Source organism: Arachis ipaensis, chromosome B6 (genome assembly GCF_059453495.1).
Source record: "Arachis ipaensis isolate K30076 ecotype BB chromosome B6, ASM5945349v1, whole genome shotgun sequence".
Lineage (NCBI taxonomy): Eukaryota > Viridiplantae > Streptophyta > Magnoliopsida > Fabales > Fabaceae > Arachis > Arachis ipaensis.
This window is the reverse complement of record NC_142441.1, coordinates 51316096-51590867: the sequence shown is the minus strand read 5'-3', so window position 1 is coordinate 51590867 and position 274772 is coordinate 51316096. Positions and strand designations below refer to the sequence as shown.

The 274772-nt window shown below is 38.1% G+C and overlaps 2 protein-coding genes, 10 non-coding genes and 1 pseudogene across 13 annotated transcripts; 8 read left to right on the top strand and 5 right to left on the bottom strand.

Annotated features, from left to right (window-relative positions):
* Positions 1-8185: 8185 nt before the first annotated feature.
* LOC148555553 (small nucleolar RNA R71) lies at positions 8186-8289 on the top strand. The gene has a single exon (XR_015887629.1). It is a non-coding gene; the product is annotated as a small nucleolar RNA R71 (small nucleolar RNA).
* A 39892-nt stretch (positions 8290-48181) lies between these two features.
* LOC148555552 (small nucleolar RNA R71) lies at positions 48182-48288 on the bottom strand. The gene has a single exon (XR_015887659.1). It is a non-coding gene; the product is annotated as a small nucleolar RNA R71 (small nucleolar RNA).
* A 10373-nt stretch (positions 48289-58661) lies between these two features.
* LOC148555551 (small nucleolar RNA R71) lies at positions 58662-58765 on the bottom strand. The gene has a single exon (XR_015886398.1). It is a non-coding gene; the product is annotated as a small nucleolar RNA R71 (small nucleolar RNA).
* A 3850-nt stretch (positions 58766-62615) lies between these two features.
* LOC148555543 (uncharacterized) lies at positions 62616-256014 on the top strand (annotated as a pseudogene).
* On the top strand, positions 116270-116377 carry LOC148555550 (small nucleolar RNA R71). The gene has a single exon (XR_015888179.1). It is a non-coding gene; the product is annotated as a small nucleolar RNA R71 (small nucleolar RNA).
* Positions 125467-125574, top strand: LOC148555549 (small nucleolar RNA R71). Its single transcript, XR_015888178.1, has one exon. It is a non-coding gene; the product is annotated as a small nucleolar RNA R71 (small nucleolar RNA).
* On the top strand, positions 136133-139145 carry LOC107648752 (uncharacterized). 2 transcript variants are annotated; one of them, XM_016352582.3, is made up of 4 exons: positions 136133-136560; positions 136667-136777; positions 138121-138189; positions 138840-139145. In XM_016352582.3, exons 1-4 carry the CDS (start codon positions 136405-136407, stop codon positions 138888-138890), a joined length of 387 nt encoding a protein of 128 aa, XP_016208068.1. In that variant the 5' UTR covers positions 136133-136404; the 3' UTR covers positions 138891-139145. The 2 variants fall into 2 exon arrangements, with proteins under 2 accessions (XP_016208068.1, XP_016208067.1); XM_016352581.3 differs by having other exon boundaries at positions 136207-136560; positions 138825-139145.
* On the bottom strand, positions 139296-141715 carry LOC107648751 (putative pectate lyase 12). Its single transcript, XM_016352580.3, has 4 exons — positions 141031-141715; positions 140457-140905; positions 139669-140317; positions 139296-139578 (listed from the first exon to the last, which is right to left on the bottom strand). Exons 1-4 carry the CDS (start codon positions 141162-141164, stop codon positions 139389-139391), a joined length of 1422 nt encoding a protein of 473 aa, XP_016208066.1. The 5' UTR covers positions 141165-141715; the 3' UTR covers positions 139296-139388.
* On the top strand, positions 169825-169932 carry LOC148555548 (small nucleolar RNA R71). Its single transcript, XR_015887946.1, has one exon. It is a non-coding gene; the product is annotated as a small nucleolar RNA R71 (small nucleolar RNA).
* LOC148555547 (small nucleolar RNA R71) lies at positions 179205-179312 on the top strand. Its single transcript, XR_015888047.1, has one exon. It is a non-coding gene; the product is annotated as a small nucleolar RNA R71 (small nucleolar RNA).
* Positions 217803-217909, bottom strand: LOC148555546 (small nucleolar RNA R71). Its single transcript, XR_015887974.1, has one exon. It is a non-coding gene; the product is annotated as a small nucleolar RNA R71 (small nucleolar RNA).
* Positions 226914-227021, top strand: LOC148555545 (small nucleolar RNA R71). The gene has a single exon (XR_015886922.1). It is a non-coding gene; the product is annotated as a small nucleolar RNA R71 (small nucleolar RNA).
* Positions 239215-239322, bottom strand: LOC148555544 (small nucleolar RNA R71). The gene has a single exon (XR_015888226.1). It is a non-coding gene; the product is annotated as a small nucleolar RNA R71 (small nucleolar RNA).
* Positions 256015-274772: the final 18758 nt, after the last annotated feature.

Below are 274772 nucleotides of genomic sequence, written 5' to 3'. Positions count from 1 at the left end.
TTTACTTGTCTTTTATTGTATGATTTGAATTAGTGAAATTTGATTTATATTTGTCTTGAAGAACTTATTTGCTTTTAACCAAGTAGACAGAATCATCATAGCATATAGTTGCATTCATAGGTTTCATCTCATGAGTCTTACTTTCCCCATTCATTCTTTATAGCTTCTCTTGAGCTTAGCATGATGACATGCTAATGTTTAAGTGTGGGAAGATTGATAAACCACTATTCTATGGTTTATCTTGTGCTAATTTGAGTAGTTTTTATCAACTCTTCACTCACTTATTCATATAAATTGCATGATTTTACATTTTCCTTCCTAATTTTGTTCTATAATTGAAAACTTGCTTCCCAAGCCTTTAAATTACCAAAAATTAATTCCCCTTTATACCATTTGATGCCGTGATATGTGTGTTAAGTGATTTCAGAGATTACAGGGTAGGAATGGCTCAGAGGATGGAAAGGAAGCATGCAAAAGTGGAAGGAATACAAGAAGTTGAAGGAACTGCTAAGCTGTCCAGCCTGACCTCTTCGCACTCAAACAGTCATAGCTTGAGCTACAGAGGTCCAAATGAGGCGGTTCCAGTTGCGTTGGAAAGCTAACATCCGGGGATTCAAAATGATATATAATTCGCCATAGTTTCCATACATCAAAATGATGCGCACGCGTGAATCACGCGCACACGTCGTTCTGCAGAAAAATCAGCGACCTGTACGGATCATAATTCGCCCCCAGCGATTTCTGGGCTGTTTCTGGCCCAGTTTTTGGCCCAGAAAACACATATTAAAGGCTATAAAGTGGGAGAATCCATTCATTCATTAACACAACTTACATATACATAATTTTAGGTTTTAGATGTAGTTTCTAGAGAGAGAGAGGCTCTCTCCTCTCTCTTAGGATTTAGGATTAGGATTTCTCTTAAAGGTTAGGTTTACTTCTTCTTCAATCCAGGTTCAATGTTCCTTTATTTTATGTTCTCTTCTACTTTTATTTATTCTATTATTTTAGTTTGTTAATATTGGTTTATGAACTCCATGTTAGGATTGATTTTCTTATTTAATACACATTGAGGTATTTCAGATTTATGATTGCTTTCTTCTATTTATGATATAAATAATTTGGATTTTCCCCTTTCGGCTTTGGTTGAGTAATTGGGGACACTTGAGTTATCAAACTTAGCTGTTGATTGAAAATTGGAGTTTGCTGATTGATTTGGATCCCTCTAAAGCTAGTCTTTCCATAGGAGTTGACTAGGACTTGAGGAATCAAGTTGATTGGTCCACTTGACTTTCTTTTATTTAGTAAGGGTTAACTAAGTGGGAGCAATAAATAATTCTCATCACACCTGAAAAGGATAAATGGGAGGGGATTTCCAGTTCTCATACCTTGCCAAGAGTTTTTATAGTTAGTTTGTTTCCATTACCATTTACTATTGTTGATTTTTATCTTATACAAAAAACCCCAAAATATACCTTTCCATAACCAATAATAAACACACCTCCCTGCAATTCCTTGAGAAATGACCCGAGGTTTAAATACTTCGGTTATCAATTTTATTAGGGGTTTGTTACTTGTGACAACCAAAACTTTTGTACGAAGGGATTTTCTGTTGGTTTAGAAACTATACTTACAACGTGATTACTTTATATTTGCATAAAATTCTTTATCGATAGAAATCAGTTCGTCAGCATCCCCGTTGTAGAAGATCACTGGTGCACGAAATTGTGTTCTCTGCAGCAGTGCCAAAAACTTGGTACGCACTTTCATAATCTCAATTCTTTTTCACAACTCCGCACAACTAACCAGCAAGTGCACTGGGTCATCTAAGTAATAAACCTTACGTGAGTAAGGGTCGATCCCACGGAGATTGTCGGCTTGAAGCAAGCTATGGTCATCTTGTAAATCTCAGTCAGGCGGATTCAAATGGTTATGGCGATTTGATAGTTAAAATATGAATAAAATATAAAATGGGATAGAAATACTTATGTAATTCATTGGTAGGAATTTCAGATAAGCATATGGAGATGCTTTGTTCCTTCTGAATCTCTGCTTTCCTACTGCCTTCATCCAATCATTCATACTCCTTTCCATGGCAAGCTGTATGTTGGGTATCACCATCGTCAATGGCTACCTCCCGTTCTCTCAGTGAAAATGGTCCAAATGCGCTCTCACCACACGGCTAATCATCTGTCGGTTCTCGCTTATGTTGGAATAGGATTCATTGATCCTTTTGCGTCTGTCACTACGCCCAACACTCGCGAGTTTGAAGCTCGTCATAGTCATCCCTTCCCAGATCTTACTCAGAATACCACAGACAAGGTTTAGACTTTCCGGATCTCAGGAATGGCCTCCAATAATTCTAGCTTATACCACGAAGACTCTGATCTTTTGGAATAGAGGCTAAGAGATATACGCTCAATCTAAGGTAGAACGGAAGTGGTTGTCAAGCACGCGTTCATAGGTGAGAATGATGATGAGTGTCACGGGTCATCACATTCAACAGGTTGAAGTGCGAGTGAATATCTTGGAATAAGAATAAGCTTGAATTGAATAGAAAAACAATAGTACTTTGCATTAATTCATGAGGAACAGCAGAGCTCCACACCTTAATCTATGGGGTGTAGAAACTCCACCGTTGAAAATTACATAAGTGAAAGTGGTCCAGGCATGGTTGAATGGCCAGCCCCCTAAACGTGATCTCTGAACATAAAAATATCCAAAAGATTGTGAAATAAATCACTAAAAGTAGTTTTTATACTAAACTAGTAGCTAAGGTTACATAAGATAAGTAATTGATGCAGAAATCCACTTCCTGGCCCACTTGGTGTGTGCTTGGGCTGAGCATTGAGCTTTCATGTGTAGAGAATCTTTTTAGAGTTAAACACCAGGTTGTAGCCTGTTTCTGGTGTTTAACTCTGATTTGCAACCTGTTTCTGGCGTTTAACTTTAGAATAGGGCAGGAAGTTGGCGTTTGAACGCCAGTTTGCGTCATCAAAACTCGGAAAAAGTATGGACTATTATATATTGCTGGAAAGACCTGAATGTCTACTTTCCAACGCAATTTAGAGTGCGCCAATTGGGTTTATGTAGCTCCAGAAAATCCATTTCGAGTGCAGGGAGGTCAGAATCCAACAGCATCTGCAGTCCTTCTTCAGCCTCTGAATCAGATTTTTGCTCAAGTCCCTCAATTTCAGCCAGAAATTACCTGAAATCATAGAAAAACACACAAACTCATAGTAAAGTCCAGAAATGTGATTTTTATTTAAAAACTAATAAAAATATACTAAAAACTAACTAAATCATACTAAAAGCTACTTAAAAACAACGCCAAAAAGCGTATAAATTATCCGCTCATCACAACACCAAACTTAAATTGTTGCTTCTCCCCAAGCAACTAAAAATCAAATAGGATAAAAAGAAGAGAATATACTATAAATTCCAAAATATCAATGAAACTTAGCTCCAACTAGATGAGCAGGACTAGTAGCTTTTTGCCTCTGAATAGTTTTGGCATCTCACTTTATCCTTTGAAGTTCAGAATGGTTGGCATCTATAGGAACTCAGAATTCAGATAGTGTTATTAATTTTCCTAGTTCAGTATGTTGATTCTTGAACACAGCTACTTTATGAGTCTTAGCCGTGGCCCTAAGCACTTTGTTTTTCAGTATTACCATCGGATACATAAATGCCACAGACACATAACCGGGTGAACCTTTTCAGATTGTGACTCTGCTTTGCTAGAGTCTCCAATTATAGGTGTCTAGGGTTCTTAAGCACACTCTTTTTGCTTTGGATCATGACTTTAACCGCTCAGTCTCAAGCTTTTCACTTGACACCTTCACGCCACAAGCACATGGTTAGGGACAGCTTGGTTTAGCCACTTAGGCCAGGATTTTATTCCTTTGGGCCCTCCTATCCACTGATGCTCAAAGCCTTGGATCCCTTTTTACCCTTGCCTTTTTGGTTTAAAGGGTTATTGGCTTTTTGCTCTTGCCTTTTGGTTTAAAGAGCTATTGGCTTTTTCTGCTTGCTTTTCCTTTTTCTTTCTTTATATTTTTTTTTCGCCATTTTTTTCTCTTTTTTTTGCAAGCTTTGTTCTTTACTACATTTTCTTACTTCAAGAATCAATTTTATGATTTTTCAGATCATCAATAACATTTCTCCTTTCTCATCATTCTTTCAAGAGCCAACAATTTTAAGATTCATAACAGCAAATTCAAAAGACATATGCACTGTTCAAGCATTCATTCAGAAAACAAAAAGTTTTGTCACAACATCAAAATAATTAAACTAATTTCAAGGATGAATTTGAAATCATGTACTTCTTGTTCTTTTGTGTTTAAAAGATTTTTTCATTTAAGAGAGGTGATGGATTCATAGGACATTCATAGCTTTAAGACATAATTACTAGACACTAATGATCATGTAGTAAAGACATAAACATAAATAAAACATAAGGCATAGTAAACGAAAAACAGAAAAATAAAGAACAAGGAAATTAAAGAACGGGTCCATCTTAGTGATGGCGGCTAGTTCTTCCTCTTGAAGATCTTATGGAGTGCTTTAGCTCCTCAATGTCTCTTCCTTGCCTTTGTTGCTCCTCCCTCATGACTCTTTGATCTTCTCTAATCTCATGGAGAATGATGGAGTGCTCTTGGTGCTCCACCCTTAGTTGTCCCATGTTGGAACTTAATTCTCCTAGGGAGGTGTTGATTTGCTCCTAATAGTTTTGTGGAGGAAAGTGCATCCCTTGAGGCATCTCAGGGATTTCATGATGAGGAATTTTCTCATGCTCTTGTTGAGGTCCATGAGTGGGATCTCTTGGTTGCTCCATCCTCTTTTTAGTGATGGGCTTGTCCTCTTCAATGAGGATGTCTCCCTCTATGATAATTCCAGCCGAATTACAGAGGTGACAAATGAGGTGAGGAAAGGCTAACCTTGCCAAAGTGAAGGACTTGTCAGCCACCTTGTGGAGTTCTTGAGGTATAATCTCATAAACTTTCACTTCCTCCCCAATCATGATACTATGGATCATGATGGCCCGATCCACAGTTACTTCGGATCGGTTGCTAGTAGGAATGATAGAGCGTTGGATGAACTCCAACCATCCTCTAACTACAGGCTTAAGGTCCGGTCTTCTCAATTGAACCGGCTTGCCTCTTGAATCAACTTTCCATTGAGCTCCTTCCATACATATGTCCATGAGGACTTGGTCCAACCTTTGATCAAAGTTGACCCTTCTAGTGTAGGGACGTGCATTTTCTTGCATCATTGGCAAGTTGAACGCCAACCTTACATTTTTCCAGACTGAAATCTAAGTATTTCCCCCGAAACATTGTAAGCCAATTCTTTGGGTTTGGGTTCATACTTTGATCATGGTTCCTAGTGATCCATGTGTTTACATAAAACTCTTGAACCATTAAGATTCTGACTTGTTGAATAGGATTGGAGAGAACTTCCCATCCTCTTCTTCTAATCTCTTGTCGGATCTCCGGATATTCGCCCTTTTTTAGCTTAAAAGGGACCTCAGGGATCACCTTTTTCTTGGCCACAACTTCATAGAAGTGGTCTTGATGGACCTTTGAGATAAATCTCTCCATCTTCCATGACTCAGAGGTGGAAGCAATTGCCTTCCCTTTCCTCTTTCTTGAGGTTTCTCTGGCCTTAGGTGCCATTAATGGTTATAGAAAAACAAAATGCAATGCTTTTATCACACCAAATTTAAAATGTTTGCTTGTCCTCGAGCAAAAGAAGAAGGAAAATAGTAAAAGAAGAAGAAAATGGAGGAGATGGAGGGAAAGTGTGTATTCGGCCAAAGGGGGAAAGAAGTGTTTGTAATGTGTGAAAATGAGATAGTGTTGAGGGGTTTATAAAGGGGTGGGGGAAGGATTAGGTTTTGTGTATTAGGGTTGGGTTTGGGAGGGAAAAGATTTTAAATTTGGAGGTAGGTGAGGTTTTTGGGGAAGAGTGGATGGATATAAGTGGGGAAGAGTTTTTGGGGAAGAGATATGGAGGTGATTGGTGAAGGGTATTTGGGGAAGAGTGTTATGAAAGGGTGTGAAGAGGAGAGAAGAAGAGGTGGGATAGGTGGGGATCTTGTGGGGTCCACAGATCCTGAGGGGTCAAGGACTTAGCATCCCTGCTCCATTTAGGCGTGCAAAATGCCCTTAGAGTGCACTTCTGGCATTAAATGCCAGGTTGCTGCTTGTTTCTGGTGTTTAACACCAGCTTTTCTCCCATTCTTGGCGTTAAACGCCAGTCTGGTGCCTGTTTCTGGCGTTAAATGCCAGTTTGGTGCTTGTTACTGGCGTTTAAATGCCAGTAATATTATCCTCCAGGGTGTGCTATTTTTAATGCTATTTTTCATTCTGTTTTTGATTTTTCAGTTGTTTTTGTGACTTCACATGATCATCAACCTAAAGAAAACATAAAATAGCAATGGAAAATAAATAGATATAATTAAATAACATTGGGTTGCCTCCCAACAAGCGCTTCTTTAATGTCAATAGCTTGACAGTGAGCTCTCATGGAGCCTCACAGATAATCAGAGCAGTATTGTGGCCTCTCAATACCAAACTTAGAGTTTGGTTGTGGCTTCCCAACACCAAACTTAGAGTTTAAATGTGGGGGTTTTGTTTGACTCTGTATTGAGAGAAGCTTTTCATACTTCCTCTTCATGGTTACAGAAGGAGACCATTGAGTCTTAAATACAAGGTAGTCCTCATTCAACTGAAGGACCAACTCTCCTCTGTCAACATCAATCACAGCTTTTGCTGTGGCTAGGAAGGGTCTGCCAAGGATAATAGATTCATCCTCATCCTTCCCAGTGTCTAGCATTATGAAATTAGCAGGGATGTAAAGGCCTTCAACCTTCACTAGCACGTCCCCTACTAGTCCATAAGCCTGTTTCATTGATTTGTCTGCCATCTCTAGTGAGATTCTTGTAGCTTGTACCTCAAAGATTCCCAGTTTCTCCATTACAGAGAGTGGCATGAGGTTTATCCCTGACCCCAGGTCACACAGAGCCTTTTCAAAGGTCATGGTGCCTATGGTACAAGGTATGAAGAATTTTTCGGGATCTGGTTTCTTCTGAGGTAATGTCTGCCTCATTAATGCATTCAGTTCATTGGTGAACAAGGGGGGTTCATCCTCTCAAGTCTCAGTACCAAATAACTTGGCATTCAGCTTCATGATTGCTCCAAGATATTTAGCAACTTGCTCTTTAGTGATGTCTTCATCCTCTTCAGAGGAAGAATATTCATCAGAGCTCATGAATGGTAGAAGGAAGTTCAATGGAAACTCTATGGTCTCTGTATGAGCCTCAGATTCCTTTGGTTCCTCAAAGGGAAACTCCTTTCTGTTCATAGGACGTCCCATGAGGCTTTTCTCACTGGGACTCACGTCCTCCTCACTCTCTCCAGGTTTGGCCATGTTGGTCATGGTTATGGCCTTGCACTCTCTCTTGGGATTTTCTTTTGTATTGCTTAGGAGAGTACTGGGAGGAGTTTCAGTAATCTTCTTACTCAGCTGACCCACCTGTGCCTCTAAATTTCTAATGGAGGACCTTGTTTTATTCATGAAACTTAGTGTAGTATTGGATAGATCAGAGACTATGGTTACCAGGCCAGAATGGCTCTGTTCAGAATTCTCTATCTGTTGCTGAGAAGATGATGGAAAAGGCTTGCTATTGCTAAACTTATTTCTTCCACCATTATTGTTGAAGCCTTGTTGAGGCTTCTGTTGGTCCTTCCATGAGAGATTTGGATGATTTCTCCATAAAGGATTATAGGGTTTTCCCATGTAATTTACCTCTGCCATTGCAGGGTTCTCAGGATTATAAGCTTCTTCTTCAGAAGATACTTCTTTAGTACTGTTGGATGCAGCTTGCAATCCATTCAGACTCTGAGAAATTATATTGACTTGCTGAGTCAATATTTTGTTCTGAGCTAATATGGCATTCAGAGTATCAATTTCAAGAACTCCCTTCTTCTAAGGCATCCCATTGTTCACAGGATTCCTCTCAGAGGTGTACACGAACTGGTTATTTGCAACCATTTTAACGAGTTCCTGAGCTTCTGCAGGGGTTTTCAGATGAAGAAATCCTCCTGCAGAATGGTCCAATGACATTTTTGACAACTCAAACAGACCATCATAGAATATACATATGATGCTCCATTCTGGAAGAATGTCAGTAGGACACCTTTTAATCAATTGCTTATATCTCTCCCAAGCTTCATAGAGGGACTCACCTTCCTTCTGTCTAAAGGTTTGGATTTCCACTTTAAGCTTGCTCATCTTTTGAGGTGGAAAGAATTTGGCCAGGAAAGCACTGACCAGCTTTTCCCAAGAGTTCAGGCTTTCCTTAGCTTGTGAGTCCAACCATGTTCTAGCTCTGTCTCTTACAGCAAAAGGGAAAAGCATAAGCCTGTAGACCTCGGGATTAACTCCATTAGTCTTGACAGTGTCACAGATTTTCAAGAATTCAGCTAAGAACTGATGAGGATCTTCCAATGGAAGTCCATAAAACTTGCAATTTTGTTGCATTAGAGAAACTAATTGAGGCTTAAACTCAAAGTTGTTTGCTCCAATAGTAGGAATTGAGATGCTTCTTCCATAGAAGTCATAAGAGGGTGCAATGAAATCACCAAGCATCTTCCTTGCATTGTTGGCATTGTTATTCGGTTCGGCCATGTTTCCTTCTTTTTCAAAAATTTCTGTCAGGTCCTCTCCAGAGGGTTGTGCTTTAGCTTCTCTTAATTTCCTCTTAAGAGTCCTTTCAGGTTCAGGATCAACTTCAATAAGAATGTCTTTATCCCTGTTCCTGCTCATATGAAAAAGAAGAGAACAGAAAAGAAGAGGAATCCTCTATGTCACAGTATAGAGATTCCTTTATGTGAGTAGAAGAAGAGAAGAGAAAAATTCAAACACAGAGAAGAAGAGGGGGTTCGAATTTTGAGTAGAAGAGAAGTGTTAGTAGATAAATAAATAAATAGAAAAAGATGAGAGGGGGAAAAATTCGAAAATAAAATAAAATAAAATAAAAATATTTTTGTTTTTATTTTAAATATTAGTTATAATTCGAAATTTAAAAGAGAAATAAAATTAAATTAAATTAAAATTTAAAACAATTAGTTAATTTGAAGGAATTTTGAAAAAGTGGGGGGGGGAAGTTTTCGAAAATAAGAGAGAAAAGTAGTTAGGTGGTTTTGAAAAAGATGAGAATTAGTAAAACAAAAAAAAGTCAAGTAGTTAATTGAAAAAGATTTGAAAATCAATTTTGAAAAGATAAGAAGTTAGAAAATATTTTGAAATTAAGTTTTGAAAAAGATATGATTGAAATTTATTTTGAAAAAGATTTGAAAAAGAAATTTAAAAAGATTTGATTTTGAAAATTGAAGTTGATTACTTGACAAACAAGAAACTAAAAGATATGATTCTAAAATTTAAAGATTGAACCTTTCTTAATAGGCAAGTAACAAACTTTAAAATTTTTGAATCAATCACATTAATTATTAGTAAAGATTTTGAAATTATGAAATGAAATTAAGAAAAAGATTTTGAAAATCATTTTTAAAATTTTTGAAAATCATAAAAGAAAAATGAAAAAGATTTGATTTTTGAAAAAGTTTTGAAAAGATAGGATTTTTAAATTGAAAATTTGACTTGACTCATAAGAAACAACTAGATTTTTAAAACTTTTGACTAAATCAAACCAAATTTTCGAAAATTATGAGTGAAATAAGGGAAAGATATTTTTTTATTTTTTAATTTTTAATGAAGAAAGAGAAAAACAACAAAAAGACTCTAAACATGAAAATCATGAATCAAAACACACAATGCATGCAAGAACATTTTGAATGTCAAGATGAACACCAAGAACATTTTGAATGTCAAGATGAACACCAAGAACTTTATTTTTGAAAATTTTTAAGAAAAGAGAAACATGCAAGATACCAAACTTAGAAATTTTCAATGTTTAGACACTAACAAATTGAAAATGCATATGAAAAACAAGAAAAGAAACAAAACATGAAAATGCAAAGATCAAACAAAGCAAATCATCAAGAAAAACTTGAAGATTATGAAGAACATCATGCATGAGTTTTCAAAAATTTTAAGAAAAATTAAAAAGATGCAATTGACACTAAACTTAAAAATTGACACTAGACTCAAGCAAGAAACATCAAATTTTTGGTTTTTTTATGATTTTATTAAATTTTTTTGGTATTTTTCGAAAATTAATTGAAAAAAGAAAATAAAGATTTCAAAATTTCTAATGAGAATTCCAGGAATCATGCAATGTTTGTCTAAAACTCCGGTCCAGAAATTAGACATGGCTTACTAGGTAGCCAAGCTTTCAGTGAAAGCTTTGGTCCAAAACACTAGACATTGCCAATGGCCAGCCAAGCTTTAGCATGCAAATTAGACATACAACAGCTGATTAGATGGGAGTCCAAGGGCTCTTGCCATGATTAGTGGAAACCTCAGTCCAGAAATTAGACATGGCTTGACAGTTAGCCAGGCTTCAACAGATCATGATGAAACTCTAGAATTCATTCTTAAAAATTCTGAAGTCATAGAATAATTTTTTTTAAAAATTTTTCGAAAATAAAAAGAATAAAAACAAAAACTTAAAATTAAAATAAAATTACCTAATCTGACCAACAAGATGAACCGTCATTTGTCCAAACTCGAACAATCTCCGGCAACGGTGCCAAAAACTTGGTGAACAAAATTGTGATCTCTGCAGCGGTGCCAAAAACTTGGTACGCACTTTCATAATCTCAATTCTTTTTCACAACTCCGCACAACTAACCAGCAAGTGCATTGGGTCGTCCAAGTAATAAACCTTACGTGAGTAAGGGTCGATCCCACGGAGATTGTCGGCTTGAAGCAAGCTATAGTCATCTTGTAAATCTCAGTCAGGCGGATTCAAATGGTTATGGAGATTTGATAATTAAAATATAAATAAAATATAAAATAGGATAGAAATACTTATGAATTCATTGGTAGGAATTTCAGATAAGCGTATGGATATGCTTTGTTCCTTCTGAATCTCTGCTTTCCTACTGCCTTCATCCAATCATTCATACTCCTTTCCATGGCAAGCTGTATGTTGGATATCACCGTCGTCAATGGCTACCTCCCGTCCTCTCAGTGAAAATGGTCCAAATGTGCTGTCACCGCACGGCTAATCATCTGTCGGTTCTCGCTTATGTTGGAATAGGATCCATTGATCCTTTTGCGTCTGTCACTACGCCCAACACTCGCGAGTTTGAAGCTCGTCACAGTCATCCCTTTCCAGATCCTACTCGGAATACCACAGACAAGCTTTAGACTTTCCGGATCTCAGGAATGGCCGCCAATAATTCTAGCTTATACCATGAAGACTCTGATCTTTTGGAATGGAGGCTAAGAGATATACGCTCAATCTAAGGTAGAACGGAAGTGGTTGTCAGGCACGCGTTCATAGGTGAGAATGATGATGAGTGTCACGAGTCATCACATTCAACAGGTTGAAGTGCGAGTGAATATCTTGGAACAAGAATAAGTTTGAATTGAATAGAAAAACAATAGTACTTTGCATCAATTCTTGAGGAACAGCAGAGCTCCACACCTTAATCTATGGGGTGTAGAAACTCCACCATTGAAAATTACATAAGTGAAAGTGGTCCAGGCATGGCCAAATGGCCAGCCCCCTAAACGTGATCTCTGAACATAAAAATATCCAAAAGATTGTGAAATAAATCACTAAAAGTAGTTTTTATACTAAACTAGTAGCTAGGGTTACATAAGATAAGTAATTGATGCAGAAATCCACTTCCGGGCCCACTTGGTGTGTGCTTGGGCTGAGCATTGAGCTTTCATGTGTAGAGACTCCTTTTGGAGTTAAACACCAGGTTGTAGCCTGTTTCTGGCGTTTAACTCTGATTTGCAACCTGTTTCTGGCGTTTAACTTCAAAATAGGGCAGGAAGTTGGCGTTTGAACACCAGTTTGCATCATCAAAACTCGGGCAAAGTATGAACTATTATATATTGCTGGAAAGCCCTGGATGTCTACTTTCCAACGCAATTTAGAACGCGCCAATTGGGTATCTGTAGCTCCAGAAAATCCATTTTGAGTGCAGGGAGGTCAGAATCCAACAGCATCTACAGTCCTTCTTCAGCCTCTAAATCAGATTTTTGCTCAAGTCCCTCTGATGGTGTATTTTTGGAAAAACAAATTCCAAACACAAAATTCTAACCGGAAAGTGTACCGGGTCACATCAAGTAGTAATAACTCACTTAGAGTGAGGTCGATCCCACAGGATTGATGGATCAAGTAACATTAGTGGGTGATTAGTTTAGTCAAGCTAACATTAAGTGATTGGGTGAAATTGATCAACAGAATATAAAATTGCAATGAATTTAAATTGCAGAAAGTAAATGAAACAGAAGCTTGAAGAACAAGAAAGTAAAATGGATGAAACTTAAATTGCAAGAAAAGTAAAATTGACAGAATCTTAAATGACAAGAAAGGTAAATTGCATGAAAAGTAAAGGGGGTTGGGTGCTGGAAATTAAAGAAGCAGTAATTTAGAACTCAGATCAATTGCAGAAAATTAAATAGCAGGAAGAATAACGGAGTTGGAATGCTGGAAATTAAAATAGAACTAAAAGATGTAAAGTGCATTAAACTAAAGGGCTCTCAGATTTTGAAATTCAGAAATAGATCAATTCAATATCAAAACAGAAATGTAGAGGTGTTGAAGAATCAAAATAGCAAGAACTTAGATCATTCATGAAAATCCAGAAGAGGAATCAACAATTTCAATGGAACAGTAAAAATAGAAGAGTAGCCAAGAGCTCAGCTCAATTGCAAAATAAAGTTGAAGATCTCAGGGAATCAAAGAGACTAGAAAACAAGTCTAGATCTCAATTCCTTCCTTGATCCAACAACAAACAGATTGAAGAAGAAAGAAAAATGGAAGCAACAAATAAAAACTCAGATTCAACCCTTAATTCACTGAAGTATGCAGCAAGAAAAAAATAGAAATCTCAGAGGGGGAATGAAACAGAATTCCTTCAATTCTCTACCCAAGATTCAAAACAAAGCAAGGAAAACTAAAAGAGAGAGCTCTCTAATCCTAATGCTCCCTAGTGGAGCCAGCCTCCCATTTTGAAATGAGAATGATGCCTTTATATAGGCTTTTTATAAAATGAAATTAAAATTTAAAACAAATTACAATTTAAATGAAATTCCTAATCTAGCTTGTTTGTGTGCCTTTGAGTTATGTCCATGAGTCTTGCTTGCTTTGGTGTGTCAATGGGCTTTTTAAAATGGTGAAGAATTGAATTAAATTGGAATTTTGGTGAATTTTGGCCCATGGGGATCGCTCCCAGGGCAAAGCTCGGCTCATGGCAAGAGCTCTTGGCAAGAGCTTTGGTGCTCTTGGCCTTGCCAATGTGTTGCGCGCTTCCTCATTGTGACAAGGAAACAAAGCTCTTTGCAAGAGCTTTAAGCTCTTGGCAAGAGCTTTGAGCTCTTCATATGAGCGCTACTTTGCTTTGGAGTGAGGCTCCAGCTTCGAACTTGGTGGAAGCATTGGCTGATTTTTTTGCTTATTTTTAGCCCTTAAAGATGCCTTTCACTCGTGTCTCAATTTCATGCCAAATATGGATTGCCATATATCGTTGGAAAGCTCTGAATGTCAGCTTTTCAACGCAACTGGAAGCACATCAATCGGACATCTGTAGCTCAAGTTATAGCCCTTTGAAGGAGGCATGGTCATGATGTGAACGCCCAGATTTTAACTTAGCGAAATTTCTTGCCTCCCTCTCCCTTGGTCTTGGGTTCAAGCCTTGGTAAGTGCATTGTTGAGCTCTTTTTCCCTTTATTTTTCTTTGAAGAAGCCCAAAAAAGCTCTTGGAGAAAGCTCTTGGCAAGAGCTTTGCTTTGAGTTTGCCTTGCTTCCTTCTTCCTTGTAGCACTTGATTAAGCTCTTAGCAAGAGCTCTAGGCTCTTGGCAAGTGCTTGGCCTTTGATTTTTTTTTGAATTAAAGCTCTCCACAAGAGCTCGAGGCTCTTGGCAAGAGCTTTGTGCTCTTGTTCCTTGAATTGAGCCACGCTTTTCTTCTCTTGGCACACGCTTTCTTCCTTTGAGCACGCTCTCTTTATTTCCTTAGATCATGCTCCTTTTTAGCTTATTTTGTGCTTCTTTGCTTCTTTTTTCTCTTTATTTCCTACAAGATTTATAAAATTAAAAGATCAAGGAAATATACCGTTTAAGCACAAAAGAATGCAATATTTAAGCACAAATCATCAATTTCTTGTATGAAAAAGTATAGAAAAACATGACATGGTGACATGTCATCACTACACCAAACTTAAACCTTGCTTGTCCCCAAGCAAGAAAAGAATCATGCAATAAAGATTGACAATCCAAGGTAGGAAGAATAGCAATTTAATGTTCATGGTAAGCTAGTTTTCAATGCATGCTACAATCACAAAGAAATGTAAATGATTGATGCTTCTATCTAGCTCAATTTATGAAATATTTTCCTTATAATTTTTCCTTGAAACAAGCTTTTGATTTTCTTATTAGCTTCTCCTTTTGGGTGCTTTGCCCCATGAGTTGATAACAAAGCTACGATTCTAAATGCATTGTTTTCAAGTATTACCACTTGATACATAAGCACCACAAGCATTTGAATTAGAGGACTTCATTAAGCTCATTTTTCTTTTCTTTTCTTGACTCTCTAATCATTGATGCTCAGAACCTTGAGCTTTGAGGGAGTACTTTTGCACTTGAGCCTAGCCTTGACTTCTAAGTGTTTTGTTTTCAAGCATTTGACTTGATACATAAACACCACAAGTACTTAACAAATAAATTGCCATTGGTACTCAGAGCCTTCAGCTTTCTCATCCTTTCCCTTTTTCTTTTCTTGCCCTTTTTTGCTTTTTTTCAAGGTTTTCATGATTTCAAAAGATTTCACAAAATGTCCTAGATGAAAACTTCAATTAAATAAAATCTAATACAATTGAGCAACAATCAAACATACTAGCTTTCCAATACTTGTATGCACATGCTAAATTCTTCTTTAATTCCTTGTTTGTTTATGATCATGATGATTTACTGCTTTTGAACTCACAAAATTCAAGTTGGTAGTTATAATGTCACAGAACCATGTTACAATCAAAATTTAGGCTATGCTTATTCAAACACACATGTAAACAGAGAAGATAAAAATTATCATGCAATTTAAGTGCTAGAAACAAATGAGAGGAAAAGGAACTTTACAACCTTGTAATTCATCTTCTCTACTGTTATCCTTTTCCTTCCATTCTTCCCTTCCCTTGCCAAACTCAGCATGCTTGTTCATCCTCAAGCAATAATTAGAACAATGGCTATAGGGCTAAGATGGATCATGAATGTCTTACACAATGAAATATTAGCAGTACATGTGTTTTGAGCAAGCAAAATTAAGGATAACAATCAAGGCACAGAGAAACAGAAACATTGTGATTGCAAGCATAAGAAGGTGTGCACAATACTTTGCATAAAGAATAAGTGGCACACCAAACTTAGTGTGACACTTTCACTTGAAATTGATGCAAGTATCTAGTAGATATTGGAACCAAATTTTGTTGCATAGCAACACCAAACTTAGAATGCAACCATAAGTCAATTTATTTGAACTAAAACTAAACACAGGGAACTGTTATATGTTAAATACAATCACTAAGCCAAAAGTCTGCCATGAATAAGGATCTCTTGGTGATGCATTAATAAAAACAGTTAATAAAAGAGAGCATTAAAGACAAGGAAATGACTAAAATAACAAGAAACTAAAATTGTCTAACTACAAGAAAAATAACACTGCCAAGGCATTATGATTATGCAGACAAGTGGTGTTACTGGATGATTTGCAAAAAAAAATAAGTGGCACACCAAACTTAGAATCTTAGTCTGACACTTCCATGTAGAATTGATGCAATCATCCAAAGGGATTGAAAACAAATTGTTGCAGGGTAACACCAAACTTAGAATGTGATCATATGCCAATTTATTGAAATTTAACTAAACAGAAAAAGAAAATGAACCAGACAAAGAAATAAAATTTTACCCAAGGTTGGGTTGCCTCCCAACAAGCGCTCTTTTAGTGTCATTAGCTTGACATGCTATTCTTCACTTTCTTCCACTTCTTCCAGTTCGTTAAGAGGAATGACCTCAAGGGGAGAGAAGTTTCAGCTATTGTCCCCTTTCTTGGTTTCCTCTCAGCAAGCCTCCTTTTGTACATGGCTTGATTGACCTTGCTTGCTGGACCAGGGACATGTTTGGTGCTCTTGTTAGTTGCCTTCACTCCTTTGAATTCAAGACTTGGTGTTTGTGTGATTATTGGAGCATTTTCTTTATCAAGAGCCTCTTGCATTGGTGGTTCTATGAGCTTTTCTTCTTTGCACTTCTCTGCTTCACTTGATTTTGGACGTCCTTGATTGTCCTCCTTAATTTCTTGTTCTTCCACTTCCTCTCCCACAAATTGGTCTTCATCCTCTCTATTTGATGGTTCTAAGTTCCTCCTTATGTTCTCCAAATCCTCATCCGTCTTTTGAAAAAGGATTTCTAGTTCTCTCCAGGATTGTTGCTGTTCCTCCATAATTCTGTTGAACATGGACTCAAGCTTTGAGAGTCTTTGGCTCGTGGAAGTTTGTGTTGAGGCATATTTAGGTGATGAAGAATTTTCAAATGTAGAAGTGGGAGGTGAGGTTTGACATTCTCTCATCTGAGTTGACTGCTCAGAATTTGCAATTTCTTGGTAATACTCTCAGCCACCATTGGAATAATGACTTGAATCATTTTGTGCTGGAGGGAAATATCCCATATGATTTTCTTTCTCATCTTGTGGTTCTGAAGCATAGCTCCATGAATTGGAGTGCCCAGAATTTGAAGTTTCTTGGTGATATTCCCAGCCACCATTAGAGATTAGTGATGGTGGGTAATATCCCATAAAATTTTGTTTGACCATAAGATGAGTTGAACTCCATTTGTATTTTGTAAAATACAACATCAATGAAAATTGAAATTCATGTCACAGAGAAAGAATTTTTTAGTGAGGCAAAAACACAAATACCTTGGTTTCAACTTAGAATAGAGAACAAAAACAAAAAAATGCTTGATCTAGATTTCTCACCCACTTAATCATTGTTGATCTAATCAATCCCCGGTAACGGCGCCAAAAACTTGATGGTGTATTTTTGGAAAAATGAATTCCAAACACACAACTCTAACCGGCAAGTGTACCGGGTCGCATCAAGTAGTAATAACTCACTTAGAGTGAGGTTGATCCCACAGGGATTGATGGATCAAGCAACTTTAGTGGGTGATTAGTTTAGTCAAGCTAACATTAAGTGATTGGGTGAAATTGATCAACAGAATATAAAATTGCAATGAATTTAAATTTCAGAAAGTAAATGAAACAGAAGATTAAAGAACAAGAAAGTAAAATGGATGAAACTTAAATTGCAAGAAAAGTAAAATTGACAGAATCTTAAATGACAAGAAAGGTAAATTGCATGAAAAGTAAAGGGGGTTGGGTGCTGGAAATTAAAGAAGCAGTAATTTAGAACTCAGATCAATTGCAGAAAATTAAATAGCAGGAAGAATAACGGAGTTGGAATGCTGGAAATTAAAATATAACTAAAAGATGTAAAGTGCATTAAACTAAAGAGCTCTCAAATTTTGAAATTCAGAATCAGATCAATTCAATATCAAAACAGAAATGTAGAGGTGTTGAAGAATCAAAATAGCAAGAACTTAGATCATTCATGAAAATCCAGAAGAGGAATCAACAATTTCAACGGAACAGTAAAAACAGAAGAGCAGGCAAGAGCTCAGCCCAATTGCAAAATAAAGTTGAAGATCTTAGGGAATCAAAGAGACTAGAAAATAAGTCTAGATCTCAATTCCTTCTTTGATCCAACAGCAAACAGATTGAAGAAGAAAGAAAAATGAAAGCAACAAAAAAAACTCAGATTCAACCCTTAATTCACTGAAGTATGCAGCAAGAAAAAATAGAGAAATCTCAGAGGGGGAATGAAACAGAATTCCTTCAATTCTCCACTCAAGATTCAAAACAAAGCAAGGAAAACTAAAAGAGAGAGCTCTCTAATCCTAATGCTCCCTAGTGGAGCCAGGCTCCCCTTTTGAAATGAGAATGATGCTTTTATATAGGCTTTTTATAAAATGAAATTGAAATTTAAAACAAATTACAATTTAAATAAAATTCCTAATCTAGCTTATTTGTGGGCCTTTGATTATGTCCATGAGTCTTGCTTGCTTTGGTGTGTCAATGGGCTTTTTAAAATGGTGAAGAATTGAATTAAATTGGAGTTTTGGTGAATTTTGGCCCATGGGGATGTAAATCATGTTGCTTGTATGCGAAGTTTGTATTCGTAGGTTTTGATGAATGACAAACCAACAAACGACATGAAAGACAAACCAACAAACAACTTGAATGAACAAGCATGTTGAAAGATCAACCAACACTCAACGTTGAGGAATGAAGAGTTGAAAGCAACACAACAACAACAAGAAACTCAAGTCCACAATATTTGAAGACAAGTATAGTGTCTTAGGACTTAGGTAACTTCTTGTTAAGAACCAATTGCTAAATCTCTCAACACACACTCACAAAATGTTTTGATGCACATCTTGCAATTCGATGCTAGCCAAATGGTTTAAAAACTTGTTTTCAAAGGTACAAAAGCATAGGAATTGACTCCAACAAGTTTGAGATCAATCCTAAGTATTTTGAAGTGATTTTAAGCCATTCTTTAAGGTTTGCATCGATGCACACTCATCTTGCATCGATGCAAAGCATGCGACGACTTGTTGCATCGATGCAAAGATGTTTGCATCGATGCAACCTAGCTGAAAATTCAAATTTCAGCTTCAAAGACACATTTGCATCGATGCAAAGTGTTATGCATCGATGCAAATGATTCAAAAACATAAAAAACGGCTAGTTTTGACAAAAAGGCTCCATCCCTTTAACTCCCCAACGTTTCTAAGGTTTGGGGAGTCTATAAATAGATGGATTGAAGCCTTATTTCATACAAGTGAGTATTTGCAAACTATCTTGTTCATATTCTTTCATTCTACACATTTTTTAAGGTGTTATAATACACAATTTGAGAGAGCAATATCAATTGGTTCAATAGTGCTAAACTTGTAATCATACACTCTTCTAGAGAGTACTCATTTCATCTCAACAATTCTTTGAGAATTGTTTTCTTGTAACACTTTGTAAATTGGAGTGTGATCTCCAAGGTTGAGTCAAGAGTTATAAACACTATAGTCGGTGAGGATACCAAAGAAGTATACTAAGTACTCAAGGCAAATCTTAGAGAAGGTATCGGGTTAGTCTACGAGTGGTGATCATATACCGTGAGGTGTTAGAAACTAAGGACTCGGATTGTAAAAGGTTTTGCGCGAGCACCTTGAAGCTTGGCAATAGTGGAACTTCTCAATAGCGATTGAGAAAGAAAGTGGACGTAGGACAAGGATTGTGCCGAACCACTCTAAATAGCGTTTGCATCTCTCCATACTCATCTCTTCAATATTATTGTCTTTTACCTTTGAGCAAATAAATTGTGATCGAAAAGTAGCTTCGTAAGTACTTAAGGAATAGCTTAAGTCCGATTGGTGAAAAGCTTGATCAATTTATTTGAGTTGGTGTCTATTGGAAAGTAAAAGCTCCTTATAAATGCTTAGCAATTGAGTTAAGCTCTTGGAAAAATACTAGTACAATAACACTTTTGTATATTGTCTTTAACTTTCGCAAAAAGATTCATTGTTGTTGCAATACTCAATTCACCCCCCCTCTTGAGTAATTGTGCATAGGTTCTACAGGGGATTGCTCCCAGGGCAAAGCTCGGCTCATGGAAAGAGCTCTTGGCAAGAGCTTTGGTGCTCTTGGCCTTGCCAATGTGTTGCGCGCTTCCTCATTGTGACAAGGAAACAAATCTCCTTGCAAGAGCTTTGAGCTCTTGGCAAGAGCTTTGAGCTCTTGGCAAGAGCTTTGAGCTCTTCATATGAGCGCTACTTTGCTTTGGAGTGAGGCTCCAGCTTCGAACCTTGGTGGAAGCATTGGCTGATTTTTTTGCTTGTTTTTAGCCCTTAAATATGCCTTTCACTCGTGCCTCAATTTCATGTCAAATATGGATTACTATATATCTTTGGAAAGCTCTGAATGTCAGCTTTCCAACGCAACTGGAAGCACATCAATCGGACATCTGTAGCTCAAGTTATAGCCCTTTGAAGGAGGCATGGTCATGCTGTGAACGCCTAGATTTTAACTTAGCGTAATTCCTTGCCTTCCTCCCCCTTGGTCTTGGGTTCAAGCCTTGGTGAGTGCATTGTTGAGCTCTTTTTCCCTTGATTTTTCCTTGAAGAAGACCGAAAAAGCTCTTGGAGAAAGCTCTTGGCAAGAGCTTTGCTTTGAGTTTGCCTTGCTTCCTTCTTCCTTGTAGCACTTGATTAAGCTCTTGGCAAGAGCTCTAGGCTCTTGGCAAGAGCTTTGTGCTCTTGTTCCTTGAATTGAGCCATGCTTTTCTTCCCTTGGCACACGCTTTCTTCCTTTGAGCACGCTTTCTTTATTTCCTTAGATCATGCTCCTTTTTAGCTTATTTTGTGCTTCTTTGCTTCTTTTTTCTCTTTATTTCCTACAAGATTTATAAAATTAAAAGATCAAGGAAATATACCATTTAAGCACAAATGAATGCAATATTTAAGCACAAATCATCAATTTCTTGTATGAAAAAGCATAGAAAAACATGACATGGTGACATGTCATCACCCTCAATTTCTTTTAGGATTTTTAGTTTCATTTTCTTAATTTTGCATATATATACCCAATAAGCTTAGTCAAAATCATGATATTTTCCAAGAAAAATATTCTTAATAGTGCACCCCAATTTATTTGAGTGAAAAATTTTCATAGAACTTGCTTGAATTATATATATATTGTGGAACATGTCTTTGAGCTAAGAACACATAACCTTGTGAGTTTTGAGCCTAATTGTGTGGTTACATCTTATAACCACTTATTTTCCTTCTTGTGTGTATTATTCTCTCTCTATGATTGTGATCTTTGATTTGTTTGATTCTTTATGTCCATTATTTTGTGTATTCATGCATTTATATGATTGAGGCCATCATTGCATTTAGCTCACTTACCCAAATAGCCTTACCTTTTATCTTCCATTGTTAGCCAATTTGAGCCTACGATTAACACACTTGTTCTTAATATTAGCACATTACAAGCCTTTAAGCGAAAAATGATAAATGTCCTTTATTTGGATTTTTGATTGGCTTAGGCTAGTGTGTGTGTGTCATTCAAGTGTGGGAAACTTGGGACATCGGTTGAATAAAAGGGGTATTTTGCATTTTCATATTTGGGAATTGGGTGTATACTCATGTATTGATTAAATGTATAGACCTTTTGCATTGATGTTCTTGTATATAGTTTGAAAGGAAAGAAAAATAAGAAAAACAAAAGAAAAAAAATAAAAAGAAAAAAAGAATAATATGGAAAAGAAAAAAAGAAAGAAATAAAAAGAAGAAAAAAAAAGGAAGAAATAAAAAGGGGACAAAATGCCCCAAAGTGAAGCAATAACAATCAACGCATATGAGTTGTGAACTGAAAAGAAAATGCATGAGTATGTGAAAAAGTGAAAAATGGGTAGTTAGGCTATCTTCAAATTGTATATGTTGTCATAGGTTAGGTGGGAAGTCTAAGCTTATCAAAGATTCAAGTTTCAAGTCCACTTAACCAAATATGCATCCTACCTTGACCCTAGCCCCATTACAACCTATGAAAAGACCTCATGATACTTGTATGCATGTGATAAACCCCAATTTTGTGGTTTATATTGTGTAGAATTTGGAGGGTTTTGTCAATATTTTTCACACTTATTCACAAGAATTGCATGGTTTTGTGTTCTCTTCCTAATATTGCTTCATGATGGAAAACATGCTTCTTTAATAACTCAGTTCTATTGTAGATTTGATTTGCTAGTCCTTGGCCTTTGTGCATATATGTTTCTTGGAAATTGATCTATTTTGACCAAGCAATTGCATTCATGTAGATAGTTGCATATAGATAGATTGCATTTAGTTAGATTTCATTGAATAAATGTTGATACCCTTTGTTTCCTTCTTGATTTAGCATGAGGATTAGCTATGGTTTAAGTATGGGGAGGTTGATAAATCCCATTTTTAGGGTTTATCTTGTGCTTAATTTAGGTGGATTTCATCCACTTTACCCATATTTATTCAATGAAATAGCATGGTTTCATGATTGTCTCCTAATTTGTGCATAAATGTGAAAATATACTTTTTAGGCCCTTAATTGCTAATTTTGATTCACCTTTGATTTCACTAGATGCCTTAATATGTTTGTTAGTGATTTCAGATTGAAAATTCTAGGAATGGATCAAAGGAATGGAGAGAAAAGTATGCAAAGTGGAGAAATCATGGAAAATCAAGGATTTGGGATGAGATCAACGACACGCACGCGCACTGGACGCGCACGCATGGATTTTGACGTCGCATGTCGACGCGTACGCGTACATGGCGCGTACGCGTGGATAGGAAATCGTCAAGTGACGCGTATGCGTACATGGCGCGTACGGATCGATGCTCGCACGTGACTCACTTAAAGGTAAAATGCTAGGGGCGAATTCTGGGCTTCCCAGGCCTAATTCTAACTCATTTCTGAGGCAATTTAAGGTAGAATTCAAGGGGGAGTCAAGACATTAGAACTTTTGATCACATTAGTTTAGTTTGAGTTTAGTTTCGGAGGGAAAGTTAGTTTTAGAGAGAGAAGCTCTCACTTCTCTCTAGAATTAGGATTAGGTTAGATCTAGGTTAATTTCATGCTTTGATTCACTTTTCCTTTTGTAATTCTTCTTCTTCTACTTCCCCTCTCTCTAGTTTAGCATTTAATTCTTGTAATTTTCTACTTTTATGTTGATGCACTTTTATTCTTCTATTTCTCTTTTAATGCAATTTATGATTCATGTTCCTTTATTGTTGAATTGCTTAATTCAATTTACTTTCCTTTTATGCCTTCCAAGTGTTTGATAAAATGCTTAGTTGGATTATAGAGTAGATTTTTCTCCTCTTGGCCTAGGTAGAGTAATTAGTGACTCTTGAGTTATCTAACTCCTTTGTTGATGATAATTAGAAGTTGCTAATTGACTTGAATGCTACTAAAGCTAGTCTTTTATTATGATTAGGCTAGGACTTTTGGAGTCAAGTTAATCCATCCACTTGACTTTCCTCCATGGTTAGAGGTTAACTAAGTGGGAGCAAGGGACAATTTTCATCACAATTGATAAGGATAGCTAGGATAGGACTTCAAGTTCTCATACCTTGCCAAGAGCTTTGTTAGTTGTTAGTTTATTTCCTTTTCCATTTATATTTCTTGTCTCTTACCCCAAAAACCCCAAAATATACCTCATAACCAATAACAAGAACACTTTATCGCAAGTCCTAGTGAGAACGACCCGAGGTTTGAATACTTCGGTTGATTTTATAGGGGTTTGTTACTTGTGACAACCAATTGTTTGTATGAAAGGATTATTTGTTGGTTTAGAAACTATACTTGCAATGAGAATTCATTGAGGAATTCTAAACTGTCAAAAATCCATTCATCAAAAAGTCGCCGTACCCCCTTGCTTATCTTTGAATGCACCGAGGATGATGCAAACTTTTAAGTGTGCGGAGGTCGTCCGACCAATCGGCGTTTTTGGGTAACAAGTTTCTGATCCCAACACTTTTGCATTTCATTTTTAGGTCTTTTAGGATTTTTAGTTTCATTTTCTTAATTTTGAATATATATACCCAATAAGCTTAGTCAAAATCATGTTATTTTCCAAGAAAAACATTCTTAATTGGGCACCCCAATTGATTTGAGTGAAAAAATTTCATAGAACTTGCTTGAATTATATATATATATATATATATATATATATATATATATATATATATATATATATATATGTATATATATATATATATTGTGGAACATGTCTTTGAGCTAAGAACACACAACCTTGTGAGTTTTGAGCCTAATTGTGTGGTTACATCTTATAACTACTTATTTTCCTTCTTGTGTGCATTATTCTCTCTCTATGATTGTGATCTTTGATTTGTTTGATTCTTTATGTCCATTATTTTGTGTATTCATGCATTTATATGATTGAGGCCATCATTGCATTTAGCTCACTTACCCAAATAGCCTAACCTTTTATGTTCCATTGTTAGCCAATTTGAGCCTACGATTAACCCACTTGCTCTTAATATTAGCACATTACAAGCCTTTAAGCGAAAAACAATAAATGTCCTTTATTTAGATTTTTGATTGGCTTAGGCTAGTGTGTGTGTGTGTCATTCAAGTGTGGGAAACTTGGGACATCGGTTGAATAAAAGGGGTATTTTACATTTCTATATTTGGGAATTGGGTGCATACTCATGTATTGATTAAATGTATAGACCTTTTGCATTGATGTTCTTGTATATAGTTTGAAAGAAAAAGAAAAGAAAAAGAAAAGAAAAAGAAAAGAAAAAGAAAAAAGAATAATATTGAAAAGAACAAAAAAGAAAGAAATAAAAAGAAGAAAAAAAAAGAAAAAAAAGGAAGAAATAAAAAGGGGACAAAATGCCCTAAAGTGAAGCAATAACAATCAATGCATATGAGTTGTGAAATGAAAAGAAAATGCATGAGTATGTGAAAAAGTGAAAAATAGGTAGTTAGGCTAGCTTCAAATTGTATATGTTGTCATAGGTTAGGTGGGAAGTCTAAGCTTATCAAAGATTCAAGTTTCAAGTCCACTTAACCAAATATGCATCCTACCTTGACCCTAGCCCCATTACAACCTATGAAAAGACCTCATGATACTTGTATGCATGTGATAAACCCCAATTTTGTGGTTTATATTGTGTAGAATTTGGAGGGTTTTGTCAATATTTCTCACACTTATTCACAAGAATTGCATGGTTTTGTGTTCTCTTCCTAATGTTGCTTTATGATGGAAAACATGCTTCTTTTGCCTTAGAATTGCTATATTTTGATCCTCTTTTATTACCATTCGATGCCATGACGTGTTTGTTGAGTGATTTCAGAATTTATAGGGTAAGAATGGCCTAGAAGAGAGAAAGAAAGCATGCACAAGAGGAAGGAACATGAAGATTTGGATTTTGGAAAACTCAGCATGGGTGCGCACGCGCACCTCACGCGCACGCATGGATGTGGACAGCTGGAAGCGGCGCGCGTAGATCGGCACAGCCACGCGGATTGGAGAAAACCCCACCGACGCGCACGCGTACATGGCGCACACGCGTGGATCGCAAAATCAATCGGCGCGCACGCGTGCATGGCGCGTTCGCGCGATAAGCTGCACGTGACCTCATTAAAGAAAATCGTGCCTGGCGATTTCTAAGGCTCAAGAGGCCCAAATTCAAGGTGGTTCTGCATGGAAAAGACCCAAGGATGCTAGGGGAAAGCGGGGGATCATTCATTCACACTTAGACACAATTTTTAGCTAGTTTTTGTTTTTTGTTTTTCTAGAGAGAGAAACCCTTGTTCCTCTCTAGATCTAGTTTGATTTGATCTTCCCTTGTGAATTCTGAATTGGATCTTGTTGATTACTAGTTTTGATTACTTAATTTGAATTCCTTAGTATAATTTTGTTTAGATCTTGTGTTAGATTTATGTTTTCTTGTTAATTGCCATTTTATACCCATTTCATGAATCTTGTGGATCTTGAATTGTTGATGCTACATTGATGATTTCCATGGTTAATTGTGTTGTTTGAGTGATTGTATAGTGATAATTCTTAGTGGGTACTTGTTAATTTCAATTTAGTTGCATTTTGAATGTCTTTTAGTAATGCTTACCATGTGTTTGATGAAATGTTTCCTTTGATTATGGAGTAGTTTTCTTTACTCTTAGCCTAAGCTAAGAGAATTGAGTGACCTTGAATCATTGGATCTCATTGAATTGGTGATTTGAGAATCCTTGGTGATCAATTTGATACCCATTGACACTAACCCACTACTAATCTAATTAGTAGATAGGTTGGGACTTATGGGTTGATGTGATCAAACCTATTTGACGTACTTCAAGCCTAGAAGTTGACACTACGTACTTAAGGCTTTTGAGAAGTAGACTTAATGGGTTGGTACCTCATAATTATCAATATTTGATATGTAGACAAGGATGGCGATCTCAATTCCCATGCCTAGCCAAGAGTTGCTTTTATTATTCATATTTGAAAACCAAAACTTCAATTGCTTAATTCTAGTCATAGTTACTTGTTAGTTTTAGATTAGAATTATATTACTCGTTCCCTTATTAGTTTGGATTTGCCCATACCTTGCTTTAGTTGCTTGGATTAGTTTCTTGCATCTTAAGATTTCTTGCTTGTTAAGCTTCTTAGTTTAATTTTTTGCTCATGACTTGCAACCCTGAAATTCTAACTAATGTTGATGCACATGTTTGCCCATTCCTTGTGAGACGACCTGAGGTTTGAATACTTCGGTCACTTTTATTGGGGTTGAACTTGTGACAACCAATTCCTTCAAATTTTGATTTGCGGATTATTTGTCGGTTGAGGGCTATACTTGCAACGCGAAAATCTTGTGAAATTCCTTACCGACGGTATTCCTCCCATCAGCATGCATGAAATATTTGTTGATTGTTAGATGAAAAACAAATCTTGGAAAGTATGAATAGGGGAGAATTGAGTGATTCGACCCTAGACACTTGAGCGACTAGAGTGCAAACACTACCGGTGAAGGTTCGATTGCCCAATTACATGTTTTCACCTACAATCATCATTTTTCTTGCAAGTTTACAAATATTTAATAACTCAGTTCAATTATGGATTTGATTTGCTAGTCCTTGGCCCTTGTGCATATATGTTTCTTAGAAATTGATCTATTTTGACCAAGCAATTGCATTCATGTAGATAGTTGCATATAGATAGATTGCATTTAGTTAGATTTCATTGAATAAATGTTGATACCCTTTGTTTCCTTCTTGATTTAGCATGAGGACTAGCTATGGTTTAAGTGTGGAGAGGTTGATAAACCCCATTTTTAGGGTTTATCTTGTGCTTAATTTAGGTGGATTTTATCCACTTTACCCACATTTATTCAATGAAATAGCATGGTTTCATGATTGTCTCCTAATTTGTGCTTAAATGTGAAAATATGCTTTTTAGGCCCTTAATTGCTAATTCTGATTTACCTTTGATTTCACTAGATGCCTTGATATGTTTGTTAGTGATTTCAGATTGAAAATGCTAGGAATGGATCAAAGGAATGGAGAGAAAAGTATGCAAAGTGGAGAAATCATGGAAAATCAAGGATTTGGGGTGAGATCAACGAAACGCATGCGCACTGGACGCGCACGCGTGGATTGTGATGTCGCATGTCGACGCGTACGCATACATGGCGCGTACGCGTGGATAGGAAATCGTCAAGCGACGCGTACGCGTCGAAACTCGCACGTGACTCACTTAAAGGCAAAACACTAAGGGCGAATTTCGGGCTTCCCAGGCCCAATTCCAACTCATTTATGAGGCTATTTAAGGCAGAATTCAAGGGGGAGTCAAGACATTAGAACTTTTGATCACATTAGTTTAGTTTGAGTTTAGTTTTGGAGGAAAAGTTAGTTTTAGAGAGAGAAGCTCTCACTTCTCTCTAGAATTAGGATTAGGTTAGATCTAGATTAGAATTTCTTAGATCTAGGTTAATTTCATGCTTTGATTCACTTTTCCTTTTGTAATTCTTCTTCTTCTACTTCTCCTCTCTCTAGTTTAGCATTTAATTCTTGTAATTCTCTACTTTTATGTTGATGCACTTTTGTTCTTCTATTTCTTTTTTAATGCAATTTATGATTCATGTTCCTTTATTGTTGAATTGCCTAATTCAATTTACTTTCCTTTTATGCCTTCCAAGTGTTTGATAAAATGCTTGGTTGGATTATAGAGTAGATTTTTCTTCTATTGGCCTAGGTAGAGTAATTAGTGAATCTTGAGTTATCTAACTCCTTTGTTGATTGATAATTAGAAGTTGCTAATTGACTTGAATGCTACTAAAGCTAGTCTTTCATTATGATTGGGCTAGGACTTGTGGACTCAAATTAATCCATCCACTTGACTTTCCTCCATGGTTAGAGGTTAACTAAGTGGGAGCAGGGGACAATTCTCATCACAATTGATAAGGATAGCTAGGGTAGGACATCTAGTTCTCATACCTTGCCAAGAGCTTTATTAGTTGTTAGTTTATTTCCTTTGCCATTTATATTTCTTGTCTCTTACCCTAAAAACCCCAAAATTTACCTCATAACAAATAATAAGAACACTTTATCGCAATTCCTAGGGAGAACGACCCGAGGTTTGAATACTTTGGTTGATTTTATAGGGGTTTGTGACTTGTAACAACCAATTGTTTGTATGAAAGGATTATTTGTTGGTTTAGAAACTATACTTGCAACAAGAATTCATTGAGGAATTCTAAACCGTCAAAAATCCATTCATCAGGAATCCAAAAGTATGATGACATTCGTGAAAGGCTGGAATCAAGGGAAATAGAAAGAGCAAGGTGCAATGAAGCCAAATTGAAGAAGAAAATGGAGGATGCTGTCTTTTGGAAGAGGCTAAAGGAGAAAGGAGGTTTAAGTAGCCAATAGGAGGGAGGTCAAGAAGAAGAGAAGAAGAAGAAGGGAAAGCATGCCAAGGAGTAAACGGTGGTGTAGCTCCCTTTTCATCAAGTTTATTAAGGAAGTGCATATATATAACAGAACGCGCCTCCACATCTAGTTCATGAGTCTATTTTCAGTTAAAGTCATTTGCATTATGTTTGTTTTTATGTTGTTTTAGCTTGCTAGTTTAAGTGTTTATATCATTTCATCTTGCTTGAATTGTATGCTTTGTTTCCTATGCTTCAATAGAAAAGAATGTTATGAAACAGAGAAAGATTAAAAGTCACATTTGGTAGAAGATAGAATAAAAATCGTAAGGTTATATGGTGGTGCATGCTTGAGTACTTAGTAAGTTCACAAATAAAGTGGAAGGGTAAAGTGTTCCCTTAAGTATAAGTTTAATGTGCATTGTATGAAACCTTTGTGAACAAAAGATCCTTGCAAAAACAAAGAAAAAAAAAAAGAGAGAAGTTGGCGTTAGTGGCCAAGTTAGCCCACTACTGCCAGCACTAACGTTGGCAATAAAGAAAGAAGAAAACAATGAATAAGCTAGGCACCAATAGCTTGACCACAAAGATATATGTCTGTGATGCTTTTGTAATAGGATATGCTTGGATGATTAGGTTCTAAGGAGTGCTTCATCACTTAATAACTTGGGTTAACTAACCCGAGATTATCAACCAAAAATCCATTATCAAGAGCAACCTTACTACAAAGCATTTAGTAACTCAAAGAGGTGCTGGGCATAAATGTCTCAAGGATTTGAGTGCAAGTCAAGTGCTTGTGGTATGTATGTATTTAGGAGAGACTTAAGTTAGTAAGTCCTGAGGGGTGCTTCAACACCCAACACCTTGAACCAACTGGGTCGGAAGTGTTGACTGAAAGCTTATCATAAAGAGCTGCCTCAACATAGAACACTAAGCTTTAATAAAAAGAATAAGTCTCTGGCAAGAAAAAGAAAAGCAAAAAGTACAAACCAAGGATCAAAGAATAAAAGGGTTTCATAGAAGCACTAGAGTTAGTATTTAATGGGATGTTATAACCTAGAAACCAATAAGTTTATGAACTATAAAGATGTCATGCATGAAACCCCATGAACCAAGATTGAATATCTTTCGATAAGGGCTTATATCTCTTTGTGTTTTTATTCATTATTCTTATGCTTTACTGCTTGCTTGGGGACAAGCAAGATTTAAGTTTGGTATTGTGATGCCTAGGCATCTTTGGCTAGATTCACAAGCCATTTTCTATAGTTTTTACTTGGTTTCATGCATTTTCTTAGCCAATAAGCAAGCATTTGGATGAGTAATATATGCATGTCTTGAATCAATCAAACATTGTGAATTATAAATATTTTTATGAGATTGATGCAAGAATCACTTGATGCAATAAATGATGTATTATCTTGTGATTATGGTAAAGTTTTGATGCACTTGTTGTGTTGATGATAGGTAAGGAGAAGCAAAGTAGAAGCAAAGAGAAGCGGAGAAGAAGCAGAGGCTATGGCATTAGTGGCCAAGTTAGCCCACTAATGCCATAGTTAACATTGGCTCAAGGAAGAAGTGCTGGCGTTAGTGGCCAAGTTAGCCCACTAACGCCAGTGCTAACGTTGCCAAGGAGAAGAAGCTGGTGTCTTTTATAAGTTATTCTCTTTCTTCATTAAATTCAAAAATAAAAAATATCTTTTCTATCTTTATTTTAATTATATTTTCGAAAACTACTTTAAAAATTCAGATTTTAATTTTTAAATTTTTTATCTTATTTTATCTTAGTTTTCAAATTTCAAAATTAAATCTTTTCAAAAAATCATATCTTTTTCAAAATCTTATCTTACCTTTTTTTTCTTTAAAATTAAAAAATTTAAAATTTAAAATTCAAAAATTTTATCTTATCTTATTTCAAATTCAAATTTTAAAATTCAATTTTCAAAATTTAAATTTCAAATTTCAAATTTCAAAATCAAACCTCTTCAAAAATGAAATCTGTTTCAAATCCTTATCTTATCTTTTTTCAAATTCAAAATTCAAAATTTAAAATTTAAAATTTAAAATTTTAAAATTTAAAATTCAAAATTTCAAAATTTCAAAATTCAAATTTCAATTTCAGAATTCAAAATTTAAATGTCAAATTTCAAATTTTAAATTCAAACCTTTTTAATTTAAAACTTATCTTCTCTTAACTTCCTTATCTTATCTTTCTTACCTAACTTATCTTATCTTTTTATTTTTTAAAATTGAATCTTTTTCAAATATTTTTAATTCTTATCTTATTTTGTTGACTTTTTCAAATATTTTTAAATTCAAATCTTTTCTAATCTTCTATCTTATCTTGTTTTCAAATATTTCTTACTTAGTTATTTTCTCTTTCTTCTTTTTCAAAACTTCCTAACCAATTCTTCTCTCTCCTAATTTTTGAAAATCCCTCCTCTCTTTCTCTATCTTCTTTTTTGAAAATTCATTAATTAATTTTGAATTCTTTTTAATTCATTAATCTTTATTTTCAAATTACATTAATAAATAAAACAAAAACAAAAATATTTTAATTCTTGTTTCTCTTCTTGCTTCTTAATTCTCAAATTCTCTTTCCCTCTCTTTTCGAATTCTTCTTCTCTCTTCTATCTTTATTCTTCTTTTTTTTTCTTCTTCACATCTCATAGGGAGTTATCTATTCTTTGGCATAGAGCTCCCATTCTTCTTCATTTTTGTTTCTTTTTTGTTTATGTATGCAGGAACACTGAAGTCACTATGGATCTAAAGGGGATTATACGAATTAGGAGACCTTTGGGTTCTTATTTATTTAATATTCCTATTGACCCAGATGACTTTAAGGTCAACCTAGACTAGATCTTGCTATTAAGGCAAAAATGCCAGTTTCATGGACTTTCACAGGAAGATCCAAACAAATTCCTCTCTGACTTCCTGCAGTTCTGTGACACTGTAGAGGCCAATGGAGTGAACCCTGAAGTGTCCAAACTAAAACTCTTCCCATTTGCTCTGAATGCTCAAGCAAATGAATGGTGGCATATAGAACTTAAAGAAGTTGTGAGCACCTGGGATAAGGTTGTTAACAATTTTCTAAACAGGTTCTCTCCCTTCGCTAGTGACAAGTGTTTAGAACTTCAGGCAGAAGGAGAGTGAGTCTCTCCATGATGCTTGGGAGAGGTACAAGCTGATGTTCAAAAATTTCTCTCTCTATATGTTCTAAGGATGGGGCAAGATAATGATCTTCTATGAAGCAATCTCTGAGAGAGCCAGGAAGATAGTAGATCACTTTGCAAACAGTCCTCTGTTCTTTATAGAGACACATGAAGAGGCAGATGAGCTCATTGAGATAGCTGCCAATAACCAGCACTTATACTCCTGTAAGGAGACTCCAGTTAGGACAAAAGTTCTAAATATGGAGACTGTAGCTGCACCCCCTACTAAGGTTTATAATGCTCCTAGTGATATGAGTCGTAACTACCCTTAAGGAGACATTCTCACCCATGACCGGTGGACACCTGAGCAGGTTAATATTCCTCTTACTAAGTTGTTTGAGGAGGTGCATCCCCAAAGGGCCCTCACAGAAAGCCTGATGCTCTCTGGGAAGGAGACCTTAAAAGAAAGTGAGACAGTAGTCTTCACCAAAGAGGCCGAACCTCAGGAGTTTGGTACTGAGGGACTGAAGGCAATCACGGACCAGAAGGATCTTGAGACTGCCATTGGGCACGCCCTTACAAAAGAGAAGGAACCTCAAGTTCATTCTTCTCTGGGCATGTAAGAGGAGCATGTGATGATCACAGAGCTCACCCTTGCAGAGGTGAAAGAACCTCAAGAGCCACATTTCCTAGGCATGCAGAAAGAACCAGTAGATGAGCAGGTGTCTCATTTCCCAACAGCCCTTAAGGAGCTACAAGTCAATATCTCTATTGCAAAGGTATTGGGAAAAAGGATCCCCTATACGGCCTATCTAAAAGACATTCTTTTTGTAAAGAAGGACTTAAGGGGAGATGAAATAGAGATACTTACTGAGAAGTACAGTATCCTAATTCAGGATGAGCTGCCAAGGAAGATGCCAGATCCAGGGAGCTTTCAGATCCTATGGACTACTGGAAAGATCATTTTTAACAAAGCCCTGTATGATCTTAGCTTAAGTTTAAATCTGATACCTACCATTGAGGTAGAGGCCGAATCTTGAGAGACTGGGAAGGCATTGAACACTAGTGAGAAAGATCTCATTTGGCGTTAAATTCCCAACTAGACAGCAAGGATGGCGCTGAACGCCAGTGAGGAATCCCTCACTAGGCGTTCAACGCCCCAACAGGTAGGGAAGTTGGCATTGAACACCAGCAAGGACATCTCTGCTGGGCGTTCAACACCCAAAGTGGTAAGGGAACTGGCGTTTAATGCCAGTAAGGGTGTACAGCATGGGCGTTCAATGCCCAAAGAGCCATCAGAGCTGGCGTTGAATGCTAGTAAAGGCACACCCCCTGAGTGCTCAATACCTACTCAATAAATCCCTATCGAAGAACTAAAGGAAGCCAAGCCTCATATAGAGACCATAGAGATTCCTTTGCATGCACTTCTGCAATGCATGAGTTCTGATGAACACTCATCCTCTGATGAGGATGAAGACACTAGGGAAGTGCACTGGGTCGTCCGAGTAAAAATAAAAAGCTTAAAAATAAAATAAAATTACCTAATCTAAGCAACAAGATGAACTGTCAGTTGTCCAAACTCGAACAATCCCGGGCAACGGCGCCAAAAACTTGGGGCACGAAATTGTGATTCACACTTTTCACAACTCCGATGCAACTAACCAGCAAGTGCACTGAGTCGTCCAAGTAATACCTTACGTGAGTAAGGATCGATCCCATAGAGATTGTCAGCTTAAAGCAAGCTATGGTCATCCTTGTAAATCTCAGTCAGGCGGATTTAAATGGTTATGAGGTTTGGATAATTAAAATATAAATAAAACAGAAAATAAGATAAAGTTACTTATGTAATTTGTTGGTGGGAATTTTATATAAGCGTACGGAGATGCTTTGTTGCTTCTGAACCTCTGCTTTCCTATTGCCTTCTTCCAACCATGCATTACTACCTTCCATGGCAAGCTGTTGGATCCTCTCAGTGAAAATGGTCCTCTACGGTTTTTGCACGGCTAATCAACTGTCGGATTTCTCGTCTCGGATGAAAAATACCAGGTACAGCTACCGCATGGCTAATCATCTGTCAGTTCCTGCTAGCGTCGGAATAGGATCCATTGATCTTTTTGCACACTGTCACTTGCGCCCAACATTTGCAGGTTTGAAGCTCTTTACAATCATCCCTTCCCAGATCCTACTCGGAATACCACAGACAAAGTTTAGACATTCTGGATCCCAGGAATGCTGCCAATGATTCTAGCATATACCACAAAGATACTAATCTCACAGACTCGGTCCATGTATTAGATATCCAAGAGAATATACTCCGACTGTCGTCCAATGACTACGTTGAACATCATGTAGACCGCTTGTGGTTGTCAGGCACGCAGATCTTGGCTAAGCGAGTAACAAAGATAGTGGGTGATTGTCACGGGTCACCCCTTCATTCTGACTTAACTGAATTAAGAACAAGAGTATATCTTGGAGAAGAAGTAGGCGTGAATTGAAAGAAAAATAGTAGTACTTGCATTAATTCATGAAGAACAACAGAGCTCCACACCTTAATCTATGGGGTGTAGAAACTCCACCGTAGAAAATACATAAGTGAAAAGAGGTCTAGGCATGGCCATGAGGCCAGCCTCCAAACGTGTACAATAGTCTCAGGTCTTAGGACTAAACGTCCAAAGATTGATCCCTTAAAATATAGTTTTTATAATAAACTAGTAACTAGGGTTTACAGAAAATGAGTAACTAAGTGCAGATAGTGCAGAAATCCACTTCCGGGGCCCGCTGGTGTGTGCTTGGGCTGAGCATTGAAGCTTTTTCATGCTTAGGCTGTTCCTGGAGTTAAACACCAGCTTTGGTGCCAGTTTGGGCATTTAACTCCAATTCTGGTGCCAGTTTGGGCGTATTACGCCAGAATGTTTTAGGCTGACTTTGAACACCAGTTTGGGCCATCAAATCTCGAGAAAAGTATGGACTATTATATATTGCTGGAAAGCCTAGAATGTATAATTTCCAACGCAATTAAGAGCGCGCCAATTGGGCTTCTGTAGCTCTAGAAAATCCACCTCGAGTGCAGGGAGGTCAGAATCCAACAGCATCTGTAGTTCTTTTTTAGCCTCTGAATCAGATTTTTGCTTAGGTCCCTCAATTTCAGCCAAAAAATACCTGAAATCGCAGAGAAACACACAAACTCATAGTAAAGTCCAGAAATGTGATTTTTTAATAAAAACTAACAAAAATATAATAAAAACTAGCTAAAATATACTAAAAACTATGTAAAAACAATGCCAAAAAGTGTATAAATTATCCGCTCATCACAACACTAAACTTAAATTGTTAGTTGTCCCCAAGCAACTAAAAATAAAATAGGATAAAAATAAGAGAAAATACAATAAATTCCAAATATCAATGAAGCTCAGTTCCAATTAGATGAGCGGAGCTAGTAACCTTTTTTGCTTCTGAACAGTTTTGGCATCTCACTTTATCCTTTGAAATTCAGAATGATTAACATCTATAGGAACTCATAATTTAGATAGTGTTATTGATTCTCCTAGTTCAGTATGTTGATTCTTGAACACAGTTACTTTATGAGTCTTGGTCGTGACCCTAAGCATTTTGTTTTCCAGTATTACCACCGAATACATAAATGCCACAGACACATAACTGGGTGAATCTTTTCAGATTGTGACTCAGCTTTGCTAGAGTCCCTAGTTAGAGGTGTCCAGAGCTCTTAAGCACACTCTTTTTGCTTTGGACCACGACTTTAACCGCTCAGTCTCAAGCTTTTTACTTGACACCTTCACGCCACAAGCACATGGTTAGGGACAGCTTGGTTTAGCCGCTTAGGCCAGGATTTTATTCCTTTGGGACCTCCTATCCATTAATGCTCAAAGCCTTGGATCTCTTTTACCCTTGCCTTTTGGTTTAAAGGGCTATTGGCTTTTTTTGCTTGCTTTTTTTTCTTTTTCTTTTTTTTTTTCGCAAGCTTTGTTTTTCACGGCTTTTTCTTGCTCCAAGAATCAATTTTATGATTTTTCAAATTATTAATAACATTTCTCTTTTTTCATTATTCTTTCAAGAGCCAACAATTTTAACATTCATAAACAACAATATCAAAAATATGCACTATTTAAGCATTCATTCAGAAAACAAAAAGTATTGACACCACATCAAAATAATTAGATTATTTTCAAGATAAAATTCGAAATTCATGTATTTCTTTTTCTTTTGTAATTAAAAACATTTTTCATTTAAGAAAGGTGAAGGATTCATAGGACATTCATAGCTTTAAGGCATAGACACTAGACACTAATAATCATGTAATAAAGTCACAAACATAGAAAAAACATAAAGCATAGGAATCGAAAATTAGAAAAATAAGAACAAGGAGATTATAGAACGGGTCCACCTTAGTGATGGTGGCTAGTTCTTCCTCTTGAAGATCTTATGGAGTGCTTGAGCTCCTCTATGTCTCTTCCTTGCCTTTGTTGCTCCTCTCTCATGGCCTTTTGGTCCTCTCTAATTTCATGGAGGATGATGGAGTGCTCTTGGTGCTCCACTCTTAGTTGCTCCATGTTAGAACTCAAATCTCCTAAAGAGGTGTTGAGTTGCTCCCAATAGTTATGTGGAAGAAAGTGCATCCCTTGAGGCATCTCAGGGATTTCATGATGAGGAATTTCCTCATGCTCTTGTTGAGGTCCATGAGTGGGCTCTCTTGTTTGCTCCATCCTTTTCTTAGTGATTGGCTTTTGAGATGAATCTCTCCATCTCCCATGACTCGGAGTTGGAAGCAACTTCCTTCCCTTTCCTCTTCCAAGAGGTTTCTCCGGCCTTAGGTGCCATTAATGGTTATGGAAAAACAAAAAAAAAGCAATGCTTTTTCCACACCAAACTTAAAATGGTTGCTCGTCCTCGATCAAAAGAGAAAAGAAAAAAGGAGAAGAAGAAGAAATGGAGGAGATGGAGTGATGGTTTAGGTTTGGCCAAGGGGGGTTAAGTGTGTAGGATGTGTGGAAATGAAGGTGGTAAGGAGTGGTATTTATAGGGTAAGAGAGAGAGAGAATTCGGTTATGAAGGGGTCGGTTTGCGAGGGAAATGGTTTGAATTTGAATGGTGAGGTAGGTGGGGAAGAGAGTATGGAGAAGAGGGTAGGATTTGATAGGTGAAGGATATTTGGGGAAGAGGTATTGATTGGATTTGTCAAGGTTATTTGGGGAAGAGTGTTATGGAAAGGTGTGAAGAGGAGAGAAGGAGAGGTGGGGTAGGTGGGGATCCTGTGGGGTCCACAGATCCTGAGGTGTTAATGAATTCTACTCCATGCACCATTCTGGCGTTTAAACGCCCATTGTGTGCCAATTCTGGCGTTTAACACCAGCTCTGCTACCTTTCCTAGCGTTAAACGCCAGTCTGCTGCCCCTTTTTGGCATTTAATGCCAGCCAGACACCCTTTTTTGGCGTTAAACGCCAGTCTGTCTGCCATTTCTGGCGTTTAACGCTAGCCAGACGCTAGACACCCTTTTCTGGCGTTAAACGCCCAGAATGTTGCTAGACTGGGCGTTAAATGCCCATTCTACTATCCTTACTGGCGTTTAAATGCCAGTAAGCCTGTCCTCCAGGGTGTGCTATTTTTAATGCTGTTTTTGATTCTGTAGTTGTTTTTATGACTTCACATGATCATCAACCTAAAGAAAACATAAAATAACAATGGAAAATATAATTAAATAACATTGGGTTGCCTCCCAATAAGCACTTCTTTAATGTCAATAGCTTGACAGTGAGCTCTTAGAGAGCTTCACAGAAACTCAGAGCTTACTGGTGGCCTCCCAACACCAAACTTAGAAGTTGAGTGTGGGGGCTCTGTTTGGCTCTTTATTGAGATAAGCTTTTCATGCTTCCTCTCCATGGTTATAGATGGAGATCCTTGAGCCTTAAACACAAGGTAGTCCTCATTCAATTGAAGGACTAACTGATAAACCATTATTTATGGTTTATATTGTGTTTAATTGTGTGGTTCTATTGAATCTTTACCCATTTATTTATTAATTTAGCATGTGTTTACAATTCCTTCCCAAAATTACTCCATGGTTGAAAACTTGCTTTCTAGAGACTTTTAATTATGTATTTTAATTCTCCTTTATTCCATTCGATGCCGTGATCTGTGTGTTAAGTGTTTCAGGCTTTATAGGGAATGAATGACTTGGAGATTGGAAAGGAGGCTTGCAAAAATGGAAGGAACACAAGAAATTGAGGAGATGACCAGCGAGAAACGACGCGGACGCATAGCTCACGCGACCACGCGAATTAGATGAAATCGCAGTGACGCGCTCGCGTGCCTAACGCGAACGCATGGATTGGAAACTGCATAAGTGACGCGAATGCGTGGACGACGCACACGCATGGCAAGGCAAAACGCTGGATGACACGAACGCGTGGATGACGCGAACGCATGACGTGCGCGATCTGCATAATCTGCATTATTTGCTGGGGGCGATTTTGGGCCCTGTTTTTACCCAGTTTTTGGCCCAGAAAAGCATATTAGAGCCAGGGAACATGCAGAGACCAAGAACAACATTCATTCCGCATAATTTTAGTTTTAGATCTGATTTTACTCCTCCTCTAGGTTTTCTCTCTCTACACATTCATAGTTCTTAGGATTTTGATTTTATTGCTTTTTGGACTGGGATATTGAGAAGAGTTGTTACCTCTGTCAAGACTTCTTCATTCTAGTTTGTTTCCTTACTTGTCACTTACTCTTCCATATCCTTAATTTCTTCAGAGTTACTATTGGATTATTTTTAGAATTTATTAATACAAGAACTATTTTTATTTTAACTGATCCTTTTGATTATTATTTATCATGTCTTTCTTTACTTCCATTTCTCATTTTGCAAAGTTTATATTCATAATGAGCGAGTAGTTCCATAACTTGATTGGAAGTTCATTGAAAGGAGGACCTTGAGTTGGAATGCTCAAGAGTAAAATTATAGTTGGGTTTAGCGCTGGGTCGCCCTCTAGTCACTGACACTAGTCCTTCCCAAGGGAGAGGATTAGAACTTGTGAATAGAAACTGACTTCCAACTTGCTTAACTTTCCTTTATCTAGTAAAGGATAACTGAGAAGGCAACCTTCAATTATCACTTTTATCTTGGGAGAACTCCATCAAGGATAGGGCTTCCAACTAATCTACTCCCAGTCAAGGTTTTTATTTAATTTACATAAATTCTCTAATTTAATTTCCTGTTTATCAACTCAAACCATTTTAGAAAACATCTGATTAATAAAATAGTACACCTTTCTGTAACTCGTTGGCAGACGACCTGGGATTCATACTCCTGGTATTTTAATTCTAATTTTGTGACAACCCTTCTAAATTGATAAGCGAATTTTTGGTTGGTTAATAACTATACTTGCAATGCATCTCTTATAGTAATTTCTTATCTCGCCAATTTCCGCCACGTCAATTTTTTGTGCCGTTGCCGGGGAGTTGCAATAGCGTGCTAAGTTATTGATTAGAATTTATTTATTTGCATTTTATTTTATTTTGCTACTATGAGCTGCATGTTTCTTTCATTAAATGACGCGTTCACTTCCTGATCCAAGCTTGCCAGTATTTGATCCTGAGATTGAAAGAACTATTTCACGTATAAAGCAAGCTCGGCGTCGGTTAGTCCTCCCCGAGGGCGAATCTGAAACGTCACGTAAGGAAGAAACAAGCTCCCTTTCCACTGATTCGGTTGATTTACGTGCAGGTGACATGGCAGCACCTAGGAGAGTTACTATCCAGGAGGCTGAAGCCCCTGGTTTTATAATGTAACCGTTTCAAGTGCATCACCCAGCAATGGCTACAGATTTTGAAATAAAGACTGCACTGCTCAACTTGATGCTTAAGTTTCATGGCTTACCTGCTCAAGAGCCTATCAAGCACCTTAGGGATTTCCAAGCAGCCTGTTCTACTGTCAGGCGTGATGGTGCAGATGAAACTTCTATTCTGTTGAAAGCCTTCCCATTCTCTCTTGAGGGAAAGGCGAGAGAGTGGTACTACACTCAACCCGTAGCAACTATTTCTGACTGGGATACACTTAGAAGAGAATTTTTGGAAAAATTCTTTCTAGCTGAAGTTACTGATAAACTGAGGAAAGACATTTCCATGATTGTTCAAGATGAGTCTGAGACTCTCTATGAATAGTGGGAGCGCTTCAACAACCTTCTGGAAGCATGCCCGCACCATATGATTGACAAGATAGTGTTACTCGGCTACGTCACACAGGGCATGAGGCCCCAAGATAAGACCACATTGGAAAGTGCTAGCAATGGGTCTATGAAAAAGTACAAGACCATTGATGAGGCATGGCAATTGATCAGCGACTTAGCTGAATTTACTCAGAATCATAAGCAGAAACAAAGCCGGTCAAAAGCTGTTGCAGAGGTATCTTCTAGCAAGGAAACTACTGCTCTGAATCAGAGTATATGTGAAATGACCAACTTACTGAAGCAGATGCAGTTGAGTCAACAACAAGCACAGCAAAGCCAACAGTTAGTCCCACAGAGAGTGTGCGGGATCTGCACTGATTATAGCCATTATATTGATGAATGTCCGCAGCTCCAACAGGAAGACAACACTGTGGCAGCCACTCATAACTTTTATGACCGCCCCAATCAAGGATACAATCAAGGTGGCAGTTACAACCATGGATGGCAGGACAATTCCAACCAAGGTTGGAGAGATAATTCTATCCAGAGTTGGAGGAACAACAATAACAGAAGAGGCAGAGACAATCAAGGATATCAGAGGTGGAATAATAACAACAACAGACAGCAGAACCAGAACCAGCCTTACAGAGCACCTCACCTGAGGCAGTCCTAAGGACCACAGCACAACCAACAACAAGTTCTGCAGATCACTCAATCTAATTCCTCTCCGAGTGACGAGGCTCTTCCATCCATTGCACAAGGACAAAAGAACGTGGAAAGTTCAGTTAATGGCCTAGCATCCGCTATACAAGCTCTCATCTCTCAGTTGGCATCACCCAATACTTCAAATACTTCAAACATGCCTCAGAAGAAGAGCTAATCCAAAGGGTGGCATAAATGCCATCACCCTAAGGTCCAGAACCACACTGCAAGAGAGGAATCAGGAAGAGCTAATCCCATCAGAACATGCCTCAGCTGAAGAGGTGGTGGAAGTAGAGGATGCTGAAGAAGAAGAGGACGCACAAGACATGGGTGAAGAAGAAGAAGCTCAACCACAAAAAGAAGTACCAAAAGATGCAGACGTTGCAGAAAATGCCCTCCCTATTCCATTTCAATAAATTGCAAGGAAGCCCAGGAAGCAGATGGAACTTGATCCCAAAATAGTAGAAATATTCAAAAAGGTTGAGGTAACTGTTCCCCTTTTTGATGTTATTCATCAGGTACCTAAATACGCAAAGTTTCTAAAAGATTTATGTATACATAAAGACAAAATTAATGAATTAGAAACTATCCCTTTAGGTAGTTCTATATCTGCTTTAATAGGAGGTATACCTGAAAAGTGTAGTGATCCAGGTCCATGCATGGTTAACTGTATTATTGGAGGTGTGATATTTTCTGACTCCATGTGTGATTTAGGAGCATGTGTTAGTATAATGCCTTTGTCTATATATGATACTTTGAGGCTCCCTCCTTTAAAAAGTTCGGCAGCTCGTTTTGTGTTAGCAGATAAAAGCATTATTACAGTGGTTGGAATTGCTGAAGATGTATTAGTGAGCATTAAGGGGCTCACATTCCCCATTGACTTTTATATCCTGGAAATGCCCCCTAATGACTCAGGAAGGCCATCATCAATCCTGCATGGAAGACCATTTCTAAAGACTTCAAAGTTCAAGCTGGACGCATTTTCTGGAACTTTTTCTTTTGAAATAGATGGCAGAATGGTGAAATTCAGTTTAAATGAAGCGATGAAGCACCCTCCGGACGATTATTCTATCTCCTAGTATGACATCATAGATGAAACCGTGGCTGAAGTTCACCAGGAGGAATTAGAAGAGAAGTACACAAGACAAGGTCCAAGTGTGGGGACACTTTCAGAGGACAATGAGGGCACTTTGCCATTATCACCAGCCCCAGATAATCCAGAGCCTGACCATGAACAGAAATTGGAATTAAAGCCCCTCCCCCCACACCTCAAGTATGCTTACCTTGAGGACAAGCAGAAGTTTCCAGTTATCATTACAAGGGAACTCACTTCTCAACAAGAAGAACAGCTACTCAGTGTGCTGAGAAAACACAAGAAAGCAATTGGATGGAGCCTGGCGGATATAGTAGGTATCAGCCCTCAAGTTTGTGAGCACATAATATTCCTAGAAGAGGGAGAAAAGCCCGTCCGTCAACCTCAGAGAAGACTGAATCCCACCATCTTAGAAGTTGTCAAGAAAGAAGTAACCAGGCTACTTGAAGCAGATATCATTTACCCCATCTCAGATAGCGAATGGGTCAGTCCAGTATAAGTGGTGCCCAAGAAGTCTGGAATCACAACAGTAAGAAATGAGCATGGAGAGCTTCTGAGAACTAGAGTACAGAATTCATGGAGAGTTTGCATTGACTATAGGCGTCTCAACCAAGCCACTCGCAAGGATCATTACCCCTTGCCATTCATTGATCAGATGCTTGATTGCTTGTCAGGTAAATCCCATTATTGCTTTCTAGATGGTTTTACAGGATATTTTCAAATCCATATAGCTCCTGAAGATCAGGAAAAGACTACTTTTACATGTCCTTTTGGCACTTATGCTTATAAGAGAATGCCCTTTGGCTTGTGCAATGCACCAGCTACTTTCCAAAGGTGCGTGATGAGTCTTTTCTCTGACCTTATTGAGGACTGTATAGAGGTTTTTATGGATGATTTTAGTGTTTATGGTGATTCATTTAGCCTTTGCTTGGATAGTTTATCTAGAGTATTAGATAGATGTGTTAGTACAAACCTTGTATTGAATTTTGAAAAATGTCACTATATGGTAAAACAAGGGATTGTACTAGGACATGTTGTGTCTAATACTGGCATTTCTGTAGATCCAGCAAAGGTGCATGTTATTTCTTGTTTACCTTACCCCTCTTCTGTGAGGGAAGTCCGTTCGTTCCTTGGCCATGCAGGTTTTTACCGGAGATTCATTAAGGACTTTAGTAAGGTAGCACTACCTTTATCCAGACTACTGCAGAAAGATATTGAGTTCAATTTCAGTGGGGATTACAAACAAGTGTTTGATAAGCTAAAGACCGCCCTGACTCAAGATCCAATTTTGAGAGGACCAGACTGGAGCCAGCCATTTGAAATCATGTGCGATGCTTGATAAACCCATATTTTATATATATTGTGCTCAATTTAAGTGATTTATTCAACCCTTCACCCACTTATTCATGTCAATTGCATGGTTTTACCTTCCCTTCCTTATTATGTGATATATGAGAAAAACATGTTTCCTATGCTTTAAAATTAATTATTTTAATTACCCCTTATTACCATTCGATGCCGTGATCTGTGTGTTGAGTAGTTTCACATCTTCTAAGGCAGGAATGACTTAAAGGATGAAAAAGGAAACATACAAAAATGGAAGGAAAGCACAAAATGGAGTTTTTGAAGAAACTGGCAGCGACGCGAACGCGTGATTGACGCTGACGCGCGCCTTAAGCAGAACACAGATGACGCGGACGCATGACCGAAGCGAACGCGTGATAAGGAAAACTCCAGATGACACGACCGCGTGACCCACGCGGACGCGTGATAGATGCCACGCACCAGAAATTATAGAAAACGCTCCTAGCGATTTCTGAAGCCCTTTTTGGCCCAGATCCAAGTACAGAAAGCACAGATTAGAGGTTATAAAGTGGGGGAATGCATCCATTCAAAAGGAGGCCCTAAATTATTTTACTTTTCATAGTTTAGATGTAGTTTTTAGAAAGAGAGGTTCTCTCCTCTCTCTTAGGTTTTAGGACTAGGATTTCTTATTATTTCAATTTAGTATTTCAATTCTTTATCAGGTTCAATATTCCTTTTACTTTCTATTTCTCTTTTGCTTTCAGATAATTTAATGCTTTCCTTTAATTACTTTTATTGCTAAATTGGCTTATGAACCATTCATGTTTAGATTTGAATATTCTATTTAATATAATTTGAGGTATTTCAGTTTATAATTCTTATTTAGCTTTTCATATCCTTGGCTTTAATTGATTAACTGGAAACCCTTGAGTTATTGAACTTATCGCGATTGATGGTTATGTTTGCTAATTGACTTGAATTCCACTAACTATAGTCTTCCCTTAGGAGTTGGCTAGGACTTGGGAAATCTAACTAATTACTTCACTTGACTTTCCCTTGCTTTCATAAGGGTTAACTAAGTGGGATTAACTCTAAATCTCATAGGAGTAACTAGGATAGGACTTCCGAATTTTCATACCGTGCCAAGAGTTTATTTTATAGTTATTTATTTATTTTATTTGTTATTTAAATTACTTGTTCCTTACCTTCGAAACCCCCAATTTACAAAACTCATAACCAATAATAAGAACATACTTCCCTGCAGTTCCTTGAGAAGACGACCCGAGGTTTAAATACTTCGGTTATCAATTTTAAAGGGGTTTGTTACTTGTGACAACCAAAACGTTTGTAAGAAAGGACTTTTGTTGGTTTAGAATCTATACTTACAACGGAAATTTATTCTGAATTCTAGACCACGCAAAAGTTCTCTCTTCAAAATGGTGCCGTTGCCGGGGAACTGCAAACGTGTGCCTTATTATTGGTTATTGTAAATATTTTTCTTTTACTTCTTTATTTATCTTCGCTCCTCTCTTTTATTTTTATTTAGCTACTATGAACTCTCACCCCTCTCGCTATGAGTTTGGTTCTGAAATTGTTGAAGGGAATAGAAGCTATAACAGGAATATGCATCAAGGTCTAAGAAATCAAAGATGGATGGAGCCAAGAGGATCTGATCAACCCTTTCGGCAACAACACCTTCCAAGATATCATGGACAAAGACCATTCTACAATGCATACCAGGCTGATAGATATGGTGGACCTTCTGATAGTCACCAACAAGCCCCACCCTGTGCTTATAGACCACCCTCTCAACATAACATCGAACCACCACACTCACAAGCTCCTTTCTACCATTCACCACCGTATGATCCTTATTTACCCCAATTCCAATCCAATCACTCCCAAACACCACCACTTCCCTGTGTACCATGTCCATCACAGGCTCGCCTCAAGGAAACAGTAGATCAACTTCTGATGCCAGGGCATTTTGGCCAGTTTCACTGACCTTTTCTTTACTGTTTTAGGGTAGTTTCATGCATTTTCTTAGTTAATAAGCAAGTTTTGGGTAGATAATCACTTACATCTTGATTCAAGCAAACATTGTGAGTTTTACATGATTTTATGAGAATTATGCATGAATTGAATGATAGCAAGGAAGATGCCACGATTAATAGCCACGTTAGTCTAACTAACGTGACCATTAATGTGGAATGGAGGCTAGCTTGCAAAGTTAATAAGAAAAGTGAATACTAATAATGCCTTCGTGAGCCATCATAGCCCACGTTAGTGTCCACGTTAACTACATTAACGTGGAAGCTAACGTGGAGGAAAAAGAAAGCCCCAACGTTAGTGGTAAAAGTGAATACCACTAACGTTCCAAAAGGTACAATTGGCCACGTTAAGAGTCACGTTAACTACATTAACGTGAACTCTAACGTGGCAGGAGCAAGGAGGAGCGAACGTTAGTGACACTCACCTTTGTCACTAACGTTGGACTAAGCCACTATTAGCCATGTTAGTTGCCACGTTAATTACATTAACGTGGAAGCTAACGTGGAGGAAAGAAATGATGAGCCAACGTTAGTGACACTCACCTTTGTCACTAACGTTGGAGATGGCAATCACCACCACGTTAGTGGTCACGTTAATACAATTAACGTGAGGCACTAACATGGGAAGTGGCGTTTGGAGCGTTAGTGACAAAGGTAAGTGTCACTAACACTCTCGAAGCTGAGGCATGACCACGTTAAGGGTCACGTTAGCTACACTAACGTGGACTCTAACGTAGGGAGGAAGGGTAACAAGCAAACGTTATTAGAAAAGGTGAATGCCAATAACGTTTGCGAAGGACCAAGAGGCAACGTTAGTGGTCACGTTAGTGCCACTAACGTTGAAGTTAACGTGGACCATTTTGGGATAGGAACGTTAGTGAAAAAGGTGATCGTCACTAACGTTCTCGAACCCACATTTTTACTTAACGTTAACACCACTAACGTCCTAATAAACGTCCATGCCTCACTCACACTTTTCTGCAAGCAAAGCTAAGCCCACTAAATATGATAACTGCTTCAACTCAAAGATCCAAAGGCCCATATCCAAGACTTGAAGAGCCCACTAGAAGATAAGAAGAGTAGTATATATAGGAGTAGTTTTGAACTAGAAAGGGAGCTTTTGGCATTGGGAGAACTACTCTCTGTATAATTTTACTTTCTCTGCAACTTCTAGTTTTACTTTTAGAATGTATTTCCCATCTTTGTTTTCCATTCCCAGAGCTATGAACAACTAAACCCCTTTCATTGGGTTAGGGAGCTCTGTTGTAATTTGATGGACCAATAATAGTTTTCATTATTCTTCTTCTTTCTTTTCTCTTGATTTTACTAGAAAGCTTTCAATCTTCATCCAATTGGGTAGTTGTCTTGGAAAAGAAGCTATTCATACTTGGATCTCTTCGGAACCTTGGAAGAGGAATGAAGAGATCATGCTAGAAATGCTTTCTCATGTTAGACCAAATTGGGGTTTGGACGGATATAGTGACATATAATTCTCCCAATACTTTGATTTGGAAATACATGTGGTATAATCAGTGACCATACTTCATCTCTTCTCATGAGCAATTAGACCAAGGAATTGGCTATTGATCAAGATTTGAGAGATTGAATTACCAAGGAATTGGAATTCAATCACTTAAGATTGCCAAGGAGATCAATGAATGCATTGATTGAGGAAGAGATGAAAATGAACTTGATCCGGAGAATACAACATCTCCTGAGCCCAATGAACTCCCCATTTCTTATCTTACCCATTCTCTTTACTTTCTGCCATTTACTTTTATGCTCATCTTCCCCATTCCCCATTTAAGATTCTGCAATTTACTTTCCGTTATTTACATTCAGTTCTTTATTTCCAGCAATTACATTTTCTGCCATTTACTTTCCCGCCATTTAATTTCCTGCAATTCTCAAATCAAATTCTTCTTAGCTCAACTAGAACATTCCTCCAATTAAAGTTGCTTGACCAATCAATCCCTGTGGGATTCGACCTCACTCTATTGTGAGTTTTTACTTGATGACAATTCGGTATACTTGCCGAGGGAAATCTGTTGAGAGACAAGTTTCTGTGCATCAAGTTTATGGCGCCGTTGCCGGGGATTGATTTTGTATCAACAATGATTAAATTGGTGGATAACTAGATTGAGCACTTTTTCTTTCTTTTGTTTATTTAATTTCTGTTTGAGCAATTTACTTTCAGTTTTAGTTATTTTCTTCCCTTTACCCCTTACCCGTTTGAGATATTCTCTTAATTGTCACAATTCAGTTCACTAACCCACTAACTGTTTGATATATTGCATCATTCACACTAACAGCATTTTTTTTACAAGAATACTCTCTATCCCCCTTTTGCTTTGGCCTTGTTGGTTGTATGACAGGTAGAAGAAGCGGGGCTTCAACTTCCTTTGATTCTGAACCTGAGAGGACCTTTCTTAGATTAAGGAGGGAAGCAAGAGGAAAGAGAGTTGTTGGTGCTGAGGAAGAGGAAGAGTACTTTGAACCAGACATGGATGAGAATATAGAGAATCATCATGAAGAAGAAGCTCACAACCATGGCAGAGAAGGTCCAGTGCATCATGCTGGGCAAGAGAGAAGAGTTCTGGGATCTTACATAAATCCAAACCCAGGAAACTGTGGAAGTTGCATCCAAAAGCCAACCATACATGCCAATAACTTTGAACTAAAGCCACAGCTCATCACCCTCATTCAGAACAACTGTTCATTCGGAGGAAGAGTCCAAAAAGATCCCAATCAACATCTAACCACCTTCCTGAGGATATATGATACTGTGAAGTCTAATGGTGTTCATCCTGACACCTATAGACTGCTTCTGTTTCCCTTCTCACTCAAGGACAAAGCATCTAAATGGCTAGAATCCTTCCCGAAGGAGAGTTTAACAACCTGGGAAGATGTGGTGAACAAATTCTTGGCAAGATTCTATCCTCCTCAAAGGATCAACAGGTTGAGAGCTAAGGTACAAACCTTCAGGCAACACGATGGTGAAACTCTATATGAAGCATGGGAGAGGTTTAAGGACTTGACAAGAAGGTGCCCGCCAGATATGTTCAATGAATGGGTGCAGTTACACATCTTCTATGAGGGTCTTTCTTACGAATCAAAGAAAGCAGTAGACCACTCATCTGGGGATCTTTGAACAAGAAGAAGACCATTGAATAAGCCATAGATATCATTGAGACTGTAGCAGAGAATGACTACTTCTATGCCTCTGAAAGAGGCAACACTAGAGGAGTGATGGAGCTAAATAACGTCGATGCATTGCTGGCTCAAAACAAGATGATCACCAAGCAGTCGGCTGACCTTACCAAGAAGATGGAGAGGAACCAAATAGCAGCAATCACCACCTCAGCAGCAGCTCAAGAAGGAGTGAATGAAGAAGCAGAGGGTGATTAGGAACAAGCCAACTACATTGGAAATTCACCTAGGCAGACCCATGATCTATACTCTAAAACTTATAATCCTGGTTGGTGGAACCACCCAAACTTTGGGTGGGGAAATCAACAAGATCAAGGCCAAGATCAGAGACGCCATAACCCCAACAACAATGAAGCTCACCAACATTCCACACAGAGATCATATCAACACCCACCTAATAACACCTCTCAACATCCATACCAAAACCAAAATAGCCCTTCTCATCCCTCCAATCTCAATTCACCATCATCCGAAGATAGACTCTCAAGGATCGAGAATCTACTTGAAGGCATATGTAAGGAAATTCAAGATAGTAAGGTGTTCTGAGAGGAAGTGCGATCCAACATGCAGAATCAAGATGCTGCCATCAAGAAACTTGAGACACAAATTAGCTACTTATTTCAGCAAGCTCCCGGCCACAACCTTTGCAGCAACATTGAGCCAAACCCAAGGGAGAAGTGTCAAGCTATCACCATCAGAAGTGGAAAGGAATTGAAGGAGACCTCCAAGCAACTATAAGAGAAGGACTCAATTGGAAGGAAGGAGGAACAAGATGAAGTTCAAGTTCCCACCTCCAATTCACATCAAAAAGGAGAAGAGCTGAAGCCATATGTTCCAAAAGTCCCATACCCTCAACAATTGAGGAAGAAGGGGGATGACAGCCAATTCTCAAGATTTCTAGAAATCTTCAAGAAACTACAGATTAACATACCCTTTGCTGAAGCAATAGAGTAAATGCCACTCTATGCCAAGTTCTTGAAGGAATTGATGACCAAAAAGAGAAGCTGGAAGAACAATGAAACTGTGATACTAACCGAAGAATGTAGTGCCATCATTCAGCACAAACTACCCCAGAAATTAAAGGATCCTGGGAGCTTCCAGAACCCTTGTATTATAGGGGAAATCACAATGGAGAAGGCTCTATGTGACTTAGGAGCCAGCATAAATCTGATGTCCGTAGCTATGATGAGAAAAATGAGGATTGAGGAGTCCAAGCCAACAAAAATGGCCCTGCAACTGGCAGACCGATCATTCAAGTTTCCTCACGGCATAGTAGAAGACTTGTTAGTGAAGGTAGGAGACTTTATCTTCCCCGCAGACTTTGTGGTATTGGATATGAAGGAAGGAGCCAAGGCTTCTATCATCCTGGGAAGACCATTTCTAGCCACTGCTGGAGCTATCATTGATGTCCAAAAAGGTGAACTTACCCTGAGACTACACAATGAGAAGATGATATTCAATGTGTTTAAGGCCATGAGTTACCCACAAGAACCATTAGGAGAGTGTATGAGGTTGGATTCACTGGAAGATGCAGTACAAGAGACTCTTGAAGAAGAAGAACTTGAGGGGTTAACAGAAGAGGAATCAGCATCAAGCGAAGAAGTTGCAACAGCAGAGGTTCATGTTCAGGGTACACTAGAAGAGAAGAATGAAAGAAAAGAAGCACCCAAACTTGAACTCAAAGCACTGCCACCCAACCTCAAATATGCATATTTAGGAGAGAATGAAAGTTACACAGTGATCATAAACTCAGCCCTCAGCCAAGAACAAGAGGAGGAACTACTCCAAGTATTACAAAAGCATAAGGATGCCATTGGATGGACCCTCGCTGACCTGAAGGGAATCAGTTCGGCCATATGCATGTATAAGATACTGTTGGAAGATGATGCCAAACCATCCATTCAACCCCAAAAGAGGCTGAATCCAGTCATGAAGGAAGTGGTACAGAAAGAAGTCATGAAGTTATGGCAAGGAGGGGTGATCTATCCGATCTCAGACAGCCCATGGGTCAGTCCCGTGCAAGTTGTCCCAAAAAAGGAGGAATCACTGTAGTCCCCAATGAGAAGAACGAACTAATCCCTACAAGGACCGTCACAGGATGGCGGATGTGCATAGACTATAGAAAACTCAATGAAGCTATAAGAAAAGATCATTTCCCCCTTCCTTTCATGGATCAGATGCTGGAAAGACTTGCAGGACACGCATATTACTGTTTTCTCAATGGTTATTCAGGAAATAACCAAATAATGGTTGATCCGAGAGACCAAGAGAAAACCTCATTCACTTGCCCATATGGAGTGTTTGCCTACAGACACATGCCATTTGGGCTATGTAATGCAGCTGCAACTTTCCAACGCTGCATGCTCTCCATTTTCTAAGATATGATAGAGAAATTCATTGAAGTCTTTATGGATGACTTTTCAGTATTCGGAGATTCCTTTCCTAATTGCCTAAATCACCTGGCCCTGGTATTAAAAAGATGTCAAGAGACTAATTTGGTCTTGAACTGGGAGAAATGTCACTTTATGGTGACAGGAAGAATAGTTCTTGGCCATAAGGTTTCTAACCAAGGCATTGAGGTAGACAGAGCTAAGGTGGAACTCATTGAAAAATTACCCGCACCAAGTGATGTCAAGGCAATTAGGAGCTTTTTAGGGCATGCTGGCTTTTACAGAAGGTTTATTAAAGATTTTTCAAAGATAGCCAAGCCCTTGAGCAATCTCCTTGTATCTGATACACCATTTATCTTTGATGAAAAGTGCATGCTAGCATTCGAAAACTTGAAAAAGAGGCTATCTTCTACCCCTATCATTTCTCCACCTGATTGGAACTTACCATTTGAACTGATGTGCGATGCATCTGATTTCGCAGTTGGGGCAGTGTTAGGACAGAGGAAAGATAACTTGGTCCATGTGATATACTATGCCAGCAAAGTCCTTAATGACACTCAAAGAAACTATACCACTACTGAAAAAGAGTTGCTGGCAATAGTTTTTGCATTAGACAAGTTTAGATCATACCTCATTGGCGCCAAAGTGATTGTTTTCACAGATCACACAGCACTTAAATATTTGTTTGCCAAGCAAGAATCAAAACCAAGACTAATAAGATGGATCTTGTTGTTGCAGGAATTCAATATTGAAATTAGAGACAAGAAAGGAGTGGAGAACAAGGTAGCAGATCACCTATCCAGAATCCCTCATGATAAAGGAGGAACACATGATACAAGTGTAAATGAGTTCTTCCCAGATGAGCAGTTGATGACGGTTCACAGAGCACCCTGGTTTGCAGATATTGCCAACTTCAAGGCAACTGGGGCTTTACCTCTAGAAATCAACAAACATCGAAAAAGAAAGCTCATCAATGACGCAAAGTATTTTATTTGGGATGAACCATATCTCTTCAAGAAGTGTTCAGATGGAATCCTGAAAAGATGTGTTTTGGAAGAAGAGGGACAAGAGGTCTTGTGGAACAGCCACGGCTCGTGCTATGGAGACCATTTTGGAGGGGACAGAACTGCAGCCAAGGTGTTACAAAGCGGATTCTTTTGGCCCACCCTTTTCAAGGATGCCAAAGAACTAGTAAAGAACTTCAACGAATGCCAAAGAGCTGGAAATTTACCCAAAAGAAATGAGATGCCATAGAGTTTAATCTTAGAACTAGAACTGTTTGATGTGTGGGGAATCGATTTCATGGGACCATTCCCAACCTCACATTCAAACAAGTATATCTTGGTAGCAGTGGATTACGTTTCCAAGTTGGTGGAGGCCATTGCAACCCCAACAAATGATAGCAAGGTGGTCATGAACTTCCTCAGAAATAATGTCTTCAGTCGGTTTGGAGTCCCACAAGCGCTCATCAGTGATGGAGGGAGCCATTTTTGTAACAGATCACTAGAAACTCTTCTCCTAAGATACGGGGTAAAACACAAGGTTGCCACGCCTTACCACCCCCAGACAAGCGGGCAAACCGAGATATCTAACAGAGAGTTGAAAAGGATTCTGGAGAAGACTGTAGGAGCATCAAGAAATGACTGGTCAAAAAAGCTAGATGATGCTCTTTGGGCATACAGAATGGCATTCAAAACACCGATCGGGATGTCCCCATATCAACTGGTGTATGGAAAAGCCTGTCATTTACCACTAGAACTGGAACACAAAGCCCTCTGGGCTCTCAAGCTACTAAATTTTGACAGCATTGCTGTTGGTGAAAAAAGGGTCTTGCAGCTGCAAGAAATGGAGGAGTTTAGATCTCAAGCCTATGAAAATGCCAAGATCTATAAAGAAAAGGAAAAGAGAAGACACGACCTCAATCTGACACCCAGGAGCTTCGAAAAAGGACAGCAAGTACTCCTCTACAACTCCAAATTAAGACTTTTCCCAGGGAAACTCAAATCAAGATGGTCAGGACCCTTTCTCGTCACAAAGGTCTCGCCATATGGACACATAGAAATCATGGAGGAAAGTTCAAAGAGGACTTTCACTGTGAACGGACAAAGGCTCAAGCACTACATGGGCAATGATGAGCGGATATTTTATACGCTTTTTGGGGTTAATTTCATATAATTTTTAGTATGTTTTAGTTAGTTTTTAGTTTATTTTCATTAGATTCTAGGCAAAATTCATATTTCTGGACTTTACTATGAGTTTGTGTGTTTTTCTGTAATTTTAGGTATTTTCTGGTTGAAATTGAGGGAGCTGAGCAAAAATCTGATTCAGGCTGAAAAAGGACTGCTGATGCTGTTGGATCCTGACCTCTCTGCACTCGGAATGAAATTTCTAGAGCTACAGGAGTCCGATTGACGCGTTTCCAATTGCGTTGGAAAGTAGACATCCAGGGCTTTCCAGCAATATATAATAGTCCATACTTTTCTCAAGGATAGACGACGTAAACTGGCGTTCAATGCCAGTTCCATGTTGCAGTCTGGCGTCCAGCGCCAGAAACACGTTACAAGTTGGAGTTCAACGCCAGAAACAGGTTACAGCCTGGCGTTGAACGCCCAAAACAGCCCAGGCACGTGAGAAGCTTTAGTCTCAGCCCCAGCACACACCAAGTGGGCCCCAGAAGTGGATTTCTGCACTATCTATCATAGTTTACTCATTTTCTGTAAACCTAGGTTACTAGTTTAGTATTTAAACAACTTTTAGAGATTTATTTTGCATCTCGTGACATTTTAGATCTGAACTTTGTACTCTTTGACGGCTTGAGTCTCTAAACTCCATTGTTAGGGGTGAGGAGCTCTGCTGTGTCTCGATGAATTAATGCAAGTATTTCTGTTTTCCATTCAAACATGCGCGTTCCTATCTAAGATATCCATTCACGCTTAATTATGGAGAAGGTGATGATTCGTGACACTCATCACCTTGCTCAATCCATGAACATGTGTCTGCCAATCACCTCCGTTCTACATCAGATTGAATGAGTATCTCTTAGATTCCTTAATCAAAATCTCTGTGGTATAAGCTAGATTGATGGCGGCATTCATGAGAATCCGGAAAGTCTAAACCTTGTCTGTGGTATTCCGAGTAGGATTCTGGGATTGGATGGCTGTGACGAACTTCAAACTCGTGAGTGCTGGGCGTAGTGACAGACGCAAAAGGATAGTAAATCCTATTCCGGTACGATTGAGAACCTGCAGATGATTAGCCGTGCGGTGACAGCGCACCTGGACCCTTTTCACTGAAAGGAAGGATGGTAGCCATTGACAACGGTGATCCACCAACACACAGCTTGCCATAGGAGGACGTGCGTGCGTGAACAAGAAGACAGAGGAAAGCAGAATTTCAGAAGACAAAGCATCTCCAAAACTCCAACATATTCTCCATTACTGCATACAAGTATAATTTGTGTTATGCCCTTTTTACTTTTTACAATTCAACTAAAAATTATTATTAATATTATATCCTGACTAAGAGTTACGAGATAACCATAGCTTGCTTCAAGCCAACAATCTCCGTGGGATCGACCCTTACTCACGTAAGGTATTACTTGGACGACCCAGTGCACTTGCTGGTTAGTTGTGCGAAGTTGTAAGAGAGTAATGTGAACATTGACATCACAATTTCGTGCACCAGGCAACATGGGGGAAAACCCCAAAATGAAGTATCATCTCAACTAAGGGAGGAATCGTCGAGCTAGCGACACTAAAAGAGCGCTTCGTTGGGAGGCAACCCAACCAAAGGTAGTTTCCTTTTCATGATCATTTCAATAAAAGTTACAAGTAGTTTCCCCTGTATTGTGTGGAGCTAAGTTTGGTGTTGCACACCAAAACAATCCAAGAGTGAATGTGTAATTCTAAGTTTGGTGTTCCACCAAAGATTTTAGTTAGAATCACACTACACTTCTTCAATGGCAAGTTGCTAGCCCCAACCAATCAGGGAAACCACTTAACATCAATTTAGTTTCTAGTTCATAGCCGTTTTGTTAATAACAGCACATGAGGTTCTTCGCATATATTCAATATGTGTATTAGGCAAGGAACTAGGTTTGGTGTTCACACACCAAGTTAAGTTCAGAATTTCACAAGCATACATGCATGCTAACTATTTTTCAAGTGCTTTGGGAACAAGCAACTTTCAACAACTCTGCAGGAATTCAATCAATCTTCTGAAAAACAGTGCACCATCATCCAAGGAGGCGAAGAAGGATGCAGAAGCTATGGATGATGACAACATAGGGATAGCTAGAAGTCACTACCAAAAGATTGTATTGTTACTTGATTCCATATGAGTGCTCAAATTGGAAGTCTGAATGTACCCTTGATTAATAGTTACTCTTCAGATTAAGTCACTAGAATTTAATGTTTGTTTTCTTTGCTTTCGTCACATGTGTGCTAGTCCTAATGTCACTGCTGCATTTTTACCTTGCTCACTTGTATGCTTGTCCTTTAAGTCAAATAAAAAGAGAATGTTATGAAAGACCAGAGTGAGGTTCAATTTGTGGAGTAAGTTCTTAAGCTTGTGGTGTAGTAATTACTTAGCTAAGTTAGTTCACTGATAAACCCATATTTCATGAGTTCTTTTTTTGCTTAATTAGAGTGATTTATTCAACTCTTCACCTACTTATTCACATTAATTGCATGGTTTTACTTTCCCTTCCTTATTATGTCATATTGTGAAAAACATGTTGATGCCAAGGCATCTTAGGCTAGTTTCACTAGCATTTTTCTGTTAGTTTTAGTTGTTTTATGCATTTTCTTGAGCTTAAAGTAACCAAGAATGGTTAAATGAATAACAAAGCAATGAACCATCCAAACAGTATGATTTTGATGCAAATTCCATGAGTTTTTAGTTATATTACTTGAATGCTATGAATGGAAGATTTCTCATGAAAATTTGCAAGACTTTGATGCAATTGTTTGGATGATTTCAGGGAAGAAGAGGCTAGGCAAGGAAGCAACAAAATCAATAAAGGAAGCTTGAATATCACATGTGGAGTTTAAGTTCCAGTTTAAGCTTAAACTGGAACTTAAACTACCAAGCCATATAATGCTGGAAATGGCATTTAAGTTCCAGTTTAAGCCTAAACTGGAGCTTAAACGCCAGAATCATGAAGGCTAGGAAATGCTGGAACTGGCGTTTAACCTCCAGTTTAACCTTAAACTGGAAGTTAAACGCCAGAATGAGAATTTCACCAAGGGAGCATTTCCACGTTTAAGCTCCAGTTTAACCTTAAACTGGAGCTTAAACGTGTTCGACACAAATTCTCACCAAAGAAGCATTTCCACGTTTAACCTCCAGTTTAACCTTAAACTGGAGGTTAAACGCCAGAAGTAAGAAAGGCACCAGGAGCATTTCCACGTTTAAGCTCCAGTTTAACCTTAAACTGGAGCTTAAACGTGTTCGACTATTTCTCTCCTCCAGGGTTGCTTTCTCATTTCCACGTTTAAGCTTCAGTTTAACCTTAAACTGAAGCTTAAACGTGTTCGACCCAATTGCTCCTCCAGGGTTGCTTTCTTCATTTCCACGTTTAAGCTTCAGTTTAACCTTAAACTGAAGCTTAAACGTGTTCGACATTTCACACTCCTGGGTTGCTTTCTTCCATTTCCACGTTTAAGTTTCAGTTTAACCTTAAACTGAAACTTAAACTTCAACTTAAACGCCACTTTTTGAAAGGGTTTCTGGGCCAAATATATTGAAGTTTAAGTTAGCATTTGAGCACAAACATTAACTTAAACGTATTATGGTATGAAACCCAATTGAATATCATGGTTTATGGGATTGGGCCTGAAGAATTGATGAGTCTGGAGCTTCAATTTGTTGAGTCTTGTGTCATTACTTGTTTATCACTAAGTTTGCTCAATGAATGTTACAGAATTGGATCACAGCCTCATCAGGATTATGGATCATAAACCCAAAGCAAAAGGAAATCAGGGAAAGGCCTCAAAGCCCAAGAAACACAACAGAAGCTCAATTTAGAAAGTGTATAAATAGGATAGAATTTAAGTTGGTTGACACACACTCGAGGAGATTTTTACACGGAGAACTTTGGATCATTTTCTTTTAGTTTTGTAATTGAATTCAGAGCTATGACTCACTAAACCCCTTTCATTGGGTTAGGGAGCTCTATTGTAATTCAATGAATCAATAATAGTTTTATCTTCTTCTTCAATCTTTTCTCTTGAATTTTGTTAGATAGTTTCTCGATCTAATTCCATTGGGTAGTTGTCTTGGGAAAGAAACTACCCATAATTGGAATCCTTCGGAACCTTGGGAAAGGAATGGAGGATTCATGCTAGAGAAGCTTTCTCACAGTGAATTGGATTGGGGTTTGGATGGATATTGTGACATGTAATCCTACCAAATTGTGGTTCATGAAACTGTGTGGTATAATCAGTGATCGAGCATCATCTCTTCTTATGAACATTTAAACCAAGGGATTGGGAATTTGTTTGTTTTTAGAGAGAATTGGTGAGCCAAGGGATTGGGATCCAATCATATAAGATTGCCAAGCAAAATTTAATGAATGCATTGGTTGAGGAAGGGATAAAAGTTGTTTTGATTCGGAGATCTCAATATCTCCTAACACCCAATGAATTCCCATTTCTGATTTACCACTTTCTCTTTACATTCTGCAATTAAATTCATGCAATCACCCCCATCCCTTTTAATTTCAGCAATTTAACTTCTCGCTCTTTAATTCATGCAATTTTACATTCCGCAATTCTCATCTAAATCTTGATTCCGCTCAACTAGAACATACTTCTAATCCGAATTGCTCACTCAACCAATCCTTGTGGGATTCGACCTCACTCTATTGTGAGTTTTTACTTGACGATAACCGGTGCACTTGCCGGAAGGAATTTTGCCGATCGTGCAATTTCCTAAATCGTAGCATAACAAGTTTATGCACATCAAGTTTATGGCGCCGTTGCCGGGGATTGGTTTTCGATTGACAATTCTCAAATTGGAAGTTAACTAGATTGAGCATTTTTTTTTCTTGCTTTGTTAATTCAGTTCAAGTTACTTGTTGAATTTTAATTTCTGCACTCTGTTACATGCTTTCTTTCTTTATGCATTTAAATTCAAGCAACTAACTCACTGACTCACTAACTATTTGAATTAATTCCTCAACTGCTCTAACCATACTCTTCCATTAACCAAGAGTATTTCACTTGTTTGGTGCCTGTGCTGTGTTCTTGTATGACAGGTAGGAGAGGAGAGACATCAACTCCTCCATATACCGAACCAGAGAGGACCCTTCATAGACTTAGAAGGGAAGCAAGAGGGAAGAGAGTACTGAGAGAAGAGGAATCTAAAGGAGAATCTGAGGACAATTTTGAGGAAGCTTTAGATCTCAACATGGATAGAGAAGTTCACAACCATGAGAGGGCTGATGGAAACAATGCCATTCCTGAGAGGAGGGTTCTTGGTTCATACATAAACCCAACCTCTGGGCATTGTGGTAGCAGCATTCAGAAACCACCCATTCAGGCCAACAATTTTGAACTCAAACCACAGCTAATATCACTTGTGGAGGATCATTGTTCATTTGGTGGGAGTGCTAATGAAGATCCAAACCAACATCTCACAAAATTCCTGAGAATTTGCGACACTGTGAAGTCCAATGGAGTCCAGGAAGATACCTATAAACTGCTCTTGTTCCCATTTTCACTTAGGGACAAGGCAGCTAAGTGGCTGGAATCATTCCCAAGGGGGAGCCTAACAACCTGGGATGAGGTGGAAAGCAAGTTTCTGGCACGTTTCTACCCCCCACAAAAGGTCAATAGGCTTCGATCTGAGGTTCAGACTTTTAGACAACAAGATGGTGAAACTCTCTACGAGGCATGGGAGAGGTTCAAGGATTTGACAAGGAAATGCCCACCAGACATGTTCCATGACTGGGTGCAATTGCATATTTTCTATGATGGACTTTCTTATGAATCAAGGAAGGCTGTAGACCATTCATCAGGAGGTTCATTGAACAGGAAAAAGACTGTGGAAGAAGCCATTGAAGTGATTGAGACAGTGGCTGAGAATGAGTACTACTATGCTTCAGAGAGACACAACACTAAGGGAGTCATGGAGCTGAACCATGTTGATACAATTTTAGCCCAAAACAAGGTGTTTGCCAAGCAACTAGCAGAGCTCACCAGGAAATTAGAAACAAAGCAAGTGGCTGCAATACACACACAAGATCAAGAGGAAGTAAGCACTGAAGGAGGTGATTGGGAAGAGGCCAACTATGTGGGAAACCAACAAAGGCAATCATATGATCCACATTCCAACACTTACAACCCAGGATGGAAAAACCACCCAAACTTTGGGTGGGGGAACCAACAAACCCAACCACAAAACCACAAACCTTACAACCAAAACCAACATAACAATTCCACATACCAAAACTCCAACCAAAGATCATACCAAGCCACACAAAACACTTACTCCCAACCATCATATCATGGCCAAAATAATCAACCTACCCAACCTAATCCGAACCAACAATTTCAAGATCAATTAAACAGGATAGAAGGAATGCTTGCAACCATGAGTCAAGACATAACCGAATTGAAAGCCTTTAAGGAAGAAGTAAATTCTAACCTGCAAAACCAAGGAGCTGCCATCCAGAAGCTAGAAAATCAAATTGTGTATTTGTCTAAGCAAACCCCTGGGCCAAGCGTTTCTCATGCTGCCAAGGCTATTGCAAGGGAAGAATGTAAGGCCATAACCCTCAGAAGTGGAAAGAATCTAAAGGAGATCTCAAAGGAAACCACAGAGGATGAAGCAAAGGAAAATGTGAGAGACAAGGAACAAGGACAATCTTTTACACCGTCTGCAACAAAAGAAAAAGAAAAAGAGGTCCTGAAGCCTTATACACCTAAAGCACCATATCCTCAACGTTTGATGAAAAGTGAAAAGGATGGCCAATTCTCCAGGTTCTTGGAGATTTTCAAGAAGCTTCAAATCAACATTCCGTTTGCTGAGGCAATAGAGCAAATGCCACTCTATGCAAAATTCTTAAAGGAATTAATGACCAAGAAGAGAAGCTGGAGAAATGAGGAAACTGTGTTGTTGACTGAAGAATGCAGTGCCATCATTCAACACAAATTGCCTCAGAAATTGAAGGATCCAGGCAGTTTCCAAATCCCCTGCATCATAGGAAAAGTCATGCTGGAGAAGGCCTTGTGTGACTTAGGGGCCAGTATCAATTTGATGTCTCTAACAATGATGAGAAGAATGAAGATTGAGGAAGCCAAACCAACAAGAATGGCCCTCCAATTGGCAGATCAAACTTTTAAATTCCCTCATGGGATAGTTGAGGATTTGTTGGTGAAAGTGGGAGATTTTATATTTCCTGCTGATTTTGTGGTGTTAGATATGGAGGAAGAAGCCAAAGCTTCAATAATTCTGGGAAGACCCTTCCTGGCTACTGCTGGAGCCATCATAGATGTACAAAAGGGTGAACTCACTCTTAGACTACATGACGAGAAATTGGTGTTTAACGTATTCAAGGCAATGAGCTATCCATCAGAATCACTAAAGGAATGCATGAGGGTGGATGTAGTGGACATTGCAATACAAGAAACCTTTGAGGAAACAACAAAGGTAGTGGCAGAGGAGGAGTTCACCAAGGATATTGAAGTTAGTGACATCAACGCTACTGAAACAACCATGCCAAGCATGCCAGAGAGAGTGAAAGAAGAGAAGGAAGCACCAAAACCTGAGCTCAAAGCATTGCCCCCTAATCTCAAGTATGCATACTTGGGTAGTGATGAGAGCCATCCTGTTATCATTAGCTCTGCCCTGAGCCAAGAACAGGAAGAAGAATTGATCAAGGTGCTACAAACTCATCAAGATGCCATTGAATGGACCCTAGCTGATTTGAAGGGGATAAGTTCATCCATATGCATGCATAAAATCTTGTTAGAAGAGGATGCTAGACCCTCGATTCAAGCTCAGAGAAGATTGAATCCCGTCATGAAAGAAGTGGTACAAAAGGAGGTCATGAAGTTATGGCAGGCAGGGGTAATCTACCCCATTTCTGATAGCCCATGGGTTAGTCCCATCCATGTAATTCCCAAGAAAGGTGGCATAACTGTGGTGCCAAATGAGAGGAACGAACTCATACCCACAAGAACTGTCACTGGGTGGAGGATGTGCATAGACTACAGGAAGCTCAATGAAGCCACCAGAAAAGATCATTTCCCACTCCCATTCATGGATCAGATGCTTGAAAGGCTTGCAGGACATGCTTACTATTGCTTTCTGGATGGATACTCAGGCTATAATCAGATAGTAGTTGATCCTAGAGATCAAGAGAAAACATCATTTGTTTGTCCATATGGAGTTTTTGCTTGTAGACGCATGCCCTTTGGATTGTGCAATGCACCTGCCACTTTCCAAAGATGCATGCTGTCCATCTTTTCGGACATGATTGAAAAATTTATTGAGGTTTTCATGGATGATTTTTCTGTGTTTGGAGATTCTTTTCCTAGCTGCCTACACCACCTTGCCTTGGTGCTTAAGAGATGCCAAGAAACCAACCTAGTATTAAACTGGGAAAAGTGTCATTTCATGGTCACAGAAGGAATAGTCCTTGGCCACAAAATCTCTAATAGAGGCATTGAGGTGGACAGAGCTAAGGTGGAACTCATTGAAAAACTACCTCCACCAAGTAATGTCAAGGCAGTTAGGAGTTTTTTGGGACACGCTGGCTTTTACAGAAGGTTTATTAGAGACTTTTCTAAAATAGCCAAACCTTTGAGTAACTTGCTTGTCTCTGATACACCCTTTGTATTTGATAAAAATTGCATGCTAGCCTATGAACTTTTGAAGCAAAAACTTTCCTCTGCACCTATCATTGCCCCACCTGATTGGAACTTACCTTTTGAACTGATGTGTGATGCATCAGACCTTGCTATTGGGGCAGTGTTAGGACAAAGGAAAGACAATTTGGTACATGTGATTTATTATGCCAGTAAAGTCTTGAATGATAACCAAAGGAATTACACAACCACTGAAAAAGAACTCTTGGCAATAGTCTTTGCATTTGAAAAATTTAGATCCTATCTCATTGGATCTAAAGTCATTGTCTTCACTGATCATTCAGCTTTAAAATACTTTCTTGCTAAACAAGAATCCAAACCAAGACTTATTAGATGGGTTCTTTTGTTGCAGGAATTTGACATTGAAATCAAAGACAAGAAGGGTGTAGAGAACAAGGTGGCAGACCATTTATCAAGGATACCATGTGAAGAAGGAAGCGCACAAAGCACACATATAAATGAGTGCTTTCCTGATGAACAACTCATGGTAATTCACAAAGCACCCAGGTTTGCAGACATAGCCAACTTCAAGGCCACTGGGAGTTTGCCGTTGGAATTTAACAGGCATCAAAGGAAGAAATTGGTAAATGATGCCAAATACTTCATCTGGGACGAACCATACTTGTTCAAAAAATGTTTGGATGGTATACTCAGAAGATGCATATCAGAGGAAGAAGGAAGGGAAGTCTTATGGGACTGCCATGGCTCCACTTATGGAGGACATTTTGCAGGAGAAAGAACAGCAGCTAAGGTGTTGCAGTGTGGTTTTTATTGGCCCACTATCTTCAAAGATGCAAAGGAACTAGTGAAGCACTGCCATGAATGCCAGAAAGCGGGGAACCTGCCAAGAAGAAATGAAATGCCACAACAATTCATTCTGGAACTTGAATTGTTTGATGTATGGGGGATAGACTTCATGGGACCCTTCCCCACCTCATACTCAAATAATTACATTCTTGTGGCAGTAGACTATGTCTCCAAATGGGTTGAAGCAATAGCAACTCCAACCAATGATAATAAGGTAGTCATGAACTTCCTCAGAAAACACATTTTTTGCCGTTTTGGGGTTCCAAGAGCAATCATCAGTGATGGAGGAAGCCACTTCTGCAACAAACCATTAGAGGCATTGCTTCTAAAATATGGAGTCAAACACAAGGTAGCCACACCATACCATCCACAGACAAGTGGGCAAGCCGAAATATCTAATAGAGAACTCAAAAGAATCCTGGAAAAGACTGTGGGAACTTCAAGGAAGGACTGGTCGATTAAGCTAGATGATGCTCTTTGGGCATATAGGACAGCTTTCAAAACACCAATTGGAATGTCTCCTTACCAACTAGTGTATGGAAAAGCTTGCCATTTGCCACTGGAGTTGGAGCACAAGGCATTCTGGGCCTTGAAAATCTTGAACTTGGACAGCAAAGCTGCTGGAGAAAGAAGGATGTTGCAAATTCAAGAGTTGGAAGAATTCAGAGCTGAAGCTTATGAGAATGCCAAAATTTACAAAGAAAGAGCAAAGAAGAAGCATGACAGCAACATAGCCCCAAGGAAATTTGAAGAAGGACAAAAAGTATTGCTCTACAATTCTAGGCTGAAGCTATTTCCAGGGAAGCTAAAATCAAGGTGGTCTGGACCATTCCTTGTCACCAAGGTCTCCCAATATGGACAAGTAGAAATCATGGAAGAAAAGTCACAACGAACCTTCACTGTGAATGGTCAAAGACTCAAACATTACTTGGGAGATGTGGAGGAGAAGGACAAGGTTAAATATCACCTCAACTGAGGAAGACAACCGTCAAGCTAGTGACGTTAAAGAAGCGCTTGTTGGGAGGCAACCCAACCTGAGGTAATACCCCTTTGCTGTTTCTTTTATTTGTTTCAATAAAAAGGGTGAAGTAGTTTCTGTGCATTGCAAAGAATTAAGTTTGGTGTTTCACACCAAACAATGAATTCGTGGATCAATAATTCAAAGGGGAATGTGTGACTCTAAGTTTGGTGTTCCACCATAAAGATCAACTGAACACAACAACCTTTGAATTATATGAAAGGAACAACCATTCTAAGCAATCACAGAAATGCTTAAAATCCTTAGCAGCAACTTCATTCCAAGGAGAACTAAAGGATTCAAAGAACAGAGAAGTAAGTAGGAGACTAAGTTTGGTGTTCACACACCAACTTAAGACTCAGACACTTACCCATACATAGTTGAGCTAACCACTCAAGTGCTTGAGAAGCAAGCAACTTCATCACTCTTTGCAGGAAAGGAAACAAGGATCTTAAAGCATGAAGCAACAACTAGGAGAAGAAGGAGAAATCAAATTGTTTCCTGGCAACAAAGAGAAAACAAGGAATTTCACAAGGTGGTGTTGTTCCTTGACAATTCTTTAAAAAGGGCAAACAAAAGCATGCTTGTTCTGGTTTAAACTGTAATTGTTGAATCTTTCTGGAATGTGAAGTTTCTAGTATGTTTGTCTGTTTATTGCTTTGAATAAAGTGAATGCCTAGATGTTTGGATATAACTTCACCTTCTTAAACAAATGCTTGCCATGCTTGTTCTGTTTCCAAAAATAAAAGAAAAGTTTGAACAAAAGTAACTTGGCTCAATTAGTGACAAATCAAGTACAATTAAGTGGTGGTATGCATGCTTGATTGTTTAGTCAGATCACTGGAAATAGAGTGTAGAATTATCATTTTTTGTGTAGAAATTGAAAACTGTCTATGGATCTTGATGAATAAATGTCTTTGGCCATGAAAAAGAAAGAAAAAGAAGAAGAAAAAGCCACTGAAAAAGGGCAACCAAAAAGCAAAAAAATTGAGAAAATAAGCTAGGCACCAATGGTTTGAACTTCTGAGACAAATGCCTGTGGTGTTTATGTATTAAGGATATGCTTGGATGAATAGGTTCTGAGGAGTGTTTCAACACTTGGTAACTTGGGTTAACTAACCCGGGATTATCAACCAAAAGTCCATTATCAAGAGCAACCTAAATACAAAACATTTAGTCACACAAAGAGGTGCTGGGCACCAATGTCTCAAGAAGAAATGTGAACTAAAATGCCTGTAGTGGATATGTGTAGTGCACTGATAAGAAAAAGAAAATGCCAAAGGCTTGTGCAACACATGACACTAAGCAAACAAGGAGCAAAGGAGCTCTAAGAAAAAGAAAAGAAAAACAAAGAAGAGAAAAGTGCCAAGGACATAAGAATAACAAGAGGCCATAGCAGTGTTTGATGGATGCAATGAAAAAGTGATAATCTTACCTGATAAGAATGAAAAAGTGATGCTGCAACTTTCTGCATAAAACCCTTTTGATGAACTTCAAATGCTTGCTAATATAGCCAATGTAATTGCTTTCTGTTTCATACTTTCTTCTCAAATAACTCAGGACTTGCTTAGGGACAAGCAAGTATTAAGTTTGGTGTTGTGATGCCAAGGCATCTTAGGCTAGTTTCACTAGCATTTTTCTGTTAGTTTTAGTTGTTTTATGCATTTTCTTGAGCTTAAAGTAACCAAGAATGGTTAAATGAATAACAAAGCAATGAACCATCCAAACAGTATGATTTTGATGCAAATTCCATGAGTTTTTAGTTATATTACTTGAATGCTATGAATGGAAGATTTCTCATGAAATTTTGCAAGACTTTGATGCAATTGTTTGGATGATTTCAGGGAAGAAGAGGCTAGGTAAGGAAGCAACAAAATCAATAAAGGAAGCTTGAATATCACATGTGGAGTTTAAGTTCCAGTTTAAGCTTAAACTGGAACTTAAACTACCAAGCCATATAATGCTGGAAATGGCGTTTAAGTTCCAGTTTAAGCCTAAACTGGAGCTTAAACGCCAGAATCATGAAGGCTAGGAAATGCTGGAACTGGCGTTTAACCTCCAGTTTAACCTTAAACTGGAAGTTAAACGCCAGAATGAGAATTTCACCAAGGGAGCATTTCCACGTTTAAGCTCCAGTTTAACCTTAAACTGGAGCTTAAACGTGTTCGACACAAATTCTCACCAAAGAAGCATTTCCGCGTTTAACCTCCAGTTTAACCTTAAACTGGAGGTTAAACGCCAGAAGTAAGAAAGGCACCAGGAGCATTTCCACGTTTAAGCTCCAGTTTAACCTTAAACTGGAGCTTAAACGTGTTCGACTATTTCTCTCCTCCAGGGTTGCTTTCTCATTTCCACGTTTAAGCTTCAGTTTAACCTTAAACTGAAGCTTAAACATGTTCGACCCAATTGCTCCTCCAGGGTTGCTTTCTTCATTTCCACGTTTAAGCTTCAGTTTAACCTTAAACTGAAGCTTAAACGTGTTCGACATTTCACACTCCTGGGTTGCTTTCTTCCATTTCCACGTTTAAGTTTCAGTTTAACCTTAAACTGAAACTTAAACTTCAACTTAAACGCCACTTTTTGAAAGGGTTTCTGGGCCAAATATATTGAAGTTTAAGTTAGCATTTGAGCACAAACATTAACTTAAACGTATTATGGTATGAAACCCAATTGAATATCATGGTTTATGGGATTGGGCCTGAAGAATTGATGAGTCTGGAGCTTCAATTTGTTGAGTCTTGTGTCATTACTTGTTTATCACTAAGTTTGCTCAATTAATGTTACAGAATTGGATCACAGCCTCATCAGGATTATGGATCATAAACCCAAAGCAAAAGGAAATCAGGGAAAGGCCTCAAAGCCCAAGAAACACAACAGAAGCTCAATTTAGAAAGTGTATAAATAGGATAGAATTTAAGTTGGTTGACACACACTCGAGGAGATTTTTACACGGAGAACTTTGGATCATTTTCTTTTAGTTTTGTAATTGAATTCAGAGCTATGACTCACTAAACCCCTTTCATTGGGTTAGGGAGCTCTATTGTAATTCAATGAATCAATAATAGTTTTATCTTCTTCTTCAATCTTTTCTCTTGAATTTTGTTAGAAAGTTTCTCGATCTAATTCCATTGGGTAGTTGTCTTGGGAAAGAAACTACCCATAATTGGAATCTTTCGGAACCTTGGGAAAGGAATGGAGGATTCATGCTAGAGAAGCTTTCTCACAGTGAATTGGATTGGGGTTTGGATGGATATTGTGACATGTAATCCTACCAAATTGTGGTTCATGAAACTGTGTGGTATAATCAGTGATCGAGCATCATCTCTTCTTATGAACATTTAAACCAAGGGATTGGGAATTTGTTTGTTTTTAGAGAGAATTGGTGAGCCAAGGGATTGGGATCCAATCATATAAGATTGCCAAGCAAAATTTAATGAATGCATTGGTTGAGGAAGGGATAAAAGTTGTTTTGATTCGGAGATCTCAATATCTCCTAACACCCAATGAATTCCCATTTCTGATTTACCACTTTCTCTTTACATTCTGCAATTAAATTCATGCAATCACCCCCATCCCTTTTAATTTCAGCAATTTAACTTCTCGCTCTTTAATTCATGCAATTTTACATTCCGCAATTCTCATCTAAATCTTGATTCCGCTCAACTAGAACATACTTCTAATCCGAATTGCTCACTCAACCAATCCTTGTGGGATTCGACCTCACTCTATTGTGAGTTTTTACTTGACGATAACCGGTGCACTTGCCGGAAGGAATTTTGCCGATCGTGCAATTTCCTAAATCGTAGCATAACAAGTTTATGCACATCACATGTTTCCTAAGCTTTAAAAATTAATTATTTTAATTACCTTTATTTCCATTCGATGCCGTGATTAGTGTGTTGAGTAGTTTCAGATTTTCTAAGGCAGAATGACTTAAAGGATGGAAAAAGAAACATACAAAAATGGAAGGAGAAAGCAAAATGGAGCTTTGAAGGAAACTGGTATTCACGCGATCGCATGGATGACGCGATCGCGTGCCAAGCACGAATCAGCAGCGACGCGGCCGCACGACTGACGCGACCGCGCGCCTTAAGCAGAACGCACATGACGCGGTCGCATGACTGACGGGACCGCATGGCAAGGAAAAGCTCTAAATGACGCGACCGCGTGACCCACGCGGACGCGTGACAGAGGCCACGTATCAGAATTTACAGAATACGCCCCCAGCGATTTTTGAAGCCCTTTTTGGCCCAGATCCAAGTACAGAAAGCATAGATTAGAGGTTATAAAGTGGAGGAATGCATCCATTCAGGGAGAGCTCGCCAATTTTCACTTTCCATGATTTAGATTTAGTTTAGAGAGAGAATCTCTCTCTCTCTCTTAGGATTTAGGACTTCTTCTTGTTTTGGGAGTAACTCTAGATCCAGGTTTTAATGTTCCTTTATTTCAATTTTACCTTTATTTATTTGATTCCAATATTTGAATTGATTATTATAAATTTATGAATTATTTCATATTACAGATTTCTATTTGAATTAATGATTATTTGAGGTATTTCAGTTATTGATTGCTTTCTCTTTAATTTGTGTTGCCATTGCTTCCCATCTAAGGACACTTTTATTATTCCAGCAATTTACTTTTTTCCCTTTTGGTCTTGGTTAAGAAATCAGTGACTCAACATTATCGAACTCAGCATAATTGATAATCCTTATCTTGCTAATTGATCTGAACTTCAATAATCCCAACTTTTTCCTAGGAAATAAATAGGATTCGAAGGTCAAACTAATTAGTTCCTTGACTTACTTTTGCTTCATAGGTTAACTAAGTGGAATTAAGATACAACTTTCATTATTGTTGAGAGGGATAACTAAGTTGGACTTCTAATTTCCCTTATCTTGCCAAAAATTGTTTTACAGTTATTATTTATTTTTAATTGCCATTTAATTCACTCGTCATTTAAATTACTTGCTTCTCACTTTCTAAACCCCGATTACAACCTTTATAACCAATAATAAGAACATACTTTCTCGCAGTTCCTTGAGAAGACGACCCGAGGTTTGAATACTCGGTTAACAATTTTTAAGGGGTTTGTTACTTGTGACACCCAAAACGTTTGTATGAAAGGACTTTTGAAGGTTTAGAAACTATACTTACAACGAGGATTTATCTGCAAATTTCTAGACCACGCAAAAGTTCTCTCATCAAAATGGCGCCGTTGCCGGGAAACTGCTAACGTGTGCCTTATTATTGGTTATTGTAAATATTTTTCTTTTGCTTGTTTATTTATTTTTGTTTTTCCTTTTTATCTTTATTTGCTACTATGAACTCTCACCCCTCTTGCTTTGAGTTTGGTTCTAATATTGTTAAAGGAAATAGAAGTTACAGCAGGAATGTGCATTAAGGTCAGACCAATCAAGGATGGATGGAACCAAGAGGATCTAATCAACCCTTTTGGCAGTAACACCCTTCGAGATATCCTGGACAAAGACCATTCTACCGTGCATACCCAACTGAAAGGCATGGTGGACAACCTTGTAACTACCAACAAGCCCCACCCCGTGCATATGAACCATCCTTTCAACATAACCTCGAACCACCACACTCACAAGCTTCTCTTCACCATTCGCCATCATATGATCCTTCCTTACCCCAATACCAATCCAATCATTCCCAATCATCACCACTTTCCTTTGTATCATGTCCAAGTCCGGCAAACCGCGAAGCAGAGGATCACCTAAAGGAAACAGTAATTAAATTTCAAACAACCATTCAACAACTGGAGCAAGCACTAATTCAATGGGCCACTAGGCGCTCAAATATACAAGGATCAACCACAGCTCCATGTGGACAGCCCAATGAAGAGCGTAGCATGAAAGAAATACTAGAGACTCCAGTGGACAAGACAGAGAATGAATTCGTACTAGAACAAGTGGAAGAAGCTGTCATTGTTCAAGAAGAAGAGTTGGTTGAAGATCTAGGAGATGCTGAACTTCCTTGGGAATCCAGAATTGAGGAAAACTCCGTCCAAGATGCTACAGTTGATGCTAAGGAGGATACCGTACAATCTCCAAGGCAAGTCATTTACGAAGAATCAGATGGAATAATCCAAGAAGCAAATCTCCTTGATGATGATAGTCACAAGTCTAGTTCTCCTAGTGATGAACTTGTGTCCGCAAGTGAATTCTCTGAGATCGAAGAATTTTCCTCAAGTGAATATGAAGATGATGCGGAGGTAGATTTCTCTCAACCTCCAATCTATGACTCAAGTGATGAGGAAGACATAGAAGACTTTGACCAGGATACAGATACAATTGAAGATCTTTGCAAGAAAGTGGAAGAATTCACAGAAGAGCACAAGGAAACGGAACTTGCAGAACCACCAAAAACACCTATCCCTAGGCCATTACCACCTAATACGAGCTTCAAGTGGGTACAATCCTTAACTTATAATTTTACTTATTCACTTGAATATGGTTTGCTTGAAACAGATGGCCAACTTAGAGCTCTCTGCGACTTTAAGAGTAAGAGGGAATTGGCTCGTACTCAGAGCTGGTGCACCAGGTTCAATAAGGTTCCACGCTTCACCTCGAAGTACACGGATTGGTATCATGCTCAATTGCATGGATCACAGAGAACGTTTGGTCACCACGGTGAGATTCTACTTTTTAACCCGCCCGAATGGAAACTTACAAATCAAAAAGGAGGCGGATCTAAAAACACAGCTTGGGATCATGGATTATATTCTGACATTCGTCATCCCAAGAGGCTGAATATCTGCTTGAAGCTGCTCAGAAGCTTTACATGCCTAGTTTGGGACCCCGGAGGCTATTGGCATTCCAAGCACTGGTGGAAATTTTTGGACGAATTTAAACATAAGCCACCAAAACAGGATACTCTTCCAATGTCCAACTTAAGGACTTTAACTAAAAGTGCTAGGTGGGAGACAACCCACCATGGTATGGTCGCTTCTTTCTCAATCTATTTCTTGTTTATGGTTTTCAATTTACTTTTTTTTATTATTTATTTTTATTTTAACATTAACCTGGAATCATGCATAGCATTCATGTTAATCACTGCATCCTGCATTTTTCAGTTAAAAAAAATGGCTTGCACGACGCGACCGCATGCCCCATGCGATCGCGTCATATCGCAAAAAACACCATCCATGCGACCGCGTGACCCACGCAGCCACGTGATATATATATCGGCGTAAGGATCCAATGAACAGAAAGTTAGGCTGGAATCGTGTGGCTCTTGTGCGTTTCGCACAAATTGGCCCACGCGATCGCATGCCCCATGCGATCGCGTCACTTACCCAATATCAATCCCACGTGACCGCGTGAGCGACGCGATCGCGTCGCATGGATTGCATATCACCCCAAAAGGAGACAGAGAGTTGCGCTGAAACGGCGCTGGAGTCGTGCGTTTAGCATGAATTCCAGCGACGCGATCGCGCGACCCACGCGATCGCGTCACCCCTATTTCCCTCCCTCTCATGCGATCGCATGCCCCACGCGATCGCGTCTCCCCCATTTTCACCCCAACCACGCGACCGCGTGCCCCACGCGGCCGCGTGGATTCGAAAATATAATCCCCCCAGCCACGCGAACCCTATCAGTCGTGCAGCCCCCCTTCACCCCCAACCCTCTTCTCCTTCTCTGTTCTTCTTCCCCCAGCCACCGCCGGCCAGCCACCACGCCACCACCCCGATGCCGCCGCCGCCCAGACGCCGCCGCCGTACCACCCCCTCCCCTTCTCTCTTCTCCCTTCTTCCTCTCCCCTCCCCTCTCCACCACAGCCACCTCCGCGAGCACCGCCCAGCCACCGCCGGCCATCCAGCCGCGCCCCCCTCTCCACCACTGCCCCCTCAGCCGCCACCGCGACGCCGTGCACCACCACCGCGCTGGACGCCGCTGCAGCCATCTTCTTCCCTGTTCCACCCCTTCCGCTTATCAGGTTCCGCAACACGCAATCCTTTTTTATCCGTTCGTCACTTTTCTGTATTTTTTATTCCGTTTATGTTCATGATTAGGATAGCTAGACTTGCATGTTGTAGTGGATTTTTAAGATGTTAGGTAGCTTAGACTGTGGTTAGTGGATCTAGGTCTGTTTACTTGCACTGTTCTTACTTCTGTTTTATCCTATGTGCACATCTGTTGCTACTATAATCATGATTCATATGCTGCTTTCTTGTATGTTGCTGCTGTTTACATTGAGTTTTTATGTTTATTTTATATCTATGTACATGCAGCTTGATTTCTTTAATTCATATGAACTGATATGATTGCTGTTTATTTTTCGGGACAATCCAATTTTAGCCGGAATGCTGCCCAAATTTTTTTGAAAAATTGTTTTCATTCTTGTTTTGGTTTGGCAACTCTGTTTTACTCTGCTTCCCCCAAACCATTTCATGAATGCTAGGGCCACCATCTTATCCTCTTTGATTTCCTGGTTCATAACCTGCATTTGTGATTCACTGATTCCAATTTCTGATTTCTTTATTTCTATTCGAATCAGCATCACCCTGTTTTCTTTATTCGATTATGAGTACTTCTATTCTTACCTGTGAATCCTTGTTATATGGAATTTTTTTTTCTATGCCACTTACTTTCCTAACTCACTAATTTTAATCTACTAATTTCTTTTTACCATACTAACCCTCTTGATCTCTTTTCTGATTACTTTCACTTCCTCTAAATTTCTCACTATGGCATATTAATTTTTTTCTTTCCATTTACCATTAATTCAATCACATTTCAATTACTCATTTTTCTTATTCTATTTCTCCCTTATCGCTTTGAGTTTCCTTTGTTTAAATTGCCTATTTGCTTTCCTATTTTATCCATTTCCTGGTTTTCTGTTTTTCAGGATGTCTGCCTCACAAAGGAAAGGCAAAGGCAAGGCTACTGGCAAGCGCAAGCGAGGAGATTCCTCCCAGTCCATCATTGCTCTAATGCACGATTCTTCATGGCGGGAGAAGAACTTCACACAGCAGGAAAAAGCTGACCAGCTGCTCCCTTCGACTGATCCTATAAAATTTGCAAACCGGTACTGTGAGCTGAAGTACCCGACTTTTGCAAACTCCAGAAATCTATACCTGGAACGTACCTTGAAGATTCCAGAAGCCCTCCAGCAATACACCACTGAGCAAATCAAGCAAAGGGGCTGGTTCTTTCTGGAGAGACCACTGACAGAGGTCAATGCATCTTGGGTACGGGAATTCTATTGCAACTACTACCTTACTACCCTAGATGCAGTGAACCTAAGGGGAAAGCAAATTCTGGTCACTGAGGAGGCCATAGAGACCATTCTCCAGCTCCCAGCCAAGTCCGATCAGCCAGATGGTTATGCACAGGCTGAGGAGGACATGGGCCAGATGCGGTTTGATTGGGATGCTGTGAAGGCATGGATAGCTCTCGATCCTGCTGTTCCTTGGGAGATGGGTCAGGACACCACTATGCCTAGAGGGATCAAGAGAGTGTACTTGAATGATGAGGCTCGGCTATGGCATCAGATCTTGAGCAACTATGTGATGCCGAGTACTCATGAGACTGAGATCCCGACTGCCATGATCACCCTCCTCTGGTGTGTGCTGGAGGGTAAGGACCTGTACTTGCCTTGTTTTATCCGGCATTATATGGCCAGGGTCCACGTCCGAGGCACCCTCCCCTTTCCTTATCTGGTTACACGGCTAGGCCGTCAGGCTGATGTGCCTTGGGAGGATGCCGATGAGCGACCACCAGCAGCGGACTGCAGGAAGATCATCCCTCACAGCAGGAACTTCCTTGCTTTGGGCTACAGACCACCACCTGTCACTGCTACTGATGAGACAGCCCCTCTGTCTGCTGGACCCTCTTCATCCACAGCAGCCCCAGCTACCCCTGCTGCCATCACTACACCTCTACCTGCCTCTGAGCCGGTTTATCGCCTCGTGCACCGTCTATTCCGCCAGCTTGATCAGATGGAGTGCCGTAACAGGCGCCGGTATGAGAGATTGGAGCGCCGCAGCAGGCGACGCTATTCCCATCTGAAGCTGATGATCAGACAGGGCGCCAACATCCCCTCCGAGTCCGACACACCATCAGAGCCATCAGAGGAGGAGGAGGATGCGCACGAGGAGGAGCCTCATTCCCAGGCGGAGACTCGTCAGCAGGCAGGTACAGAGCACGCTACACCACAGCAGGAGGCCCCACATCAACTTGAGGCTGCAGATCCGGAGATCCCGATCCAGTCAGTCCCCCCTCTACAGCAGCCAGACTCTCAGCCCACCACCGCCACAGAGACCCCAGCTACCATCCCTACCAGTGATGACACTCCTTCACACCCGGCTTGATTGAGCATCGGGGACGATGCTTCATTTTAAGTGTGGGGAGGTCGCCATCTCTGGCGTTTGTTTTGGTGAACTACTACATACTTTTTCTTTTATTTTGGATATTTTTCTGTATTTTTTTCTTTTTCTTTTATTGTTATTTTCTGAGTACTTATACATTGCTACTTGTGTATTTTACTCTATTTTCTGCATTTTGCATTTTTTGTTCATATTTTAGTTATTTAGTTCATTTTAGTTATTTAGTTTAGTTTGCAATTTTAACTTATTAGTGGATCAATTAGTATAGTTTACCCTTTTTACATAAGATAGCTTAGTTATAGCTTAGTTTAAATTGACAAATATAAAAAAGAGTAAGCTAGGAACTTGAACATAATAGATTTAGATCCATAAAATCTTGTATATATAGCATTACATGATGTAGTTAAACTGACAACATTTCATCAAGGAGAAACATTAAAACTTCAAAGGCCACCCTAAATTACTTTTTAAGAGAACAATGAGAATTTTTAACTAAACCTGCATGACATACATAAGTGATAAATGATTTTTCAGCTAGAGAACACATAGCCTGTGAGTTTTGAGCTTAACTGTATGGTTACATTCAAACCATAATTTTTATTCCTGTGTGTTCCAACCTTCTTTCTTATTCTGGTGTTCTTTACTTTGTTTTAGTCTATATGTCCGATTATAGAATATAGGTACATCTCAAAATAATGATTGAGGCCATCATTTGATTTTAGCTCACTTACCCCAAATTAGCCTACCTTTTACATCACCTTTGTTAGCCCCCTTTGAGCTTTTTAAAAAAAAAAAAAAACCCTTATTCTATTTTAGCCAAATTACTAGCCTTAAGCAGAAAAACAAAAGAAAATCCCAAGTGAATCCTTAGTTAGCTTAAGATAGAAAATTATAAATAGAGTAAAATGTGGGAAACTTATTGGGAACATAGATGATAAAGACAAAAGGTAGAAAAATTAAAAAGAATAAAGCAACTCAAAATTTTGGGAAGCAGGCTCATGAAAATTCAAATTAATTAAAATCACCATGTGTATTCAAAAAAAAAAGTTAGTTTTCAAGCATGTAAATAAGGGGATACAAAAAGAACTCCCCAATGCAAAATAAAAAGCAATGCACATGGGATAAAAACAAGAATTGAAACATGAGCATGTGACATCAAAAGCGAGAAAATAGGGAGAATAGGTAAAGAAGCATTGTTTTACTAAGTATGTATGTTAGGTGAGATCTTAGTCTAATTAAGGATTCACTTATTAGCTCACTTAGCCTTATACATATATCCTTACCCTTTGCCTTGACCCCATTACAAACTTAATTAAAGACCTCATGAGTTTTGGTATGACTATGTTCTATAATTGTTGATTGGTTAGACGAAAAACAAGGTTATAGAAAGGAAGAATAAAAAGAAGAATAGAGTGATTAACCCAATAAACACTGAGTGATTAGAGAGAAAACACAAAATCCAGTGAGGGTTCAAAAGCTCATTAACATTTATCTCTGATTGTCTTGCAAGTTTTTTTTTCTCTCATCTCATTTGCAAAAAAGTGCTTTATTATTTGAGGGTTAGCTATATATATATATATATATATATATATATATATATATATATATATATATATATATATATATATATATATATATATATATATATATCCTTGAGAATGTGAAATAATTTGACTACATGTAGGCTTTATATATGAGTGGATGAATTAGAATTGCATGACTCATTAGGTAGATACATTTAGCATAGGTTGCATTTCATAACATTCCATCACTTTAAACCTTAATTATTTACCTTGGATTTAGCATGAGGTCATGCTAGTGTTTAAGTGTGGGGAGGTTGATAAACCCATATTTCATGAGTTCTTTTGTGCTTAATTAGAGTGATTTATTCAACTCTTCACCTACTTATTCACATTAATTGCATGGTTTTACTTTCCCTTCCTTATTATGTCATATTGTGAAAAACATGTTTCCTAAGCTTTAAAAATTAATTATTTTAATTACCTTTATTTCCATTCGATGCCGTGATTAGTGTGTTGAGTAGTTTCAGATTTTCTAAGGCAGAATGACTTAAAGGATGGAAAAAGAAACATACAAAAATGGAAGGAGAAATCAAAATGGAGCTTTGAAGGAAACTGGTATTCACGCGATCGCATGGATGACGCGATCGCGTGCCAAGCACGAATCAGTAGCGACGCGGCCGCACGACTGACGCGACCGCGCGCCTTAAGCAGAACGCACATGACGCGGTCGCATGACTGACGCGACCGCATGGCAAGGAAAAGCTCCAAATGACGCGACCGCGTGACCCACGCGGACGCGTGACAGAGGCCACGTATCAGAATTTACAGAATACGCCCCCAGCGATTTTTGAAGCCCTTTTTGGCCCAGATCCAAGTACAGAAAGCATAGATTAGAGGTTATAAAGTGGAGGAATGCATCCATTCAGGGAAAGCTCGCCAATTTTCACTTTCCATGATTTAGATTTAGTTTAGAGAGAGATTCTCTCTCTCTCTTAGGATTTAGGACTTCTTCTTGTTTTGGGAGTAACTCTAGATCCAGGTTTTAATGTTCCTTTATTTCAATTTTACCTTTATTTATTTGATTCCAATATTTGAATTGATTATTATAAATTTATGAATTATTTCATATTACAGATTTCTATTTGAATTAATGATTATTTGAGGTATTTCAGTTATTGATTGCTTTCTCTTTAATTTGTGTTGCCATTGCTTCCCATCTAAGGACACTTTTATTATTCCAGCAATTTACTTTTTCCCCTTTTGGTCTTGGTTAAGAAATCAGTGACTCAACATTATCGAACTCAGCATAATTGATAATTGTTATCTTGCTAATTGATCTGAACTTCAATAATCCCAACTTTTTCCTAGGAAATAAATAGGATTCGAAGGTCAAACTAATTAGTTCCTTGACTTACCTTTGCTTCATAGGTTAACTAAGTGGAATTAAGATACAACTTTCATTATTGTTGAGAGGGATAACTAAGTTGGACTTCTAATTTCCCTTATCTTGCCAAAAGTTATTTTACAGTTATTATTTATTTTTAATTGCCATTTAATTCACTCGTCATTTAAATTACTTGCTTCTCACTTTCTAAATCCCAATTACAACCTTTATAACCAATAATAAGAACATACTTCCTCGCAGTTCCTTGAGAAGACGACCCGAGGTTTGAATACTCGGTTAACAATTTTTAAGGGATTTGTTACTTATGACACCCAAAACGTTTGTATGAAAGGACTTTTGAAGGTTTAGAAACTATACTTGCAACGAGGACTTATCCGCAAATTTCTAGACCACGCAAAAGTTCTCTCATCATTCACCAACAAGGTAGGAAGGCAACTATCTGTCCTGAATCATATACTTGAAACAAAACCCATGAGACTAGCAAAATAACAAGATCCTAATAAGAAAAAAGAAAAGAAAATGAAAGTTGAGAAATAAAGAAAAAGAGTAAGAAATAAGGCTAGGCACCAAGGGTTGAATCTTGAGGCATGTGTCTGTGGTGCTCCTGTGTAAAGGATATGCTTGGATGAATAAGCTCTCAGGAGTGCCTTATCACTTGGTAACTTGGGTTAACTAACCCGGAATTATCAGCTGAAAGTCCACTATTAAGAGTAACCTTTGCTACAGAACACTTAGTAACCCAAAGAGGTGCTGGACACCAAGGTCTCAAGTAAGAAAATAATAAACCATGTGCCTGTGGTGTGTATGTAAGGGGGAAAGAGACTTGAGGGAGTAAGTCCTTAGGGGTGTCTTAACACCCAGCACCTTGGACCAACTGGTTCGAGAGTGCTGGCTGAAAGCTTATCTTAAAGAGTCGCCCCCTCACAAAGCACCTAGTCTAAGAACACAATTAAACCTTGAAAAGACAAAGGGATCAATGAATAAAAGTCTCAAAGGGTGCAATCAAGTGAATATTCCAGGGCATGATAAAGGTCTGAAAGCCAGTGAAGGAATGAACCTAAGTTGCTATGCATGAAACCCCATAAAACTAAGGACATGACTTCCACAATAATGACTCATTTCTCTTGTCATCTCATTCATCATTCTCATGTTTCAGTACTTGCTTAGGGACAAGAAAGCTTTAAGTTTGGTGTTGTGATGCCAGGGCATTTTGGCCAGTTTCACTGACCTTTTCTTTACTGTTTTAGGGTAGTTTCATGCATTTTCTTAGTTAATAAGCAAGTTTTGGGTAGATAATCACTTACATCTTGATTCAAGCAAACATTGTGAGTTTTACATGATTTTATGAGAATTATGCATGAATTGAATGATAAAATGGATGATACATGATCTCATGAGTTAGAACCTAGCTTTGATGCACTTTACTTGCTTGATTTCAGGACAAAGGAAGCAAGAAAGATGCCACGATTAATAGCCATGTTAGTCTAACTAACGTGACCATTAACGTGGAATGGAGGCTAGCTTGCAACGTTAACAAGAAAAGTGAATACTAATAACGCCTTCGTGAGTCATCATAGCCCACGTTAGTGTCCACGTTAACTACATTAACGTGGAAGCTAACGTGGAGGAAAAAGAAAGCCCCAACGTTAGTGGTAAAAGTGAATACCACTAACATTCCAAAAGGTACAATTGGCCACGTTAAGAGTCACGTTAACTACATTAACGTGAACTCTAACGTGGGAGGAGCAAGGAGGAGCCAACGTTAGTGACATTCACCTTTGTCACTAATGTTGGACTAAGCCACTATTAGCCACGTTAGTTGCCACGTTAATTACATTAACGTGGAAGCTAATGTGGAGGAAAGAAATGATGAGCCAACGTTAGTGACATTCACTTTTGTCACTAACGTTGGAGATGGCAATCACCACCACGTTAGTGGTCACGTTAATACAATTAATGTGAGGCACTAACGTGGGAAGGGGCATTTGGAGCGTCAGTGACAAAGGTAAGTGTCACTAATGCTCTCGAAGCTGAGGCATGGCCACGTTAAGGGTCATGTTAGCTACACTAACGTGGACTCTAACGTAGGGAGGAAGGGCAACAAGCAAACGTTATTGGAAAAGGTGAATGCCAATAATGTTTGCGAAGGACCAAGAGGCAACGTTACTGGTCACGTTAGTGCCACTAACGTTGAAGTTAACGTGGACCATTTTGGGTTAGGAACGTTAGTGAAAAAGGTGATCGTCACTAACGTTCTCAAACCCACATTTTCATTTAACGTTAACACCACTAACGTCCTAACAAACGTCCATGCCTAACTCACACTTTTTCTACAAGCAAAGATAAGCCCACTGAAGATGATAACTGCTTCAACTCAAAGATCCAAAGGCCCATATCCAAGACTTGAAGAGCCAACTAGAAGATCAGAAGAGTAGTATATATAGGAGTAGTTTTGAACTAGAAAGGGAGCTTTTGGCATTGGGAGAACTACTCTCTGTATAATTTTACTTTCTCTGCAACTTCTAGTTTTACTTTTAGAATGTATTTCCCATCTTTGTTTTCCATTCCCAAAGCTATGAACAACTAAACCCCTTTCATTGGGTTAGGGAGCTCTGTTGTAATTTGATGGATCAATAATAGTTTTCATTATTCTTCTTCTTTCTTTTCTCTTGATTTTACTAGAAAGCTTTCAATCTTCATCCAATTGGGTAGTTGTCTTGGAAAAGAAGCTATTCATACTTGGATCTCTTCGGAACCTTGGTAGAGGAATGAAGAGATCATGCTAGAAATGCTTTCTCATGTTGGACCAAATTGGGGTTTGGACGGATATAGTGACATATAATTCTCCCAATACTTTGATTTGGAAATACATGTGGTATAATCAGTGACCATACTTCATCTCTTCTCATGAGCAATTAGACCAAGGAATTGGCTATTGATCAAGATTTGAGAGATTGAATTACCAAGGAATTGGAATTCAATCACTTAAGATTGCCAAGGAGATCAATGAATGAATTGATTGAGGAAGAGATGAAAATGAACTTGATCCGGAGAATACAACATCTCCTGAGCCCAATGAACTCCCCATTTCTGATCTTACCCATTCTCTTTACTTTCTGCCATTTACTTTTATGCTCATCTTCCCCATTCCCCATTTAAGATTCTGCAATTTACTTTCTGTCATTTACATTCAGTTCTTTATTTCCAGCAATTACATTTTCTGCCATTTACTTTCCCGCCATTTAATTTCCTGCAATTCTCAAATCAAATTTTACTTAGCTCAACTAGAACATTCCTCCAATTAAAGTTGCTTGACCAATCAATCCCTGTGGGATTCGACCTCACTTGACGACAATTCGGTATACTTGCCGAGGGAAATATGTTGAAAGACAAGTTTCCGTGCATCCACTTCATACAACCCTTCATCAGCTGGAGCAAGCAATATATCAATTATCTTCCAGACATTCAGACACTCAAGGAACTCCAAAAGATTTATGTGGAGAATCTAATGACGAACGTAGCATGAAGGAGACACTAGAAACCCAAGTGGGCAGTAATGAGCATAAGTTTGTTCTGGAACAATTGGAGGAAGCTCAAATTATCCAAGAAGAAGAAGTACTGGTTGAAGATCTAGGAGATGCTGAACCTCCATGGGAATCCAGAGTTGTGGAAAATTCCGTCAAGGACATTACAATTGATGCTAAGGAGGATAGTGCACAACCCCCAAAGCAGGTATTTTATGAAGAACTAGACAGAATAACCCAAGACGCAAGTTTCCTTGATGATGATAGTCACAAGTCAAGTTCTTCTAGTGATGAACTTGCATCCGCAAGTGAATTCACCGACATTGAAGAATCTTCCCCAAGTGAATACGAAGATGACGTCGAGGTAGATTTCTCTCAACCTCCGACGTATGACTTAAGTGATGAGGAAGACGTAGAAGACTTTGATCAGGACACAGTTACAGCTAAAAAATTTTGCAAAGAAGTGGAGGAATTCACAGAAGATTACAAGGGAGTAGAACTCAAAGAACCACTAGAAACACCTATCCCAAGGCCATTACCACCTAATACAAGCTTCAAGTGGGTACAATCCTTAACCTTTATCTTTACTTTTCCACTTGAATATGGTTTGCTTGAAATAGATGGCCAGCTTAGAGCTCTCTGCGGCTTTAAAAGTAAGAGGGAAATGGCTCGTACTCAGAGCTGGTGCGCAAGGTTCAATAAAGTTCTACGCTTCAATTCGAAGTGCACGGATTGGTACCAAGTTCAATTGAATGGGTCTCGGAAGACATTTGGTCATCTCGGTGAGAAGACAATTTCTAAACCGCCCGGATCGAAGAATATAGATCAAGACAAGGGCGGATTTAAAAAAAAAGTTTGGGATCCTGGAAAATATTCTGATATTCGTCACCCCGGGAGCCTGAGAACCTGTTTGAAGCTGCTCAAAAGCTTTACATGCCTAGTCTGGGACCCTGGAGGCTGCTGGTATTCCAAACATTGGTGGAGATTTTTGGATGAATTTAAGCATAAGCCACCATAACAGGAAGCTCATCCAATGTCCAACTTAAGGACTTTAACTAAAAGTGCTAGGTGGGAGACAACCCACCATGGTATGGTCGTTTCTTTTTCAATTTTTATTTCGTATTGTTTGATTTTATGTTATATTATTTTTATTGAACCTGGATGTTATTCATAGCATTTGCATTAGCATTGCATACTGCATAATTGCATACTTGCATATAAAAAAATAAAAATAAAAAAAAAGAGAAAAAAGGAAGGCGTGCGACGCGACCGCATCGCTAAAGCGTTCGCGTCAATTGCGAAAACCATCTCCCACGCGTTCACGTCAATCACGCGAATGCGTGATCTGGAAATCGGCGTAAAAATCCAACGCCCAGAAATCTGGGCTGGAATCGTGCGGCTGTTGTGCGTTTAGCACAACACGGCTCACGCGTTCGCGTCCCTGACGTGAACGCGTCACTTACACAACACCCATCCCACGCGAAAGCGTGAACGACGCGTCCACGTCGTGTGGATTACATAAAACCCTAAATAGAGACAGAGAGTTGCGCTGAAACGACGCTGGAATTGTGCGTTTAGCATAATTTTTAGCGACGCGGTCGCGTGCCTCACGGGACCACGTCATTCATCCTTTTTTCCATTCCATGCGATCGCGTCACTCACGCGATCGCGTCAACCCCATTCCACCCTAGCCACGCGACCGCGTGCTCCACGCGTTCGCGTGGATTCGATTCACTAACCCCCAGTGACGCGAAACCCTACCCGTCGCGCCCCCATTCCCCTTCTTCTTCCTTTCTTCTCTGCAACCCACCCCTCAACCACCACCACTCCCAGCCGATCACCTCCGATTGCCACAACACCCTCAACCACCCAGCCACGACCGTGACACCACCCACAACCCCCTCCTTCTCCCCCCCCCTTCTCCTCCCTTTTCTTTCCCCCACTCCACCACTACCCCTCACCCCCGCGGCCAGCCACCGCCACCGCGACATCAACGCCGCGCCTCCCACCAACCCACTCTTCACCCCACAACCCTCGAACCCTCCTTCCTTCCCCTCCCTGTACCCCAACCCTAACCCAGCACCACCGAACAGCCACCGCCGCCGTGCCGCCCTACGTCACCGCCGCATTGCTGCCAACACCACCCCACTCCCACCATCTCTTTTAGTTCTATACTTGTGCCTCTCACCACCAGGTTCCGCCGAACGCCATTTTTCTTTCATTCGTAGTTCGTTGCATTTTTTCAGTTTATGTTTAAAAACTAGGCTAGTTAGAAATGCATGTTTGTAGTGGATTCTAGGTCTTTAAGTAGTTAGGATGTGGTTAGTGGATTTAGGCCTGATAATTGCGCCGTTCGTGCTTCTTGTTTTATCAATTCCATAATTCTGATGTTGCTGTGATGTTAATACTGTTCATATGCTGTTCTTTACTGTTCATGCTGCTTTTTCCATTGCCTTTTCATGTTCTTATTCCGTATATGTAATTGCAGCTTTATTTTAATTTATATGAACTATTCTGCTTGCTGTTTATTACCCGGGAACATCCAATTTTAACCCAAATGCTGCCCAATTTTCTGAGAATTATTTTGATTATTCATTCATGTTTTGGTTTTGGCAATTTGAATTTGGCATTCCTTAGCTTTTACCAAACTAATTCATGAATGCACGGGCCAGCATTCTTATTCCTTTGTTTTCCCGGTTAATAAATCACATTATTGATGATTAGATTTCAATTTTTGCTATTTCTATATCTATACGAATCATCAACAACCTGCTTTCCTTGCTTGAATATGAGTTGTTTGTTGCTTAAAATTGTGAAATTCTTGTTACTTAGAAACCAATCATCATGCCACTCACTCTGACTTTCTTTTTACTAACTCACTGATTTTCGCTTTCTAACCTCTTTTTCAATTTTACCCACTTTTAACTTTATAACTTCCCCTCTGCTTTCTGACTAACTCTTTCAACTTTTTAACTCATGGCATGATTATTGTTGCCCCTACTTAACAAGTATTCTACTCATAAAATATTTTGGATTGTGATTTCTCATCTCAGATTTTTACCTCTGAAACAATCCAAAATATACATTATTTAACTCATTTCATAATTCTACTGCTCATTTGCCACTATGTGCTTATCTTGTTATTTGCCTACTTGTTTTCCTATTTTTATTATATCCTAGATTTCTGTCTTTCAGGATGTCTGACCCTCAAAGGAAAGGAAAGGGCAAGGCTACAACTGGCAAACGGAAAAGAGGTGAATCCTCTATGTCCATTATGGACACTATGCATGATGACTACTGGCGGGAGAAGCACTTTACCCCGCAGGAGAAGGCTGACCAGCTCCTCCCTGCCAATGATCCCATTAAGTTTGCAAACCGATACTGTGAGCTGAAGTATCCAGTGTTTGCCACCTCCAGAAACCTGTACCTGGAGCAGACTCTGAAAATACCAGAAGAACTACAGCAGTACACCTCTGATCAGATCAAACAGAGAGGCTGGTTCTTCTTGGAGAGAAACCTGACAGAGGTCAATACTTCCTGGGTAAGAGAATTTTACTGCAACTATTTCAAGACTTCCCTGGATGCAGTGCACCTCAGAGGGAAACAGATACTGGTCACTGAAGAGGCCATTGAGGATATTCTGTGCCTTCAGCCTAAGTCAGATCAGCCTGACGGTTACCAAAAGGCTGAAGAGGACATGCGCTTTCTGAGATTTGACTGGGATGCTGTCAAGCTGAGGATAACCCTTGATCTGACTGTCCCTTGGGTCATGGGTAAGAACACCACAATGCCTAAAGGAATCAAGCTTATGTATCTGAATGATGAGGCTCGGCTCTGGCACCAGATCCTGAGCAACTTTGTTATGCCGAGCACTCATGAGACGAAGCTACCTGCCACTATGATCACCCTTCTCTGGTGTGTGCTGGAGGGTAAGGACCTGTATTTGCCACGATTCATCCGGCACTTTATGGCCAGGGTCCATGTCCGAGGCACCCTTCCTTTTCCTTACCTGGTCACCCAGCTAGACCGTCGAGCTGACGTGCCTTGGGAGGATGCTGATGAGAAACCACCTGCTGCAGACTGCAAGAAAATTATTCCTCACAGCTAGAAGTTTCAGGCCTTGTGCTACAGACCTCCATTCCTTACTGCTTCTGCTGAGACCGCCACACCTTCAGTTGCCCCTTCTTCTTCCACTGCTGCACCAGCCCCACCCACTGCACCTCCACCTGCTCCTGAGCCTATTTACCATTTGGTGCATCGACTCTTCGTCCGCTTGGATCGTATGGAGCGTCGCAACAAGCGACGCTATGAGCACGTCAAGTTGATGATCCGATCCGGCGGCGACATCCCCTCCGAGCCTGACACCCCTTCTGATACATCTGAGGTGGATGAGGACGATCACGAGGAGGAGACACCTACCCAGGCTGCACAGGCAGGATCAGAGCAGGTTGCGCCACAGCAGGAGGAGCCACACCAGCTACAGGCCTCAGATGCAAAGATTCTTATCCAGTCAGAGCCTCCACTGTAGCAGACAGATCCTCCTACCCTCATCCAGTCCGCGGACCCTCAGGCTACCACAGAGACTCCAGCAGCCCATCCTTCCGGAGATGACACTCCTTCACACCCAGCTTGAGTGAGCATCGAGGACGATGCTTTATTTTAAGTGTGGGGAGGTCGCCATCTCTGGCGTATTTTTTTGGTGAACCACTACAGACTCTTTTATCTTAGTTTATATTTTATCTAGTTAGCTTAGTTGCAATTCTAACTTATTAGTTATAGAAAATGTGGATTAATTAGTATAGTTTACCCTTTTAGCATATGATAGTTTGGTTTAAATTGAAAATAAAAGGAAGTAATTAACATAATCAAAAACAATCCACACACCTTGTATATATAGCATTACATGTTAGTTAGTTAACAACATTTCATCAAGGAACAACACTAAAACTTTAAAGGCACCCTAAGATTTACATTGAGAATAATGGGAACTCTTAATTTTTACTTGCATGACATGTATAACTGATATATGATTTTTGAGCTAGAGAACACACAGCCTGTGAGTTTTTAGCTTAATTGTATGGTTACATTTAAACCATAATTTTTATTCCTGTGTGTTTGCCCTTCTTTTTCATTCTGATGTTCTTTACTTTGTTTTAATCTATATGTCCGATTATAGAATATAGATACATACCAAGAAAGTGATTGAGGCCATCATTTGAATTTTTTCTCACTTATCCCAAATTAGCCTACCTTTTACATCACCCTTGTTAGCCCCCTTGAGCTTTTTAATCCCCTCTTGTTCTATAAACCACATTACTAGCCTTAAGCAGAAAAATAAAATAAAAATCCCAAGTTGAATCCTTGTTTAGCTTAAGATAGAAATTGTGTGTTGTTTAAGTGTGGGGAACTATATGGGAACATGGATGATAGAAACAAGGGTAGAAAGTTAAAAAGAATAAAGATGTTTCAAAATAAAAATTTGGGAAGCATGCTCATGTGAAATCAAAACAATTGAATTACCATGTGCATCAAAAAAAATTTACATTTTCAGTATTTAAATAAAGGGGATACAAAAATTCCCCAAATTGCAAAATAAAAAGGATTAATGCACATGGGACTAAGTTAAATTTAAAACATGAGTTTGAACTACAAAGTGGAAAAATTTGGGCAAATAGGTTAAAGAGAATTTGATTTATGAAATATGTATGTTAGGTGAGATCTTAGACTAATCAAGGATTCACTTATTAGCTCACTTAGCCCTATACATATACCCTTACTTTTACCTTGGTCCCATTACAACCTTGAAAAAGACCTCATGATTTTTGTATGTTTGTATTCTATAATTGTTGATTGGTTAGATGAAGAACAAAGTTATAGAAAGGAAGGATAAAAAGAAGAATAGAGTGATTAACCCAATAAACACTGAGTGACTAGAGAGTAAACACAAAATCCAGTGAGGGTTCAACAGCTCATCACCATATATCTCAATCGTTAATTGTCTTGCAATTTTGTAAAATATTTTTACCTATCTCAATTGTAAAAGTGCTTTAACATTATCTAGGGTTTGGCTATATATATATATGATTCCTTGAGGATGTGAATTAATTCAACTACATGTAAGTTTTATATACAAGTGAATAACAATTAGAATTGCATGATTCATTTAGGTAGTTGCATTTAGGATAGATTGCATTGCATGAGATTCCACCACTTTAACCTTACCTTACTCCTTATCTTGGACTTAGCATGAGGACATGCTATTGTTTAAGTGTGGGGAGGTTGACAAATCCATATTTTATGATATATATTGTGCTCAATTTAAGTGATTTATTCAACCCTTCACCCACTTATTCATGTAAATTGCATGGTTTTACTTTCCCTTCTTTATTATGTGATATATGAGAAAAACATGTTTCCTATGCTTTAAAATTAATTATTTTAATTACCCCTTATTACCATTCGATGTCGTGATCTGTGTGTTGAGTAGTTTCAGATCTTCTAAGGCAGGAATGACTTAAAGGATGAAAAAGGAAACATACAAAAATGGAAGGAAAGCACAAAATAGAGTTTTTGAAGAAACTAGCAGCGACGCGAACGCATGGACGACGCGGCCGCATGCCTAGCGCGAAAAAGCAGCGACGCGAACGCGTGATTGACGCGGACGCACGCCTTAAGCAGAACACAAATGACGCCGACGCATGACCGAAGCGAACGCGTGATAAGGAAAACTCCAGATGACGCGACTGCGTGACCCACGCGGACGCGTGATAGATGCCACGCACCAGAAATTATAGAAAACACTCCCAGCAATTTCTGAAACCCTTTTTGGCCCAGATCCAAGTACAGAAAGCACAGATTAGAGGTTATAAAGTGGGGGAATGCATCCATTCAAAAGGAGGCCCTAAATTATTTTACTTTTCATAGTTTAGATGTAGTTTTTAGAGAGAGAGGTTCTCTCCTCTCTCTTAGGTTTTAGGACTAGGATTTATTATTATTTCAATTTAGTATTTCAATTCTCTATCAGGTTCAATATTCCTTTTACTTTCTATTTCTCTTTTGCTTTAAGATAATTTAATGCTTTCCTTTAATTACTTTTATTGCTAAATTGGCTTATGAACCATTCATGTTTAGATTTGAATATTCTATTTAATATAATTTGAGGTATTTCAGTTTATAATTCTTATTTAGCTTTTCATATCCTTGGCTTTAATTGATTAACTGGAAACCCTTGAGTTATTGAACTTATCGCGATTGATGGTTATGTTTGCTAATTGACTTGAATTCCACTAACTATAGTCTTCCCTTAGGAGTTGGCTAGGACTTGGGAAATCTAACTAATTAGTTCACTTGACTTTCCCTTGCTTTCATAAGGGTTAAATAAGTGGGATTAACTCTAAATCTCATAGGAGTAACTAGGATAGGACTTCCAAATTTTCATACAGTGCCAAGAGTTTATTTTACAGTTATTTATTTATTTTATTTGTTATTTAAATTACTTGTTCCTTACCTTCGAAACCCCCAATTTACAAAACTCATAACCAATAATAAGAACATACTTCCCTGCAGTTCCTTGAGAAGACGACCCGAGGTTTAAATACTTCGGTTATCAATTTTAAAGGGGTTTGTTACTTGTGACAACCAAAACGTTTGTAAGAAAGGACTTTTGTTGGTTTAGAATCTATAATTACAACGGAAATTTATTTTGAATTCTAGACCACGCAAAAATTCTATCTTCAATGCTTCCAATCATGCAGTAGGAGCAGCGCTGGCTCAGCGTGAAGGTAAGGATCCTTTTGTAATTACTTATGCATCTAAGACTTTAGACACTGCTCAGTCTAACTACACCACTACTGAGAAAGAGCTTTTTGCTATTGTTTTTGCTCTGGATAAATTCTGAGCCTATTTACTTGGTACTAAAGTAGTAGTGTACTCAGACCACGCAACTCTAAAGTATTTATTAGCTAAAAAGGAGTCCAAACCAAGGCTTATACGTTGGATACTGCTACTACAAGAATTTGATTTAGAAATTAAGGATAGGAGTGGTAACCAGAATCTAGTGGCAGACCACTTGAGTCGCCTTGAGCACATTAAGGATACCTCCACTCCTATAAATGATAATTTCCCATTTGATAACCTGTAAGCAGTATCTGAAGTAGTCCCTTGGTATGCACCTGTAGCTAATTATCTAGTTAGGCGCACTTTTCCTCCAAACTTTACTAAGCATCAAAGAGACAAGCTAAAAAGCGAGTCCAAATATTATATATGGGATGACCCATATTTATGAAGATGTGGCGCTAACCAGGTAATTACACGGTGTGTGCCTCAATCAGAATTCCAGTCCATTTTAGAGGCCTGCCACTCATCTGAGAGTGGAGGACATTTTGGCCCTCAAAGAACAGCTAGAAAAATTTTAGATGTGGATTCTGGTGGCCTACTCTTTTTAAAGATGCTGCTGAATTTTGTAAATCTTGTTCCCCATGCCAAAGGTTTGGTAATATATCCAAGAGGGATGAGATGCCTCAACAGACTATGCTTTTCTGTGAAATTTTTGATGTTTGGGGCATTGACTTCATGGGTCCATTTCCAAATTCTAATGGTTATTTTTAAATATTGTTAGCTGTAGATTACATTTCTAAATGAGTGGAAGCAATTCCTACCCACACTGATGATGCTAACACTGTTGTTTCCTTTGTTAGAAACCACATTATTTGTCGCTCTGGATCACCACGAGCAATCGTGAGCGATCAAGGCACCCATTTCTGTAACAGGAGACTATAGGATTACTGAAGAAGCATGGGATAGTTCATAAAGTGGCAACAGCCTACCATCCTCAGACTAATGGGCAAGCTGAGGTGTCTAATAGAGAGATAAAGAGTATATTGAAGAGGATAGTCAAACCTAATAGAAGAGACTGGAGCACCAGGCTACAAGATGCACTCTGGGCATACAGAACTGCATACAAGACACCCATTAGGATGAGTCCCTTCAGCTTAGTTTATGGAAAAGCATGTCACCTCCCAGTTGAGGTAGAGCACAAAGCCTTTTGGGCAGTAAAGGAGTGCAATATGGAATTTGAGAAGGCCAGAACTGAGAGGAAGTTGCAACTGCAAGAATTAGAGAGCCTACGCCTAGAAGCTTATGAGAACTCAAGGCTATACAAGAAAAAGATGAAGGCTGTGCATGATAAGCACATCAAGAGGAGAGAGTTCCAACCTGGGGACTTTGTCCTCCTTTACAACTATAGACTGAGGCTCATGCTAGGCAAGTTGAGATCAAGATGGGAAGGTCCATATAGAGTAGAGAAGGCTGAGCCATACGGAGTTTTCCACCTGAGTCATCCTTCAAGCTCTGAATTCATCAAAGTTAATGGACATCGCTTAAAGCTATATCATGGTGCGAAGGCGACAAAAACCAAGGAGCTAGAGATCTTCCTCTTGGAGGATCCACCCACAGCAGAAGACTGAGCTAGTGGAGCGTCTAACTTAATGATGTTAAAGCAAAATGTTGGGTGGGAGACAACCCACCATGGTATGATCGTTCCTTCCTTTCTTCTTAGTTTTCTTTTTCAATAACTCTTCTCATTATTAGCATATTCAGTTTGCATATTCATTTTTATTTAAAAAAAAAGGGGGGGGAGCACGTGACGCGACAGCATTGCCGACGCGTCCGCGTCGCAGGTGAGTAAGAAAGAAAAATAAATCGAACAGAAAGTCACGCAGGAGCGTGTCTGGAGGTGTGCCTTTGGCACAAATCGCCCCACGCGTTCGCGTCATTTAGGAAAAATACCTCCCACGGGTCCACGTCACCCACGCAAACGCGTGACCTAAAAATCGACGTAAGAAAGGGTGCATGGCCGAAAGTTGTGCTAGAGTGGTGCTGGACTGGTGCTAGGCGCACAAGCCTTACCACGCGAACGCGTACCCCACGCGTCCGCGTTGTATTCCAATATTGGCCACCCACGCGAACACATCCACCACGCGACCGCGTCACCCTGGAATTTGGCAACAATAAGTTTCGAACAGAGAGTTGTGTGAGTGCGAGACTGCCCTCGCGCCAGTAGCACAAAACGAGTCACGCGTCCGCGTGACCGACGCGACCGCGTCGATTCATATAAGCGCCATCCGCGCGAACGCGTACCCCACGCGTCCGCGTCGCTTGCGCCGCACAGCTTATCCTAATCTGCTAAAATATCTCATCTTTCTCTTCCCCTAATCCTACTTTTTTCTTTTCCCTCCTTACTTCTTCCTTCTTCCTTCTTCCTTCTTTCTCACTTTCTACTTTCTCTCTCTCTCACCACCATTATCAAGGTTTTTTTTTCTTTTCTTCTTCCCTCCTTACTTTTCTATTCTTCTTTTTATTTTTATATTTTCTTCTCCTTTTCTTTTTCTTTTTACTTGCATTATCCATGTTTTCTTTTTCTTTCTTTTTCTTTTAATTGGTGTTGGAAATTTATTAGGGTTATTATTTTCCTTATGATTTTCTTGTGGATTGTTAAGGACTTGTTTGACAATTATATATTAATTTTTAAGGGTTGCTTGCATGTTCAATTCAATACTTTCAATGGCTTATCCACCATGCATGCTATGTGTTTGTGAAAACGCTCGTATGGCATTGTGCACTATTTTTCGATATCTTTTATCCTACTCCTCTAAAATGCTTGCTTTTCACAAAAACCCTTCTTTTATTTTATTATTAAATATAATTGTTATTACAAACAGGTTATTAGTTTGAAAGGCTTGGTAATCTAACTTGGACATTGAATGCTTGATCTATGCTACTCATGCCTTTTCCTGCATGCCAATAAATACCTTGCATTTACTTGTCCCCATATGCACTTGCTATATTTCCATTGTTGATTTTCCACATGTAGTCATGACCATGTGATTACATCATTCATCTTTTCATGTGCAATGATTACCACCTTCCCCGTTCTCTTCCTTGCTCTATCCCTTTGAATTCAAGCTACTTTCTTTTTCCCCTTTCAGGATGGCCACCAAGAAAAGGCAAGGAAAAAGCTACTCCCAAACCACCAGCAAGAAAAGGAACAAAAAGAGCATTAGTGGCTGAGCCATCTTCAACTACAGTTAAGCCCTCAACAAAAAGAATTAAGAGGATTATAAAGGTTGACGAAAAAGAGAAAGCCTTCCCAACAAAGGACACTGCACGATTTATCAATCACTACTGTGAGCAGATGTTCCCCATACTGGCAGAAAGGAGTTACAACAATGAATACCTTTTTATCCTCCCGACACGTATTGCTGAATTTGTTGAGCCACAAATTGAATGAAGACAATGGGGTTTCCTGCAGAGACAGCCACGGCAGGTTAATCTTTCCTGGGTAGTCGAGTTCTACTCTAATTTCCACCTGCCAACCTTGCAGTCTGTCTATGTCCATTAGAAACAAGTCCCCATTACAGAAGAGGCCATTCAGCGAGCTCTAGATCTCCCCCTACTCCAGAAGGATTGGACGCATTCCAAGAAGCCACACTCAAGCGCCAGATGTACCAATTTGACTGGGACGCTGTTCTCAGAGTTATCACACTACCTGGCAGCAGATGGATCTACAGATACCATCGTTCCCATCCTAAGGGAATATCGGCTTCCGCACTTACCTTGGAGGCTCGCGTATGGGCACAGATTATGTCCCATTACGTCTTTTCGAGCACCCACGAGTCCTCCTTCACTGCAGACATGGCCGTTCTACTATGGTGCATCCTTACAGACCAGCCTCTGAACCTACCAAGACACATCCAGAATGCCATGGGACACGTGCAAATTACAGGCAACTTACTTTTTCCCGCCTTGGTTTCAGATCTCGTCTCAGCAGCCGGAGTCTCCTACAGAGCTGGAGACACCAAAGCCATACTCCCACGGAATGATCAGTACGTCCCTAACGGGAAATATATCAGACCTCCAGTAGCCACTACAAACCAGCCTACTGAACCGGCTAAAGACATTCCACCTTCAACACCACAAGCACCTACAACCACTCAACTACTCCATCAGATACTTGAAAGGTTGGATCGGCAGGAACGCAAAGCAAAGCTAAAAGAGTGCCGAAACAACCGCCAATTCACATACCTCAAGGAGCCAATTAAGGGAAAATACAGAGACTCAGACACCCCGGACTCCACTTTATTTACCAGCATAGGGAGCCATGACGGCCCCGACTGTGGAGATACTGCTACCAGCCCACCTTTGTTCCTGACAGATGACACCGAGGATGGTGCAAAGCCTTAAGTGTGGGGAGGTCGGTCAGTACCTGACTTTCGGAGGTAATTTCTCTTCCTTAACACCAATAAAATAGGATATTTAGTTAGTTTTTCTTTTGTAGAATAGGATAAATTGCATAGTAGTAGGTTAGTTGCATGCATGTTCTACTTGATTGAAAAGACAATAAGTTTCTTCTAAGACCCTATTTTTAGAACAAAATTTCACTAATTTTAATCAAAACTTTTATGTTAAATTTGCTTGAAGTTATATTTGGAACATGGTTTTTGAGCTAAAGAACACACAATCTGTGAGATTTTGAGCCTTTATACATGGTTACATTATTTAACCATAATTATTTTATTCTTGTGTATTTACTTCTCTATGATTGTAATCTATACTTTGTTTCATCCTATATGTCCAATGTTTAATATATTTCTATGCTTGCATATGATTGAGGCCATTATTTGTTTAGCTCACTTATCCCAAATAAGCCTACCCTTTCCAATTACCTTTGTTAGCCACTTTGAGCCTTTAAATCCCATTTGTTCTGCATTTTACCACATCACTAGCCTTAAGCAGAAAAACAATTATATATCCCAATTGAATCTTTGGTTAGCTTAAGATAGAATTGTGTGTTAATTAAGTATGGGAAAATTGTGGGAACAAAAGATAATAAGGGAATGTGTCATGATAATATAATGGGAATTTGGGTGCCTACTCATGTGAAACTATAAAAATTAAAAATCTATGTGCATTGATAAACTATGTTTATTTTTATATTCAAAAAAAAAAGAATGTCAATAAATAAATAAGGGGACAAAATTACCCCAATGCTAAGTTAAAGTTCAAAGATCAATTCATATGTGATAAAATCAAAATAAAAGTTGATACATGAGTATGGAATGTGAAAGGGAAATTCTGGGTAGCTAGGTCTGAAATTTAAGTTATATAGAATATATATGTGTGTTAGGTGAAAGCTTGGGTTAATTAAAGATTCAATTTATAAGCTTACTTAGCCATATATGTACCCTTACGCTTACCTTGGCCCCATTACAACCTTGAAAAGACCTCAAGATATTTGCATTGGTACATTAAATATTGTTGATTGGTTAGGTAAAGAACAAAAAAATTAGAAAGCATGATTAGAGAAGGATAGAGTGAATACCCTATACACTAGAGAGACTAGAGTGTACATACATCATCAGTGAGGGTTCAATGCTTAAATTCTATGTTCCCTACTTTCATGAGCTACCTTCTTGCATTTTTATCTGTTGTTACTGTATAAGAATTGAATTAGTGGAATTTGATTTGTGATTGTCTTGAAGAGCTTATTTACTTTTAACCAAGTGGACAAGAATCATATAGTTGCATTCACATATATAAGTTGCCTTGCATTGCATGAGTTTTACATGTTCCTACTCATTTATTTTATCTCCTTCAACTAAGCATGAGGACATGCTAATGTTTAAGTGTGGGAAGGTTGATAAACCATTATTTTATGGTTTATATTGTGTTTAATTGTGTGGTTTTATCGAATCTTTACCCATTTATTTATTAATTTAGTATGTATTTACAATTCCTTCCCAAAATTACTCCATGGTTGAAAACTTACTTTCTAGAGACTTTTAATTATGTATTTTAATTCTCCTTTATTCCATTCGATGCCGTGATCTGTGTGTTAAGTGTTTCAGGCTTTATAGGGCATGAATGACTTGGAGATTGGAAAGGAGACTTGCAAAAATGGAAGGAACACAAGAAATTGAGGAGATGACCAGCGAGAAACGACGCGGACACATGGCTCACGCGACCGCGCGAATTAGAGGAAATTGCAGTGATGCGCTCACGTGCCTGACGCGAATGCATGGATTGGAAACTGCACAAGTGAAGCGAATGCGTGGATGACGCGCACGCGTGGCAAGGCAAAATGCTGGATGACGCGAACGCGTGGATGACGCGATCGCATGACATGCGCGATCTGCAGAATCCGCAGAATTCGCTGGGGGCAATTTTGGGCCCTGTTTTTACCCAATTTTTGGCCCAGAAAAGCATATTAGAGCCAGGGAACATGCAGAGACCAAGAACAACATTCATTCCGCATAATTTTAGTTTTAGATCTGATTTTACTCCTCCTCTAGGTTTTCTCTCTCTACACATTCATAGTTCTTAGGATTTTGATTTTATTGCTTTTTGGACTGGGATATTGAGAAGAGTTATTACCTCCGTCAAGACTTCGTCATTCTAGTTTGTTTCCTTACTTGTCACTTACTCTTCCATATCCTTAATTTCTTCAGAGTTACTATTGGATTATTTTTAGAATTTATTAATACAAGAACTATTTTTATTTTAATTGATCCTTTTGATTATTATTTATCATGTCTTTCTTTACTTCCATTTCTCATTTTGTGAAGTTTATATTCATAATGAGCGAGTAGTTCCATAACTTGATTGGGAGTTGATTGAAAGGAGGACCTTGAGTTGGAATGCTCATGAGTAAAATTATAGTTGGGTTTAGCGTTGGGTTGCCCTCTAGTCATTGACACTAGTCCTTCCCAAGGGAGAGGATTAGAACTTGTGAATAGAAACTGACTTCCAACTTGCTTAACTTTCCTTTATCTAGTAAAGGATAACTGAGCAGGCAACCTTCAATTATCACTTTTATCTTGGGAGAACTCCATCAAGGATAGGGCTTCCAACTAATCTACTCCCGGTCAAGGTTTTTATTTAATTTACATAAATTCTCTGATTTAATTTCCTGTTTATCAACTCAAACCATTTTAGAAAACATCTGATTAATAAAATAGCACACCTTTCTGCAACTCATTGGGAGACGACCTGGGATTCATACTCCCAGTATTTTAATTCTAATTTTGTGACAACCCTTCGAAATTGATAAGCGGATTTTTGGTTGGTTAAGAACTATACTTGCAACGCATCTCTTATAATAATTTCTTAACTCGCCAATTTCCGCCACGTCACTAACTCTCCTCTGTCCACATCAATCACAGCTTTTGCTGTGGCTAGAAAGGGTCTTCCAAGGATGATGGATTCATCTTCATCCTTCCCAGTGTCTAGGATTATGAAGTCAGTAGGGATGTACAGGCCTTCAACCTTCACCAATACATCCTCTACAAGTCTATAAACATGTTTTCTTGATTTGTCTGCCAATTCTAGTGAGAATTTAGCAGCTTGTACCTCAAAGATCCCTAGTTTCTCCATTACAGAGAGTGGGATGAGGTTTATTCCTGATCCCAGGTCACACAGAGCCTTCTTAAAGGTCATGGTGCCTATAGTATAAGGTATTAGGAATTTTCCGGGATCCAGTTTCTTCTGAGGTAATTTTAGTTGCCCCAAAGCATTCAGTTCATTGATGAGCAATGGAGGTTCATCCTCCCAAGTCTCATTACCAAATAACTTTGCATTCAGCTTCATGATTCCTCCTAGATACTGAGCAACTTGCTCTTTAATAATATCTTCATCCTCTTCAGAGGAAGAATACTCATCAGAGCTCATGAATGGCAATAGTAAGTTCAGTGAAATCTCTATAGTCTCTATTTGAGCCTCAGATTCCTTTGGTTCCTCATTAGGGAACTCATTAGTGGCCAGTGGACGTCCATTGAGGTCTTCCTCAATGGAATTCACTGCCTCTCCCTCCTCTACAGGTTCGGCCGTGTGGGGTATATTGATGGCCTTGCACTCTCTCTTTGGATTCTCTTCTGTATTGCTTGGGAGAGTACTAGGAGGGATTTCAGTAAATCTTTTTTTCAGCTGACCCACTTATGCCTCCAAATTTCTAATGGAGGGCCTTGTTTCAGTCATGAAACTTTGAGTGGTTTTAGTTAGATCAGAGACTATGGTTGCTAAGTTAGAGAGGCTCTGCTTAGAATTCTCTGTCTGTTGCTCAGTAGATGATGGAAAAGGTTTGCTATTGCCAAACCTGTTTCTTCCACCATTATTATTATTGAAGCCTTGATTAGGCTTCTGCTGGTCCTTCCATGAGAAATTAGGATGATTCTTCCATGAAGGATTGTAAATGTTTCCATAGGATTCTCCTATGTAATTCACTTCTTCCATTCCATGATTCTCAGGGTCATAAGCTTCTCCTTCAGAGGAGGCTTCCTTAGTACTGCCGGATGCAGCTTGCATTCCAGTTAAACTCTAAGAAATCATATTGACTTGCTGAGTCAATATTTTATTCTGAGCCAATACAGCATTTAGAGTATCAATCTCAAGAACTCCTTTCTTCTGAGTTGTCCCATTATTCACAGGATTTCTTTCAGAAGTGTACATGAATTGGTTATTTGCAACCATTTCAATGACTTCCTGGGCTTCTTTAGGCGTCTTCTTCAGATGAAGAGATCCACCAGCAGAGTGGTCCAATGACATCTTGGACAATTCAGACAGACCATCATAGAATATACATAGGATGCTCCATTCTGAAAGCATGCCAGAAGGACACCTTCTGATCAATTGCTTGTATCTTTTCCAAGCTTCATAGAAGGATTCGTCTTCCTTCTGTCTGAAGGTTTGGACTTCCACTCTAAGCTTACTCAATTTTTGAGGTGGAAAGAACTTGGCTAAGAAAACATTAACCAGCTTTTCCCAAGAGTTCAGGCTTTCTTTAGGTTTTGAGTTCATTCATGTCCTAGCTCTGTCTCTTACAGCAAAGGGGAAAAGTATAAGTCTGTATACCTCGGGATAAACCCCATTGGTCTTAACAGTGTCACAGATTTGCAAGAACTCAGCTAAGAACTGATGAGGATCTTCCAGTGGAAGTCCATGAAACTTGCAATTTTGCTGCATTAGAGAAACTAATTGAGGCTTAAGCTCAAAGTTGTTTGCCCTAATTGTAGGAATTGAGGTGCTTCTTCCACAGAAGTCAGAAGATGGTGCAATAAAGTTACCAAGCATCTTCCTTGCATCTCCACCATTGTTGTTGTTTTCGGCTGTCATAACTTCTTCTTTTTCGAAAATTTCTGTTAGGTCCTCTCCAGAGTATTGTGCTTTAGCTTCTCTTAGCTTCCTCTTTAGAGTCCTTTCAGGTTCAGGATCAGCTTCAACAAGAATGTCTTTATCCTTATTCCTGCTCATATGAAAAAGAAGTAAACAGAGAAGAAGAGGAATCCTCTATGTCACAGTATAGAGATTCCTTTATGTGAGTAGAAGAAGAAAAGAATAGAAGAATGATGTAGAGAGAAAAGATGAAGAATTCGAACACAGAGAGAGGGAGAGGGTTCGAATTATAAGAAGAAGAGAAGTGTTATTAAATAAATAAAATAATTAGAGAGAGATGGGAGAGGGAAGAATTCGAATTTTAAAAGAAGGAGAAGAAAAATATTTTTATTTTTATTTAAATAATTGTTAGAATTCGAAAATAAGAAAAGGAATAAAATTAAATTAAAATTTAAAAAAATTAGTTAATTAAAAAGAATTTTGAAAATGTGGTTAGTTGGTTTTCGAAAATGATGAGAGAGAAAGGTAGTTAGGTAGTTTTGAAAAAGATAAGAAATAATAAACAATCAAACAAAAAAAATCAAGTGGTTAATTAAAAAGTATTTGAAAATCAATTTTGAAAAGATAAGAAGTTAGAAAAGATTTTGAAATTGAATTTTGAAAAAACATATGATTGAATTTTATTTTGAAAAAGATTTGAAAAAGAAATTAAAAAGATTTAATTTTTGAAATTAAAGTTGATTACTTGACTAACAAGAAACTAAAAGATATGATTCTTAGAATTTAAAGATTGAACCTTTCTTAATAGGCAAGTAACAACTTGAAATTTTAGACTCAAAACATTAAATGTTATCATTAAATTCGAAAATCATGAAATAAAAGTAAGAAAGAGATTTTGAAAATCAATTTTTTAAAATTTTTGAAAATATTAAAAAAATGAAAAAGATTTTATTTTTGAAAAAGATTTGAAAAGATAAAATTTTTAAACTGAAATTTTGACTTGACTAATAAGAAACAACTAAATTTTAAAACTTTTTGACCAAGTTAATCAAAATTTTGAAATTTATGAGAAGAATAAGGGAAAGATATTTTTTTATTTTTGAATTTTTAATGAGGAGAGAGAAAAACAACTAAAAGACACAAGACATAAAAATTTTGAATCAAAATAACTAATGCATGCAAGAACACCTTGAATGTCAAGATGAACACCAAGAACACTTTGAATGTCAAGATGAACACCAAGAATATATTTTTGAAAATTTTTAAGAAAGGAAAGACATGCAAGACACCAAACTTAGAAAATTTTTAAACTTTAGACACTAATAATTCAAAAATGCATATGAAAAATAAAAAAAGATACAAAACAAGAAAATTTAAAGATCAAATAAAGAAAATCATCAAGAACAACTTGAAGATCAATGGAGAACACAATGCATGAGTTTTCGAAAATTTAAAGAAAAATTAAAACATGCAATTGACACCAAACTTAAAATTTGACACTAAACTCAAATAAGAAAAACAAAATTTTTTGTTTTTATGGTTTTATTAATTTTTTTAGATTTTTTGAAAATTATTTTAGAAAAAGAAATTAAAGAAATTCAAAATTTTTAATAAGAATTCCAGGAATCATGCAATGTTAGTCTAAAGCTTCGGTCCAAAAATTTAGACATGGCTTAATAGCCAACCAAGCTTTATGTGAAAGCTTCGGTCCAAAAGATTAGACATGGCCAGATGGCCAGCCAAGCTTTAGCAGAGCATTACATACAACAGCCAAATTGATAGGAACCAAAAAAGCTCTTGCAAAGATAAGTGAAAACCTCGGTCCAAAAGATTAGACATGGCTTAACAGCCAGCCAGGTTTCAACATATCTCTTGAAACTCTAGAATTCATTCTTAAAAATTCTAAAGAACAAAAAAAAATTTTTTGTATTTATTTTTTTTTGAATTTTTTGAAAATAAAAATAAAAAGCTTAAAAATAAAATAAAATTACCTAATCTAAGCAACAAGATGAACCGTCAGTTGTCCAAACTCGAACAATCCTCGGCAACGGCACCAAAAACTTGGTGCACGAAATTGTGATTTACACTTTTCACAACTCCGATGCAACTAACCAGCAAGTGCACTGGGTCGTCCAAGTAATACCTTACGTGAGTAAGGGTCGATCCCATAGAGATTGTCGGCTTGAAGCAAGCTATGGTCATGCTTGTAAATCTTAGTCAGGTGGATTTAAATGGTTATGAGGTTTTGATAATTAAAATATAAATAAAACAGAAAATAAGATAAAGTTACTTATGTAATTCATTGGTGGGAATTTCAGATAAGCATACGGAGATGCTTTGTTGCTTCTGAACCTCTGCTTTCCTATTGCCTTCTTCCAACCATGCGTTACTTCCTTCCATGGCAAGCTGTAGGATCCTCTCAGTGAAAATGGTCCTCTACGGTTTCTGCACGGCTAATCAACTGTTGGATTTCTCGTCTCGGATGAAAAATACCAGGTACAGCTACCGCATGGCTAATCATCTGTCGGTTCTTGCTAGCGTCGGAATAGGATCCATTGATCATTTTGCACACTGTCAGTTGTGCCCAACATTCGCAGATTTGAAGCTCTTTACAGTTATCCCTTCCCAGATCCTACTCGGAATACCACAGATAAGGTTTAGACTTTTCGGATCCCAGGAATAGTGCCAATGATTCTAGCCTATACCACGAAGATACTAATCTCACGGACTCGGTCCGTGTATTAGATATCCAAGAGAATATACTCCGGCTATCGTCCAATGACTATGTTGAACATCATGTAGACCGCTTGTGGTTGTCAGGCATGCGGATCTTGGCTAAGCGAGTAACGAAGATAGTGGGTGATTGTCACGGGTCACCCCTTCATTCTGACTTAACTGAATTAAGAACAAGAGTATATCTTGAAGAAGAAGTAGGCATGAATTGAAGGAAAAATAGTAGTACTTGCATTAATTCATGAAGAACAGCAGAGCTCCACACCTAAGTGAAAAGAGGTCTAAGCATGGCCGTGAGGCTAGCCTCCAAACGTGTACAATAGTCTCAGGTCTCAGGACTAAACATCCAAAGATTGATCCCTTAAAATAAATCACTATAAGTAGTTTTTATACTAAACTAGTAACTAGGGTTTACAGAAAATGAGTAACTAAGTGCAGATAGTGCAGAAATCCACTTCTGGGGCACACTTGGTGTGTGCTTGGGCTGAGCATTGAAGTTTTTTCGTGCTTAGGCTGTTCCTGGAGTTAAACTCCATCTTTGGTGCCAGTTTGGGCGTTTAACTCCAATTCTGGTGCCAGTTTGGGCGTTTTACGCCAGAATATTTTAGGCTGACTTTGAACGCCAGTTTGGGCCATCAAATATCGGGAAAAGTATCGACTATTATATATTTCTGGAAAGCCCAGGATGTCTACTTTCCAACGCAATTAAGAGCGTGCCAATTGGGCTTTTGTAGCTCCAAAAAATCCACATCGAGTGCAGGGAGGTCAGAATCCAACAGCATCTGCAGTCCTTTTTCAGCCTCTGAATAAGATTTTTGCTCAGGTCTCTCAATTTCAGCCAGAAAATACCTGAAATCACAGAAAAACACACAAACTCATAGTAAAGTCCAGAAATGTGACTTTTGCATAAAAACTAATAAAAATATAATAAAAACTAGCTAAAACATACTAAAAACTATGTAAAACAATGCCAAAAGGGTATAAATTATCCGCTCATCAACGACTATCTTCCTCCTTGAAAGGAGCTGTTCGTCAAGCTAATGACATTAAAAAAGCGCTTGTTGGGAGGCAACCCAACCCTAATTAGTTATTTTCATTTCTTTTAATTTTTTTTTCTTTAAGTTATTTCTTTAGGTTCATAATCATGTGCAGCAGTCAGAACAGAGACAGAAATGTTCAGCAGTGAAAACAGAACACGGAGTGTTGCTGGCATTGAACTCCAGCCAGGGAGCAAAGGCTGGGCATTCAATGCCCAAAATGGTAGAAGACCTAGCGTTGAATGCCAAGAAGGAGGTCCTTCCTGGGTGTTCAACGCCCATAAGGAAGGTAGGAAATTTGAATTCCCTAGCCTCTCAGGACCAGTAGGTCCCGCAGAAGCTCTACCTACCCCCACCTTCTTCTACCCTATTCTTCCCCATTGTTCATATTTGCTCGAGGACAAGTAAAACTATTAAGTTTGGTGTTGCAAAAGCTTTGCTTTTTGACTTCTACCACTCCTAAGTATTGCACCAAAGACTGGTGAAACCTGAAGAAAAAGGAAGGGAAAAATATTTGCCCCCACAAGAAGAGGATGGAGCAAACTAGAAAGCATGCACATGAGCCTGTGCAGCCACCTCAACAAAGACAAAGGAATGACACTGAAGAGATCAAGCACCACATTGGATCCTCAAGGAGGATCACTAGCCGCCACCATTAAAGGTGGATTCGTTCTCTTTTATCTCTTTTTCTTTTGTATTTTTCTATTTTCTGATATGTTGTATTGTCTGTTCTCTTGTTCTTGTTGTATAATCATTTGCATTGATGTCTTAAAGATGTTAAATGTTTCATATATCTCTCACCTTCCTTAAAAGAAAATTTTAATTGAAAAAAATTGAGAGATACATGAATTTCAAGTTTAAAATAAGAATAGTTCAATTATTTTGATGTGTTGGCATTGCTTTTGTTTTCTGAATGTATTCTGAATGTATGAATAAACAGTGCATATTTGAAATTGAAATTTTAGAATGTTGGCTCTCGAAAGAATGATGAAAAAGGAAAAGTATTATTGGTAATCTGAAAAATCCAAAAATTGATTCTTGAAGCAAGAAAAAGCAGAAAAAAGAAAAAAAAAAGCATGTTGCAAATGAAAAAAAAAATTATATGCATGCGAAAAAAAATTAAAGAGAAAAATCCATTACTGCTCAAAAATGCAGGAAAAGGAGGGAAGATTGAAAAAGTCAGTAACCCTTTAAACCAAAAGGCAAGGGTAAAAAAGGATCCAAGGCTTTGAGCATCAAACAAGCTGTCCCTAACTATGTGCATGTGGCATGAAGGTGTCAAGTGAAAAGCTTGAGACTGAGTGGTTAAAGTCGTGATCCAAAGCAAAAAGAGTGTGCTTAAGAACTCTGGACACCTCTATTTGGGAATTCTAGCAAAGTTGAATCACAATCTGAAAAGGTTCACCCAATTAAAGTGTCTGTGGCATTTATGTATCCGGTGATAATACTGGAAAACAAAGTGCTTAGGGTCACGGCCAAGACTCTTAAAGCTGTGTTGAAGAATAAAAAAGAACTGAACTAGGAGAGTCAATAATATCATCTGGATTCTAAGTTCCTAAAGAAACCAACATTTCTGAGTTTCAATGGATAGTGAGATGCCAAAACTATTCAGAAGCAAAAAGCTACTAAGTTCCGCTCATCTAATTGAAACTGAGCTTCATTGGAAACTTTGAAATTTATTTGTAGCTTACATTTCTTTTTATCCTACTATGTTTTTAGTTGCTTGGGGATGATGAATGAATTTTTGTGTGTTTAGAATTTCACAATTGAAATCTCGTCGAAGTATAGTTTCTAAACCAACAATAATCCTTTCATACAAAAGATTGTTTGTCACAAGTACAAACCCCTAAAATTATAAACCGAAGTATTTAAACCTCGGGTCGTCTCTCAAAGGAATTGCAGGGTAGTGTTCTTGTTATTGGCTATGGACATGTATATTTTGGGGTTTTAGATAGGAAACAAGGAAAGTAAATGATAAAGAAAATCAAATAACAAAAAGGTCTTGGCAAGGTTTGGTGGTCAAGGATCTCTATCCTTATCACTAACCACAATATGATAATTGCAAGGATTAATCCCACTAAGTCATCCTCTAACAAGTAAAGGAAAGTCAAGTAAGCTATATCAATCCAAGTTCATAGGTCCTAGCCATTCACTAATTGAATTAACGAAAGCTAGAGTCAATGGCTACCAACTATCAATCACTTGGACATTAGTAACTCAAGAGTTCCTAAGTTACCTTCCCAAGCCAAGAGTATAAAATTCTACTCTAACATCTTCTCAAGCATTTTGACAAACACTTGGAAGGTATGAAAGGGAAGCATGGTAATCTACAATAAGAATGAAATCTAACAACAATTATTAGAAGGAATTAACAACAACAATCAAAAGAGAACATTATTGACATGAATTACCTCAAATTGAATTGAAAGAAAGTAGAAGAGACAAGAGTGAATCTACAACAAAGCATATTAACAAAATAGAAGAAATTACAACAAAAGAATAGAAGAACAACATGTAACAACAAAGAATTAAGAAGTAGAAGTAGATGAAGACATGAATTAAACCTAGATCTAAGATTATTGACCTAAACCTAATCCTAATCCTAGAGAGAAGTGAGAGCTTCTCTCTCTAAAACAAACTCTAAACTAATCCTAATCTCACTAATTGATGGAAGATGTGAATGATATGAAATTTGATGATAATCCCATTCAATCCTTGGTGCTTTAAAGCATTTTGGCGCCAAAGTTGGTTGCAACTGGGCCCCACAGCTTCTTAGAATTTGCTGGGCACGTTTTCACTTAAAAATCATGTGCCAGCACCGACGTGTATGCATACAGCATGCGTGCGCATCCCTTGAAGTTCTGTGATCCACGCGTGCACGTACAGTGCGCGTGCGCGTGGATGAACATATCCAAATCTTTGGCTTTTCATGTGTTCTCCACTTTGCATGCTTTCCTTTTCACTCCTTGATCCATTCCTAGCCTTTTCAACCTGAAATTACTATCAAACACATCAAGGCATCTAGTGGAATCAAAGGTGAATCAAAATCATCAAATTAGAGGTCTAAAAGCATGTTTTCTCATTTAAGCACAATTTAAGGGAGAATCACAAAACCATGCTATTTCATTGAATAAATGTGAGAAAAGGTTAATAAAATGCTCTAAATTCAACACAAGATAAACCTTAAACACGGCGTTTATCAGGGGACAAGCAACAGTTTAAGTTTGGTGTTGTGATGAGCGGATATTTTATACGCTTTTTTGCATCATTTTCATATAGTTTTTAGTATGTTTTGTTTAGTTTTATTAAGTTTTTATAGGTTTTAGTGTTAAATTCATATTTTTGGATTCTACTTTGATTTTGTGTGTTTTTGTACAATTTTAGGTATTTTCTGGCTGAATTGAGGAGCTGGAGCAAAAGTCTGATTCAGAGATAGAGAAAGCACTGCAGATGCTGTCCAGATCTGACCTCCTTGAATACGGAAGAGCTTTTCTAGAGTTATAGAAGTCCAAATGGAGCGTTCTCAATGACTATGGAAAGCCAACTTCCAGATATTTTTAGCAATGGATAATAGTCTATACTTTGCTTCAGGTTAGAAGGCCCAAAACTGGCGTCCAACGCCAGCCTCTTGCCCCATTCCAGGTGTCCAGCGCCCAAAGGAGGATACCAGGCGTCCAAATACCCAGAGAGGACCCCCCTAGCCAGTGTTCAACACCCTAGAGGCCTTCTAGCACATGGATCTCATCAAAGCTTAGCCCAAACCCTCACCAAGTGGGCCCCAGAAGTGGGTTTTAGCACTAAAAAGACTGTTTTACCCTTACTAGTCATTAATTTAGTATTTGAAGTAGAAGATCACTCTTCGTAAAGGATCTTTGGCCACTTTACACATTATTTTCGTTTTACCATTGTATTTCCTTTCAGTATGAGTTTCTAAACCTCCTAGGTTGAGGGGAGGAGCCCTGCTGAGTCCTATGAATTAATAAAAGTATTACTGTTTTCCTTCAATCGTGTTTGATCAATTCAAAGATGTATACTCATTCTTCAACATAGTGAATAGGATGATCCGTGACAATCAAATCTGTTCATTATACTAAGGCAGCATGCCTGACAAACACCTGTGTCTACTTGGGTTCGTGTGAATACGTGGCTGGAAAGCACGAACCGCCAGCTTGATTATACATCTCTCAGACGACTAATCCACAACTTCGTTGGGGACTTCTCGAGACACCAGTTCAGCCGATTCCGGGGAGATTAGGGTCTCTATGGAAAAGGCTAGAACCCAAAGGAGCAGCGTTCTCTGATCCGGAAGATTCGACCTTGTCTATGGTATTTTGAGTAGGATCACCAAAGAGAATGAACTGCTAGAGCTTCATCCTCATTCAGATTGGATGACCGCGTCCATACGGCGTTTGATCTGAAGCAGAGGAGATTAATGACTGTGGGCATACGGCGTTGATCACATACAGCCTACCATAGAAGAAATCATTCATAAGCAAAGGAGACAGTAATACCAGAGTTAATTCAGAAAGACAAAGCAACTCCAATCCTTAACCATCTTCCTATCACTTATTCCTTTCAAATTCACAAAATATTTTATACCTTTTTCTTTAGACCTTCTTTACTCTATCAAACAGTCAAACCAACAACCTTCTGATTTTGTCTGACTAAGACCTGCAAGATAATTATAGCTTGCTTCAAACCACAATCCTCGTGGGATCGACCCTGACTCGCTCAGGTATTACTTGGACGACCCAGTGCACTTGCTGATTTTAGCATGTTTTATTTAAGTTATATTATATTTTCATAGGTTTTAGTGCAAAATTCACATTTTTTTATTCTACTTTGAGTTTGTGTGTTTTAATGCAATTTCAGGTATTTTCTAGCTGAAATTGAGGAGCTAGAGTAAAAGTCTGATTCAGAGGTAGAGAAAGCATTGCAGATGCTGTCAGGATCTGACCTCTATGCACTCGAAAGAGCTTCTCTGGAGCTAAAAAGTCCAAATGGAGTGTTCTCAATGGCTATAGAAAGCTAACATTCAGGCTTTCCAGAAATATATAATAGTTCATACTTTGCTTCAGAATTGAAGGCCCAAAACTGGCGTTCAACGCCAGCCACCAACCCTATTCTGGCGTCCAATGCCTAAAAGGGGGCCCCTAGGCAGTGTTCAACGCCCCTAGGGAGTCCTAGCTCGTGGGAGACACTAAAGCTCAGCCCAAACACTCACCAAGAGGGCCCCGGAAGTGGATTTTTTCACTAATAGACTAGTTTATCATATTTTCTGTAATCCTTAGTCACTAGGTTAGTATATATAGGAAGAGATTACCCTTGTTTAGGATCTTCTTCCACCACTTTACACATTTTTACATTGTTCTATGTACAGTATGAGTCACTAAACCTCCTAGGTTAGGGTTAGGAGCTCTGCTGAGTTTTATGGATTAATAAAAGTATTTCTGTTCTATTTCAATTCGTGTTTGATTCTCTATTCTAAGATGTATCTTCGTTCTTCAACCTTATTAATCAGTTGAACCGGCACAAGGTTATCTCTATTCTACATGGGTTCAGTGAGCATCTTTCATAGGATATCAATGAACCACTAGCTTGATTATACATCTCTTAGATGGCTAATCCACGACATCATTATGGACTTCTCGAGACATCAGTTCAGCCAAGGTGTGGGGAGATTAGAGTCTTTGTGGTAGAGGCTAGAACCAAAGGTACAGAATTCTTTGTTCTGGAAGATTCGACCTTGTCTGTGGCATTTTGATTAGGATCATCAAGGGGAATGAACTGCAGGAGCTTCACCCTCATTCAGACTGGATGCGCACTAACCCTGGTGTTCAGCCTAGAGGAGAATCGGCGACCTCTTAAGAAAGGCGTTGATTATATATAGCCTGCCATAGAAGGAATCATTCACAGTTAGAGTAAAAAGTGAGACTGGATTAATCCAGAAGAACAAAGCACCTCTGAAGCCTTAACCATCTTCTTATCACTAGATTCACAACCACTGAGTAACGTTATCTTTACTTTACTTTTATGCACTTAATTAATCAAACAAATTTTCTATCCGCCTGACTAAGATTTACAAGATAACCACAGCTTGATTCAAGCCAACAATCCTCGTGGAATCGACCCTGACTCACTCAGATATTACTTGGACGACCCAGTGCACTTGTTGGTTTAGTTGTGCGAAGTTTAATTCTGTGCACCAAGTTTTTAGCGCCGTTGTCGGGGATTGTTTAAGTTTGAACAAACTAACGGATTATTTTGTTACTTAGATTAGGTATTGTTTTTAATTTTGTTTGAGTCTTTTATTTTCTTTTTTTTCGAAAAAATCAAAAAATTTTCAAAAATCTTTGCTTTTCTTTTTTATCTTTATCTTTTCTTTTGTTTGTGTCTTTTGCTTTGTTTTCAAAAATTTTACAAAAAACCTTTTTTGTTTTTGGCTATGTATTCTCTTTTGATTTTTTTTACTTTGAGTTTTACCTATTTTTTGTTTTCTTTTTCAAAACCTTTTCTTTTCTTTAGTAATCTTTGTCTTTTGTTTGAGTCTTGTGTCAATCTTTAAGTTTGGTGTCCCATCTATTTTTATCCTCTTCTTTAAATTTTTGAAGGTGTTCTTATTTTTCCTTCTTCATATTCTAATTATTCTTGGTTATTTTCCTTGTTTGATTTCAAAAATTTTAAGTTTGGTGTCTCTTTGTGTTTTCTTGCTTATTTTCGAAAAATTTGAATCCTTGATCCTAAATATTTTAAGTTTGGTGTCTCTTTAGTGTTTCTTTATTTTTTGCCCCTTTAATTTTTCAAAAAAGTGTTCTTGAGTGTTCTTCATTGTGTTCAAATTGTTCTTGGTATTTTTATTTATTTGATCTTAAAATTTATAAGTTTGGTGTCTTTTTGTATTTTTTCTCCAAAATTTTTGAAAATTATAGCCTTTAATTTCAAAGATTTTAAGTTTGGTGTCTCTTGGTTGTTTTTCTCTTTCTTCATTAATTCAAAAAATAAAAAAAAAATATCTTTTCTATCTTTATTTCAAAATATTTTCGAAAATCTTAACAAAAATTTCAAATTTTAATTTCAAATTATTATCTTATCTTATCTTAATTTCAAAAATTAAATTTTAAATGTTATCTTTTTATATCTTATCATATCTTTCTTTGAATTTGATTCTATCTTATCTTATCTTTTGTTATCTTCCATTTAATTTCAAATAATTATCTTATCTTATCTTAATTTTAAATTTCAAATCTTTTCAAAAATCAAATCTTTTTCAAATCTTTATCTTATCTTGTTTCAATTTCAAAATTTAAAATTCAAATTCTTATTTTATCCTAATTCAAATTCAATTTTCAAAATTCAAAAGTTCAAAATTCAAAATTCAAATTTTAAATTTCAAATTTCAAAATTCAAAATTTTAATATTTCAAATTTCAAAATCAAATCTTTTCAAAATTCGAATTTCAAATCTTATCTTTTCAAATCTTTTTCAAATCTTTGTCATATCTTTTTAAAATCTTTTTCGAAATCATTTCAAATCTTATCTTATCTTGTTGACTTATTCTTTCAAATCTTAACCTTTCTTTGACCTTTTTTTAATTCAAATTTTAGATTTCAAAAATTTATTTTTCAAATTTCAATCTTCAAATTTTCAAAATCAAATCTTTTTCTTTACTTTCAAATCTTGTTGATTAGTTATTTACTTATCTTATCTTTTTCTCTTTTCTACTCTTCTTTCTCTTTCCTTTTTTTTTCAAAACCTCCTAACTAATTCCTGTCCATTCTTTCTTGAATATTCTTACCTCTTTCTCTCTCTCTTCTATTTTCGAAAATCATCTACTTCTTTCTCTCTCTTCTTTTTCAAAAATCACCTTTAAAATTATCAAATCTTTTTAATTAATTAGTTGTCTTAAATTTTCTTTTATTTTTCTTTCTTCTTTTCGAAATTAACAATTTAATTTCCTTTTCTTTTTAATTTTAAAAATTTGAATTTCATCTCTCTCTCTCTACCTCCATTCTTCTTGTCTTCTCAAGATATTTTACTGGAAGTACTCTATACTCCATACCCACAGAGGCTACTAGGAGTGACAAAGGAACATGCAAACTCACTCCCAAAAGATTCAACGCAACATCATGTAGAAGAAATGGACGAAGTCAATCAAGGGAGTCCACACTCCAATGAAACAAAGAGTTGCATAGAGGGTGAGTCCATTGAATCATCAATTCAAGAAGCTCTTGTTGAAAAGGATGCTTCAACTATTCAACAACACACAAGTCTTGAGATAAAAAATGTGAAGACAGTAGAAACAAGCATCAAAAGGAGGATTGTGACCGAAAAGCAAAGGATCATATCCATGAAAAAGAGACGGTCAAAGAACAATCCAACTCCTGATCCAACAAGCAAGTTCACTCAAGCCAATCACAAAAGAAAGCTTGCTAGAAAGAGGCACTCACAACAAGGGGCATTAACTATCTCTTTTTTTCACTTGAGGTCATTCCTCTTAACAATCTGGAAGAAGAGGAAGAAATTCATGACCAAAATGTCAAGCTAATGACATTAAGAGAGCGCTTGTTGGGAGGCAACCCAACTAGAGGTAGTTTTCCTTTCTTAGTTATTTCAATAAAGAGGTTCAGTAGATTTCTCTGCATTGCAAGGAGCCAAGTTTGGTCTTGCACACCAAAGAATTTAATGGTGAATGTGTAATTCTAAGTTTGGTGTTCCACCACAGATTTCATTAAGAACACATTGCACCGTCAGCATGATTAATTATCAACTCCAAACAATCAGAGAAACTACTCAACAGTTGTTTAGTTTCTAGTTCCTGGTCTGTTATCTAGTTCTTAATCTGTTTTCTAGCTCTTAGTTTATTTTCTAGCTCATAGTTGATTTCTAGTTCATAGTTTAATTTCTTGATAAAAGTACTTGATGTTTCATGCATATATTAACTCTGCTGCACTAGGCAAGGAACTAAGTTTGGTGTTCCCACACCTACTTAAGTTCGGAAAATCTAAGCATACATGCATGATAACCATATCTCAAGTGCTTGGGAAACAAGCAACTTCCAATAGCTTTGCAGGAATACATTCAATCTCTTGGAAGAAATGGACACCATCATCTAAAGAGATAAAGAAGGGTACAAAAGCTAAGGATGGTGATGACAAGGAAGAAACAAGAAGACACTAAGAGGTTGTATTGTTACTTAACTGTTTTTGGTTTGTAGTGCTTTAATTGGAAGTATGATTGTGCCCTGTTTACATGAACATTTACATTTTGAGTGTCTTTCTTTACTGCCATTTTGGGCTGCTAGTCTAAGTGCCTGCTTCATTTTCAACCTGCTTGAATTGTATGCTATGTCCTTGAGCTCAATAAAAGAAATTATGAGAATTTACTGAAAGACAAGAGTGAAATCCAATGTGCAGAATAAAGTCCTAGTGTTGTGGTGGTATTTGTTAGCTAAGTTGGTTCATCAATAAGGTACAAGGCTAAGATATCTCTTGAATTATGAGCTTAAATTGCTTTCTATGAGACTTAAATGAATTAATAAGATCCTAAAAAGAGAAAAAGAGAATAAAAAAGAAAGAAAAGAGCAAATAAAGCTAGGCACCAATAGTTTGAACCTTAAGGCATGTGTCTGTGGTGTTTCTGTGCAAGGATCTGCTTGGATGAGTAAGTTCTTAGGAGTGCTTTATCACTTGACAACTTGGGTTAACTAACCCGGGATTGTCAACTAAAAGTCCACCATTAAGAGCAACCTTGTCACAAAACATTTAGCAACCCAAAGAGGTGCTGGACACCAAGGTCTAAGGAATGAATAACAAACCATGTGCCTATGGTGTGTATGTGCTGAGGAGAGACTTGGGTAATTAAGTCCTTAGGGGTGTTTCAACACCTAGCACCTTGAACTAACTAGTTTTGGGAGTGCTGGCTGAAAGCCTATCCTAAAAAGTTGTCTCATTATATAACACTTAGCTACCGAAGGGAATAAGCTCTAAAGAAGGAAAGAAAACAAAAACAGAGAAGTTAAGAATCAAGAATAAGAATCTCATTGAAGGCAATAGAGTGAGAATTCAAGAGTATATGAGAGCTTAGAAACCAGCAAAAACATGAACCTAAATTGCCATGTATGAAACTCCATGAACCAAGGATTTGAATTCTCTGAATAAGGACTTGTATCTCTTATTTTCATGTTCTATCACTTGCTTGAGAACAAGCAAGATTTAAGTTTGGTGTTGTGATGTCAGGGCATCTTGGCTAGTTTCACAAACCATTTTTAGTTTGTTTTAGAGTATTTCATGCATTTCTTAGGCAATAAGTAAGTATTTGGATGAGAAATTCATGCTTTTCTTGATTCAATCAAACACTGTTAATTTTGTGCATTTTCATGAGATTTATGCTAGATTTATTGTTTATTATGAATGATGCAAAATCTTGTGAATTATAGCAAACTTTGATGCAAATGTTTGGTTGATGATAGGTGGAAAGGAAGCTAAGAAAAGGGAAGGCAAAGAAGCAACAAGAAGGCCATGAAAGGAAACAAAGGGAAGCAACGTTGGAGCTAAAGTTGGAGCTCCAACGTTGCTGGAAACGTTGCTCCTCACAGCCTGAAGGGGTCTACTTCAAACAAGAATAACTTGAGCAACAAAGCTCCAAATGAGGTGATTTCAAAGGCATTGGAAAGTAGGAATCCAGAGCTTTCCAAGCATATATGGCACTACATGGTGGACACTAAAATTGAGGAATAAAACTGCCCCAAAATGTGCATAGACGAACATGGTACCAACCTGTAGTAAGGCCTAGGGGTGTTCGCGGTGCGGTTTGGTTCGGTTTTTAAGAGAAAAGCCATCCGATCCAATCGTTTAATTAAACTGCAATTCGGTTTGGTTCGGTTTTTTTCTCAAGACCATCCGAACCAAACCAAACCAATTAAAATCGGTTTGGTTTGGTTCGGTTTGTTCGGTTTTTCAATCAATTCAAAAAAAATATTGCCAAGCTATGTCACAAAGTCATAAAATTGAAATCGACAAACACAAATACACATTAGGTAACAAAGTCTTGATCCAATTAAATTTATCGACAAAAGGAATTCAAATAAATTGTACTATTTTTGGGCCACACTCATGTAAACAATGTAGTTGTACAGGGCTGACTTAAATATCTACTCAGGATTCAAGAAACAGCACAAAAAACCAGTTTAATTCTCTTGTATAGAGAGGACAGAGTTTACACTTTATGCAAAGTGCTTATGTTCCCTAGGGATGAAGGAATCTCTCCGTCGAATTGATTGTCTTCCAAGTGCCTTTATATACAATAATAATATCCAAATAGTGAGCTTCATGGCATGAATACATCAAAGTTCTTTGATTTCAAACATTTAGATCATGGAATTGCATACAAAATGAGTTACTTACAATATTTCTAATAGTGTTAGTGAACCTAGGTCAGGAATGTGCCCGGACAAACTGTTATTCCCAAGCCGGCTACAAAAAAACAATGGTTTTCCAATTAGAACTTGTAAATATCAGAGTCAATGAACTGAGATTTAGAGTTAAGCACTTACATATTAGTCAGAGATGTCATATTGGTAACAAAAGGAGATAAAGATCCTGAAAGCTCCATACTTGTCAACAACAACAAATAAATTAAAAACCAGCAAAAACACAACAACAAATAAATTAAAAACCAGCAAGGCAGCAACAATAAGCAACAAAACCAGCAACAAAACCAGCAACCAGCAATAATACCAACAATAAAGTAATTTATCAAAATTAATTCAACCAACAATCAGCAACAATACACTGATTTCAAATCTGCTCCAAATTTAATTCTTCAAATCTGCTTCAAATCTAATTTCAATATCTTCCTATCAAGATTCAAAACCAGTTTATCTGATTTCAAATCTGATTTCATACTAAATCACTTCAAAAGTTTCTTTTTATTTTATATTATTCTTCCAAAAAAACTAATAATAACCAAAAGCAGTTTATATTATTTTTCCAACAATACCAAGCTACCAACAATACAAACAGAAGCACTTTCAGTAATTCAAAACAGAAATTACTCAAATTACATACCTGACTTGGTAGCTCCAGCTCCATATCTGACTTGAATCAGTCTACTGTCTACTCGGCCAATTGCACATAGTTCATCTTTTTCTCCTCAACTATTTTGTTATTTTTCACATAGTGTAAGAAGTTCAACACTGAGCCAGCAACAAAACTTAGCAACAAATCAACAGTAGCAACAAATCAACACTAATAAACAGAATGCAAATGGTAAACATTACCTGAATCAGTGGCTCTGGCTCCATATTGACTTGGGAGGAAGGCTGAGTGGAAGACTGGGAGGTGCTGCCGTGCTGGGTTGAACTGATGGGTTAGGGTGGTGGCGTCTCAACGGTGGCGGCGTGGTGCTGTGCTGCCGTGTCGAGTCGGTCGGTGGTGGCTTCGTCTTGACCTGATGTGCGACGGCGTGGCTTCGTTTGGGTGTATGTGCGACGGGCCAAAGGCTTCGCGGTGGTGGGTGGCTGGGTGCGATGAGTACTGAAGAGGGAGCGGTGGCTGGCTGGCTGGGCGCAGGTCGGCAGCCAGCAGGTGTGGAGATTTGGAGAAGAGGGAGCGATGAGTATTGAAGCCTGAAGGTTAGGGTATGGATTGTGGATTTGGGGGTTAGGGTAGACGCAGTTTCGTTTGGGGGGTGGGGTGGGGGTGTCGCGCAGTTTCGTTTGAAGGGGGGGTGTGGGCGTGTCACGCGTGTGGGGGTGGGTTAGTAACGTTTACGTTTAGGGTTTTTTTACTAACCGGTTCGGTTCGGTTCGGTTAGGGTTTTCAAATTCAAAACCGAAAACCGAACCGAACCGGACAAAAAACAGCAAAATCAGTTTTTTTCGGTTTTTTTGGTTATCGGTTAATTCGGTTTTTGGTTTTTTCGGTTCGGTTCGTCGGTTTAGTTCGGTCCGGATCGGTTTTGAACACCCCTAGTAAGGCCAGCTGACCTCTGCACCTTCGATGGCGTATAACTCGAGCTGTGGAGCTCCAAATGATGCGCTTCCAACGGCATTGAAAAGTAGAAATTCAGGGCTTTCCAACAATATATAATAGTATGGGGTAGACAATAAGTTTGAGCTTCAGAATCTGGCATTCTTACCAACGTTGGTGTCAACGTTGGTGTGCCAACGTTACCTCAAATGTTGCACACCAACACCAGCGACCCTGTCCTCTTCAAAGGAGCATAACATGAGTTGCAGATGTCCAATTGAGGTGATTCCAGTTGAGTTAGAAAGCTGATATTCAGAGCTTTCCAACCATATATAATAGTTTATAGTGGGCATTAAATTGGCAACATTGACAAGAGGACAAAGTGACGTCCCAAGGCTTGATGTGCAACATTCAGTTTTGGAATTTGAGAATTTAGCATCCATGCGCACGCGTAGGTGACGCGCACACGTGGATGTGCCAACGTTGGAGGGAGCGTTTGTACTCCAACGCTAAGGCCAACGTCTGCGATAAGCTTTCAAAAATTAGAGTTGGGAACTTTGCATCGACGCGTACTTGTCAATGATGCGTACGCGTGGACATACTTTTTCAGCCCAACCACGCGCACGCGTACGGCATGCGTACGCATGGGCCACGCGTACGCGTGACTGCGAGAATGTTGGCACTCCAACGTTGAGTCAAACATCGATGACAGCAACCAGAACCCATTTTTCAAAGGAACGTTTGGCTCAACGTTTATCCAAAAACGTTGACTCCAACGTGGATACCAGAACTCTGCAATTTTGCAATCTCTCTTCTCTGCATCACTAAGAATCACTCCTAACTACTTCATCCAAGGCCCACATCAAAATACTTGATCCAATTGAAGATGAAAAGATGTTTATAAATAGAAGAATTGTTGAAGATTGAGGGAGCTCGGGAGGCCCTGAGGGGGGCTCGGGGAGTTCAATTCCCTGATTTTATTTTTCTGCATTTTTTTAATGTTTTCTGCACTCTTCTTTCTCTGTAATTTGAATTGAGCTATGATGTAAAAAATCCCTTTTCATTGGGTTAGGGAGCTCTGGGTAATTCAATGGATCAATATTAGTTTTCATTCTTCTTCTTCTTTTTTTCTCTTAATTTTGCTAGAAAGCTTTCGTTCTTCATCCTATTGGATAGTTGTCTTGGGAAAGAAGCTATTCATAATTGGATCTCCTTTGAACCTTGCAAGAGGAATGAGGAGATCATGCTAGAATTGATTTCTCACATTGGATTAGATTGGGGTTTGGATGGATATCGTTACATGTAATCCTACCACACTTTGATCTATGAATATGTGTGGTATAATCAGTGACCATACCTCATCTCTTCCCATGAGCACTTAAATCAAGGAATTGGGCAATTGTTCATGCTTAGAGAGATTGGTGAGCCAAGAAATTAGGATCCAATCACTTAAGATTGCCAAGGAGATCAATGAATGCATTGATTGCGGGAGAGATGAAAATGAATTTGATCCGGAGAATTATGCATCTCCTGAACCCAATGAATTCCCATCTCTGATCTACCCATTCTTTTATATTATGCTTCTTTAATTTCATGCTAAACCCCCATTCCCATTTAATTTCTTACAATTTAAGATTCTGTCATTTAATTTCTCGCAATTTAATTTCTGTTAGTTAATTCCTTGCAATTTAAGTTTCCTGCCAAATTTACATTCTGCAATTCCCAACCAAATCTGATTTCGCTCAACTAGCACAATTCTCCAATTAACATTGATCAACTAACCAATCCCTGTGAGATTTGACCTCACTCTACAGTGAGTTTTTACTTGACGACAATCTGGTGGACTTGCCGGTAGGAAATTGTTGAGAGATAGTTTTCGAGTGAACCAATATTCTTTTTGCTGAGGCTTTGGAGCAATGGTCTCTATCTCCTGAAAGAAACCTCTCTGATGCTGAGAGAGGCGAATTAATGATGAGGTGTCCAGTGACATCTTTGATAGCTCAGATAAACCATCATAGAATATATCCAGGATGGTCCATTCTGAAAGCATGTCAGAAGGACACTTTTTGGTCAACTGTTTGTATCTTTCCCAAGCTTCATAGAGAGATTCACCTTCTTTCTGTCTGAAGGTTTGAACATCAGCTCTAAGCTTGCTCAGCTTTTGAGGAGGAAAGTACTTGGCTAAGAAAGCCGTGACCAGCTTATCCCAAAAGTTCAGGCTGTCTTTAGGTTGAGAATCCAACCATAATCTAGCTCTGTCTCTTACAGCAAAAGGGAAAAGCATGAGCCTGTAGACTTCAGGATCTATTCCATTAGTCTTAACAGTATCACATATCTGCAAGAATTCAGTCAAGAACTGAAAAGGATCTTCAGATGGAAGTCCATGAAACTTGCAGTTCTGCTGCATCAGAGAAACTAATTGAGGTTTCAGCTCAAAGTTGTTTGCTCCAATGGCAGGAATGGAGATGCTTCTTCCATGTAAATTGGAATTAGGTGCAGTAAAGTCACCAAGCATCTTCCTTACATTATTATTATTTTCTGCTGCCATCTCCTCTGCCTGTTCAAAAATTTCTGAAAGGTTATCTCTGGATTGTTGTATTTTAGCTTCTCTTAATTTTCTCTTCAGAGTCCTTTCAGGTTCTGGATCTGCTTCCACAAGAATGTTCTTATCCTTGCTCCTGCTCATATGACAAGGAAGAATGGACAGAAAAATAATAATAATAATAGAGATCCTTTATACCACAGTATAGGGATCCCTTTGTGAGTGGAAGAAAAGGGGGAGACAAAGAATGTAATATAAAGGAAGAAACACAACTGTGAGAATGGAAGAGATGTGAGATGAGATGTTAGGATATGAATGAATAAATAGAATGAGATGGGGGGAATAATTTTCGAAAATTATTTTGAAAAGGAGTTAGTGATTTTTGAAAATTGGTTTTTGAAAATTTGTTAGTATTTTTCGAAAATTTTTTTGAAATAAAAATAAAAATAAAAAAAATTAGTTAATTAAAAAGAAATTTTTGAAAAAGGGGGAGATATTTTCGAAAGTGAGAGAGAGAGAGTTAGTTAGGTGGTTTTGAAAAAGTTAAGAAACAAACAAAAAGTTAGTTAGTTAGTTGAAACAAATTTTGAAAAGATAGGAAGTTAGGAAGTTAGAAAAGATATTTTGAAAAGATATTTTTGAAAAAGATAAGATGAGAAGATATTTTTGAAAAGATATGATAGAAATTAGTTTTTGAAAAAGATTTGATTTTTAAAATTTCAATTAATGACTTGTTTCATAAGAAATCACAAGATATGATTCTAGAACTTAAAGTTTGCATCTTTCTTAAAAAGCAAGTAACAAACTTCAAATTTTTGAATCAAAACATTAATTGATTATGTTATTTTCGAAAATTTGATATAAAAATAAGAAAAAGATTTTTGAAAAATATTTTTTGGAATTTTCGAAAATAACTAAGAATTTTGAAAAAGATTTGATTTTTGAAAAAGATTTTGAAAAAGATAAGATTTTCAAATTGAAAATTTGATTTGACTCATGAGAAACAATTTGATTTTAAAAATTTTTGAAAAAGTCAATCCAAATTTTCGAATTTGATGAGAGAAAAAGGGAAAGATATTTTTTTGATTTTTGAATTTTTATGATGAGAGAGACAAACACAAAAAAAAATGCAATGCATGAAATTTTTAGATCAAAACATGTGATGCATGCAAGAATGCTATGAATGTCAAGATGAACACCAAGAACACTTTGAATGTCATGATGAACATCAAGAACATATTTTTGAAAAATTTTTAATGCAAAGAAAACATGCAAGACACCAAACTTAGAATTCTTTAATGCTTACGCACTAAGAATTCAAGAATGCATATGATAAACATGAAAAGACACAAAACAAAAAAATCATCAAGATCAAACAAGAAGACTTACCAAGAACAACTTGAAGATCATGAAGAACACTATGAATGCATGATATTTTCGAAAAAATGCAAGATGCATATGCAAGTGACACCAAACTTATGATATGACTCAAGACTCAAACAAGAAAAACAAAATATTTTTTATTTTTATGATTTTCTAATTTTTTTTGGATTTTTTTCGAAAATTATATGAAAAAGAAAAAATAAGGATTCCAAAATTTTTAATATGAATTCCAGGAATCTTGCCATGTTAGTCTAAAGCTTCAGTCCAGGAATTAGACATGGCTCACTAGCCAGCCAAGCTTTCAATGAAAGCTCCAGTCCAAAACACTAGACATGGCCAATGGCCAGCCAAGCTTCAGCAGATATGGATACTTTTCATGTATAGAACAACTAAGCGTGTGAGAATCTCTTCATTTGTGATGGTAAGTTGAATCCCCAGTCCAAAAATTAGACATGGCTTACAGCCAGCCAGGATTCAACAAATCATCATGAAACACTAGAATTCATTCTTAAAAATTCTGAAGAAAAATATATTTTTGAAAACATTTTTTTTTTTCGAAAACATATGAGAGATTTTTGAAAATATTTTTGAAAGATTTTTTTGAAAACAAAACGAAAAGAAAATTACCTAATCTGAGCAACAAGATGAGCCGTCAGTTGTCCATACACAAACAATCCCCAGCAACGGCGCCAAAAACTTGGTGCACGAAATTGTGATGTCCAGGCTCGAACAAATCCTGGTAATGGCTCCAGAGCTTGGTGCTCTGATCTTAATTCATAATTGTCACAACTTCGATACAACTAACCAGCAAGTGCACTGGGTCGTCCAAGTAATACCTTACGTGAGTAAGGGTCGAATCCCACGGAGATTGTTGGTATGAAGCAAGCTATGGTCACCTTGTAAATCTCAGTCAGGCGGATATAAAATAATCATGGAGTTTTCGAATAATAAATAATAGAATAGGGATAGAGATACTTATGTAATTCATTGGTGAGAATTTCAGATAAGCGAATGGAGATGCTTTTCGTTCCTCTGAACCTCTGCTTTCCTGCTATCTTCATCCAGTCAGTCTTACTCCTTTCCATGGCTGGCTTTATGTGATACATCACCACTGTCAATGGCTACTTTCGGTCATCTCTCGGGAAAATGATCCAATGCCCTGTCACGGCACGGCTAATCGTCTGGAGGCATCACCCTTGTCAATGGCTTCATCTTATCCTCTTAGTGAATAATATGCTCACGCACCCTGTCACGGCACGGCTATTCATCTGTCGGTTCTCGATCATGCTGGAATAGGATTTACTATCCTTTTGCGTCTGTCACTAACGCCCTGCAATCGCGAGTTAGGAGCTCGTCACAGTCATTCAATCATTGAATCCTACTCGGAATACCACAGACAAGGTTTAGACTTTCCGGATTCTCTTGAATGCCGCCATCATTCTAGCTTACGCCACGAAGATTCTGGTTAGGAGATCTAAGAGATACTCATTCTAGCTTAATTCATGTAGAACAGAAGTGTTTGTCAGGAACGCGTTCATAAGGGAGAAGGATGATGAGCGTCACACATAATCATCACCTTCATCACGTTCTTGGGTGCGAATGGATATCTTAGAAGCGAAATAAGAAGAATTGAATAGAAAACAGTAGTACTTTGCATTAATCTTTGAGGAACAGCAGAGCTCCACACCTTAATCTATGGAGTGTAGAAACTCTACCGTTGAAAATACATAAGTGAGAGTCCAGGCATGGCCGAGATGGCCAGCCCCTCTGATCTAAGAACCAGACGTCCAAAGATGGTCAAAAAGACTAGTAAGAGGTCCTATTTATAATAAACTAGTCACTAGGGTTTACATGAGTAAGTAATTGATGCATAAATCCACTTCCGGGGCCCACTTGGTGTGTGTTTGGGCTGAGCTTAAGTGTAGCACGTGCAGAGGCCATTTGTGGAGTTGAACGCCAGTTTCTGTGCCAGTTTGGGCGTTCAACTCTGGTTTTGGATCCTTTTCTGGCGCTGGACGCCAGATTTGGGCAGAAGGCTGGCGTTGAACGCCAGTTTACGTCGTCTATTCTTGGCCAAAGTATGGACTATTATATATTGCTGGAAAGCCCTGGATGTCTACTTTCCAACGCAATTGGAAGCGCGCCATTTCGAGTTTTGTAGCTCCAGAAAATCTACTTTAAGTGCAGGGAGGTCAGAATCCAACAGCATCAGCAGTCCTTTTTCAACCTCTGAATCTGATTTCTGTTCAAGTCCCTTAATTTCAGCCAGAAAATACCTGAAATCACAGAAAAACACACAAACTCATAGTAAAGTCCAGAAATGTGAATTTAACATAAAAACTAATGAAAACATCCCTAAAAGTAACTAGATCCTACTAAAAACATACTAAAAACAATGTCAAAAAGCGTATAAATTATCCGCTCATCACAACACCAAACTTAAATTGTTGCTTGTCCCCAAGCAACTGAAAATCAGATAGGATAAAAAGAAGAGAATATACTATAAATTCCAAACTATCAATGAAACATAGCTTCAATCATATGAGCGGGACTTATAGCTTTTTGCCTCTTGAATAGTTTTGGCATCTCACTTTATCCATTGAGGTTCAGAATGATTGGCATCTATAGGAACTCAGAGTTCAGATAGTGTTATTGATTCTCCTAGTTCAGTATGATGATTCTTGAACACAGCTTCTTTATGAGTCTTGGCCGTGGCCCTAAGCACTTTGTTTTCCAGTATTACCACCGGATACATAAATGCCACAGACACATAATTGGGTGAACATTTTCAGATTGTGACTCAGCTTTGCTAAAGTCCCCAATTAGAGGTGTCCAGGGTTCTTAAGCACACTCTTTGTTTTTGCTTTGGACCTTGACTTTAACCGCTCAGTCTCAAGTTTTCACTTGACACCTACACGCCACAAGCACATGGTTAGGGACAGCTTGGTTTAGCCGCTTAGACCAGGATTTTATTCCTTTCGGCCCTCCTATCCACTGATGCTCAAAGCCTTGGGATCCTTTTTATTTGCCCTTGCCTTTTGGTTTTAAGGGTTATTGGCTTTTTCTGCTTGCTTTTTCTTTTTTCTTTCTATATTTTTTTTTTCTTCGCCTATTTTTTTTTCTCTCTTTTTTTTTTTCTGCAAGCTTTGTTTTTTTTTTTGCTGCTTTTTCTTGCTTCAAGAATCATTTTTATGATTTTTCAGATTATCAAATAACATGTCTCTTAGTCATCATTCTTTCAAGAGCCAACATATTTAACATTCCTAAACAACAACTTCAAAAGACATATGCACTGTTCAAGCATACATTCAGAAAACAGGAAGCATTGTCACCACATCAATATAATTAAGTTAAGTTCAAGGATAAATTCGAAACTCATGTACTTCTTGTTCTTTTAAATTAAAACAGTTTTTATTTAAGAGAGGTGATGGATTCATGGGACATTCATAACTTTAGGACAAAGTTACTAACTACTAATGATCATGTAATGGGGACACAAACATAGAAAACAAAAAAACAGAAGTAAGAAGAACAAGGAATGAATCCACCTTAGTGATGGTGGCGTTTCCTTCTTGAGGAACCAATGATGTCCTTGAGCTCTTCTATGTCTCTTCCTTGTCTTTGTTGCTCCTCCCTCATTGCTTTTTGATCTTCTCTTATTTCATGCAGCATGATGGAGTGCTCTTGATGTTCCACCCTTAGTTGTCCCATATTGGAACTCAATTCTTCTAGGGAGGTGTTGATGTGCTCCCAATAGTTTTGTGGAGGAAAGTGGATTTGAGGCATTTCCGGAATCTCATGGTGATGAGCTTCTTGCGCCTCTCGAGCTCCGTGACTGGGCTCTCTTGCTTGCTCCATCTTTTTCTTAGTGATGGGCTTGTCCTCTTTGATGAGGATATCTCCCTCTATGTCAATCCCAGCTGAATTGCATAGGTGGCAAATGAGGTGAGGAAAGGCTAACCTTGCCATGGTGGAGGACTTATCAGCCACCTTGTAAAGTTCTTGAGGTATAATCTCATGAACTTCCACCTCTTCTCCAATCATGATGCTATGGATCATGATGGCCCGGTCTATAGTAACTTCAGACCAGTTGCTAGTGGGAATGATTGAGCATTGAATAAACTCCAACCATCCTCTAGCTATAGGCTTGAGGTCCAATCTTCTTAGTTGAACCGGCTTGCCTTTGGAGTCAATCTTCCATTGAGCTCCTTCTACACATATGTCCATAAGGACTTGGTCCAACCTTTGATCAAAGTTGACTCTCCTTGTGTAGGGGCGTGCATTCTCTGACATGTATGGCAAGTTGAACGCCAACCTCACATTCTCCGGACTAAAATCTAAGTATTTCCCCCGAACCATTGTAACATAGTTCTTTGGATCCGGGTTCTTACTTTGATCATGGTTCTTGGTGATCCATGCATTGGCATAGAACTCTTGAACCATTAAGATGCCGACTTGTTGGATGGGATTTGTTAGAACTTCCCAACCTCTTCTTTGAATTTCATGTCGGATCTCCGGATACTCATTTCTTTTGAGTTTAAAAGGGACCTCAGGGATCACCTTCTTCTTGGCCACAACATCATAGAAGTGGCCTTGATGGGCTTTGGAGATGAATCTTTCCATCTCCCATGACTCGGATGTGGAAGCTTTTGTCTTCCCTTTCCCTCTTCTAGAGGATTCTCCGGTCTTAGATGCCATCAATGGTAATGGAAAAACAAAAAGCTTATGCTTTTACCACACCAAACTTAGAATATTGCTCGCCCTCGAGCAATAAACAAAAGAATAGAAGTAGAAGAAGAAGAAATAGAGGAGAGGGAGAGGGTGATGTGGTTCAGCTAAGAAGGGTATAGAGGGGTTGTGTTGTGTGAATTTGATGAAGAATGGAGGGCTTTATATAGGGAGGGGAGGGGGGTTAAGGTTCGGCCATATGGGTGGGTTTGGGTGGGAAATTGGTTTTGAATTTTGAAGGTAGGTGGAGTTTATGAGGTAGGTTAATGGGAAAGAGTGGATAGATGTGAGTGGTGAAGAGGTGATGGGGAAGAGAGATTGAGGTGATTGGTGAAGGGTTTTTGGGGAAGAGTGTTTATGGGGTTGTGTGAAAGAGAGTGGTGAGAAGAAGTGAGTGGAGGTAGGTGGGGATCCTGTGGGGTCCACAGATCCTGAGTGGATCCTGTGGGGTCCACAGATCCTGAGGTGTTCAAGGAATTACATCCCTGCACCCATTAGGCATGTAAAAATGCCTTTGTACCCAACTCTGGGCGTTCAGCGCCAGGTTGGTGGCCATTTTGGGCGTTCAACGCCCATTTGTGTGCCATTTCTGGCGTTGAACGCCAGAACCATGCCTGTTCTGGGCGTTCAGCGCCAGGATGCTCCCATTCTGGGCGTTCAGCGCCAGAACTATGCTCTGTTCTAGCGTTTGAACGCCAGACAGATGCTCCTCCAGGGTGTGATTTTTCTTCTGCTGTTTTTGATTCTGTTTTCAATTTTTATATTTATTTTGTGACTCCACATGATCATGAACCTAAGAAAACATGAAAAATAATAAAAATAAGAGTTAGATAAACATTGGGTTGCCTCCCAACAAGCACTTCTTTAATGTCAATAGCTTGACAGTGGGCTCTCATGGAGCCTCACAGATGTGCAGAGTTTTGTTGAAACTCTCCAACACCAAACTTAGAGTTTGGATATGGGAGTTCAACACCAAACTTAGAGTTTGGTTGTGGCCTCCCAACACCAAACTTAGAGTTTGACTGTGGGGGCTCTGGTTGACTCTGCTTGGAGAGAAGCTTTTCCTGCTTCCTCTCCATGGTTGCAGAGGGAGATCCTTGAGTTTTGAATACAAGGGAGTTCTCATTCCATTGAAGGACTATTTCACCTCTGTCAACATCAATCACAACTCTTGCTGTGGCCAGGAAAGGTCTTCCTAGGATGATGGATTCATCCTCTTCCTTTCCAGTATCCAGGACTATGAAATCAGTAGGTATGTAAAGGCCCTCAACCTTTACTAATACATTTTCTACTTGTCCATAAGCCTGTCTTCTTGAGCTGTCTGCCATCTCTAGGGAGATTTTAGCAGCTTGCACCCCATAGATTCCCAGTTTCTCTATTACAGAGAGGGGCATGAGGTTTATTCCTGAACCAAGGTCACACAGAGCCTTAAAGATCATGGTGCCTATGGTACAGGGTATTATGAACTTTCCAGGATCCTGTCTCTTCTGAGGCAATGTCAGTTGATCCAGATCACTCAGTTCATTGATGAACAAGGGAGGTTCAACTTCCCAAGCATCAATGCCAAACAATTTGGCATTCAGCTTCATGATTGCACCAAGAAACTTGGCAGTTTGCTCTTCAGTAACATCCTCATTCTCTTCAGAAGAGGAATACTTATCAGAGCTCATGAAGGGCATAAGGAGGTTCAATGGGATCTCTATGGTCTCTAGATGGGCCTCAGAGTCCTTTGATTCCCCAGAGGGAAGCTCCTTATTGATCACTGGACGTCCCAGGAGGTCTTCCTCCTTGGGATTCACGTCCTCTCCTCTCCTTACAGGTTCGGCCATGGCGCTTATGTCAATGGCCTTGCACTCCCCTTTTGGGTTCTCTTCTGTATTGCTTGGGAGAGTACTAGGAGGGATTTCAGTGATCCTTTTACTCAGCTGGCCCACTTGTGCTTCCAAATTTCTAATGGAAGATCTTGTTTCATTCATGAAACTTACAGTGGCCTTAGATAGATCAGAGACTAGATTTGCTAAATTAGAAGCATTTTGTTCAGAGTTCTCTGTCTGTTGCTGAGTTGATGATGGAAAAGGTTTGCTATTGCTAAACCTGTTTCTTCCACCATTATTAAAGCCTTGTTGGGGCTTTTGATCCTTCCATGAGAAATTTGGATGATTTCTCCATGTTGAGTTATAGGTGTTTCCATAAGGTTCACCTAAGTAATTTACCTCTGCTATTGCAGGGTTCTCAGGATCATAGGCTTCTTCTTCAGAAGATGCCTCTTGAGTACTGTTGGATGCAGCTTGCATTTCATGCAGACTCTGAGAAATCATATTGACTTGCTGAGTCAATATTTTGTTCTGAGCCAAAATGGCATTCAGAGTATCAACTTCAAGAACTCCCTTCTTCATAGGCGTCCCATTATTTACAGGATTCCTTTCAGAAGTGTACATGAACTGGTTATTAGCAACCATGTCAATGAGTTCTTGAGCTTCTGCAGGCGTTTTCTTTAGGTGAATGGATCCACCTGCAGAGGTGTCCAGTGACATCTTTGATAGCTCAGATAAACCATCATAGAATATATCCAGGATGGTCCATTCTGAAAGCATGTCAGAAGGACACTTTTTGGTCAACTGTTTGTATCTTTCCCAAGCTTCATAGAGAGATTCACCTTCTTTCTGTCTGAAGGTTTGAACATCAGCTCTAAGCTTGCTCAGCTTTTGAGGAGGAAAGTACTTGGCTAAGAAAGCCGTGACCAGCTTATCCCAAGAGTTCAGGCTGTCTTTAGGTTGAGAATCCAACCATAATCTAGCTCTGTCTCTTACAGCAAAAGGGAAAAGCATGAGCCTGTAGACTTCAGGATCTATTCCATTAGTCTTAACAGTATCACATATCTGCAAGAATTTAGTCAAGAACTGAAAAGGATCTTCAGATGGAAGTCCATGAAACTTGCAGTTCTGCTGCATCAGAGAAACTAATTGAGGTTTCAGCTCAAAGTTGTTTGCTCCAATGGCAGGAATGGAGATGCTTCTTCCATGTAAATTGGAATTAGGTGCAGTAAAGTCACCAAGCATCTTCCTTACATTATTATTATTTTCTGCTGCCATCTCCTCTGCCTGTTCAAAAATTTCTGAAAGGTTATCTCTGGATTGTTGTATTTTAGCTTCTCTTAATTTTCTCTTCAGAGTCCTTTCAGGTTCTGGATCTGCTTCCACAAGAATGTTCTTATCCTTGCTCCTGCTCATATGACAAGGAAGAATGGACAGAAAAATAATAATAATAATAGAGATCCTTTATACCACAGTATAGGGATCCCTTTGTGAGTGGAAGAAAAGGGGGAGACAAAGAATGTAATATAAAGGAAGAAATACAACTGTGAGAATGGAAGAGATGTGAGATGAGATGTTAGGATATGAATGAATAAATAGAATGAGATGGGGGGGGAATAATTTTTGAAAATTATTTTGAAAAGGAGTTAGTGATTTTTGAAAATTGGTTTTTGAAAATTTGTTAGTATTTTTCGAAAATTTTTTTGAAATAAAAATAAAAATAAAAAAAATTAGTTAATTAAAAAGAAATTTTTGAAAAAGGGGGAGATATTTTCGAAAGTGAGAGAGAGAGAGTTAGTTAGGTGGTTTTGAAAAAGTTAAGAAACAAACAAAAAGTTAGTTAGTTAGTTGAAACAAATTTTGAAAAGATAGGAAGTTAGGAAGTTAGAAAAGATATTTTGAAAAGATATTTTTGAAAAAGATAAGATGAGAAGATATTTTTGAAAAGATATGATAGAAATTAGTTTTTGAAAAAGATTTGATTTTTAAAATTTCAATTAATGACTTGTTTCATAAGAAATCACAAGATATGATTCTAGAACTTAAAGTTTGCATCTTTCTTAAAAAGCAAGTAACAAACTTCAAATTTTTGAATCAAAACATTAATTGATTCTGTTATTTTCGAAAATTTGATATAAAAATAAGAAAAAGATTTTTGAAAAATATTTTTTGGAATTTTCGAAAATAACTAAGAATTTTGAAAAAGATTTGATTTTTGAAAAAGATTTTGAAAAAGATAAGATTTTCAAATTGAAAATTTGATTTGACTCATGAGAAACAATTTGATTTTAAAAATTTTTGAAAAAGTCAACCCAAATTTTCGAATTTGATGAGAGAAAAAGGGAAAGATATTTTTTTGATTTTTGAATTTTTATGATGAGAGAGACAAACACAAAAAAAAATGCAATGCATGAAATTTTTAGATCAAAACATGTGATGCATGCAAGAATGCTATGAATGTCAAGATGAACACCAAGAACACTTTGAATGTCATGATGAACATCAAGAACATATTTTTGAAAAATTTTTAATGCAAAGAAAACATGCAAGACACCAAACTTAGAATTCTTTAATGCTTACGCACTAAGAATTCAAGAATGCATATGATAAACATGAAAAGACACAAAACAAAAAAATCATCAAGATCAAACAAGAAGACTTACCAAGAACAACTTGAAGATCATGAAGAACACTATGAATGCATGATATTTTCGAAAAAATGCAAGATGCATATGCAAGTGACACCAAACTTATGATATGACTCAAGACTCAAACAAGAAAAACAAAATATTTTTTATTTTTATGATTTTCTAATTTTTTTTGGATTTTTTTCGAAAATTATATGAAAAAGAAAAAATAAGGATTCCAAAATTTTTAATATGAATTCCAGGAATCTTGCCATGTTAGTCTAAAGCTTCAGTCCAGGAATTAGACATGGCTCACTAGCCAGCCAAGCTTTCAATGAAAGCTCCAGTCCAAAACACTAGACATGGCCAATGGCCAGCCAAGCTTCAGCAGATATGGATACTTTTCATGTATAGAACAACTAAGCGTGTGAGAATCTCTTCATTTGTGATGGTAAGTTGAATCCCCAGTCCAAAAATTAGACATGGCTTACAGCCAGCCAGGATTCAACAAATCATCATGAAACACTAGAATTCATTCTTAAAAATTCTGAAGAAAAATATATTTTTGAAAACATTTTTTTTTTCGAAAACATATGAGAGATTTTTGAAAATATTTTTGAAAGATTTTTTTGAAAACAAAACGAAAAGAAAATTACCTAATCTGAGCAACAAGATGAGCCGTCAGTTGTCCATACACAAACAATCCCCAGCAACGGCGCCAAAAACTTGGTGCACGAAATTGTGATGTCCAGGCTCGAACAAATCCTGGTAATGGCTCCAGAGCTTGGTGCTCTGATCTTAATTCATAATTGTCACAACTTCGATACAACTAACCAGCAAGTGCACTGGGTCGTCCAAGTAATACCTTACGTGAGTAAGGGTCGAATCCCACGGAGATTGTTGGTATGAAGCAAGCTATGGTCACCTTGTAAATCTCAGTCAGGCGAATATAAAATAATCATGGAGTTTTCGAATAATAAATAATAGAATAGGGATAGAGATACTTATGTAATTCATTGGTGAGAATTTCAGATAAGCGAATGGAGATGCTTTTCGTTCCTCTGAACCTCTGCTTTCCTGCTATCTTCATCCAGTCAGTCTTACTCCTTTCCATGGCTGGCTTTATGTGATACATCACCACTGTCAATGGCTACTTTCGGTCATCTCTCGGGAAAATGATCCAATGCCCTGTCACGGCACGGCTAATCGTCTGGAGGCATCACCCTTGTCAATGGCTTCATCTTATCCTCTCAGTGAATAATATGCTCACGCACCCTGTCACGGCACGGCTATTCATCTGTCGGTTCTCGATCATGCTGGAATAGGATTTACTATCCTTTTGCGTCTGTCACTAACGCCCTACAATCGCGAGTTAGGAGCTCGTCACAGTCATTCAATCATTGAATCCTACTCGGAATACCACAGACAAGGTTTAGACTTTCCGGATTCTCTTGAATGCCGCCATCATTCTAGCTTACGCCACGAAGATTCTGGTTAGGAGATCTAAGAGATACTCATTCTAGCTTAATTCATGTAGAACAGAAGTGTTTGTCAGGCACGCGTTCATAAGGGAGAAGGATGATGAGCGTCACACATAATCATCACCTTCATCACGTTCTTGGGTGTGAATGGATATCTTAGAAGCAAAATAAGAAGAATTGAATAGAAAACAGTAGTACTTTGCATTAATCTTTGAGGAACAGCAGAGCTCCACACCTTAATCTATGGAGTGTAGAAACTCTACCGTTGAAAATACATAAGTGAGAGTCCAGGCATGGCCGAGATGGCCAGCCCCTCTGATCTAAGAACCAGACATCCAAAGATGGTCAAAAAGACTAGTAAGAGGTCCTATTTATAATAAACTAGTCACTAGGGTTTACATGAGTAAGTAATTGATGCATAAATCCACTTCCGGGGCCCACTTGGTGTGTGTTTGGGCTGAGCTTAAGTGTAGCACGTGCAGAGGCCATTTGTGGAGTTGAACGCCAGTTTCTGTGCCAGTTTGGGCGTTCAACTCTGGTTTTGGATCCTTTTCTGGCGCTGGACGCCAGATTTGGGCAGAAGGCTGGCGTTGAACGCCATTTTACGTCGTCTATTCTTGGCCAAAGTATGGACTATTATATATTTCTGGAAAGCCCTGGATGTCTACTTTCCAACGCAATTGGAAGCGCGCCATTTCGAGTTCTGTAGCTCCAGAAAATCTACTTTAAGTGCAGGGAGGTCAGAATCCAACAGCATCAGCAGTCCTTTTTCAACCTCTGAATCTGATTTCTGCTCAAGTCCCTTAATTTCAGCCAGAAAATACCTGAAATCACAGAAAAACACACAAACTCATAGTAAAGTCCAGAAATGTGAATTTAACATAAAAACTAATGAAAACATCCCTAAAAGTAACTAGATCCTACTAAAAACATACTAAAAACAATGTCAAAAAGCGTATAAATTATCCTCTCATCAACCACCCACCAAGGAGGAAGGTCCCAAGAGGAAGATGTATAGGGGATGGAGAAACAATACAACCCCTACCCTTGCAAGCAAGGAGAATCAAGCTGATCACACTAAAGGAAAGCTTGTTAGGAGGAATCCAAATCTGAGGGCACTCATCTCCTCCTCTTCTCCCATGAAGTCATTTCTGTTAACCAACTGGAAGAAAAGGAGGAAAGTCAGCAATCTAGTGTCAAGCTAACAACATTAAAGAAGCGCTTGTTGGGAGGCAACCCAACCATGAGTAGAGTATTTCTGTTCTCATTTCTTTTGTTTATTTCCATTTGAGTTTATTTTAGTTTATTTTTAGAGTTTTTCTTTACTTTTTAATGTTTGTGATCATGTGCAATAGTTAGAGCAGAAACAGAAATAGTCAGAGCTGGAAACAAAATACCCTGGAGCAGAGACCTTGCTGGCGTTGAACGCTAGAGAAGGGGGCCAGAGTGGGCGTTCAACGCCCATGAGAAGTAGCAAAGCTGGCGTTGAACGCTAGCCAGGGAGCACAAAATTGGCGTTAAACGCCAGCCAGGGAGCATAAAGCTAGTGTTGAACGCCAGCCAGGGGGCAGAGACCTGGCGTTGAATGCCAGGAAGGAGCACCTCAATAGGTGTTCAATGCCCTATAAGGAGCTTCAAGCTTTCATTGAACGCCAGCCAGGAACAAGAGGTGGGCGTTCAACGCCCACAAGAGGGCAAGGAATTCGAATTCCCTAGCCTCCCAGGACCAGTGAGTCCCACATAAACTCCACCTACCCCACCTAACTCTCTCATTCCCAATTGTTCATATTTGCTCAAGGACGAGCAAAACTCTTAAGTTTGGTGTTACAAAAGCTTTGCTTTTTGACTTCTACCACTCCTAAGTATGGCACCAAAGACTGGTGAAACCTCAAGGAAGAGGAAGGAAAAGACACTTCCCTCCACTTCCCTCACCTCATATGTCACTTATGTAATTCAGCTGGAATTGTCTTAGAAGAAGACAAGCCCATCATGAAAAGAAGGATGAAGCATTTTAGAGAGCTGGCACATGGACCACAACAAGAGCATGTGGAGCCGCCTCAACAAGAAATTCCTAAGATGCCTCAAGGATGTATTTTCCTCCCCAAATTTTTTTGGGATCAACTGAACACCTCTCTAGGAGAGTGGAGTTCAAACGTGGATCAGCTGAAGTTAGACCACCAAGAGCACTCCACCATCCTCCATGAAATAAGAGAAGATTAAAGAGCCATGAGAGAAGAACAACAGAGACAGGGGCGTGACATAGAAAAAATCAAGCACTCCATTGGCTCCTCCGGGAGGAGTAGTAGCCGCCATCACTAAGGTGGATTCGTTCCCTTTATCTTCTGTTTGCTTATGATATTTTTTCTGTTTTCCATTATGTTTTCTTGTCTGTTCTTGTGTTCTTATTGCATGATCATTTCTATATATGTCTTAAAGTTATAAAATGTTCCAAATATCCCTCACCCTACTTAAAAGAAAATTTTATTTGAAAAAGAAAATTAAGATGCATGAATTTCAGGTTTATCTTAAGAATAGTTCAATTATCTTGATGTGGTGGCATTACTTTTAATTTCTGAATGTATGAATGAAGAGTGCATATTTGAAATTGGAGTTAAAGAATGTTGGCTCTTTAAAGAATGATGAAAAAGGAGAAGTATTATTAGTGATCTGAAAAATCTAAAAATTGATTCTTGAAGCAAGAAAAAGCTGCAAAAAGCAATAAAAGAAAAAACTAACAGATATTTATGCGGAAAAAAAAAGAAAATGAAAAAAAAATATAGTAGTAACAGAAAAAGCCAATAGCTATTTAAACCAAAAGGCAAGAGCAAAAAGCCAATAACCCTTTAAACCAAAAGGCAAAGGTAAAAGGATCCAAGGCTTTGAGCATCAATAGTTAGGAGGGCCTAAAAGAAATAAAATCTTTGCCTAAGCACTCTAATTGAACAGTGTCCCTAACTATATGCTTTTGGTGTGAAGGTGTCAAGTAAAAAGCTTGAGACTGAGCAGTTAAAGTCGTGATCCAAAGCAAAAAGAGTGTGCTTAAGAATTTTGAACACCTCTATCTGGGGATTCTAGCAAAGCTGAATCACAATCCGAAAGGGTTAACCTAGTTAAGTGTCTGTGGCATTTATATATCTGGTGGTAATATTGGAAAACAACGTTCTTAGGGCCACAGCCAAGACTTTAAAAATATGTGTTCAAGAATAAAAAAATTAAACTAGGAGAGTCAATAATATCATTTGGATTCTAAGTTCCTAAAAAGGCCAACACTTCTGAGTTTCAATGGATCATGAGATGCCAAAACTATTCAGAAGTAAAAAGCTACTAAGTTCCGCTCATCTAATTGAAACTGAGCTTCATTGAAAACTCTGAGGTTTATTGTATCTTATTCTTCTTTTTATCCCACTTTGTTTTTAGTTGCTTGGGGACAAGCAACAGTTTAAGTTTGGTGTTGTGATGAACGGATATTTTATATGCTTTTTGCCATCATTTTCATATAGTTTTTAGCATGTTTTATTTAAGTTTTATTATATTTTTATAGGTTTTAGTGAAAAATTCACATTTTGGATTCTACTTTGAGTTTGTATTTTTAAGGTTGACACGAATTTTCCAAAACTGAACCTAAATTGAGGAAATTCAATCTCATTATATGCTTCACTTCAAATATTTTTGGACAAACATAGAATGTAACACCCTAATTACCCTAAGCCTTACCTCTAGCTATAAAGCAAAGGTTAATCAAAGGTTATGATAATTCTAAGGCTTATACATATTTATATAGAAGAAAATAATATATTCTAGAAGCCCGAAGAAGGATTAAGCTCAAAAACAGAATTACAAAACCGTGAAACGTTCACACGAAGCTAACACACAAGATACAAGGTATAGATGTAAGAGAATAGAACATATATATATATATATATATATATATATATATATATATATATATATATATATATATATATATATATATATATATATAACAGTATATTAATCATACGGACCTAGCCGCAGCTTGCGGAGTTTAAGCCAACTAGTTATAAACAAAAAAATACAGAGTTTTGGAGTTAAAACAGCTTATACAACTTATCTCTCAAGTAAGCCTCTAAGGCCATAAAGTCTAAAACAAAAAAGGTGAGAGAAAGTACTACAACAAAATAAAACAGAAATAAACCAGGAAGAAACCATAATCCGCTCTGCCACCATATCTGCAATTTCACCGAGGTGAATTACGACCTGCATATGAAAAACAATAACAAAGTATGGAATGAGAACCGGAGGTTCTCAGTATGGTAACAGTGCCCAATAATATAAAATATAAGGTTCCAGGATGCCGAAGGCAATTCTAGAACTTCACATCAAATACGGATGTTCAAGCTTAGAATAAATTAAATAAATAAAGAACTTAAAACATAAACCGAGTTATCTAAACTTAAGGGAAATTCTAACTAATACTAATTATACCGCTGTATCCCACAGCCTTCGCCAACCTAACCTCCGTGCGATCCCATCGCCACCACCTACCTAACCTCCTCAGCACCATACAATCACAAATAATACAAGCAAGTAAATAACAAGTAATACACATGTACAGTAAGTAAAACAACTAGCAAATAAGTGTTCCCATTCCTCATGAATCTCTCCAACCATATACTTCATAGCTCAACATTAACCAATTCAAGCTAGAAAACTACACAAACCTTCCATACCTAAGTCACCGGCTCTAAACTCATAACTAACAATACTCCTATTCATTCCTTTATTATTTTTCACTTGATTCAAGAACCTGAAACTGGCAAAAAGGTTTTAAACAAGTGTTACGGTAGTTTGCAAGCTTGCCGGAAAGGTGAAACAGTTAAAAACAAGAAATTAGTTGAAAAACAAGGCATGTGCGTACGCACAGGGGTGTGCGTGCGCACGTCCAGGAGGATTTTCAAAATGTGTGCGTACGCATAGAGGTGTGCGTACGCATAAGTGTAAAATTTTCCAATTCTGTTCGCTCGTACAAGGCGTGCGAACGCCCTCAACAGAGTGCACCTTCGAACGTGTGCTCGCGCACAGGACTGTGCGTACGCACAACTTGCAAAATTCATAAGGTGTGCGTGTGCACCAGTGTGTGCGTGCGCACACAAACCAAAAATCACAATTCTGCAACATCACAAAATTTCATATTTCTGGCACCAACTTCCGACGATCATATCTTTCTCTACAAAATCTATATCATTTTAAATCTCTTTGAATAATCTTTAGTTTGATATAAAATTCATTCAATTTCAAAAATCGTAGCTCAAGATATGATCTGTCAAAGTTCACCAAAAATCCATTTTTCACCAAAAATCTCTAAATCTCAATTTTACCAAAGCTCCTAATTCAAAACCAAACTAATCACAACCCAAACAATACAAAAACAACATAAAAGGCCATACCCTTCCTCTCCCAACTCAACCATCCATAATATCCCAATTACACCATTCAACACCATCAAAATCCTTAATCATCAACATCCAAAACCATCATAAATACTCATAATCATCATCAACTGGAATATGAGTTTCGAGTTCTTACCAGATTTTCTTAGATAGAAATGAAGAGCTCAGCGAGAGCTTTGCGTGGCCACAAACGGCTCATCAATCAGAGCTCCGTAGCTCAAGTTATGGCTAGAATAAGGAGAAGGTGAATAGTGTCATTTCTCTTCTCATCTCTTCACCATCTTAGCGCCCCCTCTCATGTTTCTAGGGTTGAAATGAGCTGAAAGCTCATTAATCATGAATATATATGTTGAGCCTTGGCCCGGTTTTGGTCCAGTCCAACCCGTTAGCGTTTTTAGTCCGTTTGGCCCACTTTGGGCCAAAACCTTTAAGATTAGTGTCTGGTTCTCAATTCTAAATTATTTTTGTCCTTTTAAAACATTAAATAACTTTTCAAAATCTTATTTTCCAAAATACGCGGTACTGGACAGACTAGAGCCGGTACGCTGGCTTACGCGTCAGTACGCATTTTTACAAAAACTTTTCAAAAAAGGTACAGTTTCCAACTCGGAAAAATTCATTGAAATCAAATTTCACTTTTTTATTCTCAAATTAAAACTTCTAAATTTTGAATCTACTCCGGGCACTTAAGAATTATTATTTTATTAAAACGATTTTACGTGAAAACCCTGATTCTTACATAGAAATCGTGGAGGAATGGGACTTGAACTTGACCTGTAAAGCTCTTTGGAAATAATTGCCCAATCAAAGAAGAATAACAAATTAGAAAAACAGAATGCTTTGAATCTTATATTTAGACTCACGAACCACAAAAGAAATACCATATATAATCTTTAGTAGTACAAAAATAATTATAGGAATTAATTATTGCAATATCAATTTACCACTATCAACGTTAGTATCATATTTATGGCAATTAGAATTATAAATTTATGTTTAATTTTTTATATAATTATAATTAAGATATTTTTCTAAATTAGTATAATTATGCATTATTCATAAAATGCTAATTGTAATATAATTCTAATAAGATATTTTTTTAAAATAAATTTAGAAGAGAGAATAGTGCTTTTATTTTGAAAAAAAAATTCATGAGAAATTGACATCTTACTTTCATTAGTTGGGAGAAAATCTAATTTTAATATATTAAGTAGATTATTTTATATAATTATAATAAAGATACTTTTCTAAATTAGTATAATCATGCATTATTCATTAAATGCTAATTGTAATATAATTATAATAAAGATATTTTTTAAAAATAAATTTAAAAGAGAGAATAATTGAAAATAGTGCTTTCTAAAAATAAAGATATTTTCCTAAATTAGTATAATATGCATTATTACTTAAATGCTAATTATAATATAATTATAATAAAGATATTTTTTAAAAATAAACTTAGAAAAAAAATAGTACGTTCATTTGGGCGGAAAAATAGATTCATGAAGAATTGACACTTCACTTCCATTAATTCGGAGAAAACTCAATTTTAGTATATTAAGTATATATAACATATAGATATAGGATACGAGTTGGTTGGGTAGGATCGAGGCTTAATCCGTACCCTATCCGACCTGCATGAGAATCCTATTCGCACCTTATTCTATCCGTTGCAAATCGAGTTAGCAACTCTACTCAACATGGTTAAATTGGATTGGATATCCACGAATAAAGTGCATGTTCTCACTCCTAATTTAGTTGGGTTAAAAGGAAGAAAAAAAAAGGAACTTGAAAAGGTTTGACAAAGTTCGTATGAATTATTGTGAAAATTAGGATCTTTCATATGCTAAAATTGTAATTCATTTTTTTAAAAATATAAATAATTTAAGTTTAAAAAATTATTAAGAAAATAATTTGAAAAATTAATAAAATAAAAGGGGAAAAATGACGACACAATTGGTGCCCGGTAGAGTTGGATGTTAATGTGAATGGTTTGTCATGTGTGCGGTGCGTGTACCGGTACCAATAAGATAGAGGATTAAAATTTAGAGGAACAGCGTCAGCGACACAACAAACACTAGAAGAGGGATTAGGAAGAAAAAACCCCAATCCAAAGAATTGATAAGAAGAATATAAGAACCAAGTAACTAATAAGTAATAACAATAACAATAATAATGTCGAAAAAGGGAGGAGGAGGTGCTTCGTTGCAGAAGGACGTGCCGTGGAGAGCGTCAGCTTCGTCAGTGAGGCCGGTTCCCAAAATTCACCATTCTCCTGTTCTTCGTGTTTCCCAATCTCCTTTCTCCGATTACGCCCTCTTCGTTATGAAGGTCTCTCTCACTCACCTCCTTTTCTTCTCTCTCTCTCGCTCTCTCTCTCTCTCTCTCTATATATATATATATTCCCTTTTTGTTGAGTTTCTTTTGGATTTTGCAGCAACCCGATCCGATTGGAGATGGATTCGGCCAAGAGGCCATAGTGGAAGCTGCTGGTCCTGACTGCATAGTACCTGGCCAAGTTATGCCCCTCAAGCTTCTCGGTGTTAAGGTTTCAATTTCCTTTCTCCGCTTTTTCTAATTTTTAATGTTTCCTTTTCATATATCTTTTCTGCTTCACCAGTTAAGAATTTTATTGAGTGTTATGGAGCACGTGATTTTTTTAATATAAAATGATTGCTTCACCTTTAATTGATTGATGTGTAATTCTGGAAATGCAACAAACAACATGTTGATTGCAAATTGAAAGTTCAGTCTCTGAATAACAAAGAGTAGTTTGATTTTTCTTGCTCTGAAGCATTATGTAGGTCTAACACATCTTAGGTGTATTGCCATTATGTGCCAGATTTCTTTTGAATGAGCTTATAAGAAAAGATATTTTTAGAATGTTTTTTTTAAAGATATTTTAGAAAAATAAAAGTAATTTTATATTTGAATGTAAAAAGATTTTTTTAATCATCAATTATGTTTGGGTACAATGATATAAAAATAATTTTTTGTTTATTTATTATGTGGAAAATATTTTTTTAAGGGAAAAAAAAGATTATTTTAAAAAAAATGTAAATGGTAATTTCTCAAAAAAAGATTTTTTTATTTTTCTAATATTTTTATATTTACTACTAAAAATTTGCTAAATATGTTAAAAAAAAGATTTCATTGTAAAAAGATATTTTTCTATCAACTTAATGAACATCCAAACAAATATTTAATCTACTTCTTTTATTATTTATGCATCGTAAATGATAAATGATAATTTTCTTTGTTATAAAAAAAAAAACCCCCTTAGATGACTATTATTCTTTCCTACCTCCTAAGTTTTCTGCATTCTCCACCTCCTCCAAATCTATATTTGAAACAAAAATGCTTCTCATTTATTTCTTTCGAAACAACCAGTACCATGAAAATTGATCGAAAAAACACACTGTCCTACTATGGCGTGGTTGCTCAGAAGTCAGAACTATTATTCCAGCTACATGCTAAGTCCTATTTCTTGCATTTTTCTTAACTTCAACACATGGTTATAATCTGAATGAGCTAGAAATGAATGTGCATTTACCTATAGTTTGTTCTTTAAGACTGTTGTCTATTTAGAATATTTGTTAGCTGGTTAGGCTTATTTTATTTCAACTGTTTAGAGTGAACTTGCTACCTGAAACACCTCAAATGCATACAAAGTGGCCGAGAGTTGAAGGATCTGTTGTCCTGTTTTGTATATTCATGTTTGCTGGGCTTTCTTTCTTCTCTTATCATTTGTGCTCATGTTTTCCCGTTGAAGTTTACACTGACATTTCCTGGCATATTTATGCTTCTAGTTTGAGCAATTTTACTTAGAAAGATTATGATTTTGCAAAGAGATGGAGTTTCATTTTTTCTTGTTGGCTTCTGCTTCAACAGGTCTGGCCAATTCATGTTGACTTCAAATTTTTGGAACCTGTTGGACGAGAACTTAAGATGCTTGGAAAGGTGAAGTCCTTTTTATTTTTTAAGTAATGCATGCAAGGGGTATATATTGACAATTGCCAGAGTTGAACTTCGTGAGTTTTATACATTTGATATTCATAAATTAGGGAACAGAATAAAGTTTTGCTTCATATACATAAACCCTTATATATTCATACTTCAAGACCCAAGGAAAACTAGTCATTGCCCTGTATGATCCATTATATTTCTGAAAATTGAGAAGATAATAATGTACAATTTACATTGCACCAGCTGATTACAACTACATTAAACATTTATTCATTATCAAATAATCAAGATGAAAGATATCTATGTGCTTATCTGAATTATACAAATTCTACCTTGTCAGAAAGAGCTACAACATTGTAGCAAATTGACCTGAAGCATGGTTTGTATTACCAGTTTTTCTCCATTGCCATTTCACTGGAAATAGCTATATACTTAGTTCAAATGCATCCATGGTACTCATGATGAACTAGTTGAACCACACAATGTATCAAAAGAACCTAGTCTTAGATATCAGTGCTGCTGACATTTCGATTTATTTATCTTGCTGGTTGCTGGAATTTCCGCCTATTATTAAACTTCCATTGTAAGCATACAATTCTAATTATTTGATTTCTTTATGGATTTATTAGTTTTTTTGCATGCAGTTCATGGATGATGCAGTTGAACTTATGAACAAATCTTTCATAGATCGTTGATAGCATCTGTGGCCTGTGTTTGTGAATAGATGAAACATCAATTAAGGGAACTGGAGCATAGACAAGCCGAGTGACTTAACATTTGGCTCATTTTGTATTGTAGTCTTACTCTCAATGAATTGAGACATCGAGTCAAAATGTCAATTTGAGATTATATTACTTAGAGAAAAATGACAAAGTTAGAACTTTGAACTGCATGCAGCTATTGGACTTGCATCCTGATTCCAAATAGAATGAAATGTTTTTCTTGTTGTATCCTGTTTTTGCACAATTATATATATATATGGAACTTGCCCCAAAGACTGACCATTAATTTCATTGATGATGGTATTGCAAAATTTGATTATTGAGGAAGGCAGCTAAGCAAAATTAAAAGTCTGAATGATGGTAATGAAGAAGAATATATACAGTCTTAATGGTGTCTGATCCTTTTGACTTAACAGGAGCAGCCACATTTCATTCCAATGATGAGAAAATGGAGTCAGATTACATGAATCGTTATAGAATAACTGTTGACAGTATGAACAAGAGCAGGAAAGACCACACAAGGGTGAAAGTAAGGGAAGATGGCAGCACCACCCTTGAGCCCTGCGAATAGTCCTCTGTGTATTCTGGCACCAACCATGTGACTCCGTCGCCCTGGCCCTGGCTGTTAGGTCCTTTGCTCCACATTCCCACACTGTTGTCCCTGTGCATTCATCATCCAATCAAGTAATTAGTGATGACATTCATGTATGAGAATGATATAGGATAGTAAAGAAGTAGTAGCAGTACATACTTGGCAACGCCGAGAACGCCGGCGGACATGGTAAGCTGAGAAATCCTATCAGCAGACTTTGGCTCAACACTATAAGCCTTCTCATACTTAACCTCAACGCCTTCCCCAGAGGCCACAAAAAACGCGCCATTCACCATGATATCCCCCTCCGACCTCCAATTCCAGCCCTTCCACTTCCCCTCCGCAGTGTCAACCCTCTTGGTCACCTCCTTTGCAAAGGGGTTCAGGGGTGCCGTGTAGCGGTTCCCCTGGCTGTTAATGGTGGGCTCCCCACTGCCTCCAATGGCATACATCTGCCACCGTGTGAAGTCGTTGTTAACCACATGGATGTAACCCCGGCGGCAACGTGGCATGCGCTGGACGAGCATGGGACCAAAATGGTTGAAGGCAATGGTCACCTGCATGCCTGAGTCTGGCAGGTAGTCATCACTGTGGCCTAAGAGCATGACTTCATTGTGGTGGGAGAAGTAGTTGTTGGAGATTGTGATTCCAGTGGAGCCCATGACTGCGTCGATGAGCCCGTCCTTGCACCGTGACAGTGTGCAGTGGTCGATCCATATGTCTTTGGACCCAAAGATGGAGATTCCATCCCCGTCAGACAGCGTCCGGTAGCCATAGTGGTCAGGGCTTGAACGCACATTTGTGTTCCCTGCATGTCGCAGTTGAATCCAAACACAATAAATAAATAAATAAATAAATCTGTTTATTGATTTAGACACACCTTTCATTCAAATACTAACAACACTGCATTTGTACCAGAATGTTTCATGTGCAATGCAGAAAAATACCTGAAGGATGACAATGGTGGATATGAATGTTGTGTATGATAACATTACTTATATACTGGAGAGTAATGCATCCACCACCAACAATGTGGACATCAGCACCACGGCCATCAAGGGTCTTGTAACTGTTGAAGATGAGTTCTTGAGAGAGCTTAATCTTCATGTTACTTGGGAACACGATCCACAGCGGCTCATTCTGTATGACAGCATATCTGAGTGTTCCTGGCTTAGGGTTTACTGCATCATCATCTGAGGAATCTGTGACAACGTAGAACGCCCCATCCTTTCCGCCCTTAGCGTGTTGCCCGAACCCAATGGCGCAGTCTGCCAGCCTCTGCCGGTTGTTGGGCCAATCTGGGTCACATTTCCAGCAATCGTCTATGGGGTTACCAGTTAGGCAAGAAGACACTGTCAACAGCATTTCCCTTCTTGCCATTGAACCATTCACCATCCTGCACAACACAGTAGTGAAGATAGCACGTAGATCTGAGGTTTAAACTTATAATGCAGGAAAATACATTGTGAATGCAAGGTGAAAGACAAGAGAAACAGGGGAAACAGAGTGAGAAGAGAGTACCTGTGGACTTCATTAACAACAGCTTCAGGGTCAGGGTGTTGTCCTGGTAGAGTTAGGTTCAGCATTGCAGCTCCTTCAAGTGCTAACATGGAACCAACAATACACAGTAGCAAAATGCAGCTTCTATGGGGCATTGTTGAGGAAATTACTTTTTTGCTACCCACTCACTCTCTGTAGAGCTCTTCTTCCTTACATTGCCATGGCTATGGCTGATTCTCTAGAAGGGTTAGCGGCTGTTGGGTGAGGTAAATTTATTAACCAGTGATGATTATTACAACAAACAGGTTTGAGTGTGAACAGAAGCATGGGATAATCTTTTTGTATTCTAGTATTATTATTTATTTTTATATGTTGGACCAATCTTCTATGCATTAATCCTAATAAGACGTTTAATTTTAAGCGTTGTTTCCTTGTCCGATGTAATTTTAAGGTTGGTGCTGATTAAATTATAACAAGAACAAAGTATATAGATGACATGATACGTTATTCTTTGGGGGTGCTAATTAATAGTTTCAGTATGCATTATCATATTATATCATAGCATGTTGGGTGCTCTAATAATAATGATTGTGTAGGGTAGTATAGTGGTTAGGGTAAGTTTTTTGAATGATTGAAAAAGGGAAAGAAAGAAGAAAGAAGAAAGAAGAAAGAAGAAAGAAGGTCGTATTGTGAACAAGGGAATCCCACTGTTCTCGAGGAAATTGGTCTCTTAATTTTGTTTGCGGGACAGACGGACAAGAGAATCAGTATCACTGATCCAAAAATGAGCTTCTTGTAATTACAAAACTGCCCCTACATGATCACCCAGTAGAACTTGCGAACCCTAAAGAATAATGAATAATACTTACTACTTGCGAATTACGAGTAACACTTTAGTAAATGTTCATCAGTTCTTGCAGTTCGTGAAGTAGCCTTTTGACTTTTTGGACCTACGTATCAGCATCAATCACGAAATTTTCGCATGCTTAAACTTCAATATACTAGCTACTTTTTGTTTATTTAAATAAAAAATATTATTTACTCGTTTAAATTGAAATATAAAAATTTATTAATTTGTACATTTATTATTATTTTTACTGTTAATAAATACGAAAACTAATTTTAAACAGAACACATAGTTAAAGCCAGAATAAACAAATTGTTTTGGACTAGGTCCAAATTCCTAGTATGAGATTTTGGCTTAGTCTTAGTTTGATAAAATTTTTATTTTTTAAAAATAGTTTAAAAAAATTAATTTTTAAAATATAGTTTTTTAAAAAATATAATATTTATATTTAGTAAATCAAATTAAAAATAATTTTTATTAAATACAAGTAATAACAATTATATTTAGTAAAATAATTTTTAAAATTTAAAAATATTATAAAAGACATAAATTTAAGCGTTAAATTTAAAAATTAGTTAATATATGAAGTTATATTAGATTTTTAAATTTTGGAAAACACAAGTCAATTTTAAAAAGCTTCATCTTAGTTGCTTTCAAAAGTATTCCAATCTTTTAAAAGCTGCAAGTATAAGCATATGGTCTTTTTTATTTACCAAATATAAAATGACGAGCTTGTGCTTTTAAAAAGCAAAAGCACCTCTTTGAAAAGTTTTACCAAATAAAGCATTAGTAAGACTCATAATTGAACTCAAAAGATGCCAAAAGGATTCACCAAACAAGATTTACGGGATATTATCATCAATTTCGCATATACTGAGTAACATCTTAATAGTTATCCGATATGTACTTAATAATTGTCAAAAGATCTTATCAAGAAAAACGACGTTAGATAAGGAGCTAAGCTTATAAGAATAACCTGATATATGGTTAAAGAGGATACTTCGTTCTAATTCATCAATCCAATTCCTTGAATATTTACTCATTTAGACATCAGAATGTCATTACAGGTACTAACCCCAGCTCGTGCGTGTGGACAAGGCAAGATTTCGAATTTCCTAGAAGGTCAATCCAAAAATCCTTCGAACATTTGGCGCGGTGAGCCTGGACCTTGCTTATCATGTCAGAGGTGATGGCAGACGCAGAAAAGAGGAATGAAGTACATGCCAAAGTGTTGCCATGTATCTCTTCATACTCCTATGCATGGTAATGGGAACAACATTCCAGAAAATCAACAAAAACTATGGAGGGATGAGACTGCAAAGTGTTCATCACACTGTTGTTATCCCTGGGCATGAATACAATGATTCACATCAAAATCATGACTCTAGGTGTTTAGCTCATCAACCTCCTAGGAATCCAGAGGTTAATAACATCATTAACAATGGACAACAACCTCTGTGTAATCCAGAGGGAGGAAATGATGGAAATAGACTACTGGAGGGACAGGTAGAGGTAAATACTAGGGTGATACAAAAAATAGCTAAAAAGATACAACAATTCGAACAGCAGGTGCTAGATGCTCAAAGGTCTTGTATACAACAGACACAAATGAGCGAGGAGTCAAGAGGCTGAACCACGACTTTGCGAGAACCCTCAAACACATAATGCTATAGGCAGGCGTGAGCGTACACCACCTAGAATGATTTTTAATTCTCCTCTGCCTAGAAGGGAGAGGTCGGAGTCTTCAAGAAGTCGTGGACATTAGAGGCATCGTAGTCAACAAGAGTTTATTGTAATTAGAAACATACTTTTGCTACTAGAATACTGCATGTGTGCTTGTCGAAGAATTTTGACAAGCCCAAAAAATATGAAATATGAAGGTACAACGGATCCACAAGAATATCCGATGGCCTTTGAGGCTCAAATGAACCTCTAAGGTGTTGAGGATGCAATCCGTTGCAAAGCCTTCCCAGTTACACTGTCGAAGTCGGTGATAAAATGGTATAATTCACTACCCTCAGGATCTATATATCGATTTTCTTATATATTTCAATCAAATTTTTGGCATATTTTATTACCAGGAGGACTCAGGTGAAACATCCTGTTTTCCTTCTTAGAATCGAGCAAAGGTTAGGCAAAACCATTGAGAGTACCTAGATAGTTATAATAAGGCTTTGTTAGAAGTGAACACCTTGGTTCCCAAATTTATTAGCTTGTGCTTAATTGCTGGGTTACAAGAAGGTTACTTTCAACGATATTTGACTTCCAAGGATCTGACATCTCTGGAGAAAATTCAGCAGGCAGCTTTGGAATACATGTGAGATGAGGATGTAATTTTGATAATAGTACAACAGAAGAGATGGTAGGTATGCTTGTAGCAACTTGGTCCACTAATTCTGTAACAACCCAGATTTTCAGTAACTGGCTTTTCGAGCTTCATACGTTAGAAATTCACAAAATCTGATTGAAACGGTTAGACTCTATTTAACGAGTCAATTCTAAATATACAAAAAAATAAATAATAATATTTTAAGATAATAATATTTTATGATAATAATATTATAATCGGGCCCAAAATCTACTGGTACTAGCTAATGCCGGCACCTCTCCGATGAGCTTAGCTATGCTAAGACATCTTCATAGATCTTTTATAGTCGTGATAATCATGTTACTACTATCATATATACTAGTAGCTTATATGTTTACTCTAGTAAAGTTGATCATGTGATCTAATACATATCTAGCTTTGGTAATTATCTCCCAAATGATATTTTATCATTTGGTCTAGCTTATGACTCATGATGTGAGGATTAATGTCGGTCTAGAATTTCTCAATGAAATTTCATTACAAGCATAGTCTAAATAACTCTCAATCAAAGTTTAAAAGGTTGTCACAATACAAACCAAAATAACCGGGAGTGTTAATCTCGAGTCGTTCTCCCTTGAAATTACAATCAAGTGCTTAATTATTGACTATGAAGAAATCGGAAATTTTGGTTGAAATAAACAAGAAATATAAATAGCAAGAGATTAAAAAAGCAAATAATAACTAAATATCAAAAGCAATTAAACTAAGACAATTAAAGAAATCAAAATGCTAAAAGACCTCTTGACAAGGGTTGAGAGTCAATATTTTCTATCCTAGTCATTGACCACAAACATGGCAATTATGAAGAGTTAGTCCCACTTAGTCAACCTCTATATATTGAGGAAAGTAAAATCGGCATAAGTGATCTTAATCTACAAATCCTAGCCAACTCACTAATTAACTTAGTGAAAGACTAGCGTTAGTGGAAACTAAATCAACTAACCACCTTAAATTACCAATCAATATTTGACATCAATGACTCAAGGTTACCTAAATCCTCAATCCCAAGTCAAGAGTGTGAAAAACTACACTAAAACTAAAAGAGGCAATTTATCAAACACTTGGCATGCATAAAAGGAAAAAATATGGTAAATTGCATGAATAATAAAATCTATCACTTCCAATTACAAAAAAATAATAATAACAACTCAATTAAGCAACAATATATATAAAAACATGAAATTGCATTAAATAAAATCAAAATTAATAATAGTTCATGAACATAAAAGCGACAAACTAGAGAAATAAACAAGTAACAATAAGAGAATTAAGATGCTAAAATAATAAATTATAATTGAAACTAAATCAAAGCAAGTTCAAAACCTAAACCTATGGAGAGAAATAAATCAAAAACCCTAAATTCTAAAGAGAAGAGAGAGCTTCTCTCTCTAGAAATCTAACCTAAAAATATAACAAAACTTATCCTAATTGCTCTCCCATGATCCTTCTTGAGTTTGGCTTGAAATACTTCAGAAATGAGTTGGATTGGGCCTAAGAAAGCCTTGAAAGTGTGACCCATGTGTTCACTTAAGTGAAGTCACGTGCTTGCAGTCGTGCGTATGCATGGGCATGTGTATGCATGAATTTGCGAATTTCCAAAATGTTTGTATGCATGAGGCATGCATACACACAACTTGACATTCATGCATACGCATGAAGCGTGCATATGCATGACCCTGAGATACTCCAAACTCCATTTCTTCATGAATTCTCCACTTTTGCATACTTTTTCTTCAATTCTTCAATCTATCCTTGCCTTGTAAGCCTGAAATCACTCAACAAATACATCAAGACATCGAATGAGATTAAAGTGAATTAAATTTAGCTAATTAAGAGCCTAAGAAGCATGTTTTTAATCTTAAGCACAATTTAGGAGGAATTCACAAAACCATACTATTTCAGTGAATATTGGGATAAGTTAATAAAATTTACTCATTTCAATACCATCAAATTATGGTTTATCAACTCACCTAGTATATTTCACGGCTCCTACCTTCCAGCCACCACCACCTTCATTTCTTCATCATCTCTAACGTGATTCCATGAAAGAAAAAGAGAGAAAACCAAGCTTTCACCTCCATTCTCTGAAGCTTCAAGTTTGGCCACCTTCTCCACCAAAACCTCCATAAAAAATAAACTAATTAAAGTATTCTCTTTGTTCTCATCTTCATCCTCGTATCAATTTTACCAAGCTAATTTTATGTATGATCCTTGTTTTTGATCCTTGAAGTTTTGGCTATCAGGTAACCATGGAAAAAACTTGATGTTCTTGCTTAGAAAATCATATCTAGAAATCTTGAGGAGTAAGAAACCATCAATTTTAGCTTGAAAAAAGTGAGAAAATCCTTCTTCAATTATTGATAAAGGTTTGGACTTCTTGGTTTCCTTGAATTGAAAGTTGTTCTTGATTGAAAACTAGGAAAGAAAGTGAGGTTGAAAGTTCCAAGAGAGAACCCGTTTGAGCTTAGAAAAGAGGTAAGGATTTGGTTGAATTAATTGTGTAAAAAGTGTATATTTGATGTGCGTTTGATGAATTAATTATTGATGATTGAAATTGAGTGATTAAATGATTGTTTAGTGATGTTATTATGTTGTTTACAAGCTTAGAAATTAAAAGTTCTTTAGAAGTACCATGGATGATTTGTTTGGTGCTTCTAAAAGACTTGTTTATAAGCTTGGTTATTGTTGTTTTGATATGAATTTGAAGATTAAATTATGGATTTAAGAATTCTTAAAAGAGATTAGAGAAAAGCTTAAAAAGATTTGAAGAATCAAAAAGATATTTATGAAGAAAAGAGAAAGAACTTTCAGTTTTCAAGGAGGAAGGGTAAAAAGGAAATATGTTAATGAGGATACAATAGTCTTTCAATAAAAACTTAAGATTAAAATAGTAATTTAGAGGTATAAGGGTATTTCGATCATTAAAAAAATATAAGGGTAAAAGGTTAATTTAGTTTTTTAGGGGTAAAAAATAATTAGGTAAAAATATAGGGATAAAAAAATAATTAGATAAAAATATAGGGGTAGAATGGTAATTAAGTAAAAGTGTATGGATAAAAGGATAATTATATAAAAGTAGAAGGACCAAAGTGTAATTATCTAAAAACTTAGGGACTAAAATGTAACTAAATAAAATTCAAAGACTAATATGCAATTAGATAAAAGTTCTAGGACATAGATGAAAATAAGACAAAAGATAGGACGTAATGATAATCATAAGAAAAGAATAAAGGCAAAATGGTAATTTTAATAAAAGATATAGAAAGACAATTTAAAACCTAAAACCTAAAGGTCCTCTTCATAAAAGACCTAGGATGAGGTAAGCGAAGTAATAAAATATTAACTAAGATACAGTAAGAGAAAACAGAAAGAGTAAACGAAGTATGAGGAAACACAAATAGAGAACTGAAAACAAGAAGACGAATAACAGGGAACTGATGATTAGAGACTGAGAAAGATATTAGGAATGGTAAAAGAGAACTGAATGATTAAATGTTTGCCTCGCAAGGATAAGGGTTCTGTCCCACTTTTTCAGTGCACGGATTGTTGATTATTGATATTGGAAAAACCCATGTACTGTTAATGATCGAATTCGGGGAAAACCCACGTATTGTTTGATCATCGAATTTGGGGAAACCCACGTATTATTTGATCATCGAATTTGCCTCACTAATATGTTGCTACCACTCCCTAAGTGTTTTATGAAGGTAATTATGAGATTCTGCGCTTAAAGTTGTCTTTCTAAAGCTTTTACGAAAAAATGTCTTTTCTGTATTATTTTATTATTTTTATTAAAATATTATTTTTAATTAAATATTATTATTTAATATTTATTATTATTTATTATTTTATCATTAAATTTTTGAAAATTAACTTACCTTTTACTTTTAACTTTAAAATTCACTTTTTACCACCCGTAACTTTTAATATTTCTACTTTAACCACCCTAACTTTTAGAAATTACAAAATAACTCCTCAAACACCAAAATAATTACAACCTTGCCCTTTTTAAGATCTAAAAGGTTTTCTTCAATGTTCTTCATCATACTCAAAGTGTTCTTCGTGTTCTTCGTAAATTTTTCAGATTCTTTCTCTGTTTTTACCTGTTTTTCAATCTTTTCAGCAACCGATTTTTACCCTAATTCAAAATAAAATTGCAGCCACCAAAGCCCTATATTTTCAACTTGATTTCAACACAAATTCAACCACAATTTAAGGCTTAGGGTTCATTTTTCCAGCAGCCACAAGAACATAAATTCATAGCTTGAATTTCATCAAATTTTCACCAAATTTTCAACAAGAATCACTCATATAAACAATCAATTTCAAGCATAACCAAACCATATCATAATCACACAACTCAAACACAAATAATCAAGATTAATTTTACCAAACCCTACCTTGATTTGCTGCTCCAAATCCGGTTACTCTTTGAAGTGTTCTTAAAGCACTTTTTTCTCCTAAAATACATCAAGAACAACTTTGAATCTATAAAATCTCAACTGACCAAACCTTAATCAACATGTTAGGAAGGAATTCCTCACCTTAAACGTGCTGGTAATTGAAGATTCTTGGCTCACAAGTCAAGCTAAGCAAGAGATCTAAGGAAGAACATCAAGAAAACACATGTTCATGCATGTTTCCTTGAAAACCGAATTCAAAGAGGAAAGGAACAGCCATCTCACCTTATTTCCAGCCTTTATAAGTTACATGGTTATGTAGAGCAAGAAGAGGGGATCATTTTGGTGTAATCAGAGTTTGGATTTGAGTTTTAGTTCAGAATAAATCAAGCTTTGAAGATTTAAGTGTCATGAAAGTTTCTCTCTTTTCTCTCTTGTAATTTTTGGCCAAAATTAAGAAATGAGACAGCCTTGGAGGTCTTGGGGGTGTAAGGTGAGTTGTGATTCGTTGGCTTGGAGGTGGATTAAAATAATATTAAAATATCTCAGGTATAACTAGTAAAACTAGATCTATCGGAACACTCGTAAAAACATCTCTAAAAATTCTTTTATGACTACTAGCATAAATGACACTAGTAAAATATTTAATATGAGAATAGAAAATGTATGATGAGACATTAGAATTTCTAAACTCATCAAAGAGTGCTGGTGCTAACCTGCACTAGTAAACTATGAACCCGGTTAAACCGATTTCCTGTTTTTAACTAAAACAGACCAGGTAACCTTATAATATCATTCAATCATCTTATAATACTAATATAATGATAATATTATACAATTATCTTTCTTCTCTCATGAATCGAGTCCGGTTCGTCAAACTGAGACTGTTTACCGAAACTAGAAGCAAAACTCCTAACCGATACGGTTCAAAAACTAGGTTCTTCGTGATTGCATTGTTGAGCTTATCTCAAAAGAGGATCTAGCTTAAAGATAACATAATGACAATGAGGATTGAGAGGCTTGATGATACACTAGAGGTGTTCCCTTTACGGATCTTCCAGAGAAATCCGTGCCTTTAGAAAAGATCTCGCGTACTCGAAAAACGGGGTTGTTACACACATAGAATCCATGTGAATTCAATTTCTTTCCCAAGACAATTAAATCCTTGAAATGAAGAACGAAGATTCTTTCTAGCACTTCAAATGAAAGATTAAGAGAAGAAGAAGAATAAAAACAAATTAATCCATTAAATTGCAATAGAGTTCTCTTTCCTAATGATGAAAATTAGAGACTCAGAGCAAAATATTTACAAAATTTTGTATGAAAGAAAATGGAAGAATAGAAGAGAATGAAAGTGAAAGGAGAGTGGAGTCACCTCCACTCCTCCATGGTGTGTGTAAAATGATGAATCTAAGGTACTATTTATAAGCTACCTAAATTACAATCAAACGCAAATTTCCTAACTACTTCTAGATGATTCTTGTGGCTTTGATTGATTGTTAATTGTGGCTTGTCTCGGGCTTGTGAAATTTTAATTCTCTTCATCGAGACTTGAAACATTAAAAAATAAATGAAGGAATTGGGGTATTTGGAAGTGGCCCAATGTGGAGTGTCATTGAAGTGGCACTTTGGGCTTTCGAAGGCTTGGGAAGCCTTGTATGTTGAAAGATTGATCTGTTGCATCCTTAAAATGAATTCCCACTATAAAATATTATATATCACTGGAAATTCCTGGATCTCAGCTTTCTAACGCCGCTAGAAGCACGTTATTTGAACTTCTCTAACCCAAGTTATGATCTTTGGAAGGTGAAGAGGTCAGTCTGGCGAAATGCAGGAATTTGTTTTACGCTAGAGTTGTGACGCTAAAAGAATAGCAATTTGTACCCTCAAATACAGTGTCCACCATAAAGTATTATATATGGTTGGAAAGATCTGGAAGTCTACTTTTCAATGGCACTAAGATCACCTCATTTGGAGCTTTTTATCTCGAGTTATATTTTTTGGAGTGTGAAGAGGTCAGGGTTACAAATCCTTTTTGCTTCTCTTTGAGTTTGTTTCCAACTCTTTTGTCACCTTGGGAGTGTGCTTCCTCTATTAGTGCTTTTATTGCTTCTTTTTCTATCATTTTCTACAAAATTCATTAACTCAAGCAATCAAATTAATATTTAATTTAATCATCAAAACATTCCCATAATTAAGCATTATGAATTGATTTTTTTTTATATGAAAAAGCATAGAAAAACACATCATGATGCACATGCATCAGTGGTGGAATGTAGATTGAATGTATTGTTGTGTATGTGAGTTTGTGGTTTTGTTAAGTAGTTTATGAAATTATTGATTAAGCTAGTGTAATGAAGTTTGTGATTAAGATTTAGTATAGTTTTATTTTTTATTTTTTTAGATTATTTTGGAAGTTTAGGGTTTTGTTAGGTGTTTCATCAAATTATTGATTAAATTAGTATAATGGAGTTTGATTAGGGTTTGGTTTAGTTTTTTTAGGTTTTTCAATTTTTTTGAGTTTAGAATTTTGTTATGTATTTTAATATCAAATTATTGATTAAATAAGTGTAATGAAGTTTGTGAGTAGGATTTCTTATGTTAATTTAATGTAAATAGAAATTAAATTAAGGTAGGTGAAGTAGAGTGAGATTAAGAGTGCTCGAGCTGTTGGAAAACTTTGTTTAGTTTGTTGAATTAGTTTCACCTTGTGAATTTAATAAGGTTTCTTTTTTATTAGGACGGTGCTATTTTTCTGAGATCAATTGGAGTTTTCTTCTTTCGTATTCTGTGCATCTGTGTTCTGGGTAGGTTTTCTATCTCTAAATATATTCAAGTGTAAGTTTTATACTAGACTTACTTTTCCTAAGATAGCGTTTTAGGATGGAAGTGGGACAAGGTCGCGTAGATGTGCCTTCTCAAAACCTTTGTTTGCTAGTAATTGTGGAGTTATAAGGGGTTGCATGCTAGAACGGTTAGGATTTGATGTATTATTGAATTCGGGTTTGTTCTAATTTATGCTTGTAGCTGTTTTCTCTGTGAAAACTATTAAATTTATTTGGTGGATATCTTTGAATTAAGAAAAAAGTTCTATCAAAATTTTATTTAAATTATTTAAAACATGTTTGGTTTGTGAAAAAAACGATAACCAGATTTGGTTGGAGATTCTAATTATAGGAGACACACCCTGTCGAACTTTCTAAAATTTTTAATAAGTTGTGTTGTTGGATGAATTCTAGGGTATTTTTTGTAAGATGATTCCACGTTATCGTCTGTGGATGTATGATAGGGACAATAGTGGGCTGGAGGGGGAGGGGGTTAAAATCTGAATTCATTGAAGAGGTTGACGCATTTGTTGCGTATGTCTTTAACATAGAACCGTTTAGATCTCAAGGGATAACTAAGTGTCTATGCTATAAGTGTCAATTGACTAAGTGGTTAGGACCTTTAGATATAACACTTCACCTCTATCGTAATGGGTTCAAGGATGGGTATTAGATGTGAACGAAGTGGATGAGAAGGGAATTGACCAGTCTGCCTCAAATTTCAATATGGATGGGGTCATTGATCGACGAAGGTTCGGGTGGTTAGAGAACCAAGCATGGGAGAAATGAATTGGACGGTAACCAAGAGAGATACAATGAGATGGTGTTTGATGTAATAGGTGTTACTGATATAGAAGATGATAAACAAGAGCCTAATCGAGAGACAAAGAGCTTTTATTATCTATTAGAATCTGCCATGAAATCCTTGTACGAGGTGTCTGTTCATTCGAAATTATCTGCATGTGTTAGAATGATAAGTATTAAGTCTGAGTCAAATTACACCCAAGACTCTTTTGATAAGTGGGCTACCCTTTGCAATGACTTAGTACCTGTCGAGAATAGTGGCATCCCTCGGAGCCACTATAAAGCAAAGAAGTTAGTTTCGAAATTGGGTCTAAATTCTGTGAAAATCAATTGTTGTTTGAATGGTTGTATGTTGTATTACAAGGGGGCATAGATCTAGCTGCTTGTAGATTTTGTGATGCGTCAAGATGTCAAGCCGAGAGAGAATAAATTAATAAATGGCGGTTAAAGAGAATTCCAAACAAACGAATGCACTACTTGCCCGTAATCCCTAGGCTAAAGCCGTTGTATGCATTGATGAGTTTGGCCTCTCACATGACATGGCATAGTAACAACAAGAGCGATAATGGTTTTATGACACACCCGTTACATAGAGATGCTTGGAAGTACTTTAATAGGGTCCACCTTACATTTGCGAGTGAGCCCAGAAACGTTAAATTAGCTTTGTGCGCCTGACGGGTTTGCACCAAATTCTAATGTCGATAACACATACTCTTTTTGGCCTGTAGTGATAACTTGATGAACCACTATTTTATGGTTTATCTTGTGCTTAATTGAGTGGTTTTTATCTACTCTTTACCCACTTATCCATACTATTTGCATGGTTTTACATTTGCCTTCCTAATTATGTGCTTTAATTGAAAACATGTTTCTTTGGACTTATCTTTGCTAATATTAATCCTCTCTTATTACCATTAGATGCCTTGATATGTATATTAAGTGATTTCAAAGATTACAGGGCAGGAATGGCTTAGAGGATGGAAAGGAAGCATGTAAAAGTGGAAGGAATACAAGAAGTTGGAGAAATTGCTAAGCTGTCCAGCCTGACCTCTCTGCACTCAAACGGCTATAACTTTAGCTACAGAGGTCCAAACGACGCGATTTCAGTTGCGTTGGAAAGCTAACGTCCGGGGCTTCGATTTGATATATAATATGCCATAGTTTCCCTGACGCTAGGTGACGCGACCGCGTGCTCCATGCGCCCGCATCGCAGTGACGAAAATCAGCGTGTTTGAATTCGCAACCAGCGAATTCTGGGCTGTTTTTAACCCAGTTTGCGGCCCAGAAAACACATATTAGAGGTTATAAAGTGGGGGAATGCATCCATTCAGAATCAAGCTTTCACATTCACAATTTTAGGAGTAGATGTAGTTTTTAGAGAGAGAGGTTCTCTCCTCTCTCTTAGGATTAGGATTTAGGATTTCTCTTAGTTTTAGGAGTGACTTTCAATCCCAGGTTCTTTATTTTTATTTATTTTCTCAATTTAATTTATGAACTTCTATGCCAGATTTAATTTCTTTTGTTAATGCAATTCGAGGTATTTTCAGATTTAATTTTGCTTTGCTTTATTTATATTGATTCTTTTTAATTTAGATATGTTCTTCCTTTTGGCTTTGGTTAAGTAATTGGTAACGCTTGAGCTGTCAATAAAGTAGTGATTGAAATTGGGAGTTGCTCCAATAACTCTAGTCTTTCCATAGGAATTGACTGGGACTTGAGGATTAAGCTAATTAATCCACTTGATCTACCTTCATAGTTAGAGGTTAATAAAGTGAGATTAAATCCAAATTTCATCACAATTGATAAGGATAGGACCTCCAGTTCTAATACCTTGCCAAGAGTTTATTTTATTATTATTATTTTATTTTTCTTATCATTCAATATATTGCTTCCCTACTTTCTAAAACCCCTACCTTACAAGACTCCATAACTAATAATAAGAACATACCTCCCTGCAATTCCTTGAGAAGACGACCCGAGGTTTAAATACTCGGTTATCAATTTTAAAAGGGGATTGTTACTTGTGACAATCAAAACATTTGTATGAAGGGACTTTTGAAGGTTTAGAAACTATACTTGCAACGAGGATTTATTCGCAAATTTCTAGACCACGCAAAAGTTCTCTCATCATAACTCCTTATAACTTACCTCTCAAAATTTGCATGAAGGACCCATACATGTTCCTAACTTGTATCATACCTGGTCCAAGCAATTCAAAGGCCAAAATAGATGTCTTTTTGCAACCCTTGCTGGATGAGTTGATGGAGTTATGGGTTAATGGTGTAAAAATGTATGGTATTTTAAGCAAGACAAACTTCCAACTGCATGTTTTGTTGATGTGGACCACTAACGACTTTTCTATAAATGGGATGTTATCAAGTTGGTCCACTCGGGGTAGAATGTTGTGTCCAATTGGTATGGAAGATACAAAGGTATTTTGGCTGATGAATGCGGGTGAGAATTCGTGGTTTGATTGTCATTGAAGGTTCTTCGATATTGATCATCCTTTTTGGTGCAATAAAGACTCGTTTAGGAAGAATAGAACTTAACAAGAAGAGGCACCTATGAGATTGAGTGGATTGCAAGTTTTGCATCGTGTTAGTAGAAACCCAAGGATCGTCGATAACGGGGTAGGTGTGAGACCTCCAGGATATGGTAAGGAGCATAATTAGACCAAGCATAGTATATTTTAGGATTTGCCTTATTGGAAAGACAATTTGGTTTGACATTGTCTCAACGTGATACACATTGAAAAGAACGTGTTTGATGATATCATGTACACGGTAATAGACGATGTAACATTTAACAGAATAGTGATGCATGGGAATTACACCGGTTCGGAATTTCTTAATAGAAAATAAGTGTTTTGTTGCAAGTATAGACCAAACTGAAAATTAACTCACATGATCAAAGTTTAATTCAAAGATGTCACAATCAACACAAAATTAACTGGGAGTTTGAAGTCCCAGGTCATTCTCCCTCGGACCATGCAATCTTTGTGTACACATTATCGGTTGTGAAATACGGGGGTTTTGTAGTATGAGATGGGAAATTAAAAGAGCTAAGGAATAAAAGATCTAACAAATGATCAAAAAGAAAATTAATGCAATTAAAAGGGAAACAAGATCAAAACTTAGTGAAAATGCGAAAAATGCATAAAAGAGCCTTGACTTAGGAATGAGAATTAAGGAATTCTATCATCGTCATAACCACAACTATGGTAATTATGATGAGTTAATCTCATTTCGTCAACCCCTAACATCGAGGAGTAAGTCAAGCAAGCATAATTGACCTTAATCCATAAGTCCTAGCTAACTTACTAATTAACTTAGTAAAATGCTAGCGTCAACGGAAACAAGAATCAACTAACAACCCAAGAATTACCACTAAATATTGGACATTATGACTCTAGTATCTTAGGAATTGATTTTCCAAGCCAAGTTGTGAAAATCTACTCAAAATCTTCAAGTGGCAGTTTGACAAATACTTGGTGGGCAATAAGGCAAAACATAAGAAATTGCAAAGGAAAATGCGAACTATAACCAAACTATTACAATATCAACAATAGAAACTCAATCAAGCATATATAAACCATAAAACATTAAATTCATCAACCAAAACTTCAAGAAATCAAAATTGCATATATTAACAATGTAATTTCAACTATAAGAAAATAAGCGTAAATGTGATGTAATTAAAGAGAAATTAAAGAGTACTTACAAAAGGGCAAGCCAAATCCAAGATCAAAACTGAATCTATAAAATTCTACAATGGAACCTAAATAAACCCTAAGAGAGAATTGAAAGAAAACTACTCTACACTACTCCTAGTCCTAATTATCTATGTAATGTGTGTAAAAATGTGTCCTCTTTCATATGTGATGTTTACCCCTTGATATAGGCTTGAAATTAAGCTTCAAGAAGTCCAAATTTAGGCCAAGAAGCCCCCAAAATTGTGAGCCATGTGCTGCGTTAATGAAGTCACGCGGTGGGACTTGTGTTTATGCACAGATGTGTGCGTACACACATTTCAGTGTGTGCTTCTCCTATGTTTTCTTCATGTGTTCTCCCTTTTTGCATGCTTCCTTTCACCTTTTTCCTTGCCATTCTTGCCTCTAGGACCTAAATCACTCAACGAACATATCACGACATCGAATGGAATAAAAGTGAAATTAAAATTATCAATTTAGGCACAAAAATACATATTTTCATATTTATGTCCAATTTAGGGAAAAATCACAAAACTCTGCTATTTTGGTGATTAAGTTTGAGTTTATGTGATGAAATCCGTCCAATTCAAGCAAAAAATTATCATTAAATAGCTACCAAACTAGTTTTTGAAGAAAAACGACTTACTATACCAAGAAGGAACCTAGTACTAAGTAGCTGCAACTCCAACGGTTGACTCTGGCAACCAGAGCGGCGGCATAGAGCTCGGCAACAGTGACTAGCCCTAGCAGCGATGGTAGAAATGGACCCAGCTCCTTCTCCTCATCACGTCCTCTCTCCCCAAGCTATCTCTCTCTCTCTCTCTCTCTCTCTCTCTCTCTCTCTGTGAAGTCCACACCGCCGTCGCGACGGTGTAACGGGCTTCGGCGACGGCGGCTGGGTAGCAGCGGACCTTGGTGACGATAGCGGTGGCGTCGAGGACAAAGTAGTCTTCTTCTTTGTCACGTCGTGGTCTACCTTTCTCACTCTCCTCCCTTCGAGCTCATCAGGTCAGCGTCGGCAGAAGCTTCTGCGATGGTAACAACTTCCTAAGCCTGCGACTATGACGATGATGGTAGCGCATGCGATGGCAGTAGTGGACTAGGCCCTTCACGTGCGACCGTCCGGCAGCAGCGGCGAGGTCTCCCACTTCTCTCAGCTCTTTCATGCTCACTCCTCCCATGGGTGTGTGTGTATTTGCATTTTTGGAAAAAGGGGAGGAGGTGTGGCGGCTGAAGAGAAGAAAATGTTAGGGTTAGGGTTTTTGGGAAGTGTTTAGTAAATTAGGGTTTCTTTTTGGGGACAAGGAATAATATAATTAGGGTATATAGTTGTAATTGAAAACTAATTTTTTTAATCCAATAAAATTATCTTTAAAGAAAATACTATTTATTAATAAATTTATAAATTATTTTTAAATAAATACTCTAGTTCAAGAATTAGACATAATTAAATTAATTTTTTTAAAATTATAAAATAAAGTTCAAAATTTAATTATTCAAATTAAATTATATAAAATTCTCATTATTTTTTAATCACTAAAGTTTTAAATCAATAATCAAAAAGTACTCAATTAATATAAAATCTCTGAAAATATATTCTCAAATAAATAGAATAAATCATATATAATTTATTATTTAATTTTTGAAAATCCAGGGTCTTATATCCTACTCCACAAAAATTTTTATCCTCGAAAATTGATACAAAATAAAACATATATATATCATATTCACTTTTGAATGCATTTTGGGAAAAAGCAAAAAGTTTCAGCATATATATATAGTTTCGAATACCAAGATATTCATATGGCATAAAATATAGGGGAAAAAGTGCGGTGCGAAATAGAAGCTGTGAGGTAGAGAACTATTCTGTCTAGAGAAATAGAGTAGCCGAATAACCTCGAGACGCGACTTCTAATGTAACACCCCGATTAGCCTAAGCCTTACCTCATGCCGTAAAGAAAGGTTAATCAGAGGTAACGACAATCCTAAGGCTTATACATAAACATATAAATATAGAAGGAATAATAATTCTAGAAGCCCGATGAAGGAATAAGCTCAAAAACAGAGTTACAAAAGCGCAAAACGTTCATATGAAGCTACCAACTTAAGGCACAAGATAAGGATACAAGATAATAAGATATAAGTATATAAGAGAGTATAATAGTCATAAGGAACTAGCCTCAGCCCGGGGAGTTTAAACTGACTAGTCAATATACACATACAGAGTTTTGAAGGTTAAAATAGCATATACAAAATATCTCTCTCAAAGTAAGCCTCAAAGACAAATATAAATACAAAATAAACAAAATGACAACAAAATAGAATAAGGTCCTCCGCTTTGCTACCATCAAACAACTCACCGAGATGGGTTGCGATCTACATCTGAAAAACAACAACAAAATATGGAATGAGAACTGGAGGTTCTCAGTATGGTAACAGTGCCCAGTAACGTAAGATGTAAGACCCTAGGACGCCAGAGGCAATCCTAGAGCTTCATACCAAAGAGATATCCGGCTTAGCAATAATAAATAACTTAAACCATAAATAATAAACAGGATTATCTAAACTTAGGGGATTTCTAACTAATACTAAACACGCCGCTGTATCCCACAACCTTTGCCCACCTAACCTCCGTGCGATCCCATCACCACCGCCTACCGAACCTGCTCAATCCCAGCAGAAAACACAAGAAATACAGATAAGTAAAGCACAAGTAAGATACATGTATAGCAAATAGAACAATTAGTAAGTAAACATGTGATTTATTTAGACATAATAGAGATTAAGCAAAGCAATCAAACAGATAGGAGATACATATGATGAATGCCTTTCCTATTGGCTTGTGATATCACTTGTCGGTCCGTAAATGCCAACCCGACACATCCTTTCGGATGTAGCCTTCCTCCCATTACTAGAGATATAGGCTCTGGACACTCATGCAACAGAAAATATTCTGCCATGCTGGAGATATAGGCTCCGCACACTCATGCAGCAAGGAAGGAAACAACAATAACTATCTCATCATAATAATTCCAAAGACATAGTGTTGGGAACACTCTTACAGCAGGTAAATTGCCACGTCGAAGATATAGGCTCCGCACACTCATGCAACAGAAAAACTGCCACGCCGGAGAATTAGGCTCCGCACACTCCCATATAATCCAATAATTTTATTATTCCTTTTCATGTTCTCAACTCATCATAATCATCACCGGTTTCCAATTCCTCAAACTATTATCATCTATCGTCACCTCTTAAGTTCTTTGAATCATCACCAATATAATACTCCGCCCACTGATAAACCACTATTTTATTGTTTATCTTGTGCTCAATTGAGTGGTTTTTATCAAGTCTTTAAACACTTATTCATACTAATTGCATGATTTTACAATTTCTTCCCAATTTTATTCTATGGTTGAAAACTTGCTTCCTAAGCCTTTAAATTGTGTATTTTAATTCCCCTTTGTGCCATTCGATGCCATGATCTGTGTGTTCAGTGTTTTCAGGCTTTATAGGGCAGGAATGGCTTGGAGGATGGAAATGAAGCTTGCAAAAATGGAAGGAGAACAAGAAATAAAGGAGACAACCAGTGAGCATCGATGCGCACGCATGGCTCACGCGTGTGCGTGACAAGCAAGATTGTACAGCGACGCGTGCGCGTACCAGATGCGTACGCATGACACGCGAAGATAACCACCGACGCGTACGCGTGACTGACGCGTACGCGTGACATGCGCCATGTGCAGAAATCGCAAAAAATGCTAGGGGCGATTTTGGGCTGAGTTTGGACCTAGTTTTTGGCCCAGAAACACAGACTAGAGCCAGGGGACAAGCAGAGACTTGACACACATTCCCATTCGTATAGTTTTAGTTTTAGTTTTGAATCTTAGAGAAAAATTACACTTCCTATAGGTTTCCTTCACATTCATAGATTTCTAGTTTTTATGCTTTTGATGCCTTTGCTTTGGATATTGAGAAGAGTCATTACATCCGTTGAAGTTGCTATTATTCTAGTTTGCTTTCTTATTCCTTTACTCTTTTGATTACTTATTAACCCTGTTCAGATAAGGATGTTGCATTTTGGGATTTATTAATGCAAAAAATTACTTTTACCTTTAATCAATTTTCCGTTCCTATTTTATTTAATTTATCATGTCTTCTTCTTATATGTTTTTGAATGTTACACTCATGTCAATGGAGTAGACTCCCAACTTGACTTGGGGGTTGATTAAAAGGAGACCCTTTGATGACATGTCACCATGTCATGTTTTTCTATGCTTTTTCATTTGTTTTCAATAGGTTTTATGCACTTTCTTGAGCCATAAGCAAGCCAATTGGGTAGATTTTCATGTTTCCTTTGATTTAATCAATCATGTATGAATTCATGCTATTTCATGAGGTTTTATGCTATAATTGTCACATAGTATGATAAAATGAATATCTCATGATTTTAGGCATAGCTTTGATGTGTTTGGTTGATTAATGATAGGTGAAGAAAGCTTGGAGAAAGGTTGAAGCAAGAAGGAATGGCTAGGAGTAAAGGGAGGACAATGGAATAAGTGAAATTGAACCAGAAAGCAAAAAGCTGGACCTAAAGTTAGCCTCAAACTTTTGCACAAACTTTTGGGTGAAAAGTTAGCCCCAATGTTAGACCCCTAACTTTTGGGCTAACGTTGGCACATGAGAATCACCCCTGGGCACCAAAAGTTTGCGCCAACGTTAGCCCCTAACTTTGAGGCTAACGTTGGCACATGAAAAATACAAAGGGAGGAGCAAAAGTTTGCGCCAACGTTAGACCCCTAACTTTTGGGCTAACGTTGGCGCCACACACTACAACAGCTTGAAGGGGTATACTTCCAACAAGAATAACTTGAGCTACAGAGCTCCAAATGAGGTGATTCAAGAAGCATTGGAAAGTAGGAATCAAGAGCTTTCCAAGCATATATGGCACTGCATGGTGGACACTAAAATTGAGGGAGAAAACTGCCCCGCAATGTGCATAAATGAACATGGTGGCAACCTGCAGTGAGGCCACTTGACCTCTGCACCTTCGATGGAGTATAACTCGAGCTGTAGAGCCCCAATTGATGTGCTTCCAAAGGCATTGGAAAGTAGACATTCAGGGCTTTCCAACAATGTATAATAGTATGGGGTGGACAATACTTTTGAGCCTCCAGAACTGGCGTTTTCGCCAACGTTTGAGGCAAACTTTACCTCAAACGCTGCACACCAAAGCCAGCAACCATGCCCTCTTCAAATGATCATAACTTGAGTTGTAGATGTCCAATTGAAGTGATTTCAAGTGGGTTAGAAAGCTGACATTCAGAGCTTTCCAACCATATATGATAGTCTATATTGGGCATAAAATTGGCAACATGACAAGAGGACAAAGTTGGCGCCATAAATGTGCATAAGGGAGGCCAACGTTGGAGCAAAAGTTAGACCCCTAACTTTGGCACCAACGTTGGTATCAGCAAATCATGGTGGCTGATATGAAAAGTTGGAGCAAAAGTTAGACCCCTAACTTTTGCTCAAACTTTTGGTCCAACTTTTGCAAACTCAACCCGGTTCAATTCGGTTCCTCTTCAAACTCCAAGAGCAATCAACCAAGGCCTTTATCAACCCAATTCCATCAAGAGCAAGGGCCCAATTGACACCACTCAGAGGCACAAGAGATAGTTAGAATAGAAATTTCATTTTAATTGTAATTTGTTTTGAATTTCATTTTCATTTTGTAGAAATGCCTATAAATAGGCATCTGTTTCATATTTGTGGAGGCTAGCTCCATAAGGGAGCACGAGGATTCAAGAGCTCTCTTTAAAATTTTCTTTTCTTTGTTTTTGAGTCTTGGGTGGAGAATTGAAGGTGTTCTGTTTCAATCTCAACCTTGAGATTTCTCGCTGCTTTCTTTACTGCTTAATTGAATCGAAATTTATGTTAATTGCTCTTCATCTACTTTCTCTGCAATTTACATTTCCTTTGCAATTGTTCTTGTTGGATCTAGGAAGGCATTGAGATCTAGACTTGGTTATCTAGTCTCTTGGGTTCTGAGATCTTAATTCCAATTTTACATTCTCTGTTTATTGCTTTTCATGTTTATTTACATTTCTGTTTTGGTTCCGAATCAATCAAATCCATCTTTTACTTCTCTGCTTGTTGCAATTTAACTTTTCCTTGTTGAATTTTCGCAAATCCAATTCCCAATTCCCTTTACATTTAATGCAATTTATATTTCTTGTAATTTAAGATTCTTGCAATTTTAATTTCTTGCTCTTTAAGTTACTTGCCAATTTACATTCTGCAACTTTAAATTCATTGTCATTTACTTTCTGTTGGCTACAATTTCACACAATTCACTACATGTCAGCTTGACTAAACTAATCACCCACTAAAATTGCTTGATCCATCAATTCCTGTGGGATCGACCTCACTCCCGTGAGTTATTATTACTTGATGCGACCCGGTGCACTTGCCGGTTAGATTTGTGTGTTTTGGGAGAAATTTATTTTTCACCAAAATACTCATCACCCTTGAGTTGGAATTCTCAAGTGATTAGTTAAATTGGAAGTAGTTGGCTAACTCTTTAGGCACTAACACTAATCCTTCCCAAGAGAGAGGATTAGGATTCGTGAATAAGAGTTAGCTCAATTATTTGACTTTTCTTTATTTAGTAAGGGTTAACTAAGTGAAAACAACAACCTCTTACGATTCCACTTGGGAAAATTCAACAAGGATAGAACTTTCAATTAATCTACACCCGGTCAAGGCTTTTATTTGATTATATAAATTCCCTCGCTAATTTTCATTGCTTTAAATTACAATTATTTATTTTCCTATTCTCGAACTCTTAAAATTTCTCAGAAAACTCCTAACTAATAAAATAGCACCCTTTTGTCAACTCGTTGGGAGACGACCTGGGGTATTGGTGGACGAAATTGTGATTACACTTTGATTATGTAAAATTCATTGCTCTTTCTTTCCCTGGCAACGGCGCCAAAAACTTGGTGGATGAAATTGTGATTACACTTTGATTATGTAAAATTCATTGCTCTTTCTTTCCCTGGCAATGGCACCAAAAACACGATGCCAATACCATGGTTCACAACCTCGCACAACTAACCAGCAAGTGCACTGAGTCATCCAAGTAATACCTTACGTGAGTAAGGGTCGAATCCCACGGAGATTGTTGGTATAAAGCAAGCTATGGTCACCTTGTAAATCTCAGTTTGGCGGATATAAAATAGTAATGGGGTTTTCGAAATTAATTAATAAAATAAGGATAGAAATACTTATGTAACTCATTGGTGAGAATTTCAGATAAGCGTATGGAGATGCATTCGTTCCTCTGAACCTCTGCTTTCCTGCTGTCTTCATCCAATCTATCTTACTCCTTTCTATGGCTGGCTTTATGTAAGGATGTCATCGGTGCCAATGGCTACTTTCGATCTCTCTCGGGAAAATGGTCCAAATGCTCTGTCACAGCACGGCTAATCGTCTGGAGGCATCACCCTTGTCGTTGGTTGCATCCTATTCCTCTCTGTGAAAATGGTCCGATGCGCTGTCACTGCATGGCTAATCATCTTGGAGGTTCTCGATCATACTGGAATAGGATTTACTATCCTTTTTGCGTCTGTCACTACGCCCAGCACTCACGAGTTTTGAGTTCATCATAGTCATTCAATCCCAGAGTCCTACTCGGAATACCACGGACAAGGTTTAGACTTTCCGGACTCTCATGAATGCCGCCATCAATCTAGCTTATACCACGAAGATTCTGATTAAGAGATCTAAGAGATACTCATTCAATCTAATGTAGAACGGAAGTGGTTGTCAGGCACGCGTTCATAGGGAATGATGATGATTGTCACGTTCATCACATTCAGGTTGAAGTGCGGATGAATATCTTAGAAGTGAAATAAGATGAATTGAATAGAAAACAGTAGTACTTTGCATTAATCTTTGAGGAACAGCAAAGCTCTACACCTTAATCTATGGAGTGTAGAAACTCTACCGTTGAAAATACATAAGTGAATAGAGGGTAAGCATGGCCGAATGGCCAGCCTCCCATGGAGGTCTAGAGATCTAAAAATGATCAAAAGATGGTTCAAAAGATCCAAAGATCCAAAGATCCAAAGATCCAAAGATGTCTAATACAATAGTAAAAAGTCCTATTTATAATAAACTAGCCACTAGGGTTTACAAAAGTAAGTAATTGATGCATAAATCCACTTCCGGGCCCACTTGGTGTGTGCTTGGGCTGAGCTTGAATGTTACACGTGCAGAGGCTCTTTCTGGAGTTGAATGCCAGCTTTTGTGCCAGTTTGGGCGTTGAACTCCACTTTGCAGCTTGTTTCTAGCGCTGGACGCCAGAATTGGGCAGAAAGCTGGCGTTGAATGCCAGTCTGCGTCATCTAAACTTGGGCAAAGTATGGACTATTATATATTGCTGGAAAGCCCTGGATGTCTACTTTCCAATACAATTGGAAGCATGCCATTTTGAGTTCTGTAGCTCTAGAAAATCTATTTTGAGTGCAGGGAGGTTAGAATCCAACAGCATCAGCAGTCATTCTTCAACCTCTGAATCTGATTTTTGCTCAAATCCCTCAATTTCAGCCAGAAAATACCTGAAATCACAGGAAAACACACAAACTCATAGTAAAGTTCAGAAATGTGAATTTAACATAAAAACTAATGAAAACATCCATAAAAGTAACTAGATCCTACTAAAAACATACTAAAAACAATGTCAAAAAGCGTATAAATTATCCGCTAATCACAACACCAAACTTAAATTGTTGCTTGTCCCCAAGCAACTGAAAATCAAATAGGATAAAAAGAAGAGAATATGCTATAAATTCCAAACTATCAGTGAAACATAGCTTCAATCATATGAGCGGAACTTATAGCTTTTTGCCTCTTGAATAGTTTTGGCATCTCACTTTATCCATTGAGGTTCAGAATGATTGGCATCTATAGGAACTCAGAGTTCAGATAGTGTTATTGATTCTCCTAGTTCAGTATGATGATTCTTGAACACAGCTATTTTATGAGTCTTGGCCGTGGCCCTAAGCACTTTGTTTTCCAGTATTACCACCGGATACATAAATGCCACAGACACATAATTGGGTGAACCTTTTCAGATTGTGACTCAGCTTTGCTAAAGTCCCCAATTAGAGGTGTCCAGGGTTCTTAAGCACACTCTTTTTTTTTTTTTTGCTTTGGACCTTGACTTTAACCGCTCAGTGTCAAGTTTTCACTTGACACCTACACGCCACAAGCACATGGTTAGGGACAGCTTGGTTTAGCCGCTTAGACCAGGATTTTATTCCTTTAGGCCCTCCTATCCACTGATGCTCAAAGCCTTGGGATCCTTTTTATTTGCCCTTGCCTTTTGGTTTTAAGGGTTATTGGCTTTTTGCTCTTGCTTCTTGGTTTTAAGAGCTTTTGGCTTTTTCTGCTTGCTTTTATCTTTTTTTCTTTTTTTCTATATATATATATATATATATATATATATATATATATATATATATATATATATTTTTTTTTTCCTATTTTATTTTTTTTTCTGCAAACTTTGTTCTTTGCTGCTTTTTCTTGCTTCAAGAATTATTTTTATGATTTTTCAGATTATCAAATAACATGTTTCCTAGTCATCATTCTATCAAGAGCCAACATATTTAACATTCTTAGACAACAACTTCAAAAGACATATGCACTGTTCAAGCATACATTCAGAAAATAAGAAGCATTGTCACCACATCAATATAATTAAGCTAAGTTCAAGGATAAATTCGAAACTCATGTACTTCTTGTTCTTTTGAATTAAAACATTTTTCATTTAAGAGAGGTGATGGATTCATAGGACATTCATAACTTTAAGACATAGTTACTAACTACTAATGATCATGTAATGAAGACATAAACATAGATAAGCACATAACATAGAAAACGAAAAACAGAAGAAATAAGAACAAGGAATGAATCCACCTTAGTGATGGTGGCGTTTCCTTCTTGAGGAACCAATGATGTCCTTGAGCTCTTCTATGTCTCTTCCTTGTCTTTGTTGCTCCTCCTTCATTGCTTTTTTATCTTCTCTTATTTCATGAAGGATGATGGAGTGCTCTTGATGTTCCACCCTTAGTTGTCCCATATCGGAACTCAATTCTCCTAGGGAGGTGTTGATTTGCTCCCAATAGTTTTGTGGAGAAAATTGCATTTGAGACATCTCCGAGATCTCATGGTGATGAGCTTCATATGCCTCTTGAGCTCCATGAATGGGCTCTCTTGCTTGCTCTATCTTTTTCTTAGTGATGGGCTTGTCCTCTTTAATGAGGATATCTCCCTCTATGTCAATCCCAGCCGAATTGCATAGGTGGAAAATGAGGTGAGGAAAGGCTAACCTTGCCATAGTGGGGGACTTGTCAGCCACCTTATAGAGTTCTTGAGGTATAATCTCATGAACTTCCACCTCTTCTCCAATCATGATGCTATGGATCATGATGGCCCGGTCTATAGTAACTTCAGACCGGTTGCTAGTGGGAATGATTGAGCATTGAATGAACTCCAACCACCCTCTAGCTACAGGCTTAAGGTCCAGTCTTCTTAGTTGAACCAGTTTGCCTTTTGAGTCAATTTTCCATTGAGCTCCTTCTACACATATGTCCATAAGGACTTGGTCCAACCTTTGATCAAAGTTGACTCTCCTTGTATAGGGGCGTGCGTTCTCTTCCATGTTTGGCAAGTTGAACGCCAACCTCACATTTTTCGGACTAAAATCTAAGTATTTCCCCCGAACCATTGTAACATAGTTCTTTGGATCCGGGTTCTTACTTTGATCATGGTTCTTGGTGATCCATGCATTGGCATAGAACTCTTGAACCATTAGGATGCCGACTTGTTGGATGGGATTTGTTAGAACTTCCCAACCTCTTCTTTGAATTTCATGTCGGATCTCCGGATACTCATTTCTTTTGAGTTTGAAAGGGACCTCGGGGATCACATTCTTCTTGGCCACAACGTCATAGAAGTGGTCTTGATGGGCTTTGGAGATGAACCTTTCCATCTCCCATGACTCAGAGGTGGAAGCTTTTGTCTTCCCTTTTCCTTTTCTAGAGGATTCTCTGGTCTTAGGTGCCATCAATTGTAATGGAAAAACAAAAAGCTTATGCTTTTACCACACCAAACTTAGAATTTTGCTCGCCCTCGAGCAAGAGAAGAAAGAATAGATAAAGAAGAAGAAGAAATGGAGGAGAGGGAGAAAGGGTTGTGTTTCGGCCAAGAAGAGAAGAGAGGGTTGTGTTATGTGAAAATGAGGAAGAATGGAGGGTTATATATAGGGATGGGAGCGGGTGGAGGTTCGGCCATTTAGGGTGGGTTTGGGTGGGAAATTGATTTTGAATTTTGAAGGTAGGTGGAGTTTATAAGGTAGGTTTATGGGGAAGAGTGGATGAATGTGAGTGGTGAGGAGGTGATGGGGAAGAGAGATTGAGGTGATTGGTGAAGGGTTTTGGGGAAGAGTGTTTATGGGATTTTGTGAAAGAGAGTGGTGAGGGGTGAGAAGAAGTGAGTGGAGGTAGGTGGGGATCCTGTGGGATCCACAAATCCTGAGGTGATCCTGTGGGGTCCACAGATCCTGAGGTGATCCTGTGGGGTCCACAGATCCTGAGGTGTTCAAGGATTTACAACCTTGCACCAAATTAGGCATGTAAAATGTCCTTGCACACAACTCTGGGCGTTCAGCGCCAGGTTGGTGCCCATTTTGGTCGTTCAATGCCCATTTGTTGCCCATTTCTGGTGTTGAACGCCAAAACCATTCTTGTTCTGGGCGTTCAGCGCCAGCTCCTCTCTAGGGTGCAATTCTGGCGTTCAGCACCCAGATGATGCCCATTCTGGGCGTTCAGCGCCTAGATACTGCCCATTTTGGGCGTTCAGCGCCAGAACCATGCTCTGTTCTGGCGTTGAACGCCAGGCAGATGCTTCCTCCAGGGTGTGATTTTTCTTCTGCTGTTTTTTATTCCGTTTTCAATTTTTATATTTATTTTGTGACTCCTCATGATCATGAACCTACAAAGACATATAACTAAGAAAAAATATAGTTAGATAAATAAAAATTGGGTTGCCTCCCAACAAGCGCTTCTTTAATGTCAATAACTTGACAGTGGGCTCTCATGGAGCCTTACAGATGTTCAGAGCATTGTTGAGGCTCTCCAACACCAAACTTAGAGTTTGGATATGGGAGTTCAACACCAAACTTAGAGTTTGGTTGTGGCCTCCCAACACCAAACTTAGAGTTTGACTGTGGGGGCTTTGTTTGACTCTGCTTTGAGAGAAGCTTTTTCTGCTTCCTCTCCATGGATGCAGAGAGAGATCCTTGAGTTGTAAACACAAGGTTGTCCTTATTTAATTGAAGGATCAATTCTCCTCTGTCCACATCAATCACAGCTCTTGCTGTGGCTAGGAAAGGTCTTCCTAGGATGATGGATTCATCCTCTTCCTTTCCAGTATCTAAGACTATGAAATCAGCAGGGATGTAAAGGCCTTCAACCTTTACTAACACGTCCTCTACTTGTCCATAAGCCTGTTTTCTTGAATTATCTGCCATCTCTAATGAGATTTTAGCAGCTTGCACCCCTTAGATTCCCAGTTTCTCTATTACGGAGAGGGGCATGAGGTTTATCCCTGAACCAAGGTCACACAGAGCCTTAAAGATCATGGTGCCTATGGTACAAGGTATTATGAACTTTCCAGGATCCTGTCTCTTCTGAGGCAATGTCAGTTGATCTAGATCACTTAGTTCATTGGTGAACAAGGGAGGTTCATCTTCCCAAGTTTCAATACCAAATAATTTGGCATTCAGCTTCATGATTGCACCAAGGAACTTGGCAGCTTGCTCTTCAGTAACATCCTCATTCTCTTCAGAAGAGGAATACTCATCAGAGCTCATGAATGGCATAAGGAGGTTCAATGGAATCTCTATGGTCTCTAAATGAGTCTCAGATTCCTTTGGTTCCTCAGAGGGAAACTCCTTATTGATTTCTGGGCATCCCAGGAGGTCTTCCTCCTTGGGATTCACGTCCTCTCCTTCCCTTACAGGTTCGGCCATGGTGCTTATGTCAATGGCCTTGCACTCTCCTTTTGGATTCTCTTCTGTATTGCTTGGGAGAGTACTAGGAGGGATTTCAGTGATCCTTTTACTCAGCTGGCCCACTTGTGCTTCCAAATTTCTAATGGAAGACCTTGTTTTATTCATGAAACTCACAGTGGTCTTAGATAGATCAGAGACTAAGTTTGCTAAATTAGAGGTATTTTGTTCAGAGTTCTCTATCTGTTGCTGAGTGGATGATGGAAAAGGTTTATTATTGTTAAACCTGTTTCTTCCACCATTATTAAAGCCTTTGTTGAGGCCTTTGATCCTTCCATGAGAGATTTGGATGATTTCTCCATGATGGGTTATAGGTGTTTCCATAAGGTTCACCTAAGTAATTCACCTCTGTTATTGCAGGGTTTTCAGGATCATAAGCTTCTTCTGCATAAGAAGCCTCTTGAGTATTGTTGGATGCAGCTTGCATTCCATTCAGACTCTGAGAAATCATATTGACTTGCTGAGTCAATATTTTGTTATGAGCCAATATGGCATTCAGAGTATCAACTTCAAGAAATCCCTTCTTCATAGGCGTCCCATTACTCACAGGATTCCTCTCAGAAGTGTACATGAACTGGTTATTAGCAACCATGTCAATGAGTTCTTGAGCTTCTGCAGGCGTTTTCTTTAGGTGAATGGATCCACCTGCAGAAGTATCCAATGACATCTTTGATAGCTCAGATAAACCATCATAGAAGATATCCAGGATGGTCCATTCTAAAAGCATGTCAGAAGGACACTTTTTGGTCAGCTGCTTGTATCTTTCCCAAGCTTCATAGAGGGATTCACCTTCTTTTTGTCTGAAGGTTTGAACATCAGCTCTAAGCTTGCTCAGCTTTTGAGGAGGAAAGAACTTGGCTAAGAAAGCCGTGACCAGCTTATCCCAAGAGTTCAGGCTGTCTTTGGGTTGAGAGTCCAACCACACTCTAGCTCTGTCTCTTACAGCAAAAGGGAAAAGCATGAGCCTGTAGACCTCAGGATCTACTCCATTAGTCTTAACAGTATCACAGATCTGTAAGAATTCAGTTAAGAACTGAAAAGGATCTTCAGATGGAAGTCCATGAAACTTGCAGTTCTGCTGCATCAGAGAAACTAGCTGAGGTTTCAGCTCAAAATTGTTTGCTCCAATGGTAGGAATGGAGATGCTTCTTCCATGTAAACTGGAATTAGGTGTAGTAAAGTCACCAAGCGTTCTCCTTGCATTATTGTTTTTGGGTTCGGCTGCCATCTCCTTTACTTGTTCAAAATTTTCAATAAGGTTGTCTCTGGATTGTTGTAATTTAGCTTCTCTTAGTTTTCTTTTCAGAGTCCTTTCAGGTTCTGGATCAGCTTCAACAAGAATGCCTTTTTCTTTGTCTCTGCTCATAAGAAAGAGAAGAGAAAAAGAAAAGAAGATGAATCCTCTATGTCACAGTAAAGAGGTTCTTTATTGTTAGCAGAAGAAGAAAAGAAGAAAAAAATTCGAACACAGATAGAAGAGGGGGTTCGAATTTGGTGAGTTTAGTAGATGAATAAATAAATAGAATAAGATGAGAGAGGGAAGTGAATTTTCGAAAATAATTTTTTTGAAAAAGGGTTAGTGATTTTCGAAAATAGTTTTTTTGAAAAAGGTTAGTAGTTTTCGAAAATTAAAATCTTAAAAATTGAAATAATTAGTTAATTAAAAAGAAATTTTGAAAAAGAGGGAAGATATTTTCGAAAATTAGAGAGAGAGAGTTAGTTAGGTAGTTTTGAAAAAGATAAGAAACAAACAAAAAGTTAGTTAGTTAGTTGAAACAAATTTTGAAAAGATAAGAAGTTAGGAAGTTAGAAAAGATATTTTAAAATCAAATTTTTGAAAAAGATAAGATAAGAAGATATTTTTGAAAAGATATGATTGAAATTAGTTTTGAAAAAGATTTGATTTTTAAAATCACAATTAATGACTTGATTCACAAGAAATCACAAGATATGATTCTAGAACTCAAAGTTTGAATCATTCTTAACAAGTAAGTAACAAACTTGAAATTTTTGAATCAAAACATTAATTGTTATTGTTATTTTCGAAAATTATGAGGTAAAGATAAGAAAAAGATTTTTGAAAAATATTTTTAAAATTTTCGAAAATAACTAAGAAAAATGAAAAAGATTTAATTTTTTGAAAAAGATTTTGAAAAAGATAAGATTTTTAAATTGAAAATTTGATTTGACTCATAGAAAACAACTAGATTTTAAAAATTTTTGAAAAAGTCAAATCTAATTTTTGAAATTTTAAGAGAGAAAAAGGGAAAGATATTTTTTGATTTTTGAATTTTAATGATGAGAGGGAAAAATTAAAACATCATTTTCATGTTTTTCTCTTTTATTTTTGAATCAAAACAAGGAATGCATGCAAGAACACTATGAATGTCAAGATGAACACCAAGAACACTATGAAGATCATGATGAACATCAAGAACATTTTTTTTGAAAAATTTTTAATGCAAAGAAAACATGCAGGACACCAAACTTAGAATTCTTTAATGCTTAGACACTAAGAATCCAAGAATGCATATGAAAAACAAGAAAAGACACAAACCATGCAAATGCAAAGATCAAACAAGAAGACTTACCAAGAACAACTTGAAGATCATGAAGAACACTATGAATACATGAGAATTTTCGAAAAAAAAAATGCAAGATGAGTATGCAATTGACACCAAACTTATAACATGACACATGACTCAAACAAGAAACACATAAATATTTTTTTTGATTTTTTTATGATTCTCTAATTTTTTTTGTATTTTTTTTTCGAAAATTAGTGTGAAAAAGAAAAATAAGGATTCCAAAATTTTTAATATGAATTCCAGGAATCTTATGCTTTTTAGTCTAAAGCTCCAATCAAAGGGTCAGGCATGGCTGAATAGCCAGCCAAGCTTTAGTATGTAAATCAGGAACAGCAGCAGGTGAATTAGCAACAACTAGCTTGCTCTTGATAACAAATTGGAAGCCTTAGTCCAAATGAATTTAGACATGGCTTTACATGCTTCATGAAACACTAGAATTCATTCTTAAAAATTCTGAAGAAAATTATATTTTTTTGAAAACATTTTTATTTTTTTTTAAAAATTTTTTTTTAAAACAAAGGAGAAAGTTTTTTTTTTTTGAAAGATTTTTTTGAAATTTTTTTTTTGAAAACCTTTTGAAAAGAAAAGAAAAGAAAGTTACCTAATCTAAGCAACAAGATGAACCGTCAGTTGTCCAAACTCGAACAATCCCCGGCAACGGCGCCAAAAACTTGGTGGACGAAATTGTGATTACACTTTGATTATGTAAAATTCATTGCTCTTTCTTTCCCCGGCAACGGCGCCAAAAACTTGGTGGACGAAATTGTGATTAAACTTTGATTATGTAAAATTCATTGCTCTTTCTTTCCCTGGCAATGGCACCAAAAACACGATGCCAATACCATGGTTCACAACTTCGCACAACTAACCAGCAAGTGCACTGAGTCGTCCAAGTAATACCTTACGTGAGTAACGGTCGAATCCCATGGAGATTGTTGGTATGAAGCAAGCTATGGTCACCTTGTAAATCTCAGTCAGGCGGATATAAAATAGTAATGGGGTTTTCGAAATTAATTAATAAAATAAGGATAGAAATACTTATGTAACTCATTGGTGAGAATTTCAGATAAGCGTATGGAGATGCATTCGTTCCTCTGAACCTCTGCTTTCCTGCTGTCTTCATCCAATCTATCTTACTCCTTTCTATGGCTGGCTTTATGTAAGGATGTCACCGGTGCCAATGGCTACTTTCGATCTCTCTCGGGAAAATGGTCCAAATGCTCTGTCACAGCACGGCTAATCGTCTGGAGGCATCACCCTTGTCATTGGTTGCATCCTATTCCTCTCTGTGAAAATGGTCTGATGCGCTGTCCCTGCATGGCTAATCATCTTGGAGGTTCTCGATCATACTGGAATAGGATTTTCTATCCTTTTTGCGTCTGTCACTACGCCCAGCACTCACGAGTTTTGATTTCGTCACAGTCATTCAATCCCAGAGTCCTACTCGGAATACCACGGACAAGGTTTAGACTTTCCGGAATCTCATGAATGCTGCCATCAATCTAGCTTATACCACGAAGATTCTGATTAAGAGATCTAAGAGATACTCATTCAATCTAATGTAGAACGGAAGTGGTTGTCAGGCACGCGTTCATAGGGAATGATGATGATTGTCACGTTCATCACATTCAGGTTGAAGTGCGGATGAATATCTTAGATGCGAAATAAGATGAATTGAATAGAAAATAGTAGTACTTTGCATTAATCTTTGAGGAACAGCAGAGCTCCACACCTTAATCTATGGAGTGTAGAAACTCTACCGTTGAAAATACATAAGTGAATAGAGGGTAAGCATGGCCGAATGGCCAGCCTCCCATGGAGGTCTAGAGATCTAGAAATGATCAAAAGATGGTTCCAAAGATCCAAAGATCCAAAGATCCAAAGATGTCTAATACAATAGTAAAAAGTCCTATTTATAATAAACTAGCCACTAGGGTTTACAAAAGTAAGTAATTGATGCATAAATCCACTTCCGGGGCCCACTTGGTGTGTGCTTGGGCTGAGCTTGAATGTTACACGTGCAAAGGCTCTTTCTGGAGTTGAATGCTAGCTTTTGTGCCAATTTGGGCGTTGAACTCCACTTTGCAGCTTGTTTCTGGCGCTGGACGCCAGAATTGGGCAGAGAGCTGGCGTTGAATGCCAGTTTGCGTCGTCTAAACTTGGGCAAAGTATGGACTATTATATATTTCTGGAAAGCCCTGGATGTCTACTTTCCAATGCAATTGAAAGCGTGCCATTTTGAGTTCTGTAGCTCCAGGTAATCCATTTTGAGTGCAGGGAGGTCAGAATCAAACAGCATTAGCAGTCCTTCTTCAACCTCTGAATCTGATTTTTGCTCAAATCCCTCAATTTCAGCCAGAAAATACCTGAAATCACAGAAAAACACACAAACTCATAGTAAAGTCCAGAAATGTGAATTTAACATAAAAACTAATGAAAACATCCCTAAAAGTAACTAGATCATACTAAAAACATACTAAAAACAATGTCAAAAAGCGTATAAATTATCCGCTCATCACAACACCAAACTTAAATTGTTGCTTGTCCCCAAGCAACTGAAAATCAAAATAGGATAAAAAGAAGAGAATATACTATAAATTCCAAACTATCAATGAAACATAGCTTCAATTATATGAGCGGGACTTATAGCTTTTTGCCTCTTGAATAGTTTTGGCATCTCACTTTATCCATTGAGGTTCAGAATGATTGGCATCTATAGGAACTCAGAGTTCAGATAGTGTTATTGATTCTCCTAGTTCAGTATGATGATTCTTGAATACAGCTATTTTATGAGTCTTGGCCGTGGCCCTAAGCACTTTGTTTTCCAGTATTACCACCGGATACATAAATGCCACAGACACATAATTGGGTGAACCTTTTCAGATTGTGACTCAACTTTGCTAAAGTCCCCAATTAGAGGTGTCCAGGGTTCTTAAGCACACTATTTTTTTTTTTTGCTTTGGACCTTGACTTTAACCGCTCAGTCTCAAGTTTTCACTTGACACCTACACGCCACAAGCACATGGTTAGGGACAGCTTGGTTTAGCCGCTTAGACCAGGATTTTATTCCTTTAGGACCTCCTATCCACTGATGCTCAAAGCCTTGGGATCCTTTTTATTTGCCCTTGCCTTTTGGTTTTAAGGGTTATTGGCTTTTTGCTCTTGCCTCTTGGTTTTAAGAGCTTTTGGCTTTTTCTGCTTGCTTTTTTCTTTTTTTCTTTTTTTTCTATATATATATATATATATAAATTTTTTTTTTGCCTATTTTATTTTTTTTTTCTGCAAGCTTTGTTCTTTGCTGCTTTTTCTTGCTTCAAGAATCATTTTTATGATTTTTCAGATTATCAAATAACATGTCTCCTAGTCATCATTCTTTCAAGAGCCAACATATTTAACATTCTTAGACAACAACTTCAAAAGACATATGCACTGTTCAAGCATACATTCAGAAAACAAGAAGCATTGTCACCACATCAATATAATTAAGCTAAGTTCAAGGATAAATTCGAAACTCATGTACTTCTTGTTCTTTTGAATTAAAACATTTTTCATTTAAGAGAGGTGATGGATTCATAGGACATTCATAACTTTAAGACATAGTTACTAACTACTAATGATCATGTAATGAAGACACAAACATAGATAAGCACATAACATAGAAAACGAAAAACAGAAGAAATAAGAACAAGGAATGAATCCACCTTAGTGATGGTGGTGTTTCCTTCTTGAGGAACCAATGATGTCCTTGAGCTCTTTTATGTCTCTTCCTTGTCTTTGTTGCTCCTCCTTTATTGCTTTTTGATCTTCTCTTATTTCATGAAGGATGATGGAGTGCTCTTGATGTTCCACCCTTAGTTGTCCCATATCAGAACTCAATTCTCCTAGGGAGGTGTTGATTTGCTCCCAATAGTTTTGTGGAGGAAAATGCATTTGAGGCATCTCCGGGATCTCATGGTGATGAGCTTCATACGCCTCTTGAGCTCCATGAATGGGCTCTCTTGCTTGCTCCATCTTTTTCTTAGTGATGGGCTTGTCCTCTTTAATGAGGATATCTCCCTCTATGTCAATCCCAGCCGAATTGCATAGGTGGCAAATGAGGTGAGGAAAGGCTAACCTTGCCATAGTGGGGGACTTGTCAGCCACCTTGTAGAGTTCTTGAGGTATAATCTCATGAACTTCCACCTCTTCTCCAATCATGATGCTATGGATCATGATGGCCCGGTCTATAGTAACTTCAGACCGGTTGCTAGTGGGAATGATTGAGCATTGAATGAACTCCAACCACCCTTTAGCTACAGGCTTAAGGTCCAGTCTTCTTAGTTGAACCAGTTTGCCTTTTGAGTCAATTTTCCATTGAGCTCCTTTTACACATATGTCCATAAGGACTTGGTCCAACCTTTGATCAAAGTTGACTCTCCTTGTATAGGGGCGTGCGTTCTCTTCCATGTTTGGCAAGTTGAACGCCAACCTCACATTTTTCGGACTAAAATCTAAGTATTTCCCCCGAACCATTGTAACATAGTTCTTTGGATCCAGGTTCTTACTTTGATCATGGTTCTTGGTGATCCATGCATTGGCATAGAACTCTTGAACCATTAGGATGCCGACTTGTTGGATGGGATTTGTTAGAACTTCCCAACCTCTTCTTTGAATTTCATGTCGGATCTCCGGATACTCATTTCTTTTGAGTTTGAAAGGGACCTCGGGGATCTCCTTCTTCTTGGCCACAACATCATATAAATGGTCTTGATGGGCTTTGGAGATGAACCTTTCCATCTCCCATGACTCGGAAGTGGAAGCTTTTGTCTTCCCTTTTCCTTTTCTAGAGGATTCTCCAGTCTTAGGTGCCATCAATTGTAATGGAAAAACAAAAAGCTTATGCTTTTACCACACCAAACTTAGAATTTTGCTCGCCCTCGAGCAAGAGAAGAAAGAATAGATAAAGAAGAAGAAGAAATGGAGGAGAGGGAGAAGGGGTTGTGTTTCGGCCAAGAAGAGAAGAGAGGGTTGTGTTGTGTGAAAATGAGGAAGAATGGAGGGTTATATATAGGGATGGGAGGGGGAGGAGGTTCGGCCATTTAGGGTGGGTTTGGGTGAGAAATTGATTTTGAATTTTGAAGGTAGGTGGAGTTTATGAGGTAGGTTTATGGGGAAGAGTGGATGGATGTGAGTGGTGAGGAGGTGATGGGGAAGAGAGATTGAGGTGATTGGTGAAGGGTTTTGGGGAAGAGTGTTTATGGGATTTTGTGAAAGAGAGTGGTGAGGGGTGAGAAGAAGTGAGTGGAGGTAGGTGGGGATCCTGTGGGGTCCACAGATCCAGAGGTGATCCTGTGGGGTCCACAGATCCTGAGGTGTTCAAGGATTTACAACCTTGCACCAAATTAGGCATGTAAAATGCCCTTGCACACAACTCTGGGCGTTCAGCGCCAGGTTGGTGCCCATTTTGGTCATTCAACGCCCATTTGTTGCCCATTTCTGGTGTTGAACGCCAGAACCATGCTTGTTCTGGGCGTTCAGCGCCAGCTCCTCTCCAGGGTGCAATTCTGGCGTTCAGCGCCCAGATGATGCCCATTTTGGGCGTTCAGCGCCTAGATACTGCCCATTTTGGGCGTTCAGCGCCAGAACCATGCTCTATTCTGGCGTTGAACGCCAGGCAGATGCTTCCTCCACGGTGTGATTTTTCTTCTGCTGTTTTTTATTCCGTTTTCAATTTTTATATTTATTTTGTGACTCCTCATGATCATGAACCTACAAAGACATATAACTAAGAAAAAATATAGTTAGATAAATAAAAATTGGGTTGCCTCCCAACAAGCGCTTCTTTAATGTCAATAGCTTGACAGTGGGCTCTCATGGAGCCTTACAGATGTTCAGAGCATTGTTGAGGCTCTCCAACACCAAACTTAGAGTTTGGATATGGGAGTTAAACACCAAACTTAGAGTTTGACTGTGGGGGCTTTGTTTGACTCTGCTTTGAGAGAAGCTTTTTCTGCTTCCTCTCCATGGATGCAGAGAGAGATCCTTGAGTTGTAAACACAAGGTTGTCCTTATTTAATTGAAGGATCAATTCTCCTCTGTCCACATCAATCACAGCTCTTGCTGTGGTTAGGAAAGGTCTTCCTAGGATGATGGATTCATCCTCTTCCTTTCCAGTATCTAAGACTATGAAATCAGCAGGGATGTAAAGGCCTTCAACCTTTACTAACACGTCCTCTACTTGTCCATAAGCCTATTTTCTTGAATTATCTGCCATCTCTAATGAGATTTAGCAGCTTGCACCCCATAGATTCCCAGTTTCTCTATTACAGAGAGGGGCATGAGGTTTATCCCTGAACCAAGGTCACACAGAGCCTTAAAGATCATGGTGCCTATGGTACAAGGTATTATGAACTTTCCAGGATCCTGTCTCTTCTGAGGCAATGTCAGTTGATCCAGATCACTTAGTTCATTGGTGAACAAGGGAGGTTCATCTTCCCAAGTTTCAATACCAAATAATTTGGCATTCAGCTTCATGATTGCACCAAGGAACTTGGCAGCTTGCTCTTCAGTAACATCCTCATTCTCTTCAGAAGAGGAATACTCATCAGAGCTCATGAATGGCATAAGGAGGTTCAATGGAATCTCTATGGTCTCTAGATGAGTCTCAGATTCCTTTGGTTTCTCAGAGGGAAACTCCTTATTGATCACTGGGCATCCCAGGAGGTCTTCCTCCTTGGGATTCACGTCCTCTCCTTCCCTTACAGGTTCGGCCATGGTGCTTATGTCAATGGCCTTGTACTCTCCTTTTGGATTCTCTTCTGTATTGCTTGGGAGAGTACTAGGAGGGATTTCAGTGATCCTTTTACTTAGCTGGCCCACTTTTGCTTCCAAATTTCTAATGGAAGACCTTGTTTAATTCATGAAACTCACAGTGGCCTTAGATAGATCAGAGACTAAGTTTGCTAAATTAGAGGTATTTTATTCAGAGTTCTCTATCTGTTGCTGAGTGGATGATGGAAAAGGTTTATTATTGTTAAACCTGTTTCTTCCACCATTATTAAAGCCTTTGTTGAGGCCTTTGATCCTTCCATGAGAGATTTGGATGATTTATCCATGATGGGTTATAGGTGTTTCCATAAGGTTCACCTAAGTAATTCACCTCTACTATTGCAGGGTTTTCAGGATTATAAGCTTCTTCTGCATAAGAAGCCTCTTGAGTACTGTTGGATGCAGCTTGCATTCCATTCAGACTCTGAGAAATCATATTGACTTGCTGAGTCAATATTTTGTTCTGAGCCAATATGGCATTGAGAGTATCAACTTCAAGAACTTCCTTCTTCATAGGCGTCCCATTACTCACAGGATTCCTCTCAGAAGTGTACATGAACTGGTTATTAGCAACCATGTCAATGAGTTCTTGAGCTTCTGCAGGCATTTTCTTTAGGTGAATGGATCCACCTGCAGAAGTATCCAATGACATCTTTGATAGCTCAGATAAACCATCATAGAAGATATCCAGGATGGTCCATTCTGAAAGCATGTCAGAAGGACACTTTTTGGTCAGCTGCTTGTATCTTTCCCAAGCTTCATAGAGGGATTCACCTTCTTTCTGTCTGAAGGTTTGAACATCGGCTCTAAGCTTGCTCAGCTTTTGAGGAGGAAAGAACTTGGCTAAGAAAGCCGTGACCAGCTTATCCCAAGAGTTCAGGCTGTCTTTGGGTTGAGAGTCCAACCACACTCTAGCTCTGTCTCTTACAGCAAAAGGGAAAAGCATGAGCCTGTAGACCTCAGGATCTACTCCATTAGTCTTAACAGTATCACAGATCTGCAAGAATTCAGTTAAGAACTGAAAAGGATCTTCAGATAGAAGTCCATGAAACTTGTAGTTCTGCTGCATCAGAGAAACTAGCTGAGGTTTCAGCTCAAAATTGTTTGCTCCAATGGTAGGAATGGAGATGCTTCTTCCATGTAAATTGGAATTAGGTGCAGTAAAGTCACCAAGCATTCTCCTTGCATTATTGTTGTTGGGTTCGGTTGCCATCTCCTTTACTTGTTCGAAATTTTCAATAAGGTTGTCTCTAGATTGTTGTAATTTAGCTTCTCTTAGTTTTCTTTTCAGAGTCCTTTCAGGTTCTGGATCAGCTTCAACAAGAATGCCTTTTTCTTTGTCTCTGCTCATAAGAAAGAGAAGAGAAAAAGAAAAGAAGAGGAATCCTCTATGTCACAGTAAAGAGGTTCCTTATTGTTAGTAGAAGAAGAAAATAAGAAAAAAATTCGAACACAGATAGAAGAGGGGGTTCGAATTTGGTGAGTTTAGTAGATGAATAAATAAATAGAATAAGATGAGAGAGGGAAGTGAATTTTTGAAAATAATTTTTTCAAAAAAGGGTTAGTGATTTTCGAAAATATTTTTTTTGAAAAAGGTTAGTAGTTTTCGAAAATTAAAATCTTAAAAATTGAAATAATTAGTTAATTAAAAAGAAATTTTGAAAAAGAGGGAAGATATTTTTGAAAATTAGAGAGAGAGAGTTAGTTAGGTAGTTTTGAAAAAGATAAGAAACAAACAAAAAGTTAGTTAGTTAGTTGAAACAAATTTTGAAAAGATAAGAAGTTAGGAAGTTAGAAAAGATATTTTGAAATCAAATTTTTGAAAAAGATAAGATAAGAAGATATTTTTGAAAAGATATGATTGAAATTAGTTTTGAAAAAGATTTGATTTTTAAAATCACAATTAATGACTTGATTCACAAGAAATCACAAGATATGATTCTAGAACTCAAAGTTTGAATCTTTCTTAACAAGTAAGTAACAAACTTGAAATTTTTGAATCAAAACATTAATTGTTATTGTTATTTTCGAAAATTATGAGGTAAAGATAAGAAAAAGATTTTTGAAAAATATTTTTAAAATTTTCGAAAATAACTAAGAAAAATGAAAAAGATTTAATTTTTTGAAAAAGATTTTGAAAAAGATAAGATTTTTAAATTGAAAATTTGATTTGACTCATAGAAAATAACTAGATTTTAAAATTTTTTGAAAAAGTCAAATCTAATTTTTGAAATTTTAAGAGAGAAAAAGGGAAAGATATTTTTTTGATTTTTGAATTTTAATGATGAGAGGGAAAAATTAAAACATCATTTTCATGTTTTTCTCTTTTATTTTTGAATCAAAACAAGGAATGCATGCAAGAACACTATGAATGTCAAGATGAACACCAAGAACACTATGAAGATCATGATGAACATCAAGAACATTTTTTTTGAAAAATTTTTAATGCAAAGAAAACATGCAGGACACCAAACTTAGAATTCTTTAATGCTTAGACTCTAAGAATCCAAGAATGCATATGAAAAACAAGAAAAGACACAAACCATGCAAATGCAAAGATTAAACAAGAAGACTTACCAAGAACAACTTGAAGATCATGAAGAACACTATGAATGCATGAGAATTTTCGAAAAAAAAAATGCAAGATGAGTATGCAATTGACACCAAACTTATAACATGACACATGACTCAAACAAGAAACACATAAATATTTTTTTTGATTTTTTTATGATTCTCTAATTTTTTTTTGTATTTTTTTTTAAAAATTAGTGTGAAAAAGAAAAATAAGGATTCCAAAATTTTTAATATGAATTCCAGGAATCTTATGCTTTTTAGTCTAAAGCTCCAATCAAAGGGTCAGGCATGGCTTAATAGCCAGCCAAGCTTTAGTATGTAAATCAGGAACATCAGCAGGTGAATTAGCAACAACTAGCTTGCTCTTGATAACAAATTGGAAGCCTCAGTCCAAATGAATTTAGTCATGGCTTTACATGCTTCATGAAACACTAGAATTCATTCTTAAAATTTCTGAAGAAAATTATATTTTTTTGAAAACATTTTTATTTTTTTAAATTTTTTTTTTTTAAAATAAAGGAGAAAGTTTTTTTTTTTGAAAGATTTTTTTGAAATTTTTTTTTGAAAACCTTTTGAAAAGAAAACGAAAAGAAAGTTACCTAATCTGAGCAACAAGATGAACCGTCAGTTGTCCAAACTCGAACAATCCCCGGCAACGACGCCAAAAACTTGGTGGACGAAATTGTGATTACACTTTGATTATGTAAAATTCATTGCTCTTTCTTTCCCCGGCAACGGCGCCAAAAACTTGGTGGACGAAATTGTGATTACACTTTGATTATGTAAAATTCATTGCTCTTTCTTTCCCTGGCAATGGCACCAAAAACACGATGCCAATACCATGGTTCACAACTTCGCACAACTAACCAGCAAGTGCACTGAGTCGTCCAAGTAATACCTTACGTGAGTAACGGTCGAATCCCACGGAGATTGTTGGTATGAAGCAAGCTATGGTCACCTTGTAAATCTCAGTCAGGCGGATATAAAATAGTAATGGGGTTTTCGAAATTAATTAATAAAATAAGGATAGAAATACTTATGTAACTCATTGGTGAGAATTTCAGATAAGCGTATGGAGATGCATTCGTTCCTCTGAACCTCTGCTTTCCTGCTGTCTTCATCCAATCTATCTTACTCCTTTCTATGGCTAGCTTTATGTAAGAATGTCACCGGTGCCAATGGCTACTTTCGATCTCTCTCGGGAAAATGGTCCAAATGCTCTGTCACAGCACGGCTAATCGTCTGGAGGCATCACCCTTGTCGTTGGTTGCATCCTATTCCTCTCTGTGAAAATGGTCCGATGCGCTGTCACTGCATGGCTAATCATCTTGGAGGTTCTCGATCATACTGGAATAGGATTTACTATCCTTTTTGCGTCTGTCACTACGCCCAGCACTCACGAGTTTTGAGTTCGTCACAGTCATTCAATCCCAGAGTCCTACTCGGAATACCACGGACAAGGTTTAGACTTTCCGGAATCTCATAAATGCTGCCATCAATCTAGCTTATACCACGAAGATTCTGATTAAGAGATCTAAGAGATACTCATTCAATCTAATGTAGAACGGAAGTGGTTGTCAGGCACGCGTTCATAGGGAATGATGATGATTGTCACGTTCATCACATTCAGGTTGAAGTGCGGATGAATATCTTAGAAGCGAAATAAGATGAATTGAATAGAAAACAGTAGTACGTTGTATTAATCTTTGAGGAACAGCAGAGCTCCACACCTTAATCTATGGAGTGTAGAAACTCTACCGTTGAAAATACATAAGTGAATAGAGGGTAAGCATGGCCGAATGGCAGCCTCCCATGGAGGTCCAGAGATCTAAAAATGATCAAAAGATGGTTCCAAAGATCCAAAGATCCAAAGATCTAAAGATCCAAAGATGTCTAATACAATAGTAAAAAGTCCTATTTATAATAAACTAGCCACTAGGGTTTACAGAAGTAAGTAATTGATGCATAAATCCACTTCCGGGGCCCACTTGGTGTGTGCTTAGGCTGAGCTTGAATGTTACACGTGCAGAGGCTCTTTCTGGAGTTGAATGCCAGCTTTTGTGCCAGTTTAGGCGTTGAACTCCACTTTGCAGCTTGTTTCTGGCGCTGGACGCCAGAATTGGGCAGAGAGCTGGCGTTGAATGCCAGTTTGCGTCATCTAAACTTGGGCAAAGTATGGACTATTATATATTTCTGGAAAGCCCTGGATGTCTACTTTCCAATGCAATTTGAAGCGCGCCATTTTGAGTTCTGTAGCTCCAGAAAATCCATTTTGAGTGTAGGGAGGTTAGAATCCAACAACATCAGCAGTCCTTCTTCAACCTCTGAATCTGATTTTTGCTCAAGTCCCTCAATTTCAGCCAGAAAATACCTGAAATCACAGAAAAACATACAAACTCATAGTAAAGTCCAAAAATGTGAATTTAACATAAAAACTAATGAAAACATCCCTAAAAGTAACTAGATCCTACTAAAAACATACTAAAAACAATGTCAAAAAGCGTATAAATTATCCGCTCATCAGGTATCTACTCCCAGTATTTTTATTCTAATTTTGTAACAACCCTTCTAAATTAATAAGCGGATTTTTACTGGTTAAGAACTGTACTCGCAACGTTATTTCCAGATTAATTTCTTAATCGGCTAATTTTTGCCACGTTAATTTTTGGCGCCGTTGCCGGGAAGTTGCAATAGCGTGCTAAATTGTTAGTTGGTGTAAATATTTTTAATTTTATTTATTTGCATATTTTATTTTATTTTATTACCATGAGCTGTATGTTTCTTTCATTGAATGATGCATTCACTGCCTGATCCGAGCTTAGCCGCATTTGATCCTGAAATTGAAAGAACTCTTTCACGTATTAGGCGAGCTCGGCGTTGGTTAGCCTCTTAGGGTGGTGAAGTGGTTACTATCAATTCACCAGTCTCATCAGAGGGCACATCTGAACCACCATTTGAGGAAGAAACAAGCTCCTCTACTACTGATTCAGTTAATTTACGTGAAGGATATGGAGGAGCCCAGGAGGATTACTCTCCAAGAAGCTAGAGCTCCAGACTTTACACTGCAACCGTATCAAGCGCGTCACCCAAATCTGGCTGCAGATTTTAAACTGAAGACTGCGCTAATCAACTTGATACCTAAGTTTCATGGCTTACCTGCTCAGGAGCCTATAAAGCACCTCAGGGATTTTCAGACAGCCTGTTCTACTGTTAGGCGTCATGGTGCAGATGAGACTGCTATTTTGCTAACCGCCTTCCCATTTTCTCTTGAGGAAAAGGCGAGGGAGTGGTACTACACTCAACCTGAAGCAGTTGTTACCAACATGGATACGCTCAGGAGAGAATTCTTAGAAAAATACTTTCCAGCTGAAGTTACTGATAGACTGAGGAAAGAAATTTTCTGCATTATGCAAGGCGAATCAGAGACTTTTTATGAGTATTGGGAGCGCTTCAGGAATCTTCTGGACGTATGCCCCCACCACATGATTGACAAGTTGGTGTTGATCAGATACTTCACACAAGGCATGAAGCCTCAGGATAAGACTACATTTGATGGTGCGAGTAATGGTTCTCTGAAAAAGTACAAGACCTTAGATGAAGCGTGGAAACTGATCAGCGACCTAGCTAAGTCCACTCGGAATACTAGGCATAGGAACAACCATCCCAAAGCTATTGCAGAGGTTTTCTCTAGCAGTGAGACTACTGCTCTCACACAAACTCTGTGTGAGATGACCAACCTACTGAAGCAGATACACCTGAATCAACAACAACCTCAGCCTCCCCCATCACAACAGAGTCAACACTTGGTTCCTTAAAGAGTATATGGAATATGTGCCAATTATGCTCATTATACTGATGAGTGTCTACAACTCCAACAAGAAGACAACACCTTGGCAGCTACTCATAATTTTTATGACTGCCTGAATCAAGGATACTATCAACAAAGCGGCAATTACAACCAAGGTGGAAACTACAATCAAGGTTGGCAAGAAAATTCCAACCAAGGATGGAGGGACAACTACAACAGAGGAGGCATAGACAACAATAGAAATCAGAGGTGGAACAACAACAACAATAACAACAGACAGCAGAACTAGAACCAGCCTTACAGAGCACCTTACCTAAGACAGTCCCAAACGCCTCAGAACAACCAATAGCAGGTCCCTCAAGTCACTTACCCACCTTTCTCTCCCAATGACGAGTTGCTTCACTCCCTTGCGCAAGGACAAAAGACCATTCAAAGCACATTTACTGGTCTAACTTCTGCCATACAAGCTCTTGTCTCCTAGATGGGATCATCGAGTACCTCTAACACTCAACCAGCAAACTCCAGTACACTTCCGTCTCAGCCTTTACCCAACCCCAAAGGAGGAATCAACGCCATTACTTTGAGGTCCGAGACTACACTACCAGAGAGGAGTCATGAGGAGCCAAGCTTAAAAGAAGACACTCCAGTTGAAAGTGCTGTGGAGGTAGAGGATGTTGAAGAAGAAGATGTAGTACAAGACTTGGTTGAAGAAGAAGCAGCTCACCCCAGGAATGGAGCACCAAGGGACGCAGAAGCTGCAGGAGATGTCATTCCTATCCCCTTTTTGCACCTTGCGAGGAAGTCTAGAAGGCAGATGGAACTCGATCCCAAAATGGTAGAAATCTTCAAAAAGGTTGAGGTATCTATTCCCCTTTTTGATGCTATTCAGCAAGTACGTAAATATGCAAAATTTCTAAAAGATTTGTGCATGCATAAGGATAAGATTAATGAGTTAGAAACTATTCCCTTAGGTAGGTCCATATCTACTTTAATGGGGGATATACCTGAAAAATATAGTGATCTAGGTCCATGCATGGTTAACTGTACCATTGGGGGTGTAATATTTTCTGACTGCATGTGTGATTTAGGAGTGTGTGTGAGTATTATGGCATTGTCTATATATGATGCTTTGAGGCTCCCTCCCTTAAAAAGGTCGGCAGCTCGTTTTGTTTTAGGAGATAAAAGCATCATCACAGTGGTTGGAATTGCTGAGGATGTGCTGGTGAACATTAAGGGGCTCACATTTTCCGTTGACTTCTATATCTTGGAGATGCCCCCTAATGACTCAGGAAGACCGTCATCCATCCTGCTTGGAAGGCCATTCCTGAAGACTTCAAAGTTCAAGCTGGATGCCTTTTCAGGAACTTGTTCTTTTGAGATAGACAGCCGAGCAGTGAGCTTCAATCTGGATGAAGCTATGAAGCACCCGCTGAAAGATCATTCCATCTTCTAGTGCGACATCATTGATGAAACTGTAGTGGAAGTTCACCAAGAAGAAGTAGAAGAGCTGCACATGGAGCAAGACACAAGTGTGGGGAAACCCTCTGAACACAATGCAGACACTTTGCCACCATCATTAGCTTCAGATGATCAAGTGCATAGCCATGAGAAGAAATTGGAGTTAAAGCCCCTTCCACCCCACCTCAAGTATACTTACCTTGAGGATAATCAAAAGCTCCCAGTTATCATTGCAAGGGAACTCACCCCCAACAAGAGGAGCAGCTGCTTAGTGTGCTGAGAAGGCACAAGAAGGCTATTGGGTGGAGCTTGGTGGATATAGTAGGCATCAACCCTCAAGTTTGTGAACACCGGATATTTTTAGAAGAGGGAGCAAGACCTGTCCGTCAACCTCAAAGGCGGCTGAACCCCACCATCTTAGAAGTTGTAAAGAAGGAAGTAACCAGACTACTTGAAGCTGATATCATCTACCCCATCTCAGACAGTGAATAGGTCAGCCCAGTATAAGTGGTACCCAAGAAGTCTGGAGTCACTACAGTGAAGAATGAGCAAGGAGAGCTCATAGCAACTAGAGTGCAGAACGCCTGGAGGGTTTGCATTGATTACAGGCGCCTCAACTAGGCCACTCGCAAGGATCACTACCCCCTGCCATTCATTGATCAGATGCTGGATCATTTGTCAGGTAAATCACACTACTGCTTCTTAGATGGTTATACAGGATATTTTCAAATTCATATAGCTCCTGAAAGTTAGGAGAAAACTACTTTTACATGTCCCTTTATAACGTATGCATATAAGAGGATGCCTTTTGGCTTATGTAATGCACCGGTGACGTTTCAAAGGTGCATGATGAATATTTTCTCAGATTTTCTTGAGAACTGTATAGAAGTTTTCATGGATGATTTTAGTGTGTACGGTGACTCCTTTAGCCTTTGCTTGGATAGTTTATCTAGAGTATTAGACAGGTGTGTTAGTTCAAACCTTGTTTTAAATTTTGAAAAGTGTCATTCTATGGTCAAACAAGGTATTGTTCTAGGACATGTTATTTCTAATTCTGGTATTTCAGTTGATCCAGCAAAGGTAAATGTCATTTTTATTTTAGCTTACCCCTCCTCCGTGAGGGAAGTCTGTTCGTTCCTTGGCTATGTAGATTTCTACCAGAGATTTATCAAGGACTTCAGAAAGGTAGCAGTACCTTTATCCAGACTGCTGCAGAAGGATGTTGAGTTCGAGCTGAGTGAGGCTTGCATGGAAGAATTTGATAAGCTGAAGATTGCCTTGACTCAAGCTCTGATTGTGAGAGGACCAGACTGGAGCCAGCCTTTTGAGATTATGTGTGGTGCCTCCAACCATGCAGTAGGGGCGGCGCTGGCTCAGCGCGCAGATAAGGACCCTTTCATAATTGCATATGATTCATAAACCTTAGACGCTGCTCAGTCTAATTACACTACCACTGAAAAGAGCTTCTGGCTATCGTTTTTGCTCTGGATAAATTTTGAGCCTATTTACTTGGTACTAAGGTGGTAGTGTACTCAGACCATGCAGCTCTAAAATATTTATTAGCTGAAAAAGAGTTCAAACTAAGGCTAATACGTTGGATATTGCTGCTGCAAGAATTTGATTTCGAAATTAAGGATAGGAGTGGTTCCCAGAATTTAGTGGCAGACCACTTGAGTCGCCTTGAGCACATTAGGGGTGACTCCACTCCTATCAATGATGCTTTTCCATTTGACAGCTTGCATGCAATATCTGAAGTAGTTCCTTGGTATGCCCCTATAGCTAATTATCTAATCAGTCATACATTCCCTCCTAATTTTACTAAGCATCAAAGGGACAAGTTGAAAAGCAAGTCCAAATATTATATATGGGATGACCCATATTTATGGAGGTATGGTGCTAATTAGATAATTAGAAGGTGTGTGCCTCAATCAGAATTTCAGTCCATTTTAGAGGCCTGCCACTCATCTGAGAGTGGTGGACATTTTGGCCCTCAAAGAACAGCTAGAAAAATTTTAGATTGTGGATTCTGGTGCCCTACTCTTTTTAAAGATGCTACTGCTTTCTGTAAATCTTGTTCCCCATGCCAAAGATTTGGTAATATATCCAAGAGAGATGAGATACCCCAATAACTTATGCTGTTCTGTGAAATTTTTTATGTTTGGGGCATTGACTTCATGGGTCCATTCCCAAACTCTAGCGGTTTCTTATACATATTGTTAGATGTAGATTATGTTTCTAAATGGGTGAAAGCAATTCCTACCCGTGCTGATGATGCTAACACTGTTGTCTCCTTTGTTAGAAACCATATTATCTGTCGCTTTGGATCACCACGAGCAATCGTGAGTGATCAAGGCACTCAATTTTGTAACAGGAGATTAGCAGGACTACTGAAGAAGAATGGGATTGTTCACAAGGTAGCAACAGCTTATCACCCCCAGACCAATGGACAAGCAGAGGTGTCTAAAAGAGAAATAAAGCACATTTTAGAGAAGATAGTCAAGCCTCATAGGAAGGACTGGAGCACCAGACTTGTTGATGCGCTCTGGGCATATCGGACAGCGTACAAGACACCCATTGGGATGAGCCCCTTCTACCTAGTATACGAAAAGGCTTGTCACCTCCCAGTGGAGGTGGAACACAAAGCTTTCTGGGCTGTGAGGGAATGCAACATGGGATTTGAGAAGGCTGGTGCTGAAAGGAAGCTGCAACTAGCAGAACTGGAGACCCTTCGACTCGAAGCATATGACAACTCCAGACTATGCAAAGAGAAGGTGAAGGCTATGCATGATCAAGAGAAGATAGTTCCAGCCTGGGGAGCTGATAAACCCCAATTTTGTGGTTTATATTGTGTAGAATTTGGGGGGTTTTGTAAATATTTCTCACACTTATTCACAAGAAATGCATGATTTTGTGTTCACTCCCTAATATTGCTCCATGATGAAAAACATGCTTGTTTTGCTTTAAAATTGCCATATTTTAATCCTCTTCTACTGTCATTCGATGCCGTGATGTATTTGTTGAGTGATTTCAGGAATTATAGGGTTGGAATGGCCTAGAAGAGAGAAAGAAAGCATGCACAAAAGGGAGGAACATGAAGATTTGAATTTTGGAAAAGCAGCATTGACGCGCACGCGCACTCCACGCACACGCGTGGATGAGGATGGTTGGAAGCAGCGCGTAAGACTGAATGCATCCGCACGGATCAGAAGATTCCTATCGACGCGCACGCGCACTTGGCGCGCACGCGTGTATCACAAAAGCAATCGGCGCGCACACACGCATGGTGCGCACGCGTGGGAAGCTGCACGTGACCTCATTAAAGGAAATCGTGCCTGGTGATTTCTGAGGCTCATCAGGCCCAAATTCAAGCTATTTTTGCATGGAAAAGACCCAAGGATGCTAGAGGGAAAGGGGGGGGGGAAGGGATCAATCATTTTACACTAAGACACAATTTTAGCTAATTTTTGGTTCTTTGTTCTTCTAGAGAGAGAAACCCTTGTTCCTCTCTAGATCTAGTTTTAATTTGATCTTCCCTTGTTGAATTGTGAATTGGATCTTGTTAATTACTAGTTTTAATTGTTCAATTTGAATTCCTTAGTATAATTTTGCTTAGATCTTGTGTTAGTTTTATGAATTCTTGTCAATTGTCATTTTATACCCATTTCATGAATATTGTGAATCTTGACTTGTTTATGTTGCATTGATGATTTCTATGATTAATTGTGTTGTTTGGATGATTGTATGTTGATAATTGTTAGTGGGTACTAGTTGATTTCAATTTAATTGCTATTTGGAACATGTCTTTTGTTAATGCTTACCATGTGTTTGATGAATTGTTTACTTTGATTATGGAGTAGTTCTCTTCACTCTTGGCCTAGGCTAAGGGAATTGGGTAAACTTGAGTCATTGGGTCTAATGAATTTGATGATTTGGGAGCCCTTAGTGGTCAATTTGATAACCATTGACGCTAACCTTCTATTAAGTCAATTAGTAGTGAGGTTAGAACTTATGGGTTGATTTTGACCAAACCATTTGACATACTTCAAGTATAGAAGTAGACTTAATGAGTTTGGTTCCTCATAATTGTCAAGATATGGTTGTTAGACAAGGATGGTGACCCCAATTCCCATGCCTAGCCAAGAGTTGCTTTTATTATTCACATTTGAAAACTCAATTTCTTAATTACTTGTCTTAGTTATAGTTATTTGTTTAGTTAGAATAGAATCATATTGAATGTTACTTGTTGGTTCGGAATTGCTCATGTCTTGCTTAGTTATTTGAATTAGTTTCTTGCATTATAATATTGCTTGCTTGTTAAGATTCCTCCTTTAAATTCTTGCTCAGGACTCACAACCCCGTATTTCTACCCAATATTGAAGCACATATTTGCCCATTCCTTGTGAGACGACCCGAGGTTTGAATACTTCGGTTATTTCTATTGGGGTTGAACTTGTGACAACCAAATTCCTCTTCTAAATTTGATACCCGAGGCTTGTTGTTGGTAGAGCTATACTTGCAACGCAATTTTATTGAGAAAAATCTTTACCGGTACACATCCTCAGGGACTCCATCAGGAGCTAGTTCTCCTTTACAACTCTAGACTTAGACTCATGCCAGGCAAGCTGAGATCAAGGTGGGAAGGCCCCTACAGGATAGAAAAGGCAGAGCCATACGGAGTCTTCCACCTGAGTCATCCTTCAAGTTCCAAATTCATCAAGGTCAATGAACATCACTTAAAGCTGTATCATGGTGAGAAGATGAAGAAAAATAAAGAGCTAGAGGTCTTCCTCTTGGAGGACCCACCAACAGAAGCAGATTAAGCTTATGGACCGTCCAACTTAAGGACGTAAAAGCAAAGTGCTAGGTGGGAGACAACCCACCATGGTATGATCGTTTCTTCTCATTCCTAGTTTATTTTATTTCAATTTTCACAGTAGTCATTCATAATTTCTGCATATTCATCTGCTTGCTGCATTTTACTTTCTGCATAAAAAAAGGGGGGCACACAACGCGCAAGCGTCGCTGACACGTATGCGTCATATGTGTGTGCGCAAAAAATAAAAATTGAACAGAGAGTTGGGCATGAGTGGTGCTGGTGACGTGCCTTGCGCACAAGTAAGTCCACGTGTACGCATCTCTCATGCGTACCTGTTGCTTGCATTTTCACCAGTCCACGCGTACGCGTCCCTCACGTGTAACAACCCTGATTTTCGAGTACATGAGATCTTTTCTGAAAGTACAGATTTCTCCGGAAGATCAGTAAAGGGAACACCTCTGTTATATCATCAAGAATCTCAATCCTCATTATCATTATGTCATCCTTAAGTTAGAACCTCCTCTGAGGCAAGCTCGATAATGCAATCGCGAAGAACCTTGTTTTTGAACCATATCGGTTGGCAATTTTGATTCTGATTTTCGTAAATAGTCTCTGTTTGACGAACCGGACTCGATTCATGAGAGGAGAGAGATAATAGTATAATATTATCATTATATTATTATTAGAAAATGCTTGAATGACATTATAAGGTTACCTGGTCTGTTTTTGTTAAAAACAGAAAATCGGTTTAACCGGATTTACGGTTTACTGGTGCAGCTTAGCACCAGCACTCTCTGATGAATTTAGTAATGCTAAGGCCTCATTATACATGTTCTATTCTCAAAATAAATATGTTACTAGTGTCATTTATTCTAGTAGCTCAGAAAATAATTTTTAGAGATGTTTTTACGAGTGTTCCGATACACCTAGTTTTAGTAGTTGTACACCAGAGATATTTTAATATTATTTTAATCCACCTCCAAGCCAACCAATCACAACTCACCTTACACCCCCAAGACCTCCAAGTCTGTCTCATTTCATCATTTTGGCCGAAAATAACAAGAGAGAAAAGAGAGAAACTTTCATGAACACTTAATCTTCAAAGCTTGATTTCTTCTGAACTAAAACTCAAATCAAAAATCCGATTTCACCAAAATGATCCTCTCTTATTCCTCTACATAAACATGTAACTTATCAAGGATGGAAATAAGGTGAGATGGCTGTCTCCCTCCCATTTCAATTCGGTTTTCAAGGAAAACCATGCAAAACATGTGTTTTCTTGATGTTCTTCCTTAGGAATCATGCTTAACTTGACTTGAGGGCCAAGAAACGTGAATTTACGGCAAGTCTAAGGTGAGATATCTCTTCCTAACATACTGAGTGAGATTTGGTCAGTTGAGAGTTTTTGGATTTAAAGTTGTTCTTGATGTGATTTAGGAGGAAAAAGTGCTTAAGGACCACCTGAAAGTTTAACCGAATTAGGAGCAGCAAAACCAGGTAGGGATTGACGAATTTAATCTTTATTGATTGTGTTTGAGTTGTGTGATTATGATATGGTTTGGATGTTATTGAAATTGATTGTTTGTATGAGTAATTCTTGTTGAAATTTTGGTGAAAACTTGATGAAATTTGATGAAATTCAAGCTATGAATGTGTGTTCTTGTGGCTGCTAGAAAATGAAACCCTAGAGCTTAAATTGAGGTTCAATTTGTGTTAAAATTATGTAGAAAAGATGGGGTTTTAGTGGCTGGAAATTTATTTTGAATTTTGGTAAAAATCGGTTGCTGAAAAGACTGAAAAACGGGTAAAAACAGAGAAAAAATTTGAAGAATATATGAAGAACACGAAGAACACTTTGAGTGTGGTGAAGAACATTGAAGAACAACTTTTAGATCTTAGAAAGGGCAAGGAAGTAAAAGTTTTGGTGTTTAAGGGGTTATATGGTAATTTCTGGAAGTTAGGGTGGTAAAGAGAGAAATATTAAAAGTTACGGGTGGTAAAAAGTGAATTTTAAAGGTTAAAAGTAAAAGGTAAGTTAATTTTCGAAAATTTAGTATTAAAATAATAAATAATAATAAAATATTAAATAATAATATTTAATTAAAAATAATATTTTAATAAAAATAACAAAATAATGCGGAAAAGTCAGTTTTCTGTAAAAGCTTTAGAAAGACAACTTTAAGTGTAGAATCTCAAAATTACCTTCATAAAACACTTAGGGAGTGGTAATAACATGATAGTGAGGCAAAGATAAAGAACAGATAAAAAGTTAAAGAAAAGATAAAAACCAAAGAAAAAGTCTGGAAAATTTTAATGACAGAAAAACAGACAGAGACTAGTGAACGAATTAGGGCAACTTAGTTAGTACTTGAGTTGCGACTAGGGTTAGGTGTTATATGAAAAGTTAAACTATTTCAGTATAGACTTAATGAACCTATACCTGGGACAGGCTAACTATTCATACCGAAATTTACATAAGCTTTAAATACACATGTTAAACAGAGAAATCAGAGCAGAATAAAGTAACACAGAGCACAAAGTAACCAGAGTAAAGTAAAGAGATACAAAGAGAAAAGAATAATATGATAAAGAGAAATGGTTTGAGCCAGAATATTGTAAAATTGAACGATGTAAAGTTTGTACAGTATGATTGAACAGAGAAAGAAAGAGGTACTGCATAAGAATGTGAAAATGATGATGAATAATGAGAATGATGATGAATGATGATAATGAGAATGATTATGTAATGATCTGCTGCGTGAAGGCAGTCAGATAGATAGTGGTACGACCACAGAACGTTTTCCAGTGTTACACAGCTATTGAGAGCTGTACCTGCAACTGATAACCTGGGATCACTTGCAGAGGATATTAATTCATACCCGGCTAGAATGCCGCACCTGTAAGGCAAGGATTGCTTACAAAGAATATGATTTCATACACAGCTGGAATGCCGCCACCTGTAAGGCAGAGTTTGCATATAGAGGATATGACGCATACGTCGGTTAGTGAGAACTGTACCTATGCTTACTGGAAAACCATACCCGTTTCAGCTGCTTCGGGTTACGTCGGGAGCGGGTAGAAACCGACAGATGAGCTCATTACCTGCGCTAGGGCTAGACATGCATCATACTTGGTTGCGCGTTTCCTTTGTTATGATTGTGGTATGAATGTATGCTTTCCTTGTTTGTATTCCATTCTCTGCGCTTGTGTTATTTTCTTGTATTCTTCAGTTTGTGTTCTGCTATCTGTTTTCTCTATCTTCTCTACTTATCTGTGTTTTCTAATTACTGCTTCTTTGTATTCTGCTAATAGTCTGCTAAACAACATAGAATTAATGAACGTAACTAATAACCCTGACCCTACTAAGAACTCCCCAGTTCTTACCCCTTCTCTCTCCCTTCCCCCTTCAGATGGAAGTAAGAGTAGCTTACCATAATTCGCTAATGACTGTTCGCAAGAAGAGGATTCTGCTCTAGATAGTCTTCTGAGTCTAGGGTGAATATCGTTCTCTGATTATATGTATATACTGTGAGACCAGCCAACGTCTGCACCCCGTTCGTATGCGCACTTTAACCTAAATCCTGTGTACGAGATTCCTATTGTGTGGCTACTTCATGAGGTACCAGAGAGACGTCCTGTGGAAAAGTCTGATCGTGCAGAGGAGTAGTAGATGATATTCTATCTTTTGATGACGTTCCACCTGACTTGAGTTTTGAAGACCTAGAACGTACTTTCCCTCGCTTTAGTAGTTTAGAGGGACTAGGTGAGTATAGAGTCTAGGCTAGCCTAGGTGCCAGCTTAGGGACCTCTTGAACAGGTCAGGACCTGGGATGTTGTATGTATATAGATGTATATAGATATTATTTAGCTATATCTAGGGGTGTTCTAACTAACAGTCTATATTCTAATAAAGGCTGAATCACCGAATGTTGTCATCTACTTGTGATGTATTTATGTGTGGTTGTTTATAACTGTTTTATCTGTTATTATTTGTGAATTGATTATAAATGATTTTGTCTATTAATCCAAACGTTTTCAAAAAAAAAAAATACACCTTGCAAATCAACTACGCTTTTTACAACGAATCAGGCTCATATGATAAATAATAGATAATAATTAGGAAGACAAATTGGTAGCGCTCAGTTTTCAGTATGATCTAGACATATTGAAAATTGGGTCGTTACAATTTGGTATCAGAGCAGTTCGTTCCCAGTAGAGCCTGGGGAGTGGACTGACTATGCTTCATTGCATACTCTGTTGTGTGTCTCATGCGTATAGGATATCCCAGTGATATATGTTGCATGATTGTTTCTGTGTTTTCATTTTGGGAATGTTCACACTTGACTTAAAGTGTTAAGACTGATCACCTTAACAATGATTGTTTGGTGTGAACAGGACTACAATGGGTTCACGGAGACGAGGCGTACGGGAAAGAATTCCTAATGTTAACTACGAGAGGGAACAGGAAACGTTTATGGCTACCATGAACAACGCGGCTGAAGTAGTGCGTGAAGCTGCGGTAACAGCGGCTAGGGCTGTTGAACGTCTTGGAGTGAGAAATGGGAATGATGAGAATAACTTAGGGCATCCTGAAAGACCTATGACCCTTGCGACCTTTCGGAAGGTTAATCCGCCTAAGTTCAAGGGTACACTCGTTGCGACTGACGCTGATAACTGGTTTCGAGGTATTGAACGATCACTGAGAGTGCAGCATGTTCCAGAAGGACAACACGCAGAATTTGCTACTTATATGCTCGAGGGAGAAGCTGAGTACTGGTGGCAGGGGATACAGTGACTGCTACAACGTAATGAAGGTGACATTCCTTGGGATATTTTTAAAGATGAATTCTACAAGAAATATTTTCCAAGAGCAGTGCGTGATGCTAAAGAGATAGAGCTTATGCAGCTGAGGCAAGGGGATATGACTGTTGTTGAGTATGCTCGTAATTTTGATGACTTGTGTCGTTTCTCTAAGATCTTTCAAGGGAATCCTGCTGACTTTGAAGAATGGAAGTGCTTGAAGTTTGAAGGAGGCCTTCGTGATAATCTGATGAGTTCAATAGTTCCGCTGGAGATACGTAATTTTGCTGAATTAGTCAACAAGAGCAAGTTAGTAGAAGAATGTATTAAGAAAGTGACTGTGGCCAAGGTGAGTCGCCAAGGATTTCCACCAAGGCGTCTTAGCAATCATCAGGCAGCTGGGAGAAGGGTGCATTTTAAAGCGCGTGGCATACGACAGCATAAGAACCTACAAGTTGGTAACATTACTACTCGCCGTACGGGTAAGAATAGAGGTAAAGTAAGGCAAGGCAATGGTAAACGAGCCCATGAAGCTTACATAAACACTACATGTAAGCAATGCAGAAAAGAGCATGATAACAGATCTTGCCAGTTTGGATCACCTAACTGCTATGCTTGTGGAGAACTTGGACATATTGCCAAGGATTGTCCGAAGGGATTTACTCAAAATTCAGTTAGAACCCAGCAACAAGGACGAGTGTTTGCTATCACTATTGATGATGTTGTGCAATCGAACGCCCTTATTTAAGGTCAGTGTTATGTCAAGAATCGATTTCTAGCTGTACTGTATGATTCGGGTGCATCGCATTCTTTTTTTCTCTAACTATTGCTTACGAGTTAGGATTATATTTCTTTAAATTGAATTTTTACTTGACTGTCCATACACCTGCATCCCAAAATACTTTGACCAGTTTAGTGTGCCTGCAAGTACCATTCGCTATTAGGAACAGGACTTTTATACACGATCTAATCTATTTACCTCTATGTGGTTTAGAAGTTATTTTAGGATTAGATTGGTTATCTAAGTATCATGCTTTCCTTTATTATTTTAAAAGAACTGCTGTTATTCCATCTGATAGTCTATGTACTAAGCCATTTCTGTCCCACGCCTTATATCTGAATTCTGTAAGAGTTACCTTAGACGGAAGGGATTATGAGGGGTATGTTCTGTTAGTGGCTAGCTCGAATGACAGTGAACTAAGCTTAGAACGAATCCGAGTGGTGAAATAATTTCCTGATGTTTTCCCAGACGACATACCTGAATTTCCTCCTTAGTGAGAGATAGAATTCAGCATTAAACTAGTACCTGGAACCAGACCGATTTCCATAGCACCGTGCCGGATGTCACCACTGGAATTTGCAAAGTTGAAGAAGTAGTTGGATGAGCTACTTGGAAAGGAATTTATTCATCCTAGTGCATCATCTTGGGGAGCTCCAGTATTGCTAGTAAAGAAGAAGGACGGTGGAATCAGACTTTGCATAGATTACCGACAGCTAAATAAAGACACTATCAAGAACAAGTATCCACTTCCATGGATAGATGATTTGATGGATCAGTTGGAAGGTGCAACTGTGTTCTCAAAGATTGATTTGCGATCGAGCTATCACTATATTCGAGTGAAAGAATCAGATATACCGAAGACTATATTTAGAACTCGTTATGGTCACTATGAGTATACGGTTATGTCGTTTGGACTAACTAATTCTCCTACGATTTTTATGGATTACATGAATCGTATTTTCCGTATGTACCTTGATCAGTTTGTAGTAGTTTTCATAGACGATATTCTCATCTATTCGAAGACAGAAAGAGTGCATGAAGATCATCTAAGGGCTATATTGCAGACACTGAGGACTCAGAAGTTATATGATAAACTATCAAAGTGTGAATTCTGGATAGCGAAGGTGGATGGAATTTTTGAAGGACTATGATTTCAAATTAAGTTATCACCCAGGGAAAGCAAACGTGGTGGCAAACGCTTTAAGCAGGAAGAATTTGAGTATCTCTTGGATGATGATACAGGAAGAAAAATTACTCGCAGAATTTGAGGACCTTAAGTTGGTTATGACTGAGACGTCAAGTGGAGTCCGTTTGGCCCAATTGCGTATAACACCAGATTTTAAGATTAGTATTCAGCAAGCACAAGCACAGGACTCAGAAATGATGACGATGCTGAGATGGATGAACACAGAAGAACCAGAAGCTGTGAGACAGGATCGTAGTGGCCTATAAAGGTACAAGAACAGAATTTGTGTGCCTAACTCTGGAGAATTGTAACAAAAGATTCTTGCTGAAGCTCACCAAAGTAGATTTTCTATGCATCCTGGAGTGACAAAGATGTATCGAGATTTGAAACAAATGTTCTGGTGGCCGGGCTTAAAGAAAGAAGTAGCTGATTATGTCTCAAAATGTTTAACCTGCCAGAAGGTGAAGGTGGAACATCAGAAGCCGTTAGGAACCCTGCAACCCTTAGAAATACCACAATGGAAATGGGAGCAGATTACTATGGATTTTGTCATGGGATTGCCAAGGACCTCAATAGGACACGATACCATCTGGGTAATTGTGGACAGGTTGACAAAGTCAGCGCACTTCCTTCCGATTCGAGTTGACTATACTTTAGAAAGGCTAAAACGAATATATATTCAAGAAATCGTACGACTACATGGGATACCTTCGTAAATTGTCTCAGATCGAGTTTTGAGGTTTACTACTAGATTTTGGGGAGCTTTTCAGAAAGCGTTGGAAACAGAATTACACACGAGTATACCATACCATCCTCAGATAGACGGACAATCAGAGCAGACAATCCAGATGTTAGAAGACATGTTACGATTATGTATGATAGACAACCAAAGTAGCTGGGATAAGTATTTGCTGTTGGTCGAATTTGTCTACAATAACAGTTGCCAATAAAGTATCGGGATGGCACCATACGAAGCTCTCTACGAAAGAAGATGTTGGACACCATTGTGTTGGAATGACGATGGGGAAGCTAGTGTCTTAGGTCCAAACTTAGTGTAAGAAACTACTGAGAAGATAAAGGAGATTCGTCGGAAGATCCAGACAGCACAAGGCCGTCAAAAGAGCTATGCCGATAATAGACGTAGACCATTAGAGTTTAGTGAGGGAAATCATGTCTTTCTAGAAGTAACTTCGATTACTTGAATAGGTGGAGCCCTTAAGACTAAAAAGCTTAACCCACGATACATAGAACATTTCCAAATACTTAAAAGAGTCGGTCTAGTAGCTTATCAAATAGCCCTTCCTCCTTATTTATCAAACCTTCATGATGTTCTTCATGTCTCGCAACTTAAGAAATATATTCCCGACAAGAGTCACGTTTTACAACCAGAGACAGTACAGTTACGAAATGATTTGACATATCAAGCATCACCAGTTCAGATTGTAGAAAGAAGTGATAAGCAGCTAAGAGGCAAAGTTGTTCGCTTAGTCAAAGTAGCTTGGGAACAAAGAGGAAAAGAAGAGCACACTTGGGAACTGGAAGATAATATGAAAGCTAATTACCCGCATCTATTCTCAGGTAATTGAAATTTTGAGGACAAAATTTTCTTTTAGGAGGGTAGAATGTAACAACCCTGATTTTCGAGTACATGAGATCTTTTCTGAAAGTACGGATTTCTCCGGAAGATCAGTAAAGGGAACACCTCTGTTATATCATCAAGCATCTCAATCCTCATTATCATTATGTCATCCTTAAGTTAGAACCTTCTCTGAAGCAAGCTCGATAATGCAATCACGAAGAACCTTGTTTTTGAACCGTATCGGTTGGCAGTTTTGATTCTGATTTTCGTAAATAGTCTCTGTTTGACGAACCAGACTCTATTCATGAGAGGAGAGAGATAATAGTATAATATTATCATTATATTAGTATTAGAAAATTCTTGAATGACATTATAAGGTTACCTGGTCTGTTTTTGTTAAAAACAGAAAATCGGTTTAACCGGGTTTACGGTTTACTGGTGCAGCTTAGCACCAGCACTCTCTGATTAATTTAGCAATTCTAAGGCCTCATTATACATGTTCTATTCTCATAATAAATATGTTACTAGTGTCATTTATGCTAGTAGCTCAGAAAATAATTTTTAGAGATGTTTTTACGAGTGTTCCGATACACCTAGTTTTAGTAGTTGTACACCAGAGATATTTTAATATTATTTTAATCCACCTCCAAGCCAACCAATCACAACTCACCATACACCCCCAAGACCTCCAAGTCTATCTCATTTCATCATTTTGGCCGAAAATAACAAGAGAGAAAAGAGAGAAACTTTCATGAACACTTAATCTTCAAAGCTTGATTTCTTCTGAACTAAAACTCAAATCAAAACTCTGATTTCACCAAAATGATCCTCTCTTATTCCTCTACATAACCATGTAAATTATCAAGGATGGAAATAAGGTGAGATGGCTGTCTCCCTCCCATTTCAATTCGGTTTTCAAGGAAAACCATGCAAAACATGTGTTTTCTTGATGTTCTTCCTTAGGAATCATGCTTAACTTGACTTGAGGGCCAAGAAACGTGAATTTACGGCAAGTCTAAGGTGAGATATCTCTTCCTAACATACTGAGTGAGATTTGGTCAGTTGAGAGTTTTTGGATTTAAAGTTGTTCTTGATGTGATTTAGGAGGAAAAAGTGCTTAAGGACCACCTGAAAGTTTAACCGAATTAGGAGCAGCAAAACCAGGTAGGGATTGACGAATTTAATCTTTATTGATTGTGTTTGAGTTGTGTGAATATGATATGGTTTGGCTGTGCTTGAAATTGATTGTTTGTATGAGTAATTCTTGTTGAAATTTTGGTGAAAATTTGATGAAATTTGATGAAATTCAAGCTATGAATGTGTGTTCTTGTGGCTGCTGGAAAACGAAACCCTAGAGCTTAAATTGAGGTTCAATTTGTGTTAAAATCATGTAGAAAAGATGGGGTTTTAGTGGCTGGAAATTTATTTTGAATTTTGGTAAAAATCGGTTGCTGAAAAGACTGAAAAACGGGTAAAAACAGAGAAAGAATTTGAAGAATATACGAAGAACACGAAGAACACTTTGAGTGTGGTGAAGAACATTGAAGAACACCTTTTAGATCTTAGAAAGGGCAAGGAAGTAAAATTTTTGGTGTTTAAGGGGTTATATGGTAATTTCTGGAAGTTAGGGTGGTAAAAGTAGAAATATTAAAAGTTACGGGTGGTAAAAAGTGAATTTTAAAGGTTAAAAGTAAAAGGTAAGTTAATTTTCAAAAATTTAGTATTAAAATAATAAATAATAATAAAATATTAAATAATAATATTTAATTAAAAATAATATTTTAATAAAAATAATAAAATAATGTGAAAAAGGCAGTTTTCTGTAAAAGCTTTAGAAAGACAACTTTAAGTGCAGAATCTCATAATTACCTTCATAAAACACTTAGGGAGTGGTAATAACATGATAGTGAGGCAAAGATAAAGAAAAGATAAAAAGTTAAAGTAAAGATAAAAACCAAAGAAAAAGTCTGTAAAATTTTAATGACAGAAAAACAGACAGAGACTAGTGAACGTTCTAGGGCAACTTAGTTAGTACTTGAGTTGCGACTAGGGTTAGGTGTTATATGAAAAGTTAAACTGTTTCAGTATAGACTTAATGAACCTATACTTGGGACAGGCTAACTATTCATACCGAAATTTACATAAGCTTTAAATACACATGTTAAATAGAGAAATCAGAGCAGAATAAAGTAACACAGAGCACAGAGTAACAAGAGTAAAGTAAAGAGATACAAAGAGAAAAGAATAATATGATAAAGAGAAATGGTTTGAGCCAGGATATTGTAAAAGTGAAAGTTGTAAAATTTGTACAGTATGATTGAACATAGAAAGAAAGAGGTACTGCATAAGAATGTGAAAATGATGATGAATAATGAGAATGATGATAATGAGAATGATTATGTAATGATCTGCTGCGTGAAGGCAGTCAGATAGATAGTGGTACGACCACAGAACGTTTTCCAGTGTTACACATCTATTGAGAGCTGTACCTGCAACTGATAACCTGAGATCACTTGCAGAGGATATTAATTCATACACGGCTAGAATGCCGCACCTGTAAGGCAAGGATTGCTTACAGAGAATATGATTTCATACACGGATGGAATGCCGCCACCGTAAGGTAGAGTTTGCTTACAGAGGATATGACGCATACGTCGGTTAGTGAGAACTGTACCTATGCTGACTGGAAAACCATACCCGTTTCAGCTGCTTCGGGTTACGTCGGGAGCGGGTAGAAACCGACAGATGAGCTCATTACCTGCGCTAGGGCTAGACATGCATCATACTTGGTTGTGCATTTCCTTTGTTATGATTGTGGTATGAATGTATGCTTTCCTTGTTTGTATTCCATTCTCTGCGCTTGTGTTATTTTCCTGTATTCTTCTGTTTGTGTTCTGCTATTTGTTTTCTCTATCTTCTCTACTTATCTGTGTTTTCTAATTACTGCTTCTTTGTATTCTGCTAATAGTCTGCTAAACAACATAGAATTAATAAACGTGACTAATAACCCCGACCCTACTAAGAACTCCCCAGTTCTTACCCCTTCTTTCTCCCTTCCCCCTTCAGATGGAAGTAAGAGTACCATACTATAGTTCGCGGATGACCGTTCACAAGAAGAGGATTCTGCTCTAGATAGTCTTCTGAGTCTAGGGTGAATATCGTTCTCTGATTATATGTATATACTGTGAGACCAGCCAACGTCTGCACCCCGTTCGTATGTGCACTTTAACCTAAATCATGTGTACGAGATTCCTATTGTGTGGCTACTTCATGAGGTACCAGAGAGACGTCCTGTGGAAAAGTCTGATCGTGCAGAGGAGTAGCAGATGATGTTCTATCTTTTGATGACGTTCCACCTGACTTGAGTTTTGAAGACCTAGAACGTACTTTCCCTCGCTTTAGTAGTTTAGAGGGACTAGGTGAGTATAGAGTCTAGGCTAGCCTAGGTGCCAGCTTAGGGACCTCTTGAACAGGTCAGGACCAAGGATGTTTTATGTATATACATGTATATAGATATTATTTAGCTATATCTAGGGGTGTTCTAACTAACAGTCTATATTTTAATAAAGGCTGAATCACCGAATGTTGTCAACTACTTGTGATGTATTTATGTGTGGTTGTTTATAACTGTTTTATCTGTTATTATTTGTGAATTGATTATAAATGATTCTGTCTATTAATCCAAAGGTTTTCAAAAAAAAAAATACACCTCACAAATTAACTACGCTTTTAACAACGAATCAGGCTCATATGATAAATAATAAATAATAATTAGGAAGACAAATTGGTAGCGCTCAGTTTTCGGTATGATCTTGACATATTGAAATTGGGTCGTTACATCACGCGTACGTGTGACCCTGCAAAACGGCGTAAAAGGGTGTATGGCCAGAGAGTTATGATAGTGTGAGGCTGGAACTGTGCTGGGGGCACCAGCCCCATCACGCGTATGCGTCCCTGACGCGTGCGCGTCGTTTTCCCACAATGGCCTCCCACGTGTGCGCGTTGATGACGCGCACGCATCATGTGCATTTTTGGCTCTCGTGCATATCTAACAGAGAGTTGTGCACGCGCGGGGCTGCCCTCGCGCCACTCGCACAACCTCTATCACGCGTACGCATCCCTGACGCGTACGCGTCTTCTGAAATTTGCGCTTCCCACGCTTATGCGTCGCGTGCGACGCACAATTAATCCACCTCAGCGCCTGATTTCAAATTATTCCTTCCCCAATCCTAATTCTTTTCACTCATTCTTATTTCTTCTTTCCTTCTTCTTCCTTATTCTCTCTTCATATCTCTTACTTTCTTCTTCCCTTCTTTATCCTCTTCGTCAGGTTTCTTTTCTTCTTTCTCTTTTACTCTTTCATTATTACATTAATTTATGTTTCTTTCTTCTCTATTTTTTCTTTTAGTTTCATTGTCCATGGTTTCTTTTTCTTTTCTTTTTCTTGCATTCTTATGTTGGTATTGGAGTTTTATTTGGGTGTTACCGTACTATACTAAAGCTTGTGGGTATTATGAGGAATGATTTGACAATTGATATTTTAATTTGGCTCTCATATATATTTGTATAATATTATTTTCATTCCTACTTTAGCTTGCTCACCAAGTGTTTGTGAAAAAGCCTATGGCATCTTGAACTCTATTTTGTTTTACTCCTCTTTTACTTGAATGCCTCTTTTTCAAAACACTTGCATTCCACATGTAATTGGGATTATTATTCACAATTGTCATCATTACAAATGCTCTTTTATTTGGCACATTTATTACTTGATGCTTGAGCTATGCTTCTCATGCCTGTTACTTGCATGTTTTTACCCTCTTGCATCGGATTATTTTGAATTGCCTACCTGTTCTTAATTGAGGTGATAGTGGAGATTTTTGAGGAGACAGCCGCGTGAGGCCAACTTATCATGGGTCGTTGAATTCTACTCCAACTTCTACTTGCCCACTCTGCAGACTGTCTACATTCGTCATTAGCAAGTTCCTGTCTCCGAGAGCGTCATACAGAGTGCATTGGATCTTCCACCTAGTCCAGAGGGATGGGACGCCTATCAAAAGGCCTCTTTCAAGCGCCAGACATACCAGTTCGACTGGAATAGCGTCCTTGGTGTCATAGGACAACCTAGTAGTAAGTGGATCTTTGGACAGCATAGGACTCGACCTAAGAGCATCTCAGCCCAGTCACTCACCCTAGAGGCTCGCGTGTGGGCACAAATTATGTCCCACTACGTCTTTTCGAGCACTCACGAGTCAACCTTCACAGCAGACATGGCTGTCCTCATCTGGTGCATCCTGACAGAGCAACCCTTCAACCTGCCCCGATACATCCAGGCTGCCATGGGACACGTACAGATAGCGGGTAACCTACCTTTCCCCACTGATGTTAGAATTTTTGCCAGTAAAGAATTTCATAAAAACATTCGCGTTGTAGATATAGTCTCTAAACCGACAGAAATCCCTTCGTACAAACATTTTGGTTGTCACAAGTAACAAACCCCTTAAAATTGATAACCGAGTATTTAAACCTCGGGTCGTCTTCTCAAGGAACTGCAAGGAAGTGTGTTCTTATTATTGGTTATGGAGATTGTGAATTGGGGTTTCAAGAATGAGGAACAAGTAACTTAATGGCGGGTAAATTAAATGGCAATTAAAATAAATAAATAACTGCAAAGCAAACTTTTGGCAAGGTATGAGAAATTGGAAGTCCAGACTTAGTTATTCTTATCAATAACAATGAAGGTTGAATCTTAATTCCACTTAGTCAACCTTTAATAAAGTAGAGGAAAGTCAAGGGACTAATTAGTTTGATCTTCGAATCCTATTTATTTCCTAAGAAAAGGTTGGGATTATTGAAGCTCAATTCAATTAGCAAAGATAACAGTTATCAATTATGTTGAGATAAGATAACTCCTGAGTTACTGCTTTCTTAACCAAGACCAAAAGGGGAAAAAGTAAATTTACTGGAATAAAAATGTCTTCAGATGGGAATAACAATAATGTAAATAAAAGAAAGCAATATTAAACTGAAATACCTCAAGTAATATTGATCAAGAAAATCCTAACATGAAAGTCATAAGCCAATTGAGATGTGAATAACAAATGGAGTAATAAAATAAAATAAATAAAAGTAGAAAATAATCTAAGGGAACATTGAACCTGTGGTTGAAAAGATCATAGCTTAAACATAATAAAAATCCTAAATCCTAATCCTAATCTTAAGAGAGAGGAGAGAACCTCTCTCAAAACTAAATCTAAATCATGAGAAGTGAATTATGAGAGCATGATTATGAATGGATGCATTCCCCCACTTTATAGCCTCTAATCTGTGTTTTCTGGGCCGCAAACTGGGTCAAAAATAGCTCAGAAATTGCCCCCAGCGTATTCTGGTACGTACAGGTCGTGGAAAAGTGACGCGGAGGCGTCGTCCACGCGGGTTGCGTTCCTGCCAGGTCACGCGTCCGCGTGACTCACGCGTTCGCGTCACCTGGCGTCGGGGTAACTATGGAAAATTATATATCAAATTGAATCCCCGGACGTTAGCTTTCCAACACAACTGGAACTGTGTCGTTTGGACCTCTTTAGCTAAGGTTATAGCCATTTGAGTGCGAAGAGGTCAGGTTGGACAGCTTAGCAGTTTCTCCAACATCTTGTATTCCTTCCACTTTTGCATGCTTCCTTTCCATCCTCTGAGCCATTCCTGCCTTGTAATCTTTGAAATCACTTAACACACATATCAAGGCATCTAATGGTAATAAGAGAGGATTAATATTGGCAAATATAAGTCCAAAAAAACATGTTTTCAATCAAAGCACATAATTAGGAAGGGAAATGTAAAACCATGCAAATAGTATGAATAAGTGGGTAAAGAGTTAATAAAAACCACTCAATTGAGCACAAGATAAATCATGAAATAGTGGTTTATCAACCTCCCCACACTTAAATAATAGCATGTCCTCATACCAAGCTCAAGAGAAGCTATAAAGATGAAGAGGAATGATAGAGTGTATGCAATGCAACCTATCTATATGAATGCAACTACATGCAAAAATGATTCTACCTACTTGGTTAAGAGTAAATAAGTCCTCCAAGACAAATATAAATTAGATTTCACTAATTCAAATTATACAATAAAAGACAAGTAAACTTGTAAGAAGATAGCTCATGAAAGCAGGGAACATAGAATTAAGCACTGAACCCTCACTAGTAGTGTATATCTAGTTTCTCAAGTGTCTAGGGTTAATCACTCTACTCTTCTCTAGTCATGCTTTCTAAACTTTGTTCTTCATCTAACCAATCAACAAATATTTAGCATACCAATGCAAACATCATGAGGTCTTTTTAAGGTTATAATGGGGCTAAGGTAAGGGTAAGGGTATATATATGGCTAAGTGAGCTTTATAAAGTGAATCCTTGATTAGTCTAAGATCTCACCTAACATATAAATACTTTATACAATTTTAAAATATTTTACCTAGCTACCCAAATTTTTCCCACTTTTGTATTACATGCTCATGTATCAAACTTATTATTGAATTTTGTCCTATGTGCATTGATTTTTTTTTATTTTGCATTTGGGGTAATATTATTTTTTTTTCTTTTCTTTATTTTCTTTTCTTTTGTTTTCTTTTTTTTATATATCCCCTTATTTAATTACTTAATATATATATATATTTTAATGCACATGGTAATTTAATTATTTTGATTTCACATGAGCATGCTTCCCAAATTTTCAAATAACTCATTCAATTTAATTCCCTTTTTTTTTCATATCATCCCATGTTCCCATAAAATTCTCCACACTTAAATTATACACAATATCTATCTTAAGCTAACCAAGGATTCAACTTGGGATTTTTATTTTGTTTTTCAGCTTAAGGCTAGTAATGTGGTTATAAAACAAAATAAATGGGGATAAAAAGGCTCAAAGTGGCTGACAATGGTGATTTAAAGGGTAGGCTTATTTGGGATAAGTGATTTAAAATTAAATAATGGCCTCAATCATATGCAAGCATGTAAATACACTAAATATTGGACATATAGAATGGAACAAAGCTAAGATTGAAATCATAGTGAAGAAAACACACAAGAATAAAAATATATGGTTAAATAATGTAACCATGTAAATAAGCTCAAAATCTCACAGGTTGTGTGTTCTTTGGCTCAAAAACCATGTTCCAAATACAACTTCAAACAAGTTTTAACAAAAAAAATTTTTCAATTTAAATTAGTGAAAATTTTCAAAGACAGGGTCTTAAAAGAATTTTATTACTTTAACCAAGTAGTAACTAGATGCATAAAATCAAACAAATATGCAATTAAATATGCAAATGCAACAACTAACAAGAAAAATAAACCATTGGTGTTGAGATAGAAGAGTAACTAACCCATGGAGATCGGTATCGACCTCCCCACACTTAAAGATTGCACCGTCCTCGGTGCATGCTCAGATGTGCAAGTGGACGGGTTGTTCCAACTGATGCTTTTCTCCAAAGATTGTGCAGATGGACTTATCTGTCTCCCCATGTAAACGTCTTCCGCTTCCCTTCCGGGTGGCCATCCTGAAAGAAGAAGGGAAGAAAGGTAACCCAATAATAGAGATAAGAAAATAAATGAAGTATGGTTGGGTTAATGCCAAATGATAAGGGTCTCATTTACATGAAAGCTTCAACATGTACGTGAGAAAACAATAGAAGTACATGGCATACTAGTGGTGCAAAATATGCAACAATGGGGGAGAAAGTATAAATTCATGTCAATGCAAAAGTAATACAGGTATAAAAGATTGGCATTGATTTAAATAATATTATCGAACCAGAATAAAACAAGTCTCTAAACACCAAGATAATACCAGAAAAGATATAACAGTTGAATAATAACATTTGAACACCAAGAATTTTAGAAAAGAGAATAAAAATATGCACAAAATTAAAATGCAATGAATGAAAGTATGCAAATAAATAAAATAAAATAAAAGATAAGAGGAATGAGAAGAGTAAGAAAGAAAGAAGAAAGAAGAAAAGATAGAAGAAATTAGGATTGGAGAAGAAAAGATAAGAAAATTGGCTGATCTGGATATTCTGTGCGCCGCTTGTAACGCGGTCGTGTGAGTGACGCGGTCGCGTGGTGCGCGATAAGGTCAGGTGATGCGGACGCGTGGGTCACGCGATCGCGTGGCCTGATTTATGCGATTGGCGCGAGTGCAGCCTCGCGTTCGCACAACTCTCTGTTTAAATGCATATTGCCAAAAATCTGGGTGACGCGGTCGCGTAGGGCATGCGATCGCATGAGTGGCCTTATTTCCAATATGACGCGGACGCGTGGGGCACACGTTCGCGTGGGAGGGCTTGGGCTTCCAGCACGAGTCCAGCCCAACTCCAGCTCAACTTACTGCCATACACCCTTGTTACGTCGATTTACATGGCATGCGGCCACGTGGGTGACGCGGTCGCGTGGGAGGCCAAAGTTCCCACATGACGCAGTCGCGTGAGCGACGCGGTCGCGTGGGGTCAAATGATGCTAAAGGCGCGCCTCCAGCCACGCTTTCGCGTGACTCTCTGTTCAATCTTTTTCTTCACATTGCACTGGTGACGCAGACGCGTCATCGACGCTGCCGCGTCGCGTGCATGCTTTTTTTTTTTGTAGAATGCAGAATGCAGTATGCAGAATGCAATGCTTAATGTGAATGCTATGCATGATTCCAGGTTCAATAAAATAAAAATAAAATTCAGAAACAAACAAAACTAAATAAAATTAAAATTGCAAAAGGAACGATCATACCATGGTGGGTTGTCTCCCACCTAGCACTTTTAGTTAAAGTCCTTAAGTTGGACATTAGATGAGCTTCCTGTTATGGTGGCTTGTGTTTAAATTCATCTAGAAATCTCCACCAATACTTGGAATGCTAATAGCCTCCGGCGTCCTAAACTAGGCATGTAAAGCTTCTGAGCAGCTTCAAACAGAGTCTTAGGCTCCCGGGTTGACGAATGTCAGAATAGAATCCATGATCCCAAGCCTTGTCTTTAAATCCGCCTCTGTCTTGATCTATATTTTTCCATCCGGGCGGTTTAGAAAGTAGATTCTCACCATAGTGACCAAACGTTTTCCGAGATCCATTCAATTGAGCATGATACCAATCCGTGCACTTCGAGTTGAAGCGTAGAGCCTTATTGAACCTTGTACGCCAGCTCTGAGCACGAGCCATTTCCTTCTTACTCTTAAAGCCGCAGAGAGCTCTAAGCTGGCCATCTGTTTCAAGCAAACCGTATTCAAGTGAAAAAGTAAAGTTAAAAGTTAAGGATTGTACCCACTTGAAGCTTGTATTGGGTGGTAATGGCCTTGGGGAAGGTGTTTCTGGTGGTTCTGTAAGTTCTACTCCCTTGTGCTCTTCTGTGAATTCCTTCACTTCCTTGTAAGGTGCTTCAAATGCATCTGAGTCCTGGTCAATGTCTTCTATGTCTTCCTCATCACTTGAGTCATAGATTGGAGGTTGAGAGAAATCTACCTCCGCGTCATCTTCGTATTCACTTGGGGAAGATTCTTCGATCTCAGAGAATTCACTTGCGGATTCAAGTTCATTACTAAGAGAGCTTGACTTGTGACTATCATCATCAAGGGAATTTGTGTCCTGGGTTATTCCGTCTAGTTCTTCATAAACGACTTGCCTTGGGGATTGTGCAATATCCTCCTTAGCATCAACTGTAATGTCCTTGATGGAGTTCTCCTCAACTCTGGATTCCCATGGAGGTTCAGCGTCTCCTAGATCTTCAACCAACTCTTCTTCTTGTACAATGACAGCTTCTTCTACTTGTTCTAGTACGAATTCATGCTCTGTCTTGTCCACTGGAGTTTCTAGTGTCTCCTTCATGCTACGCTTTTCATTAGATTATCCACATGGGGCTGTGGTTGGTCCTTGAATGTTCGCGTGTCTAGAAGCTAATTGAATTACTGCTTGCTCCAGTTATCGAATGGTTGTTTGAAGTTTATTTACTGTTGCCTTGAGGCGAACCTCTGATTCTCGGGGTGATGGATTCAGACATGAAACATAGGGAAGTGGTGGTGCTTGGGGGTAAGTGGATTGGAACTAGGGTAGGAAAGGATCATACGGTGGCGAATGGTGAAGAGAAGCTTGTGAGTGTGATGGTTTGAGGTTATGTTGAGAGGATGGTCTATAGGCACGGGGTGGGGCTTGTTGGTAGTTACAAGGTTGTCCACCATATCTTTCAGCTGGGTATGCATTGTAGAATGGTTGTTGTCCATGATATCTTGGAGGGTGTTGTCGCCTGAAGGGTAGATTAGATCCTCTTGGCTCCATCCATCCTTGATTGGTCTGACCTTGATGCATATTCCTGCTGTAACTTCTATTTCCTTCAACAAAGTTAGACCCAAACTCAAAGCGAGGGGGGTGAGAATTCATGGTAGCAAATAAAAATAAAAAGGAGAAACAAAAATAAATAAACAAGCAAAAGGAAAATATTTACAATAACAAATAATAAGGCACACGTTAGCAGTTCCCCGGCAACGGCGCCATTTTGACGTTAGGATTTTTGCCAGTAAAGAATTTCATAAAAACATTCGCGTTGTAGATATAGTCTCTAAACCGACAAAAATCCCTTCGTACAAACTTTTTGGTTGTCACAAGTAACAAACCCCTTAAAATTGATAATCGAGTATTTAAACCTCGAATCGTCTTCTCAAGGAACTGCAGGGAAGTATGTTCTTATTATTGGTTATGGAGATTGTAAATTGGGGTTTCAAGAATGAGGAACAAGTAACTTAATGGCGGGTAAATTAAATGGCAATTAAAATAAATAAATAACTGCAAAGCAAACTTTTGGCAAGGTATGAGAAATTGGAAGTCCAGACTTAGTTATTCTTATCAATAACAATGAAAGTTGAATCTTAATTCCACTTAGTCAACCTTTACTAAAGTAAAGGAAAGTCAATGGACTAATTAGTTTGATCTTCGAATCCTATTTATTTCCTAAGAAAAGGTTGGGATTATTGAAGCTCAGTTCAATTAGCAAAGATAACAGTTATCAATTATGTTGAGATAAGATAACTCCTGAGTTACTGCTTTCTTAACCAAGACCAAAAGGGGAAAAAGTAAATTTACTGGAATAAAAATGTCTTCAGATGGGAATAACAATAATGTAAATAAAAGAAAGCAATATTAAACTGAAATACCTCAAGTAATATTGATCAAGAAAATCCTAATATGAAAGTCATAACCCAATTGAGATTTGAATAACAAATGGAGTAATAAAATAAAATAAATAAAAGTAGGAAATAATCTAAGGGAACATTGAACCTGTGGTTAAAAAATCATAGCTTAAATATAATAAAAATCCTAAATCCTAATCCTAATCCTAAGAGAGAGGAGAGAACCTCTCTCAAAACTAAATCTAAATCATGAGAAGTGAATTATGAGAGCATGATTATGAATGGATGCATTCCCCCACTTTATAGCCTCTAATCTGTGTTTTTTGGGCCGCAAACTGGGTCAAAAATAGCTCAGAAATCGCCCCCAACGTATTCTGGTACGTACAGGTCGTGGAAAAGTGACGCGGAGGCGTCGTCCACGCGTCCGCGCGGGTTGCGTTCCTGCCAGGTCACGCGTCCGCGTGACTCACGCGTTCGCATCATCTGGCGTTGGGGCAACTATGGCAAATTATATATCAAATTGAAGCCCCAGACGTTAGCTTTCCAACGCAACTGAAACCACGTTGTTTGGACCTTTGTAGCTAAGGTTATAGCCGTTTGAGTGCGAAGAGGTCAGGCTGGACAGCTTAGCAGTTTCTCTAACATCTTGTATTCCTTCCACTTTTGCATGCTTCCTTTCCATCCTCTGAGCCATTCCTGCCTTGTAATCTCTGAAATCACTTAACACACATATTAAGGCATCTAATGGTAATAAGAGAGGATTAATATTAGCAAATATAAGTCCAAAGAAACATATTTTCAATCAAAGCACATAATTAGGAAGGCAAATGTAAAACCATGCAAATAGTATGAATAAGTGGGTAAAGAGTTGATAAAAACCACTCAATTGAGCACAAGATAAATCATGAAATAGTGGTTTATCACCGGCCTTGGTTTCAGATTTAGTCTCTACAGCAGGTGTGTCCTCTCGGGCAGGTGACACGAAGGTCATGATCCCTAGAGCCAACCAGTATGTCCCGAATGGGAAGTACATCAGGCCGCCAGTTCTCTCTGCGAGCCGGCCTGCAGGTCCATCTCTGGATCCTCCTCCCTCCTCCACTCCACCATCATCTACACCACAAGCACCATCCATCTATCAGATGTTCCTTCAGATCCTTGAGAGGTTCGACCGGCAAGACCGGTGGATGGAGAAAATGGAACGCCGTAACGAGCGCCGATACAACTATTTAAAGGACCTCATAGTTGGTACACACTGATGAACGAATAATTTATATGCTTTTTGGCATTGTTTTTACATAGTTTTTAGTATGATTTAGTTAGTTTTTAGTATATTTTTATTAGTTTTTAAATAAAAATCACATTTCTGGACTTTACTATGAGTTTGTGTGTTTTTCTGTGATTTCAGGTATTTTCTGGCAGAAATTGAGGGACTTGAGCAAAAATCAGATTCAGAGCTTGAAGAAGGACTGCAGATGCTGTTGGATTCTGACCTCCCTGCACTCAAAGTGGATTTTCTGGAGCTACAGAAGTCCAAATGGCGCTCTCTCAATTGCGTTGGAAAGTAGACATCCAGGGATTTCCAGAAATATGTAATAGTCCATACTTTGCCCGAGTTTAGACGATGCAAACTGGCATTCAACACCAGCCTTCTGCCCTATTCTGGAGTTAAACGCCAGAAATAGGTTGCAAAGCAGAGTTAAACACCAGAAACAGGTTACAAACTAGCGTTTAACTCCAAGAAAGACCTCTGCATGTGAAAGCTTTAATGCTCAGCCCAAGCACACACCAAGTGGGCCCGGAAGTGGATTTCTGCATCATTTACTCATTTTTGTAACCCTAGTAACTAGTTTAGTATAAATAGAACTTTTTACTATCATCTTTGGAGCTGATCTTTGATTAGTTTTATGCTATCTTAGACCTTTATGGGAGCTGGCCATTCGGCCATGCCTGGACCTTGTTCTTATGTATTTTCAATGGTAGAGTTTCTACACACCATAGATTAAGGTGTGGAGCTCTGCTATTCCTCATGAATTAATGCAAAGTACTATTGTTTTTCTATTCAATTCAAGCCTGTTTCTTCTCTAAGATATTCATTCGCACACAAAAACATGATGAATGTGATGATTATGTGACGCTCATCATCATTCTCACTTATGAACGCGTGCCTGACAAACACTTCCGTTCTACATGAAAACAAGCTTGAATGCATATCTCTTAGCCTCCTGATCTACGATCAGAGTCTTTGTGGTATGGGCTAGAATTATTGGCGGCCATTCTTGAGATCTGGAAAGTCTAAACCTTGTATGTGGTATTCCAAGTAGGATCTGGGAAAGGATGGCTGTGACGAGCTTCAAACTCGCGAGTGCAGGGCGTAGTGATAGACGCAAAAGGATTACTGAATCCTATTCCAGTATGATCGAGAACCGACAGATGATTAGCCGTGCAGTGACAGTGCATTTTGGACCATTTTCACTGAGAGGAAGGGAGGTAGCCATTGACAACGGTGATGCGCTGCATAAAGCTTGCCATAGAAAGGAGTGTGAAGGATTGGATGAAGACAGTAGGAAAGCAGAGATTCAGAAGGAACAAAGAACCTCCATACGCTTATCTGAAATTCTCACCAATGAATTACATAAGTATCTCTATCTTTATTTTACGTTTTATTTATCTTTTAATTATTAAAACTCTATAACCATTTGAATCCGCCTGACTGAGATTTACAAGGTGACCATAGCTTGCTTCAAGCCGACAATCTCCGTGGGATCGACCCTTACTCTGATGCCAGGGCATTTTAGCCAGTTTCATTGACCTTTTCTTTACTGTTTTTAGGGTAGTTTCATGCATTTTCTTAGGAAACAAGCTAGTTTTGGGTAGATATTCACTTACATCTTGATTCAAGCATACATTGTGCACTTTACATGATTTCATAAGGATTTTGCATAAATTTAAGGACAAATTGGATGTTGCATTTCCCATGACTTGGACTAGAACTTTGATGCACTTTATTGCTTGATTTCAGGACAAAGGAAGCAAAGAAGAACCACATTAGTGGCTACGTTAGTTACACTAACGTTAACACTAACGTGGAATGGGAGTAACTTGCAAAGTTAATGAGAAAAGTAATTGCCAATAACGCTCTCGAAGCCATCATTGCCCATGTTAAGAGTCACGTTAACTAAGTTAACGTGAACTCTAATGTGGAAGAAAGGAAATGGAGCCAACGTTAGTGACACTTAACATTATCACTAACGTTGGACCAAGCTCATAAGTGGCCACGTTAGTTGCCACGTTAACTTAGTTAACGTGGCCTCTAACGTTGAGAAGTAAAGGGGAAGCCAACGTTAGTGAGATTCAACTTTATCACTAACGTTGGCCAAGTCACAATAAGCCACGTTAACCCCCACGTTAACCTAGTTAACGTGGAAGCTAACGTGAAGAAACAAGGTGGTCGACAACGTTAGTAACACCAAACATTGTCACTAACGTTGGAAGGAACCCACACAAGCCCCAATAAGCCACGTTAACTCCCACGTTAACTTAGTTAACATGGAAGTTAACGTGAAGAAGGGAGGTGATCGCCAAAGTTAGTGACACCCAACATTGTCACTAACGTTGGAATGAGCCCACACAAGCCATTATGAGCCACGTTAACTCCCACGTTAACTTAGTTAACGTGGAAGCTAACGTGGATAAGGGAATGATGAGCCAACGTTAGTGACACTCAACTTTGTCACTAACGTTGGAGATGGCTAGCATGGCCACGTTAGAAGCCACGTTAACCTAGTTAACGTGGACTCTAACGTGAGAAATAGGGGCACATTGGAATGTTAGTGACAATGGTAAGTGTCACTAACGTTCTCGAAGGTTGGCAAGCCTACGTTAAAAGAGCCACGTTAACTAAGTTAACGTGGACTCTAACATAAGGAAGGCGGAGACTTCTCAATGTTACTGGGAAAGCTAAGTCCCAGTAACGTGTGCGAAGGGCATAGAGGCAACGTTAGTGGCAACGTTTGTGCCACTAACGTTGAAGTTAACGTGGCTCTAACTTTGGTGAGGAACGTTAGTGAAAAAGGTGATTGTCACTAACGTTCTCGAACCCATATTCTCACTGAACGTTAACACCACTAACGTCCTGAGCTAAAGTCTCTGCCCACTTCACACTTTCTCTCTGCAAGTAAAGCCAAGCCCAATGAAGAAGAGAACTGCTTCAAACTCAAGATCCAAAGGCCTATACCCAAGACTTGAAGAGCCAACTAGAAGAACAGAAGAGTAGTATATATAGGAGTAGCTTTGAATTAAATTGGGGAGTTGGAAATTATAGGGAGCCTCTTGGCATAGAACTACTTTCTGTATTTTACTTTCTCTGCACTTCTAGTTTCATCATGTATTCTCCATCTTTGTTTTCATTTTTCAGAGCATTGAACAACTAAACCCCTTTCATTGGGTTAGGGAGCTCTGCTGTAATTTGATGGATCAATACTAGTTTTCATTATTCTTCTTCTATCATTTCTCTTGATTTTACTTGAAAGCTTTCGATCTTCATCCAATTGGGTAGTTATCTTGGAAAAGAAGCTATTCAAACTTGGATCTCTTCTGAACCTTGAAAGAGGAATGAAGAGATCATGCTAGAAATGCTTTCTCATTCTAGACCAAATTAGGTTTGGATGGATATGTGACTATAATCCTCTCAACACTTGATTTGGGAAATGCATGTGGTATAATCAGTGACCATACTTCATCTTTTCTCATGAGCAATTGACCAAGGAATTGGCTATTGATCAAGATTTGAGAGATTGAATTACAAGAAATTGTAATTTGATCACTTAAGATTGCCAAGGAGATCAATGAGTGCATTGATTGAGGAAGAGATGAAAATAAAATTGATCCGGAGAATGCAACATCTCCTGAGCCCAATGAACCCCCCATTTCTGATCTTACCCATTCTCTTTAATTTTTGTCATTTACTTTTATGAGCAATTTCCCCATTCCCTTTTAAGATTCTGCAATTTACTTTCTGTCATCTACATTCAGCTCTTATTTCTAGCATTTACTTTTCTATTATTTACTTTTCTGCCATTTAATTTTCTGCAATTCTCAACTCAAATTCTGATTCGCTCAACTAGAATATTCCTCTAATTAAAGTTGCTTGATCAACCAATCCCTGTGGGATTCGACCTCACTCTATTGTGAGTTTTTACTTGACGACAAATTCGGTACACTTGCTGAAGGAAATTTGTTATGAGACAAGTTTTCCGTGTATCAAGTTTATGGCGCCATTGCCGGGGATTGATTGTGCATCTACAATGATTAAATTGGAGGATAACTAGATTGAGCATTTTATTTTTGTTTGATTTAATTTTCTGTTTGAGTCTTTTACTTTCTATTTTAGTTAATTTTTTTCTCTTCCCCCTACTTTTTCTTTGTTATTTACCATTCATTTCACTAACCCACTAACTGTTTGATATATTGCATCACTCACACTAACAGTAATTCTGACAGATATAATTTCTGCACCTATTCTCTTTGCTTGTAATTGTTGGTTGTGTGACAGGGAGAAGAAGCGGGGCTTCAACTTCCTTTGATTCTGAACCTGAGAGAACCTTCCTTAGACTAAGGAGGGAGGCAAGAGAAAAACGTGTAGTTGGTGCTGAAGAAGAGGAGGAACACTTTGAGGAATACTTTGAACCAAACATGGAAGAAAACATGGAAAACCATCGTGAAGAAGAAGCTCACAACCATGGCGGAAGAGGACGAGCAAATCATGCTGGGGAGGATAGAAGAGTTTTAGGCTCTTACATCAATCCAAACCCAGGAAATGGTGGAAGTAGCATTCAAAAGCCAACCATCCACGCCAACAATTTTGAACTAAAACCACAGCTCATCACCCTTGTGCAGAACAACTGTTCGTTCGGAGGAAGTGTCCAAGAAGACCCCAATCAACATCTAACCACCTTCCTGAGAATATGTGACACAGTGAAGTCTAATGGTGTTCATCCTGACGCCTATAGACTGCTCTTATTTCCATTCTCACTCAAGGATAAGGCAGCCAAGTGGCTGGAGTTTTTCCCAAAGGAGAGCTTGACAACTTGGGAAGATGTGGTGAACAAATTCTTAGCAAGATTTTACCCCCCTCAATGAATCAATAGGCTGAGAGCTGAGGTCCAAACTTTCAGGCAACAAGATGGTGAGACTCTATATGAAGCATGGGAGAGGTTTAAAGACCTAACAAGGAGGTGCCCACCAGATATGTTCAATGAATGGGTGCAGCTGCACATTTTCTATGAAGGGCTCTCTTATGAGTCAAAGAAGGCCGTAGACCATTCATCCGGAGGATCTTTGAACAAGAAGAAGACCATTGAGGAGGCCATAGATGTCATTGAAACTGTAGCAGAGAATGACTACTTCTATGCTTCCGAAAGAGGGAACACAAGAGGAGTAATGGAGCTAAACAATGTAGATGCTCTGCTGGCCCAAAACAAGCTCATTACCCAGCAGCTGGCTGACCTCACCAAGAAGATGGAGAGGAACCAAGTAGCAGCAATCGCCACTTCATCAACAACCCAAGAAGGAGTGAATGAAGAAGCAGAGGGTAGTCAGGAGCAAGCCAACTACATTGGGAATTCACCTAGGCAGAACCATGATCCATACTCCAAGACCTACAACCCTGGATGGAGGAATTACCCAAACTTTGGGTGGGGAAATCAACAAGACAAAAGCCTTGATCAAAGACGCCCAAATCCCAACAATGCAAGCCACCAACATTTCACATCTAGACCATATCAACACCCCAATAACAACACCTCTCCACATCCACATCAAAACCGAAATAACTTACCTCATCCTTCCACCTCTAATCATGATCTACAATCATTTGATGACAGACTCTCAAGGATTGAGAATCTACTTGAAGGCATAGGCAAGGAGATTCAAGACAACAAGGTGTTCAAGGAGGAAGTGCGAGCCAGTTTCAAGAACCAGGGAGACACAATCAAGAGGTTGGAATCTCAAGTGGGGTATCTCTCTAAGCAAATTCCCAAACCCACAGATGGATTCCCAAGTGACACAGAGAAGAATCCGAGAGGTGAAACAAAGAAAGTAAGATGGGAAGATTGCAAGATGGTCACTATAAGTGATAAGAAGACTAAGGACAAGCCAAGCAAGCTGTCAGAACAACCTGAAGATACCTCAGTAGAGAAAAAGGAAAAAGATCATCAAGAACCAGAAATCTCACAACAGGAGCTGCTGAGACTCTATGCACCTTTTCTCCAACTGCTCAATGGTGCTGTGGAGAAGAGAATATACTCAAGGTTTATAGATTTGTTTGCATCTATGCATGTCAACATACTATTCATCAAGACTATTCAACAAATTCCCGCATACATCAAGTATATGAAGGAGCTGCTTCCCAGGAAAAGCTCACTCAAGGGAGACCAAACTACAGTGATGAACAAGGAGTGCAGTGCCCTCATTCAACCACAGTTGCCTACGAAAAGAAAAGATCCAGGGAGTTTTCATGTCCCCTGTGCCATAGGAGAAACAATGTTTGATAAAGCACTCTGCGATTTGGGAGCAAGCATCAACTTAATGCCCTTATCCCTGGTGAAGAGGCTGCAGATCAATGAGATATTGCCCACAGATGTAGTCATCAGCTGGCTGACAAAACTCAAAAACAAGCAATAGGGGTGGTGGAAAATGTGTTGTTAAAGGTTGGGAAATACTTTCTTCCCACAGACTTTATCATCTTGGACATGGAAGAGAGTCACACTCACCCAATCATATTGGGAAGACCATTCCTAGCTACAGCCAGAGCACTCATAGATGTGGAGCGAGGGGAGCTAATATTGAGGATCCATAATGAATGACTCAGCTTTAATGTCTTTAAACTCTCACAAGAAGCAGACCAAGAAAACAAAGAACCAAGCAAAGATCATAATAAGATGCTGACAGAGGAAGCAAGCACTGAAGCACAACCAGCCCATCTGGGAAAGCCCTTGGTTGATGAACAAGGAAATAAGTAGTTGTCACAACTCAAGGAAAAGCTGGAGGAACCTAAACCACCAGAGACATGTGAAGACAACAACAAAATTCCCTTAGAAGAAGAAGTTACCAAGAGCAAGGCAACATCAAAAGGGACAAAGAAGAAGGTACCAAGGGGGTGGAGGAACAAGAAGATCCCTACGGAAGACTTCTCTCCATGAGATAAAGTGATATCAGCTTACTTCCCAGATATCCCCCCTAATCTCCCCACTGTACCATCTCAGTTACCTAAGGTCTTCACTATCAACAGAGTTCTCTCCTTGGAACATGTAGAGATCATTGATACAACCAATGGATATAAGTCCAAGGCAAGAGGGGAGGACTTGAAGCATTATCAACCTCCCTGATGAAGGAGAAACGTCAAGCTAGTGACGCTAAAAAAGCGCTTCATGGGAGGCAACCCATGTTTTATGAGCTTTTACTAGTGAATAAGTCAATATTCATGAATTCCAACCCAAACTTGGCAAACACTTGGTGAAATCCTTATATTGCAGTATATAGTGAAGAACAAGTTTGGTGTTCAAAGCGTGCCAAGAAAGCATGAATGCAATTGAGAGCATGCTAGTCTTGGAGCTTTGAACAGAACTTTTCATCACAGTGCTCCAAACTAAGTTTGGTGTCACCCCATGGTGCCACTGGTGCACGAAATTGTGATGTCCAGGCTCGAACAATCCCTGGCAACGTGAGCAACTTGGTACGCGTAATCGTGATTACACTTTAATGATGTAAAATTCATGGCTCTTTCTTTCCCTGGCAATGGCGCCAAGAACATGGTGCCAATACCATGGTTCACAACTTCGATACAACTAACCAGCAAGTGCACTGGGTCGTCCAAGTAATACCTTACGTGAGTAAGGGTCGAATCCCACGGAGATTGTTGGTATGAAGCAAGTTATGGTCACCTTGCAAATCTCAGTCAGGCGGATATAAAGTGATAATGGTGTTTTCGAATATTATATAATAAAATAGGGATAGAGATACTTATGTAAATCATTGGTAGGAATTTCAGATAAGCGAATGGAGATGTTTTTTGTTCCTCTGAACCTCTGCTTTCCTGCTATCTTCATCCAATCAGTCTTACTCCTTTCCATGGCTGGCTTTATGTGATACATCACCACTGTCAATGGCTACTTTCGGTCATCTCTCGGGAAAATGATCCAATGCCCTGTCACGGCACGGCTAATCGTCTGGAGGCATCACCCTTGCCAATGGCTTCATCTTATCCTCTCAGTGAATAATATGCTCACGCACCCTGTCACGGCACGGCTATTCATCTGTCGGTTCTCGATCATGCTGGAATAGGATTTACTATCCTTTTGCGTCTGTCACTAACGCCTTGCAATCGCGAGTTAGGAGCTCGTCACAGTCATTCAATCATTGAATCCTACTCGGAATACCACAGACAAGGTTTAGACCTTCCGGATTCTCTTGAATGCCGCCATCATTCTAGCTTACGCCACAAAGATTCCGGTTAGGAGATCTAAGAGATATTCATTCTAGCTTATTTCATGTAGAACAGAAGTGTTTGTCAGGCACGCATTCATAAGGGAGAAGGATGATGAGCGTCACACATAATCATCACCTTCATCACGTTCTTGGGTGCGAATGGATATCTTAGAAGCGAAATAAGATGAATTGAATGGAAAACAGTAGTACTTTGCATTAATCTTTGAGGAACAGCAAAGCTCCACACCTTAATCCATGGAGTGTAGAAACTCTACCGTTGAAAATACATAAGTGAAAGGTCCAGGCATGGCCGAGAGGCCAGCCCCCATGGTCTAAGAACTATGCGTTCCCAGATGTCTAATACAATAGTAAAAGGTCCTATTTATAGTAAACTAGTCACTAGGGTTTACATGAGTAAGTAATTGATGCATAAATCTACTTCCGGGGCCCACTTGGTGTGTGCTTGGGCTGGGCTTGAGTGTTGCACGTGTAGAGGTCCTTCTTGGAGTTGAACGCCAGCTTTTGTGCCAGTTTGGGCGTTCAACTTTGGTTTTGGCTCCTTTTCTGGCGCTGGACGCCAGATTTGGGCAGAAAGCTGGCGTTGAACGCCAGTTTACGTCATCTATTCTTGGCCAAAGTATAGACTATTATATATTGGGGGAAAGCCCTAGATGTCTACTTTCCAACGCAATTGGAAGCGCGCCATTTCGAGTTCTGTAGCTCCAGATAATCCACTTTGAGTGCAGGGAGGTCAGAATCCAACAACATCAGCAGTCCTTCTTCAACCTCTGAATCTGATTTCTGCTCAAGTCCCTCAATTTCAGCCAGAAAATACCTGAAATCACAGAAAAACACACAAACTCATAGTAAAGTCCAGAAATATGAATTTAACATAAAAACTAATGAAAACATCCCTAAAAGTAACTAGATCCTACTAAAAACATGCTAAAAATAATGTCAAAAAGCATATAAATTATCTGCTCATCACAACACCAAACTTAAATTGTTGCTTGTCCCCAAGCAACTGAAAATCAAATAGGATAAAAAGAAGAGAATATACTACAAATTCCAAACTATCAATGAAACAGAGCTTCAATCATATGAGCGGGACTTATAGCTTTTTGCCTCTTGAATAGTTTTGGCATCTCACTCTATCCATTGAAGTTTAGAATGATTGGCATCTATAGGAACTTCAGATTTCGAATAGTGTTATTGACTCTCCTAGTTCAGTATGATGATTCTTGAACACAGCTTCTTTATGAGTCTTGGCCGTGGCCCTAAGCACTTTGTTTTCCAGTATTACCACCGGATACATAAATGCCACAGACACATAATTGGGTGAACCTTTTCAGATTGTGACTCAGCTTTGCTAAAGTCCCCAATTAGAGGTGTCCAGGGTTCTTAAGCACACTCTTTTTTTGCTTTGGACCTTGACTTTAACTGCTCAGTCTCAAGTTTTCACTTGACACCTACACGCCACAAGCACATGGTTAGGGACAGCTTGGTTTAGCCTCTTAGACCAGGATTTTATTCCTTTAGGCCCTCCTATCCACTGATGCTCAAAGCCTTGGGATCCTCTTTATTTACCCTTGCCTTTTGGTTTTAAGGGTTACTGGCTTTTTGCTCTTGCCTTTTGGTTTTAAGAGCTTTTGGCTTTTTCTGCTTGCTTTTTCTTTCTATTTTTTTTTCGCCTATTCTTTTTTTTTTCTGCAAGCTTTGTTCTTTGCTGGTTTTTCTTGCTTCAAGAATCATTTTTATGATTTTTTAGATTATCAAATAACATGTTTCCTAGTCATCATTCTTTCAAGAGCCAACATATTTAACATTCTTAGACAACAACTTCAAAAGACATATGCACTGTTCAAGCATACATTCAGAAAACAAGAAGCATTGTCACCACATCAATATAATTAAACTAAGTTCAAGGATAAGTTCGAAACTCATGTACTTCTTGTTCTTTTGAATTAAAACATTTTTCATTTAAGAGAGGTGATGGATTCATAGAACATTTATAACTTTAAGACAAATTTACTACTACTAATGATCATGTAATGAAGACACAAACATAGATAGCACATAACATAGAAAATGAAAAACAGAAGAAATAAGAACAAGGAATGAATCCACCTTAGTGATGGTGGTGTTTCCTTCTTGAGGAACCAATGATGTCCTTGAGCTCTTCTATGTCTCTTCCTTGTCTTTGTTGCTCCTCCCTCATTGCTTTTTGATCTTCTCTTATTTCATGAAGCATGATGGAGTGCTCTTGATGTTCCACCCTTAGTTGTCCCATATTGGAACTCAATTCTCCTAGGGAGGTGTTGATTTGCTCCCAATAGTTTTGTGGAGGAAAGTGCATTTGAGGCATTTCCGGAATCTCATGGTGATGAGCTTCATACGCCTCTTGAGCTCCATGAATGGGCTCTCTTGCTTGCTCCATCTTCTTCTTAGTGATGGGCTTGTCCTCTTTAATGAGGATATCTCCCTCTATGTCAATTCCAGCCGAATTGCATAGGTGGCAGATGAGGTGAGGAAAGGCTAACCTTGCCATAGTGGAGGACTTGTCAGCCACCTTGTAGAGTTCTTGAGGTATAATCTCATGAACTTCCACCTCTTCTCCAATCATGATGCTATGGATCATGATGGCCCGGTCTATAGTAACTTCAGACCGGTTGCTAGTGGGAATGATTGAGCATTGAATGAACTCCAACCATCCTCTAGCTATAAGCTTGAGGTCCAATCTTCTTAGTTGAACCGGCTTGCCTTTGGAGTCAATCTTCCATTGAGCTCCTTCTACACATATGTCCATAAGGACTTGGTCCAACCTTTGATCAAAGTTGACTCTCCTTGTGCAGGGGCGTGCGTTCTCTTCTATGTTTGGCAAGTTGAACGCCAACCTCACATTTTCCGGACTAAAATCTAAGTATTTCCCCCGAACCATTGTAACATAGTTCTTTGGATCCGGGTTCTTACTTTGATCATGGTTCTTGGTGATCCATGCATTGGCATAGAACTCTTGAACCATTAGGATGCCGACTTGTTGGATGGGATTTGTTAGAACTTCCCAACCTCTTCTTTGAATTTCATGTCGGATCTCCGGATACTCATTTCTTTTGAGTTTGAAAGGGACCTCAGGGATCACCTTCTTCTTGGCCACAACATCATAGAAGTGGTCTTGATGGGCTTTGGAGATGAACCTTTCCATCTCCCATGACTCAGATGTGGAAGCTTTTATCTTCCCTTTCCCTCTTCTAGAGGATCCTCCGGTCTTAGATGCCATCAATGGTAATGGAAAAACAAAAAAAGCTATGCTTTTACCACACCAAACTTAGAATATTGCTCGCCCTCGAGCAATAAACAAAAGAATAGAAGAAGAAGAAGAAGAAATATGGAGAGGGAGAGGGAGATGTGGTTTCGGCCATATGGGTGGGTTTGGGTGGGAAATTGGTTTTGAATTTTGAAGGTAGGTGGAGTTTATGAGGTAGGTTTATAGGGAAGAGTGGATGGATGTGAGTGGTGAAGAGGTGATGGGGAAGAGAGTTTATGGGGTTGTGTGAAAGAGAGTGGTGAGAAGAAGTGAGTGGAGGTAGGTGGGGATCCTGTGGGGTCCACAGATCCTGAGTGGATCCTGTGGGGTCCACAGATCCTGAGGTGTTCAAGGATTTACATCCCTGCACCCATTAGGCATGTAAAAATGCCTTTGAACCCAACTCTAGGCATTCAGCGCCAGGCTGGTGGCCATTTTGGGCGTTCAACGCCCATTTGTGTGCCATTTCTGGCGTTGAACGCCAGAACCATGCCTGTTCTGGCGTTCAGCGCCCAGAAGCTGCCCATTTTGGGCATTCAGCGCCAGCACCATGCTCTGTTCTGGCGCTGAACGCCAGACAGATGCTCCTCCAGGGTGTGATTTTTCTTCTGCTGTTTTTGATTCCGTTTTCAATTTTTATATTTATTTTGTGACTCCACATGATCATGAACTTACAAAGACATATAACTAAGAAAAATATAGTTAGATAAATAAAAATTGGGTTGCCTCCCAACATGCGCTTCTTTAATGTCAATAGCTTGACAGTGGGCTCTCATGGAGCCTCACAGATGTGCAGAGCTTTGTTGAGACTCTCCAACACCAAACTTAGAGTTTGGATATGGGAGTTCAACACCAAACTTAGAGTTTGGTTGTGGCCTCCCAACACCAAACTTAGAGTTTGACTGTGGGGGCTCTGGTTGACTCTGCCTTGAGAGAAGCTTTTTCTGCTTCCTCTCCATGGTTGCAGAGGGAAATCCTTGAGTTTTAAACACAAGGGAGTCCTCATTCCATTGAAGGACTATTTCACCTCTGTCAACATCAATCACAGCTCTTGCTGTGGCCAGGAAAGGTCTTCCTAGGATGATGGATTCATCCTCTTCCTTTCCAGTATCCAGGACTATGAAATCAGTAGGGATGTAAAGGCCCTCAACCTTTACTAGCACATCCTCTACTTGTCCATAAGCCTGTTTTCTTGAGTTGTCTGCCATCTCTAATGAGATTCTAGCTGCTTGCACCCCATAGATTCCCAGTTTCTCTATTATAGAGAGGGGCATGAGGTTTATTCCTGAACCAAGGTCACACAGAGCCTTAAAGATCATGGTGCCTATGGTACAGGGTATTATGAACTTTCCAGGATCCTGTCTCTTCTGAGGCAATGTCAGTTGATCCAGATCACTTAGTTTATTGATAAACAAGGGAAGTTCAACTTCCCAAGTATCAATGCCAAATAATTTGGCATTCAGCTTCATGATTGCACCAAGAAACTTGGCAGTTTGCTCTTTAGTAACATCCTCATTCTCTTCAGAAGAGGAATACTCATTAGAGCTTATGAAGGGCATAAGGAGGTTCAATGGAATCTCTATGGTCTCTAGATGAGCCTCAGAGTCCTTTGGTTCCTCAGAGGGAAGCTCCTTATTGATCACTGGACGTCCCAGGAGGTCTTCCTCCTTGGGATTCACGTCCTCTCCTCTCCTCACAGGTTCGGCCATGGTGCTTATGTCAATGGCCTTGCACTCTCCTTTTGGATTCTCTTCTGTATTGCTTGGAAGAGTACTAGGAGGGATTTCAGTGATCCTTTTACTCAGCTGGCCCACTTGTGCTTCCAGATTTCTAATGGAAGATCTTGTTTCATTCATGAAACTTACAGTGGCCTTAGATAGATCAGAGACTAAGTTTGCTAAATTAGAAGTATTTTGTTCAGAGTTCTCTGTCTGTTGCTGAGTGGATGATGGAAAAGGCTTGCTATTGCTAAACCTGTTTCTTCCACCATTATTAAAGCCTTGTTGAGGCTTTTGATCCTTCCATGAGAAATTTGGATGATTTCTCCATGATGAGTTATAGGTGTTTCCATAAGGTTCACCTAAGTAATTCACCTCTGCTATTGCAGGGTTCTCAGGATCATAAGCTTCTTCTTCATAAGAAGCCTCTTGAGTACTGTTGGATGCAGCTTGCATTCCATGCAGACTCTGAGAGATCATATTGACTTGCTGAGTCAATATTTTATTCTGAGCCAATATGGCATTCAGAGTATCAACTTCAAGAACTCCCTTATTCATAGGCGTCCCATTACTCACAGGATTCCTTTCAGAACTGTACATGAACAGGTTATTAGCAACCATGTCAATGAGTTCTTGAGCTTCTGCAGGCGTTTTCTTTAGGTGAATGGATCCACCTGCAGAAGTGTCCAGTGACATCTTTGATAGCTCAGATAAACCATCATATAATATATCCAGGATGGTCCATTCTGAAAGCATGTCAGAAGGACACTTTTTGGTCAACTGCTTGTATCTTTCCCAAGCTTCATAGAGGGATTCACCTTCTTTCTGTCTGAAGGTTTGAACATCAGCTCTAAGCTTGCTCAGCTTTTGAGGAGGAAAGTACTTGGCTAAGAAAGCCGTGACCAGCTTATCCCAAGAGTTCAGGCTGTCTTTGGGTTGAGAATCCAACCATAATCTAGCTCTGTCTCTTACAGCAAAAGGGAAAAGCATGAGCCTGTAGACTTCAGGATCTACTCCATTAGTCCTAACAGTATCACATATCTGCAAGAATTCAGTTAAGAACTGAAAAGGATCTTCAGATGGAAGTCCATGAAACTTGCAGTTCTGCTGCATCAGAGAAACTAATTGAGGTTTCAGCTCAAAGTTGTTTGCTCCAATGGCAGGAATGGAGATGCTTCTTCCATGTAAATTGGAATTAGGTGCAGTAAAGTCACCAAGCATCTTCCTTACATTATTATTATTTTCGGCTGCCATCTCCTCTGCCTGTTCAAAAATTTCTGAAAGGTTATCTCTGGATTGTTGTATTTTAGCTTCTCTTAGTTTCCTTTTTAGAGTCCTTTCAGGTTCTGGATCTGCTTCCACAAGAATGTTCTTGTCCTTGCTCCTGCTCATATGACAAAGAAGAGGGCACAGAAAAATAATAATAATAGAATTCCTTTATACCACAGTATAGGGATTCCTTTGTGAGTGAAAGAAAAGAGGGGGACAAAGAGTGTGATGTAAAGAAAGAAACACAACTGTGAGGATGGCAGAGATGTGAGATGAGATGTTAGGATATGAATGAATAAATAGAATGAGATGGGAGAGGGAGAATTTTCGAAAATATTTTTGAAAAAGAGTTAGTGATTTTCGAAAATGGTTTTTGAAAAAATGTTAGTAATTTTCGAAATTTTTTTTTTGAAATTAAAAATAAAAATAAGAATAATTAGTTAATTAAAAAGAAATTTTTGAAAAAGAGGGAAGATATTTTTGAAAATTAGAGAGAGAGAGTTAGTTAGGTAGTTTTGAAAAAGTTAAGAAACAAACAAAAAGTTAGTTAGTTAGTTGAAACAAATTTTGAAAAGATAAGAAGTTAGGAAGTTAGAAAAGATATTTTGAAAAGATATTTTTTTTGAAAAAGGTAAGATAAGAAGATATTTTAGAAATTAGTTTTGAAAAAGATTTGATTTTTAAAATCTTAATTAATGACTTGATTCATAAGAAATCTCAAGATATGATTCTAGAACTTAAAGTTTGAATCTTTCTTAACAAGCAAGTAACAAACTTCAAATTTTTTGAATCAAAACATTAATTGATTATGTTATTTTCGAAAATTTGATATAAAAATAAGAAAAAGATTTTTGAAAAATATTTTTGAAATTTTCGAAAATAACTAAGAATTTTGAAAAAGATTTGATTTTTGAAAAAGATTTTGAAAAAGATAAGATTTTCAAATTGAAAATTTGATTTGACTCATAAGAAACAACTTGATTTTAAAAAATTTTGAAAAAGTCAACTCAAATTTTCGAATTTGATGAGAGAAAAAGGGAAAGATATATATATTTTTTTTATTTTTGAATTTTTATGATGCAATAGAAAAACACTAAAAAGATGCAATGCATGAAATTTTTAGATCAAAACAATGAATGCATGCAAGAATGCTATGAATGTCAAGATGAATACCAAGAACACTTTGAATGTCAAGATGAACATCAAGAACATATTTTGAAAAATTTTAATGCAAAGAAAACATGCAAGACACCAAAACTTAGAATTCTTTAATGCTTAGACACTAAGAATTCAAGAATGCATATGAAAAACATGAAAAGACACAAAATAAAAAATCATCAAGATCAAACAAGAAGACTTACCAAGAACAACTTGAAGATCATGAAGAACACTATGAATGCATGAAATTTTCGAAAAATGCAGGATGCACATGCAATTGACACCAAACTTATAACATGACTCAAGACTCAAACAAGAAACACAAAAAATATTTTTTGATTTTTATGATTTTCTAATTTTTTTTGGTATTTTTCGAAAATTAATTGAAAAAGGAAAATAAGGATTCCAAAATTTTTAATATGAATTCCAGGAATCTTGCATTCTTAGTCTAAAGCTTCAGTCCAAGAATTAGACATGGCTTACTAGCCAGCCAAGCCTTCAATGAAAGCTCCGGTCCAAAACACTAGACATGGCCAATGGCCAGCCAAGCTTTAGCATGTAATTCAGATATGACATGCCTGACATACTCATTCCCAAAGGAATAGACATGGCTTTACAGCCAGCTAGGCTTCAACATGCTTCCTGAAACACTAAAATTCATTCTTAAAAATTTTGGATAAAAAAAAATTTCTGAAAACATTTTTATTTTTATTTTTCGAAAATAAAGGAAAATTTTTTTTTTTTGAAAGATTTTTGAAAAATTTTTTTTTTGAAAAGAAAATAAGAAGAAAATTACCTAATCTGAGCAACAGGATGAACCGTCAGTTGTCCAAACTCGAACAATCCCCGGCAACGGCGCCAAAAACATGGTGCACGAAATTGTGATGTCCAGGCTCGAACAATCCCTGGCAACGTGAGCAACTTGGTACGCGTAATCGTGATTACACTTTAATGATGTAAAATTCATGGCTCTTTCTTTCCCAGGCAATGGCGCCAAGAACATGGTGCCAATACCATGGTTCACAACTTCGATACAACTAACCAGCAAGTGCACTGGGTCGTCCAAGTAATACCTTACGTGAGTAAGGGTCGAATCCCACGGAGATTGTTGGTATGAAGCAAGCTATGGTCACCTTGCAAATCTCAGTCAGGCGGATATAAAGTGATAATGGTGTTTTCGAATATTATATAATAAAATAGGGATATAGATACTTATGTAAATCATTGGTAGGAATTTCAGATAAGCGAATGGAGATGTTTTTTGTTCCTCTGAACCTTTGCTTTCCTGCTATCTTCATCCAATCAGTCTTACTCCTTTCCATGGCTGGCTTTATATGATACATCACCACTGTCAATGGCTACTTTCGGTCATCTCTCGGGAAAATGATCCAATGCCCTGTCACGGCACGGCTAATCATCTGGAGGCATCACCCTTGCCAATGGCTTCATCTTATCCTCTCAGTGAATAATATGCTCACGCACCCTGTCACGGCACGGCTATTCATCTGTCGGTTCTCGATCATGCTGGAATAGGATTTACTATCCTTTTGCGTCTGTCACTAACGCCCTGCAATCGCGAGTTAGGAGCTCGTCACAGTCATTCAATCATTAAATCCTACTCGGAATACCACAGACAAGGTTTAGACCTTCCGGATTCTCTTGAATGCCGCCATCATTCTAGCTTACGCCACAAAGATTCCGGTTAGGAGATCTAAGAGATATTCATTCTAGCTTATTTCATGTAGAACAGAAGTGTTTGTCAGGCACGCGTTCATAAGGGAGAAGGATGATGAGCGTCACACATAATCATCACCTTCATCACGTTCTTGGGTGCGAATGGATATCTTAGAAGCGAAATAAGATGAATTGAATGGAAAACAGTAGTACTTTGCATTTATCTTTGAGGAACAGCAAAGCTCCACACCTTAATCTATGGAGTGTAGAAACTCTACCGTTGAAAATACATAAGTGAAAGGTCCAGGCATGGCCGAGAGGCCAGCCCCCATGGTCTAAGAACTATGCGTTCCCAGATGTCTAATACAATAGTAAAAGGTCCTATTTATAATAAACTAGTCACTAGGGTTTACATGAGTAAGTAATTGATGCATAAATCCACTTCCGGGGCCCACTTGGTGTGTGCTTAGGCTGGGCTTGAGTGTTGCATGTGTAGAGGTCTTTCTTGGAGTTGAATGCCAGCTTTTGTGCCAGTTTGGGCGTTCAACTCTGGTTTTGGCTCCTTTTCTGGCGCTAGATGCCAGATTTGGGCAGAAAGTTGGCGTTGAACGCCAGTTTACGTCATCTATTCTTAGCCAAAGTATGGACTATTATATATTTCTGGAAAGCCCTGGATGTCTACTTTCCAACGCAATTGGAAGTGCGCCATTTCAAGTTCTGTAGCTCCAGATAATCCACTTTGAGTGCAGGGAGGTCAGAATCCAACAGCATCAGCAGTCCTTCTTCAACCTCTGAATCTGATTTCTGGTCAAGTCTCTCAATTTCAGCCAGAAAATACCTGAAATCACAGAAAAACACACAAACTCATAGTAAAGTCCAGAAATGTGAATTTAACATAAAAACTAGTGAAAACATCCCTAAAAGTAACTAGATCCTACTAAAAACGTACTAAAAACAATGTCAAAAAGCATATAAATTATCCGCTCATCAGCCACCAATGTGCATATAAGGTTACACAGTTAGTTAGTTAGTTGAAGTTCATGAATAAACAAAAATCTTTTCTTCTTTTTATTATTCTAGCCATAAATTGTAACTTTCTTTTTTTGTATGATATTAATTCTTACTTTTCTTATTTGATCTTTATAGGGAAAAGGAGAGGAGCATTGAAGGAGATTGATTGGAAAATTAAATGAGAAAGGTTCGGCCACTTTATGAAGAGAAAATACACACTTGTCTCAAGAAGAAATGCATTGGAAAATGTTACCATGCAACATTGAAGAAAGGAGACTCTTGAAGACCGAACCAATAACCCTCATAAAGTGATGATCCTTGTCCTTTCTCCATGCACAACCCCAACCGTCCATCAAGCAACCATTCCATCAATCCACACCCTCCACTCACTCATAATCTCCCTATATAAATGAGTTCTAGTGCATACTTACCCCTCACATTCAAATTCCCACTCTCAACACTTCACACTTTCGACATCCAAAACCCCTTCATCACACCTCGTCTTAACCAACCAAATTTTTCATCTATCCTTACCTTCCAATCCCCTCTAACAACAACTCTAATTCATGGCATCATCAAGTTCCAAGAGGTAAAAGAGGAAGGAACCAATGGAGAACATTCCTTTCGATGAGAAGAGATTCAAAACTGCCTTCCATGAACAAGAATTTGAAAGGATCAAGATCAAGAAGATACTGCCTGAGTTAACCTTCCAAATCAATGAAGACGAGTGCCCACAGATTCGGGAGAAAATTGAACAAAGAGGGTGGCAAAGGCTCACTAATCCAGAGGGGAAGATCAATGCAAACCTCATCAAAGAGTTCTATGCAAATGTGGTTAGAGAAGATAAAACTAGGGCCCCAACCTTTAAAAGCTATGTAAGAGGAAAGGAGGTAGACTTCAGCCTAAATGCTATAACAAGAACTCTTCACTTGAAATCACCACATTTTGATGAGCCCAGTTATCATGCAAGGATAAGTAAGAGCTCTGACAATGATGAGCTCACAGAAATCGTGACTGACATCTGTGTCATAGCAGCTGATTGGGAGAGGTATGCAGATGGAAGACCTTGGTTCATCAAGAGGGGAGACCTTAGCTCGGAAGCCAAAGGGTGGTTTGAACTCGTAAGGAGGTCCATCCTCCCAGCTGCAAATAATTCAGAGGTCAATATTAATCGAGCGACTATGGTACATTGCCTAGTACAAGGTGGAGAAATCAATGTGCATGAACTCATAGCTGAAGGGATTCAAGAGTCAGCTGAGAAGGCTGATTCGGGTGCCAAGCTTTGGTACCCCAGCACTATTCTCAGACTATGTTCAAAGGCTAAGGTGGTCTTCGAGGATAGCAATCCAGACTGGGTGAACCCTGGGAGGCTAGTTACAATCCAGCGTCTTGTCTATACTACACCTGCTCAGCAACAAAGAAGGCCACAAATAGGGAAGCTAAAAGCGAAAGAAGGAGCCCACCAAGAGGAGCCTCATCAAGAAGAATATCAACAAGAAGAGCAGCATGACCCAGCCAACTTGAATATGAATCACCTTCTAAGGGCCATTGAAGATCTGGGGATGAGACATATGGAAGGACAAGAGCAAATACTAAACCTTCAGTCCAACTGGATGAGCCAACAAGAAGAGTGGCAAAAACAACAAATGGAGCAGCAACAGGAACAATACTCCCAGCTCACTCAAGCCATCCACCAAGTTACTGAGAGGCAAGAACATCAAGATAAGCATTTGCAGGAACTCAATCAGCGACAAATAGCTCAGATGAAAGCATTCAATGAGTTCACTGTACTTAATGAAGGACGGCAACTACATAGGGAGGAGTTCAACGTAAACACTCAAGCCAAGTTGAACTATATGTCTAGTAATATGCATCATCTACACTATGCCATCCCTACATATGATGAGGTCCAAAAAGATTTTGTAGAACAAGAAGAAAGGAGGGTGAAACAGCAGAAGGAAACACTCAAGAAGAAGATGGAAGATGGTGGTTTCTGGAAGAAGCTGATTGGAAAAAGCAAAGGGAGTGGGAGTACGAGCAATCAAGAGGGACACAAGGAGGACAAGCAAGGAGGAGAGCATGGGCAACCACATGAGTAAAAGGTGGTGGAGTTCCTTCTTTGGTCCATCTTTTTCTATGCTTTGAATAAGGAAGATCTTGTATGAAAGAACATGCTTCCATAATAGTTTGAACCTTTTTAAATTCTGTCTTTTAAGTTTTTGTGTTGAAGAGGTCTATGTTTACTAGTTTTTATGTCACTGCATCCTTACTTTGCTTACTTGTATGTTCGTCCCTTTAAATCAAATGAAAAGAGAATGAGTATTTTTAAAGACCAGAGAGGAGTTCATACTATGGAGTAAGTTCATGAGTTTATGGTGTGATCATAAGTTAGCTAAGTTGGTTCAACCAGAAGGTGGGAGGACAACTATCTGTCATGAATACTGTGCTTGAGGAACACCCCATGAGACTAGCTAAATAAGAAGATCCTAATAAGAAAAGGGGAAAGAACAATAAAGGTTGAAAAATAAAAGAAAAAGAGTAAGCAATAAGGCTAGGCACCAATGGTTTTAATCTTGAGGCATGTGTCTGTGGTGCTCCTGTGTGAGGGATCTACTTGGATGAATAAGCTCTTAGGGGTGCCTTATCACTTGGTAACTTGGGTTAACTAACTCGGGATTATCAGCTGAAAGTCCACTATCAAGAGCAACCCTCAATACAGAGCATTTAGTAACCCAAAGAGGTGCTGGACACCAAAGTCTCAAGAAAAGAAAATAAATAAACTATGTGCCTGTGGTGTGTATGTATGGGGGAGAGACTTGAGCAAGTAAGTCCTTAGGGGTGCTTCAAGACCTAGCACCTTGAACCAACTGGTTCGGGAGTGTTGGCTGAAAGCTTATTTTAAAGAGTTTCCCCCTTACAGAGCACTTATCTTAAGAACAAAAATAAGCTCTGAAATAACAACAAAAGGATCAATGAATAAAAGTCTCATGGGATGCAATCACAGTGAGTATTCTAGGACATGATAAAGGTCTGAAAGCCAGGAATGAACCTAAGTTGCTATGCATGAAACCACCATAAAACCAGGGACATGACTTCCACAAGAATGACTCATTTCTCTTGGCATTCCATTCATCATTCTCTTGTTCCAGTACTTGCTTAGGGACAAGCAAGCTTTAAGTTTGGTGTTGTGATGCCAGGGCATTTTGGCCAGTTTCACTGACCTTTTCTTTACTGTTTTTAGGGTAGTTTCATGCATTTCCTTAGGAAATAAGCTAGTTTTGGGTAGATATTCACTTACATCTTGATTCAAGCATACATTGTGCACTTTACATGATTTCATGAGGATTTTGCATAAATTTAAGGACAAATTGGATGTTGCATTTCCCATGACTTGGACTAGAACTTTGATGCACTTTATTGCTTGATTTCAGGACAAAGGAAGCAAAGAAGAACCACATTAGTGGCTACGTTAGTTACACTAACGTTAACACTAACGTGGAATGGGAGTAACTTGCAAAGTTAATGAGAAAAGTAATTGCCAATAACGCTCTCGAAGCCATCATTCCCCACGTTAAGAGTCACGTTAACTAAGTTAACATGAACTCTAACGTGAAAGAAAGGAAATGGAGCCAACGTTAGTGACACTTAACATTATCACTAACGTTGGACCAAGCTCATAAGTGGCCACGTTAGTTGCCACGTTAACTTAGTTAACGTGGCCTCTAACATTGAGAAGTAAAGGGGAAGCCAACGTTAGTGAGATTCAACTTTATCACTAATGTTGGCCAAGTCACAATAAGCCGCGTTAACCCCCACGTTAACCTAGTTAACGTGCAAGCTAACGTGAAGAAACAAGGTGTTCGACAACGTTAGTGACACCAAACATTGTCACTAACGTTGGAAGGAACCCACACAAGCCCCAATAAGCCACGTTAACTCCCACGTTAACTTAGTTAACGTGGAAGTTAACGTAAAGAAGGGAGGTGATCGCCAACGTTAGTGACACCCAACGTTGTCACTAACGTTGGAATGAGCCCACACAAGCCACTATGAGCCACGTTAACTCCCACGTTAACTTAGTTAATGTGGAAGCTAACGTGGATAAGGGAATGATGAGCCAACGTTAGTGACACTCAACTTTGTCACTAACGTTGGAGATGGCTAGCATGGCCACGTTAGAAGCCACGTTAACCTAGTTAACGTGGACTCTAACGTGAGAAATAGGGGCACATTGGAACGTTAGTGACAATGGTAAGTGTCACTAACGTTCTCGAAGGTTTTCAAGACTACGTTAAAAGAGCCACGTTAACTAAGTTAACGTGGACTCTAACGTAAGGAAGGGGGAGACTTCTCAACGTTACTGGGAAAGGTAAGTCCCAGTAACGTGTGCGAAGGGCATAGAGGCAACGTTAGTTGCAATGTTTGTGCCACTAACGTTGAAGTTAACGTGGCTCTTACTTTGGTGAGGAACGTTAGTGAAAAAGGTGATTGTCACTAACGTTCTCGAACCCATATTCTCACTGAACGTTAACACCACTAACGTCCTGAGCTAAAGTCTCTGCCCACTTCACACTTTCTCTCTGCAAGTAAAGCCAAGCCCAATGAAGAAGAGAACTGCTTCAAACTCAAGATCCAAAGGCCCATACCCAAGACTTGAAGAGCCAACTAGAAGAACAGAAGAGTAGTATATATAGGAGTAGCTTTGAATTAAATTGGGGAGTTGGAAATTATAGGGAGCCTCTTGGCATAGAACTACTCTCTGTATTTTACTTTCTCTGCACTTCTAGTTTCATCATGTATTCTCCATCTTTGTTTTCATTTTTCAGAGCTATGAACAACTAAACCCCTTTCATTGGGTTAGGGAGCTCTGTTGTAATTTGATGGATCAATACTAGTTTTCATTATTCTTCTTCTATCTTTTCTCTTGATTTTACTTGAAAGCTTTCGATCTTCATCCAATTTGGTAGTTATCTTAGAAAAGAAGCTATTCAAACTTGGATCTCTTCTAAACCTTGAAAGAGGAATGAAGAGATCATGCTAGAAATGCTTTCTCATGCTGGACCAAATTGGGTTTGGATGGATATGTGACTATAATCCTCTCAACACTTGATTTGGGAAATGCATGTGGTATAATCAGTGACCATACTTTATCTCTTCTCATGAGCAATTGACCAAGGAATTGGCTATTGATCAAGATTTGAGAGATTGAATTACAAGAAATTGTAATTTGATCACTTAAGATTGCCAAGGAGATCAATGAGTGCATTGATTGAGGAAGAGATGAAAATGAAATTGATCCGGAGAATGCAACATCTCCTGAGCCCAATGAACCCCCCATTTTTGATCTTACCCATTCTCTTTAATTTCTGTCGTTTACTTTTATGAGCAATTTCCCCATTCCCTTTTAAGATTCTGCAATTTACTTTCCGTCATCTACATTCAGCTCTTATTTCTAGCATTTACTTTTCTGTTATTTACTTTCCCGCCATTTAATTTTCTGCAATTCTCAACTCAAATTCTGATTCGCTCAACTAGAACATTCCTCTAATTAAAAAGTTGCTTGATCAATCAATCCCTGTGGGATTCGACCTCACTCTATTGTGAGTTTTTACTTGACGACAAATTCGGTACACTTGCCGAAGGAAATTTGTTATGAGACAAGTTTTCCGTGTATCATACTCACGTAAGGTTTATTACTTGGATGACCCAGTGCAATTGTTGGTTAGTTGTGCAAAGTTGTGACAAAGAACTAAGATTATGAACGTGCGTATTAAGTTTTCAGCGCCGTTAGCAAGGAATGAACGATCACAATTTTGCATAACAAGTTTTTGGCGCCGTTGCCGGGGATTGTTCGGGTTTGGACAACTGACGGTTCATCTTGTTGCTCAGATTAGGTAATTTTATTTTAATTTTAAGATTTTTATTTCTTATTTTTGAAAAATACAAAAAAAATTTCTTCTTTTTTGTTTTTCCCAAAATAATTTTCAAAAAATACCAAAAAAAATTTTTTTAATAAAATCATAAAACCAAAAGTAATTTTGTGTTTCTTATTTGAGTCTTGTGTCAAATTGTAAGTTTGGTGTCAATTGCATATTTTTCAAACTTTCTTGCATTTTTCAAAAATTCATGCATGTGTTCTTCATGATCTTCAAGTTGTTCTTGATGAATTTCTTTGTTTGATCTTTAAATTTTTCTTGTTGGTGTCTTTTCTTGTTTTTCATATGCATTTTCAATTTGTTAGTGTCTAAAGTTTGAAAATTTCTAAGTTTGGTGTCTTGCATATTTTTCTTTTCTTAAAAATTTTCAAAAACATGTTCTTGATGTTCATCTTGACCTTCAAAGTGTTCTTGGTGTTCATCTTGACATTCAAAGTGTTCCTGCATGCATTATTAGTTTTGATTTTAAATTTTTATGTTTTGCATCTTTTTGATGTTTTTCTCTTTCTTCATTAAAAATTCAAAAATCAAAAAAATATCTTTCCCTTTTTCTCTCATAAATTTTTGAAAATTTGGTTTGACTTAGTCAAAAAGTTTTTAAATTTAATTGTTTCTTATGAGTCAAATCAAATCTTCAAAAAAAAATTTTCAAATATTTTTCAAAAAATCAAATCTTTTTCATTTTTCCTTTCATAATTTCGAAATTTTCAAAATCTATTTTCAAAATCTTTTTCTTATTTCTATTTCATATTTTCAAAATTAATGCTAACAATTAATGTGATTGATTCAAAAAAAAATTTAAGTTTGTTACTTGCCTAGTAAGAAAGGTTCAATCTTTAAATTTTAAAATCATATCTTTTTGTTTCTTGTTAGTCAGGTAATCAACTTTAAGTTTCAAAATCAAATCTTTTTTTTTAATTTCTTTTTCAAATCTTTTTTTTCAAAATAAATGTCAATCACATATTTTTCAAAATCAATTTCAAAATCTTTTCTAACCTCTTATCTTTTTAAAATTGATTTTCAAATCTTTTTCAAACTAATCCTATCTTTTTGTTTGATTCTTATCTTTTTCAAAACCACCTAACTACTTTTCTCTTTCCTATTTTCGAAAATCCCTCTGCTCTTTTTCAAAATTTCTTTTAATTAACTATTTGTTTTAAATTTTAATTTGATTTAATTTGATTTTTCTTTTTTAAATTTTTGAATTTTAACTTTAATTTTAAATTAAAAAACAAAAAAATTTTTTATTTTATTTTCAAATTCTTCCATCTCTCATCTCCTTCTAATTATTTATTTATTTATTAACACTTCTCTTCTACTGAAAAAATTCGAACCAACTCTTCTCCTCTGTGTTCGAATTCTTATCTTTTCTTTTCTTTCTTCCATCCTTCTCTTCTTATACTAATATAAGGAATCTCTATACTGTGACATAGAGGATTTCATATTTTCTTTTCTATTTTCTTCTTTTTCATATGAGCAGGAACAAGGATAAGAACATTCTTGTTGAAGCTGATCCTGAACCTGAAAGGACTCTGAAGAGGAAGCTAAGGGAAGCTAAAGCACAACTCTCTAGAGAAAATCTGACTGAAATTTTTGAAAAAGAAGGAGACATGGCCAAAAATAATAACAATGCAAGGAAGATGCTTGGTGACTTTACTACACCAAATTCTAATTTACATGGAAGAAGCATCTCAATCCCTGCCATTGGAGCAAACAATTTTGAGCTAAAGCCTCAATTAGTTTCTCTGATGCAACAAAACTGCAAGTTTCATGGACTTCCTTCAGAAGATCCTTTTTAGTTCTTAACTGAATTCTTGCAGATCTGTGATACTGTTAAGACCAATGGAGTTGACTCCGAGGTCTACAGGCTTATGCTTTTCCCGTTTGCTGTAAGAGACAGCGCTAGAATATGGTTGGACTCTCAACCTAAAGATAGCCTGAACTCTTGGGATAAGCTGGTCACGGCTTTCTTAGCCAAGTTCTTTCCTCCTCAAAAGCTTAGCAAGCTTAGAGTGGATGTTCAAACCTTCAGACAAAAAGAAGGTGAATCCCTCTATGAAGCTTGGGAGAGATACAATCAACTGACCAAAAAGTGTCCTTTTGACATGCTTTAAGAATGGACCATCCTGGTATATTCTATGATGGTCTGTCTGAATTATCAAAGATGTCATTGGACCATTCTGCAGGTGGATCCATTCACATAAAGAAAACGCCTGCAGAAGCTCAGGAACTCATTGACATGGTTACAAATAACCAGTTCATGTACACTTCTGAAAGGAATCCTATGAGTAATGGGATGCCTCAGAGGAAGGGAGTTCTTGAAATTGATACTCTGAATGCCATATTGGCTCAGAATAAAATATTGACTCAGCAAGTCAATATAATTTCTCAGAGTCTGAATGGATTGCATGCTGTATCCAACAGTACTCAAGAGGCATCTTCTGAAGAAGAAGCTTATGATCCTGAGAACCTTGCAATAGCAAAGGTGAATTACATGGGAGAATCCTATGGAAACACCTATAATCCCTCATGGAGGAATCATCCAAATTTTTCATGGAAGGATCAACAAAAGCCTCAACAAGGCTTTAATAATGGTGGAAGAAACAGGTTTAGCAATAGCAAGCCTTTTCCATCATCCACTCAGCAACAGACAGAGAATTTTGAGCAGAATACATCTAGCTTAGCAAATATAGTCTCTGATCTATCTAAGGCCACTCTAAGTTTCATGAATGAAACAAGGTCCTCCATTATAAATTTAGAGGCACAAGTGGGCCAGCTGAGTAAAAGAGTCACTGAAACTCCTCCTAGTACTCTCCCAAGCAATACATAAGAGAATCCAAAAAGAGAGTGCAAGGCCATTACTTTACTTTGTGTGGCCAAACCCAGAGAGGAGGAGAAGGACGTGAATCCTAGTGAGGAAGACCTCCTGGGACGTTCAGTGACCAATAAGGGGTTCCTCAATGAGGACCTGAAGGAATCTGAGGCTCATACAGATACCACAGAGATTCTATTCAACTTGCTTCTGCCCTTCATGAGCTCTGATGAGTATTCTTCCTCTAAAGAAGATGAAGACATTATTGAAGAGCAAGTTGCTAAGTACCTTGGTGCAATCATGAAGCTGAATGCCAATATATTTGGTAATGAGACTTGGGAAAATGAACCTCCCTTGCTCACCAATGAACTAAATGCATTGGACAGGCAGATATTACCTCAAAAGAAACAGGATCCTGGTAAATTCCTAATTCCCTGTAACATAGGCACCATGACCTTTGAGAAGGCTCTGTGTGACCTGGGGTCAGGAATAAACTTAATGCCACTCTCTGTAATGGAGAAACTTGGGATCTTTGAGGTGCAAGCTGCCAGAATCTCATTAGAGATGGCAGACAACTCAAGAAAATAGGCTTATGGACTAGTAGAGGACGTGTTAGTAAAGGTTGAAGGCCTTTACATCCCTGCTGATTTCATAATCCTAGACACTGGGAAGGATGAGGATGAATCCATCATCCTTGGAAGACCCTTCCTAGCCACAGCAAGAGCTGTGATTGATGTGGACAGAGGAGAGTTGGTCCTTCAACTGAATGAGGACTACCTTGTATTTAAAACTCAAGGTTCTCCTTCTGTAACCATGGAGAGGAAGCATGAAAAGCTTCTCTCACTACAGAGTCAACCAAAGTCCCCACAGTTAAACTCTAAGTTTGGTGTTTAACCCCCACATTCAAACTCTAAGTTTGGTGTTGGAAGGTCCCAACAATGCTCTGAATATCTGTGAGGCTCCATGAGAGCTCACTGTCAAGCTATTGACGTTAAAGAAGCGCTTGTTGGGAGGCAACCCAATGTTATTTAACTATATTTAATTATTTTCCATTTCTATTTTATGTTTTCTTTAGGTTGATGATCATGTGAAGTCACAAAAACTACTGAATAATCAAAAACAGAATGAAAATAGCATAAAAAAATAGCTCACCCTGGAGGAAGAACTTACTGGTGTTTAAATGCCAGTAAAAAGCATCAAACTGGCATTTAATGCCAGAAACAAGCACCAGACTGGCGTTTAACGCCAGAACAGAGCATGGAAGTGGCATTAAGCGCCAGAAACAAGCAGCAAGCTGGCGTTTAACGCCAGACATGCACTCTAAGGGCATTTTGCACGCCTTATTAGAGCAGGGATGCTAAGTCCTTGACCCCACTGGATCTGTGGACCCCACAGGATCCCTACCTATCCCACCTCTTCTTCTCTCCTCTTCACACCTTTTCATAACTCTCTTCCTCAAATACCCTTCACCAATCACCTCCACCCCACCCCTATATAAACCCCTCAACACTACTCCATTTTCACACATTACAACCACCACTTCTCCCCCTTGGCCGAATACACCTTCTCCCTCTATCTCCTCCATTTTCTTCTTCTTCTACTACTTTCTTTTTTCTTTTTCTCGAGGACGAGCAAACCTTTTAAGTTTGGCGTGGTAAAAGCATTGCTTTTTGTTTTTCCATAACCATTTATGGCACCTAAGGCCAGAGAAACCTCAAGAAAGAAGAAAGGGAAGGCAATTGCTTCCACCTCTGAGTCATGGGAGATGGAGAGATTCATCTCAAGGGTCCATAGCTCAGTGGTAGAGCATTTGACTACACAACAAGAGAGCCCACTCATGGACCTCAACAAGAGCATGAGGAATTCCCTCACCAAGAAATCCCTGAGATACCTCAAGGGATACATTTTCCTCCACACAACTATTGGGAGCAACTAAGGATAGGAGCACCAAAATCACTAGGGATGAAGCAACAAAGGCAAGGAAGAGACATAGAGGAGCTCAAGAGCACCATTGGTTCTTCAAGAAGAGGAAGACGCCACCCTCACTAAGGTGGACCCGTTCCTTAATCTCTTTGTCTATTTATTTTTCTCTGTTTTCGTTTACTATGCTTTATGTTTATGTTTGTGTCTTATTACATGATCATTAGTATTTAAGTGTCTATGTCTTAAAGCTATGAATGTCCTATGAATCCATCACCATTCTTAAATGAAAAATGTTTTAATTACAAAAGAACAAGAAGTACATGAATTTCGAATTCATCCTAGAAATTAGTTTAATTATTTTGATGTGGTGACAATACTTTTTGTTTTCTGAATGAATGCTTGAACAATGCATATGTCTTTTGAATTTCTGTTTATGAATGTTAAATATGTTGGCTCTTGAAAGAATAATGAAAAGGAGAAATGTTATTGATAATCTAAAAAATCATAAAATTGATTCTTGAAGCAAGAAAAAGCAGTGAATACAAAAGCTTACAGAAAAAAAAGAAAAGAAAAAATGGCAAAAAAAAAGAAAAAGAAAAAGCAAGCAGAAAAAGCCAAAAGCTCTTAAAACCAAAAGGCAAGAGCAAAAAGCCAATAGCCCTTAAAACCAAAAGGCAAGGGTAAAAAGGATACAAGGCTCTGAGCATTAATGGATAGGAGGGCCCAAAGGAATAAAATCCTGGCCTAAGCGGCTAAACCAAGCTGTCCCTAACCATGTGCTTGTGGCGTGAAGGTGTCAAGTGAAAACTTGAGACTGAGCAGTTAAAGTCAAGGTCCAAAGCAAAAAGAAGAGTGTGCTTAAGAACCCTGGACACCTCTAATTGGGGACTCTAGCAAAGCTGAGTCACAATCTGAAAAGGTTCACCCAGTTATGTGTTTGTGGCATTTTTATATCTGGTGGTAATACTGGAAAACAAAGTGCTTAGGGCCACGGCCAAGACTCATAAAGTAGCTGTGTTCAAGAATCAAAATACTGAACTAGGAGAATCAATAACACTATCTGAATTCTGAGTTCCTATAGATGCCAATCATTCTGAACTTCAAGGGATAAAGTGAGATGCCAAAACTGTTCAGAGGCAAAAAGCTACTAGTCTCGCTCATCTGATTGGAGCTAAGTTTCATTGATATTTTGGAATTTATAGTATATTCTCTTCTTTTTATCCTATTTGATTTTCAGTTGCTTGGGGACAAGCAACAATTTAAGTTTGGTGTTGTGATGAGCGGATAATTTATACGCTTTTTGGCATTGTTTTTAGATAGTTTTTAGTATGATTTAGTTAGTTTTTAGTATATTTTTATTAGTTTTTAAATAAAAATCACATTTTTGGAATTTACTATGAGTTTGTGTGTTTTTCTGTGATTTCAGGTATTTTCTGGCTGAAATTGAGGGACTTGAACAAAAATCAGATTCAGAGCTTGAAGAAGGATTGCAGATGCTGTTAGATTCTGACCTCCCTGCACTCAAAGTAGATTTTCTGGAGCTACAAGAGTCCAAATGGTGCGCTCTCAATTGCGTTGGAAAGTAGACATCCAGGGATTTCCAGCAATATATAATAGTCCATATTTTGTCCGAGTTTAGATGATGCAAACTGGCGTTCAACGCCAGCCTTCTGCCCTATTCTGGAGTTAAACGCCAGAAACAGGTTGCAAAGCAGAGTTAAATGCCAAAAATAGGTTACAAACTGGCGTTTAACTCCAAGAAAGACCTCTGCACGTGAAAGCTTCAATGCTCAGCCCAAGCACACACCAAGTGGGCCCGGAAGTAGATTTCTGCATCATTTACTCATTTCTGTAACCCTAGTAACTAGTTTAGTATAAATAGAACTTTTTACTATCATCTTTGGAGCTGATCTTTGATTAGTTTTATGCTATCTTAGACCTTTATGGGGGCTGGCCATTCGGCCATGCCTGGACCTTGTTCTTATGTATTTTCAACGGTAGAGTTTCTATATACCATAGATTAAGGTGTGGAGCTCTGCTGTTCCTCATGAATTAATGCAAAGTACTATTGTTTTTCTATTCAATTCAAGCCTATTTCTTCTCTAAGATATTCATTCGCACACAAGAACATGATGAATGTGATGATTATGTGACGCTCATCATCATTCTCACTTATGAATGGGTGCCTGACAAACACTTCTGTTCTACATGAAAACAAGCTTGAATGCATATCTCTTAGCCTCCTGATCTACGATCAAAGTCTTCGTGGTATAGGCTAGAATTATTGGGTGCCATTCTTGAGATCTGGAAAGTCTAAACCTTGTCTGTGGTATTTCGAGTAGGATCTGGGAAGGGATGGCTGTGACGAGCTTCAAACTCGCGAGTGCTGGGCGTAGTGATAGACACAAAAGGATTACTGAATCCTATTCCAGTATGATTGAGAACCGACAGATGATTAGCCGTGCAGTGACAGCGCATTTTGGACCATTTTCACTGAGAGGACAGGATGTAGCCATTGACAACGGTGATGCCCTGCATAAAGCTTGCCATAGAAAGGAGTATGAAGGATTGGATGAAGACAGTAGGAAAGCAGAGATTTAGAAGGAACAAAGCATCTCCATACGCTTATCTAAAATTCTCACCAATGAATTACATAAGTATCTCTATCTTTATTTTACGTTTTATTTATCTTTTAATTATTAAAACTCTATAACCATTTGAATCCGCCTGACTGAGATTTGCAAGGTGACCATAGCTTGCTTCAAGCCGACAATCTCCATAGGATCGACCCTTACTCACGTAAGGTTTATTACTTGGACGACCCAGTGCACTTGCTGGTTAGTTGTGCGAAGTTGTGACAAAGAACTAAGATTATGAACGTGTGTATTAAGTTTTTAGCGCCGTTACCAAGGAATGAACGATCACGATTTTGCATACCACACACCCACCTCCAGAACCAAAGGACACCCTAGACTCCCCTTCATCCAGTAGCACAAGCAGCCCAGGCGAACCAAACACTGGAGGCGACGCTTCTAGCCCTCCCTTGCTCCTTACTGATGGCACAGAGGACCGTGCCAAACCTTAAGTGTGGGTAGGTCAGTCCCTGATTTCCGGAGGTAACTTCTCTCTTTTAACACCAACATTTTAGCTTTTCTTTTGTTAGATAAGATAGATTTCATGATAATAATTGTTTGCATGTATGTTCTACTTGGTTGAAGTAATAAGTTTCTTCTCAAGATCCTATTTTATAGCATTTCACTAGTTTAAATTGAAAATTTGTGTTAAACTTGTTTGAGGATTCTAATTTGGAACATGAATTATAGCTAAGAACATACAACCCGTGAAATTTGAGCTTAATTACATGGTTACATTATTTAGCCATAAATTTTTATTCTTGTGTGTTCTCTTCTCTATAATTGCAATCTTTGCTTTGTTCCATTCTATATGTCCATTGTTTAGTGTATTTACATGCTTGCATACGATTGAGGCCATCATTTGTTACTAGCTCACTTACCCCAAATAGCCTACCCTTTCAATCACCTTTGTTTGCCACCTCGAGCCTTTTAATCCCCTTCTTTTCTATATTTTACCACATCACTAGCCTTAAGCGGAAAAATAATTAATTACCCCAAGTAAATCTTTGGTTAGCTTAAGTTAGAGATTGTGTATCAATTAAGTGTGGGGAACTGTGGGAACTTGGGTTGATGAAAGTGTGTTGTGTTTTAGTGACAAAAGTATTGGGAATTTGGGTGCATACTCTTATGAGACCAGAAAAATTAAAAACTCATGTGCATTGATATGTTGTGTTTGCTTTCATGATGAAAAAAAAAGAGAGAAAAACCAAAAATATTCAAATAATTAAGTAAATAAGTGAATAAGGGGACAAAATTACCGCAATGTTAAGTTTAATAAAAGATCAATGCATATGTGATGAAATTAAAGAAAACTTGATGCATGAGTATGTCATGCAAAAGTGGAAATTTTGGGTAGCTAGGCATGATTTTGGAATTACGTAGAGTATGTGTGTGTGTTAGGTGAGAGCTTGGGTTAGTCAAAGATTCATATTATAGCTCACTTGGCCATACATATATCCTCACCCTTACCTTAGCCCCATTACAACCTTGAAAAGACCTCAGGATGTTTGCATTGGTATACTAAATTTTTGTTGATTGGTTAGAGGGAGAACAAAGTTTTAGAAAGCATGACTAGAGAAGATGTGAGTGAATTAACCCTAGACACTTGAGAGAGTTAAAGTGATATACACTACCAGTGAGGGTTCAATGCTTGATTCTATGTTTCCTGCTTTCATGAGCTATCTTCCTACAAGTTTGCTTGTCTTTTATTGCATGATTTGAATTAGTGAAATCATATTTATATTTGTCTTGGAGACCTTGTTTACTTCTAACCAAGTGGACAGAAGCATCTTAGCATATAGTTGCATTCATATCTAGGTTGCATTTCATGAGTTTTACTTTCCCTAATTCATTCCTTTTATCTCCTTGAGCTTAGCATGAGGACATGCTAATGTTTAAGTGTGGGGAGTGATGACAAGTCATCTTATGTTAGTTTTACAAGCATTTTTCATTTGTTTCATTAGGTTTTATGCACTTTCTTGCACAATAAGTAAGTAATTGGAGTGGATATTCATGATTATGTTGAATCAATCAAACCTCATTTATTTTACACAAAATCAAGGTTTTATGCTAGAATTAATTGATTCTATAAATGATGCAAGGATCTTGTGATTTTGGTGAGACTTTCATTGGTTGTTTGGTTGCTTGTAGGTGAAGAAATAAGAAAGAAAGGGAAGCAATCAGGAAAGCGCTACGTTCTCTTTGTGAACGCCGCACTCAGCAACGCTTTCTGGATAGCGTTCACTTTGGAAGTGAACGTGGCGTTCACTTTGTGAACGTTTTCGTGCAGTTCAGCTTGGGAGCCAAGGCCTAGTGCCATCCACACACTAAGGGCGCTCAAAATTTCAACGTAGCGCTGCTCAACCAAGGGAGCGCTAGGAGAAGTGCTCAACCAAGGGAGCGCTAGGTAGCGCTTGGCAAGTGAACTTAGTGCTCACTAAAGGAGCGCTAAAGAGGGGAATGCACTCACCATAAGGAGAGCGCTCAAAAATTGAGCGCATCGTTCAATAGGTGAATGCTAGGGGAGGCAACAATGCGCACCAAATTGGCGCACCAAAAGGAAGTGAACACAGCGTTCACTAATTGCACGGAACACTCCACCGGAGCTATAATGCAACCTTGATCCACTTGAACCAAGCCACCCCTGACCCACTCTTCTTCAAGTCCAAAGTAAAAAGCCCATTCCAATGCTCAATGACTGAAAATAGAAAGTGTATAAATAGGAGCAATTTTGATTTGAGAAAGGACCTTTACTTCACATTTTACTTTTACCTTTTTTGCTCTCTTTTAAATTTTCATCTTAGAATTTGAGAAATTGGGGATTAGATCTAAGTTTTCTTTCAGTTTGTTCTTTCTTCTGCAATTTTTATTTTCTGTTTTGGGTTTTGGATTCAGATTGAAGAACACCACTGAAATTCTTCATCTAAGAATTATCTTTCACTTTTCCTTTTTATAGTTCTAAGAATTTGAAATTGAATTTTAACTTCCTTTTCTGCTTTCATTCTACTTCTTCTGTAGTTTCTTCAAGAGAGTGATTGAGATCTAGATCTGCTTTCTGCTCTTGTTACTCTTTTACAATTGTCAATTTCTTTTTTAGAATTTCATAATTGATCTAAGTTTTCTTGTTGTTTTATTTCTTCAAGCAATTTTCCATTTCTGTTTTGCTATTGAGATCCTGACCTGAATCTCTTCATCTCATAGCTCTCTGATTTACTTTAATTTACATTTTCTAGTTCAATTTGAATCCCAACACCCAATTCCCTTTATTCTTCATGCAATTTAAGTTTCCTAGCAATTTAGATTCTGCAATTTAACTTTCTTGCACTTTAAGTTTCAGTCATTTACTTTTCTTGCAATTTAAGTTTCAGCTCTTTTAATTTCTTGCACTTTAAGTTTCTGCAATTTACCTCTTCTGCACTTTACTTTTCTGCCCAATTTACTTTCTGCACTTTAACTTTCTGCAATTCACTTTCTGTAATCAAAATTTCACTTAAATCATCAACTATTTGCTTAACTAAATTCATCACCTAACTAAATTTGCTCAATCCATCAATCCTTATGGGATCGACCTCACTCTTGTGAGTTATTACTACTTGATGCGACCCGGTACACTTGCCAGTGAATTTGTGTGGAAATCATTTTTCCCTCACCAAGTTTTTGGTGCCGTTGCCGGGGATTGATTCAGATTGACAATGATTAAGTAGGGTGATAATCTAGATTAAGCACTTTTTCTTTATTTTTGTTTGGCATTCTAACTGTTTGAGTTTTTGTTTAAGCTAACATTAATCTCACTCTAGCAGTAGAGTGTTTCATTTGAGTTTCTAGTTTTGTTTGTATGTCAGGAGGAAGAAGAGGTGAGTCCACCTCCTTTGATTCTGAACCGGAGAAAACACTCTTGAGAAGAAGAAGAGAAGCAAAGGGAAAGGGAGTTATAGGAGAAGCAGAATCAGAAGAAGAGGATCAAGAAATGGAAGGGAATGCCCCTAATCCACCTGATGGTGTGGCCAACAACAATGGCCAACCTCGGAGAAGAGTCTTAGCTTCTTACACTATCCCTAACCCAAGGAATTGTGGGAGCATCATCCTAACCCCCAATGTCCATGCTAATAACTTTGAACTCAAACATCAATTGATTACCCTGGTTCAGAATAATTATCAATATGAAGGAAGTGCTGCTGAAGATCTAAACCAACACCTCTTTGTGTTTTTAAGAATCTGTGACACTGTGAAAACCAATGGAATCCACCCTAACATATACAAGCTTCTTTTATTTCCATTTTCACTGAGAGACAAAGGCACACATTGGTTAGAAACCTTCCCTAAAGAGAGCATCACCTGATGGGATGATTTGGTTAGCAAATTTCTAGCCAAATTCTATCCACCCCAAAGAGTCATTAAGCTAAAAATTGATGTGCAAACCTTCAGACAGCAAGAAGGAGAATTATTGTATGAAGCTTGGGAGAGGTATAAAGCTCTAATCAGATGGTGTCCAGAGGGAATGTTCAGTGAATGGGTGGAGTTGCAGAATTTCTATGAAGGCTTGTCCTTACCTTCAAGGAAAGCTTTGGATTATTCATCAGGAGGATCTTTGCAAATGATGAAAACTGCTCAAGAGGCACAAGATCTCATAGACATGGTAACCAACAATGAGTATTTCTACTCCTCTAAAAGGCAAGCATCCCCAAAGAAAGGTGTATTTGAGCTTGAAGGAGTTGATGCCATATGAGCACAGAATAAACTCATACACCAGCAGTTTCAACAGCAAATTGAAACAACGTCAAAGAGGATGGATGGACTACAACTTGCAGCAGTGAGCACAACTAATCAATCACCAGTGGTGTGGGGGGTAGCAGGAGGAAAACTATGAAGAGCAGCAACCTGAACAAGTGTAGTACATGCACAATCAAGGCTCTGGATCAAATAATTTTCATGGAGATACTTACAACTCATCTTGGAGAAACCACCCAAATCTGAAATGGGGAGAAAGGTCAAAATTCAATTCTCTTGTCGATCAGGCGACACCCGAATTTGAACTGGGGAAAAAGGATTTGCATTCCCCCGCCTTACCGCTCGGCCATGCCGCCAAAACGATATATATATGAGAATACCCTTTTTTTTATTGAAAAAGAGATATGCACTTTGATCGACAAACGCAATAATGGATGGACAAAAAGGGAACCGTTACCAGAACCAGCAACCTTGGCAAAGAAACTCAAACCAAAATAACTTCAGAAACACAAACCATCAAAACCATCAAAACACTAACCAAAACCAATATAGAAAATCACAAAACAATCAACCCCCACCCAACTACTATCCACCCAATAACCCATCCACTAACCAAAATAACTATCATCCACCCTCAACATCCCATAATTAACCACAACCACCCCAAGAATCTCAAAAGATCTCCAACTTGGAGATGATGATGGAAAAGATGATCAAGCATCAAGAATTGGCCAACAAAAACCATGAAGCTTCACTGCGAAATTTAGAGAGGCAAATTAGCCAATTGTCCAAGCAAACAGCAGCTGAAAGAGCACCCAATGCACTGCCAAGTGACAACATTCCTAACCCCAAGGAAGAATACAAAACAATCCAATTAAGGAGTGGAAGAACCTTGGAGAATGGCAAAGAAGCTAACAAGAAGCCTGTAGGGAATAATATTGGCAGCAAGAAGCAAGTAGGAGAAAAAGATAAGCAAGATCAAGAAAAGCTCAAGGAGAAGGATGAGGATCCTCAATCTTCAAAGAAGGGTAAGCAAAGTATAGAGGAGCCTCCACAAGAATAGAGGAAGGAAGTGAAGACTTACACCCCTCCTCTGCCATATCCTCAAAGATTGCAAAAGGAGCTAAAGGATCAACAGTTCCCAAAGTTTTTAGAAGTTTTTAAGAAGCTGGAGATCAACATTCCACTTGCTGAAGCTCTAAAACAAATGCCTTTATATGCAAAATTTCTCAAAGAGCTCATCAATAAGAAAAGGAGCTGGAATGAGAAGGAGACAGTAATCTTGACCCAAGAATGCAGTGCTATCATCCAAAGAGGTCTTCCACCAAAGCTCAAAGATCCAGGAAGCTTCATCCTATCTTGCACTATAGGGAATAGAACATTGAACAAAGCCCTATGTGATCTAGTAGCCAGCATCAACTTGATGCCTCTCTCATTAATGAAGCAGCTTGCAATAGAGGAACTCAGGCCAACTAGAATGTCACTTCAAATGGCTGATAGATCGCTCAAAATACCTAATGGAGTTGTGGAGAATTTGTTAGTGAAAGTACGAGAATTCATATTTCCTGCTGACTTTGTCATTTTGGACATGGAGGAAGAAGGACACAACTCAATCATCTTGGGGAGGCCCTTTCTAGCCGCAGCAAGGGCTATAATTGATGTAGAAAATGGAGAAATCACACTAAGAGTACATGATGAAAAGATGATCATCAATGTATTTAAAGCCATGAAATATCCCCCTAAGAAAGAAGAGCATATGAGAGTGGAAATGGTGGAAGAAGTAGAGACGTTGTTACTTGAGGCCAACAACTAGGAGGAACAAGAAGTGGAAACAGAAGTGGAACAAGATTTAATAAGAGAGGAAGTAGTAGAAATCTCCTCTGAAGGCAAGACAGAAGAAAAGTCAAAACAAGAGTTAAAGCCTCTTCCCCCTCATCTCAAGTATGTATTTCTTGGAGAAGCAGAGGCCCTGCCAGTGATCATAAATTCCTCCTTGAACATAGAAGAAGAAATAAAGCTGATCGAAGTGTTGAAAGCTCACAAGACAGCCTTGGGTTGGACAATTGATGATATCAAGGGCATAAGCCCTACCATCTGTATGGACAAAATTCTATTGGAGGAAGATTCAAGGCCTGTAGTTCAACCCCAAAGAAGCCTTAACCCAACCATGAAGGAGGTGGTTCAAAAAGAAGTGATGAAGCTATGGAATGCTGTAATCATATACCCAATCTGTGACAGCTCTTGGGTGAGCCCAGTACAAGTAGTGCCAAAGAAAGGTGGCATGACTGTCATCTTCAATGAGAAGAATGAACTCATTCCCACAAGGACAGTGACTGGGTGGAGGATGTGCATAGATTATAGAAGATTAAATGATGCTACAAGGAAAGATCATTTTCCTCTCCCATTCATCGACCAGATACTGGAAAGATTGGCTGGCCATGCATACTATTGCTTCTTGGACGGGTACTCTGGATACAATCAAATAGTGGTGGATCCCAAGGATCAAGAAAAGACTTCCTTCACCTGCCCATTTGGAGTCTTTGTTTATAGAAGGATGCCCTTTGGGCTGTGCAATGCCCCTGCAACTTTTCAAAGGTGTATGCTTTCTATATTTTCTGACATGGTGGAAAAAGTTTTAGAAGTCTTCATGGATGATTTTTCTGTCTTTGGCAGTTCATTTATCACCTGCTTGCATCATTTAACTCTTGTTTTGAAAAGATGCCAAGAAACTAATTTGGTATTGAATTGGGAGAAATGCCATTTCATTGTTCCTGAAGGGATAGTTCTTGGGCATAAGGTTTCAAGCAAAGGTATAGAAGTTGACAAAGCAAAAATAAAAATCATTGAAAATCTTCCTATACCTGTTAATGTGAAAGCAGTAAGAAGTTTTCTTGGACATGCTGGTTTTTACAGGAGATTCATCAAAGATTTTTCAAAAATAGCAAAACCACTAAGCAATTTGCTAGTGATTGATAATCCTTTCATCTTTGATGACAATTGCAAGCATGCCTTTGAAAATTTAAAAAGAAAACTCACTACAACACCAATCATCACACCCCCAGATTGGGAATTGCCTTTTGAACTTATGTGTGATGCAAGTGACTTGCAATTGGTGCTGTATTAGGGAAAAAGAAAGACAAGCTGCATCATGTTATATACTATGCTAGCAAGGTGTTAAATGAAGCACAGAAAAATGATACCACCACCAAGAAAGAGCTCTTAGCAATTGTATATGCATTTGATAACTTTAGACAATACTTGATTGGTTCAAAGGTTATAGTATATACTGATCATGCTACTCTCAGGTATCTCATGTATAAACATGATTCAAAGCCAAGGCTTATTAGGGGGATGTTGCTGCTACAAGAATTTGACATTGAAGTGAGAGATAGGAAAGGGAATGAGAACCAAGTGGCAGACCATTTGTCAAGACTATCACAAGAAGCTAATCAAGCCTCACATCCAGTGAACGAAAGCTTTCCAGATGAACACCTTTTGCAAATCCAACAAGCTCCCTGGTTTGTAGATATTACAAAATACAAGGTTGGAAGGAAGATTCCCCAAGAATTCACCAAGGAACAAGTGAAGAAGCTGCTAAATGAGGCCAAGAAATTCTTATGGGATGAACAATTCTTATTCAAGAGGTGTCTAGATGGAATGATTAGGAAATGTGTTCCTGAGAGTGAGATGAGAGACATACTATGGCATTGTCATGGTTTAGCTTATGGTGGACATTTTGGACCAGAAAGAACAGCAGCCAAAGTACTTCAAAGCGGATTTTATTGGCCAACCATATTCAAGGATACTAGAGAGTTTGTTCATCAATGCAATGAGTGCTAAAGAGCTGGAGGATTAACAAGAAGGAATGAGATGCTTCAGAACTACATCTTGGAGGTAGAACTCTTTGATCTTTGGGGCATAGATTTTATGGGCCCTTTTCCACCTTCATATTCTTTTAAATACATACTTGTAGCAGTAGAGTATGTCTCAAAGTGGGTGGAAGCCATGGCAACAACCAACTGTGATGCACAAATTGTCCTTCAATTCCTTAAGAAGCACATTTTTACTAGATATGGAGTGCCTAAGGGTATTGTCAGTGATGGTGGTAGTCACTTTTGCAACAAACAGATGGAGAAACTACTTCACAAATATGGGGTGATGCATAAAGTAGCCACAACATATCACCCACAGACTAATGGCCAAGCAGAGCTTGCAAATAGGGAGTTGAAGAGGATTTTGGAGAAAACAGTGGGGAATACAAGAAAGGATTGGGCCAGAAAATTAGAAGATGCTCTCTGGGCATATAGAATAGCATTCAAAACTCCTATTGGAAAGTCTCTTTTTCAGTTGTTATCTGGCAAGTCTTGTCACCTTCCTGTAGAGCTTAAGCATAAAGCTTTCTAGGCCGCTAAACTCCTCAACCTTGATTCTCAGGCAGCAGGAGAGAAGAGGCTATTGCAATTAAATGAGTTGGATGAGTTTAGACTGGAAGCCTATGAAAATGCTAAGATATACAAGGAAATAGCCAAGAGATGGCATGACAAAAGGATCTCAAAGAAGGAGTTCAAACCAGGACAGCAAGTACTCTTGTATAACTCCAGGCTCAAAGTTTTTCTTGGCAAACTCAAGTCTAAATGGACTGGTCCCTACTTGGTAACAAAGGTTCTCCCTTATGGAAGTCTTGAACTCATAGATAAAGCAATAAAGAACAATTTCATAGCAAATGGTCACAGGGCAAAGCATTATTTGGGAGGCCCTTGGGACAAAGAGAAGGAGATTCAGAAGCTAAGTTGAGCAAGAATGAAGGATGTCAAGCTAGTGACATTAAAAGAGTGCTTGTTGGGAGGCAACCTAACCAGAGGTAGTTTTCTTTTTGTAAACTATTTCAATAAAAAGGTTAAGTAGACTACTCTATATTGCAAGGAGCAAAGTTTGGTGTTCCACCAAAAATCTCATTTAAAAACACATTTCAACCTTCTGTATAAATGGTTACTAACTCCAAGCAATCAGGGAAACCACTAAACCATTGTCTATTTTCTAGTTTTTAGTTTTATTACTTTTAGCAAAAGTACAAGGTTTAATGTAATTAATGCATCATAGACAGTAGCAAGGGACTAAGTTTGGTGTTCCCTCACCAAAGTAAGTTCAAGAACCTACAATAATTCATGCATGCTAACCATCTGCCTAAGTGTTTGGAAAAACAAGCAACTTCCAATAATTGTGCAGAAAAGACACTCAGCCTCTTAAAAGAATAATCACCAAGGGTGATGCAAAAGTAAAAGATGATGATAACAAAAAAGAAAAGCTGCAAGACACTCCTGAGAGGTTGTATTGTCATAAAATTTATTCTGCTTTGAAATATTCTGAATGAGAAGCTGCTGTTTACCTTGATGCTTAGTGTAAATAGTGCAAATTTTGATGTCTGTTAAATGCACTAGTGGAAATGCTTGTCTTCATCTTCATCTGCATTAAATTCATGTCTTGTTTCCCTTTTACATCAATAAGAGAAAATGTTTGAAATAGAAAGTGATTGTCCAATGTGGTAGGAATTAGAATGAAATTCAGTGGTGGTAATTGCTTGATTGGATGATAAGCTCAATAATAAAAGCTGCAGAATAGAATATCTCTTATAGTGTGAACTTAGTTGCTGTTATAAAACCTTTTATTAATGAACATCCCTGGAAAATAAAGAAAAGTAAGAAGGAAAAAGAAAATAAAAGCCAAGGATTGGCAACAAAAATGAAAGAAACAAACAATAAGGCTAGACACCAATAGCTTGGACCTTAGGACATATGTTTGTGAAGCTTCTTGTACTAGGATCTGCTTGGACAATTAGGTTCTGAGGAGTCTTTTAAAACTTGGTAACTTGGATTAACTAATCCGGGATTACCAACCGAATGTCCATTATCAAGAGCATCCTAGTTACAAAGGATTTAGTGATCCAAAGAGATGCTGGGCATCAATGTTCTTAAGAAGAATTGTGAGCCAAGTGTCTGTAGTGATGAAGTGTTGAGAAAAATTTGAGCCAAAAGGGTGCTGCAACACTTGACACTAAGCCACCATTGAGAAATAAGGTTTTGAAGCAAAATAAAGAAGGAAAAAATCCAACAGAGACCAATGAAAGAACAAGGAATTATAGCAGCAACTCTATTGAATCTTCAAAGAGGCATTTCATATCTATCAGCAAAGAATAATTGAGCCGCATTTTGTCTGCATAAAACCCCATAGGCTAAATTCTATTACCTGCTAAATAAGGACATGTATGCTTCTCTGTTTGATTTCATTTCTTCTCATGTTTAGTGCTTGCTTGGGGACAAGCAAGGTTTAAGTTTGGTGTTGTGATGACAAGTCATCTTATGCTAGTTTTACAAGCATTTTTCATTTGTTTCATTAGGTTTTATGCACTTTCTTGCACAATAAGTAAGTGATTGGAGTGAATTTTCATGATTATGTTGAATCAATCAAACATCATTTATTTTACACAAAATCATAGGTTTTATGCTAGAATTAATTGATTATATGAATGATGCAAAGATCTTGTGATTTTGGTGAGACTTTGATTGGTTGTTTGGTTGCTTGTAGGTGAAGAAATGAAAAAGAAAGGGAAGCAATCAGGGAAGCGCTACGTTCTCTTTGTGAATGCCACACTCAGCAACGCTTTTGGGATAGCGTTCACTTCGGAAGTGAACGTGGCATTCACTTTGTGAACGTTTTTGTGAAGTTCAGCCTGGGAGCCAAGGCCTCGTGCCATCCACCCACTAAGGGCGCTCAAAATTTCAATGTAGCGCTCAACCAAGGGAGCGCTAGGCAGTGCTCGGCAAGTGAACTTGGCGCTCACTAAAGGAGTCCCAAAGAGGGGAATGCGCGCACCATAAGGAGAGCGCTCAAAAATTGAGCACAGCGTTCAATAGGTGAACGCTAGGAGAGGCAACAATGTGTACCAAATTGGCACACCAAAAGAAAGTGAACGCAGCGTTCACTAATTGCACGGAATGCTCCACTGGAGCTACAATGCAACCTTGATTCACTTGAACTAGCCACCCCTGACCCACTCTTCTTCAAGTCCAAAGCAAAAAGCTCATTCCAATGCTCAATGACTGAAAATAGAAAGTGTATAAATAGGAGCAATTTTGATTTGAGAAAGGACCTTTACTTCACATTTTACTTTTACTTTTTTTGCTCTCTTTTAAATTTTCATCTTTGAATTTGGAAAATTGGGGATTAGATCTAAGTTTTCTTTCGGTTGTACTTTCCTTTGCAATTTTTATTTTCTGTTTTGGGTTTTGGATTCAAATTGAAGAACACCACTGAAATTCTTCATCTGAGGATTATCTTTCACTTTTCCTTTTTATAGTTCTAAGAATTTGAAATTGAATTTTAAATTCCTTTTCTGCTTTCATTCTACTTCTTCTGCAGTTTCTTCAAGAGAGTGATTGAGATCTAGATCTGCTTTCTGTTCTTGTTACTCTTTTCCGATTGTCAATTTCCTTTTTAGGATTTCATAATTGATCTAAGTTTTCTTGTTGTTTTGTTTCTTCAATCAATTTTCCATTTCTGTTTTGCTATTGAGATCCTGATCTGAATCTCTTCATCTCATGGCTCTCTGATTTACTTTAATTTACATTTTCTAGTTCAATTTGAATCCCAACACCCAAATCCCTTTATTCTTCATGCAATTTAAGTTTCCTAGCAAATTAGATTCAGAAATTTAAGTTTCTTGCACTTTAAGTTTCAGTCATTTACTTTTCTTGCAATTTAAGTTTCAGCTTTTTTAATTTCTTGCACTTTAAGTTTCTACAATTTACCTCTTCTGCACTTTACTTTTCTGCCCAATTTACTTTCTGCACTTTAACTTTCTGCAATTCACTTTCTGTAATCAAAATTTCACTCAAATCATCAACTATTTGCTTAACTAAATTCATCACTTAACTAAAGTTGCTCAATCCATCAATCCCTATGGGATCGACCTCACTCTTGTGAGTTATTACTACTTGATGCGACCCGGTACACTTGCCGGTGAGTTTGTGTGGAATCATTTTTCCCTCATCAGGGAGTTTGATAAACCGCTATTTTATGGTTTATCTTGTGCTCAATTGAGTGATTATCAAGTCTTTACACACTTATTCATACTAATTGCATGATTTTACAATTTCTTCCCAATTTTATTCTATGGTTGAAAACTTGCTTCCTAAGCCTTTAAATTGTGTATTTTAATTCCCCTTTATACCATTCGATGCCGTGATCTGTGTGTTCAGTGTTTTCAGGCTTTATAGGGCAGGAATCTTGGAGGATGGAAAGGAAGCTTGCAAAAATGGAAGGATCACAAGAAATAAAGGAGACAACCACCGAGCATCGACGCGCACGCATGGCTCACGCGTGCGCGTGATCTGGAGATTTTCACAGCGATGCGTGCGCGTACCTGACGCGTACGCGTGACAAGCGAGATTGCAAGCGACACGTGCGCGTACCTGATGCGTACGTGTGACATGCGCCACGTGCAGAAATCGCAGAAAATGCTGGGGGCAATTTTGGGCTGAGTTTGGACCCAGTTTTCGGCCCAAAAACACAGACTAGAGCCAGGGGACAAGCAGAGACTCGACACACATTCCCATTCGTATAGTTTTAGTTTTAGTTTTGAAGCTTAGAGTGAAATTACACTTCCTATAGGTTTCCTTCACATTCATAAATTTCTAGTTTTTATGCTTTTGATGCCTTTGCTTTGGATATTGAGAAGAGTCATTACATCCATTGAAGTCGCTATTATTCTAGTTTGCTTTCTTATTCCTTTACTCTTTTGATTACTTATTAACCCTGTTCAGATAAGGATGTTGCATTTTGGGATTTATTAATGCAAAGAATTACTTTTACCTTTAATTAATTTTTTGTTCCTATTTTATTTAATTTATCATGTCTTCTTCTTATATGTTTGTGAACGTTACACTCATGTCAATGGAGTAGACTCCCAACTTGACTTGGGGGTTGATTAAAAGGAGACCCTTGAGTTGGAATGCTCAAGTGATTAGTTAAATTGGAAGTAGTTGGCTAACTCTTTAGGCACTAACGTTAATCCTTCCCAAGGTAGAGAATTAGGATTTGTGAATAAGAGTTAGCTCAATCATTTGACTTTCCTTTATTTAGTAAGGGTTAACTAAGTGAAAACAACAGCCTCTTGCAATTCCACTTGGGAAAATCCAACAAGGATAGAACTTCCAATTAATCTACCCCTGGTCAAGGCTTTTATTTGATTATATAAATTCTCTCACTAATTTTCATTGCTTTAAATTACAATTATTTATTTTCCTGTTCTCCAACTCTTAAAATTTCGCATAAAACTCCTAACTAATAAAATAGCACCCTTTTGTCAACTCGTTGGGAGATGACCTGGGGTATCTACTCCTAGTATTTTTATTCTAATTTTGTGACAACCCTTATAAATTGATAAGCGGATTTTTGCTGGTTAAGAACTGTACTCGCAGTGTTATTTCCATATTAATTTCTTAATCGGCTAATTTCCACCACGTCCCCCGCTCAACCACAACTTCAGAAACCTAAGTCTCCATCTTCTAAACTCATACGAAAAATTTCCAATTTAGCTCACTAACCTATCTTTATTAGTCTTAAGGTCTAATTACTAGATAGTACTCTTAAACAGCATTGGGAGGAATTTCGGAAGGTTAGAGAACCCTTAAAAACGAAGAAAAATCATTTTTCAGCAAAACAGGGTGTATGCGTACGCATCAATTATGTATGCATATGCATATAAACAATTTGGCCCATTTCGCGTACGCATAGGTGCTAAACAGAATGGCATTTATGCGTTTGGGGGGTATGCATACTTATGCACTCCCAGACTTAGAAAATTTTGCAAAGTTACAGAAATTAGTTTTAAACCCCTAAATTTAAACGTTTATAAATTCCTCCACAAAAATCCATTTTCATCAAACTTTATATCAATTTAAATATATTTGAATGAGCTTTAATTTAACAAAAATTTCAACTAATTTAAAAAACTGAGGCTCGAGTTATGATCCATCAAAGTTCACCAAAAACTAGTTTTTACCAACACTTCACAAGGTTCTCAAACTTCCAAAGTTCACAACCAAACCAAATTAAAACCACATCAAAATCTTATTTGCATCAGAACTTACCCTTTTGTATCTCATTTCACCATTCTTACCAAATTTCCACTCGGATTACATAATCCTCAACCCCAAATATCAAATATATCACACTAAAACCATTTAACCCTCACTAACTTACTTAGATTTTTATCAACCTCCTCGATTCCTCAACTCAATCAAAATCAAAGCTCACCATCACCACCAATTATTTACAACACCAACCACAATATTCCATACTCATTATCATTATTAACATTCATAATCCAACATAAATAATCACCATCCCAGTCCATCAAAGTCATCAAAAACATCAAGAATTCATCAAATATCATCAACATCAATAATTCCTCAACAATCACCGTCACCCACAAAAATCAATAACCACTAGCAATTAACATCAATCCATCATCATATTAGAATCCACCACAATGATACCTCAATATATACATTTATCTCAATTTCCATCATCATGCATATACCACAAACAACCACATATCCAATTCAATCCTATCATATGGTTCACTAGCTTAAGTGTCCAGAAATATTACATTTTACATAGAGGAAATCGAAATCATACCTTGGTCGATTTCCAATATGCTCAAACACCAAACATAATTCCAACAAGCTTCCACCAAGCTCCAACCCACCAAAGCCAAACCAAAAGCCACAACCAACTCTAAAAACAAGCCTCATACATACAACATAACCATGCATTAACAACTAAAGCTCACACTAGACTAAACCTCAAGAACATACAGGTTATTTACCTTATTCAACAGAGATTGGGGCAAAGCCCGACAATTACATGCTACTAGAGATCTCCTAAATAAGCAAAATCACAAAATCTACTCAAAACCAAATCCAAAAATGCAGAAATTCTAGGGCTGGAAGCTGGAGCACGAGTTGAGAATTCTTACCAACAATGGCTAGCTAGAATCGAAGAGCTCAACAGGAGCTTTGCGTGGCTGCAAACGGCTTGTCAATCGGAGCTCCGTAGCTCAAGTTATGGCTCCCGAAAGGTGATGATGAATAGTGTCACCAAACCCTCACCTCTCTTCTCTCTCAATCCGAGCACTCTCTCATATGGGGTGAAAAATGAGCTGATTTGGCTCATTAACTCACTTATATATGTTGGGCCTTAGGCCCAATTTGGGCTGGTCGAGTCTGTTAGCGTTTTAGGTCCATTTGGCCCACTTTGGGCCAAAACGTTTAAGATTAGTGCCCGGCTTTCGTTTCTAAATTATTTTTGTCTTTTCAAAATAGTAAATTTAATTTTCCGAAATCATATTTTCTAAAATACATGGTACTGAACAAACTAGAGCCGGTACTGCCGGCTTAAGCACTAGTACGTGTTTTTACAAAAAATTTTTGAAAAAGATGCTTTTTCCAACTCAGAAAATTCATTGAAATGAAATTTCACCTCTAAAATTTCAAATTAAAACTTCTAAATTTTGAATCTACTCAGGGCACTTAGAAATTATTATTTTATTAAAATGGTTTTACGTGAAAATTTCGGTTCTTACATTCTCCCCTCCTAATAAAATTTTTGCCTTCGGAAATTTGAATTACTCGATATATCCTCCTCGAAGCGTTATACCGTGTCGATATTCTCTCTCTTCTTCCGCTGCATTACTCTGATTATTTGTCACTAAGAGTCCAGATTACTCAGGTACATGCATCAAAAGCCTCCTTCTCCATTGGTCCCTATAACGAATCTCTAAGTTCGGCCAAACTTATGACAACCTTCCATAAGATAAAACTAAGTCAACTGGGTCCTAATAACACATCACAACAACTGTACATGCTTAGCTCTCATTAGCGGATCCAACTCTGTCGCCTCCTTTGAATCCTTGGTGAAAAACTCGGCCTGGTTGCTGACTCCTACCCACATCTCGGTTCCTCCCACGGCGGCAATACATGGATATTTGTCCAGGACGCCCACAAGTATAATATAGATGACTTTCTCTCATCTGGTGGAACTGAAGATTGTTGTCCCTTCTGAAGTCTCCTTGACCTTGAAGATGCTAAGGAGTGTATCCATCTTTCTTAAAGTTCTGTTCCCTTAGTCCAAAGTAATCACCACGAGCTCAGTTGTTAGTATAACCATAATTTCCTCTCGCCTCAGCTACCTTCTTGGCACAGTCCTCCACAACTCGTGCTTTGTTCACTAGTTCCGAAAACATTCTTATCTCCAAGGGAGCTACAACAGTCATAATGTTGTCCTTGAGGCCTCCCTGGAACTTGATACATTTCAACTCTCATAGGTCTCAGGGGCTCCCTGACATACTCTTGAGAACCTACAAAGCTCTTCAGATTTGCTTGTGTGCTCTGCTACTAACATTGAGCCTTGCTTCAGCAGCATAAGCTCTAACTCCTTTGCCTCTCTCACTGACTCCGGAAAATACTTCTTATAGAATGCTGTTTGAAACACATCCCAAGGGATTTCAACATTCGGAAGTCACAGCAACTAGTACTCTCCTTGCCACTAAGGTTGTGCCTCTCCTAACAGTTGATAGGCAGCAAACTTCACGTATTGGTTAGCCGGGACATGTCGAGCCTGTACTGCACACTCCATAGCTCGGAACCAATTTTTCACTTCAGTTGAGTTGGTCAAACCACTGAATGTCAGTGGATGAACTTTCAGAAATGAAGCCAAAGTCATCAGAGCAGCTCCCGTGTCATTACCGTTTTCGTCTCCATTTCCATTTCCATCTCCGTTTCCATTTCTGTTTCCCGCTGGTTGACCCAGCCTTTGTACGGCTTGCAACGTTGCAGCAGTATTCGCTTCCATGGTATTAGCCAAGTTGGCCATCGCCTTCATGAACTCGGCATGGTTATTGACCAGTCGGTCATTTCCAGTTCCTTCCCGTGTACGAGTACAACCTCGTCTGCAAGTAGCCATTAGGGTTCTTGTCTACACCAAACAGTCGATATCAAGGTGATCAGTCTTAATATCAAAAGCCTAGTGTTTCAATTATCCCAAAAGGCACTCACAAACAAGCATGCTATGCTTATATCAAACAGATAACCTAAATAGCATAAAAGAAAAAGACACAGAGTATACAATGAAGCACAATTGATCCATTCCTCAGGCTCATGATGAGGGAAAAACGATTCAACACAAACTCACCGGCAAGTGTACCGGGTCACATCAAGTAGTAATAACTCACAGGAGTGAGGTCGATCCCACAGGGATTGATGGATTGAGCAACTTTAGTATGATGATAAATTTAGTTAAGCGAATATTTGATGATTTGGGTGAAATTTGATTAACAGAAATAAAATTGCAAAGAACTAAAGTGCAGAAAGTAAATTGGGCAGAATTTTAAAATGCAGAAGAGATAAATTACAGAAACTTAAAGCGCAAGAAATTAAAAAAGCTGAAACTTAAATTGCAAGAAAGGTAAATTGCAGAAACTTAAAGTGCAAGTAATTGAAAATTACTGAATCAAAATTGCAGGAAGCTTAAATTGCATGAAGAATAAATGGGATTGGGTACTAGGAATAAAAATAGAACTGGAAATGTAAGGTGTAGTAAACTAGAAAACTCTCAAATGAAGAAGTTCAAAAAATAGATTATTCAGATACCAAAACATAAATGAAAAATTCCAGAAGAACCAAAACAGAATGTAAACAGAAATTGATAATTGCAGTAGAATAGCGAAAACAGAATGAAAATTAGATCTCAAGTGCTCTCTAAAAAAACAGAAAAGAAATTGCAGAAGAAAGTAAAACAAGAAGTGAACTATGATCAGATCTTCAAGTCTAAGAACTATAAAATGAAAAGTAAAAGATGATTCTCAGATAAAGAAATTCAGCCGAATTCTTCAATCCAAGTTCAGGACCCAAAATAGAGGAGTAAAACTTGCAAGAAAGGGAAGGCAAAAACAGAAAAGAAAATTTAGATCTGATCTCTTAATTATCTAAAATTCTAAAATGAAAACTAAAAGAGAGCCCCCAATGAAATCAAATTCCTAGCTATTTATACACTTTCCAATTATGCCTTCCAATACTTGGAGTGGGTTTTTTGGCCTTTGAATAAGTGGATCAAAATGTCACTTGTTGCAGCTCCCAGTGGAATGTTGCATTCTCTAAGTGAGCGCAGCGTTCATTCATCCATGTGTGCGCGTCTCTGACGCGTGCGCGTCCTTTTTGCTTTTTTGATCATCGACGCGTACGCGTGATGCATGCGTACGCATCCTATCAGTCTTCAGCTCCAAGTACGCTTGCATGCTCCTTTCACCTGTACGCGTCCTTTTTGGCGTTCACTTAGTGAGCGCTACGTTGGCTTAGTGAGCGCTGCCCCATGCGTGCGCGTCATTCACGCGTGCACGTGGGTAGCAAAAGTTCAATTCAGGCTTCAGCGCCAGCCATGCATGCGCGTGCTTTGTCTCAGATGCCCCATCAACGCGTGCGCGTCAGGCACGCGTGCACGTCGTTTGCAAAACTTTGCCTCCAACTTTGGATCTTGCCCGAAAAAGCTGAGTAGATGAACGTAGCGCTCTCTTTGAAAACGAGCACCAAACATACCCACGCGTACGCGTGGATCTTCGAAAATTGCCTCCTGATGCGTAAGCGTCCCGTACGCGTGCGCGTCGTAAGTGAGCGTGGCGTTCATTATTTGAACGCAACATTATACTACAGTGCTTCTCCTTTTCTTCATTTTTCTCACCTAAAATCAACCAAACAAGCAATCAAAGTCTCCCCAAAATCACAAGAATTTGCATCAATCATAATAATCAATTAATTCTCGCATAATTCTTATGATTTTGTATAAAATAAAAGATGTTTGGTTGAATCAAAACAACCATGAAATTCCACTCCAACCATTTACTTATTGTGCAAGAAAGTGCATAAAACCTAATGAAACAAATGAAAAATGCTTGTGAAACTACCATAAGATGACTTGTCATCACAACACCAAACTTAAATCTTGCTTGTCCCCAAGCAAGCACTAAAACATGAGAAGAAATGAAATGAAAGAGAGAAGCATATATGTCCTTATTGAGCAGATAATTGATTTTGGTTCATGGGGTTTTATGCAGACAGAGTGCAGCAGCTTAATTATTATTAGCTTCTAGTCAAGAAATGTCTCTTTGAATGTCAACTAGATTTGCTGCTATAATGCCTCATTCTTTATTGATCCTTGTTACTTTTTCTTTCTTTCTTTTGCTTTAGAAGCTTGTTTTTCACTTGTAGCTAGGTGTTGTAGTAGCTTTTTGGCTCAATTTTTCTCAACTCCTCTTCACTACAGACACTTGGCTCACAATTCTTATTAGGAACATTGATGCCCAGCACCTCTTTGGGTTACTAAATGCTTTGTAACTAGGTTGATATTAATAATGGACGTTCGGTTGGTAATCCCGGATTATTTAATCCAAGTTGCCAAGCTTTAAAAGACTCCTCAGAACCTAATTGTCCAAGCAGATCCTAGTTCAACAAGCACCACAGGCATATGTCCTAAGGTCCAAGCTATTGGTGTCTAGCCTTATTACTTGTTTCTTTCATTTCTATTGCCAATTCTTGGCTTTTTCTTTTCTTTATCCTTCTTACTTTTCTTCCTTTTCCAGGGATACTTATTAATTTAAGGCTTTACAACAGCAACTAAGTTCACACTGCAAGAGACATTCCATCCTGCAGTTTTTATTATTGAGCTTACTAACTAATCAAGCAATTACCACCATAGAACTTTATTATCATTCTACCATATTAGACAATTACTTCCTATTTCAACATTTTCTATATCATAATCAATCCTGTCTGAATGCCGAGCTTCTCCAACTGCGTGGTATATATTCTTCCATTGATGAAAACTCTGGAGGTATATCTCCTGTTCAGCGTGTTGTTGAAACAATTTATCGAATAATTCTTGAGAGTGACCAAATTTTTCCCTTTCCTACTCCAGAATTCTTGCTTGGAATTCCCTCTGCTGGTCCATCATTTTCATTTGGAAATTCTCTTGTTGCTCCATCATCTTCAACTGCCAGTTCTCTTGCTGTTTCTGAGCCCTCAAATATTGCTCTTGCTGCCTCAAATATTGCTCTTGTTGTTGCTCCTGTGCTCTCACATATTGCTCAGACATTTCTTCAATGGCTCTTTGCATTTGACTCAAGTCCATTGGACCAGAAGCTTCTCCCTCCTCTAATTGTGGTCTTCTTCTTCTTCCTTGAGTTCTTCCTTCCTCCTGGGTGTCGGTGACACCATCCATCCTTTGCTTAGTGATTCCTCTGCCTCCGTTTACCCGATCTGTATCTACATCCTCATAGAGTACCCATGTTCTGTTGCACAGCCTCAATATAGTACTTGGATGACCAAGTCTGCTTGATTTGCTGCTGTCTTCAGCCATCTCTTGGATGCTGTCTGCTATGATTTGTGGGATATTGATTTCTTCTCCTCTGAGTATGTAGTATGTCAGAATTACTCTCTTTATTGTGACCTCTGAGGTATTTCTAGTGGGGAGTATGGATCTTCTTACTATCTCATACCATCCTTTGGCTTCAGGTATGAGATCAATCCTCTTCAAATAGCTTGGATCGCAATTTGAATTCCTTTCCCAGTCTTTGCCTTCAAAGCATAAGCCATTTAGTAGTTCATCAGGATCATTTTCGCCCTTCATCCTTTCATCAAAGCTGGGTTCTCCAAAGGGTATCACTCTTATTTACAAGACCCTCATGATTGATGATGGGCTGAAATCCACATCAACCCCCCATAGCTCTTGTAGGGAGGGCTGGTTTTGCTTGATCTTACAGCATTTGCGTAGAACACCCTTATCATGGTGGCACTTATGTTTGTGAGAGGTTCACACAGGAGTTTCCATCTTTTCTGTTGAACTATCCTTCTCATGATTGGGTATTCTCCTTCTTTCAGTCTGAAGCCTATTTCTGGGATGACTTCTTTTGCTTCCATCAACCTATAATATCATGACTCACGAAATTCAGATTTAAATCTTTTGTCATCATAGGTTGGTGGTTCAGCTTCGACTGGTTGCTTTCCTTTCCTTCTTCTGGAACTAGATGAAGCCATTAATTGGAGAATGAGGAGGACAGAGTGAAGAGATGAAGGATGGTGAGTGAGAGGGGATTTATGTGACTCTTAGGATGAGTGTTGGCTTATTGGTGAAGCAAGAGTAAAAGATCAAGGAGACAAGTATGGTTTGGAACTCACAGAACACGGTTATGATAAACCTCATTTTTAGGGTTCATCTTGTGTTGAATTTAGAGGGTTTTGTCAATTTTTTTTCCATTTATCCAATGAAATAGCATGGTTTTATAACTTCTCCTTTAATTGTGCTTAAGAGTGAAAACATGCTTTTTGGGTCTCAAAATAACTAAATTTAATTCACCTTGATTCCATTAGATGCCTTGATATGTTTTTTTTAAGTGATTTCAGGTTTAGGAGGCAAGGATTGGATCAAGGGAATGAAGAAAAAGCATGTAGAAACGGAGAACTCATGAAGAAATGAAGGAATTGCAAAGCTGTCAAGCCAGACCTCTTCGCACTTAATCGACCATAATTTGAGCTACAGAGGTTCAAATGATGCGGTTCTAGTTGCGTTGGAAAGCTAACGTCCGGGGCTTCAAAATGATATAAGATTTGCTATAGTTGCATCGCGTATAAGGATGCGTACGCACACTGTACGTGTACACCTCGATGTTGCACGTGATTCATTTAATGCAACTCGTGGCCAGCGATTTTGGGAGCATTTTTGGGCCCAATCCAACTCATTTCTGATGCTATTTAACCCAAGGATTGAAGGGGGATGAGACACTTAGACACTTAGTTAGTTTTAGTTTAAGTTTTGGAGGGAAAGTTAGTTTCTAGAGAGAGAAGCTCTCACTTCTCTCTAGGATTAGGATTAGGTTAGATCTAGATTAGGAATTCTTAGATCTAGGTTAATTTCATGCTGTGATTCACTTTTCCTTTTGTAATTCTTCTTCTTCTACATCTCTTCTCTCTATTTTAGCATTTAATTCTTGTAATTCTCTACTTTTATGTTGATGCACTTTTGTTCTTCCCTTTTCCTTTTAATGCAATGCATGTTTTGATTTCCTTTATTGCTCATTTGATTTGTTGTTGTTTAATTTCTTACAATTGAGTAGTGTAGATTTACTCTCCTTGCAATTTTACTATGCTTTCCTTTTATGCCTTCCAAGTGTTTGATGAAATTCTTGGAAGGATGTTAGAGTAGAATTTTACGCTCTTGGCTTGGGAAGGTAACTTAGGAACTCTTGAGTTACTAATGTCCAAGTAATTGATGATTGGGAGCCATTGACTCTAGTTCTCACTAATTCAATTAGTGGAGAGCTAGGACTTATGGACTTGGATTGATATAGCTCATTTGACTTTCCTTTACTAGTTAGAGGATGATTTAATGGGATTGATCCTTGCCAATTCTCATGTTGTGGTTAGTGATAAGGATAGAAATCCTTGACCACCAACCCTTGCCAAGACCTTTTTAGCTATTAGTTTACTTCCTTGCCATTTATCTTTCATGTCTCTTACCTTAAAAATCCCAAAACATACCTCTAACCAATAACAAGACACTTTATTGCAATTCCTATGGAGAACGACCCGAGGTTCCAATACTTCGGTTTATAATTTTAGGGGTTTGTTTTAGTGACAAACAATCTTTTGTATAAAAGGATTATTGTTTGGTTTAGAAACTATACTTGCAACGAGAATTCATTTGTGAATTCTAAACCATCAAAAACCCAATCATAAAAATGGTGCCGTTGTAGGGTTTATCTTGTATTAATTTTAGGGGATCTTAACACCTTTTACCCACATTTATTCAATGAAATAGCATGGTTTTGTGATTCTCCTTCATTTAGTGCTTAAATGTGAAAACATGTTTTTAGACCTTTAATTTGATGATTTTGATTCACCTTTGATTCCACTAGATGCCTTGATGTGTTTGTTAGTGATTTTAGAGTAGAAAGGCTAGGAAGGGATCAAAGGAGTGAAGAGGAAATCATGCAAAGTGGAGAACACACGAAAAAGCCAAAGATTCTAGGTTACTAGGAATTTTTCTTAAGGAAACCGATAGTTAAATCTTCCAAGCACGAAGTGTGAAAGTCTGAGTTGTGAGGCATAGTCCAAGTGAGTCTATTTATAGCAACTTTCATGAGGATTGGATGGCCAGGATGTCTTTTGAAGGATTTAGAATGAATGGTGTGCATGTAAGGAAGGATGAGGACAAGGACCACCTCTTCATTGGGCATATGGTTCGGTCTCCTAGGTGCTGAACCATGCAGATTTTTGCTTCCCAAAAAGTAATTCCCAAGCACTTGTGACTTACTTTTCTTTCTTATGACACCCATACTTGCCCAATTTTTGGTCCTTTTCTCAATCTTCTTCACACCTATCCATTTCAATCAAGGCACAATAAGCTAAAAAAAAATTGAATTTAGCACGGTGGTGGTTGTCAAGTGAAAAGTATCCAAGAAATAAAATTTGCTATATGTTCCTTATTTATGAATAACCAACTATGCCCTTTTTTTTTTGAATTTGAACAAAATTTTCGTAAACACCAAACTTATTTTCTGTTATATTTGGTATATTCATTACAAGGGACATTTTATTTTCTACCTTAGAAAAATGAATTCACAAGAACGATGCAAACATGGTTTATCTTTTCATGAACTTGACTCTTTTGAGCAAAAGTGACTTTCCCGAAATTCATAGCATATGTGGACACCAAACTTAATATTTGGCTATATACTTCAATAGAATGAATGAGTATATATCCCAAAATGGTTATATGATCAACATGCTTGAAGAGCCATTTTAGAGTGCCTTTAGGCACACCAAACTTAGGAATCAGACATATGCTCCAAAATGATATATGCAGCCTTTAAATTTACTCATGAGAATTCTAATTCATGTTAGAAAAGCCATTAATTATTGAAATTAAAATAACAGTGAGAATATTAAATCATGGGCTGCCTCCCATAGAGCGCTCTTTTATTGTCACTAGCTTGACATTGGTCCCTCGTTAGGGTGGCTGATGATTATGGTGTCTCAGCTTGTCCCCTCTCATTGTGAGCCTTCTTCTTGTGCGTTGATGATCAATCTCCATATGCTCTAATGAGAGTATCTTATTGACAGTGTAATAATCATCAGTTTGTGGATCTGTCTCCAATTGCTGGTAGATCAATCTTACTTTGTCCCCTTTTGGGAATCCTTCAGTTGGTATTCTTTTGTTTCTCCACCCTTTTGGAACCTTTTTCTTGCTCCTTTTTTCTTTCTTCGGTGGCCCTTCTTTCTTGGCGGCAGGTTGTATGTCACAGACTTTCTTCCAAATGATCAAGTCTTTAATTTCTTCCTGCCTTCTCTTCTTATCCTTCACATGTTCCTTACCCTCTTTTTCTTCTCCACTGTTCATCTCTTGCTTCACAGGTGAGCTGATGAATGCCTCCTTGGCTTCTTCCTTCTAGTTCAAGTTTTTCTTTTCAACTCTCATGTAGCTGTTCTTTCCAACTGTATGCTACATTTCTTTAAAGACATTCAGAATGATCTTCTCATCATGTGCTCTCAAAGTCATTTTCCCCTTTTTTACATCAATGATGGCCATTGCTGTGGCTAGGAAAGGTCTTCCTAGTATGATGGAGTCACTTCCCTCTTCATCCAAATCTAAAATTACAAAGTCCGCTGGGAAAATGAACTTATCCACCTTGACCAAGTGATTCTCGACCACTCCATTAGGGGTCACCATGGATCTGTCAGCAAGTTGCAAGGTCATCCTTATAGGTTTTACTTCTTCTATGGATAACATTCTCATCATAGATAATGGCATTAAGTTGATACTTGATCCTAAATCACATAATGCCTTATCAATAAATACGTTACCAATGGTGCTAGGCAGAAAAAAACTCCCAATATCTTTAAACTTTGGTGGGAGGCTGATAAACCACTATTTTATGGTTTATCTTGTGCTCAATTGAGTGGATTTTATCAACTCTTTACCCACTTATTCATACTATTTGCATGCTTTTATATTTGCCTTCCTAATTATGTGCTTTGATTGAAAACATGCTTCTTTGGCCTTAAGTTCCCTGTGTTTAATCCTCTCTTATTACCATTAGATGCCTTGATATGTGTGTTAAGTGTTTTCAGAGATTACAGGGCAGGAATGGCATAGAGGATGGAAAGGAAGCGTGCAAAAGTGGAAGGAATACAAGAAGTTGGAGAAACTGCTAAGCTGTCCAGCCTGACCTCTTCTTACTCAAACGGCTATAACTTTAGCTACAGAGGTCCAAATGATGCGGTTCCAGTTGCGTTAGAAAGCTAACGTTCGGCGCTTCAATTTAATATATAATATGCCATAGCTGCCTTGATGCTAAGCGATGCGACCGCGTGATCCATGCGGCCGCATCGCAGTGACGAAAAAACCAGCGTGGCAGATTTCGCAACCAGCGAATTCTGGGCTATTTCTGACCCAGTTTGTGGCCCAGAAAACACAGATTAGAGGCTATAAAGTGGGAGAATACATCCATTCATCGACAAGCCTTCATATTCACAATTTTAGTTATAGATGTAGTTTTTAGAGAGAGAGGTTCTCTCCTCTCTCTTAGGATTAGGATTTAGGATTTCTCTTAGTTTTAGGAGTAACTCTCAATCTCAGGTTTAATGTTCTTTTACTTTATATTTATCTCTTATTTTCAGATATTTTAATGCTTATATTAGTTTTGTTGCCTATTTGGCTTATGCTACATTCATGTTATGATTTTATTTGAATTAATATTATTTGAGGTATTTCAGTTATTATTGCTTTCTTTTATTTACATGATTATTGCTTCCCATCTGAAGGCATTTTTATTCCAGTAGATTTACTTTTTTCCTTTCGGTTTTGGTTAAAAAATTAGTAACTCAGGAGTTATCCAATTCAACAGCATAATTGATAATTGTGATCTTTGCTAATTGAATTGAGCTTCAATAATCCCAACCTTTTCTTAGAAAATAAATAGGATTCGAAGATCAAACTAATTAGTCCCTTGACTTTCCTTTATTTTAGTAAAGGTTGACCAAGTGGAATTAAGATTCAACTTTCATTATTATTGATAAGGATAACTAAGTCTGGACTTCCAATTTCTTATACCTTGCCAAGAGATTTTATTATTATTATTTTATTTTACTTGTCATATAACATATTCCCTCCTTAATTCCAAAACCCCCAATTTACAATCTTCATAACCAATAATAAGAACATACTTCCCTGCAATTCCTTGAGAAGACGACCCGAGGTTTGAATACTCGGTTATCAATTTCAAAGGGGTTTGTTACTTGTGACAACCAAAACGTTTGTAAGAAAGGTTGATTGCTTGGTTTAGTAACTATACTTGCAACGAGTATTTACCATAACTTCTAAACCATCAATCTTCTGCTCTTTCAAAATGGCGCCGTTGTCGGGGAATTGCAAACGTGTGCCTTATTATTAGTTATTGTAACTATTTTATTTTTGCTTGTTTATTTGTTTTTATTTTTGTTTTTATTTTTGCTTTTTCTTAAGTTAAGAGGTTATTGGTTTTCATTTTAAAATTTTTATTTTATCTTATCTTATTTCGAAAATAAAATTTCAAAATTCAAATTTAAAAATTTTCAAAATTCAAATTTAAAAAAAAAATTTCAAATTTCAAATTTCAAAAATTCAAAATTCAAAAATTTAAAATTCAAAATTTGAAAATTTAATTTTCAAGTTCAAAATTTAAATAACCTTTTAATTTAAATTTGTTTTTATTTTTGTTTTTAATTTTTATTTGCTACTATGAACTCTCACCCCTTTGGCTATGAGTCTGGTTACAATAATGTTGCAGGAAGAAGAAATTACAATGAGAATAGGCATCAAGGTTGGAAGAATCAAAGATGGGAGGAGCCACAAGGATTTGATCAACCCTCATGGCAACAACCACCTCCAATAGACTATCAACAACCACCACCATATGCCTATGAATCCTCTCCTCAACATGACTTTGGACCACCATACTCAGAAGCCCCTTTCCACCATTCACCTCCATATGACCCTAACCCACATCCACCATACCAACCACCTTATGAGCCAAATAAACCATACACAGAATCACCACCTTTCCAACACAACTACTCTCATGAACCACCACCTCAATATTCACCATCTCCATATCATTATCAAGATAAACCACCTTCCTATTATGAACCATCTCTTCCAACCAATGAATCCTCATACCCACCCCAACCTCCAATGGATGACAGACTTCGTGTTATTCTTCAAAGGCAAGAAAGGATGAATAAGAGTGTGCAAAATTTCGCAGCCGCCTTCGGCGAGTTAGTAAATATAATAGCTTCCCAATATCTGAGCACTCAAAGAACTCCCATGGCTACATGTGGAGAATCAAAAGAAGAGCAAAGTATGAAGGAGACACTAGAAACTTCAGTGGACAATGAGGAACATGGCTTTGTATTGGAACAAGTAGAGGAAGCCATAGTAGTTGCAGAGGAAGAAGTGGTTGAAGACTTAGGAGATGCTGAACCTCCATGGGAAAGTCAAGACATAGAACCTCCTTTCAAGACGGTTGCATTTAATGTTGAGGAGGGTGTACAACCTCCAAAGCATATCATAGTTGAAGACTTGGAAGAGGTTGGTCAGGAGATGTAGATTAAAGAAGAAGAAGCACAGCCTCCCATGCCCTTGGTAAGTAATGAAGAAGAGATTGAATTGGAAGAAAGCTACCAAGAGGAAGAAGTTGAAATTGAAGAAGCTTTCAAAGAGGTGGAAGTTGTCAGAGAAGAGCACAAGGGAGTGGAGCTTGAAATCACCTTGCCAAAGTTATTGGAGACCCCTCCCCCTAAGTTGCCATCATCCTTCACAACATTCAAGTGGATAAAATTCATATCCCTTAGCGTTCTAATTCCACTTGAATATGGGCTACTGGAGACGGATGGTCAACTTAGAACTCTATGTGGCATTAAGAGTAAGAGAAAGATGGTTAGTGGTGAGAACTGTCCTGCAAGGTTCATTATGGTTGGAAGCTTTAAGTTTAAACGCAAAGGTTGGTGTAAAGCTCAATTGAATGGGTCTAGGAAGTTGTTTGGACGCTTCAATGAGAATTCTAAAGCTGAATCACCCGGATGGAATCATGATAATCAACTTGAAGACGGGTGCAAAAGCAAGATTTGGGACCCCGGAATTCATTCTGGCAATCAACACTCTTGGGGCCTTGTAACTTGCTTTAACTTACTTGAAGGCTTTCTGCGCCTAGTTTAGGACCCCGGAGGCTATTGGAATTACAAACATTGGTGGAGATTCCTGGATGAGTTCAAACACAAGCCACCATAACAGGAAGCTCATCAAATGTCCAACTTAAGGACTTTAACTAAAAGTTCTAGGTGGGAGACAACCCACCATGGTATGATCATTTCTTTTTCAATTTTATTTCATGTTGTTTGTTTTTATTTTATTTTAATTTTCATTGAACCTGGAAGTTTTCATAGCATTCACATTAAGCATTGCATTCTGCATTTTTCATGCATAAAAAAAAAAGAGAAGTACGCACGCGACGCGGCAGCGTCGCTGACGTGTCCGTGTCATGTGGAAAAAAATGGCTCCCACGCGACCGCGTCACCCACGCGGCCGCGTGACCTAGATTTCGACGTCAAAGTGGTGCACACCCGAAAGTTGTGCGAGATTGATGCTGGATTGGTGCTGAACGCATAATCCTTCCCACGCGACCGCGTCATATTCCTTTAAAGCCCATTCACGCGATCGCATGCCCCATGCGATCGCGTCACTTAAAATTTGACACTAATTTGATTTTGAACAGAGAGTTGTGCGAGAGCGAGGCTGTCCTCGCGCCAGTAGCATAAAACGGGTGACGCGACCGCGTCAATCAGTTTAAGCGCAAGCCGCGCGACCGCGTGCCCCACGCGACCGCGTCGCTTGCGCCGCACAGCTTATCCTAATTTGCCAAATATCTTATCTTTTCTCCCCCAATCCTAATTTTTCCTCCCTCCTTTCTTACTTACTTCTTCTTCCCTTCTTTCCCTTCTCATTCTTCTTATCTTTTAGTTTATTTTACTTATTTATTTGCATACTTTCATTCATTGCATATTTTGGTTTTTCTAAATTTATTATTTTACCATTGGTGTTCAAATGTTCTTATTCAACTGTTACATCTTTTCTGGTATTTTCTTGGTGCTTAATGACTTGTTTAATTCTGATTGAGTAATATTATTTAAATCAATGCCAATCTTTTATATCTGTATTACTTTTGCATTGACATGAATTTATATTATCTCTCCTTCCCCACTCTCTTCCCCATTGTTGTACATTTTGTACCACTACCATGCCATGGCTTCTATTGTTTTCTCAC

Bases quoted from the DNA above. Each gene is read 5' to 3' on its own strand.
- LOC107648752 (XM_016352581.3), top strand. From the start codon at position 136,405: ATGTCGAAAAAGGGAGGAGGAGGTGCTTCGTTGCAGAAGGACGTGCCG. The intron at 136,778-138,120 runs GTTTCAATTTCC...CTGCTTCAACAG, and splicing joins TCAAGCTTCTCGGTGTTAAG to GTCTGGCCAATTCATGTTGA. The intron at 138,190-138,824 runs GTGAAGTCCTTT...TGGATTTATTAG, and splicing joins AACTTAAGATGCTTGGAAAG to TTTTTTTGCATGCAGTTCAT.
- LOC107648751 (XM_016352580.3), bottom strand. From the start codon at position 141,164: ATGCCCCATAGAAGCTGCATTTTGCTACTGTGTATTGTTGGTTCCATG. The intron at 140,906-141,030 runs GTACTCTCTTCT...TGTGTTGTGCAG, and splicing joins GTTGTTAATGAAGTCCACAG to GATGGTGAATGGTTCAATGG. The intron at 139,579-139,668 runs GTATGTACTGCT...ATGAATGCACAG, and splicing joins GGCGTTCTCGGCGTTGCCAA to GGACAACAGTGTGGGAATGT.